The 288,358-nt window shown below is 50.4% G+C and overlaps 1 protein-coding gene across 5 annotated transcripts; it reads left to right on the top strand.

The window, feature by feature from the left end:
- The first annotated feature begins 79,311 nt into the window (after positions 1-79,311).
- On the top strand, positions 79,312-284,959 carry ct (homeobox protein, cut). 5 transcript variants are annotated; one of them, XM_055065540.1, is made up of 18 exons: positions 79,312-79,469; positions 96,783-96,887; positions 189,025-189,080; positions 206,255-206,387; positions 220,076-220,136; positions 230,017-230,068; positions 270,882-271,034; positions 271,639-271,713; positions 272,091-272,197; positions 272,640-272,803; positions 273,563-274,111; positions 274,447-274,742; positions 275,163-275,664; positions 277,373-277,677; positions 278,154-278,469; positions 279,501-279,949; positions 282,022-282,202; positions 282,999-284,959. In XM_055065540.1, the coding sequence occupies exons 1-18, from the start codon at positions 79,463-79,465 to the stop codon at positions 284,228-284,230; spliced, it is 4,743 nt and encodes a 1,580-aa protein (XP_054921515.1). In that variant the 5' UTR covers positions 79,312-79,462; the 3' UTR covers positions 284,231-284,959. The 5 variants fall into 5 exon arrangements, with proteins under 5 accessions (XP_054921515.1, XP_054921517.1, XP_054921516.1 ...); XM_055065541.1 differs by having other exon boundaries at positions 79,313-79,469; positions 278,154-278,421; XM_055065542.1 differs by lacking the exon at positions 270,882-271,034.
- Positions 284,960-288,358: the final 3,399 nt, after the last annotated feature.

Here is a 288,358-nt window from a genome sequence, read left to right as displayed (position 1 = left end):
GTGGGAGGCAATGCCCTCTGCATTGTTTTTTTTTCTGATGTAAAAAGAAGACAAAACAAGTGAGGGGGAGGGACTAGAGCTGCACTACCGTGACGGGGAGGCACCGCCGGGTTAGAATGGAATACTCTCCAGTGCGCCAGAAGTTACACGCCAATTTGGCAATTCGTAATGACGCCTCGCACGAGATCACCCGCGCCGTCCGGCTAGCTAGGCTGGGGAGGACCACGCTGCGATCCGCATCGCAGGAAAGCTTCTGCCGAGGAAAGCAGGGGGCGGGAAGCTTATTTGTTGGCGCGCCGCAATCCGCCGGAGGAGATGGAAACTGTTTATTCGTTTTGGCGCGCTCTCTTTGACGCTCGGGATAAAGGGCATTTAAGGAGGGCAGACAGAATAAAGAGAAACCTCTCTCTCTCTCTCTCTCTCTCTCCCTGGCGCGCTTCCCGCCGCGGTTGACTCGCGCGATGCCAGGTAATGGCGCGTAAAGGTTTTGCATGGCTGCATGTCGAGAACTGCTCAAAGACAAAGGATCACAAACAACAACTGAAATACGAGCAGAAAAAAAAAAAAAGAAAACAAGAAAAACAGAAACGAGAAACGGGCATTTATGTTGCCAAGCTTCGTGCGCTGTCCGCGCGTTTGTGTGTACTGGAGCATTTCTGCGCTTAGTGGCATCAATTTAATACATCGGCCTGCCCGCTCGAAGTTCCCGTGTAGCTGCATTATCATCATTCTCATTACGGCACCCTATTGCACGGCCCCTCGAGCTCGGATGTAATGACGGCTATACGGACCCGCTCTTCACGAGGCCAGTGTACAAATGAACACTACCTATGTTGCTTGCTGTTAGTTGTTGCTTTACTATATCACTTCCTATTAGGAAGCACAACGTGGGTATAGGTGATCTTGGCGATCCTCTCGAGCTTCGCGCATATATGCCTGTGCAGTGATTGTGGCACGTAATTGATGCCTGTTCAAAAGATGTCTCATTACATCCTGGCAGCGCAGTCATTCAGGTTGAAGCTGTTCTGTAAACAGCAGACATCTTTATATGGAACATGATATTTCTAGCCTTGGACAGAAAGATCTGCAAAGAAAGTGGAACTGTCCCTACTTCGGTATTGCGAATTACTGCTTTTCGCGAAAGTCGCCGCAACAGGCACGGCTGATTGCCGCCGAGATCACCCGAGTAACCTTTGAGAACGTCAATGGGCATTCTCTTGCGCTCGCATACCTACTGGCGATCGTGGCGGTCGCCGCGAGAATCCACGAAGTGGTTTTCACGCGATTCATCGTCACGCATGCGCCTCGTATCGGAAACAAACAGGTTCTCATCAGCCGCCTATAGTATGCGCGCGTCTTCTTTTTCTCGTTCCTGGCCACCCCGTCGAGTACGCCGACGGAAATTTAATCGACAAGGGAGAGAGGAGGGGATGGGGAGAGGGGGGTGCCTGCGCAATATGCATTCCTTGACCGGCGAAGGCCGCGCCGACGCTGCCGGCTCGTTTCGGCGTACGCCCGCACACGCGTCTTCTTCGTTCCGGATGGGGCACGGGCCTCGAGACTCTGCCTCGCTTCCCAAAGCGGTCCACACCCATGGCGGGTCTCTCTTCCTCGCAATCATCGGAACACGCGTGGACGCGCTGCCGCCGCGTGGCGTCCTCCCCCGCGCGCGAAGCCGTTCGACCTCCGACCCCTTCGGCTGCTGCGGCGGCGTCTATATAGGCGCGCGGCTGGCTGCCTCGGGCGCACGCCACGGGGCGACCGATGCGATAAATGATACTTGCAAATCGAAGCCGGCGTTGCGCGGAGAGCACAGCGTCCCCTCCCCTCTCCAACCTCCTAGTCGTATTCCAACTTGCCGAGCATTTGCCCCGAGTGGCACTCGACCTCTACTCCCGCTTAGCTCGCCGCCGCCACGAGGCGCTCGCGTGCCTGTCTAAATACGAACGCGCGCGGTGAAACGGCAGCGGCGAGTCTTGGCTGCGGACTAGCATTGCCTCCGAGGGCCAGCCGTAGGACTTGCTGACTTTGGGAATTGCAGGTGCGGCGATAACGGCAGAGTTGTTAGGGATACGCGAGAGTTCTAGAGACCACGGCGTCCGCGATGCATTCGCGATAAATGAATGGCTACAGCTATGCCGTGGAAGCCAAGACTCCTGGAACATTGGATGACTTTGGTTATGGATTTGTAAGTTTTGTGTCTGCGGCTTGAACCCCAACCAAGAAAAATCTCAATATTCAATAAGATTTCACGAGCGATTTAATTGGAGGCATCAACAAAAGTGTCGCGGTGCAGAGCCGCGTCGTTTTCATTCACAGGCTGTAGGTTATAGCCGATTACGCCCTATCGGTCACGGAACGCAGAACCACTTGGCAGCAAACGACGAGGCACAGCCTCGGCGGTGCACGATGCCTGTTGCATCGGCATCTGTGGTGTTCATTACTGGTTCCATTTTTGCAGTCTGTATACACTGGCATTAAGAAGAGTGGCGCGATCTTACAATTACGGGCGCCTTGTTCGCCACTGTTTCGTTTCATATTTCGATTCTTTTTTCTTATATTATGTAAAGCCATGCGCTGGAATCACGGCCGTGTAGCCGACGATTGGCCTTCACAGTCTTACCACTGCGGCTGCGTATATGGTCTTGAGCCCATAGAGGTGTGCGAACGTGACCGCGTGGAATGCTCAAGGGCGGAATCGGAGACGAAACGCGCCGCTTCCGCGCATGGCGACGTTACATTGCCCGCACGCATGCGCCCGCGCACGTATGTATCTCGCGTTGCCTGTGGCGCGTGTTTGCGCATGTATAGGCGTGCGCAATTACGCGGGTGTGCGTTACGGTGGCGTGCCGGATCGAGGCGCCCTCCCCGTGCGAGCAGAAGGGCATGATTCATCGCCAGCCGTGCTGCCTTCTTGCGTGGGAGGGCCCCCGTCGCTATTGAGACGCCACGCGAGGAGAAGTGGGGGCTCCGCGTGCTCGCGCACTTACCGCGCGCGAACGCACTGCGAAGATCGCGCGCCGCAGCGCCTTCTGCTGCAAGCGCGTGCAGTGTGGAGAGCACTGCACTTCACGGTTCATTGTCGATGCACACGATCGCGAAGTTGTACGCGGGCGGTATTATTCGGCCCACGCTAAACACGCCTGGCGATCGCGGGCTCTCGATTGCTAAGCGAAAACTATAGGCGTGATTTAGTGACACGCGGACTGCGGGAACAGTACGCACTGAATTTATCCCAGGTCGTTCATCGATAGTCTGCAAGCCTTACTTTGGCGCAAACTAGCCCTTTTAATTAATTCACCGCCTTACCAAAACATAAAGAAAGAGAGAGAAAGAAATAGAAATCTTGAGTTTTACGCGCCGAAATCAAGATCTGATTATGAGGCGCTGCCGTGGTGGAGCACTCCGTTTTATTTTTCACCACCAGGCGTTCTTTGGCGTTCTTACCTAAATCTAAGTACACGAGCGTTATCGCATTTCGTCCTCATCGGAATGAGGCCTCCGACAGCGGGATTGAACCCGCGACCTGGAAACCAGCAGCGCAACGCCATAGCCACGGCGCCAGTGCGGCGTGTCCGCTTCACTCCACCCTGTCACCTTTGTTCCAAGGACAAAATTATGTTGCACTGCAGCGAAGGGTTTAACTGCTAAGCGGAAGCTCCACTATGGCAAGATCGCTGCGAGAAGAAAAAAAGGAAAAAAGAAAACGAGTGTCCTTGATCGTTTGACTTGTGAATCAAAAGTACGTGAATGCAGAACCCTCGGCTGACAGACCTTTTTTTTCTTCTTCTTCTTCTTCTTTCTTTCTTTTCTCGTCTCTGTACCGGACTTCGTTGGTACGCGCTTTCGACGCCCATAACGAACTGCCCATGTAACTTCCCTACTGCAGCTATTTGTCAAAGCTGGCTTCTCCGCAACAAACCTCTTCGTTGGGAGAAGACTACTTCAGTTATTATTATCATTATTATTGTTTTTTTTTTTATGTAGCAGTCTTTAGCAACGGTAAGCTTCAAGTGAACAAATAAGGAAAAAAAAAAGATAATATTCTACGCACTACCGTTTCGCAAAAGTATGTCGTTAGTCGGAGCCGTTGATGCTGTACTGCTAACCGATACGTTCCTGTATGGTCCAATTAATCGAGAAACAGAACCGAGCATAATTATACCGCTTGGCTTTATTGCAGAAAGTAACCTTACCCCATATGTTTCTCACGTGATTGAACGTTCTCCCTGGGAGCTCGCGCCAAATCATATACAAAGGCAGGGAGGGGGGCGGGGCTGAACTGCACCTTGTGTTTGCGATCCGGCAGCCTGACACGCACCGCTTTCTGGAAATGATATCCCGCTTTGCCAAAGAGAGCCGACAGCTTCTGAGAGCAGGGGCACGCATGGCGGCTTGGTTTCCGTTGCCACTGCCACATTGCGTGCCGCGTTCTTTCGAGATCGGCGAGGTTGCAAGCGGCATCGTCGGCCTGTTCTTTTCATACCGAAGAAAGAAATGCTCTACGTGCGTAATCCGCCGTTCTGCCTTTCCTTTGTGGCTTCTTCGCCGGTGTGTTGCCCGAGGCGAGCCGGCATCGATAAGGGAGCGGGTGCCGCGTGTCTTGTGGATGCCTGTGCGCGCTAGCTGTCTCGATGCGTGTTCCGCTCTAGTGGTGAGGGAACTCGCACGTGCGGCCTGTGTAGTACGTGCGGCTATAGAATAACCGTGCGCTGTGGTGCCTCGTTCTTTTGTTGCGGAGCGCTTACCGAGTCGCGCGATATCGGTATCGCGCGCCGACCACCTGGTTCAATCACGAAGATGTTCGCCGTCAAATTGGTGGACTAGGGGTGTGTGGGGCACACGGTTTCTGGCACGAGTGTATACATATATATACGCTATTTATAAAAGAACAAGGAAACATAATTACCGCTTTCTTACGAATAGTGCAGCATGCCATATGTGTAAGTGTGAGGGCGTTGGCAAGACTCATTTTGCCAAAGTAAATTTTTTCTCCCCTCAACAAGTGCAGGGAACCAAGGCTGGATCACAATGATCAGCCTTGTTGTTGTGCTCCAGTGGACCGCCGAAGTTGCTGTTCATTAAGTGCAACTGCAAACATCACTACTAATCGAAGGAAGCAATTTGTGGAACTTAACGTCACTAAAGCTATGCCTTGATTGTTGACGCGTACAGAAAAGCTGCGGACATCACCTCATTTTAGTAAACGTTCAACAAAATCTCAATACACGCTGACTCGCGATGAATCGGCTATCTCAAGATCATATCTTACGAAGCAAAGCTTATCCAGACAAAACAATAAATGAATGGAGGCTAAAAAGCGCCTCGCACAAGCACACACGCCAATCGCATCTAAGGAGCCCATTTGTTCCCAAGGCCATATTGCAGATAAACATGTGTCAGCTTCTGCTCGCTGCCACTTTTAGTGTGTTCGTTGAGTGGCGATGTAGCCGCATCCCTGCAGAAAGCGTGTTCAACCTCCATAGCACCATTCCGCTAACCCACTGTATATATAGCGCTGGCAAACGGGCCGACTGATTTCAATGAGCGCAAAAAAACTTCTAAAGCGCGCTGAGCTGAAACTATACTGCTGCGTTAATTGTTAAGAATTTTGCTTGAAGAATAACTGGTGATTTGTCTTATTCTTGCTTTTTTAAGTTTTTTTATTTTAGGTTCACAGATCTCAACGAAATTTGTCTGTTACGTTCGCCCCGCCTCATTGACCACGTGTCCTAAGCGACGCGATTGAGAGCTGTGTACGCCTTCCGCAAATTAGATTTCGAGATTGGGGCGTCTTCTCCCGATGCGTACCTTATTGAAAAGCCGTAACAGAACATGATAGTTGGTAGATATCCGTTGAGAACAATAAAACAGCGCTTAAAAATTCAAGACACGCAGTCCCGTGTCTGCCTCTTCGTGTCCAGTGTTATTGCGCGCTGTTTTATTATTCTTAATGCATCAGGGTCATGCTGGCGGCCTTGTGTTTGTTGACATGGATACCTAAATATGACGTCAGCAAATCAGCAGCGCTGGTGCTGACAGTTTGGTGCTGACTGATCTGGTGCTGACAGGTGCTGGTGCTGCCTGCTCTGTCTTTAAGTAAAGTGCATTTTGGAAACCAAGCATGACAGATCCGCGCTGATGTTTTGCTGTTATTGGCGATGTGTAGCTGCCCGTGCTGATATTTTACTTTTCTTCGCAGGTACGTATACGCCGCATCGTGTCTCAGTGAGGGTAGCCCTTGCGAGAAGCACGGATCCCTTGCTCCTATTTTCCCTGACAGACAGCAGGTGAGCGTGCGCTCGCCTTATGCGGCAGAATGGCGGCTGACGCTACCCGCAACGTTTTAAATTGAGGTGCCATTCATAGTCTCTGGACGAGGATGTACTGGTTCGGCGCCTTTCTAAGCATCAAAAAAAAAAAAAAAAAAAAAAAAAAAAACAAATATATCAAATCAGGGTGCACCATTTAATGGGCAGGGAGATAACCAGTGATCTATTAGAGTTGCGGAATGGGTGCCAAGGGAAGGGAAGCGCAGTCGGGGACGGCAGAAAATTAGGTGGTCCGATGAAATCAGGAAATGTGCAGGCATAAGATGGAATCAGCTGGCACAAAGACGCCTACTTGGAGATCGGTGGGAGAGATTTTCGTCCTGCAATGTAAATTAAGTAGGCCGATGATGGCGATCACAGCTCACTGCCAGAAGACATTTTCAGAAATGAAATTTAAGAAAAAGACCGAAATTATTCGCAGCTTCGGTTGCAGTTGTGCTCTGCGCATGTCGCACGCGCAGCTTCAGTTGGATCCTTGGGCGCATATATGGCAAACGTTGCATGCATGTGCGCTGAAGACATTGTTGGCAAAGAAAGACGCAGTCGTTGTACGTTAATATTTGATGTCGACATGTTCTGTGCCGATAAGAAAAAAAAATGCAACGCTTTATTCTCAGCCCCCGTTATACTTTCGAGGGCCCAGCCACTAGCTGTGCATCACTCGCTTCGCTTTGTTATGTTCTTATGTTTATTTTCTGCCTCGTATTTTGTACATGTCTGTAGCATTTTTTTTTCGTATGCGTTTAATAGTGTACCGGCACTGTATCAGGTGTATCATTGCTCATATTATAGATATGCGTAATATTTGCAAATGGCTACTATAACTTCAATGTGTTTTTCGTCGTACTGCTGGTACACAGAAGCTGTGATTACTGAGGAGAGAACAGCGAATTTTCTATGTATGAATGTTCACTATCAAACTTGAATGCCACGGAAGAATCCACTACACTGTGCAGCAACACTTTCGTTCAGGCGGATATTGAGCTGCAAGCTTTCGACTATAGCTTCCGACCATTCATATTGGCGTTCGAGGACGAGGGAAGTCTCCTTGTGGGCCGATCATTGCTCGTATTTGTCCTCATTCTGCGAAGAACAATACGTGGCGATCTGAGGAATACCAGGAGAGGGGTGCATCACGCCGACTTTGCTTCCGACTCTGGGGAGTGTTTGTTCTTGCATGGTGCAGTCGCTGCGCCACCTCAGTCGGCGCGGGGGCACACATGCGCACGCGCGTACAGCCGCCTCGGCGGCCATCTCTTACGCTGGTGTTTATTTCGGCGAAGAACGATTTGGAGCACGTAATTGCGCGCTCTGCCCGGCGAGGCCCCGGAAATCCTTAATTGCCGCAGTCGGCTCGAGGAGCGATATCGTCGCGCCCTCTGCCGGCGCTCGGTTCGTCCCGCCGCTCTCTGGGCGCACTGGCGGTGTTGTTCATTGCTATTGTTGCGTTGCCGCACGGCCCGAAATGACTCCCAGTGCCGCCGTCATTTATTTGCTGGTGCGCTGTCTCGCGGGCGAACACTCCGCCCGATGCACACGCTCGCTCGCTTCCTTTGTGCGACTCGTCAGCGCGTTGCTTTCCCTCGCCGCGACTAGCCGCCTCTCGGCGCGTGCTCCGCTTTTGTTCGCACACGTCTTCTGGCGGAACACGATTATTCTCGCGTTAGAACGCGAGAAAACTCTACCCGTGGAAACACCTTGCAGCAAAGGCGAGGGGGGACTCAAGAGCGAGCCTGTAGAAAGCGAGGCTGCGCTGGGTAGGGATGAATTCCCGTTCTGACCAAGCATTCTAAAGAGGGCAAGTCCGCCCGTGTGGGCTTGCGCAAGCACACCATTGCTCGCACCCATAACACACCTCACCACACGGCAATGGGAGGCAGCGCATGTCCAGCTCCTACTCGACGGACTGGTCGCTCAACCCACGGTGTACGAATATACCGAGCGGGAAGGGCAGCTAAGGCCGCTGGGCTCCTGGACTGAGGGGACAACCTACAGCAGAGCGGAGGAGCTACCTACGCTCGTGTGCTCTCTTGTACAAAGTTTACTCTCTCTCCCTCTCACCCATAGCGGTAAGGAAAAATACATTATAAGGTTGGTGTGGTAAATTCAGTCATAAAAGATTAAAAAAGCTCGGAACTTAGCGCTCCTAAATCTCTAAGTATGGGATAGCATGCTTAAAATGTGATGATTGTGACGTCTCGACAGCTGCGCAGCTGCATAACGGGTGACGTCGAACACTCTCATTTATCAAAGTGACGTTTCCATACCTCGTATCTCTTACAAACTTGATTTAAATGATTGCAATTATTAATGGCACACTATGGCGTGCTCGCAGTACTCGCGGCACACCTGAAGCTTTTTTTCGTTTTTCACCTCCAAAGTAGGTGAAATGCGCCTATAATGACATAATGCGTCACCGATGGTGGAATTGAACCTCGACTTTCCAGCACAGCTCCACGATGTTCTAAACATTAGGCCATAGTCGCTCTTTGAAACGTCTCGCGCATGCATCACGTGCCGGTTTCTTGCATTTGATTTTTCCTCGTGACAACTTGCTCTTTGAAAAGCTGTGTTAGGCAGCACTGCCTTCGGGATCGGCCTATATTACAGCGAAGCTGTATATGGCTAGCCGATTCGTCCGTCCGTTCGCCCGTCTGTCGCCTGTACGCCGACATCTCATCCGGCGCAACCCCGTGCGCATGCGCGAAAAAAGAAAGAAAAGTCACGATGAATCCCTCTGAATGTTATCAGCTTCCGTCTATGTATAAAGTGCATTACCATTTCCGCGTCATGTTGTCAGTCGCGGCGGTGGCTCTGAATGTTATCCTCTTATCGCCCATGTTATGACGCATGACCTTCATAGCCATATAGAAAACGTGTGATATGCGGCGCTCCTTCGCTCCCATTGGAGGGTCGAAAATCATAATAAAACGCGACAGTGTACCCACCAATCGTCGACTTTAACGTCGACCTAGCGCCCCCAACGCGCAAGGGGATTGTATCCTTCCTGTTCGGACGGTTTGGAATTGAGTGCTAAACGGACGTTAATGTGCCGACCACGCGTCACCGGTCGTGCATAGATTTAACCTTTGGCAAGAAGGTGTCTAGCATAGCAGCGCAACCGATCGCGGTGTACTACAGCGACCACTAAGCTATGGTCACTGTGGTAACGAGTGAGCCAAAAGACGACGATGAAGACCACGAAATTACGTGTATGTCTCTTTATTCAATCAATATAGTTGTCTATATAGTCATCCCAATACAGCTTCGCTGATTATCCTTATTCACAGAGTGGAAGGGCACTAAAAAAATTTTTTTTTCTTTTAGGTACCTTCAAAGGGGCGAAGTTTGCCTATTATGCTATGGCACTAAAATAGTGCGGGATAATGCGCAACGAGTTAGGGTTGGCGAAATGCGCAAGCACGCAAAGGCTAAGAGCAGTTACGATACCGTGAGCACAAGTGTGACGCATGAAAGCAACTCTTAAACAGGCTGTGGGCACGCGTTATCCCACGAGCGTCTGCGATCACAGACACTACCGCAGGGCATCACGACCAGAAGCGTAAACGTAGTTCGCCTTCGGGACCTGCACAACTGCTACAAAAGATATGTGGTTTCGTGGAAAGAAGGTGGGAACCTCGAGAGACTGTCCGCAGTGCAGCGATCTAGAGTCTTTCCAACATTCATATTTCGTTCGTTATCCCAATTATATGGGATGGGGCTGTATATTCCAGTATGTGGTGGGCTGTGTAGGATGTATGTGGGGACCCATCTCGTGTATATGAGATGGGGCGTCATCTCACGTATATACGGGGCTTGCGATGTGTGCAGCGCGAGCCATGCAATGGCGGTGTTAGATTTCTTCTTCATATGCCCGTGAAGAGGGTGTAGCGGAGGAAGACATTATGGGGTTTTACGTGCCAAAACCACTTTCTGATCATGAGGCACGCCGTAGTGGAGGACTCCGGAAATTTTGACCACCTGGGGTTCTTTAACGTGCACCTAAATCTAAGTACACGGGTGTTTTCGCATTTCGCCCCCATGGAAATGCGGCCGCCGTGGCCGGGATTCGATCCCGCGACCTCGTGGTCAGCAGCCCAACACCATAGCCACTGAGCAACCACGGCGGGTGAGCGGAGGAAGAGAAGGCGGCCTGACATTTGCAGATAACGGCGGTGGCGGCGTAATGAAAAAGACGGATCGTCTGATAGGCAGACAAAGCAAACTCTGGTTCGAGGTTTTTATTGCGGTTGCGCTTAAAAAAATAGAAGAGCCAATGTATACATGTTACGGTGGAATGCAGCTAGTACGGCTTCCACGTTATATGGGTTACCTTCTGTTGGTCAACAGCCCACATCGTTGATGAGCTCTCGCGTAGGAAGCGTGTGAATATGCTACGCGTTAACGAGGGGTCTGGAATTCCGCGCAGGCTCGGATCAGGAAGATCGAAGTCCTCAGTTTAAGAAAGCTCAACAAAAAAAGAAAAAGAAGAAGAAGAAAAAAATGTGCAGGCGCCCACCGGGCCTACGATTCACTTTGAACAAACACAAGCACATTGAGAACTTCAGTAGGAAAAAACTCCGCTCATACGTTGTTCACTTGTAACATATCCTATGTGCATATTATTTTGCCTTTGTCTATCTTTACCAGTGTATACAGTACAACGTGTTTAGTTTTCTCAGCAAATGTTAATCTTCTAAAATCACTCTCATGCTGCATTGTCTAGCTGCTGCTAGATTGTTTTGCATATCTATTATTGCTATGGTAGTGTTGTGTGAAATTCATTGTGCTAAAGCTATTTCAAATGCTGGTAACTCGCCATGATGGAAATTACGTTTCAGTTATTCCGTTCATGAAGAATTCCAGCTATCACTGGAATTATATATGAATTATTGTAAATGTGCACACACTGTTTACTGTACTACTGCCTTGTCCGGTCTTTTCGGTCAACTCAAGTTACGTATGTATAGCTTTTAGCCCAAAATCGTCATCCGGTATGTAAACTGCAGAATAAAATTGATTTGAATTGAAGTGAATTGAATTGAGCTAAGTTTGGTGCTGCCAAGATGGAGGGGGAGAAGCCGTGGTATAGCCTCTGCTTAAGTCCATCACTAGTAACTCCTCTTCGCGAGGATAATTTGGAGCGTAACGCGAGCCTGTATTCTTAGCTGTTGTTTCCATCCCTTGTTCCATCCCTCCGAGACTTTTCTTTCTTTTTTGCGCCGCCCTCCCCCGAACCTTCCAATCACTAGCACGAAGTTTGGAAGCGCTGTTCCCTCTTTTGTTGCTTGTTTCGCGTCCGATGAGCCGCTTTAATCGCGACCGCTAGAAGTTCTTTGGCGAACCCATACTGCAGCGATACGTGAAGGTGTGCGTTGTGCAAGACCAGCGAGGCTGAGTTTAAGAAAGAAAGAAAAAAATGAGAAAGGCGAGAAGTTTTTCTTGCCCTGACGAACACCGGCCAAATTGCTGGAGGAACTGACTCTTCTCTTATTAAAAAGGCGGTCATCCTTTAATTAGGGCTCGCTGCTTAACAAGAGCGCCGGGCAGGAGCTGAACACTTGTGCCTTGAAAGAAAGAGCGAGACAGGAAGCGCCGCTCGGCTGCCGGCGCGCACGGTTGCAGACGTGGACGGCGCTGCCTAAATAATTAAAGCAACGCGAAGGAATCGCGTTTGTGTTTTGCTTGCTCCGAAGCTACGTATAGGCGTTGAATTCTGGCCCCCAGGGTGGTTGGCGCATAATGAAAAACAGCGGCGGCGGACAGCGCTTGAACGAGTGCTTTAATCAAAAACGATTAGCCCGACGTTGCGGTGAGCCTCTGTCCCGGTGTGCGAGCTCGAAGCCTCGCGCGCCGAGCGTCGACGGCGAGCGCGCACGAACGGCCAGTTTTTCATCGAAGCGGATCTCCTGTCCACCGCCATGGAAATTAGCGTTCACGGCATCGGATGGTTTTCGAGATCGTCGAACAGCGTGGAGGCTATTTAATTTTAGATCATTGCGCGTTTGGCACGGCGGGTAATTGACCATGAAATATGCGCGCACAGCGAAAGTGTCGACGATGTGCGCGTAGTATAAACAGATTTGATTCTGACCAGTTTTATTGCGTTTGACTTGTTCTTGTGTTTTGTATTGTCTCTGCATCTTAATACTATACTACAGCGTGTCATAGCTTCCTCACATAGCCGTCAATATACAGCAACAACATCTCGCCGCTGAGGTTGGCGAGAGTCACTTCGATTGCATTTTTTACAGCATAGCATTGATAAAAGAGCTAGCAAGTATAAAATGAAGGATTAAATGGGCCTCAAATGTAGGCAGAAGGCACAGAGCACCATCCTCAATGGTTTCAACATCTGAACGTGCGCGAAGATGCGCGAACACACGCTGACCTACAGGCGCGCTGCTTAAGCCGGAAGCGCAAATGATTAGTGAAAACTTAAACAAGGAAAATGGCCGGTTCAGGCTGTATTATGAGCTTACAGAACTGTACACAATGCCAGTCGCAGCATCCACTGCATCATGATCAAGACCACGCATCACGTGCAGCGCTGCAGCGGGTGTTCGTACGTCTACGGCATGGCCGCGTAATGCAGTTAACTACTATTATAGGTAACAAAGGGTAAGAAAATTCGGAGTTCTTGTACTGCGACTTATCTCTATTTGCCCGACGTGACGTGCACTGCGCAGTGGTACGAAAGAATAAATGCGGCGTCGTTGTATATAGAGCAGTATATATAGATACATATATTTCTTCGTACAGAAACACAACGAACGACGGCAGACATCACTTAGTTCCTCAACGATTGCACGTCACATGATACAAAAGCCGCCACTGCCTCGTGCGGTTGACATCCGTGTTCGCCGAGAGGGAGGACTATGGCCGATGCACCATTGGCCTGGGCTGACGCGTGGCGGCGGATAAAAGCCGGCAAGAGATGGCCCGCGAAGCACGTTGATGGGAAGGGAAAAATCCAGGGTGACAGACAACCGGCACCGACCGGTGCAAGGGCGAACGTGGCTTCCCCGTACTACACGGAGCCCGCTTTGCTGCGACGCATGGCGCCCACTCACGCAGACGAGCGTGCCGCGGCTCTTTTGCGCGTCAGACCATCAGCAGGACTCGGGGCCGTGCCACCCCCACCCCCCTCCGCGCCCCAGCACACAGGGCACGGCGCACGCGCCATCCGTCATAGGCGGCCGTCGTAATTGCGACGTCGAACGGGCACAACATTATCGGAGCGGCCGGCTATTAAGTAGCAAGAACCGCGTGTCCACCAGCGCTGCGCCGCTACGAGCAAACCCGCTCGTTTATGTCTTGCGCTTCTACCCCTCCCGTTCCTGCTCTGCAGGGCCTCGCCTCGGTCCGAAGGCAGAGGGGGTGGGGGAGTTCGTGCAAACAGCCGTGAACTAAGCGGCCCGTTCGCACGCGTGCTGCTGCTCCACTGTCGGCCTGCCTCCTCGCTGGTGCGGCTCTCGTATCGGCGATTAATTTCCAAATTTACGAGCCACCCATGAGCCGTTCGTTAGCTGCGGCATCGCCCGCCGACGGGGCAGGGACGCAGCCGGCGCGTTCGCTTCGGCGTCGAGCGAGCGCTTAACGGCCTTTGCGCGCGCGCGTCTACCGCAGGCGCCGTTCTCGCGGAGGTCCTTCTCTTGCGCTTCGCCCCTTCACGCTTGCTTCCAGGAGCCTGTTTGCTCTTTCGGCGTGAATCGATGGCACACTTATTGAGAGAGCCGCCGTGAGCAATTTAGCCGCGGCCCTGCCGACAGATCGCCGTCGCCCTCGCGCTGTCTCCGACATGGTTCGCCGAGCGGCGGGCCCTGCGTGCGCGCGCTCCCGCGAAGCCGGCAACTGCAGCTACTTGCTTGTTTGCGACGCCGTTTGGCAGGGGCGCGAACTCCGTGCAGCGGCGTTCTGTGGAAGTGTCTACGTGAAAGTATCGCTGCTTCGCGTTGTGAGGCCGTCATCGGGTCTTTCTCAACGACTTTTCCTCGAGCCGAGCCGAAGACACGTGACGCGTTTTCTTCCGAACGCGAGGGATCCAAGTGCAGCTTCTCTCTTTGTCGAGCGCGAGCGTTAAGTAGAAACACGGCTGCTCGTTGAAAACGCACGTTTTCATCGACTGAGGGATCGCTTTTCAACGCCAAGTCTGACAAACGTCATTTCGTCTTTCAGCTGCATTGAAATCCGTGCTTGTCAAAGTCGTTCGGGTTTGGGATCGAATGCATAGCGCTTTACGCGCGCGCTACTTTCGAACGCTGAATATTCGCCTTAGCACCTGCATGCTATGTTTGCTGTATATGTCTCATTGAGGGCTTTTAGATCCCAAAGACATAAATGTTGAGAGGTCTGTGGTGTAGGTCTGCAGGGTACATTATAATTTGAACCAGGTGGTGCCGTCTGCACGAATCATTTTATCGGTTGGCAAACTTATCTATTCTTGAAAAGCATTGCGCTACTGACAGTTAAATCGTTTACACTAAGACATTCAGTGAAAAAATTCAGCGGTGATTTTATCCGTAAATGCGAGAGAAATGCGTTAGCATTACGTCGCACCTCTTTGAGGAGCCGTATCCATGAACTAAACCACGTTCACCATGTTGCAAAGTGTTGTTCAGGAGCTCACTCGACACGCGTCCTGGCTCTTCGAGAAGCGAAGTGCAACTGACCTTGGTCCGGAGCAGACCACCGTTAGTTGCGCTATATACATATATGCATATGCATACATACACACATACATGGTCTTCTAATTTCACCCACCCCCCTCTACCTCTACCACGCGACCGACTTCCTACACTTCCACACATTTTTTCCTGCTTTGACACTGCTAATGCTCCCCCTTAAAAGTTCAGAAGTTCGGCACAAATAGCACTCATTTGTCAGCTTTCCGCGCGGCAATTAACTGCCACTCACGCCAAGCTATTCTTTCGTGGGCACAAATTCCTCGTACAAGCCGCCCCTGGTGTGTTTTAAGTACTGAGAAATCATTTTGCGTATACGCGGTTACGTTGTTCTAACTACAAAGACAGGAATGCCGTGTAGGTACTGTAACTTGTTCGACTTTTATTGGACACTTGAACTGTTGCGCGGCCTGAAAGACGCAACGTCAGAAATAGTTGGGTTGGAGCGACGGAGAAGGATGGTACACAAAACAGCTATAATAAAGCCGCATAGCAGAGTAAAATGACTTCACGTGACTGCGCGCAAGGGTGTTTATCTTTACATGTTTTAAGTAAGTGTGAATAAACAGCGCAATACGACGGGACACAAAATGAGCGTGATACATGTTCCCTGCGTATTTTATATCTTCCCGAATTCTGTCTTTTTGATGTCTTTCATCGTTCGCTATGTTGCAAACTACCATTCTTTTTGATGAACTATTATCGTCGTTGCCACTTCTGTGACTGCAACGAAGTCGACTCATTAGCATGGTAACATTAAAAGAGCGATCAAGGGGCTGTGAGAGAAGGCTTCCTCGCTTGTTTCGCTTCTCCGCGCTCGCCACGCAATATACACCCGCCGTGGCCAGGATTCGAACTTGGAACCTTTTACTCAGCATCAAAGACGACGTTGTCCACTCAGCTCTCGCAAGCCGTTCAACTTGTACAGACATTTGATTTCAGAATGAGCGATATGCGTGACGTACATGTGGTACGGGTTATGTATGTGTATATGTCGTGACTTGTACACGTCACAAGCAAATGGCACAAAACAAGATTCTTAGAGAACACAAATATTCTGGTGTTTTCCGTGCCACAACCATTATATGATCACGAGGCATGCCGTAAGGGGGGCATTCCGTATTAATTTTGACCACCCTGGGTTCTTTAACATGCACCCAATGTTCGGTATACGCGAGCATTCTCGCATTTCACTCTCATCGAAGTGCAGCCGCCGGGACAGCTAAACAAGCCCAGGACATCGTGCTCACAGCAGCGCACCGCACTAAGCCGCCGCCGCGGCGTATCTAGAACACTTCCAAATGAGAGCAAGGCTTTCATTTTATAACGCGCATATATGAGTGTTACGACAAGATCTTGCCTAAAATGGCTCACGTATAGCCTAATGCGAACTTCTGGGCACGTTTATTTGGGTGGGAAAATAGGGATGCAGCACATTCGCCGAAACCACGCACTAGGGCCACAGGAACACTCGTCAGTACACGCTACCAGATGAAAAGGATGATCAGCTTAAAGAAAGAAGAAATACGCCGAGAAAAAGAAACGAGAAACTTGTTTGAGGGCAATATCGCCTTTTACGTGTCCCGGAAAATTTTTCACTCTGATGATGATGATTGATTTACGGAGCCGTGTGCCACACTCGCGTGTTGTGATCGCTACCTTTTTTTTTTTTTTTCATTTGCAACCTGGCGCCGGGTTTCTCAGCCGCGGTTATTTGAACGCCGGTCTTGAGCTCTGCGAAAGAAAGCGACTCAAGACGTCTCTCTCCAAGATAGGTGAACAGAAGATGTAAATGCAAAAGCGGAGCTCAGAAAGCACCGGCTAGATAACTGCGCGATTCAGCCGAGGAGGTCGTGCCTCGTGATTCTATTTTACAGAGGCCGAAAACGCGAATGAAAATGTTGCGCTTTCGTGTGACAAACCGGAGGGCGCCCTTTTATTTTTTTTTCTACCCGCCGCTTCTTCCGGAAAGTGTTGCATGCGTGCCTACGCGCGCGGCAATCGCGCGCAAACCAAACGAATTTTAAAAGTTGCGAGCTTATTTCGGCCCCGAAATCTTTTTAACGTCGCGGCACAACTGCCGCTGCTGTCGCGCTTTTCACGGCTGTCTTCTGCAGCTCATTTCTTTATTGGGTATTTTGTTTTTCCTCTCTTCTTTCGGTCTTGTGGGTACCGCACAGACGCTTTAGCAAACCAGCCTCGTCTTCTCGAGCTTTCTTTCTTTTTTTTTTCCCCGGCACAGATAGAAAGGTCGCACAGAACAGTTCCCGGATCACGCGTTGGTGGCTCGCGGCGCACTACGGGTCGCAGAACTTCCCTTTTGAACGGATATGTAATATAGTGATTTACGCTGACTCGAGCGGCGACAGCGAGCTATGGATGATAGCGCGCGGAGTTTGAGCGCTTCTCTGGCTTGCAGGTGAACCGGCCACGAAGAGGTGTAAGTGCGCGTGTGCCAAAAAGGAAAAAGTAAATAAAAAGCCGTCAGTCGCGTACACGCCTTCTAGAAGCACCTTTCTGCGAACCAAAGTGGAAAAGTAAATAATCACGAGCTCGTCGAGTAAAAGGAGCGAGAAGGGAACTTTGAACACCGCGCGCGCAAATTGAGTGCATTCGTTTACATGCATGGGTCGGCGGTCCGGGGCCGCACCGCCATTCGCCGGGTTTCGAGAATGTCTTTCGATGGCGTATACTCATCAGGGCAGTTACGCGGCTTTTTTACGATCGCGTCACGTTACGATGCGCGCAGCGCGAAGGTCGTGATTGACGGACGCTCGTCTCGGAAAAACTCGTCCCTCCTAACCTTTTTTTCATTTATCCCTCTCTTTCTTTTTTTCGCTTGTTCCAAGAGTATATGGAAACGAGTTCCGTCCAGAATGTCCCTAGAAGCAGCAGCGGCCATCCGCGCAGCGGCGCCTCTTCTGTCGCGCGGCTCGCGCGAGCGTCTTCAGGCGTTGCCAGCCTTCACTATGCCTCACTAATTGCATGCAGTGTTGGCGCAAGCTGCGGAGAGACACACACAGAGAGATATATATAGAAGTCTTAAGGGAAAGGCAGGGGAGGTCAACCAGGTTGAGCCCGATAGGCTACCCTGCACTGGCGAAAGTGGGAAGGGGATAGAAATATGGGAAGGAACAGAGAAGTTCACACTTTGCACTGGTGCACACACGATCAACCGTTCCTCGCTGAGTCTGCAGCATGTTCACGGAGCCACAGAGCTATGCAACGAACGATTTTAATGCTTTGTCCTGACTCTTAGTAAGGCCCGAACTGGAAATAGTAATACGTTGACGAGTGTGGAGTGAGTAGACGGTGCCTTATCAGCTTGCACATCTCACAACACCAATTTATCTGTCACGGGCTTCCGGCGACACGCTTAAAACCGAAGCGCGCAGAACTAAAAACTTGTCTTTAACACCGCTGCACGCGTTGCTGCTTATGTTGGTGCTTCTCTGTGCGTACTGCGAACGAAATTTTCCAAACGCGGCCAAGCACTCGCACCAAGCATATTGCAGCACCGTCTGTTTCCACAGCGAATCACAGCGAATCAGTGCCGCAAGCTCTTCCGACTGACCTGACGGCTGCAGTCCCCAGCTTGCACGGCGCTGCATGGATTTGGTGCGACACAGTTTAAGCAGATCGTGCATCCAGTTCTTGAGCTGTCCCGCTGCCTGCCTTGCCACCGGCGTGTTTGTCACGATTCGAAGTTGTGGGCACGATTCCTTTTCATCCGCCGAGAGGCGCTTTACTCGGGTTGCGCGGCGTGCCACCGAGTCCCCTCCACCAAACGCTCTTTTTCATTTACGACTCGAATGTGCCTAGGTCGCTCTTCGAGGCCAATCGGGCTTTCGCGACGACAAACGGGGAAGCTCTTTCTGAGCCGCGCACGCGAATGGATATACCGTCGCTTCTGAGACGCGACCGGATTCGCGCCAAAGAGAAAGAGCAACTTTTCGCATGAAAAGGAAAAGAGAAGAAAAGAAGCCCGAGAAACAAGACTCCCAATACATCCGCATTGCCCTGCGCACGTCACGAGAGCCCGACCTCGCTTCGCAGTAAATCATCGTAACTTCCAGAGGGGAACGGAAAGTAATTAAGAGCATCTTTACTTCTTTCCATGCGAGGCGAATGGGTGGCGAACCAACAAAAAGCGGGAGTTTCGAGTTCATCCCACCGAAAGTTATCGCCAGCATGTGTCAGTCGAGCTTCCTGCCGCAGCTGCGTCCCACGGTGTGATCGTCTTTTCTTTGGCGCGCATTCGCTGTTTTCAGCGTGACTGTGTCATAGAAAGAAAACATTCTGCCATCAGAAAAAGCTTCGGAGTAGCCTCATAACCGTTGACATTGCCGGCGTGCATATATGCAAGACTGAAATGCTTTCATCTTTGCAAAGCAGAGTGGCGGGTTGGTTGCGGGCCACTTGAAAGCGAGGGATGAAAATGATGGGGAACCTACAGAGCCAGCGCGATGTTGCTCGGCTTGGCCGGTCTTCTGGCATTTTAGTGCGCTTTGAGAGCAGTGCTTGTTATAATAAGTCCCTCGTGATAACTCTTTCGCAATAAATGAAGAAAGAAAAAAATTTTTTTTTTCCTCGAGCCTAAAGGCGCCCCTCTGTGTCGCGAAAAATGAACTCTCGGAGGATGTACAGCCCTCCCTGATACACTGTTCGTTCACGCATAGACTTTACACGTCCTTATGCGCAACGCGTAAGTGACAAACATGAGCTGCGCTGAAAGTCAAGTTCCTAAACTTAAACAATATATACGCCTGGTTATATATTTTATGTACGTTCTGCATTATAACCGCTCATAAACCGAGGCTGGCGCCGTTTAATGTTCCTTTTCTGTCCCTATACTGCTACTTCGTCTTCCTCCTGATACTCCTCCAAGCCGTAAATAATGTAGGAAACCTCAGAAATAACCTCTCGATGAATGGCTTCGATGTCAGAGACAGGATTAGAATTTCGACTTGTGTGATGAAAAAGTGAATGCGCTGGCCGGAATGTTGAGAGAAAAAAAAAAGAAGAAAGAAAGCTTGTGTCTGCCAGATCGAAGCCAGCATGATCTGCGCAGTGCACCATCGTCTCGTGACCACGCGGTCTCAACATGCTCATCGTTTAATATACGTTGTGATATCCGTTTTCCTTGGGATTTACTGCAACTTGCCGGCGATGTCGTATCAGGTGAAAGCGCTCGTTAGAGTATTTGCAACCGATCCGTTTAATTCATTGGACACTACACGCCGAGTCGCGTTGTACCAATCCTACGAAAGAAGAAAGCTTGCGTTCTCATGACGAAACGTGACAGGATTGTACCGAAACAAGAGCGAGGACAATGATGATAAGTGTACTTCTGAAATAATAAGAGTTTGAACAGCCTCCTTTGCAGGGATGAGGATTATGCACGAATGGCACAACATGCTGAAGCCATGCTTGGTCGACAAATGCCCGGATAGTGTAGAGCGGACCATCTTGACCTCTTCTGGCGGTGGCTTATAGGGTTGCGCTGTTACATGTGGTAAAAGTTGTAGAGCATGAGTGGCAAATGCGTAGTCTCCGCGACCTACGTATACGCGCAATTGAGCGTTGGCGGCGCACTCCTGCGCAATGCCACAAGTACTTGCTTGGTCGCGCGCCCGGGTATGCGCTTTGCGCTTCAGGCAATGACAATTTGAAAGAATTCCAGGGGTCTCGAGCTGGAAACGCAGCTGCAGAGTCAACGTTTGGGCCGTTGTCGTCCTTATCGGTCGCAGTATGACGGTCTGGCAGCATCATAGTTCTGCTGTGATGATCTGTCGTGTTTGGACTTCTCTTTCTCAGTTATCCGCTGCATCGTTGTTCTCTTCCCGGGGCTTCACGGCAAATGTGTGGTTTAAGGAAGAACATAATATATATATATATATATATATATATATATATATATATATATATATATATATATATATATATTTTAAGACAGACAGAAATGAACACAGAAGAAAACTAATTGATTGGTGTTAATGCTGCTTGCCGGGTGTCACGCTAGCGGTGTTCATCGCACCGGCCACAGACCCATTCGTCAAATGACGGAAAGATAACGGCACCACGCGCTAATTGGCACGTATACGTGTCGTCTGTGCCAGTCTTCGTTCGTGCGCTATGCGAAATCCCGCCGCTAAACAGCGCGAAGAACTTGCCTGTCACAGCGTTTGTGCTCTCAGGCTTCGTCGCCCACATTTACAGGAATATTTGCCAGTGTATAGTTTTGCCAATTTTACTCTCTTTCCTGTAATAATGATCTTGCATTGCTACGTGCTCTGTGTGTGGTTTCCTTCCTCCACATAAGCATGCGTAGCCGATATCGGCAATGTGACTCTCCTAGGACGAATGGTGCGAATGGATGCTGAATTTGTACCCTTCATCCAACGTAGGCATCGTCACGTTGTTGTTGTTGTTTCTTTTGAAGATTGAAACAACTCGGCAGTATCAAGCATTTGCGTTAACTTTATGAATTTTATTTCCAAGGTTTCATGCCAACATTGCAGAGGTTTATTATTATTGCTGCCTATAACATACGTGACATCCGCCGTATTTCCAACACGCAGAAGATTCCTGGGTTCGTCGCTATAGCCTGACACGGGAAACAGGAATGGCGGCGCTTGTCAACGCGGTCCAGTACCAACGGAAACACCGATTTTCACGCGATAAGACCGAGAAGAAGGACAGCACAAGACGGTGGCGAACGTAACGGCCAATCTCAATGCCCGTCTGACGCTCCCCTATCGTGTATACAGCTTGCTTTGCGTTCCGAGCAGCTGTTGATGGCGCCATCTTCCAGCTCAAGGGGGCAGGCCGTGATGAGAGCGAGAGCCGTCCAACGTGTACTATTGTGACGCTCGCTATGACGACCACATCTTCGCCTCTTTTTCGCTGAAAAGGCGAGATTTTTCTTCCCCCTCGCGAGAGCCGCACGACATGCGGAAACGACCGTTTGGCTGAGCCATATAAGCAGCGCCTCTGAAGCGCCCAAAGACGACGCTCGGAGCACGGCTGCGAATGAAGCGGCAGCTCATTGGCGGCTGGACGCGCAGACATCAAAGCACACGCGAGTCGTCACCGCGCCGGGGTTTAGGGCTGCGGCTCGGAAGGAAGGAGGGGAGTTTCGGGAAAGCAGCGTCCCCCGCGCTGTTTCTTGCTGCTTCGCCGTTGCCGAATCCGCCGCCGGCTCGTTTTTGGGGCGTTGTCCATGAGTTCGCGCACCGTAGCCGCCGCCCCCTAACCAGCCGGAAACTGTTAGGCGCCCGGGTTAGCGCCTTGGGCCGGGGACGAGAGATAGCCGGCCAGGCTCGGCCGCCGCGTGCTCTCTCGCGGCGATCTTTACGCTCGCCCCCACCGCGCTCTCGGAGCCATAAATCAGACCCGGAATGGGGCCCTCCCGAAAGAAAGAGGACCGAAAAAAAGGAGCGCCTCACTAGCACAAATGCCCCTTCCCTCCATTGATTGTGCCGACTCGTCGTCTTCGTGTCGTCTGCGGCGGCGTTGAGCGCCGTGTCCAGCGTTGCGCCGTCTGCGTCGCGCCCGTGGAGAGAGCAGACGACGGCCCGCTGTGCGCCACGAAAGGCTAGCGACGATGGCCGCTGCGTTGCTTTAACCGTTTTCTACGTTTTTTTGCCTCGCTATCGTCGTTGCAATAATGGCGCGCGAGCAATTATTGCCAGTGTGCCTGAGATAAGGGGAGGGAGGCGGCTCTATGGCGGCGTTTCCCTCGAGCGAAGAGGGGGGAAAGTGCGCGTGTAAGTATGGGAGAAGACGACGTCGCTCCGTCGCCGGCGGACGGCCATTAATAGGATTAAAAGTTTACAGGAACGGAAAAACGGAACGGTTATTGTTGGCGGCGCTCGCTGCCGCTCCCCTACGTCTCCTCCCCTCCGGTCGTAATCGCCACCAGCGAGCAATATGGACATCGGAAGCGTCGCTTCGCTCTGCGGGGAAGAAGCAAGATGAATGCACGGGTCCAGCGGTGCAATAGCGCGGCGCTGGTTGGCCGTTGGCGTGCCTTGGCCGTCTTCCGCCTTTGTGGGAGCTGGAGGGAGCGGGCACCTTGCTCCAGTCCGTCGGCTGTGTGCCGCCTCCCTTCGAAAAGGCGAGCACGGACGGTGAACGTGCCTCCGGAAGACGACTATTTTATTTGGAAGAGAGATTTCAAAACGAGCGCGAGTGCGCTCCTGTTCTTATGTGAGAAAACAGGAAATTAAGTGATGAAAGTTCGTCGCCATGTTCGTCGTCCCTTCTTCCCTTACTGCGTATGCGTGCGTGTTTGAGGAGCCGAAACGGGATGGTAGGTGGCTTAGTGCGTAAGCTGTGTTGTAGGTTCTCGTAACAAAACTTGCATCCATACCGCGCTTTCTAAAGTGGCTGGCCCGCTGTAAATATCAGTGTAGCAACAGCAACGGGCTTCGCGCTTTTTTTACATTGAACAACGATTTGAAATTTGCATTTCCGACCGTTTTCTTTTTCTATGTACACAACACATAAGGACTGAAAATATTAGAAAAGATATAATTGTAGCAATACATAGTATGCACGTGACGTCACATCCGCTGCTGTCGTCTGCTTCCGCTACCTTACGCCATCTTGGGGTATCTTATCAACAGGCGAGCGCATAGGCCTATAGGTTCCCCAAGATGGGGAACCTATAGGCCTATGCGCTTTGGGAGCATTGGGAGCTTTGGGAGAGAGCCTTGGCCAGCTCCGACCTCGAGGATCAGCAACGGCTGATTGCGAGGGCCCAGGACGCGGCCCGAGCTCAAGGCATTCTGGAATGAGGACGCCTCTCCAAAGCTGCATTCACCCAATAAAAATGTTTATTCTCTCTGTCCCCAAGATGGTGCTGCCGTAAACGGGCAGTCGCGGAGTATCATTGAATGACGTACGTGCATACTATGTATAGCGTATGCACTCACTCACTCACTCACTCACTCACTCACTCACTCACTCACTCACTCACTCACTCACTCACTCACTCACTCACTCACTCACTCACTCACTCACTCACTCACTCACTCACTCGCTCACTCACTCGTTTGCTCGGAGCGCTGATATCACTGCATAATAACGGCTGAAACGGATCTAAGTGGCCGCGGCTTTAGGTCACGATCAAAAGTTGCTCCATTCAGCCCTGATTACAGCGTTGGCATGACATGACAAGGCAAGAAGACTGCAGAAAAAAAAGGCGGCAACACTCTTACGGAGATACGCCGGAAACGCGTTTTGAGTGTTATTCTCTTAACGAAGCCTTGCGCTGCGAGAAAGAAAAAAGAAATACGTGTTACTGGGCATCATCATTGTTTGTTTGGGCTTCAACACTTGCTTACGCAATCGTATTTGTTTCTCCGCAAGCAATGTTTAGGCTCATGGGGCCGTCGCCTTCTTGATGGGCGCGGCGTTATACCCTTTTTTTATAGAGTGAAGATTGATGCTGCGATTGTTTTCTCCTCAAAACTAGCGTTGTCCTCCCTGCTAATTCAAAGCCCCGTCCTGCCGTTCATAGCTGAAACAATAGAGGCAAATCTCGAAAACACACACAGCGAAGGATGTAGCGAGAGGGACGGGGAATAAGAAAACCTGACCGCTGTACACTTATCTCACCTGACCGCCAGTCGGGGAGAGCTTTCGGAAAGGCAGGTTGAAGCGAGTATTGTTCGCGTAGGACCGTATTTCAACTCTCACAGTCCGAGTAGCGTCCGAGTGACTCGCCTCGTTTGTTGTACAGCGGCCTGAGACACTAGGACAGCGTGCGACACCAGCAGTCTGCTGATGCTGGCTGGTGTTGCCTTGTGCTCGGGCTATCCACTCGCCTAGACAAGTTCAACTCGTGTTCAACACTGCAGTTTGCTTAAATAGTGCTGTAGCTTCATTCCTTGCTTACACGGCATACACAAACGACAGGAAGACGCAAAGCGGAAGGTAAGAGTGTCCCGACCGTTGCTTCGACTACAGCACAACCGCTGACGCACCAATGAGTGCACTCGTTGTAGTGTTTGGAAACGGGCTGACGATGTATATACTTGCCGAATTATTTGGCTCTCATTCCTTAAAGACTACACTTCGAAGCTTGTGGCCAAGTAAGTAATATACGGCATGAACATGTTTGTTCGCAGCATTGAAAATATATTTATAGAGTCTGGCAGCATGGTATCCGCTAGCATGTATGGTAGCATGTACGTTGTTATATATCCAATGTGTACAGCCAGCAACTGAAACGGGAGCATTGTCGGAAGATTACCTAGTCGTTTGCCGGCACTTCATTAAAGTTATTCCTATCCTAGTCATGGAAAAAAGTACCATCATGTCTCTTTGCATGGCGGATGTTTTCTTTTTATGTTGTTCGATTCAAGACAACGCAAAATATTTCTGCATTTCATATTTACATGTAGTATCTTTTGCTCCCATATAAAAATACACCGATAAATAAACGTCGATCGTAAAATGGGGCACTCGCGTGCTTTGGGGCACATTAGTGAACCTTTATATTAGGTTGCGGCATATCTTCCTTTCCTTTATTTGTCATTATATATGCTCGAAACAGGCATCATGACTCTTGAAAGGTTGGATTCGTACTGCCTGCATGACCAGTGTTACCGGCTTTTGCTTTCGCAGAAATCACTTAATTTTATTTCAAACATCTGAAATACGCGACTCCTTAGCCGCAGCAAGGTTTTCGCGAGCCTTCGGTTGCCACCACGTCATCGCAGTGATGTTGCCTAGAGATTAGTCATTTGCGCCCGCCCTCAGAAGAAGCTTTGCTGCACTCAGCGTGAGTCCGTCTAAGAAGTATAAGCTGCCCGATGCTTAGGCGTGAGATCCCGGCTCTAGTTGGATCGCCGGTGAAGCTTTACGCATTTGCATTTATAGTTACACGGAAACTTCAACTCCATATTTTTGCGCTTATCACGTTTACTGCATGGATATGCACGCGCTTATTTTTATTTATTGTTTTTTTTTCTTTATCTTAAGTGAACGTCTCTTCGCTAGTTATATACCGTGGTCCTGATTAATCGTGGCTAGCGCGGCCGTACAACTGGGGTTTGAATAGGAAAAGGCGCGTATACCACGACCCCTGGATAGAAAAAAAAAAAAAAAAAAACTGCCGCCTGCCGCGTGCATCGAAAACGCTGTCATCCTCCTTGGCGCCGTCAGTCGGGGATCGTTGTCGGGGGTCGGCATAGAAAATGCGCCAGGAACGCGCTTGGACCGCCGGCGCGTCCAATCCCCGGCAGCTAGCGCCGTTCTGCCCCGGCCAAGCGACCGAGAATGCAACTATACTGCTCTCAAGTACGGAGCGTGACGCCGCAGCCTGCTTGACGCGGCAGGCCGCATCGGTCTTGTTCCTCCCCCCCCCCCCCTTTTTTTTTTTTACATCTACCGGCCGTGCGTATACACAAACTGCCAGCGGTTTTCTTTGAGCTGCAGTGGTCAAAATTCGAACCGCCGGAAAAGAAGCTCAAATGCACCGCATTCTTATTTACATCGCGTCGTCGCCATCGTTGCATATTGGATACCCGGCGCTGAACACGGCCAGTCACCGTTACATGGCGTGGTGCTCCACTCGAAAGCACCGCGCGTCTTCGTTGTCTTCTCTGGCGTGTCGTGCATGTAGACTTTTTTACGGCTTTCATTGCGGTCTCGAGAGTGGCACGACCGCCGCATCAAAGTTTGAGACGCGGCGTCAATGCGTGCGGCCGGGTCCACGAACGACGATGGGTCGCAAGGACCGTTTCACCATCGCACGACGCGAGCACCGGTAAAACCGTGCCCATCAGGTCCCTCAGGTGAGAGCGAAACGAGGCACCTCCGAAGTTTACCGCGCTCCTTTGTCGAACTCGCCAACAAACAAGTGTGCGAGGGTGGGCACCGCTCCCGAATGTAGTGGCGGCGTCTGCGTTTCACGGCGTCCCGCAGACGTGCTCCCGTTACGCAAGCACGGCATTGAGAGAAAGGAAGCTTCTCCTGCTGCAGCAGGGGGCGAGGAAGCCGACAAGCGTCGCAGTTTCGCGTCCACCGGTCTCGTAGCGCAGTACGGTCAAGTGGCACCGGACGTGCTGGGAAGAAAAAGAGCCAAACTCCAGCCCCCCGCTACCCTCCCCTCCGTCCACCTCTGCGTTCTTTCTCTTCCCAGCGGTGCGTGCGGTTGGAGATCTGCCGTAAAGATTCCATTTGGTCGATGACGGGCTCTCGGCGCCTTTTACGATCCACCTTCGGCGCTCAGGTCGTCGAAGATGGCAGTTAGGTCGGGAGGGGGAGATCGCCCGAGAGGCAACAGGCGGTGGTAATTTGGACCTGCGGACCGAGGGGGAACGGGTGTGGGGGCAAGCAAGTGGACCGCTTTACGACGCCGCACGTGCGACGGGACGGCTCTTGCGTTCCGCCGCCACCGCCGAAAAACAAGTGTTGCGGTCTCTTTCTTCTCTGCGCGCGCCCTTGTGTCGCCCTTGTCTGTGTGTACACGCGCGGCTTGTTACGCACGCGAGCCGACCCGGTCAGTTCTTCCTGTGCGGTTCGTTAGTCTGTGGCACGGTGGTCGGTGTGCACTCGCCGCTGTTGCTGGCAGCATTTGCGGGTCACGGGGGGAGGGGGGTCTTTTGTGGCGTTATCTGTTCCCGTGTGGTCGAGAGCAGTTTGGCCGACAGTCGGAGAAAGACGCCCCGCCGTTGTAATATATCTTGATCTTGCCTGCAGACTGAATCCCGACAGTGTCAGGTGAAATCGAACTAGTTAAGAAGGGGGGGGGGGGGGGGGGGGACCGAACCATGGATGCTTCCGTTCAAAGTGCGAAAGAATATAAATTGAGGTTTACAAGCTTCATAGCGGTATCAGCACGCAAACTTGTTCAGAAGTCAAATATCGTCGGAACTCTGTGCAGTGAAGCGAACGCTTTAAATTTCATCATCGACATGCGTCCGTGCTTCGCTTACATGGGAGGTGTACCTTATGTGGTTCTAAAGTGCTGCTCGCTTTTCTTCCGTAACAATGTTTTTCGTGGTCTACGACAGCGCAATTTGCAGACATTGCTCAGACGGTACGTCTGGCCTCTGCAGTGATCAACATGCTGGCTTCAGAAAGTGAAGTCAAGATGACTGTAATTACAGAGCCTTACCAGACTTCCTGGAAGTCCACACTCATATTTTTTCTCACCTATTTAAATTGTGCCTTAAGGCAACCTTCCTTAAATAAAGTCCGGTGTGTCAAGAACATGCTGCGTCGTGTTCCAATATTTGCTGCGTTATACAGCTTCTGCCTTTAAGTTTCGGTACGGCTTCTCCGTCTAAATTAGTCCAACCTGCACGGAACCCAGCTTTATCTACAGCAAAGCAAAGTATCATGCAGTGTGCGTACAACCTTTGTATTCACGGTGTAGGCATTTGCAGTGTACAGAAGGCACTGCAATGAAGAGAGAGAGCAAACAATTGGTACAGGCGGCAAGATGACAAATTAACATTAGAATTTATAACGTTCGTCGGCCAACACCCGATTCAATCTAACACTTCACATTTCTTGAAAAGCGCGCAACAAGCTAACTGTACTTGCGCGGACAGTATAGAATAACGACGGCGCCTCGCTGACTAGCGTGGGCCGCCTTGCCATTCGGTCAAGCAACAGAGGTGGTGGGACTTCAGCCGTATCATCACCTGTAATGTGCACGTGGCGTGTGTCGGGTTTTAAAAGCAGGCAGGACGATGACGCAAGCATGCGGCCGTTCGTTTGCCATCTCACGCTCTGCGGATCTCGAGAAAGGAAGCCGACAGAAGTCAGAGAAGAAATCATTCCACACTCTTCTGCAAGCAGAGGCCGCCCCTCCATCTTTGCCGCGGATGAAGGCGTGCCTGTGAGCGTGGCACGTGTCTGCACAGAGCTTTAGTGGCTACGAACGACGCCAACCCCATGGTTCTGGCTACACTGCGTCCATCTATTACCGCCCATTGCCGTGCAGACGCTGAGCCAATACGGCGGTTCGCTCGCCTTTTCTGTGCTTCTTATCGTAGTGTGCCTTTTCGCGCCTATCATTCATTTTACCGATATTTCACTAAGTAGCCCCGCCTCTCTGCAGACCACCACAACCCTAGAATTTGATTTATCAATAATATATGCAATACCTTATACAAGCGTGTAATATGGCTTGAGAAGCGCTCCGTATAACATTAGCACATCACAAAATCTTTTCCGTGCGTAAGTAAGTGCGCGACAAAACCAATATTCTCGAAAACATAGTGCAAAAGCAGGCACCCTCAAATTTCCTGCGGTTGTTTCGGCGCACCGCTTCGCATGCTCACGCAAAGAGCTCCAAGACATTCCTGACGACCATGATCGCGGCTCCCATTGAGTGGGCTCTACATGAGGCGAAGGCACCTTTTGGGCCGGGAACGAAGTAGTGCTTTTCCCTGCTTGCTGCACCGAGCGGCCGTATTGGCCAGCTGAGCGTAAAGTCATAAATACACTGTATGTCTTATTCGCATTCGCACGTGTGTAGCAGCGGCGAATGCATGCTGGGCGGGCCGGCGAGAAAAAGGACCTCGCGTACGGAGGCCCGTGGAAGGTTGCGCTTCAGCGATTTTTCGGTGCTGCCGTCCTCCCGCAGTGAGCGTGGCTTGTTCTGTGAGTGCTTGGAAAACCAGCATCGCCCAGACGTTCATTGTCTTGCGCTCAGAAATCGGTCATCGTTACAAAGGAAACGAATTCAATTTCGTCGCCATTCTGCTATAAGTGACCGTTAATCAAGGGGAGTGCCTGTACTCCCGTTGCTTTCTAGCCATGCAAACAAGTCAGTGGTACGCAAGAGGATGGAGACCTAAAGAAGCGGTGTCCAAATCCATGCCCAAGAGACGGATCTTCGTGGGCCACGTAAACGATCTCGAAGGCAACGCTTTTTCTGGATGCATGCACCAAAAGCAATATCGGGAGCCTAAAATATGTCATGGACGCGAAATCTTTAACACCACCTAATGAACAGCTGTGATCGAACAAGGGATGTAAACGTCTAAACGCCAATCCGTGGCTCTCGTTCCACCGCTATAGAGTTCTTGTTCAGTAACGGGGCTACAGTGCCTCCATGCGAGGGAGGTTTCGTTGCCTATACACATCGCGGCGCTGCGTCGTTAATCCACCTCGATATACAGTGCGTGCAACTAAATATTGCTGTGCGCTGTCGGTAGCTGCTCGTATAGAAACAAGCGCATGAAACGCCAAGCGAAGCACATAGAAAGGCCGACGAAAGTTTAGCAATCATGCGCCAGGAGAACAAGAGAAGATGGACGGTCGTGCAAGGCCCCGCCTCATGTTCCGACGGGAGCGCGCGCTCCACAACGGCTGCAGCGCGAGCGTTAATGGGAATGAATGCGACGCGGTCGCTGTCGACAAGCAAATGTCGCCCTCTCGGCCGGCGCCCTCTCCGTCGAGTGTGTGTACGCACACGATACGGCACAACAAACAACGCCGGTTCATGCCTGACGCGCACGTGTCGTCGGTGTGAACAAAAGGGGTGGTTCCACCGCTGCCCGAGCTCCGGGACTGTCCGCGGGCACACAGCGCTTGATGGGCCTCCGGGGACAACGGCAATAGTGAGGCGTCGCGCGAGCAATGAGAAACAACGGGAGTTGGGACAGCGTGTCGCCGGAAGAAAGAAAACCAAAGCCCGAGTTGCTCTTTCCCTCTTCTTTCTGCTGCGCGGTAGCGTGCCTTCCTCCGGTGGTCTTCTTTTCCGCAGCTAGGCTTCCCATTCTGTGCTATCCTTTGCTCCCTTGTCTCCAAAGAACCGGGCTGACGGTGCCTGAAAGTCGAGGAACTTGGATTCCTTTATTACGGTCGTGCGTGCGACACGCGTAGACGCGCGCTCGGTTGCGTGGACGTGCGCGTATACGCCCGGGGTTGTTTACACGTGGTCTTGTGCTTTTAGCGGGGGAGCGGCGGTTGCGTGTATGCGCGTAGGTCCGTGTGCCGGTTCTGGTTTTGCATGTGCGATCGCGAAATGTGCAAGAGGTGCATTATGGCCGCGTACCAGTAGATTTAATAGCATCTTTCATGCAACTAATGGTGCGGAGGAACACAACACCACTGAAGCTCTTGAAGACTCAGCAAATCCATCTGTTTAAGGTACGGGCGTTAGTCGCTGTGGCAAAAAAAAAATATCGACGAAGGATTTCATTATGTAATCTCTTTCATTTCATCTTCTTGAGAGCGAAATAGCTGAGAATGCAGAATGGTATGGCACAGGCTTTAGTCCTTAGTTTATCAGCCCGTTAAATATCCTGTAACGTGTATCCAACGTTAGTCTCGCTGCTGTATCACAGACGATTGCTCAGTGCGATTGACTTCAGCAATTGCAGCAGCGCTATTGTGGCCTTCTGCAGACTGATGCCGGAGACCGTGGTGCCAAGATGTTGTAGGCTGAGAAATCTTTTCCGCATATAGCTGGTTTAAAGCAGTGCTGAAGGCAAGCCTTTCGCGTTCGAAAGAAGAGAAGCAGCACAGACGGTGTTCTATGGTTTCCTCGCAACTACAGGCGTTGTAATAGGCGCTATCAGTCTTTTCTCTCTCGCTGAGCGCAGGGGACACTTAACCTATCGGCTCAGCCCTGTTTGAGCTACCGTGCTTTTCATTTAATATTTTCTGCACATATAGATATATACAACGTTTCACACGACGCTACCTTCCACTGGTTACGTTACCTTACGTCATACGTCCGTGACACTCGAAATGTCCCGCTGTCCCATTAATCGCCAGCGTGCCGACCGAGAGTCGAGAAAACAGGGCTGCGCGGCACGCGATGTTGACGCAGCCCGTGAAGTCCCGATGCGGCCGTGTGCGTGTACAACATATATATATATATATACGGCGCTCTCCCGTAAAGTGTCTCTGTTGCACCGCCGCGTCTCCTGCTGCGACGACCAATTTGCTCTTCTCGACAAGTGTGCAGCAGCGGCCATTCGGGCTGCGGTAAAAGCTTCTCCTGGCGCTCAATTATTCCCGAATAGAGAGAGAGAGAGAGAGAGAGAGCACAATGACACTGCACCCGATCTCCGAGGGCCAAAAAGTTTGTCGCGCCCAGCGACCTCCCTCCGAATAGTATAAGCGAGCTGGCGGGCGCAGGGTAACTTTGTTTTGGCGCCGTTACCAGGGCAGAATCGCGGGTCCTTCTTCTTGATCTCGGGGAATTAGCCGCTACTCGTGGGCTTTTCTGCAGCGAAGGGAGGACTGCACGAGCGCACGCCGAATTGCTGCTCTGTTTACGCTTGAACGAGACGCGAAAGCCTCCGGTGTTGCTGTTTACGAGAAACAGCGAGGGAGCACTTTCAGAGTCTGCTACGCAAGTTCGTTCGCCAGTGCCGTTCACGATCGCATATGCACGCGCCACTTCGAGCTGAAGAAAATTCAATTTCCACTACCCTTTGCTGCTTTTGTTGGGGCCTGCGATGTCCGAGGCCGGTGTAGGCAATGTAGTGATCAGCAGGTTGCGTTGCGCTACAGTGAGTGGCAAAGAAATTTGAAGTTCGTTTTTCTTACGTGTGCACGATAAACACTAAGCTTAACCACTTTGGTCTAGGAGTTCTAATTTGCTCTCTTCTTTTGCATTTACCGTGGCGTCCTGAATAGCGCGAGGCTTGACTTAAATGGGCTGCACGTACTACAGAGTTTAATGAACAGCGCGCTCTCGTGATATTTTTATTTTCGCGCAAAGACAGAAATTCGACAAGGTCCTCAAGCAGTACATTTGTTCTACTCCCTTACATTACGCAGTTTAGTGCGCATTCTTTTATGCAAAGCGCAGGCTTTACTTGATATGTATGGAAATCGGTTGCAGTTCCTGTGATATAATAGTTGCTTTGTTATATGCTGTGTTGTGGATGTTAAAGTGAGATCTCTGTCCGTAAACTACTCGTCTTATTTTTCAAAATACCACCGAAGCGTTCTCAACGTCAAGAAGGGAATGGCTTGTTTGCACGCTAATGCATGGCATAGCCTCCCATTTGCTATTCCCAGGCATTCAAGGCATCTTTACATCAAAGGTAATGTTCGCGTGCGAAAACAGCCACTGTCTCTGGCGGGCAGCCATAATACACCGCCCTGTGCTAACTCAAAAAGAAAAAAAGAAGAAGAAAAGAAAGAGAAGAAAAGATCACGGTTTTAGCAACATGCAGAAGCAGCTAGTATACTGCCCTTCTTATTTTTTTTTTTTTTTTTTTTTTTTTTTTTGAGAAGCGGGACCAGTCATTCTGCTCGCCATCCATTTTTGCGCAGTTGCACGGAATGTTATGGAGTAAATTCGGACTGAGTGTGCGCGACAGAGCCTAAGTTTTTGTTACATAATATGTTCAAGCCTGTGGTGATTCCTAAATAAAACCCGCATGCGGCGTTCGCTCAATATTAAAGAAAAGGCAAAAGAAAAACGGAACTTTGAAGCACGATGCATATGGGCGAAGCAATTCCGGTGTGGTGGGCGGTGTGGAAAATCATCCTTCGAGATGACTTCTCTTGGCGTACACAAGTTGCTGGCACAGCATGTCTGCTCAACTATAGCGCAAGCTCGCGGTCTGCAATTGCAGTGGAGAACAAACAGCTACAACCGCGTCCACGGCAGCATGTAGGAGGCTCGCGCGCAGCACTTCGGTCCTGTTCGGCGCGTGTTTTGCTCACAGCTCGTCCGCTGGCCTCGTCCATTCGTTCTAATCCCCCGGAATACCCGAGCGAGCACTGAGCTTTGGTGCGTCTCAGCCGGGGCGTTGCTTTTGCTGTTGCCGAATCCCGGGCCTCTGTTCGTACAGTTGGCGTCGGAGCGCGCCACAAGAAAAAAGAAGAGCCGGTACCACCAGCGGCGTGCCGTAAGGTCCGCGACGAAAAACGGCGCAAAACAACAAGTGGATTAAAAAGCCATCGCTGCCCGTAAATGGGCCCCCCACTGTCAAAATAGACGGACGGTAATGGCGCCCCTTCGCCCATGAACGCAAGGCTGCCGCCGCCGCCTGCAGCGGCACTATCGCCAACTGCTCGCTTCCGCCGGCCCTGGTGCCGCGCCGTGGGCATAAATCCGAAGCCCCTCGCCTCGCGGCGCTGTTCCTCGCTGTTCATTCTGAAGATGATTATGATCGTTTTGTTGGCCCCGGGCCCGGGCTCTGCGACGACGCGCGAGCGTAGATTCGGAGGTGGTCTATATGAAATATCTTTATACGCCCTTCTCTGGCTGACAAGAAAAGGAGCCGTTGCTGTGGGAGGGGGAGCGAGGAACTCTGCTGCCGTCGCTCCATATAGTCGCGGCGCACGGTGGCTGTGTATTGTGCCACACCGTTGGCCATTTCATCCTTTCTCGGAGCGGTGGTAACGCGGAGGCGCACGTTGTGGCTGGTTTCTGCAGCGGAATTCCCCGCCAGCGACAGGCGTATAGCCGTTGTCGATATTACCTGCTCGCTGGCTGCTGGGGCAAGCTGTAGCGTGCGCCGGAAGGTCGGTCGCGGCTGGCGACACGCAGTTAAAACGGGAATGGGCCGGGTGGGCGTATTAAAATGAAGCATGGCGCCACCCCGCGGCGTTCGGGAGCTCGCCTAGGGAAGCGGCGGCAGACGATTATTGTTCGGGCACCGTGTCGTTCCGGCCCTTTTGTTTTGGAGCACGGCTGCCGCGTCATAAAGGAAGCCAAATGAAGCCAGTGCCGTCGCGTAAATCACGACGAGGCATAGAGGGAAAAGGAAGGGTCGGGGGACCGAGAACCGCGAGGCAATCGGCCTGGATTTAGGGACGCCACCGAAGGCCTCGTGGAAACAGAAGCGAGCTAGCAGAGGCCAGACGCCGCAGCAGACGACAAGCGCAGTGCGCGCGCCATCTCCGTAATGGCCGCGATTCTTGTTTCGCCCCACGCAGCCTCGCTTCCGACGTGCCCTGCTGATGACGCCGGCCACGGGCTTTGGCTGTTCTCAATTGGAAACCCGCTTCGGGGCACTGCGCTCGTTGCCAGAGGCGGATGTTTTGAGATCGACTGTTATGGGGCGAGCGTTACGCGGCGAAAGAGGCTCGCCTGAACTATACGTTTGGCATTGTGCCGCACCTTAGCTCCTTTTACGAGTCTTCGTATACCTTTAGATTGACCTGCACGTACTATTACCGTCACAATAGGGCAAAGAGCCGGGGATATAGCCGTATAAAATAGCGTTGGTCGCAGTAGGTCCTAATTTGAGGTTTTTCGCTAAAATTTGCTATAGAAACTTTACAGCGGCGCGCTGATGTCCTTGGCTCAATATAGACAAAAAGAGCTTTATCACGAACTGAAATCACTACTTCATCGTACAACCGTAGCACTGAAGTACATGCCCACATTGTTTTTTTCCTATTTTTAAAGTGTATTTATTCAGGTGTTGCTTATCATTTGTTCGTGATCTTTTTTTTCCTCCCCTTTTTCTGGATACGGATGTATGCCTACATGTACAGATGCAAATATGTATAGATGCTGGGTTGGTGTAGATACACATGTGAATATATGTATATAGATGTTATAAATGTTCTGATGTGATTATCAATGTCTGTACAATATGAAATTGTTTTGTACATATGTAACAGATTCTCTTTGTGAATATGCTGCAACTGTTTGTCAAAGACAGGGGACGGGAACCTCGTCAAGCTGCGATTGTGCAGCTTTTTGTTCCTGCCCTTGCATATTCTTTTGCTGTAAAAAGGAAAATGCGAAATAAAGTTGAAAGTCGAAAGTTGAAAGTTGAAAGTTGTAACAGTTCTCCGGGCTAAATTTACGAACAATATTGCCAGATGTTTTTAACTGTGCAGTGGGTGTTTCTAACGGTGTCTCTAACTGGCAGTAACTCGCAACGCAGTGAAATTAACAGCCTGCTTCTGCACATCAGCCTGTGCCGCTCTTTCTCAAGTGAAACAACCCAAAGTGACTGGCTTGTCACTTTTCCTCCAAGAAGTCGCGCTAACTATAAATATCTTAAAGGCAGGACCACCTGAAATTATTATACATACTCATTTTCCCTATTATAATATAAACGTAAGCCTCTGCTGAGTTGGGCTTCGTGTCAGCTATAGCTGTGTGAACGCGCCTTGTTATGGGTCGCATTGAACGAAAGTCTTAGAGAAAACTAGCGCATGCAATAGCAGCACCATTCACCACGGAGGCCGATATCACTGTTACGAAGAGAAGTGGGATTCAATATATGGACACTCAAAAGCGGGGAAGGGGTAAATGGGAGGGTTTTCTTGCTCGTGTTTTAACTCCTACTTTAAAGAACACAGTATGTAGGCGACATCAAGGCCCCGACCAAGGGCTGCGCGTTATCGCAGGACCGGTCGGGGGGGGGGGGGGGGGGGGGACGCTCAAGAAATGGTTGTCCCGGGGCCCTCGGTCTGCGTTCTCGCTCTGCCGTTCATTACACATCCAGCGTCCTGCCGCCGCAAATCCTACGTGCTGCGCCGCAAGCCGAAGAAGCCGAAGAAGCCGCCTTCGGTGAAGCAGGCGCTCCGATGTCTAAGCAGGCGCTCCGATGTCTCGGGCTATACACGTCGAAGGGGTGGAACGAGGTCGTCGAGGGGGCTCGCCTTTTAATTAGGGGTAAGCCAAGTGCGGCTAATGCAATCACGACCGTTTCTCCTCGGTTTCGCCGTTGTCATCGCTGTTCGAAGCACCGCCATTGTGGTGGCGCATGTCGGCGCGGCTTCTCTTCGGCTCCTCGTTTGACCCCATCTCCACCCCCTGGAGAAAAAACGCGCGAGACGGCGACCCTTCGGCTCGGTTGCACGCGCTATTTCGCTGAGCGCGCGCGGGCCGCAGTGCTCCGCTTTACCACTGATTGCGCCCCGCCGCTTGGTTCTGTCTTGAAACTTCGGGCCGCTGGCTCGACGTCGGCGGCTAAACGCACCGACCGTGCACCCTGCCGCTCGGCATGTCCCCGGGAAGTGCCCGAAGCAAGAACGATTCCACCACACGGAAACTAATTTGCTTCAAATTCGTGTGCTTGTCGGCATTTGGCTCTTCGAAGGAACGACATCGGCAACGAGGCAGTAACAGTAAATATTTTGCAGAAAGTGAGTGAGTGAGTGAGTGAGTGAGTGAGTGAGTGAGTGAGTGAGTGAGTGAGTGAGTGAGTGAGTGAGTGAGTGAGTGAGTGAGTGAGTGAGTGAGTGAGTGAGTGAGTGAGTGAGTGAGTGAGTGAGTGAGTGAGTGAGTGAGTGAGTGAGTGAGTGAGTGAGTGAGTGAGTGAGTGAGTGAGTGAGTGAGTGAGTGAGTGAGTGAGTGAGTGAGTGAGTGAGTGAGTGAGTGAGTGAGTGAGTGAGTGAGTGAGTGAGTGAGTGAGTGAGTGAGTGAGTGAGTGAGTGAGTGAGTGAGTGAGTGAGTGAGTGAGTGAGTGAGTGAGTGAGTGAGTGAGTGAGTGAGTGAGTGAGTGAGTGAGTGAGTGAGTGAGTGAGTGAGTGAGTGAGTGAGTGAGTGAGTGAGTTGATGTCACAGCTTGCAGGACGAATTTATGCGCGGCATTCCTCGCAATGCCGTGCGGAACTCGCTGTAATGGCCGAGTGAATAGGGCTTTCTACTGCGGAGCACAAGGTCGCGAGTTTGATTCCCTTGAGGCGTTCTGATGTAAGTGGAACGAAAAGAAAAAAAAAGACGTTCGCACATATAATTTAGGTGCGGTGTTAATCAACCCGATGGTGTTCAATTTGGTGTGCAACACGTCGTTCCGCATATTTCAACGTGCAGGTTTGTCGTAAAAATTGTCAATAAATAATAATCTATAATTAATTTATTTATTAATTGTCCTTTACTGTTCCTAAATTATGGTTCATTATTGCAAGCAGAAATACACACTTCAAGTATGAACGCTATCGCATGCGAAACGAAGGAAATCGCCGAAGCTGCCTTCTCCACACAGGCACCTTTATAGTGGAGAAGCCAACTTTGACGAACGGACGTTGGAGAGCTTAATAATAATAATAATAATAATAATAATAATAATAATAATAATAATAATAATAATAATAATAATAATAATAATAATTTGCGAATATTTTTTCTTCAGTGCTTTTTTGAGGGGATGTGTATGTCTGCGCGGGATAAATGACGGTCATATCAGTTAGCTTGTTTTCATTTGTTGCCTTGGAAGTGAAACATAGCAAAATTCAATGAGCCGCTCGGTGTTGGCGTCACACTTTCAATGAACTGTGCGATAAATGGCAAGCGCGGCCACATCTTAACTTGCGGGTAAATGTTCCTTCAGTGTGTTGCTGCTGCTCGCAATAGGAGGAGCTCGAAAAATCGAGTCCCATATATAACAAGCAATTGCTCTAGCGAATGAATGACCAGCTGTAAAGCGAGTAAAACAGCAGCATGGCGTGACAAAGCCATGACAATATCTCTGATTGAGCACAATGATTCTGCTCGTTTTTCTGTCTCTATTCGCGGAATATTTGCGCTCCGGAGAGACTTCCCAAGCGCCACGTAATCGTGCTCGTTGTCAGCTTAGTATGCGCCAAGCGAGTGCCTGATATCGCGCCTCCATCTGAAACACCAGTTCTTTTGTTGCGCCAAGCTCAAGCCGACGACTCCGACCGGATGACGCCGCGGTATAAGTTCCCGCCACCACCCGAAAAGAGATCGTGCTGCACCGCAGGCGACTCTCGCCATGATCTCGCAAGATTGGCCCCGGGGGCGCTCGGAGACCGCGCCTGCGTAGCCTGTCTGATCGCCGCACGCAGCTGTTTTCCCGAAGATTTAAGTACCCGGCCACCTCTGTTACGCGTCGTGAGACCTTGCGTTGAATGCTGGTCGACGACGAACAATGGACAATGGGCCTGCACGGGAGTTCCCCGTAAATACCACCGGTCCGCTCCGGGCCCGTCGTAAAGATTGTTTCCACAGCGCCTGTCCGAGCTGCAACGTTTCGCGCGTCAGCTGCTCGCGCTTGACGTCTCCCATTGGGACTCGTTGTTGACTCCGCGCTTCGTCTCATCCTCGCCCACCCTTCGGTCCTTCTGCAGAATGTGTTTACCGTTCGGCGGCCCGTCACATTCACGCGGCCCATCACATTCACGCGGCCCATCACTTTCATGCGGTTCGTCACTTTCACGCGGCCCGTCACTTTCATGCGGGTCGTCGCTGAGGAAACTACACCGCCAAATACGCAACTGTAGCAAGTAGCGATATGGTACAGGACGCGGCAATGATGATACAAACCTCTGGTACCCTGTGTTACTTCTACCACATGCTTGATTGAAGCGGAGTGAAGCAAGATTAAAGCCTTTAACAAAAACTGATGCAGGAGCAGGACGAAGATTGGTTTAATTTGATTTTTGTTAAGAGTCTAATAAATAATTGTGCAAGAAGCTTAGTTTCCCCGTATCCGTTACTTCAGGGCAGCCCACCATGCGTAACCATAGTTAATCTACGTGCCTTGTTCCTGTTCCTCTCCGTCTTATTCTCCCATACTTATCCTTAAATATATACTTCTCGCGTCTTCTTTTTCTCTCGAATATTTCTTGCATGTTTCTTTTTGCTTCAGTATCTGTGGTCGTATAAAACAAATTTGTACTTTTTTTGTCGTTTATAGGACCTTTAGGTTTGATTCACAGTAGACGTTTGTGGTGCTGATCAGTGAAGCGTTCTTAAGTTTCATTCTCACCTTAGTTCCTTCTCTTTCCGTCGGTTTCTTGGCGTTATCGTGCAATATGTGCTGCTACGCATTGTTCGACATTGTTCCGAAACGACTACATGCATGTGAGCTTCCGTCCATGCGGTCGTTTTATTTATTGGTATTTCTTACAGAGGTTTCGTGACGTTTGTTACATTTGTAATTGTGTCGTTTCCTTGGACGAAGTCACCAGGAATAATGGACACATTTTTCACCACCACGGACTCGATCTGGCTTACGTACCCATGCCCGTGTGAACCATTGCACTATCGTCGTCTATTGTGCCGTCATTATGGTCGTGTCGTCTTTGGGATGTATTCAGTCGTCGTGCCGTGTAGTCGTTGTTCTTGTGGTCAGCACTGTCGTCATAGCGCTTACATCGTCGTCATTCTTGCCATGTCTGTCGCGCTGCCAAGCACGAGCTCACGGATTCAAATCCCGGCCACGGCGGCCGCATCTTGATGGAGGCGAAATGCAAAAACCGCTCGCGTACTTAGATTTACGCGCACGTTAAAGAACCCCGGGGGATCAAAATTACCCCGGAGTCCCCCACTGCGACATGCCTCATGACCAGCCTATGTTTCTGCCGAGTAAAATTCCATAATTAAAGAAAATTCTTTCCGTGCCGTCGTCGTCATCACTCTCGGCATTGTCGTCGTTCTGGCCTTCGCATCCATCTCGCCGTATACGGTGGCGCTCTAGTTTGACCATTTCCTCACAATGGTTCTCCCCTCTTCATTCACCTCGCGCTCTGCCTCATTTCGTTGAGCCGTTCTTTCTATATGAGACACGTCGTCGGGGCAAAGGCTGCGCTTGAGGAGGCCGCCGCCGGACGTTTGGCGACCGCGATCGCAGCCAACCGGGCGCCGCTTCCTGCAGCTCGTGCCGACGTTTGGTGGCGCGCGCAGCGAGGCCGAAAAATGGTGGCTCCGAATGGCTGCAGTCAGCCTCGCCGCTGAAGCGTTTCCTCCTGGTTCCTGTATACCTGTAGAAGTGACGTCGAGCGGGCAGAAATCTCCTCCTTGGGCTGAACCCCGAATCTGGCTGCCCCCCCCCCCCCCCTCCTTTTTTGTTTTTTCTCACCGTGATCGCCGCTTCCTTATGATCTTGCAGCTCACTTTTCAGGGCGTGATCCTCCTTATGGAACAATTGCAGGGGGCAGACGCTGTATACGTCGCGATTTGCATGTTCGGAAAGCCTTCTGCCGCTTTTGCCACGCCGTGCGCCGCAACTCGCGGCGTTGGCTAAATGATCCTTCAAGACCCGTCGAAACGTCAACAATCAAATCGTAGCCGCAGATAGCGCTATATTTTGGCTATTTGTTCCTCGTTATATAGCTGTCAATCACCGCTGCAAACGTGAACAAAACTAAAGAGGCAAGGTCATCGACAAGTAAACATCGTTGACCTTACAGAAATAATGCATGCTGTTCATTTTTATCTCAACATACATTCTATTGAATGCAACAGAAGGCCAACAGAAGTAAAATACCATCTATATCATTATTTTTGTAAGGGCTAGCTGTATCCAGCAAGAGCACGCTTTGGATATATCTATTTTAACAGCTCCAATGTGCGTGCTGAGCTTTAATTTTACAGCTCGCTGAACACATGGACAGCAACAACGGCCACTGGGATAAAGTATGTGCTACATCCTATCCTTGCTCAACCTTTCATGGGTTGTGTGCGCTATTTTCTACAGGATAATCACATCTAATTGATATTAGCTTCGATTGGAGATACAGATCTTCAGAAAGATAAAAGGCGACGAGGTCGTCCGATGATATGATTAGGTCTAATCAGCAGTCATTGGGCCTTGATCAGGTAATTCTTGTGTTGACACTGAAAGCAATTCTACTTGAAGTGGCTGCCCAGATTATTTCGCCATATTTTGACCTCTGCAGGTCATGCTTAATGCCTTACAGTGCTTCCCCGAGACGTTTTCCGACTTGTGGTAGTATGTAAGGACGCCTGTACGTCACGTCCCCACGTCCTGCTGCCTCTCTCTCTCCCCTGTATTTGCTGCAGGCATCCATATCCGCGCCGCCACAGTCCAGCGCTGCCGCGGGACGCGCTCTTAATGACCACGCTAACGGTCGCCAGCCGCCGCAGAGGTTGTGTGCGTACGGCGACGTGTGAAAACTGGGCACCCGCCCACACATACACATGCACACACCCGCGCGCAGCCGTGCGGCGTTCATGCGCCGGCAGCGTTACGGCACTAGCTCGTGTGCGCAAGACTGCGCTCGCTCCCGATATATTGTGCGCGCCACGTCGACTGGAAAGCGCGATTTTGATACGCGTTGCGCACAGCCTGAAGGGACCCGCGCGTTGGCCGGCCGAAGGAGAAGCAAGGTAAAAAATAAAATAAAAGGAACGGTGACTTCTTTTGCGGCTCCACTTCCGCCGTGCGCACTGAAGCAGCGCTGGCGCGGCCGGCGCAGTCTTGTTCTTCGAGCAGGGCGCTTTATGCGCGATGCCGTCGCCTTTCGGTGGTGCATTGCACGCGCGCTCGGCTTTGGTCGTCGTCGTCGACGACGTCGTCTCGTGCCAATGGGCGGGGGTGAACAGCCGGCCGACAGCCGCGCGCCTTGACGATTGACCGGGCCCGCCGTCCGCCCCCCTGGAGCCCCACCGACGGCCTTTTGTTACGCGCCCCCATATTCATCGCGCGCTACGGGTGGCGCTCGTGCGCGAGCGAGCGCTTACGTTGACCGTCGTGGCTTTGTGCTGCGCCGTCCAGTTTGCGGGGGAAGGCATGGGGAGGCCGTCGTTTCCCTGTTTACATCGCTTTACTTTTCTACACTGCGAGCGGTACGTGTATGCGGGGTGGCTTTTATATGAACTGTCTCAAAATCTTGTGCTTAAGTCAACTTGAGAAGTGTGTCGCGTCGTTATGTTGTTTCTATGCTGAACGGGAGTTTGCCGGACCCACTTCCAGCCACAGGCTGGTTGAGGTGGAATGAAAGAACACTTCCTTAATATATATATATACATGTGTGTGTGTGTGTGTGTGTGTGTGTGTGTGTGTGTGTGTGTGTGTGTGTGTGTGTGTGTGTGTGTGTGTGTGTGCGTGTGCGTGTGTGTGTGCGTGCGTGTGTGTGTGTGCCCTTGGTGATCGATTCGCGACACAAACCTTATCAATTATTAAGTGCTCGCCAAGCGGTGCACGCAGATCACATTTCTTCCAATGAGAGGTGTAAGTTGCCGACCTCAAAGAATTATTACAGGAAGCCGTGTTATATCGCCAAACCGTTCTCGAACCATCAGCAATGCTGGTATCGCGTATGCGAGACAGAGAGAGACAGAGTAAAGGGGAAAAGGCAGGGAGGTTAAGCAGAGGGGAAGAACCGGTTTGCTACCCTACGCTGGGGAGAGAGGGGATGGAGAGGTAAAGTGATAAGTAAGTAGAGATAAAGAAAGAGAATAGACATACAATCACAGTCGGTCACTGTCGCCGCATACTGTCACCGCACAGCACAGTTTTTCGCTACTGTATGCTAGGCAAGCCAACACATCCCAAACATCGTTGAAAACATATGTATCCACTTTAAGACTTAAACTGTTGACATTTTGGACGGCTGCGCGACGAGCATAAGCCGATCCAAACTACATTCTGCCAGCCTGCAGTAAGATGCTCGCGCAACGCTGGCGCAGCACCACCGCGTTTCATACGGCGAAATCGCAAACCAGGCCAGCGCAGCGTATTTCTCTCCTAAACTGCGTTGAACTGAACGGGTCACTTCCGAAACGCATTTGTTTCGCGCGTTTCCGATCGCCAAGCAGAGCAGGACGACAAAGACCGCTCGCGAAATCCTCGATAAACGAAGTTTTCCCGGATATGCCACCGGGCACTCTTTTCCAACAGCTACGCGGCCGCGTGTTCGAGGTCGGGAAGTGTTCCTCTTCCCATTCGCCATCGCTTAGAAAAGGAGGAGGGGACGATGGCTAAGTGAATTCGAGCATCGCAGAAACAGAAGGGGAAGGGAGGAAGAGGGGCAGGAACACGCGGGTAGGAAAACTCGTGGCTCGAATTCCCCGCTCAAAAAGTGCGCAACGGCTGCGTCTCCCTTCTCGCGGTTCGTTTTGAGCAGCCGCAAAGTGCGAGAAGGTCCGGATGTTCGCGCCGTCCGAACGTCCGGAGGAGGAGAAGGAAAGGAGCATTAATGGCCTCGGCTCACGTGCGCCGACGCCAACGCGCGGTAACACGCTGGCGCGCCGAGCATCCGCGTATATATATGTATACCATACGCGCTAACGATATTCCACAATCAAACGTTCTCCCTGGTCCCGTCATCCCTGCGTTCGTTCTCCCCCTCGCCCTTTTTTCCCTAGCTCGTGGCGACACGCGTGGCCCCCGGGCAGAGTAAACATTATCGGCCGGATATGCTTCTAATTTCCAAAGTCCAGAGCCGCGGTCCGAGAAGCTCTCTCACGCGCTGCGCTCCGCTGACCGGAACCGAGAAAGATATTCCAGCGGGCGGCTAACGCGCACCGCGCTCTAAACTAATCGCCGCCCGGGAGTGGGGTGGCCTGCCAAGAAGCGCGTTTTCGGCGGCATTCCTCCACCGAACCCAATCGCATCACACCGCGGCCACCGACAGAAAATGGATGCTGGACGCCCGCCGGCTCCGCAGAAGGAAACGTTCGGGGGAAGAAGAGGAGGGGAGCCGGGAAAGAAGCCAGGGCGAGAGCCAACTTTCCTGTTTGCAATAAGGCAGCTCCTTCCATCATCGCGGGATCGCGTCGCCGCAGACGCGTCCGTCCGCCTGCTTCGCCACTCAGCGGGCATCGGGCGCGCTGGTTGCGGGCGCACACGTGGCGGCCACTCTCCGCTGCCTCGACGTGCGTTCCTGTATATATTTCACGAGCCGTCCGTCCCGATGCAAATTAGGCCTAACTGGCTTTCCGGAGAGCCGCCTGGCCATTTGCGGCGGCGCCCCGTGTGTGTCCGAAGGCGCGCGAGGGCGGCTGACGGACGCGCTGCGTTATGCGCGATGCATGCTTAATGCAGTTATTGCTTCTCGCCGCCTCCGTCACTTCTTCCTCCCTGCGCGCTCTCTGCGGCTGGCAACTTTTTGGAAGCGCGGCCGAGCGGTTTGGGGGGTGGCAGGGAAGGGGTGAAAAAACGGGGCGTTGATTAGGATCGCGCTGGGCGCGTGCCTGTTGCGGGGGCTCTGCCCGCAGTGCGCTCATTACCCGCGAATTCCAACAATGAACGTTTACTCGTCTGGGCCCTGAAAGCTGCGTGCCTGCGGTGCGCGCACTTGGTTTGTCTGCGTCTGTGCGGCCGGCGGAAGGCGATGGCCTAATCGCCCCTGGATACAGAGGCTCCATCTGCACGCCTCGAGAGCCGAGGGGGTGGGCGGCCGCACGGGAACGGAGCACGCCTCGCGGTGTTCTTGCAGTGTGCATGGCACATGCTCCACGCGTTCCTGGGTGTCTCCTTCATCTTTTATACTGCGCGTTCCTTCTCGGCGCTTGGAACTCCTCGGGAGAATCGCGAGTTCGTTCCTGCCTCTCGCTATAGTCGCCTCCTGACGATCACCATTCGTTTTCGAAGTCGCATTCGGGCGCTGGTATACGACACACGTGCCTGGATGAATTCGCTATTACGCGCCGTGCGCCTTGCAGAGCGGCTGTCAGGTCGACTGCCATTGTGGCGAAGCACGTTACCGCGCCGCGTCAGACGTGCCCGGTCTTCAAGACGCTCTACGACCTCCCCCCTCCAGTCGCATTCAGACGAGTCTTGGGCACAGTGGCTTCCTAACGACGTGATTAGGCGCTTCCCTCCTTTCTTAGTTTTCTTTTACGACATCGTGAGCGCGCGTTTGTTCAGACTGCCTAGCGAACTACCGCGACTGCATCGGTTCTGAGTGAATGCGACGGAGTTGTCTTATATAGTAACATAAATAAAGCACAAAGTGGCAGCGGCGAGAAGAATGACATGACTGTTGCTCGTACAAGCACACAGGCACGCGTGAGTCTCAACGAATCGAGTGCGTGCTCTAAGACAAGCTCTTTAACTCGGTTCAAGGCACGTCAGGGCCTTGGCCGAAGTCTGTGAGGCGTCGGTTTCAAGACATTTCGAAAGACGACTTTTGTTTAGCGCAAATCGACGGCAGTCGCGAAACAACGTCGACATGTCCGCAACATAAATATCACTTGAGCTGTTTACTAGGCAAGCTCGTCACCCGCTGTCATGCGCAAGCTTTTGCTGTATATAACTTGATTTCAAGAGCTTCCAGTTGGTATGTATTGTAACTGGAAGCTCAATGCTCGTGCCACTTTGTATCAACAGAAAATAAATGCCAGGCCTATCTTTGCGTCTAGTGACCCATTCTATCCTCGACCGTCAACCTGTGTGGTCGTGTTTGTCACTTCATCATAACACCCGTCTCGTATTGTGCAACATGGGTGAGCTACAAGTAATGTGTGCACGTCCTTTTATTACATATATAAATGTCCCACTCTGGCGGAGGCATGCGCATACTGTTGTATTGTTGAGGCATGGATCCTTGCGCGGCTGCGTTGTCGTTAAGCTTTGCTCTTCCTTACTTCCGCCACGTTTCTGGAGTCGCGTGCGCGGCCGCCATCTCTCATTGACGCTTTTGCTACAGCTGCCGCACTTGGGCCAGTCCGGTCAGTGTGGTGTTGCTCGCGGCTTTTCGAAGAAATAGAGAGAGAGAGAGAGAGAGAGAGAGAGAGTACGGTTGGATTTTACGTCCGAGAGCTTTCAATCTACAGAAGTCATTTCCAGAGTTCAGGTTTCTGGACTAAGGCAATCCTTTGACGGCTCTTTAGCTATGACGTTCTGCTACCACTGAGAACGAGGGGAAAGGTTCAATCTACAGCCACATCACATTTCGACGCAGATGTAATGCAAAAGCTCTGGCGCTTACCGTGCTTTAGGCGCACATTAAGAACCCCATGCAGGTTTGAAATATAAGCCGGACCCTCCGCTACGGCGTCTCTCATGGCCCATTGGTCGCGTTCAGACGTTAAACTCCATTTCGTATTGTTTTCTCATGTTACCATAAAATAGACGATAAATTTTGCAAATGTGTGCCCGAGGTAGGCCCCTTTTGCGCCTATATATAGCAGATTATTAAGGCCTGCTACCACACTCACTTCAATTCAGCCTGAATATATTTGGAAAACTACCCGTCGGGCATACAGCCGACAACTAAAAGAAAGAACTTGCAGTCAAATGTAATAATGCCTCATAAAAATATCCAACAAATACATTTAATAAAACGCGCACACTTTTTCCTATTCACGTCCTTGCTCTGTGGTGGTTCATTTTGCAGTAGCAGCGGCATAACTTTACGGGATGTGAAAGACAGCAGTAATTGTAGTGTTCCGAGAGAAGCTTTCGTGCTGCAGTCCTGAATCGGCTGACTATAGCGAGCCAGGTATTGAAGTAATGTTTCATGTCTGAGCGAGTGCGCGCAGCCAGAAAGTGCCTGTGTTTGGAATTGCGCGGGTGTGAACTGCGCCTTCAGGGCTCGCGACTTGTTGGTCGTGTTCCGTTCATCGCCGTCATCCCTTCATCTCGCGTTCAGAGATACTTCGCGGCAACGTTACATCGCAGTAAGTCAGGAAACCGGCAGTTGCGCTGCAGCTCCAGCTCAAACTATATCGACGCGTACGCTACTGATATCGACAGGTACATCGTTTCTTGTATACTGCTATATCGCTATAGTATATGAAATGCTGATAAACTCTTATCATGCCGACTTTACTAAACACAGGGGACTAAAGAAGCGTCTGATGAAGACCGCGTATTTTGGAGTGAGCCAAAATTTAGTGTTCCAATTACCGCTATAGAAGAAGAATAAGAAACTTTAGTAAATAATAGTCCGGCCGTTCTTGATGTGGTGGCTTCAGGTGATAGAAAAAAATATATATAAAATCGACTGGAGAGGGAATATTCTTCTCTTCCCTCTCCTCTCTGATGAATTTCGCTCCCAGACAATTATATATAGATACCGCAGCTTCGAGGGCGCTGCACTTAACTGGTAAAACGTACCGCAGCGTTTTCGTAGAACGGTGACCCAAGGAAGGCACGCTCGCGTGATACCAGACCGTCAAGCTGCTGCGCCGGAACCACCATTCCCCACGTGTCCGTTTCCATCCCCTTCCCTTTACCTGTACACTTGCGCACACAGTACACGGCCCTGTTCGCGTCCCCGCTGTAAGTCGGCGTCCCATTGAACACGGGGCGACTTCATCAATGGTGGTTACGGCATTCGTGGCATGAACGGCCATCGCGGACAGTATACAGTCTACGTTGCTTCCCAAGGCATTTCTTTTTTTTCTTTTTTTTTATCCGTTTGCTTCGTGCTCGAGGAAAAATGCTTCGGAAAAATGCCCGTTAGTTCCTTGTGCAGAGAGCGCAGAAATTCTTGCGAGAATGAAGTTTGACATAGAAGGTGCACTTTGTCTCATTTCACCTCTGTGCCGCTCTCTTTTTACGGGAGATTGTGTACGCGCTGCTATCCCGCAAAAATGTTTGAATTTCCTTAAGACGAGCTGTTGCTCCTACGACTATAGAATTAAACAAGACGTGCCGATGCGCATGCGTGATAAGACTCCATGGACTTCCATCACTTCCGCACGAGCTGCCTCCATCGCACGTGAAAATTGTGGGGTCAATGTCTCACAGGAGTACCGACCACCGCGGGTTCGAGCTTAGCGAGCCACAGGGCCGCGTCAGCCGTCAGCCTCTAGCGCCGCTGCGCACGAGCTCAAGCCGCAAGGGGCTACCGAGCGACGCAAGCAAGAACTATGGAGAAAGAGAAAGACTCTGACCCTGTTCTCCGATCGGCGATATTGCATGCGATGTTTGCCCTGCCATCAAAACTTCCCCTGCTAATCACTGCCCTTCAGCAGAGACAGCCTCCCCACCACAGGCATACAAGGCGCAACCACTGGCGTGATTAAAATAATCGTTATTTGCCCATACAACTGCCTCCGGAGTTGTTGCGGCACATGGTAGCCGGCAGCAAACTATAGTGCACGGCTCCTCGAGCTGGAAGCGCCTATACGAAGACGAGGACGCCATGTGTGCCACGCAAATCTTGCTATAAGACGACTGTTTGGTCGTGCGCCCATTTACCCGTCACCGGCTGCGCGAAGCTGCCTGCCACTCGCCGTCAGCTGGACACGCGGGTCCCACAAAAGGCTTTGTCCGAGCCGTTCATCGCCACACGACGCGTATCAACAAAGACTCGGCCACTCTTTGCCAGAGCGTATAATAGTTAGCCCGCTGCCCGATAGACCTTGACACCGTGGCCTCTTCGCACGTGGGGCAGAGGGGAGACAGTATAATGCTCGCTGGCTTCCACGGACCGTGGTTGCTTGGGGGATGCCGTGTTGGTCCTCTTCGCGCCACCCGCGAAGGCACGCATTGATCGCATAACGCAGTTAACCCGCGAGCCTTATAACCACTGACGGCGACTGGCAGCGGCGCGTTAATTTTGGCGTCGTTGTCGACGTGGCACGCGGCTTCAACGTGCAAAGAGAACAGCGACGGCGGGTTAACGTCTCACCTCGGGACGAGACTGACACGTCTATATTAACACCTTAACTGACTCGATGGTCCCGGTATGTTCGCGTGAATTATACTCGGGCCGTCCTGCTGTGGGCACGTTCCTGAAAGCCTGGGTGCTGCATCTATACAGCAGCCTTTTCTGTGGGGCATTAGCGGCGTCTCGTGCCTCCGTGTCGTCGTGCTTACACGTTTTTTGCGTGGGGTAAACAGCGTTAATAGAGTTTGTGCCCAAGTGTCAGGGACCTTGGTGCCAACGAGCTGTCCCGATTGTTTCAGCTCGTCTCGAAGCTCCTTCCACGCTTGCAACACTGCTGTGATCTCACTTGAAGGCTCCGAAGCGGCGAGCGCACTCAGTCGCTCATACTCGACCGACCTGCGGCGAAGTTGAAGGTCTTCTTTTTCGTTGACACACGCTGGTGCTCACCACGGTCATTACAGTCCACGCGCACACAGCCGAAAGAAAGCGAAGATTCTCGGCCTTCAGAGTTTTAAAGGCTATTAACAAATCGTCTACACCGTGCCCTATGCGCTCGATAAGCACCTCCTTTCGCGTATTCGCGCTTTATTTTCCGGGTTTGCGAGCAGCATTAGCTCTGCGGCAAACCACTAGACGTGGACATGCTGCTGTTTGACCAACATTAATTGCTGAGCCGAAAATGGACCGAGGCGTGTTTGTGCTGCTGGAAAATTACCGCTTGCAAATATACGCGCCTTGTGGCTCACTGGCCAGACGGTGGCATAGGACAACACTTCCTCGTCGCCTCTTGGCGACCTATGCACTTCGGCGGCGACAACCTTCGTCGTCGTCTTAGTTGCTTTGTTTTTCTCCAGCTCGTGGCCGTCGCGATGCGTCCAGATAGCCCGGCACTTTCAGCTTAAATAAGTGGAAGAACGAAAAACAAAACGCAGAAGGAAGGAATCGTACGGGACAGAAGCCGAGTCGCGGGCGCGTGTGTGCCTAGCACGCCTCCTTCCAAACGTTAGACCCCGGCAGTCGAAGGAAACGGCGCAAGACCAAATTGTTCGCTCCAAGGTGGCTGCCTGCTTGGCTGCGCGCGTCTCTGCTTGCTGCCGAGCGGTTTCAAACAATGATAGCCTATGAAACAATGGTCCTCCTCCATTACCTTTATTTTTTTTTCTTCCTATCTTATTCGCCCTAATCTTCCTCTCGGGCAAATGGCGCCTCCGTGGCTCCTTTGCCGCCTTCTGGGAGCGGGCGTCCGCCGTTCAAGCCTGCGCCTCTTAAGAGGAAGCGATAATGGAAGCTGCTCCGCTGAACAGCCACAATTAAACGGCCATCGTTGTAATGATCATCGGAGGAGCCGCTTCATCCTCTACAACGCCACCCCGCTTTCTTTCTTTCTTTTTTCTTTGTCAGCGCCAACTCCTGGAAGGCGCCCTTTCCTGTTACGCGCGCACTTCCAGCGTCCGACCAACTTCTCCGTCGCCGCGCTTCGGGGGCAATTATTATTCCGCGACTGCGTGCGGAGACAATGCGGTCGGCCTCGCAAGGCGCCCATGGACTCGCAATCTTAAGCCGGCCGGTCGCATTGTGCGCACGCCCCTTCCCTCGCCCGCCTCCTCCCGTCCGCGGCTGCATATCCCGTGGTCTGAACCGTGTTCACCCCGAATGCGGCCATCATCAGTTCGCCGCGCCCGGCAACGTTGGTGTCTTGTCGAATGCTTGTAGTGCGGCTTTAGATCGGTTTATACGTGAGGGGACTCGCACGAGTAAAGGCGCGTGCAGTCAAAGCGGCCTGTCTGCGTATTTCGTGGCGCTGTGTTATGCACGCCTGAAATAGGTAAAGTTTGGCCCTGTTTGTGTTGACAGCATTTAGAACAGGCTGGCTTGCCGTAAAGCACAACGCCACATTTGTCAGGAAATATAGCTCGTTGGGGAGCCAGGAAACAGACAGGATAAACACGAAAAAGAAATAATAATAAGCAAGCAGCCGGCTGTGTGAGACAGAAGAGAACTATTTTTCGCAACGTTATGTTGACTGTCACTCGCGCTGTGACCATTGGGCATGCGTCAGATCGAATATGCCAAGTCTAGCTTCCGCCTCCTCCTCTTCTCCTTCTTCTTCTTCTCTTTCTTCTTCTTCATTGTTTTTGTTTTTAGCTGGCGGTTTTCAGCAATGGTGACATTATACTATTGATTCAGGTACGTGGTGCTTTACTTTGCCCCTCGTGAGTCGAAACTCGCTCTTCTTACTCCTTGCTCCTGGAAGCCGCTTAAGTAATACCTCTCTCAAGTGCACACTAACTGCTGTACCATTACTCTCTCACGTGGAAGAGCTCCTCTGGCGATACGGACGCTCTCGATGTCATTAATCTATAAATAAAGGTGCTGCCCATTCTGCATACCTTATCGTGTTGCACAGTTCTAATCATTAGATAGTGCAGCTTCGCTGAAGAGCAGACGATGCGTGTCCGATTTTCCTGAACCACGGTGGCCCTCCACGCGACACAGCCTCGACTACTCGGTACAGTATGTCACTTAGAACATCCTCCAAGATACGCGTACTTTTCGAAGAAGTGTAAAGTTAACTCACTAGACGCTGATTAACTGCTGTGAATTGTTGAAGGACTAACTTGTGCAACACAGTCGTTCGCTGTGTATGCCTATCTCTTAACCATTAAGTCTGTACACGGACGGTCGTTTCAACGAATCGTTATTGTGGCTCCCGTCGTTTTGTCAGTTCGTCCTTGCTTCTGTCTCCGCCCGTTGCGAGCGCTTATTTCGAAGGGAAACTTGCCAGGAAAGCGTCGTGAAATGATCCCGCACAAATTAGCAGAGGCGAGCGCTAGGACAATGGCTTCGTCAGTCTCTCTCCTGCCCTCTCTCTTGCGTACGTGGGAACACCACTCGCAGCTATGCGCTGGGCGGGCGGCTGTTACAGCGTTGCCTACTTCTGCCATAACTGCCCCACTGCCAGTCTATCACTGCCTGCGCGCTCTCGTGGTGGCTCCATTTACTTTTGGCGCGTTTCCGCGCTTTGCCGTAAAAAGCAAATGCAGAGACCGTGTTCAAGCAGCTGGTGGCAATGGTCATCTCATACAAAAACGCTGATGTCTTTTTTTTTCGTTTATTCTGGCGAACACTTTTTATAGCGGGGCAGACCGAAAGAAGACCGCCTGACTTGCGTCAGTAAACGCGTTAAAGAACCACTGATCCTGCCCAGAGCTACACTCTGATTTGGAACTTATATTTGCTTTCGCGCCCATGTGACATAACGTAACTTGGTCGAATTTTACCACGAAGATTATGATACCGCAAAATGTACCGAAGCAATGTCCAAGAAAATATTTTGTCCCATTTAGAACTCCTCGGAAGCGGATAAAGAAAAAGAGAGATGTTAGTAATGTACTTAACAGGAAGGAAAAATACTTGGGCGGGAACTTGCGTGCTGCAGCCTGCTGTGAACTGGTTGGAGAAGAAAGAGAGAGACAGAGCACGTTAAGAAAAAAAAAAAAAAAGAAGGGGGCTGTAGATGTATGGTATGAATAAACGAATGAAAGTTCTTTATTCTCGGATATATGATCGCTCTAGTTATTGGCGACAACGATTGTCAGAAGTCCTATGTCGTCAGAGAAGAAATCTTCGCTGCGTTCTTCGTCCACTCCATCGCTGGAGACATCCCTGACGGCGCAGTGGATAGGCGTCGTCGTGCAGGTGAGCCGTGACCTGCACGTATACGCGCTGTTCACCTGCGGTCCCGACAGGGCGTCTCCTCCGGCATTTTTTTTCCTTTATCCGTTGCCTCTCCTCGTGGCGTAGCTTTCTGGGGAAGCCACACGAGCGTGTCCAAGACGACGGCTAAAGCGCCGCGGTCGCAGCTGCCGCGGTTCCACCGAACCTTGCCAGGCGCAGCACGGCCGCCATGCGAACAGGAAGAGCGTCGTGGCCTCTGCTCCGCAGCCGCATGCAGCAGCAGGTGTATTATTCGTCCACTCGCGACGGCGTCTTGAGAGTGCGCATGCAATAAAGGCAGGTCGGTGTGTGCCCGCGGCGAGCAGCCCTGCACGCTCCGTCGAGCACCGCTCGCGCTAATTTGGTCGCCTTTATCGCTCATTCGCCGCCGGACGATGCGTCGGCTGCTGCCGCGGCGTGTCGGCCGCCGTGCCAGCAGCAGCAGCCGGCGTCGTCGACGGCGCCCGGAGCTCGGCGGCGGCAGATGCCCCGTCGTCTGATTATACGACTTCCGTGGCGCTCGCTTCGCTTAACGATCCCCGCCGATTAAACCGTCGACGGCGTCGCCGCAGCAGTCGCGCCAGGGGTCGTCGCGTACAGCGCGACAACGAATTGGGCACCGCGCTTGGCGATGACCCCGAACGCTTCCGGTGCCACCGCTGCGGCCACGTATACGTGCAATCTGCTGCGCTCTTTCTTGACGCCTCTTCTGTCTTCTCTCTCTCTCTCATTCCCCTCCTGTCTCCTCTCTATCTCATTCGTTTCCTTTCACCGCTGCTCCAGACGCGTAACCTTTCATTTTCTGGTTATTTTCGATGTGCGCCTTATTTTACTGCGTTCAGTGAAAGAAAGGGATTAAGGTGTGATTCGCCCGTTTTTCTACATCGCGTCAGAAGTGAATTGCCAGGGCAACAGAAGCAGCTGCGTCAGTGCAATTGACCGTGGCATGACCGCGTGCTTAACAGAACTTGCTTCTGGGGGACTTGTACGTCGTTGGCACCGGTGCCACTTGTGGACACGGACATTGGTGCGTGTGGTTTAGTTGCCGTCGAAGTTGTCAACATACTCCAGCACCGTCTCCGCGGACACCACCTTTGACGGTGTCGTCACATGGGTGTAAAACGTAAGCACGCTGTGCTTTTTCTGTCGTAGTATGCTTCCGGTCCTTTCAGCGGCCCTCAAGAACAAACGAAATATATATATATATGGCGAGGAGAATTACGGGCGTTTCAAGAATTCCTCTTCTTTCTTTTCATCCTTATTATGGCATTAGAAATGACTCAAATGAATATAAATAATAAGGGGTGAAAGGTATTATAAGTACTCAACCTGAAAAGGAAAGGCTGAGCTGTAACTAACGCAGTATAAGTACCATAAATAATTTTTATGGCATGACAGACGTTGCGGAATGCGCACTGGAAAATGCGCTTGAAACGACGGTGTGCGGTCGCTGATCCAGTGACTCGCTGCTTAGAGATAAATTAAGACCTGCGGAGAGCAATAGTCAAACTGAAAGTTCGAGAGTGACGGCCACTTTGCGTCGACATTTTTATGCTCATCATCAAGTTTCATGAGCACGCGTTCTTTATAATTTTTTGGCTTGTCGTGGCTCTAACAGCCGGACTCTTTTGTGTTATCTTCCTTAGCCCCTTTTCCTCTGAATAGGGTGACAAACCGGGCGCGGGTATGATTGGCCTCCCAGAATTGTTGTTTCTTTCTTTCTTTCTCCTTCTTTGTTTTTGGGGGGGGGGGGGGGGGATTGATATAGATATACATTGTCTGCCATAGAGACTAAAGGAAGATTGACTCTGCCTGAGTAAGATCCCTCCACCCGTACAATGATTTTCTTTTTTTCCTCACTCTCAGAAGCGATTTACCGGTGTCATCACATGTTTAAGAAGTGTCACTGGTACAAAACTGATTTGCTGCATGTAAGAAAAAAAAGTACTCTTACTTAAAGGAGCTTATTTTAATGGTATCTGGCACTCTGATGTACATAGTAAAGATAATTAACTTCTGCGAGCGGACTACTGGCAAGTTACATGTCTGCACAGTTGTGTGAGATCCCCTTATCCCTTATCTGACAATGTACATAGCAAACAGTGTCGCGAGGATTAAACAAGGTGACGATGATGATATCTTGTTTTTCCTAGGATGATTATTACTATCATTATTATTATCATCATCAACATGTTTAAGTTCACTGCAGGGCGAAGGTCTCTCCAAAGGCTTTCACTTAACCCCTGTCCAGCATGAACTGAACACATCCTACGCCTGCACCTTTCCTACTTGCATAATTTCGTATCCTTGTAATCACCATGATTACTAACGACCTAACGACTGAAGTGTTTTGAACGCAGCTCTCGTCGAGAATTGAAGGCGCTTCTAGGGTTCAAACCTAGAAGAATATGTCTCCAAATTCATCGTCGGCGACGCAGGAAGGAGCTCGGCGAGGAAAGTTACTTCATCTCAAAGGCGCAGACCAGCGGAGCGGATTAAATCCGACGCAGCAGCACGCCCCGATAAGCCGAGGAGAACGATACGCGTTAATGAAAAGGGCAAATCACTCGCACAGCACGCGCCAGCCAGCGCCTGCTTCGCAAAGAGCAGAAATTAGCCGCGCCATCTTCGCCGTTCAAACGGAGAACGGGCCCAGGGCTGAACACTCGGCGGCCGCGGTGCGCACGTCTCGTCTTCTCCTTGCGCTGCTGCTGCTCCCGAGAGACGTCGACGCCATCTTGTAATTAATGTGCATGGCTCGACGCGATAACGGCTCCGTCCGCCGCAGCAGCAGCTTCGCTTCGCGAGCCTATACGTGGAGCCTCGCCGACCCGCGCACAACACATGCGTGCACGCACGCCGACGGGCAGGTCGCTCCAACTAAACATGCTGCGCGCGCGCGAACCTAACTAACAGCAATCAACCAACCCAATAAAGGCGACGTTGTCGGAGGAGCCGAGCGGGCTGACTGACGATGCCTCCTCCGATGTTACCCGGCTCCCCCAGGTTCTTTCCTTACTTTTCGGCCGCTTTATTTTTGCTGCCCGTATACACATGCTCGGGTCGCTTGTCGTCGCTCCCTATCTCTGTTCTTTTCGCCCTAGCGAGGTGGAATCCTCCCATGCAACGAAGCCTGGGCATACGTGCCGAGAGGCAACGGCAGGGAGTTCGGGAGGCGGATGGGGTTCCGAGAGCGGGCCATACATAACCAACTTAGCACTGCTGACGGCGCGTGTCGCGGTACGTGTGTGTGTGTGATATGCGTGCGTGCCGCGGGGTTTGGGCACTGCGGTGCAGGTTAGCCGAACCCTCTCTTTTTTTCTTTTTGGTCGCCCGCTGTGAGTCGCCTTCTCTTGTTTGTCCCGGGGTGTTCAGCCGGGGCCGCTCTTGTCCCTTCCCGCAGGACGGTACACAGTGTCGGTATACATTAGAGGTGGGCTTTTCGGCAGTCTCCGCTCCTCTTCACTGATAGAACGTGCGCGTTCGCGTTCCCTTTTTCATGTTTCACTAGACGATAATTCTTACAGGGATAAAAGAAAGAAACTTGTCTAACAAATGGTTAAAGGGAATGTGTGAGCACGTTTCGCTTTTAAAACAAGCTGGCGGCATTCCCCACCACGTGTGTAATTTGTTTCTGCTGATAATAATTACGAATCCAGTTTTTTTTAATCTTTTCATAAACGTAACTGCATCCTGGTACGCAGGGCAAATTTCTTTTTATCTATGCGTACATTTAGGATCAGGCAATTTTTATCGCTAATATGTCTATATCAACATGTGCCGTTCACGCAATAATGGCTATTTACTGATTGCAAGCGCAGAACTATTTCTCCGTCTCGCAGACGTTGTGAGATCGAGAATTGCAGCCTATGAGGTCGATACAAAGGTAATAACCTGTTGATGTAGTCTATACCTGCGCGTTTCCTTCAATTCATTTCTTATTATTTATTAGTTCTTTATCTATACAGGATGTCCCAGCTAACTTTAGCCAGAGTTTAAAAATATGCGCATGCCACGTAGCTGGACAGAACCAAGGTAATGTTGTTTGCCGTCGCTTCCAGATACTCAGATTATTTTTTTAATTCCGCGTAATCAGATAATTAGTCCTAATTACTTATTCATCTTCTCAAATATTATAATTAGATGAAAAGTGCCAATGAGAGAATTTTAGAGCGACATGTAAAACTCCAGATACAGCATTCTGTTGCTCAATACGTGCTACGTAAAAGTGTTTTTGCGAGCGTGAAAGAAACCCGCAAATGCACGCAAAATTGCCGTGTGACTGGCCGCTCGAGGCACGTTGCGATATATATTTGCGGGCTTGCTGCGTCGCTAGTTTGTAATGTTGCTCTACAATTCTCTAATTTACACTTATAATCTAATTATAATATTTGATCAGATGAATAATTAAGTAGGACTACTTATCTAATGAGGTGGAGTGACAAAAATAATGTTAAAACAATGAATTACGGGGTTTTACGTGCCAAAACCACTTTCTGATTATGGGGCACGCCGTATTGGAGGACTCCGGAAATTTCGACCACCTGGGGTTCTTTAACGTGCACCTAAACCTAAGCAAATGGGTGTTTTCGCATTTCACCCTCATCAATGACAAAAATAATCTGAGTATCTCAAAGCGACGGTAGACAACATTACCTTGGTTCTGTCCAGCTACGTGGCATTCGCATATATTTCGGTGGGGGCGCGAAATGCGAACACACCCGTGTACTTAGATTTAAGTGCACGTTAACGAACCCCAGGTGGTACAAATTTCCGGAGGCCCCCACTACGGCGTGCCCCATAATCAGAAAGTGGTTTTGGCACGTAAAACGCCATAATTTGTTTATGGCATCCGCAGATTTTTAAACTCTGGGACACCCTGTATAGCTGGCAACCTTGGTAACACCTATATTTTGCAAGATTTCATCTTTCACTCACTTTTTTATTTACTTTAAGTTTTAACTCTTGCGTTAATATTTTTTGTGCCCTATATGAAATAACGCAAACTGTAGGGGACACCCCTTGCAAAGTTGTTAATATCTCTTGTCGCGTAGGCGCGTGCCGACAGAACTCCAAGTGCTACTTCCATCGTGGTGTAGCCAGCGTGCTCCGAGAAGTACGCTAGGGAAGTATAATTAAAAACATAAAATAAAAGACGCCCGGCGCTCAAAGAGATCTCGTTCCGCATGTATCATTCTCCACAGCGACCATACACTCCAAAGACGGGAAGGGTCGCATCGGCCCGACTGCTTGTATGCAAGCTTGTCCGCGCACGCACGCGCACAAAATTGTGCCCACAATTTCTAAGGCGAGAGCAGATATCCGAAGCAACGCATCGCGTTCCGCCGTTCCTCCTTGATCTTCCGCAAAATTAATTCACCTCCGACTCTTGAACTTCGGCCGTTCCTTCGCGCGCCTCCCAAATAAACATGATCAAACTGAGTCGCGTGTGTGTACATATAGTGGAAGAAGAACAACGAAAAGAAAGCAACATGAAGAAACTGGATAGCGCCGCACAAAAACCCAATTTGAGCCGAATATACGCTCAGACTCCCCCCGTCTCGTCTCGGGGGAGACGACGAAGGCTGCAGGACCTCCCCTGTCACACACTCGGAACAAACCGCGCGCGTCGCATTGCGCGGGCGCCGTGCAGGCATCGAAGGAGCGCGGAGCCAATTGCATATCGTTCGTACACGCGGAATACATTATATACGGCAGCTGCATTTCTTCTCGGAATGAAAAATTTATCTCGCCCGCCGGGCGCCCAATTCACATGCCGAATCTGTATGCGAAGTACTGCAGAAAGTAAAGGGAGGCAGACCACGCGGTATACCAGCATTGCGTGCCCGCGCGCGTCGATGTGCCTTTGCTGCGGGGATGTTCCCAAGCTAGTGTCTGTGCGCGGGAGTGTATGCGTGAAGGATTCCCTTCGCCAACCGCCTTTTTTGTTGGTGTTTTGTGCAAGAATTGCCACGTTTGCTTTATATTTATTGCTTTCCTTAGCTGAGGAAGGCTACGTGGAACAGGTTGTCACACTCGTCCGTCTGGTCAAGAGATGCACGATTTGATAAATTATACGGCCCCGATATGGCTACATTTCACACCAGTGCAAGGAAGTGGTGGCCCTTTCTTTCCTTTATTGTTTTATCTTTCGCATTCATATTTCCCGATTTCCGTGAAGGAGGTGTGTGTATGTGTGGGGCGGGGGGGAAGAGGAGGGGGGGTTGCGTTCCAATTTCAAAACATTTCCCTGTCAGAACGATTTGCTTGTGTCGTCTTTTTACTTGCAGTAAAATAAAGTATTGCTAGGCGAAGGCCGGGTTTCTTTTGTAAGGTTAGAAAATTGATTGGCGGTACACCCATCCTTTAGACATTATTGGCGACTTTAATGCTATCAGCAATGTATCTTATGGTTGGTGGGTAACTGTTGATTATATGTTTTATATATGATTATTATTAAAGGCGGCACACACCCAGTGACAGACATGCGCTGTGGCGCAAGCTGGCATCAAAGAGGCTTATTGAAGAGCGGCACTTACCCAGTGGCATTACTATCAGAGGTGGCACACATACAATGGCACATACCCAGTGACCCAAGTTGGCGTCAAAGAGGTAGATTGAAATGCACCACATACCCAAAGTTTCATACTTAGTGACCCAAGTTGACCCAAGAAAATGTAAAGCCTAAATAAATACCAATAGTGTTACAGGGCGGCAATATTGTTTTCTAATTATCGAGCTTTACAATAAATTTCTTAAACATCGCAGTATAGTAGTGTTTATCACCTTCGGTTGACTCTTATTGTGCAGAATACGAAGGCAATATTCAATATGCTGGCAAGAAAACAAAAATTCATGGCCGCCAGTCAGCCCCTAGAGTCTGTACGAGGAGTACGTTTAGCTAGGTCAATTACTCACAGGGGACCCTTATCATGAGAACGCAATTTACACAAGAATAAAAATGGGTTGGAGTGCACATTGCAGGAATTACCAAATTCTTACTGGAAGTTTATCATTGTCGTTGAAAAGAGAAGTGTACAATCATTGCATTCTACCAGTGTTAACATATGGGGCAGAAACTTGGAGGTGTTGTGTGAAGTCGGGGGTAGTGCGGCCAGGTGCCGGGAGAAAGAAGAGTTCCGAGCGACTTGAAGAGAATTATAAAATGTTTACATTCAAAAATACATGGTTCGGTTTTACACACACGGCTCCAACTCTCGGAGTACACTACATGCTGGAGTCTTTGCATGTCCGAGCCTTTCTTTCACATTCGTCTGGATTCACTTTTTATGCCGTTTATTTCTCTCCTTCCCTCGTCGAGGGAATTCACTGGCCATTCAAAAGCGCCGAGCCGTTCACATCATCCCGCCTCCAGCGTTCCACCTTTTGCAGTACTCCCACTTTTTTTTGCCGAACCCTCACTTGTCTTCAACGTCCCATGTGTCTCCAGCGTCCCACGTGTCTCCAACGTTGCACAATACGAGGAAACCACGCGGCAAACTGTGAACCTGCCGTAGACGCTTTTCCCGGGAGTTCTCGACAACGACCCTGTCCTCGATCAGTGGCCTCTTCGTGACGGTCAGGAGGGGGTGACGTTGTTGTCTTGAAGCCAGCTATCATCTCTAGGCGCTCGAAAAGCCGAATATCTGGAACATGACTGCCTGTCCGTAAGACTAAGGTGACGCTGATTGAGCTGCCTTGAGTGAACGATGAGGCTTGATCAGAACCCGTGATAGCTGCATGCTTGTGCCGGTGAAGCATCCTTTGTTCTGAGGGATCGTTAGACACAACAGAAGTTGACAGAAAAGCTCGAAAACAAGTTAATAACCGCGCAACGAGAGATGGAACGAGAAAATTTGGAGGACGCTTAAGTTTCACCTTTAAGAGAGAACGCGTTAGCATTGCAAGATTCCTGACTGCTTCTCATGCTTCCCGGCAGCTGGTGCATACTTATGTAACCGCAATGTTTACCTGGAAACGCTTGCCGCGAACGCTATGCGCGAAGGCGAGCTTTGTGGTGGAACCACGGCCTCTTACGTGGGCCGCGATGCGGCGGAGGCGAGCGCCAGCTGGAGTTAATGCAAGGAACCGGGCGCGCCGCTCCGTGGCCCCCAAGACATCCATCGCGCCGGAGCGCGCAATATGGCGGACGCCGCGGCCCGTCTGTGAACGCCGCGGCGTGCGTGTGTGAATAGGTTTGTTTGAGTTTTCGCGTAACAGAAATATGTTTTCCCGTATAGTCAAACTACAATACGGTAGCCTTATGTCTGTAGGTTGTGTAAGTCCTAGTTTAAGATTTTTCTACGTACTTTAGCTTGAGAAATTCAATTAATTCAGTCAATTCCTAGCATCATATGGAAGGCCTGGGTATACGTGGTACGAAAAATAATTTTGCCGTTGCGACGTCCGACGCGGGACACCGGATTTTTTCCGACAAGGGCTCCTTAATGCTGTCGCGTTAAAATGTTAGGCGTAATATTAAAAAACAGGAAGAGAGCGGTGTTGATCAAAGAGCGAACGGGGATGGCGGATATTCTAGTTCACATTAAGAGAAAAAGAATGGAGCTGGGCAAGCCAGGTAATGCGTAGGGCAAATAATCAGTGGACCATTAGAGTGACAGAATGGGCGCCAAGGAAAGGAAGCGCAGTCGAGGATGGCAGAAAATTAGGTGGGGTGATGAAATTAGAAATTTGCGGGCACAAGTTGGAATCAGCTAGCGCAAGACAGGGGTAATTGTAGATCGCTGGAAGAGGCCTTCGTTCTACAGTGGATATTAAAAGATAATGATGATGATCGCCTTCGCTGTGGAATATTTTTAGGCATGGTAAAGTCGAATTGCAAACATGTGATTTGCGCTGATATGTATGTATGCGTGAGTGGGTGCTTGTGTATATGTGTATCTGTGGGATGGAAAATGTGTTTGCGCGCGTACGCGTGGTAGTAAGACGGGGAGGGGAAGGCCGGTTGCGAGTCCTAAATTCGTGAACTCTCACTAGGTTTTAACGGTACAGACAGACAGCTATCAGGAAATCTGTACAACCAGTACACACAAGGCGATGTCATCAATGCGTTAGCCTCCGTTCACTGGGAAATAAGCTACGAATGGGATATAATAGCTGTAACCGTTGGGCGAAATCTGGAGTATGCTAACTTCGCGAAACTGAGTGGGCTGTTGCCTATAGCGTTTCTGTGATTCCGCGTCATGACAGCGACTGTAATGCGATTCACCGCGAAAGAAATTGAGTAGCCGAGCTGCACGACACCTGCAGCATCCTTCACAGCACACAGAGATGGTGTGATTGTGAAGAGACAGTTCGCAACAGAACCGAGCGGAAGGGAGGAACCGGAAGAGAAAGGAGAGCATCACTCTCGCTCTCACCACTGCCCATGCGCACCGCAATCCGTGCGTGCGCGAACGCGTCGCTCGGTTTCCCGTCGCGTTCGAACGGCCGCTCAACAGCGGAGGTCCCCCCTGCAGCCACCTGTCGTCGACGCGGTCTCCGCCAGCATCCTCCACTCTCGTGTCACCACCCTCTCCCGATGCCTCCATGTTCGCGCGTCCGTAACCGCTCCCAACTCACCGCTCGCGCCTCAATACGGCAGCCAGCAACAGTGGCTGCCATTATGGCCGCGTTCGGTCGCCCTCCCTTCGGTGTCTGTCGTCCCGCATTTCCTTCACCCCTCTGCCGATAGATTTTCTCTTTTTCCCCCTCTGTCCGTCTCTTCATTATTTTTACCGTTGTTCCCTCCCCGTCCTCTTCCGTTCGCCTTGACTCCCAAAGGGCACGCACCTGTCCGCTCGCGCTCGCCGCTTGGCCGGGCACCCGACGCGCACGAACGAACAGCGGCGTCTACGCGGCCTGCATCTGACAGCCTCGCTTTCCGAACCCGCCGTCGAGGGGCACGCACGCTGCCGCGGGGCTGCGTTTTCTCAGTATCGGCGCCTTACTTTTCTTCTCTTAACAGCGTCCGCCCATGAACCTCTGAAGTCGAGAGTTCGCATCACGGCAGGTGAATCGCGGATGATTCGCGCAGCACAGTTTCGTGAAATACCCGTGTTTGTGAGGTTCGTAAGAAATAAACATGTTTTGGACTGTGAAACGTCTTTTAAGAGCATTTGAATCCGATTTAATGCTTGAGCATTAGTAGTGTCGAGTGGAAAAAATGTGTATGTGTTGAAGTATGACAAGTCGGTCACCTTGTAAACGTGTATATATATATATATATATATATATATATATATATATATATATATATATATATATATATATATATATATATATATATAAATATATATATATATATATATAATGTGTGTTTGTGTGTGTGTCATGGTTTAAATCGTGGATCCGTGACGACCTCGTAGTGGAGCGACGTAAAGCTAGCGCGTTACTCTCGCATTTACCGCTAAATGGCCACATATATATATATTTTTTCTTTCTTTCGTTGCGCTCTGGGTTTCCTTTACCTAGGTTTACTCGTGGTTTCATCATTTCACTACACGAGATCTTTATAAAAGCATTATATGTTTATCCAGTTTTGTTGTAGTGAGCCTATCTTTTCCTTTCTTTGTCACCATGGCATCTGTGGAGAATGGCCGTTCCTGCCAAACTAAGTTTTGAACTCCACTAAGTGTGTCGAACGTCGTTTACCATGAACCTGGGAAAGTGCTTGCCTACGTAATAAGAGCCCAAGTGCACCCTCCCCCCCATCTCCTATATTCTCTTGCTTTGTCGTCAGTTCTAAAAGACAATTTCCTTGACGAAACAGTGATAATACGCGTCCTCTGTCATCTCTATCACATGCGCACAAAGTACTGACACATTACCCACAAAGTACGCACGAAGTACTCAGGCACATTTACGAAAACAGTCCTTAGATCATTTCGTCTGGTATATGGGCACTGGATAACAAGCAGTGTACGCTTAGTTGCGCTTTGTCATTGACTGTAAGAGCTATAGCAAGCTTCTTTAACTATATGTGCATTGACGATGAGAGTTCTTTACGTCGACGCATATACGCACACACAAAGGCGTTTTAAGTGGGAAACAGTCGACATTCACTTTTAGGATCACGTCCGCCCTATAAATCACGACATTTGCGACAGCTTTCGGCACGTTCCGCGGCCCGAGGCCACGCCGTTCGCATGTTACGAGCTCGGACAGGTGCCGCTTTCACGGGAAGCGGCCGGGCTCTCGCATCGCTCGTTTGCTTTCTTCCCACTCGCCGTCTCTCGCGCTCGACACTCGGCGGCCAGAAAGCGGCTGCGTGTGCGTTTCAACCCGGGCGTCGGTGCGCATCTCAGGAGCGACGGAGAAGATACTTGGAAAGCACGAAGTGGGAGCAATACTGCAGGGTGATCATATTTAAGTTCATGGAATTTTTCGAGAATCGCCTGTGGCAGATAGAACAATTCTCGTCCTTGAACTGAATTGTTCGAAGAGGCCGGCGGACATCACTAGCACGAAAAATGGAAACACGCATTCGACTAATTAACAAAAACTCACTAATTAACTTCTTAATTAGTTACTTTACGGCACATATTGCAGCTTACGAGTTGTAGCCGGTGAGCCTGCTAGTCCTATCCACGTGAAGTGAATTTCCAGGATGACAACAGTTTGGAGATGTTAGTTCCCAAAGTGTGGAACGAAATACATGGGCGTTACAGTTACTTTTGTGCTTCTGTGCATAAAGGAGAGTTTTGTAAAAAAAAATGTAAGTAGAACAACAGTGCATTCTTACGGCAAGCTTGATGGCGCATATCTACATATATTGCCAAGGTGTTTATTGACCAGGTACGCAAGGAGCGAGAGGTCGAAGCCGATGCGGTATAGTCAGGAGCCTGCGAGCAGTCAGAACCGGCCCCGTACGTAAGGCGCTGGTGATGCGCCTGATTGACAGGCACTTCTTCGTTGTGTACAGTATCCTCGAGATGCGTCTGGCTAACCGGCTGTTCTTCGTCGTTACATTGGTCCCAGGAGAAAAAGATGTCATCCTGGCGATCTAAGCATATGGTAACAGGGAGGGATCGTAGAAGGGCTTGAGCCGATCTACGTGAACAGTCTCGCGAGCACGGTGGCGCTCATCAGAGGACAGTGACACAGGCTCTACGACGTAGGTCACGGGAGAAGCTTCTTCAGGCACACAGTAAGGGCCATGAAATCTTGGGAGCAATTTAGAGGGAATACCGGGAGCTAAAGGTAGGACCCACAGCCAAGCCAAAGAATCGGAAGGTAAACTTTTGGGGTCAGAGCCACCACGATGTTTCTTCAGTTGTCAGATCTGTGGTGGTAAGACAACGAGCGAGTTTTCTGCATTCTGTAGCACGCTGTGCAGCTCGAGATACAGGAACACATTCCGACGAATCACACTGGTAGGACAGATATGTATCGATGGTGCGGAAAGGTTCGCGGCCGTACAGTAAGAAAAATGGAGAAATGTCAGTGGTCAGTGGTGGCTTGAGTGGTAGTATTATAGGAGAACGTGACGAACGGAACCACAACATCCCGGTTGGAATGGTCGGACGCGACGTACCTGGCGAGCATGTCGCCAAGAGTACGGTTGAAACGCTCCGTCAACCCGTTCGTCTGCGGGTGGCATGCGCTTGTGGTCCGGGGTATGGTGTGACACCCCTTCGGAAGCGACGTCATGACTTCCGATGGAAAAGCGCGGCCTCGATCACTAAGAAGTTCCCGAGGGGTTCCGTGACGAAGATCAAAATACCGCAGTATGAATGATGCAACGTCTTGGGCAGTTGCAGACGTGGGTGAAGTGGTTTCGGCACAGTGTGTGAGATGATCCGCTGCAACGATAATACAGCGGTTGCCAGCACCGGTTGATTCCGATCCGCTTTATACCGCTTCATTCCGACCCGATCAAAAAGACAGGGTGGACAAGGAAGCGGCTATAAAGGTGCGGCAGTGAAATTAGGGACTGGCTTCTTAGGCGCTGGCAGTCGAGGCAGCAGCGGACGTACTTGCGAACAAACTTGTACTTGTCAGGCCAGTAATACCGGAGCCGAAGGTGGGTGTAGGTCGTTGATACGCACACATTGAGGATCAGTGTGAAACGATGCGCATAAACCAGCACGAAGATGACGCGGTATTACTAGGAGCCAATGACACCCTCCAGGGAGATAGTGGCGACGGTAGAGTTGTTGGTCGCGAATAACAAAGTGATGGGCCTGCCGCCGCAGAGTCCTAGATGCCGGAACAGTTGCAGGATCAGTGAGAAACTCCAAAAGCGAAGAAATCCACGTGTCTTTGTTCTGCTCAAAGCGCATGTTATCGATGGCAAGTTATGACAGGACAAAGTTGAGTGGGCAAAGACTGTGTACGTCAGATGAAATTGGCGAGCGGTGGAGAGCGTCGGCATCGGTACGCTTGCGTCCAGAGCGGTACACGAGACCCGGATGTCCTACTCTTGCTAACGGAGCGCCCAGCGTGCGAGCCGGCCAGAGGGGTTTTTCAGTGAGTGTCAGCACATCGCTTGATGGTCCCTCACCACATGAAATGGGAGGCCGTGTACATGGCGTCGAAATTTCTCAAGGGCCCCCAGTATCGCTAAACACGCCTTTTCTGTGAGTTTAGTTGAGATCGGACTTTGTGAGCGTGCGGCGAGCATAAGCGATGACGTATTTTTTTCATTATATATATATATATATATATATATATATTCATCCACTTCCATTTGCATTTATCACTTATTTAATTTCGCTAAGAACTGCAGGTAATTTCTCTATGCTGTCCTTGGTGTCGTTGTTCGTTGGCTTCTTATGATACGACTAATAAAAATTGGGCCCCTCGGTTTCGTTTCTCCTCTTTCACACACACACACAAACACACACACACACACACACACACACACACACACACACACACACACACACACACACACACACACACACACACACACGCACACGCACACACAATTTGCCTTGCCGTGTTTGGTAAACTATGGATGTCCAAAATTTTTGAAAGATAAATAGTAATAAATAACGCCGCGATGACGTCTGAAGCCGCAGTATTACACAAATCCAACCTATAGTGTACCCATAGTTCCCATGGTAGCTGAACGATCGCAGCGCCAGAGTTCCCTCTAGTGACTATTGCATGGAACTCTACGGCGGGCGCAGTCGGAAGCGGCTCGCTTGGTTTCCCGCTACTCGCTTGTGGTGCTCGCACTCACGCGACGCCGAAGCCGGAGCAGCTAATACCCAGTCGCGATGTGCGGCAGCTGGCGAGTTAGGGCAGTCGAGTCGGCGGCGCGGTCTGCTGGTGGAGCCATCTTGATAACGCTTTGCGGTCGCTCCACACTTCGCATTACATAAGTCTTTAGTGCTCTGAGCCGTGACGTCACATATGGGCCGATATCTCATGCAAACAAATGGGAACGTCGCGTATCGCTTTAATAGTTCCGACGAACCGCGCTCGACTCAATTTATTATTGACTTCTGACCTCATATGAACGCATTTTGTGGTATTGACCCGATGTCGGCGCAGAAAGCAATGATGCGGCTCTAGAAGCCACTATGACCATGCACCTATGTACATACGTGCTGGTCTATCGTCACCCGAAAATTATATCCCTATCGCTGCGCACTCCTATCGGCCATGTAAATGAGCGCAGTTGGTAAACTCTTCAGGTAGTGGATGCGTGAGACCACACGCTCGAAAACAAAAATGGGACTGGAAGCTGGCGTGCCGAAGGAGGGTGCGCCGAACATTTCAACATGATGTGAACTGCCCGCAGCTACATCGGCGCCGCCATCTCGTGTATGAATGAATGAATGAATGAATGTTTATTTCTCCTAAACGCAAGTAAGCATTGGTGGCTAAGCTTCAGGAAAGAGCCGTCCTTGCCAGCTTTAGTCCTCTGTCACAAACAGCGTAAATATAAATAGTGCTCTTACATAAGTTCTTGCTCCGCGATCATAGTCAGCGCCACACGGAGCAAAACAGTCCTTAAACCCTCTCCTCCTTTCCCGGCATTAATTGAACGATAACGTAACACTGCATGGACACTGTCTCGGAATGTAATTCCGCCTGGTCACGTGCTGCGCAAATCAAATCGGGACTACAATGTACGGTAGCAAATGAGAAATCACTGCTACAAAAACACCTGTAGCGTCGCGCGTGTCGACCGACAAAACCGCACAGCTGAGTCTAACGTTTTGAGCAACACAGCGCCGCACCAGAACACCCCATGGCGCACCGATAGCGCTCACAAAACGCAGGCGTGGGCATTGGAGCCGAACGCTCGGCCAATGAAAGCTGCGTTGACAATGAAATAAGATGGAGGTGAGGGCGTCCCCAGCGGAAGAAGAGAGACACTCGCTTTCTCTTTCAACTGTCCTTGATTCGCGGTGTGCACGCAGACAGAGCTCGACGACGGGGTCCTCTGGCTCCCGGATATTGTTTTCCCGACCGATCGCCGCTGCGCGCTGGAGCGCGCGCGCCGGCAGTTCGCCGGAAGTGCGCGCGCGTCCATCTCCGCTCATGCGTGCGACGCGAGCATTCACGCGGGCTGGCCGCTGCGTGCAGCCCCCGGCGGTAAATTACGGGCACCCGTGCGCTCCTCCCGCGCTACGTAAGAATAAAGAAGGACGGCCATTTTGCCAATATTATTGGCGGTTGCCAGGGACCGCGGCTTCAAACGCCGTCACCTGTACGACGTATAGCGGTCCGCACGGGCGACCATGGGAAAAGTGCTGCCGGAGTTCCGCAGCAGTTGCTTGAATGCATCCCTGCGGCGTTCCTCCCGTGTTCCTTCGCTGCCGTAAGCTGCTTGTCGAGTCGTCTTTCTGACCCATTGCTGCGCCGTCAGGCAGACTCTTCGTCTCTTAGGCGTGGTCGTCAGACACTTGTGTCTGTCTGCTTCTGGCTTTCTCTGTTTCACGATGACATATGCGTATATCAACAAGCTTATACGATGGCCATAGCAGAATACATCATTCTCGAGAGCTGCTCGAGGTCACTGTGCACAAAGTCTTCGCATTCTGCGTGGTCTGTGAGTATAATCAAGAGCAAAGGTAGCAGCAGTTCTGAAAAGGGAAAGTAATGGCTGACAGCCATGGAGTTTCGCTCGGGAGAAGAAATAAATTGTTAAGCAAGCAAGATGAACAGGACTTTTTGCTCGTCAAGTGGGTTCACAAGTGAAGAATTCGTAGTAGCGCGAATTCGGACAAACGCGTACAAAAAAAAAAGGCATAACGGATGCTATAAGCTCGGAACGCAATTCACCGGCCCGAGACGTGCCACAAAACGATCGACATAACAGACAGAACGCTCCGCGGCAGCTGAGTGCCGGCTCCCGACTTCATTCAATGCTGCGTGCCTCGTAGAACCAGGATAGCCGTATTTGCGTAAATTCGTAGCTTCGTTGCACAATGCGCGCGTTCTCTTGGCTTTGTACGCAGCGTTTCCGTCCGCGGCGGTCGTCGCTGTTTACACAACGAAGCTGCCTCGCGGTTCAGCAGCCCGCACTCTCGTCGCTTCATTGTGCGTGCCCGACAGCCCTTTGTTTATGACCCGCTGCTGCACGTGCTGGGGGACGAAGAGGCAAATGATTGATTCCGGCGACGACACCGATATATTTCAGCGCTCTTTATGTTTTCTTGCCCTCGGCTGCGCTACAAGTGTTCGACATGACTTTGAGGCATCGCCGACTATTCTAAAAAGGGTTCATCGGGTCTGCGAATTGTCTGCCCGCCGTGCGCGCGTCGCTTCAAGGCTTGGCTGTCACAGTTTGCGTTCTGTCTGGACACGAAGAAAACCTGCCCACACGTAACGGCTATAGCCTTGTACGACGTCGTAGTTGGAGAAAGGCAGCCGGCTTATGCACGTTCCCGCAAGGCCGCCATGCGGAGCTAAAGGTGAGATGTGTGCAGAGTTAGGAAAATGCCGTTTCCGTTTTAGAGAAAAAGTATTTGTCTAAGAGCTGTGGCTTGCAGAAACATCAAATTTATGGTGTTCCACAGGTCAGCTATACTCTTTTGCTTTTCCTTTCTTTTTCTCTCTCTTTCCTGCCGCCTTTCTAACGCTGCAATCGGATTTGCGTTAAAATTATAACGCCGCTTCCTTTACAACGAATGACCAGCGAGTTCAAAGAACTTAACGCCTACTTTTCTTTTTTGTTTCTTCAGCCATTCCTGTTTAATGAATTAAGGTCGACTGAGTTCAGCGCTTGTACGATTTTAAGTCTGTTTGTTTTTGCTGACGACGTCGCTTGTGTAAAATTTAAATAACACTGTTCTCTGCAAGATGCGCTTTTTCTCAAGACATAGCGAAGTTACTTCTGACGACTACTCAGAAAAGCGGTCTGCTCGATGTCCACTGTCTCTTGTCATGATGTCAGCCTTTCTGATATTTGCGTATTACACTATCCGTTGCTCTTAACATCTGACGGAGGTCGCCCGTGTATTCATTTGTGTAAATTTGCTGAACAATGAGTGGGGATTTCCTCTCATAGCACCACAGAACACTGCGACATTTCCTTCGTTTACGCCATGTTGAAACAGCCAACTGTAGTAGCAGAAGGAAAAGAAAGAAACGTGAGAAGAAAAGAGCCAGTATAGAGAATTCGCAGCACCATATATCCACACCATCGCTTATAAAAGATGTAAAAAATGCTTTTCTTCTCGTTGTTCAGTGACTGCGTGCTGATCCTATTTCAACAGCGGTATTCCGGCCAGCCATTGCGATAGTCTTACTAGCAGCCTGATGGTACAGCTTGAGTCAGCTGGTTCACGTTGCATCGATTTTACAGCGAAGCTGTACATGGCTAGGATCCCGGAATTCTTTCGCGTCCGTTGGCAGAAAACTATAATCGATGGCTCATACCCCCGTAAGTACTCGTACTCCAGCAAGCAAGAAAAAGATGCAATGGCTCATAGCTCTGTAAGGCTACAAGCACTCAACAAAGTGTAGCGAACAATGCTTACATTCTTTAGAATCAGGCATACAACACACAGAACAGCATACGTTTCAATAAAGAGCAAGCTCAAAACAAGCATCTGAACCACATAATTGATGATAAGGCGCTCTTGATAGCAAAGCGAAACACGTAGCGCTCCCCACATATGTTTCCAGGTAAACATTACTGTTGCGCAAGCTGCTGAGGTGACGCCAACTTTCGACGTGGGGTGTGACGTCCCTAGCATTTGGTATATTAAGTTACCAACCCAGCAACGGATTTCAATGTTGTTGCAACAGCGCTATGGGCAGTGGCCTGCTGTCAAAATTATCATTACTCCCATTACTACCATTACTCTAAAATAGCACTACTACCATTAATTTAGGCCATAAAGCAATACACACACCCTTCAGCAGTTGTATTAGTCGTTTTCAGTAGTTTCGCTGGACATCCACTTTCGCAGGGCCGGGATGGCGAGGTTTCTTCTTCTTTCTTTCCCGAAGTGTGTTAACAGTAAATAAGAGACAGGCTCTCTATGTAGTACTGCACACGTTCAGCATGCATGTTTACGCAGCGCTGCCGTTTAGCAAGTGGAGCATTCTGGCGATATTGCTAGACCGATGGCGGTTTACAATCTGGTACAAGACAATACAGCTTTGTTTTGTGTGTGTGTGTGTGTGTGTGTGTGTGTGTGTGTGTGTGTGTGTGTGTGTGTGTGTGTGTGTGTGTGTGTGTGTGTGTGTGTGTGTTTGTGTGTTTGTGTTTGTGTGTGTGTTTTCTTTTTTCCCACATAAGCACGATCAGTTCGTCATTTAACAAATCACACCAGCCTATATATACGCGTCTCTCTATAGAAGCAGTGACTTTATTCGTCACCCATATTAATGACAGTGAGCGAGACGCGGTAAAATTCACTGGCAGTTATTTACCAAAACACCGGTGCTACGTTCGAAACACTCCCCCACGAAAGTTCGTTGAAGGCACCATTAAACGTGAACGACCGCGTATTACCAGCCAGAGAGGCTTCTCATGCACTGTAATGACTATAGTTCGGCTGGCCGCAGAAATCTGAATGAATGGTCTTCCGGCTTTCTAACGAACGTCGTCGCCGCACTGAACCCAGTGCATGCAGGAAGCGTGGTGCAGTATCGGCCCGTTGCCGCAACGGATCTCGCACCGCGCGCGAGGCAGCGGCGGCGCTAAGACTTCCAATTAAGGGCGCGCCCATTGAGCGCAGCCAATTAGGCGTCCCCGCACCTCGTTCGCGTCTCGTCGTCCCGCGCACGACCGGCACGAGCCGTTCGGCAGCCCACCACCACGACTGACTGACCGCTGGTCAGCGGCCCACCAGGCGCGCATCGACGGCCGCCGTTTATCGCCGATCTGGCCCCGGCCGCTCCATCCGGCCGGATGGTGCGTCGCTGATGGCCGCCGCCGATCTGCAGCTCTGAATGACGGGGACGTGCGGCGGCAAATCGTTGTGGCTCTACGTCGAGAAGCGGTGGTGAGAGAGGGGCTTCGGTTATTCTGGTTCGGCCCGAGAGAGAGAGAGGTCCCGCCGCAGAACGCCAACGCATCCGCGCGCGAGAGGGATGCGCTGGAAGAAGCGAGAAGACAAAGAAACGCGCAATAAAGAGCAAAAAACGAGGAGGCAAGGCGCTTAAAATGAATAAGGCGAGCGCGCACCGCGGCAGCGATAACGTGGGCGGGGAGTGCGGACCGTATCCGCTAGCGATATCCGGTATAGAGCCGCGCTGCGGTCACTTTGTGGAGCGTTCGCGGAAAGGAAGTCCTTTCTGCGTCGCTGTCGTACGTAGACCACGTCGCTGGCCTTCTCCAGCGGCTCGTAACCGACGTTGAGCCGCATCTCTTTTTTTGTCATTCGGTTCTTTCGCCCTTCTTTCTGACTGGAATCGACTGGCTTTGTGCTCGAATTTTTTTGTTTGCCAGTCTGTTTGTCACGCTTGGATTGCTGGTCTCTTGTCCGGCTTTTCGGTGATGCTTCGCTGGGTCAATCGACCGTCCGCGCTTTCTGCCGCAATGTCAGTGTCGCGCGAGGACCTCCGCGGGGCACTTCGCTCTTTGCGTGATTGTCGGCCTTCCCGTATACTGCCGGACGTGTGCGTGGCACACTTGAATTTAAAGATAACAAAAGCAGCAAAGAAAGTCAGGGCGAACCACGCGCCGATGTTAGCTCGATGTGGTTCTGCACACGCCACGTCGTCGAGCGCAGAATATCAAGCAGTCCGAAGAAGCATCGGGTCACTGTGGCCCTAGGAAGCACTATAGTTCAGCGTCATAATCACTCCCCGGTGGACACACCATAGCGCATGTACTAGGAAAAAGAAGAGGACTTGCTTTGAAGTCCGCAATTGGTGCAGCTGCGAAGTGATCAGGAAGTGGTTTCCAGGCGCTATAACAGCGATTACAAGTGCGAAGCGTCCCGGTGACAGAGCTAGAGAGAGAGAGAGAGAGAGAGAGACGCACACACGCCCGCGCGACGGATAAAAGGGGCGTTCCGCCTCGGTTCCTGGTGGTGGACGAGCAAGCTAATAATCGGCGAAGGCCGGAGGATATGCTGCGCCTTTCGGCTTGACGCCAGCCGACGCATCTGTACAGCGTCGCGTGCCCGAGGGGGTTGTGTCGCCCCTGTGTGTCGGCGGCGGCATCTGACGCTGTCAATTCATTCCGGCGTAGCCCTCGTTGCATTTGTTCAACGACCTCGGCGCACAACCGGCTGATCTCCGAGGCGAGCTCGTTTCTCTTCTCTGCCGTCTTGACACGTCGTCGAGAGAGTCGCGAGGCACCTCGACTCGGTGCAGTTTCGTGCATCACCCACGCCATGAAGAGCGCCGGGAGCAACGGGAGGAACGCTTGACTCGTTCATTCCAATCAAGAACACTTGATCGACCAAGATCTGATGTTTTTATTGTTATTATTATTATTATATTGGAACTAACGAAAAAAGGATGCCTCTGTTCTTACGGGCAGAAATACGTATTTATATGACCGAAATGAGCGCACGATTTGGCGAAGAAGAGGGGCCAATTGTCTGGTACACAATCCAGCAAGAAAGTTTCATCCCGCCTGCGCGACTGCTACCTTTTCATTCCTCTGTGCTTAGTGCGCAGTCTAGCCTAAGATGTCTCAGGAACAACTTCACATTCCTGCATGCAGTACCTCGCTACACCATTAATTCACCGCACTGAAGAGTGATGATTGGTCTCATAAAAACTTATCAATAGCTGCGTGCCGCACTACTCTGCTGGCGCTGCAGAATTGGCTCCATGGCTGCACACAACTGCGCCGCACGGCCTCAGCGGAGTGCGAACGTCGTCGACTCGTTCTTTGGGTTTATGGCGGTTCTGTTTGGCGCGCCGGCAAGCAGAGCAAAAGCTGGTCTCTGCCGCTGTGGCAGGCTCCGAAATTGGCAGCTTGGAAACCGGACGCCCTAACAAAGTTAAAGTGCATCCAATGATCGTCGCGAGATCCCTCAACTGCTGTCGCGTGCTTGTCGTAAATTGGAGCGTATCTCCAACTGCCGTGCGCGTGCGACCCCGGCGAGCTTCGCGACAGGCGAAGACTGGCTGCGCTGCACGAGTGGCTGTTGGCGCTTGCGCGCGTACGCGGCGAACCTCAAGGGCGTGTGCAGGCAGTGCAGTGCGATGAGCAACAGCAACTTCGTGGTGCAGCCGTGGTGCCGATAATGGTGTAGTTTCGCTGCCACAGCCTTCAGAATTTTGTTTCACTTTCGTTCCTTAACATTCTTCACAATGTCCCAGTATATACCGGTACAATTTTGCTTCTTAGTTGTTTCCCTAAACAATGATTAAATAATTCAATTCGTGGTCATAATACAAACAAGACCGAAGTTCACAGAAGATGGAAGTTTAAACAGATTGACGTCGGTTGAACAAAGAATGCACAGGTGATGACAAGCCTATACGCGTCGGGACGCTGGCTTTAGCGGCATCCCTTGTTCCGCCGCTGTTGTTCAGTTCCTGATCGAGGTTCATTAGGGGCGTAAGAACTGAACGGCGAAGGGGGAAGACTAGCGGGTTCTGCCTTCTCTGAAATGTGGGCATCCCTATTTAAATCGCCCAGATTTCCCTCCTGCAAGATCACAGGTTATCTGAGTCCCGATAAAGATGTTTTGCTATTCTTATATGTATCATGAAAAATAATGTGGGTAGCATGTTTACAGTGTCTTCGACACGCTGTATTTTCTACTGTAGTTACTCAGTAAACGCGATTTCCTGTCCTTCTTCGCACTAGCCATAGCAACTCTAGACACATGGACTGCTTCTACTTTGATATGTTTCTTTATATTTATCTAAAAGCTCACAACGCCGTGCTCGTATTGTCAGGAAGGTACTGCGACTGCGCCACTGTAACATGTATGATCGAATCACGCTGTTTTCGCTCGACCGCGCCGTCTCGCGCTTGCCCCAAACGAGGATTCATGGTGAGCGCCGATGTCTCTGAGCGATGATCGCTCGTCGGCAACACGACCGCCTCTTTTTCCGAGTGGGCGATGATCGCGTCCCCAGAACGCCCTGTATCGTGGTGCCACACGGAAGGGGACTTGTCTCCGCGAACAGCTCACTCGCACTGACGCGATGATGTGCCGCCTCTGTGCTGCCTGCAGATGATAGGGGCCCTCGCTCTTAATATTTGAGCGGCGGACATTAGGGCCCGAGATCTCCCTTCTTGGCGGCGGCAGCCAGCGTTCGCCATCGAAGATCCAATTACGCGGAATGACGCCACTGGCCAAGATGCGGCGGAGGCGCGAGAAGGAGGGCGAGGATATACGCGCTCTCGTCCGTCTCTCTCGCTTTCTCGCGAGAAGATTCTCGCAATCCGGTCGTGACCGATGGTCGCCTCGTGCCCGAGTGGCGGCAGAAGTCCATATAGCCCGTGCCTGCAGCAGCTTCTTTACTGTGCCTTGCACAAGACGAGGAACAGTGCCAAATTTTTTAGATAGCGTGGCGACGGCGGCAGAGCGAGATTACCCCTTGTGCAGGGCCCTCTGCTCGAATCCAATACTACGCCCCCCCCATTCTGCCCCCCCCCCTCCCACTCACTCCGCTATGCCCTTTCTTCATATACGCACGCACGCACGAGTCCGCCCCTTAAAGCGCGTGAGGTGCAAGGCGTCCGAGAAATATGTGCGCGCTCTCGACCGAGACTTGGGTCGCGGTAGTTCGGCGCGAGCGACTTCTCGGCGCAGTACTTATCTCGCGTTTCATCAAGGAGGGCCCGACCGGGAGCCGGGGCTTCGGTGCTGCAAATGAGGATCGCGAGTAGGACGACCTCCGGCGCCGGCCGGACGAACGGGCAGATCCGGACGATGGATGAAACGCTCGCCCGCGCGAACTATATATGCACACCGCCGGTCTCGTGCGTTCTTCTTCTCTGGCCAGTGTAACGCGCCGGCGGTGTGTCACTGCCTTGGCGAGTGACCGCGCCGCGAGGAGGTACAAAGAAACGGCGCGAGTAGCCTTTTTCAGGTTAATTATGGTAATGAGCAGAGCGCGAGCGCGTGCTCTCGCCGGCGCACCGAGCAAAGAAGCCGCCAAGTTTTGTGCACTGCAACATACGTATACGCGCATATAACGTCCGCCCATTCGTTGTCCGGTGTCATTATTCATCACGCTTGCCGGCCGCGCATTGCCTCCGCCGCCGCGCTGTATACAGGCGAGGGTAGCGCAACTTCGTTTCCCAGGCATTTGCGCGAGTGTTTCCATGGCTCTCTCTCGGCGGTCGGTCGGGCGCGCGCCTGTTCTTTTGCGCAAGGCGGCGCGCGAGCTGTATACTCCGCGATGCCGGCTGTGCGTGTCTGCGTATGTGTGCCCGGTTGATTTAGAACATTGAACCCGATTCCTCGTTTTGAGCCTGCGTACAGTGGCTCGCGGGGCTGCGCGTTTTGCGTGGTTCTGCTTGGCTACTTCGGCCAACAGGAAGTCCGTGCCGCGCTTGAGCCTTTCGCAAATGACCGCCGCAATTTTGCACCCAGGGGCCGGGCTATACAGCCAAGTCGACTGGCCCGGTCAGGCGTCTGTTTCCTAATTGCAATGCTCGTTATATCCCGCGCCGCTCGACGCCGAGTGTTGCTTGTGAGTGATCCCGTGTACGCATATATGCCGCACGAAACGAACTGGCGTTCTCGTTTTGATAGCAAACACGGCCCCGCTCGGATAGGCTGCTCCGAAGTGTGGCTGCGGCCGCTCTTTCAAGCGGCGGCTCGTGCCGCTCGAAATTCTCGGGCGCCGTGCGAGCTACCTCCGGCGGTGTTTTGTTGTGAAACTGTGAAATCCCGTCCACTTTTAAAGTCGTAGCCGCCATTATGTGCACAGCGCACTTATGCAGTTCAAATCGGGGCCATAAAGATCGCTTTCGTAATTGCATAGCTAAACGAATGCTTGTTTAAAATCAGCTCTGCGCGTTGCAGAGTTCTTGGCGAACGCATGCAAATTTATCACTCAACTCGTTCTCATTGTCTTCGTTGCGCCTCCACTACTCGGCTCTCGTACCCACACCGGCTTAAATCAGCAAGAAAAATAATACGCATACATTTTATGCAGTTACTCTGTCGACGCCTTGTACATACCGCCAATAATGGTAAGAAGCAGCACTCGCATTGGCCCTTCTCGTATTCCGCTATTCCCAACCCATCTCCACGATTCAAGTCGAGAACGCAGGCTTCTTCTTTAGCTGGCGGTCTGAGAGAGGTTAAGCGTGTTCGTGTTGGAAGCCAGAGCATTATGTTTGCTTGCGCTGAGGAATCTGTAAAGCGGTGCTGCAGGAGGCTGTCGTTATGCTGTTGGGTGCTTGCTACATATGGTTACTGAATATGAGAACTTCTTTTCTTTGTGGTGTTCTGTGTAAATATTTCTATCCATATATTCAGTGCTTGTTTGTTTATACATGCACCACCTAGCTTCGTTGTTGATGCCGTCGGGTGCACACGTCACTCTGACGACGTGCAAGTCAGTTCAAGGTAACAAATGCGCTGAATATCGCGGATTGGGCACTTCCGATGTTAGGTTATTGTTATGCTGCTACTATTTATCGTAGCATAAAGAAGGCGATTCAATTGCGCCTTCAACCATGGTGTGGAATATCCGCATGTCACGAATACAGGGCACAGTGCGAATCAGCAATAACGAAATAATTTCTACAGTGATCCACGAGGCTGAACAAGATTCATTATAGAGAAATTCGCTGTCCACCTTAGAGCAGCATTAACCGGCAAGAGAAGCCCCAAATGGTTCCTCAACGAGCAAGATTTGTAGTCAAAGAGAAGCTCGTCCTGGTCGAAAAAAACCGAACCTGTGACGAGTGCCTGAACGAGGCAGTCGCCCTATGTCAACTGAAGTAACCACAAGGGCATATCAATTGGCAATGCGAGGACCAGACATTAAGCACAGAAGCGAGTAATATGATTTAAATTGGGAAACCAACTCACATAAGCCACACCTCTCACGTGCCCGAAAGCGAGAATCGCGGTAGAAAAAACACAACCGTCTTGGTGATCGAAGAGGAGCGCTGAGGGCACGGTACCGCGAAAAAGGAGACGTCTGCGCAGCGCCTTTCGTGACCGGGAGCCGTCGATCGCAGCGTCCCCGTGAGTACCGGTCGTCCGAGCCACAATGGTTCGAAGGCGGATAAGCAGCGGGCGATCTGGTGGCATGCCATCGACGCCCCGTGGCCTATCGGTCTGGCCGCTCGATGTGCACACTGCCGTTGCTCTTTCAAGCCGCACGAGTGCAGCCAGCGTGGTGCGCCGCGAACGGTACGAAACCACGAACGGCACCAAGAAGAAGGAGCCATTGTTCTTTTGTTGGCGTTCGCCTGCCGCGCAGAGTGATACGGTAGATACGTGCAACGCTGTCAAACCTTTCCCGATCCACTCATTGCAGTTTTTTATGCGTCGCAGCATAACAAGGCGCGACGTCAGACCCTTGTTCACGCCGTATCCCGACGGCAGCACGGACACGACGCTGACTGGGCATCGTTTGTGTACCTTGACTATAGTGCAATCGAAATCACAGGCACACATATATATAGTCGAGGGCAGTGCGAGACTTTTGCGCCTGCTTTTTCACGTGTGTAACCATGGCTTCAGCCTTCAGCCGTGCTGCACGCAAGTCGGCGCGTTGAGCAAGCAGGAGCCCGTGGGGCTCACGCGATGCCTCGTTCATCGATGATCGGCGCACACGCGTGCTCGTGTAGGGTTCGCTCCTTGTTCGGCCTACCGCAACGCGGCCGTCGTTGGTGAACGCGCCACCCCCGCGTTCGAAAACCGTCACGAAGAGGAGAGATCGTTGGCAATTAATGACCGCTGGTGTAATGACGCTTCATCACGCGTCCGGAGAGCTGCCGGCGACCGCCTTCGGGGAAGGCACCCCACAGTGGCAGCGCGAACTGACTTCGATGCGAAGACGTCAATTCTGCACCGTCCGGTCGAGCCGAAGCTGAACGTGAAAGAGTCTTCTATGTATGCGCTTGCTTCGAACGCAGGAAAGAAGTCGAGTTCTCTGGCTGTGGTTTACGCGGCTTGGGCGTCATACAGTATACCTACAAGAGACAGTGGTCTTACCTGCATGAGTGATTCCAGTGATTCCCCCTGAATGCCGTGTACGTGAGTGGTTTGCTCTCTTTTGAGGGATACTATCCGTAAAGGTAGGCACGACCTTCTCTGTACACCTTTGGTAACCTCTCCCCCCTCTTTACTATACTCCTGTACTCCGCCGCGAGGTTAAATGTAACCGAAGCGCACTTCAGTAGCACTCTGTACTTGTTATTGTTCGTGTTTACGTTTAGTAAGCCAATGTAGATAGCGCGTGTTTGTCTTGAAAGCTAGCCGACGTCCAAGAATGTGCAGGCTGAGATGTGCGATCACCTGCTGACTCCGTAGTTCTCACGTACTGCATTCTGCTGTTGTGTGCTCTCAAAATTCACTGTGGGCGCCCCTCCATTTGAGTGCAGTTGGGCAACCAAACGCGTCTGCAACGATATTTATTGTCGCACGGCATTGTGTACTTGCTGATACATATCTTTTAGCTTATGAGTGGAAAGTAAGTAAAAAAAAATATTGCGATGATTCGTTGCATCGCAGAATTCATGAAACGACGACCGACGCTCAGCTTGCAACGGTAGATAACGTTAGCTCAGCGTTCACAATCCGCATCGGTCGGTATGATGCATCCATAGCAGTTCGTGCAGAGCTACTGGGCGGGAGTGCCACTGCGCGTGCGCACGAAGCTCATTCCGGCAGCGGAAGGCAGAGTTCGCTTCGCTGCATGCAGGGCCGATCGAGAGGTGCGTCATGATGCGTCGGCTTGGCTTCTTTCTCGTTTGCAAGCCGAATGGACAGCGCGTCGCTCACGGCTCTGGAAGACGATTTGGCGTACGTTTCAAGTGAGCCCAATTCTATGCAGTGCCTCAGTGCATGAAATGTTACTGAGTCAGAGTGTATATGCGACGCTCATCTAGAACTATCTAGTGCCCACGCAGCCTAAACACCCGGTAACTAGTGAAAATTGCAAAAGTCGTGAGGGAGGTGACAATGCAGATGACATTCTCCTGTTCAACAGCGCCGGGGACAAATTTCAACAAATGATTGAGGACCTTAGCCGAGAAAGTGTAAGGGTTGAAGGTTTATATGTAGAAGGCGAAGGTCAGTAGTCTGGCAAGAGAACAAGAATTCATGATCGGGATTCAGCCTCTAGTATGTGTGCAAGAATACGTTTATCCAGGTCGGTTACTCGTAGGGCACCCCGACCACACTGTAAAATAATTTACACCCTAAAAAGTGAAAAATGGTGTAAATGTGTCTATAACTCACGCCCTTAGGGTGTCCGTTATATAGCTAACACCCTAAGGGTGTGGGTTATAGACACATTTACACCCTTTTTCACTTTTTAGGGTGTAACTATTTTACAGTGCATGGGACGGAAATATATAAAAATAAGCTAGAGCGCATACGGCAGGCATTGCCAAATTATGACCAGCAAATACCGCTATTCTTGAAAAGTGTACAATTATTGCATTCTACCGGTACTAACATATGGGGCAGAAACCTGGAAGATAACAGAAACTTGAGGAGAAAGACCACGCAGTAAGTGATGGAACGATAAATGTTGGACGTAACGTTAAGAGACAGGAAGACAGCCTGTGAATTATATATAGAGCAAATGGAAGCAGCCTATATTTTAGTTGATATTAGGAGAAAAATGTGGAGCTGGCCAGGCCATGTAATACGTAAACGGATGGTCTATTGCAGTTATAGATCTGTGTGGAAAGGTTAGGGAAGTGCAGTCGGGGATAGCAGGTAATTAGGTGGTGGGATGAAAATAAGAAATCTGTAGGCACAACTTGGAATCATCTACGTAAGCCCGGTGTAATTGAAGATAGCGGGGAGTGGCCGTCGTCCTGCAGTGGACATAACAATTGACTGGCGATGATGATGACGACTACGACGACGACGACGAAGTACGTTGAAAAGAAAAGTGCATGACAAAACGCAAACAAAATGCAGAAGAGGTGATGCATCAAGATGCCGAACCAGCTTTCAGTTATGTGCACACAAAGTTATCTGTAGACGTGTATGCGTTCTTTCGCCAAAAATATTTGCCATGAAGGAACACTGACCCGCCGCGGTGGCTTAGCATCTATGGGGTTGTGCTGCTAAGTACGAGGTCGCGGGATCAAATCTCGGTGATGGCGGCCGCATTTCGATGGAGGCGAAATGCAAGAACGGCCGTGTCCCGTGCATTGGGGGCACGTGAAAGAGCCCCATCTAGTCAAAAATTAATCCGGAGTCCCCCACTACGGCATGCCTCATAATCAGATCGTGGTTTTGGCACATAAAACGCCACAATATCATATAATGAAGGAACAGTGTATAGGCGAACTCTTAAAATATTACGCAGACCCGACGCACATTTCGGAATCTATGTGAAGCGAACCTTTTTGTAAATTAGTTAAGTGCTGTAAAGCTGTTCATCTTCTGCAATGCGTCTTGCAGCAAAGCAATGACGTCCCTGTTCGTCAAATCAGCTAGTCGCCCGTTCCTCGACCGCGAACTACCCTGTCTAAGGAATCGGCCCACTTTTCATCACGCCATCCCCGAGACAAACCGCCCAGTTTACTATTGCACCATTGCCGGGACCTCATCCCCCCCGCTTTCTCGCTAAGAAGCCGGCTGAGCAGACGCGCCAAATCTCCAGAAATATGGTATAGAAAGTTTCGCTTTAGTAAAAAAATTATATGCCAGAAGGCACATATCTTTTGTTGCACAGTGGATATTAGGCATTGTTTGTTGTTTCTCTGGTGTAATTCCACAGAGAACAGAGCTGGCCACCAGCGCGATTCGTTATACTAGTGCTGTCCTGTGTGATCTAGGGCTGCTCGGCAAGACAGCAGGGGTAGCAGCTATAGTATACGACCAGCAAAGTCTGGGTAGATGTGCCAAGAAGACAAGTTAGAGCTGACAAGTTAAGTTGCTTTAGAAGACAAGTTATGAAGGGCGTACGCATTTGTGCAGCAGTATCTTGCAATGTAGCGAATTAACCGTGCAGAGATGTGCTGCGGATGTTTGTGTGTTCTGCTCAACAGACCGACGCCAACGCTTCAGGCCAGTTTCCTGAATGTTTCGTTCGGAATCACGTCACACGCTCTTAACCCAATGAACTTCTCTTTCGAAACTGCAGCGCGACCCACGCAGATTTATTACGATACATCGAACTACCGCATAGATATAGGGTTACCGCCAATTTCGATTGGTTTTCGTTCGTCCTTATCCCGTGTGTGTGGGGCGGATTTGCGGAGCAAACCACTTATGCACTCTTCTTCACCGCGGCAAGGTGCGAACCAAATAAAAGAAAATCAAACTCCGCAACGCCCACGTTGAATTTGCAAGTTACAGGCCAGCAGGGCTGCGCGCGAGCGCAGGCGACGGTGGTTTGGAGGCCCCCGAGGTCTTTCATCATCGAGCGCCCGACCTTCTTCGGTGTCCCGACGGAGGCGGCGGCTGCCTCATCGGGGGCTTCCGATGAGCGCGCGCGCGGCGTCGACGCTTCGGCGAGAATAAGCGTTTAATGTTCCCGATGTTGGCACCCCGTCTTGCTCGAGGAGTGAGTAGATCGTGTGCTCACGCACGCACACGCACGCAGCCACGCGCGCTCGGCCCCTTGTCTGCCACGCAGCGGCATCGCGTCGGCAAGAAGAAGCGCCAGCAGCTCGGTCCATTTGCAAGTCAATCGGGCCGTGCGCTGAAGAAACGCCGCGAATGCCCTCCCCGGCCTCCTTCTCCCCAACGGCGCATATTCTAGGCCGTGGATGCTCGTTGCCCTGCTCTGCTCTTCTTGTCTACAGCCCGAAGGCTCGTCATCAACCTGAGGTGACAGGCGAAGGAAGAAAAATTATTCCACCTCGCCCAATACACGGGTGTGCGTGATGCAGCTCACTTTTGTGTATTCTAATGACCCGCACTTTCTCGCTGAATGCCAAACAGGCGATGAATTTCATATAATCAGAAGTAAAGCGACGGGGGAACCTAATTTGCGCCGCAGTGGCCGCGACTTTCCTCGGGGCAGAGCTGTTCTTTTTCAATTTCCAGTTGTTGTTCATCTGCTACTCTTTCTGTCGCCAGGTCCTTGCGGTTGTAGACCTCGAACTTCGTGCACGGCGTGACTCCTCGTTCTCATTGATATGTCTGTCCGCAGTATGACAATCAATTGAAGACACCTAATTTTCTAGCGGCCGTCCTCTGCATCAGTGTCGGGTGTCCCACTTGAAGGCAATTCACAGGGAGGCAGTTCATTGGTCTGATATGCGCCGATATCTTTCGCCACGCGGAAGATGTTATAGACTACCACTGTGCTCACCCAACTATAAAATGCACTGTTCTCGCCTCATCGCGCGTAAGAAGCCGCACGAAATGGTTGTAGCGCTGTCACGTACCGAAAGAAAAAGGAAATTCGTAAGTAATAGACGGGAGTGGCGGCTTCTGCAGTGTGCAGCGCTCGGGCACACTGCGTCGGCGAGAAACTCAAGACCCTCGCTATTCGACGGCGACCATCGTTCGAGAGGCTTTGCGCGCAAGCACCTGCCCACCGCTGGCGCGGATCTCGATTGTGCGGCGGCGCTCGATCATTCATTACGGCTCCGTCGGAGCAAGACATCCGAGGCGCCCTGCTTTCGCATCTTTAGCACTTTTATTTTTTCCCGCGCTAAACGCCGGGCCCGATGGTGCATTCCTATCATACCTTCCTTTCTGCTTCCCTTTCTTGTTCCTTGATTAGCAGATTCCATATACGACACGTTCTCGTCGGTCTCTCTCTCTCTCTCTTTCTATCCCATGCACACACACAGACTTTCTTTTTTTTTCTGTCGCTCTATACATACGTGATTGAAATCCCTGCCGCACGTAACCTGCTTGAATGAGGGATCACCCCACAGCCTCGCGTCGGCGCCGCGGCGAGAGAAAGGGCGAGGGAAGCGTCCATTCTCGGCCTCTCGGTTGTTTTTCCCTCTTGCAAAGTGGCCGCCCTATTCATCCATCGCCCGCGCCCAGATCTTTGTTCTTCCTCATCACGGGATGCGCGCAGAGGGGGCGACCCAAATCGAATTCAGCCATCGCCGCTCGCGCGTGTGCGGTCGGACGGCGGTGCCGGAGAAAACGCCGCCGCGGATTCGGAGAAAGGTGCCGCGTAAGAGGGAGAGGAGGGGCTCGAATAACAGCATCATCGGAAGCGTCTGGTGTTCGCACGCGAGTTTATCATTTCGGGCGAGCATACGGCGCGAGAGATCGTTAGCGGATTCTCCCGCTCGCACCTCCTCGGCGTTCTGCGTGCGAGCCCGAGCTCTGTTTTTTTTTTTTTTTTTCCTTCGCCGGCCCTCGTCCATACCGCGCGCGATGTGCGCGATGGCGGTGTTGTGTTTTGTGTGAATCACTCGCGGCGATGATGAACGGCGTGGACCGAACGATGGCTGGTCCCCTTTTATTTCGTCTTTGGTCGCGGTATGCGTTCTATACGTGCGCGCGGGCGCCCCTTTTGCAATTTGATGCGCGCCGCGGCATGCAGATTGAGCGCGTATTGTTCGCGTTCGCTCGATGCGTGAAAAACAGCCCGGTTTTTGTTTTCTCGACGTGTGGCGCGCTCAGCTTTCTTCCTTCGTTGTGAGGTGCGGGGACGCGCTTTGGAAACGGGTTGCGATTCCTGATGCGGATAATGTATTCGGGAAACCGTTTGCTGGAGAATGCACGTCGATGTGATTTGCAACGAGTAAAACCACAATCAGAATGCTAGCTCGTGCAAAAATCTTGCTCGAGTGGTGACAACACTTATGCGTTCGCTTGCCCAGTCATAGATGTGTTATTCCATGCTACTCTAGAATACTCTCTACTGAGCATACTCACGAAACACTTTAACCTATGGAGTTTTCCTTCAGAACTTGTTGGTGAGGTACTATAAAAATCAGCGAGCGCTTCTTTATAACTGTAACCTATTTGTCTTAAAGAATGACATTTCATGAATTATCATGACATATATGACAAGAAATGAGACACGTACGTAACCGAGTCACTGAACATATTTATTAATGCAAACTCACTCTGTAAGAGTCTCGGTAAACTCTGGCTCTGAGGACATGACCATAAGTTTCGACCAAACTAGAAATTGACTCATCTATAGTTGACAAGGCCAGCGCTGTAGTCATGGTAGCTGTTTTAAAAATGACACTTTTATATGAAGGGCTCAGTAAATTCTAGAGGGTGAAACTCACGACACTATATGTAGCTTCTAGACAATGTCCTTACTGGTCAGACAAATAATGTCAAACGTACGGCTTGGACCAATATCTCGCAAAATTTATTTTCAGTCCCCTTGCTTCCGTGACCCGGTTCAGTTGACCACTTTTTCACTGATACAGTTAAGCGTCATTCTGCTTCAAAATAGCCTCTTCTCCCTTTCTACATCATGCGTGTACGAAGAGAAGAGCAAATGCTGTACATTTGATAGAGGTCACCGTGTTAAAGTTGTGCTCGAAACTCTTCACCTTCGCCAGCTTTTCTTCTTCTTCTCTCCAATAGTTTCGTTATTTTTAACACAGGATGCAGATTCACGGAACCGCCGCGCACGCATGCAGAAAGCGTCGCGTGGTCGGCTTCACCCTCGGACTCCGGCGCTCTGCGTGCATTTGCACTCGTCGCGACACGCGCAGTGTACAGATACGCGGGAAAAGGTATCCCGTCTCTGTCAACCCTGGCCCGTCAAACGCAGCTCGACCCGAACCCCTCGACTCCCGCGTCTGCTTCTCTCTGTATGCTCGTCGCGACGCCCTCGGGAAGCACGCGGCAGATGACCGCCGCGAATGTGCCAGCCGAGTTGGACAAACATGCGCCAGCACGGCGCAGGAACGCGCCTCTCGGTTGATATTCAATTTCTCGTCGTAGTCGTGCCGTCCCCTTGCGCTTGGACGAACGGACAGACACACCCGACAGCGGCGGCATGAGATAGGCGACACCCTTCGCGTGGCTGTGGCATGGCCACCGTGGAAGACGCGAGGCTCTCCCGCTCTGCGGAGGTCTATCCGCGGTGCCTGGCATCGAAAAAGGAACGGGAAGCGAAAATGAGGGACAAACGGAACGGCGACAAAGAAGGAGGGGGAAGAGCGGAGAGAGAGAACACGAGACCGGCGCGGCGACGTTATGCGCATATCTAGCGAAAGGAATTTGAATGGACGTGCAAGCGGCTGGGGGGGGGGGGGGGGGGGGGGTCGGCATGCACTTTTTTTCTTAGGAGGGGGGGGGGGGGAGTCCCCTTCGGGGCGAGTGGCGACAGGCAAAGGGGGGAGGCGATGACGACGCCCGGCCGCCGCGATGATGGCGGCAGCGTTATTGTATTTCGGCTAATCAAATGGATGGTCCGGTCCCGCTGTTGTCATCCTCACGGACCACCTCTCCTCCTCTGTGCATTCCCTCCTGAAAGCATGCCCGTTCGCCTACCGCGCCCTGTTCCTCTTCGCGGCCGCGCCGAGATGGTCTCGATTCGCCCTCCCTCGCTCCGTTCGTCGTCCGTTTAATATTTCACACGTGAACGAATGCATATTCGGCGGCAGCGCGGGCGGCGAATGCGGATCGTTGTGGGTCCCGTCGTCCGCGCTTGGCGGCGACTGCTCCTCGCTGGCTTCCCCTCACCCTGTCACAATGCCTGCGTTTGTGCGGCAGCCGTACGCATAAACACATTTCACTCCTATGAGCGACGTCGTCGTCATCGTCGTCTTATCTGGCGCGCTGATAAAACTGTGGCGCGCCGAGTGCGTTCTGAAAAACCAATAAAACGCGCTTGCCCACTCGCAAGCACCCTTTCTTCCTCTGTCTCTCAAGCAGTAAGTGCTCCCACTGATTGACACTGCCAAGCCCATATTATTCATTGACTTTTCAACTATGTCTCGCGAGATCAGGTTGTTTGTCTTATTTTCTAGGGCATGTGATGCTGTGAATCGCACCTTATAATTATTGGCGTGTAACTGAGCAGTACGATGATAGGAGGTCTATTGGTGAGAGGTCATTCAACGGAATTCACGAAGCGGTACGCCGAAGTTTCAAGTGAACCTGCTGTTGTTCGGTCCCGCCTCTCGACAGTTGCACCAATCGTTATCGAGGCTTTGACAAGGATAGGTCCCCTCGCGACGCAGTGATTCGAAATACTGCGTCAAACGTTCCTTGCTAGAGCGATTTTCAAAGGCCCTGAGAAGTACAGGCCCATCCACCGATACGTTTGGTCGGTTTCTTAAACGTTATGTAGCATTCGGCACTTGATTTCAAGACGTATATGTACGGTTTGAATCATATTGGGTGCGCATGGACAAGAGTGACGTTGCCTTGTAGTGCCTCTATGCTTGTGCTATGCCCGATAAATTATTTCTTTATCGTTCTACACCTCTTTTGAGCGTGTACGTGCATAAATGGCGTCTCGATCAGCTGACCAGCTGAGTATTTTTCTTACACATTATCGACTATCGCGAAAAATCCTTGGCAAGCTACAAGCTTAAACGCACTCTTTTTCGCTGCTTACAGTCCCTAATGCTTTCTAACCTTCAAGGGCAAGCTGAATTTTCTCGGTAAGCGCGTGTAAGACGGGGCTAGCTATCCAAGCTATGAAACAGCCCACGTAGTCCAATCTGTTTTTTTTTTTTTAATTTTGCGCACTCTTCACCAGCTTACATTCTCTGCTCCTTATTGAAGTCACAAACGTTATACATATAATAGTTCCGAAAACTAACTAGAGAATAGAATTTCCCGTTACCATTAGAACACAGGACGAGTAACAATGCTTTAATCTTAATGCATCACTGCATCAATTAATTAATTAATTAATTAATTTGTTCGTTCGTTCGTTCGTTCGTTTCGATTAGGTCTTACGTTCAACTTCTGCGCAAGCGCCAAACGGCCGCGCCTCGTTTTGTCCTCCTACGCCTAACCTGAATGCTGCTTTATTTTCCTCATCTGCATACATGCTTCGGTTTGAGCAATTCCGTTTCACTTCCCTCACTTCTGTGCTTCCACGCTAAGAGGAAGGCGAGACCATCGTATAAGCGAGATGGCAGAAGGGAGGCCAAAGAAGTGAATGCAGTCCGGGTTATTTATGAGCCGCGTTTGTTTATCGAGTTGTCACGACGCGTATTCGTTCCCGCGCCGCCCATCTATTGTGCGGTTCTGTGGCTGATGAAAAATAGCGAAAATGAATAAATAAAGCCAGAAAGAAGGCCGCAATATATGCGAAACTCGCTCACGCATGCGCAACGCTTTGTGTATACGTGCGGGCGGACCGACGATCGAAGTCCGGCACCTCTGCGGCTTGAGGCGCGCACGTGTGGTTGTTGACGCAGTTTGCTGCTGCGACACATGCTCGATCCTAGGGGCGTGCGCGACTCCGCTCCGTATGTTATTTATTTTATCTCCTTGCTCGGCGCACTCTACTGTCTTCAGCGAGGGAAGTTATTACCGTCGTGTAGCAGCTTCTTGCTGGTTTGGACGCGCTCGTGGTGAAAACTGCACTACTAATAATGGACTTTTGTGTATGTACAATGCTGGCTAATATACTCTTCATCAACAAGGAACTTAGCATTGGCTTCCGAGCATAGAGAGAGAGAGAGAGAGACGAAGGAAAGACAGGGAGGTTAACGAGAGATAAATCTCCGGTTGGCTACCCTGTACTGGGGGAGGGGCAAGGGGATGCGATAGGTGAGAGAGAGAAGGATAAAAAATAAAGTTACATAAATTAAATAAAACAATATGAAGAAATCTACACACACGCGCGCGCGCGCACGCACACACACACACACGCACACACACACACACACACGCACGCACACGCACACGCACACACACGCACACGCACGCACGCACGCACGCACGCGTACACGCACGTGCACACGAACTGTTTCTGTGGGCACTGTCACGCAGCCCGCAAAGGCGTTCCTTGTGTTACGCAGTGTCATCGTATAATCCTACGTCACACAGTGCACAGTCACAATTTGTCAGACAGTCCCGTGTTTTTTAAGTACCGCAGCAGCGCCTTCATAGCAGGTCGCGCTGATGTTCGCGCCGAGCATAGTGAAGTCTGCGTGCGTGCGTGTACCGCAGAACAGCGCAACGTGCATTTGCTTCGGCACCTCCAACACCTTAGGATGCTCTACCTCCTCTATTTATAGTGTCTCTGTTACCACTTACCGAAGTGTGAAGCGGAAAAGCCAACAAGAACAGGCGGCAGTGTTTTTGTCCACGTTTTCTGTCGTGACTCTTTAGTGGCACGAGCGTTGAGTGACACCCTTGTTTCTTGCGCAGCACTTCTGGTTCACCTCCTGAGACGACCGGGAACGGAATTCAGAATTAACTTTAAAAAAAAGAAAACTAGGAAAGAATGTTGCAGTACAAAACTTATGGGTTTCATTATAGACATGACATCAGAGCATACAGCTAGTTACGAGTTGAGTTACTGAAGTGTCCGGAATGATTAGAATTAATTTGAAATCACTGATTACCGCACACTAAAACACAGAATCATAGACTTTATAGAGACCCGCCACCAAAACACGACTTTGGCGAAATTCCTAGAAACCCGGAAGTAGAAAGCGGAAGTAATGACGTCACTAATGACGTCACACACAAGATGGTGGCAGGATATTTTGCTAGCTAATTAATGCGAAACAGTTGCCTCCGAGTCCGAGTTCGTTCCACATTTTTAAGTTACGCTGTTGAAACCAATTAACGGCACGGTAATCTTCTCTCGCAAGCAGCGAACAGACGACGCTGCAAGACTAGCAGTTTGTTGTTCAACTGTCTGCACGGACATTGCAACGAGTGGCTGCTTTGAGCATGAAAATAGACAGCGGGAGGGCTGTCGGCAGTCTGCACTACTTTCCACCGCGCAGCTGAACGGTTCTTGTACGGCAGAATACATGATTCCCGGCCACGTCATTTCATTTCCGTTCCTTTTCTATTATTTTTCTTTTTTCTCCCACCTTCTCGCGCTTCGACGTCTCCGCGCCACAATGGGAATGCGTGAGCTGCATTGGACGCGGCTGCTTGAAGCTTCACGCCGGACCCGCCCGACTCGTGCATGCACAATGAGCGCGACGCGAAACCACTGCTCCTAATTTGTTTGCGCGACCTCGTTCCCTGCGTGCGCCAGCGACATGTCAAGTAAGGGCTCGCCTGTCCCGACAGTCACGCAAGAGGTGCTGAATTTATTTCCCTGTACGTGTGACGTGCACATTACCGGAACTGTATGAAGTTTTCGAAGTTATGGCTTCTCACGACAGTTGCACCGATATGCCAAATACATGCGTACTGCACGTATTTCGTGCGTACTTAGACACGGCCTGTACACGTGTTGCGGAACACTCCAACCACACTGGTGCTAACGTCAGACTGTCGATGAGTTACAACAAGGAAAGGAACAGGAGTTGGTCTTGCGGGTGTGGACGATGTTTGTTTCTGCTCCAGCCTGCTCCCGCGGTGGCCGATCCGCGGTGAAGTACGGCAGGGACAGTAATTAAAGGGATAATTTAGCATGATATCCGTGGTCCGCATAGAACAAGGTGGTCTGGCTGATTAACAGCGTCTATGTCTACGCGAAATTGAGATGCAGTCTGGGACAGCAGATATTTCGTCGCAATGACGTCATTGCAACACCCTTTCCATCGCCGAAGAAGCAGATCAAGTGAGAGTTAGAAAGCTCTAACGTACAAAATGAACGCGGCTGGTAAGGGATATAAATATGTAAATCAGAGAGCCTGGGGTCAGGTTACTACCCTGCAATGAACCTAATTATGCTGTTCGTAAATGTTACCGTTAACGCACTAATTGCAACCATCGTTTCTATACGGCAACCCTTGCAGGTATACATCGCCAGCCTGCTATAGCATTGCTTGCGACAGGCTGAGGGACTATGTAGTCAAAATCGCCCGGCCTGCCGCATGCAACGCTGGGCCAAACGGGCTTGCGCAGCGATCGACCTCGGCTATATTTCCAGGCGCGTAAATCAACGCCTCTTTTTCCCGCTTTCCGTGCAGGCTGTCAGGCTCCACGGCGAGTGGGAAGCGTTCCACGGCAAAAGAGAAATTTAAGAGAGTGGCGCGGATCCCGCTACACAGCGCAGCGAGGAAGGGAACTTATAACGGCGAGTAGGCGCCTGCCCGAAAACAATTAAAAAGTCTCCTCCGCTCACGGAGCGAGAGAGTGAAAGGGAAATAAGTGGGGAAGGAGCGGCCTGCAGTTCTCGTGGAGCTATTGCCCAAGACGCTTCGAGAGCTTCGCGGTAAAGGCGCGGGCAACCAGAGAGGCTTCTCTCCTTTCGAGTCCTTTGGAGAAACAATAAATTACCGTCTCTTGTTTCATTTTGGGTGGCCGAGCCGCATCCCGGCAAGCTCTCCTCTTCTTCACTTTGCTTCTTTTCCTTCTCCTCTGATTTCTGCCTCAAGGAAGGAAGGGGAGAGCTGCAAGAAGAGAGGGGGCCGGGGGGTGGCAGAAAGGGGGGGGGGGGGGCGTTAAAGGCGCGAACGGATCTCGCCGGCGGCTTGTGAGATTAATTTTAACTGCTCCTCGGTTGCGACGCATCGACTCATTACTTCTGGGCCCGGACGCGAGAGAAGAAAGCTTTAGCAGCGTTGAGGCGATGCTTGCTGAAGCCTTCGTGTGTATACGTCTAGCGGAGAGCGAAAGTGCGGCGACTTGGTGATCACGCTATCGCTCTCCAGGTTCCGTGAAATTCTTGCTTCTGCTACTGTGATGTTGGCGACGCATGCCATATAGAGAGGAGGAAACCCAAATAAACTATATCGAGAGGGAGCTATAGAGAGCTTAACTGAAAAACCTTCCGGTTTTCTACCCTGCTAAGTGTAGCGGAAGAAGCAAACGCGAACAAGAATCGTACGATGCAGTTTAGAACAAAGCCGTAACAACTTCTGCCCGTACAAACTTTGCTAAGTATCAGCACGCCTTTTAACTTTGCGCACTTACTCGGTCATCGTGTTCAGAAATTTGTGCTTGTAGTGAGGTGCGCAATCTGAAACCTGGGACTGACGCGTAAGCGGTCCTCGAAGACAAAGCAGCTCGTCGCACGGAAGGTATCTCCGCCAGAGGCAGACGTGCGTATTCGTGATGCCCGCGCAATGCGGAGAGAAACACGCCGTGGCGGTGAAAACGATCTTCTTCGGTCATTCATCAAAAACCCTATACCGGCGCGTACTGGGAGCAAAGAACCCACTGATGCGGGAGAGCCTCAATGACAAAGTCGTCAGGGCCAGGCGTTGAAGCCGCAGCCGCTGTATTCGGACGCGTGGCAGCTTTATGCGCGGCCGCCACCGCGGTCGGCGCGTCTTCTCTCTCTTCTTCAATTCTTCTTCATTGTGCACAATGGATGCCGCGCAGGCAGCGGTTTGCCACCGCCGAGACCGCCTGCTCCGGAGAGGCATCATTAGCAAAGCGCATCTGGATGGCTGTAAACAGGCAAACAAGTCCTGCGCGCATTGTTTATCCCGCGCGGTGCGGCGCGCGACTCGCTGTGGACAAGTCAGCGCCGAGTTCTCGGGGGTGGGTTGCGCGGGCGCGCCGTATACTGGAGAGGGAGAGAGAGGGAGCCCCCGCAACACAAGAGCCACCCCGTTTCTCGAGCGTCGTTTTCCACCCCCATTTTTCTGGCTTTTGGTAGTGCGCACACACCACTGGCGGGGGAGACGCTTCCGAGCTACGAGTGTTCCCGACCCCAGCGAACCCGAGGGTTGAAGAGCTCTTGGGACGCCGTTGTTTCGCCGCCGAGTCTCAGAAACAGTTCCGGGCTCTCCCGCCTGTTTTGTCGCCGCGGATAAGACGCTTGCCCCGCTATCCAAAGGTTCTGCCTTTGTCTGATGCCTCGGACCTGATCGCTCAACGGGCACGGGAGCACGCATGAGCACACTCCTGCGGCGGCGCCCTTCCCCGCGCGTGTGTATACACGCGCACTTGTGCTTTCTTCAATAGCGCAAAAAAACATTGTCCGTATCTGTGCGCAGGCAGGAAGCGCGCTCCGCAACACTTAATGACGGCGACCACGCACAATGAACTCGCGAAGGCGTACTCCGGTGCTTTAATTGCTGAAAAGACGCCAGGCGCAGAACGCTATGCTTCCATTTTGCTTCGGCGCTCTTACGCGCGTCCTCTCTCATTATTGCTTTGTTCGTTATATAAGCTTCATATAGGTTTACTGGAAAGTATACGCTCTACCTCATTTTCTCACATATTCCGAGCTGCTTCTTCGCGAACAATGCCGTCGAAACAACACGAGAGTCTCCGTTCGAGGACTCTTTCTCAAAAATAAGCTATCGCCCGCTTGTGTACAGCTCGTATATTTTGCCCAGACGCCCGCTGTGACTGCGCAGTCTTCGAACACCATATGACTTATGCGCCGAGGTGGGCCCAACCGGCAGAGTTGCAAAGTAGAGTGGCAAAAAAAGAACAATAGTAATAAAGAAAGAAAGTAACTAGCGATGTTCAGCGCTTGCCGACTCGTTGCCACTATATATTCTATACTAGGCTTGTTATTAAGTTATCTGCCATTCGTAATCGCATTCGATGTCCTCTTTTTTTTTATTAGGTTCAACAAGCTTTGATAGGGTAGGAGTAATGATCTTGCCTTGCAATAAGCGACCACATCTCTCTGGTTCGCTAAACCGTGATTTTAACTTGGCAGGCTCGCTGGGCAACCACGGATTATACCGCTGTATAGGAGGCCTCAAGTAATAATAATCATGTGCCTCGTAGTGAGCAGCCCAACCAGTGTTACGGGGCTCCTTGCCGCTGTGAGACGAAAGGTGAAGATAAGGTGACGTAAATACGGCAAGAATGCATTCTCGGGACGGATGGTCGTTACACTTACGCTTCGTCCTTCATTTTTTCTCTGCTCGAAATGTTCCTCGCCTCCTCAACGGCACAGCGCATAACGATCCCCCCTCTTTGGCGCGCCAAAGAGCTTTTTCGAGGACGTGTGGATCCCGGAGAGAACGTGATCCCCATGCGTGGTGGTGGGGGCTACGGCCGTATACGCGAAAAAGGCTGCACGCGCGCACTCCTACACCCGTATGCTTGCTTCATCTTCTCGCTATAGCGTAACAACGTGGCGGCTAAGGCGAAGACAGGCGGAATTCTCGCGGGACAAGTTCGTTAGAGCAGATTTGATGCCGCACCAGTGGATTCCCCGTGCGCGAATCAGAAATCAGAGAGCGGCAAAATGCCTCGGTTTCATTCCTGTCTTTCTTTCGGTGTTATTATTCTTTTATTATTATTTCAGTATTCCGTTTGGCGTTGCTTGCTCGGCGCGCCTCGTGCCCTCGTTGAGGAGCTATAAAAACGGAACGACCGCGAGCCATCTATGCAAGCTCGACGAAAAAAAAAATGAATCACTAAAGAAACGAGAAACACGGAGAATTAGGAACCGGGTGAGCTGTAGAAAGGGTTGAAATCAAAGCTCGGTGGAGTGAACACGAATTCAGGGCCTATAAAACGAAAATGGGCTGCAGGTCTAAAGAAAAGGGTTCGGCAAGAGAAAAGAAAGAAAGAAAGAATTAGTCGCGGGTATGCATGCATGTGTAGCACGGCCCGAAAAATCCGGGGGAAGAGGGGCGACAGAAGAAAAGTCTGAGGGCGAAAATCAGAGAGGCGAAATGGAGCTCATTAGATATGCAAACTCGATTTATAATTCCCGGCGAAAACATTAATGGATTGAATTCTTGCTCGGCCGCGCCTTATATCGGGCCTCGGGGAGGGAAGGAGAAAGGTCCCGGCCCGTGACTCTGCGCTGGATGTACGACGCGCGTGTGCAACGGCGTGGGCTTCGTTATCATTTTGTTCGAGCTGGTCTCGTTGATTCCGCGCAATGCGCGTGGAACGAGCGGCCATCTCTTCAGCCTCTTCGTTCTTTTTTTTTATTTATTCCTTTCGTTTTTCGTTCCCACTCGCCACTCTCGGCCCGCGGCTCTGCAATCAGACCACGCGTCACCGAGCGCCGAGCAACGGGTGCGGGACCGAGCAGAATCGGCAATGGTCCGCGACCGCCGCCGCCCGAGGCACGTCACCTCGTGGGTTGGGCTGCGTGTCGAAACCCCGACCGACAGACTCGAGCCCGACCGACCACGGAGCGTTCATATCGCTTGTATGCCCGCCACATGCTGCTGTTATCTTCATATCTGTTTGTTCTTTTCTCGCTTCGCCTTTTTCGTTTTCTCCCGGGACTCACGTTTAGAAACAAAGCTTTTCGTCCGAATGAACGCAGCGCCGAATATCATCCATAGCTGCCTCTTCCGCCTCTTTCTTCCTCATCTGCATGGCCAGCTTTCTCACTCATTTAGAAACACGTAATTTGACTTTTTGTTTTTTATGCATTCCCGTAAGGAAGGCGATACACGCTTTTCTTCGTGACTTTTTTATCGCCTTTTGTCTCCGAGCTTTTAATGTCCTGCAGCCGTGCGTTTGGGCGAGCGCAGCGGGACGGGAATGGCGGTGTGCGATTTCCGCGGTGCACTCTGAAGCTCACTCGTCCGTACTTTCGTCGTGTAAATGTAGCGCATTTCGCGTGCTTCATGGTGTGCGAAGGGCTCGAGCCCCCTCGTGTTGAAGCTTTAAAGTTTTACGGTCGGTTGTCGACCTCAGTCGCCCGGGTGGTACGTTCTCGGGCACTGCGCGATTGAATACTGCGTAACGACCTGAGAAGCGAGGCACACGAGAGTGCGCCAGTGCGCTATTAAACATCCTTATGGCATCAATAAACTCGTGTCATTCATGTGCACCAAGTGTCACTTGGTCTTTTAACTGGACAAGCATGTTGACCGGAGCGTATACAGCGCATCTTTTTGACAATGGAAAAAGAGGAACGTTATAAATATTTTATGAATGGCACGCAGTGCGACACGCTCCCACGTTTGGCCTCGACTGTCTTCGTGATGTCCTCCCCTTTTGCTTTATATTGGATGACGCTCACTCATTCAAATAATCGGAATCTTGTTTTATTTTATTATTTTTCTTTCTTATTTTCTTTAATGTGAACGCTAACGCATAACGCTCGTTACACCTTCTTTCAGCACCAGACGTTGGCGAACAAAGTCTACGCTGATGGAAGAGATTCAAGAGAATACTAGGCGCGGTGTTCTTGCGATGTTCTGTAACAATGGCTATGTGACGGAGAGTTTGCATAGTTTTCCGATCGTCATGAACGGCCTCTAACGAAGCGCTTAACTTGTCCTGGTGACCATGGTATAATCGAGTCCTACAGGTGGCAGCGTCCATGTCGACTTTTAAAGCACGGGGTACATTTATGGTTCATGATGCAAATGCCCTCGCGATTTATTTTACTTTTTTTGCGTCTCCCGTGCTGTCGTCTCACCACATGTCGCACTCTGTCGATGCAGCCCATACCCGGCCCGGAGCGGAGCCTCGGGCTATGCGACCCCCCGCCACTGAAGACCACAGCGCCCTGAACGACTCGATACCGGCGGAGGACGCCCGGCAGACAGGTGAGTCGCCGACAACCGTCGCTGTACACAGCCCTCACTGTAGATCTATATAACCGCACATCATGCCGGGCAACATCCGAGCAGGTTTTCGCGAGCAAGAGCAGCGGTATACTTGGAACACCTGTAGCAGTGATAAAGAAATCTTCAAGTCACCGACCACATCATTTGTAGACGGCATACTTGAGAAGCTCCGACCAAAGGAGGCTTTCGTTACAGCATTGAAGGAAACAAAAAGTATCTACGAAGAAGACTGCGTCACGTTGATTGATTCTACAACCTGAGGAACTCGTGGCTGAAGCTGCCCTAATCAGTTCACTGTCTCTGGTCGCACTGTGTTGTACTGGCCAAACTTTCCCATCGTATACAAACACGCTGGCAAAAAAAAAAAAAAAAGGGGGGAGGGGTATATTGTAGGTGCAACTGCAATAAGTTATTCAATTATAGGCACTGTGATAGGCGCTTCAAAAGTTGCTTAAGCTTCACCCGGCACTGTTGGCGCGGTCGTCTCGCACCTTATTTGAAAATGAAGTGCGCAATGTTTCTTTTTTGTTTTCGTTTTACGTGACAAGGGCTCTTAGAATTGTTCACGTCCAGTTGTGTCTACTTTAATCATGTAGCTAGCATACACGTTTTCTTCTCTATAGTGCTCGACGAAACGAGGAAGAGGGAGGGGGGCAGCGTCGCTCTAATTTTGCTCACTAAAATTGTTGCACGTGATGAATGCTTGGGCATTTGCTCTGACATCCTTGCACTACAGGACGCAAAACTATAAAGAATGCGAATCTTTACGTTTCGGTTTTAGCTGCCTATATTCAGTCTGTACCGCCGGCGGATCCTGTAGGACTGTGGTGTCCGTACTTACGAAGAAGGCATATTAGAACTCAAAGGCTAAGAAGAGAGCGCGCGAAAGTTTTGATGAAAGAAGGAAGACAACTTTTAAAAGCAAGACGATTTCCTCTCCGCTTATATGAAAACCTCGAGGAACTACGTGGAATCTCGCTGGTTGTTTATACACGGCTTGAAAACCGCCAGTCAAGCGCACCGCGTCGTTTGGAACGCGAACGACCAGAAAACTAGGCGGCACCTCGGGTGGTCCCACTAATGTCCATTTTTTCCAAGAAGCAAACACGGTGGCAGCGCTGTTCGCCGAATGTTATGCGTACGCATGCCATCCCTCCGGTGCACTTTATACCCTCCAATTCTGCGCCATCCGAGCCTTAACACGCGCTTCCCACCCAGAGCAAAGTAACTTGGATAGAAAAAAGAAAAAGAGAACTCGAAGGTCCAAACAGCATCACGAGTTGCGCGTGCTCGCATCAGCACGGGTTGGGGGGCATTTCGCCGTCAGCGCGTCGCGCCTAATTCGCAACTCCCCCCCAGCGGTCGTGAGCGCGACCCAGCCCTGTTCTTTCGTTCGTGCGTTCCGCATGTTTGTATCCGCGGCGCGCAAAACACGCGCGACGTGTTTGCTGCTCGCCGTACGACGCTCGCCCGCTCTGCCTCACTTTTTCTTCTTCGCTAAACATCTCTTCGCTCCTTCTGCTTCTTTTTAAAGGACACCACTCCCTGTTTCGCGTAAGAGGCGAAGCGAGCAGAGCGGAGTTTAAAGATGGAAGTGGCTGTCAGCATTTGCCAAACGAGACTCCTTTGCAGCCTGGCATTCGCCTCGTGTGCGAGCCTATGGATGGCCAAAGAGGGAGAAGGGGTCCCGGTGCGGGAGAGCCAGGAGTCCTCCCAGGAGCGGTATAGCGTCCGCAGCAACAGCAGCAACAAGAATTAACGGCTGGCGCCGTTAAGGACGGTGTAGGACGGCGCGGAGAGCGGCGCTCGGAGGAAACGGATAGTCGCCATTTCGAAGACGTGCTCCACTACGGCTGCACTGCATGCTCTACACCGGTGCACGCGCCTCATCTTCTTTCTTCAGCCTCTCACGTTTTTCTCTTCTCCAATTATTTGTTCGCTGGAAGTATTCGGCCGCGTGCGTAACGGATGTGCGTACGCGTCCAGCTTCCATGCCGGAAGCGAACACAGCTTGTATGCATTGCGCGACACCCCGCGAAATAAGCAGCGCCATCTTGGCGCGGCCGGGGATATGCTGGTCGCACAACCCGTGGCATTCGGTGGTCGGAGCTGGTTTCGGAAGAAGCTCGCAAAGCGTGAGCAGCGTGGAAAGGCTCGCGCGGGTAAAGAATATTCGAGGCCCGCTTTATGGGTTTAAGTTAGTCTACCGCTGAGTGGGTTTTAATACTTCGCTGTGTGGTTTTGAAAATCGTCGTCAGTGTTGTTTTCACATCATTAAAAGCAAGTTATAAGAAACAGAAAAGAGGAAACATAAGGTGGCACAACTTGTGGTGTAAGGCTGGTGCATGCACCTTGTCGTTGTATACTGCTGTTATACTGGGTGTTCTCTTCGCAGATATCAATAAGGGCGACAGCAGGTGTTTTCTTGGTCATAATTCACTGTTCATTCATAATAGTACAAAAACTGCTGGAAGAATTTAGGTGCTCTTTCACAATGGGCGAAAATAGTATGCCATATCGTTCTTTATGGCGTTGTTTATGACCATTTAAGCGGAGAAGTCGTGCAGGACCCACTTATTTCTGCCTTGTCGATGTCCTCGCAAAACTTATGATAGCTTTTCCTTCTGATGGCGATCATGCATTAAATTAGAAAATGAAGCAGCAGTGGCTATGGTGTTGGGCTGCTGAGCACGAGGTCGCGGGATCGAATCCCGGCCATGGCGGCCGCGTTTCGATGGGGGCGAAATGCGAAAAGAACCCGCGTACTTAGATTTAGGTGCACGTTAAAGAACCCTAGGTGGTCGAAATTTCCGAAGTCCTCCACTACGGCGTGCCTCATAACCAAAACGTGGTTTTGGCACGTAAAACCCCATAATTTAATTTATTCTTAAATGGAGCAGGTCACTGGGACCAAAGTCAAAATAAAAATAAGGTGACGTTTCGGGATCCGCACGGATCCCTTGTTGACAGTGGATAGTCGTTAAGCACAAGGTTCTTAAGTAACGTTCAGCACATGACGCAAAGTTCGGGAGTACACGTGGTTTAGAGTGCCAGATGATCTATTGATTGTGTTTTTTGTCGTTTGAATTATTATCGATTCGAGATTGAGCCTCGTTGTCAAGTTTTCCTCTGTAGCCACACGCGTTGTCCCAGTTTATCTCGTGGCCCGTCTTCTCGGCATGCTCTGCGAGGGCATTTGTCACTGTGTGGCTTTTGGCGACATCATTCTTGTGCTCTTTGAGGCGCCTGCAGAAATTTCCGCTTTAGCCAATATACACCGGTTCGCAATCAGCGCATGGAATCATGTATGCCACGCCGGGAAAATGTGTCCGAGGGAGAGGACCCTTCACGTTCATCAAGTCACCTTCAAGCTTGCTTGCTTGCTGGCACGTGCGCGATTTGCAAACCGCGTTTCTTAAAGCACGAGCTAGGGCTTCGCTAACACCTCAAATATACGGGACAGCAGCGCGCTTCTGTCTCGATGCTGAAGCGTCTATGGCTTGGCTGTGAGTCTGCTGATTACTCATCAGGAATTTCGTTGTCCTCCGACTAAAGTGCTTGGGGTACCCGTTCTTCGTTAGGCCCGCTTCAATGATCTGAAGTTCCTCTCGCAGGCTGCTTGTATCAGAACAGGTGCGGATGACCCGTTCAATTAACGAACGAACCACTGAGCGTTTGTGTGCTGCCGGATGAACTGTCTAGAAACCAATGTATCTACCCGAGTGCGTTGGCTTTCGGTACACGCTGAATGTGGGAACATGCTTGACCAGTGCGTCCAAGAAAGGGAGGCAACAGTCTTTTTCTTCTTCCACAGTAAACTTGATGGAAGGCTCGACGCCATTTAGGCAGTCGAGGAACCGGTGTATATTGGCGAAAGCGGTAATTTTTGCACGCGTCTCAAAGAGCACAAGAACGATGTCGCCAAAAGCCACACAGTGACAAATGCCCTCGCAGAGCATGCCGAGATGACGGGTCACGAGATAAACTGGGACAACGTGCGTATCGTGGCTACAGAGGAAAACTTGACAATGAGGCTCAATCTCGAATCGCTAATAACTCAAATGACAAATAACACAATCAATAGATCATCTGGCACTCTAAACCACGTGTACTCCCGAACTTTGCGTCATGTGCTGAACGTTAGTTAAGAACCTTGTGCTTAGCCGACATTCGATTGTGAATAAGGGATCCGGACGGATTCCGAAACGTCATTTTATTTTTATTTTGACTTTGGCCAGTGACCTGCTTCATTTTGTAACAACGTTTTTACCTGAACAGACGGTATTCCGTCGAACTCTTGACTTCATGCACTAAATGCAGCCGTTGGCCATGCACGAAACTAGAGTGCCTGTTATACGGGTGCGAACTTACACTGCAGTGAGCTGCTTGCGTTTGCTCTATTGCATGACGGTGCAGCCTAACGTCGTTATATACCATGCACGGTATAGAACATTCCGTGCCTGCCGAATGCGGGCGTCGCGCCGGTGGCGCTCTCACAGATTCACACCTGCGCCTCCACAGAGGTGCGTAAAGCACAGTTGGTGCACCTGTGTGACCTGCGTGGCTGTCGAATTACGGGGGCTGTAATTGAGATGTGGGCGAGACTACGGAAGGTAGTAGGCGAACGGTCTGTGTACCGCAAACGATGGGTGCTGTGTCGCCGCTCTTTATTTGGAATCGGGTAACCTGTGGTATGCATGCAAATAACCTGCTCCTCCACGTTGTGTCATAAGGCGTTTGCTCCCTGCGATGTCTTGAAGCGTGGCATGCACTCTCTGCGAACCAGTCTATAGTACGTCACTAGCTGGAGCAGAGGAGATTCATGGCAGAGAGCCGCAAGCCTCGTAGCAAGTTTGAAGAACGTGGCATACGTCGGTCTGCGGCCGCCATCGGCAACATGTCCGGCCATCAGGAGCGACGCATGTTCGTGCCCGTATTCACTCATCGAGTGCTCCGCTTCGAGCAAGTCGAAAACAAAGCACACCACACTCCGTACAAGACGCGTCAGTGCGCATATGTGCGTATATGCCACACCATCAAAGCAACAGCGACACTATATATACCATGTTAGATTCCGCGCGCGAATTATAGCGGCTTTCTGTGCAACTTTAATATGTCCCCGCTTGCAAAACTGCCGCGGACTTGTTAGGACATGAATTCGTCTATAGTTGGTCTAGATTCACTGTTGCAAAGTAAAACCAAACAGAAGTGTTCCCTCACGTTTTGTCCTCTCTCTCTCTCCACCGTTGTGGATATGCGCTTTTTGTGGACACGGCGTGCTTGATAACTTCGCTGTCTTGTGTCTATAGACGCAACTTCCGGCACAGAAAGGCTTGGATCATATATTTGAGAGACCCATTCAGTCTTTCTCATTTCTATAATGCACAGCCGCGCGAAATAAATCGCCGCCTCAAGGAAGACGAAAATAGTACATAATGCGTGGCTATTTGCACCGGAGAGACCGCCCGTTACTTGCACAGTCTCGGCTCTTTGGCCAACCATAAACTGCAAAAGGGTGGCGTCTTTTCTTGTAGAGTGAAGCGTCCTCGACGAGGGTCTGTCTCGAACGACCGGAAATTAAAAACAGCAATTATTCATACGCTGCCTTCGCCGAGAGACGACGAGCGCCAGCGCAAGCACGCGAGCTAGACGAGTAGGCGTCGTCGACGCGTGCCCTCCTCCTCTTCCTCCGCCGGTGTGAGCGCGTGTGCGCCGCGTCCGCGAAGAGCGCGTGCAGCCGAAGGCTTCGACGACAGCCAAAGCAGCGCGCGTGCGGCGTGAATGGTTTCCGCGCAGAATGCGCCCCCTAACGACCTTCGGCCAACAATGTCGCCGGATGTCGTCAGGAGCTCCGGCCCGGAGAGCAGCATCAAGGGAGGAGGGGGGTGGTGGTGAAAGGGGGGAGAAGGCGATTCAATCGGATGCCCTCCGGGCGAGACAAAAACCAAATGAGCCCCCATTGACGACGGGGCCCCTCTAAGTGGCGCGCCCCTATGTACTATACCGGCCCTCTATCGTTATACCTCGCAAAAGGCACCGTTGATTGGGTCGCACGACGATGCCGCTCTCCGACGCCGCCGCTACTGCTGCTCTTTGGTTGCTGGCTTTTCGGAATGAGGACTGGGCGACCTTTCGCTTTTGAAGTCGCGCATCAGCGATAGCGCGCGTGGCCTCGCGGCAGTGACAAACGCGGCCCCGCGCCGCCCACACCCCCTCCCCGCGTCACCCTCCTTTGCTGCGGACAGGGTCGACCCTCTGATTGCCCGTATGGTCACCGCTCAGGCGATGAGCCCCTTGGCCTGCGACTCGGGTCCCTCTGCTACCGCTGCTCGCTCGCATTGTCTAGACTCGGGAGCGTGACTCCCTGATTGCGGGTCGTCTACGGACGTGGCCGACGAGAGGCAATTTGAGCGCTGCCGTTCGACCTCGTGGCATGCGCTGTCAAAAAGAAAATTCGCTCGTTCTCCACTGCGGGCGCATATTCAAGTATGCAGCGTCGAAAAATTAACAAATAAAATAAAATTAACGAGATTGTCAAGGGCGCACGTATAGAACGAAAAGAAGAAACGAAAAAGAAAATTAGTAAAACAGAGGTTGCCGTCTTGTGTACACAGCACTGGCGGCACGGAGCCCGAATCGACTGAAGCAGGCAATAATGAGGAAGTAACTAAATTCAAGCTTGACGAAAGTAGACGGATGAAAGTAGCACTGCTGTTCTGCAGCTATACTTGCTTATGCCATCATCCACCTAGGAAGACATTAACAGGCAAGTTGGTTACTCTGACACCATCCCGTTCGCTATCTTGGGAACACGAATACACAGATGAAAAGACAACAAGATTGGATGGAGAACGCTAACGCGAAGGTGAACATCTTAGTACATGGATCAGTCGTAACAAATCAAGGTCCCGGTGGCGACTGTCAGTTGAATGCAAAAAAAAAAAGCAAGAAGATTCTTTCACAACCATGGTTGGCCCATGAAGCGGTGACTTCTGTCCTTCGAATATGCAATATCCTTGTATGTTAGGCAAGTTTATCTGTACCACTAATTATGCCTAAAACAAGTATTTTCCCTGTTAATGTTTAACTAGCGCTATAACTTCTTTTATTTAAGTGTCTGGAGCTAGCCTTCAATAACGACGATGCGAAAAGTGCGGCACGAAGAAAAATAGCGAAAGAAAAATTGACCAACATAAGAATACCACGAAGGACTTTTAAGCGGGCATAGCGCTTCTCCACTTTGCATCACGTGTGTTACACCTCGCCGTTTAATCATGAGGAAAGATAAAACGAATTATCTATAACATATCTTAATAGCGAGGAATTTAAAAAAAAATTATGGGGTTTTACGTGCCAAAACTACTTTCTGATTATGAGGAGGACTCCGGAAATTTCGACCTCTTGGGGTTCTTTAACGTGCACCTAAATCTAATAGCGAGGCATAAAAAAAAAATACTAAAGACGTAGCGTCAGGGCTCCACGCGTTCGGGTGAAGAAACCGAAAAAGCCGAAAGTGAGAGAAAACTGCGACGAACGCGCATGCAAGATGAACTTGCACCTTTCGAAGCATGCGCGCTTTGTCTTTATTCCTCACTCCTCGCGCGGTAGTGCAGGAAGGGCTGCAAGCTGACGGGGTATCCTTCACCACCCACCGTGCCTGGCACGCCTGCTTGCCATCTTCGCGCGTGCCCGTCCCCACTGCTGCAAAGAGAGGGAAGGAGGGAGAGAAAGAGGCGGCAGAAAGAGAAGAGCGCGAAATCCGGAACATTTTATGACTTCGCGCAGATGCACGAAGGAGACAGCGAAGGAAAGGGTCGGCAGTGTCAATTTTTAAATTCAATGCAGAGGAAGAAGGCTGCCCTGTCTCAGCACCTTAGGACATAAGCAGTCAAAATGACGCGAGGCTCTACGCGGCGGCAGGGCCCGTTCCTACGCGTATATGTCACGTGTCGAAGCCATGGCGCGGGAGGTTCCGGAGAAACAAGAAATTAAAAAAAAAGGAAGGCAGTCTAGGCCTTTCCACATAAAGTGAGCACGTGAACAAACTTTGCGAGACTCCCTGAACGGCGGGCTTGTCGCTGCAGCGATATGGCGATGGCATTCCGGCGGAACCTCCCGAAGCGAGAGCGCGAGTCGAGGCATTCGTTTCTCAGCTGAGCACAGAAATAAGTGCGAGCAGACATAAGACGATCTGGAATGAGTGAAGGCCGGCGGGGGCGACGAGAATTTCGCCTAGGGTGAGACAAATTCCGACGCAGGCCGTGCCAAGGTCGGTCACCAGGAAACGGCTGAGAGAGCGAAAATAATAAAAAAAAGGTGAGCAGGCTTCCGATTTGCATGCCGCTAGCTGCTGCGGTAGCGGGGGCTTCCTGCTTCTCGGCGGGTGCATGCACCGCATGCGACGACTCCTCGGCGAGCGATGGCCGCTCCTGCAGCCGTCGCAGTTGGTCGAGCGCGACGGGAGCGCGCACTCCGATCGGCGGCGCCCGATGGGCGTTTTCCGGGTGGCGATACACGCGCGGCGGGGGGAGCAGCGATCTCGTTCTGCACGCTACCTGTCACGGTGAAGCAAGCAGCCGCTCTTCGGGATGTGATCCGAATCGGCCGCGCCGTTTTTCTGTTGTTCTTATTATTTTTTTTTTTTTATCGACAAGCCGGATCACTCCCTGGATCGAGTTCTCGTGCTTGTGTAAAACATTTGCGTCGCGCACTTGCTTTTCGTAAAGCAAGAAAGGCGGCAGGACCTAACGCACCTCGTGGGATCCACGTTAGGCGATGCTTTGTCGAAACGCTTCATTTAAGTTATATGCAATGAGGCGCGCGTTGTTCGCAAATTCAACTTATTTCCAAATCGCGCAAGGCATTCTCCAAGTTGTTCTCCCGGAAGTCTTGCGTCGTTTGCCTTCGCGGTAATGCTTATGCAACTGTTCGTGTTTTGCTCCGCGCGTTTCGCGGCATAGCGAATACGTGCGTGCCCAGCAAGGTCGTTCTGCTTGGGTTTAGTAATGCGCCTCGGTCCCATGACACCTGTGTAAAGGCCACACACTCCCACAATGCGGACTTTTATATGCTCTGTCTTATCCAAACTATCCCTTGCCTTTGCTATGGGGGATAGCCATAGCGCAAGATCCAAAACTGACTAGACGCTGAGAATGTTAAACCTGTGGGATGGCAGGGGATAAGCTTGTTCGCGTTCTCGACATGTCACTTGCAGGGGTACTGAACACATTTTAGACGCGTTGATATATTTTTTTTTTTTTTAACTAGCCGAAGCGCGCGTGACGAAAGAATGGGCGCCTACAATCATCCATGCGACCTGGACTCTGACAGATGCCAGTGCAGTAACAGAATTTAAGACGCATTTGTGAAGCTTCGCGCTGAACTCTGCGCAGCGTGGGGCAAAGATGAGAGTGCCCCCGAAAGTTTACGGCCATAATATCGGCTCACTACGTATGAGGATCAAAGCAGAATAATGATATCATAAATGTGTAAATTTCCCCCCCTTTCTTTCTCTCACTGAATGGGACCCATTAAAACTCGTAAATGAGCAGTATCGATAGCACATTCTCCTCCTTGTCACTAATATATATAGTAACGGTAACGAAGAACGCCGCAAGGGAAAGAAGAAGAAGAGAAAGGCAAGGGCAGAAGAATAGCGTAGCATTGGTACAGGGGAATAGTCTGTTTTTGGGACGACTGAGATTTGACTGTGTCGTGGACCGCCGAGGCACCAGACTCCAGTCACATTTTGGTGGCAGCGGTGGTATATACGCTCTGTAGCAGAGTAAACAAAGAAAGTGTGCGGGTTCTTCTCACCAGTCCACGATAACGCTTTCTGTTCGCAAGCAGCCGCGGCGCAGTTCTCGGTCACGCGCTTCCTCCCCCGAAAAGCACGAGGAAGATGCAGAGCGCAGTCGAGCTCCCCTCCCGCGCAGAGTTCCCGACTCGTGCGCACCGCTGCAGCAGTGCCCCAAACAATTTGTCACGTTTCGGGCACAGCGTCTCCATCTCCCGCGGCGGTTGTGGTAGCGGTGCGCGGGCCTCTGGCTTTGGCAGATGCCGCTCCTCCACCCTGCTGCGGCGAGTTAATTTCTATTCTGCTTCTTCATTCGCCCGAAACAAAGCAGTGGAACGGAGCTCTCGTCGCAGCCGCCTCCGTTCAGCTATGCGCACGCGTGTGGTCGCACACAGGATCCCGCGGAATTCGCGTCGCCGCACATGTCGTATGCGCGCTCGAGTGCTCTATACCTGACGCAGCCCTCTCCCTTCCTCCTCGTTCCCGCCTCCGTCCCAGTCTCCCCGATGTTGCATCCAAAAGAGGTTCCGCTCCCCACTGAATCGTGGCGGTGATGTTGCTAGCTCTTGATTAATACAGTCTCGGTTCCGCGTCGGACGACCAAAATATCTCGGCAAACGACGAGAGCGAACGAGACGGCGAGAACGACGACACTCATCGCCGTGTTAGGCCGAACATCCGTCCGTATATCATACTCGCGAACGAACGTTCGTGCTCCTCGCAGGCTTTGCCGATTCCTCTGCAGCCATCCCCCGCGAGCAGCACATGCGAAGCGAAACTTGCATCCGGATGGGTTAGCCGTCGGTGCGTACGCGCGCGTCCCTTGCACGAGAGCAACAGAAGCAGTGCTCCTATATAGACGCTGTTGCTGCTGCTGCCGCCTGGGCGCACCACCGAGCTTTCTTGAGGTGCAACCGCGCCACTCGCCGCATCATCTTTCGCGCCGGTTTTGGAGATGGGAGAAAAGAAAGCGACGACTGCCAGGACATATTTCTCGCGGTTCCCCAACTTCAGCTCCGCTACATTCGCAGTGAACGAGTGAGCTCGTGCGCGAAGCTGCTGCCCGGACGCCGGGCGATGCATGGCGCGCGTTCTCCCAAACGACGCATCAACGACGTCTCTCTCACAGTCGGCTGCTGCGCTAGCTCTTCCCGTCGTTGCTGTTACTGCTATCCTGCTGCTGCTGCTGCTTCGGGCGTGCCGTTATTAAACCTTCTCCCGGCGTCATCTCGAGAACTGTCGTTCTGCTCGGCGAAGAGAAAAACGAAGAACCGCGTCATTCGAGATGGCTCGCACAGGACGGCAACGACAGGCGAGGCCTAGACCGGCGACAGCTAACGTCTTTACCTGCGCACGCAAAACTCGCCGGAAGTTTTCTTGGCTGCGCTTACTTTCGATGTCTAATTAGAGTCGGGCGGCCGAAAGGAGCAGCAAGCACAAGAATTGAAGGGAGAAGGCAGCACGACTAACTTTTATCGCACCGTGGTGGTCCACAGTTGAGTCGTTTATCTGCGCTCTCAGGAGTAAAGCGAAGCTCTGCTACTGTGCGACATATACGAGCAAAAGTGTGATGGAAAGATGCCAGTTCGGCTTGCGAATCACCTTTCGCCTGCAGGCTGGAGCCCTGCGTGAAAGCTCGACCGCGCCGTCGTTCGCTGCCATGTATGGCGTCCGCAGATGCTACGGCCACGCTGCAGCGCTCCCGTTGAAAAAAACACATACACAAAAATCAAAGCAAACAAAGGTGGAGCTCACAATATCGTTTGGTTAATACCACTTGCAATTCTTAAGAACTTGTAGATGTGAACGTTTAGCGAACAGAAAACATTAAATTAAGAAGAAAGAAAGGAAAGCGTGGAAGACAGGCTCGCGACATGTGCAGCTATGCATGGGAAGTACTTTTGTTCACCCGATTAACTTTTCCGATGCTTTGTAAGTTTTTCTGTACGCTTCTTTTTGTTGTACTGCTTCCTGTTGGTGTACAGTTTCGTCATTTATTCCAGAATTTAATAAAGAAAGGTCAAGAAGATATATGATCGGCAATCCCCTATGCAGCTCTTGTACACGTCGATGTACTACTCCATGCGCGTGAGTGTGCCCGTTGCATTTTTCCCAATTAATCCTGTGTACCTCACATAAACGTGCGCGAAGTTCTCTGGCTGCAGGCTTCATTATGTGTCTCCCGAACATGTTCCCTGCGTCATCGAACCCTAGCGATGCTGCGGAAGCCGTGGTTTGTGGCAGCTATAGATAAAGGTTATTGCACAATATTTACAAGTTATTAGAGATAACTTTTAGGGGGTTATTGGAAGTGACGCATTCATGATGATGATTTTTATTCTCATCCCCTTTGAAAGGAGCGGTAACAAATATTCACTTATTTGGCTTGAGCTTATCAGATTTTACTGCATCATATTCCGGCTTAATATTTGCACTCCGGCCGTATCGATCTCTTAACTGCTTTCTTTTTCCCACCAATGCTGTAAATGTGTCTTGCTTATCTCGACCCGCTGACCAGTTAATGTTCCTAACTGCTTTGAATCCCAGCACTCCCATGGAAGGTGGATGTTCTCTACACGGTTCATTCTCGGTGAATATTTTGTCTTTACAATGTGCCTGCGCTCGGGCGCAATTTAGCGACGAACACTTGTTACGCGTCAACTTGCTGATGTGCTTAAACAGCCCTGCACACACCTGAACATAATTAGCAAAACAGGGCATACATGCCCTCCCAGGCATCCATGCGTGTCTGGGATAGCTTCGTGCCACCGAAATGATTCCGCTTTTCTGCTGGTGCCGATCCACGCCGTCAATCCACTCGGCTGGTGTACAGCGTGCCACGGACACTCTGGTCCTTGAGACGCCGTTCAAGTAAGTCCCGCTGCACGAGACAGCGAAAGCGAGAGAGCAACAAGAGAAAGAGTAATGAAGAAAGATCTGCCTGTTCCCAGAACGAACGGCACGTGTGCGCGCTATAGCTGCACGTCCTCGATGATAGGCGACGCGGCGATAAAGACTGAGGGAAACGGTGCCGAGTTGGCGCGACTCATGTCACCTCTGGCGCTACTCTGCTGCCCGATTAACGCTGGTCGGAATGGGGAGGCTTCGGGGGTTGAGAATCAGCTCTACGGGATCGTAGGGAACGACTGAGGGAGGGGGGGGGGGGGGGGGGGAAGGCTCCGGCATGGCCAAGGGCAGAGGGCCTGATCGTGGCGCTGTTTATGAGGCGGCCCATTTCCGCGCGCTCTCTCGACGTCCGGCACGTCTGCTTCCAATATTTTACGGCCGGGTGGTGGACGCGGGAAAGGGAGATGTGGGGGAGTACAGAAAGGAAGTTCGGGAGAAAGCTATCTCTATCGGCCCTCCGAAGGACAGCCACCCATCCGAGCGAGAGACGCACGACTGATGGTGATGACTGCCATGAGGAGAAGCCCACACGCTGGCGCCACGAAAGAAAGCCGCTCCGCGGTTGGGAAAACAAACGCCGGCCCATTACGCGCGTGCCAAGCCGCCGGAGGGGCTGGGGGAGTTGGCCGGGCAACCCCGGTGTACACCAGCGCGCTCCTCCGGCCACCCCATCTCCCCTCCTGCAACCGCTTTCTCTTCTCCCTGCCTCGTGTGCCTGACCGCGGGTCATCCCTGCGTCGCGGGGACGGACACCCCGGGTTCAGAAGCTAAAGGGCGCGCTCCGTCTTGCTTCATCCCGACGCATCTCTCACGAGTGGGGCTTCGATGTGCTGTCTCTCCTTGCCCACAGCCTGGTCGTTGAGCGTAGGCCTGCCACAGGCTTTTTTAAAACAAACGGCTGCTAATGAATGGTACCGGTGGTGCCTTCGACGTATTCCTTGTCATGAATACTTATCAGAGCGATAGGTTACTACACATTATACTTGTGCACGTGATTGATGTACCCTGTAACAACATTAACAGTAATCCCAAATTCTGTAACAGAACCAATGAAGAAGTGCACTTGCCATTTCTGCATGATTTCATTTTATGCGTGCGACGAACTGCACACGACATCACCTGATTGTGGATTTTTAGGGAATATTTAGCGGCTAAATTCTTCTAATCAACAGTCGACAACCGCAGTGCGGTATAGCATCCTGTCATATGTGATTGTGTCAGTGGCACTATAGAGGGCATGGATAGCAGTGCTATGACGTCATCCACGCTTCTTCTACCCTGTCACCACTTTTGTGTTGTCGCTCGCTTTCGTGTCGAAGAAATCTTCATTCCCACCAAGCACATTCTGTTTCGTACCCTTTGCTCGTACCTGCTCGCATGCTGTTTGTCATTGCTCGTCCTCCTCCTCCTTTCTTATTTTGTTCTGTCTTTCTTTTTCTTTTTTTCTTAACGCACAATTTATGAGCGTTCTTTGAAGCCGACCGAACTGCTCGTCGCAAGCGCAGACCGAATGCTTGTACCGACACCGCTATAGCAGACAGGCGTCATCAACCACTCCGACATGACAGGCTCGGAGCAAAAAGCGACACCGGCCGCGACCAAGGTGACTTTGGACGCCGAGAGCGAAGGCGCCGATGCCGACCTCGTCGTCTCTTCCAGGAAGGAGCAGCGCGTGCGTGTGCTCGCGCACAAGTCGGCACCTCGCAGCCTCCGATAAGCGCCATAACGTATCGGACGCGGTCGGTTGAGCACGCGAACCAAACTCACCAGGATGTCGGGTTCACTCGGATTCTGTGAGCGCGCCGCCTTGTGTGCGTCCTTCTCGTCTCCTGCGCCAGCCGCGCCCCGTAGCGGCGCCCGCCTCGCCCGTCCCGGCACGTCCTTCGTGTTGCACTGCTCCGGAGCGGTGTTATGAGAGGTTTCCCAAGACGCTGACCACTTAGCTTCCACGATTGTTGGTATCCGTGATGTCAGTGGGCCGGAAGCCTGATAACATTTTGGGAAAGTAAGAGAAATAGAGAAAGTTGCTGTTCGTACGGCTTGATCATGTGGTGCGGCACGATAGAAAAGAACAGCGAAAGGGAGAAATATGCCAAGACAGAAGACTCTTTGTAAGCGCAGTGAAGCAAGTAATAATAATAATAATAAAGCTATAAGCAGACACGCGAGGAAACGAAAGGGAACGATGTTTCTCAAGCGCAGAGGCGGGAAGGAAAGTGGGACGAAATACGGAAGAGGTGACTATACACCTGTATACTATAAATTCGTCCAGCATATCTGTTTTCTTTCAGTGGCAAGGTCGATCTACTTTTGTCCATTGTTGATGATATGGTTTACGGGTGTTTCTGTTCTTGCCGAAGTTAAATTTTCGTTTCCTCTCTCCCTCTCTCTCTCTCTCTCTCTCTCTCTCTCTTTGGTTCCTTTGACTGCCCAGAATTAACCCTTACGTGCTTTCACTATACATGGTTTCCCCTTCAGAGTGGCAAGGCTCTGCCTCTTTGAATGTGCTTGATTAAGTATCCACACTCGTACATTGTGTTAGTGACATCAACTGGCAAGCGCAGGTGTCTTTCGGCGCTCGTAAGAAAATAAGGCACTTTGTGCTTTGTACTGTAAGGTTCGACACGTGTTTGCATCACCGCTGTATTTGTGCATGCGTTGTGCCTTGCTGTATATTGTGTGGCACATGTCTCGAGTATTGACGCCTTTCTGCTCATATCGAGGACGTCGGTTTGTTTCTTATTCGGACAACCGTATACCAATCAAAATCAGATATTAAACAACAATGTAACTTACTTATTTAACATGGATGGGTTCCCTCATTGCATTAAAAGATACTTTAAAAACTGCGTCAGTCATCCGCATAATCTTCGCTGCCCTTGAGGGCTCTGCAATATTGCGTAATACGAGTTAAACAAGTAAATATTTAGTATGAATTTTCCCTCAGCAGAAACATTATGCTGACAGGTGTGAGACTGCACGCGGGATGTACGAAACTGCTTTCACTCGGCACACTAACAAACCTGAGGTTCTCTCATTTCCTTTTTCTTTCTGTGTGTCAGGGGGGGAGGGATGAGGTGGAAGAGGGAGGGGGGGTCATTTAGAGAGGTTTTACAGCACTGCGCTTCTGCAATATTTAGAACGAACAAATTTCTGAGCTCGTTCCGCAGTGAGGGGAGAAAGCTTTAAAGGCAACAGGAGTCAGAAGAGAAAGTCTCGGGAATGACAACGTCACAAGAACGGGCAGCGGAGACGGGTACTTCACCCCCCGAAGGCCTGCACTCCTGCAGATACGTGCGCATATATGCGCAACGCGCAGGGAGACACGAGCTTACGCGAACGCCCACTTCTCTTCTGCTGCTCTTCTTCTAATAGGAGTAATTAGGTCTTCCTGTTAATTGTAATAATTAGTGGCATAAATCTGCGCGCGCGCGAACGACGCATCCCCGAAGTTAAAGAGCCCGCAACGGACGCAAGATTAGGGCCGCGAGGGCATCGGTGCAGGGGCCGAGATTGCGTATTACGGCGCGGCGCATTCGCATTGAGAGAGGAGTGGCCGTAATGCAGATGGCCGAAGGTGGTTCCCGTTTAACGACCCCCCCTCGCCCCCGGTCGTACATATACATATACACACGTGTGCACTCGGTGCTGGGGGAACCCCGTGAGAAATGCTCCATTTGAGTGGGCCATCACCGCGTATGGTGAACGGACGCGCTCGCGACTCTGCGGCTGTTTATGCCGCGCCTATGCACACGCCTGCTGCTGCTGTTGTTTCGGGGCCGAGCTGTGCCTCGAGTATTGCACCTCACGCCCCCAGCACACACACGCACACACGCTCACCTCGTCTCTTGCCATAGACAGCAGCACTCGGCGCTCGGCAAACAATAACATGCGCGCGCGTGTATCTGAGCGGACAGCGCTGCATTATCTTAACAGCGCGCGCAGAGGCCGATTAATAAGCGCATTAAGCTGCGGAAATATCACCCCTTCGTTTGTTTTGCTGTTCTTGCCATATTTTTTTTCAGCGTGGAATGCTCCTACAGAGGCGATTTCTTTTGCTGCAGGCGCCTTTATTATTAGCCAGAAGCAAAGAGGTTGCGGATGAGTGCGTAAGCACTGATTGTGCTTTAGCGCGCCGCTGCTGGAATTATGAGCATCACTCACGTGTTCACGAGGTGCTTTCGCTTTGTTGTCCACTGGCCGTTATGTTGTTTTGTTTTTCAGATGGCGGCAGTAAAGTTAATAATGCCTCCTATAATGATCGGTTTGCCACCGAGAAAGGTTGTCCTGCGTGAGCTGTAATACTTCTTTATGAAAAAAAGAAAATGAAATGGCCTCTAATGAAAGTATTCCTGTGTTTTATAATCGATGTTAAGTTGAGCTAGCCGTTTACAATAACCAATGACGCGAGATGCGTCCGCTCAGTTTCAGAAGCCGGAACAGTGGCTTGCGCTTTCTTGCATTAGTCACCTAGCTGCTTATATATATCTATATATATAATGTGTGTGTGTGTGTGTGTGTGTGTGTGTGTGTGTGTGTGTGTGTGTGTGTGTGTGTGTGTGTGTGTGTGTGTGTATGTGTTGCCGTTTGACGCAGCTTCTTGCAATGATTCCTTCCCCGTATTTCAACAACTATATTTATATAAACCTGATTTTATCCTTCGATTTCATTTGATGACTCCAAGTTATTGAGTACGTTATTCCGGGAAGACACGACTGACGAATACAGAAACATGTATTGCACGCATCGATTCCACTGCCCTCGCCGTCGTCTCTGCCGCGGATTCGCACAACCGCGAGGAACGAACTCTCGCTGACCGCCGAGTCCTTACACCGGCGCAAAATCGTACACGGCTAGGCATCACACCTTCGGGAAAAGCTCGGAAGTGCGACAGATTGCGGTGCGTTTCCCGGAGAGTCGCTTCTTTCTCTCTCTCTCTCTCTGAGCCCTCCATTACGTCGAAGTCGCAGCGTAGTTAGGCGTGAAGCCGTTCTCAGCCTTCCCTCGCTCGCCGCTCTCGAGAGAAGTGCCCTTCGCCCAGCGTCGCGTTCAGTTCGCGTGTGCGCTTCGCGCTACATGGTTATACACACACTCGCCGCGGCTGTTAAGTGCGCGCAGCGGTGGCGGCGGTCATCGCCATTCGGCACCTTGCTCGCCCGCTCTGGACGCGCCAATCATTGGCCGCTGTTGCGTGAGAGAAGACAGCGCCACGCTATATAGTCGCGACGGAGGCCAATCACAGCGTCACTCGTGCGAATACTGGGGCGAACGAGAGCGCAGACTAGGGAAAAAATAAATAGAAATAAAACAGCAGCAGAAATCAGTACCTATACACGTGTGTGGTGGTCCCCGGAGATAAATATGAAAGAAGACGCCTTCCCAGCTCTTCCTTGTGCCGGCATTGTTTTCTCGGCCATCAGAATCGCTGCTGCTCTTCGGGCTTCGACGGTTATAATTTTTTTTTGCCTTTCTTTTTCCGCGCGTTCGTTTCTCCCGAGTTGGAAAACCATGGGAGAAGCTATTATCTTTCACGCAGGGCCAGCTAGACCGGGGCTTGTCCGCTGCTCAGGAGTAATCATCGGCGCGCACGCACGCATTCATGCATGGGCAGAGTGCGCGCTCTTCGCGTCCCCTGCACGGAGGGGCGCTTCGACTGCGGCAGGTATATGCGTACGCCCGCGGGCTCGCTCTTTCCGAAGCCTGACCGGCCGCGGAAATATTAAGAATGAGTAACAACGAAGCGACGGAGAAAGTGCGGCATGTACAGAGAAGACTGGAAGATGTCTCTTTCCGCTGTATCCAGAGGATAGCTGCGATGACGTGTCCGAGTGACGCGTTTCGTTCTTCGAAGACGCGCTCGACAGTGACGCGCGACGGGCAGGTCAAGGCGCCCCTGCCCATGGGAAGAATCGGTCGGCGACTTCGGAAGCGCCATTACCTTCATTCAGTCGGGAGGGAAAGAGCATCGACATCTCGCTCATCTTTTCGCTCGTGTGGTCACCGCCGATGGCTGTCAGAGTCAGCGGCCGCTCCGTCTGCGCGCCGCACACAGTTAACGTGAAAACGAAATAGGCGCCTCTTTCCTTTTTGTTTTTGTTTTCGCGAGCCCATTCCTTTCTTGCGTGGAAAAAAGGTAGCCGTAGTAGTGTATAGTTGTCCTTTCTTCCGTCGCTCGCGTGCTGCCGAGGGGAGGGCGCTGCCGTACGTCGCCTACTTCGAACGCTGTCGTGTCCTCACTGGCCGCGCTGCATGCTGGAAGATACACGGACACCGGCATTGTTTTTTGGCGGCCGTGCTTACTGACCCGTAACGCGCCGCTTCCTACTGGGTGCCGCTGCAGGGCTGCCGTTCTCATGCGCAGTCACCCCCCGCCCCGCATTTATTTTTTTGTTTTTGTTTCGCAATCTCTCTCGCCTCTTCTGGTCATTTTCTCATTGTCTTCGACTAAACGCAACGCCTCCGCTCCTCCAGCTCCCTCCAGCTCCGAACGTATTCTCCTCCAACTCTTGAATCATGTGGGCTCACCCTGAACCCCCTCCCCTTTCTTTCTCTCCCACTGCCCAACAATCTCTCGTACGCCTTCACCGCATTTCGCCTCCGTTCGAAGGAAGTTCAGCGCTTTGAACAAGGATGGGAAAGAAGGGGAGGGTGTAAAATAAGAAACCCAATAGACGAGCATAATGCAACGAGAATCAGTTGATAGACTTGAAGAGCACGCGAAGTTGAGTGCTACTGCTTGTGCGGCGGCAGTTTCTCTCCTGCCACGGTAGCCTTCACCACACAGCCTGCCGGCTCGCATGCCACCGCGCGCGTTGGGTGATAGGTGTTTTCCATACGAAACGAGGGCTCCGATGCGCAGCGCGCGCTTCTGAGGGATTGAGGACGATTCACATGTACCCTCCCCCCCTTTTTTTTCTCTCTCTCTTCCCTTCTGCTCACTCGCCTTGGCCGCCCTTCAATTATGCCGTGCCTGCTGGTGCTCTCTTCCCCTCCCTGTCCTATTCACCTTCTGAGTATCCTCCCTCCTCCTTTCGTTGCTGTTGTCTTTTCTGTTCATTCCGTGCTTTAATTCGCCCCCTTGTTCGGTGCCAGCGTCCGACAATCATTGTCTCCCACTCGGTGCCAGCGTGCAGATAAATGCGCCTGATTTATCATTCGTGACCACCCGAGCTTGGAATAATGGCATTAGGAACGGAGTGGTTTAAAAAAATGTAGAAAAAAAATAAGAGGGCCGGAGCAGAGAGAGAATGTGATTCGTTTCTTGAACTCGGCCGTTGCGTTTCGAGTCCTCGATTATCTGTATTTTCCTTCCTGTATACTTCTTTCTTCTTGTTTTGTATTTCTTCCTTGTTCGCGTTTTTTCTTTGTGTTTCGCAATGAGTTGCGAGGTACATTTTCAGTCTTTATCAGAGCAGAACCAAAGGCAGGCCAATGAGGCGGTTGAGGTAGATCAGATTGCAATTATGTTGCTTTATGCTGCTGTAATACTAACGGAAGAGGCGACACTATTTGCATATAAAGCTAAAAGTGCGTGACCATTCTTGGCATGCATTATACATCAACATGACTACGTGGCAGAACTTAAGGTACTATTAATTACAGTTATTTGTGCTTTTTGTTGTTGTTTCTTTTTTTTATTTATTTTTATCGTTTTTTCATACATGTGTAACCGGACAAATTAGTGCAGCGATGTTGCCTTTCAGACAGCGCCTAGTCATCTTTCGCCCTCAAACAAACCGTGCATTCATTCCAACATGACAAGCACAAAGAACGCACCCACGTTTACACGGACGGTTCTGTCTCCTCTAGAAGTCCAGCTGGAGCAGTGGTAATTCCCGCAAAATCTGTCGCTATCAAATTCAACACGTCTCACGTTACATCATCGATGGCTGGAGAACTCGCAGCTATCCGTGCTGCTCTGGAGTTTATTGGTCACAAATCACCACATTCATACATTCATGATGCATATTTTGTCACTCGAAGGCAGCTCTCCAGTGCCTGCTGTCCCCTTTCAACCACGGACATAATGTGCAATTAGTCGCCGATATCCGACTACTCCACCATCACGCAATCGACAAGGGGCACATCATCATCTACCAGCGGATACCGGTTCATGCGGAATTTCGGGGAATCACAGTGCGGATGACGCAGCCCGATCGGCCGACGATGGTGCCCATATCGTACCAATACCACTGTCAAGAACAGATGCAACCACAAGCTTTCGCTCCCTCGCGCCCGAGTTTACGCAGACTCTGTGCACCAGTGAATTCACGAACGCACGTCTTCACAGATTGGATCCACGTCTGCAAATCCATCTTCCACCAGGGTTACCATGAGTGGAAGCAACACTTCTGTGCCGCCTGTGGCTTGGCGTGGCATTCATGAACTACTCCTTCTGCATTGGAATGGCCGACAGCCCTTTTTGCAACACCTGCGGCTGCTAGGAGACGATCGAGCACCTCCTCTGTGACTGTGCCCGTTACAATGTGCCAAGTGCTCGTGAACGCGCTCGAAAAACTGGACTATCATCATTTATCATCAGCAGCAGCAGCATCGTCATCACCAGCATCAGCATCATCAACAACAACATCATCATCATCATCATCAACATCAACAACATTATACTCGTGGTCGTCGTGGTCATAATGGAACACATGTTATAAAGTACACCGACCACAGAAATTAGTTTCAAAGAACAAGAGACAAATCATAGCCTTATTACTCAAACCATAGATTTCATAATCATCATGATTATCATGACATTGTTATTCTTCTTTTAAACATCTGAATAAGCAGAATATACGCTGTCGTTTCAACGTTGTTGTTTTTTTAATTCCTGGCCTATATTCACAAATATCTCTTACACTATAATTGTTCGTACATAAAAGCGAATTACAGCCAATTCTCATGCTGGACATATTTTTAGCGAAGGCTCCCAGCCAATGGCAAGGAGCACTTACGAACAAGAAGCTTTGTGAATTCGGCTCCATATATAGCACGGATTATTGACAAAAGCCACGAAGAAAATGGCTGCTAGAAGATTATTACATGCGCACTCATTAAAGCGAGCTCATAATTACCGATATACTGCCCGGACTTCCTCCTGGGCTGCTCGTTTCACGGTTAATACAACGTTGAGGGAGGAAGTGAGTTCAGTGACTCGATCCCTTAGTTCACATGGCGATACAGTTCCTAACTGGTGTTTTTTCTTTCCAATTTACGCTCACCACGTTTCATTCCAGCACGTATTGCCCACTTTCGCTTTCCGCTCGACCTTATTCCGGAATTCTGGCGGCGCGTATATGTGCCGCCCTCCTGCCGCGATGGGCGAAGTCGAGCCTTGCTCCTCCGCTTCCGGCACATAGTACGCCGACGCTGGGCCTCGTGCTTCCATTGTTTGCGCTCGGGCCGAGTCCGGACCGCTAGCTTTGTCGCCTAGCCCCCGGCCCCGCAGGCCCTTCGTGAGCTGTCTTTGCAGGCAGTAACCCCTGCGATGTCTCTTCCAGGGAGCCGTTCCCGATGATGGGTATTCTATGCAAATGGGGCACTTTTCTTTGCCAGAGACTTGATGGGGCACACCCAAACTCGCGCGCTTTTTGGGAGACGCGCGATCTTCTGGGTCCCGAGCTTCTTAGAGAAGAAAAAAATAATGAAGCTAAGAAAGAGGAAAATAAGAAACGGAAATGGAAACTATACGGAGAACGTGAGCATCGAGACCGTCGCCATTCTTGGTGCGGGGACGACGAGGGGATAGGAAGAGAAAAGAAAGGAGCCCCGTGCAGGTCCCGCCCTCTCTCAGCGCGTTCTGTGCCCAGGCTAAAATGAAGTCCGTCCATTGAGTTCATGCTTTCCCGCAGGCTTCGCTCGCCTGTAAAGGGGTTCCTTTAGAAACTGTTGTGGCACATCACTACTGCTCTATGCGTTAAGAACTGCATGCCCTATGTTTATTCATCTGTTTACCCAAGCAACAGCAGAACCGTGTGCATCTGTGCATGCCTGAAACGCTTGCCTCCAGACAGATCGGTCGTATTAAATGTACACAAAAGGCACGGCGCGTTCGCACCGACCTCTCTGCAGCCGCCATAATTTTGTATAGCGAGCACAGGTGGGAGCTGCATGTGGCTCTAATAACAATATTTTCAGCAGTATATAAACTGAACAGGACGACAGTATGGCGCAATCGGATGTCACGTGAATACTTGCTATAAATAGAATTGGAGGCCTATATAAGTGGCCGTGTAATGAAAACTGGGCACATTCAGGAGACAGAACAATACGCGGTGGCGCGGGTCACGTGGGTCGCGTGGTGAGGACCTCTGCGTCTTGACATCTTGAGGGGCAGACACGTAATCGCGGTGCTGCAAAACGCGTTGTAGAAGATAAAAAACATTTTTATATTATGTGATTAACCGCTTCACGGAAGCTTCGCTTCACACAGATGTTACACATGTGCGTTGGATCTACATATACTCTTTTATGTGCTGTGTAATCTTTTGTAGCCGAGGCTATATTCAGACGACAGTTGAGTAGCACGAGTTTGTATTATGATTCCGTTTTAGCGGTGAAGATGGCAAAGGTTGCTTGTAGGTGAAAAACCTGCTGTGGCGTCGGTGCTAACTACACTGTCCTCCATTTTGTCTGTCGCTGCACAGTATCCCAGTATTGCCACCACCACCACCACCACCATCATCGTCATCATCGTCGTCATCATCATCATCATCATCATCATCATCATCATCATTTATGGTCCATTGAAGGATGAAGGCCTCTACCAGTTATTAATTTTGCGTCCGTTGATTCCTTTCTATGCCTGCGAAGTTCTTAATTCTCTGCCGTCCTTGACTGCCGTTTCCTGTCCCTTGGAAGCCATGGATTCGGCACCATAACGATGGTGAGACAGGCTATATACCATAGCACACCGTCATGTGGCAAATAGGAACGTACGGAAGAAGACAGTGCATCTGTGCACTTCAGAACGGTGGAAGCACGCCCAACAAAAAGCGAGCAGCAGGTTCGCACATCCGGTCGCGGACGAAGAAAGCGGTCGCCCCCGATTCCGCCCCTCGCGGCGGAGATCCGCTCTGCGGCCGCAGCCAAACCCTGAAATTTCGTGAAAACCGCGTGCCTCATCGATTTGGCGACCTTTGTACTTAGGAGCCGCGCTGGGCAATTCACGGTTTCACACAACACGTACTTACCTTTCCATTTCTGTGGTGTTGCACCGTGTATTCTTTATAAACGTGGCCGTCTCTGTTGCTCAACGCGTTGAGTTTGGCTTCCTATTTCTCGTGAGGAATGTGGAAAGGTGGGAAACGCGGTGAACGGAACCAGTCGGGCAACGGAGGCTCGGCCGTCGACACTGGGGCCCGGGAGTTCGTTCCAGCTAGGTGGTGGTTTGCTCGCCCCACGAAGATGCCCCGAAACAACCCACTATCGACACCTGTACATGCGACTGCTTACGAGAAAGCTTCTCCCCGTGGCCAAATTTATGCAGGTTTAAGACGCTTTGTAGAAATGACTCCCGTTCTTGGGCGGAAATAGTTACGCTCATAAACTTGAATATTGCGACTTGGAAGACACTGAAAATTCTTCGGAGAGAGAGAGAGAGAGAGCGTTGGCTTACTCCAACGAAATTCAAGTGTTGCTGTGTCCTCATGTGGCTTCGTAAATGCTACACTATGTTGGTACACGTCTATTGTGGTTAGCCATCGGCGCCTCAGTAATGCCCCTGCCTGTTTGAGCAGCGTGTCAAATTATTTTTGAAAAATGTTGCAACAAAAACATTTTTTTTCGGCTGATTCATCAGCTTTAACCTATGAACGCTGGCTAGAGAGAGAAACATTATTATTATTATTATTATTATTATTATTATTATTATTATTATTATTATTATTATTATTATTATTATTGTTGTTGTTGTTGTTGTTGTTGTTCAAGAAAGGGTGTGAGGGAGAGTGGGAGGGAACCCCTAGTCCGGGACTCCTAAGACGATATGTCCTCAGTCTCGCGGGCCCGCGGTCGAACACGGCCCGGCGGACTTCGGTGGCGGGGGGGGGGGGGGGGGGGGAAGGGTCCTGGGGTCCTAGACCCACAGCTCCTCCATGGGTCGCGAGTGGGAGGAAAGGGGGGGGGGGATAGGGGAGCAGCGTGTGACATGGACGGTTGACGGGGGGCTGCCGCATCGGGGACGGTAGTCCTCTTGTAGGTCCAGATAGAAGCGGTGCAGTTTGAGAAGGCTAAGAAAGTGCGCATGTGCAGGCGGCAGAGGTCCACCTACGCTGGCTGAAATAATGCTTTTATTGTGTGCTCGTCACGCCCTAGAGATGCTACCACATTATGCATGCATATAAGTGCACACTTTATCGCATATTTGACTCCGCGATGGGAATGTGTTTGTTAATTCAGAAGGTGCAACATATGTCGTGCTTGGCACTTGTATTCTTTTAAGCCGTCGGCGTGTGTCGTCGTCGGCTCCGATCTGCTACTTTCGTAACTGTGGCAAGCATTCTGGCGTCTGAGGTGGAGCACGGCTGTCTCCGGGGCCGCTCGATGAAAGCAACGCACTGAACGAAGCGACGAGGGAAAAGAGAAAGGTGGGCGGATGGCCGGGGGAGGGGGAGGTTCGCGGTGTTCAGCCTAGTCGGGTGTAATGAATATCGGTTCCTGTTCTTCTTCGAGCGGCGCATAGAGCCGACAACGTCTTGCGCGCAGGCGGCTTCAGATCAGCGGATTTCGATCTCCGTCGCCGCTCGAAAAAAAAAAAAAGAAAGCGGGCGGGGCGAAAGCAGCGGCGACGCACACGCGCAGCTGCCGCCGCTCGACGCGCCGGTGAGAGATCTGGGCCGACCGGCCGGAGGGCCGCGATCGTGACTTATGCCGCTCGGGGATCGAGCGCCGTTGATAGGCATCGGGGGGCAACAACAATGCGGCGCCGTTGTTGCGGCCTAACTCTGGCGCGGCGCCGAATGCGTGCGTCGCATGCCGCGCCGTAAATAGCAGCCGCCGTCGAAGTCGTCGGGGCCGCGTATCGGCCGCAGCCGAACGCCGCCCCCGGTGAGCCGCAGCGAATCTTCGACGCGCAGGCACGTCGTCAGCAGCTCGGGACGCTCCGGGGAGGCCGCGCTTTCACCGCAGGATAGCCATGTATGGGTCTACAGAATGCTGCGAAATCGGAATCCAGTCTGCCAACAAAAGCCGGCGTTCCATCAGTGTACACTTACTGACGACCGTATGCATTGCACGAGCTCGCTCTATCTTTCCGAGCGCGGCGCCAGAGTAATGAAAGGAAGACGGTTAAACAAGATAATGATGACAATACTGTATTCGTTGTTCGGTGAAGCGATACATTCTTCTGACGTCGTGCAGAGCCACGCACAGCTTACTGGAAAAGAACGTTTACGTTCGGCAGTGTCAAGACGCGTATCCTGAGGGCCGGTGCAGCCCGAAAGCCCAGAACAGGCCTGCACGTTTTTCGTCTTCTCCATTCGGCTCGCACCGACTATGGCCGTTACCACCTCTGACCCGTTTGCTACCACGTTGTACACCGCGGTATGGTTCAACCTACGGTTCGCATGAGACGTCTCTTTCTAGAGCACGCGACTCGATCTTTCATCGAGGTAGCGACTATTTATTACGGCGGCTTGTTAGCAGCCTCAAGACAGCGAGACACGTCTTAACCGCCAGCGCGCGCGCTGGCTCCCCTCTCGCAGGGCGCGAAAATTAAGCACGCCCGTAATGCGAAGCGTCGTTCCCCGTATCGCGCATCGGCTGTCCCCTCTCCACCGACGGGCCCTGCGTCCGGCAGGCGACCCGGAACCCGCCCGGCGCGATCCCGCACTAGGACACGCCGAGACACCGGAGAAGACGCGCCTCGGCCCCTTTATCGCGTCTCGAGGGCGGGCCGGCCGTCCGATAGGAGGGCGTCCATCATGCGGGTCGCCGCATGCGCCCGCAGCATGCTGACCCCGGCGAACCCTTCTCTCCGCCGGGCTCTGCTCTTCAACACCTCGGTTGGCACTTCGAGTAAAGCGCGCGCCCTCTATAGATGAGCCGGGTCGATAGCTGCTGGCCAGCGAGTGCTCCGATCTCCTCCCAAGTCTCTTTACACGCGGCCCGCTGCACGAACACAAAGGGTGAAGCCCCCTCACGAGCGCGCGCGTCAATGCTGACGCCGAAGGCCGTAATCTGTCACGTACACGCGTTAGCGGCGGTGTTATCGGTCGCGCGGCGGGCTCCGCAGCTGCTGCCTGTCGATCGCCTCTTGATGGCGCGGGAGTGAACGAGCGAGAACGGGGGTGCTGTACAGCCTCGCTGCGCGGTAGAGCCTCCCCTAGGAACTCGGCTCCTGACAAGCGCTTATTGTTTCCGTGGAGACGCTATCCGCTGAGCAAGAGAAGCACGCGTGCCTCTTGCGGTCTACACGTTCGATTTCGCATCGAGAATGACGAATAAACAGCGGACACCGCGCCCTAGTCGCTTCAGAATTGGTTCATATATATATATATATATATATATATATATATATATATATATATATATATGTATATATATATATATGTATATATAGAGAGAGAGAGGTTTACGCGGTGCATTCTCAGCTTCCCTCTTTGCCTTTATGCGTTCCTATTCCTTTTCCTTGTGCAAAATAGCTTCGAGCTGGATCGACTGCAGCGTCTATGCGTCCTCCTTAGCCTAAACGTTTTCCCATCGCTCGCATTATCAAGCTTGTGAATGCCCGAGCTCACGGCGTGACAGGCAAAATGGAGAGCATTGCGAGAAAAAGAAGAAGTGGAACGCTGCAGTCAGTTGCTCTACCGCTACACATCAAGATCAGTTTCGCGCCTTCGGGAATCGGCCTCATCTCGGAGAGCATACTTGCACGGTTTGTTTGGCTCCCTTTGTTGTTGACGAAAGCAAGGCCGCCCACGTCCGAGACGTCGTGAAGCACTAACGCTTCGCGCAACAATGGCGTGGGTCGTTAGGGACGTCGAACGCGTGACCGCTCTAATCGTCGAGCTGATTTGATAGCGTCAATATCTGCTTTTCGTTCCGCTCTTCCCGCGCGCCTTATGGTCCGATGTGGTCCGCCCGGTGCCTTCGTTCTGCGGCGCTGATGAGATGGGCCTCGCGATCTCCTTCGGTCGCTTTGTTGCGCTCGAGGAGAAAGGTTCGACGGGCCATCTTTTGGCGGCGCCTCTCGCCTTCGCGCACGCGTTGTGTTGCTTTTAGGGCGACTCGTGTTCCGGCTTCCATCGTGACGATGTGTACGAAAATGTTCGGTAAAACGAAAAAAAGAAGTTGTTTCGAGCGCTGCAAAGTATAACAAGAAAGAAAGAACATATGGGGGATCTGTCAAGCGATGTTTTCCGTATATGATTATGTAATCTTGTAGCACGTTGTAATGTCATGTACATTCGCTGTGGTTATATGTGATTATTAAGCAAGACGTTGTGCCTGTGACATTTCGTCATGGCATTTTTTTTTGTTCCAGTATTACATGTGTGTGCTAAATACTTTCTAAAAGTGTCACAGCTGTCTATTTTTTTTTTGTCCCGTTTATAATGAGAAGATAATCGAATGCGGATCACGAAGATCATGGCTTCTATCAATACTTGATTTAAATTCATGGTGGTTCATAAATCGGCTAATGTAACTTATGCACGTAATGCATAAGTAAACAAACCGCTAACTCAGTGGGAATAGTGGAATCCACCACCACCACCACCAACCAGTGCCAAGAAAAGCATTTTATTTCGCACGTATTTTTGCATATCCGATATGACGAGTTTAGAGCCACGCGAGCATCAAACGTAGCCACTACTCTTCCCTTTGCATTTCTCGCGCCTTCTCAGTTATACGCATACGTCCGTCTCTTGTGAACTCGTTTACGCTCTGTACGTGTACACTGTGCGGTGGTTGTCATAGATACTCCCAAAGGCACGCTTCACCGTAATTGCGGTACGGCAGGGGCTTTGCTCCGTCTGAACCGGCACGTGTGATTCTTCAGAGAAGGGCTGCCAGAACGTGCGGTCTACGCACGTATGTAATATGCACGCGCCGACGACGCCCCCGCGCAATTCGTCGCCCTCTCGATTTCCGAATCGGTATATGAGCAGTTTGTACTTTCTTTTCCGTTCTCGCGAGGGCGCCTCGCAGGTGGTCCGAGTGAAATGGCAGTTTAATTAAACGGCCGTCGACGAGGGTCTTGCCGGCCAAACGAATGCACCCCTGCCTTCCCCGTCGCCGCCGACGTGTCGGCTCGACTCAACGCGCTGTCACTCCGGCCACGCGCGCGCTGAACGGAGCCGCACGTCAGCACGGGCGCGTTCGCCTGTGCATTCGTTGCTCGATTTCCATTGCGTGCGGCCTAAATCAGGGCCAAACGGGAAAGGCCTCGCTGCCTCCGACACCACTCACCCCCCTCTCTCTCTATCCCCCTCACTGCGCTCTTCGAACGTGCGTTTCTCTACGGCGCCCATATACGCGCGCGTGCTTGCTCGCAGACACGGTGTGCCGCCCGGGATTTTCCCGTTTCGCTCGCGTTTCGCAACTCATATCGCCACGCAACCGTGGCGCGGCATGTCGCGCGGTGGAGCAGCGACGACGTGAGCACACCCTACCTCGTGCATCACAGTGCGTGAGTGTGTGTGCGCGGCCCTATGGTAGAGCGGTCACGTCTGCGAACACGTCTCGAAAGCATGAAGTATACATATGATGCTGCTCTTTATTTACTGATGTGCGGGACAGCGCTGTCGCGTTGCATAACCATCGCAAGGTGCGGTAACAGGAGGGCGACCGCGGTCAGCACAAGAGGCTTCCGTATTGTGCCACTCATAGGCCACCTCCTCCGTAGCAACATGCATTTCTTTCTAAAGCACCGCGGATGGCGCAACGTAACGGGCCATTTCGCAATATAGAGTGGAGACGTCACTCCATTAGTGTCGATATCGGGAGAAATTATGCGTAGTCTATTGCTTTTACGTCATCCTCTGTGGTGCTTATCTCGGCAATTGCAACGTCAATGATCCCTCTTTCGCTCATATATAGTCGGTTCACCTGTCTGTAGGAAATATCATCTACGTTGTCACCGTATAGCTGTAGTACCGGGGAAAGCTCACGTCCTCACAGTTAAAGAAGGTGCACCGGGGATGGAAAATAATAGAACTTCAGCTTGTTGCACTTTTTAACTGCTTGTCTTATTTCTTGGCGCTTTATTGTATCTCACTTTTTTCTCCTTTGATTCGTTGATTCCTTACTGCCTTTTCTTTCTTCCTTCCTTCTTCTTTTTCTTCATTTCATTTTTTTTTGCCAAAGTTTTCTTCGTTTCAGTCTTTTCTGGGTGTTCTGCTTTTCGTGCTTTCTATATGTTATAGGGCCTCTCCGTGCAATATCAACCTGGTCGTTTAGCTTCGCGTCCCTCCTAAACGCTCCTCGAGAGATTCTCCAGCTCTCGCTCTTCTTTCCTTCTCGTTATTTCTTTTAAATTTGTTCTTTCGCTTCTGATGTGTACCTGCACCAAGTCAGAGCGTGCTCGCCTTACAACGCACACACTCGCGCACGAACATTTTCGTCGCATCGTTCACCTCACCGTCCCCAACGACGGCTCCGCACCGAACATGTGGCGCTCGAGATCACGCGAACCACTCACGCCTACGGCGGAGCACAAGCGCCTGTCCTCGCAGTCGCACGTCAAGAAGTCGGGCGCGCTTTGGGCACGAAGGCTCGCCGTGTTTCTCCGCGGCCACGCTCAAGCGAATCGGCCTGTCGGTGTCGCCGGAAGCGCTGCCGTGACACCGGATACGCCGCCGTGCATCCCCTCCTGACGTGGCCGCCATCGGTCGTCATTTAAAAGGAGGGCCGTCCCCTCCTAATTGGGCCCGCGCCGGCCACCTCAACCGAAGGGCGCGCATCCGAAGGAGGCAGGAGAGGAGGTGCATGTTGCGTGAACCGGGCGCGCAACCGACGACAGGTGCGCGCGCTTTTTTCCAACGGGGCTGCCGGTAATTGCAGAGCGCTGCCAGTCCACCGACGGGGTGCCCCCGTGGGGTCAGCCGCCGCCATCACCGCGGTCGGGAGGCCCCCCTTTTGTCTCTGCTGCCACTTTCAATTGGCGCCGTCTTGCTGCGTGTGCGCCGAGAAGCCAGTAAAGCGTAACCGGACCGATGGGATAATTTGGGCGCCCCGCGCGCTCAGTCGTCGTCGTCGTCTACTTGCCCTCCCTTCGCCCTCTTATCGTCGAGCTCCCTCCTCCTCCGAGGTGATCGCTCGACCGGCAAGCACCCGATGGCTGCCGACCGACGGCGCGGAAAATTTTCGGCGGTCTCCGCCGCCGTTGCGAGGCCGACCGACGCTGCAGCGCCACTGCAGAGAACGCGTCTCTCGCCGCGCGACGCGCGCACTCCTCCGGTTTGTGGATTACAACTTTCTCTCGTTTACCCGAAAAATACCGAGGCGCGGATGCCATTTATACGCTGCGAACGCGCACAGACAGCTCACGTTCTCAGTCGTGCGTGTCGTGGATTGTTAGCAAACGCGTGCGGAACATTCAGTGCTGCGCCACGCACTGATATTTTCATGGAAATGTATATATATTTATTTAAGGGATTTTTTTTTTCACGTAGACCGACTTCGTTAATGCTTCATCATTATAAGGCACACTGTTGCCTACAAAGAGGGGAAAGAGAAAGGCTTGTTGCGTAACACTTGACACGCGTGTGGACTTGTTTCCAGGCTACACTCGAGCAGCATGGATACGTCATCGCCGGCCACGATTGCCCAACTCTGGACAAGGCAACTTTCGTAAGCGCGTCGTATTTGTTTCTTTCCACGCAGTGGCTGCGACAGCGTCGGCAACAGCAAAAACAAGGAACGCTATCGTTCGTCATTATAATAACGAGCGATTGCGCTTCTACTCGTGGAGACTAAATTAAATTGTGGTGTTTATAGCGTCCCAGACTTGCAAAGTGGTTGCAGGCCGCAGGGTTTACTGCTCCGGAAATGACCACCTGGGGTTTAGGCTGCGCTCAACGCACGGCGTGCACGCGAGCGCTTTCGCATTCCGTCCCCATCGAAATGCGACCGCCGCGGCCGTATTCGAACCAGCGACTTCGTGCTCAGCAGCGCAACGTCACACAGCCATTAAGCCACCGCGGCGGGTATGCTCACGGAGACTCGGGACGGCTGTTGGAAACGTGCAGAAAACATGATTATTATCCCACAACTGTGCGGCCGATTGCGGAATCAGGTATTTTCAGGTCTATAGCGCAAATGAGCTTGCAGGCGATCGAGTCGTGGGGATTCACGTAAAAATGTACGCGCCACGAGGCCTTCGCCGTTTCGAACCACATCCTCTGCTTGCGTTCGCGAAGACTGCGAACGAAAACAACGTAGGCGGCGAGACACGAACGAAGCCGCATGAACGTCCTTCGAGGGCTGTTATTCAAACGCGCGCACCGACAAAGCGCGACAAGGGCGGCATTAACGAGAAGCGAGGAGCCGTTCGCTGTCACACATTTTCACACTCGACGCGCGCGCGGCGCGAGTCGGGCACGTCAGAATTCTTTCGCCTGCGCCGCTGACGTGAGTCACAAGACAAAATCCTTACGCGTTAAGGACGCGGACTGTGCGCTGGGATTGGTGATGTGCGCAGGCGCTCTTGTATACGCCGCGGCGGCGCGTGCATATGCGCCAACCGGCCGGGCGCATCGTCGCGCTAATACGCCGACGCAGGGACTGACGTTTCGGCTCTCGAGAGCGAAACGAGAGGGCGCGCTTCGAACAAAGCGCGTACGGAACTCGAGAGAGCCGCTTTTTCATGAAGGTATGCGAGAGAAACGCGAAAACACGACCGCTTGCGCTTAGCTGCCATGGGGCGCTGATTGCAGGAACCACACGAACGTCCGGGTGCGCGACGACAGGGCGACATAAGATGTCAGGTCACTCGCTCTGGCCTGACGTTCACGTTTTTCTTGCTTATTTCTCGCTCCTCCATTTTTCGCCGAGGCAATCGCGTGGAAAGGTATTCGTAACCAGATTCTTTAAAAAAATGAAGAACACGGGGAGTGCGCATTAGAAAAAACTTCAACATGTGCGGAAGTATATTTCAAAAAAAAAAAAAAGGAAAGAAAGGACGTCCTGAGTAGCACCGAGAAATCAAATAGGCTCTCACTAAGCTGCAATGCAAGCACGCAAAAGCAAGCGGAGCGCGAGCAAGAGCAGCAATAACCAACTCGCGTCCTTCTCGAAAGGACAACCGCGTGTGGGCTCGAACTGCATCCACCAGTTTACTTCAGGAGTACTCAACAAATAAAAACGCCCGAAAGAAGACAGAAAGAAAAGAAAGGTAAGAAGTCCAGGAGAGAAACAGCGTGGTGAGTGGTTCCGCATGCGAATGCGCCCTTGCCATCAACCGAAACGCGCCGAGCCCCCCTGCGATGTCTGCGCTGCAGCAAAGTGCGTTCCGGTGAGCCGCCGGGCTTCGGTTCTTCGAACTGCAGCGCGCGCGCCGGGCGACACTTAACTCGCGTGCTTTATGGACGCGTCTCATTGCGTCGCCTCGCCACCTTCCCCGCCCCCTCCTGCCCGTGTCCCGTCTGCCGTGCAACAGCCCGCCTTCCGCTCGGCGGAGGGAGGACACGCACCGCGCGGGGACAAGTTCGCCGTCCGAGGAATATTTCTCCGTCGGCGGTTGACTGCTCGCTGACGGGCGATATACGCGAGCCGAAGGGCGCGCCTCCGCCGTCACTCGTGCCTCTGGGTCGTATTTCCTTCCTAGGCCGGCTTTTATGCGCACCGACGGCATCGCACGAGGAGCCGGCGACGTTGCCGGGAAGCCGAGACAGACCGGGCTGTCGCCGTGCACGGGCAGAAGAAGAGTCGCGTGTCCGGCGAATCCACCACTGCCCGTGCAAACGATCGCGCGGGAGAGGCGCTGCAGGAAGCAGCTGTACATGTCCGCCTGTATAGTGTATAGTTTTCGGCGCGAAACGTGTTGGTGCGACACGCGTAGAGGAACAAGTACGGTGTCAAAGAAAGAAGGACAGCAGCGGAGGAAACATTCGAGACTAACGTCCTTATATTTAGATACATTTGTGCGCTGCAATACACAGCACGGCGCTTTACTAAAGAGCTTTGGAATTAAGCAATTGAGCTATGCAGAAATCGGCGGCGTGGAGTCATCCTTGGTCCGCTTTATTGTGTCATTGGGATAGTCCACTCTGTTTTCGAGCTTCGATGACGCACGCTGATCTTATTGCGGGTGAGGTGTGGGCATTGTCCTCATTTCATGTAGAAGTGGACTTAAGTGTGCGGAAGACAAACGCGCGCTTTTCAAACTGCAGCGACCGGCACGTTTTGCCACCGCTGAAGAGCTGGCGCGCATTCCAGTTCGTAAGATCATTTTAGGTCGTCTCGTTTGCTTATATATATATATATATATATATATATATATATATATATATATATATATATATATATATATATATATATATATATATATATATATATATATATATATATATATATATATATATATATATATATATATATATATATATATATACTTCACCTCCTTTCCGGTCAAATGTCACGTTCGGGCGCCGTCCGGTTGAAATATCCCTGTGCCCGCGTCTTGTTTTCGTCCTCGGCATCGTGCCGGCAGGCGCCGCTGTCATGCCGTAATTCACTTCACTGTCAATAGAAGACAACAACGGAGTTGTGCGCCACACCCGGGAAGTCGGTTGAGTCATTCACCTCACGATCGCCGTTCCGTCGGCGCCCTCTCTTTCGCGGGCGTGTGGGCACGTCGTCGCATACGCGAGGCCACACTGCGAAGCGAGGCCAAGCCTACAGCTCGGAAGAGCGCGCTCCGCTGCCCCACTGCGCGGTGCAGGCACACGCAACGCGTGTTGCCCTCGGGCACTACACACGCTACTCGCAGAGCGCGTACACACGCCGGGCTGCGCTGAATCGCCCCGTTCTGCGTGTCAATGGGTCCGCGCCGAGATGGCGTTCGAAGATATACCGCGACCCTCCTCACTATTATGCCGCCGAGGCTATTCCGATCGATATGTTCTGTGCAGTGCGGTCGGCAGCTATAGTTGCGTGACCACCTGAGATGCCGGGGCGGCAGAGTACCACCGAGCGTTCTATTTGCGCTCTGACGTACAGTATAGGCGCGAAAACACACGGAACTGGCGCCATACTGACATACAGGGAACTCGTGTCAATGTTGGATTCATGGAAGCCAAATTCTTTCTCTCTGTCTCTCTTTAAAGTCACACACACCTGGTGCCTTGATGACGTCGAAACACTATCTGTCTTTGGTGCCGTAATACTCGAACCATCAGGCACAGGGACGCTTTACAAGTTAAAGATTTTGTATGTTTTCTGTTGCTTCTTATATTCAGCTTTATTTTTTCCTCTTGGTCTAAGTTTTGCTTTCTCTCTCGATTCTTCCTTTCTTTGTTATGTCGAATATATGACATATAAGTGACTAAGGCAGATGTCGTGACACTTAAATTATTGCGCAGGCTGTATCACAAGGGCTATTTCACTTAACGCATATTTGTCCTAAGGCACACTATTACATGACGTGTATGTAGGCGACGTTGAGGCGCCTAAAAACATTCAGGCAACAGCAGATCACGCTGCTGGCTAGGTGTGTCACATCTTGTAAAATGCCCCAGGGCATTTGTAAGCTGTAGTTGGTGGCGGTGTTATCTGCGCCTTCACCACGTCCAGGACCCCGGTCTTTTCAAAGAGAGGTGCGTGCATTAGTACAGTATGTGAAGTGCACCGGTTGAGACACCGATTATGGTGTACCTGTGCTTCGTCCCGAATGCTCACTCTCTCCTCTTGCTATTTCCCCTTAACCCCATTGTAGGGTAGCAAACCGGACGCTCGTCTGTTTGACCTCTCCGTCTTTCGATCCTCTCCTTGCTTTCTCTCTCTCTCTCTCTCTCTCTCTGTCTCTCTCTCTCTCTCTCTTGATCATGTTTCACGTGATCGACTGACTTCTTATGTCGCTGTTTATACTATTCTGGACAGCGGTTTGTGGATTTCCGGTTTTCTGGCTCGTTCAGACGGTCGGTACGCGTTTCAGTATGCGATTTACATCGATATTTTTACATAAGCTTCGTCATTAGCATGTCTGTAGATCCGGCTTAGTCAAACTGCGAACATGTGCGCCATTTACTGATTCCGCTGTGACCTCTGCAGTGCGCCGGAGATCACGTGTTCGCACTCGTTCGCTCTACAGATGTGCAATTACGTTCCCTGGCGCACAATAAGAGCACCTTGTGGCGCGTCGAGCACCGGCCACTGCTGCACGCAACTCGGCGAATCTCCCCGCCGCGGCCGGAGTGACCATGGTAGTGGCGCAGAGAGAAAGCGTCCGGTGTGTGCGTAGTGCGTAAACGCAAGTCGGCTTTCCAGCCCGCGGCGGCTGCGGCGGCATCTCCATTCAAGCGGCGCCGCTCATCAGCATGCAGGTCTGGGATCGGCCGCTCCTAATCGAACCAGGAAGTGCATGCCCCCCCCCCCCCCCCCGGCCCCTTTCCTCTACGCTCAAAACTTCTCTACAGCTTTCTCCTCTCTCTTTCCTCCTTACCCTCCTCCCCTCGACGGGGATGTGCCTTTCTCGAGCATATATAAACGGCGAAAAAGAAAGGAAGCCTCGTCCAAGGTTACGCGGCTATCATCGAGAATGCGAATTAAAAGGGCAGCAGAAAACGGCTGCGCATGGCGTCTGCCGAGTTCGCCCGCTGGTATGAATGGCCGGGGAAGATTGCACATAGGGGCGGCGAGGGGATCTGCTCCCCTGCTCGGAGAGGTTGTGGACCAGCGATAGACGCGGTGGACGAGCAGGTTGTTGCTCATCGAGTGACCGAGAACGGGGGAGCCTTCAACTTGTGGTTTCCCGTGTGCGAAACTGCGAAGGGCGTACACTCGTCTGCGCGTGTATTCTCGGCACTCCTTGGTGCGCTTGTCCGCGCTCCGTAATTCCTAGACATATCGTAAAGATAAGTCTAACGGAAGGCCGTGTATCGTAACGCCGTGTGACTTCAAGCTTGCATTTATACAGTAGGATCTTACTGTTTAATTCATGTGGGGTACCTGAATGCATGTTTCGAGTTGTTAACACGCACTTTTTTTCGCTTTTCTTATTATTGATAACCCGATACTGCTCTCGCATGAATTAATTTTAGAAGACTCAGAAGTTTTTATATCTGCTCAATTATCAAGCAAGCTGCACTTCTCACATATAGTAAACAGACTCTTCGGTCATATTTTCGTTCCCGTTTCCTTAGTTGCTGAAAATCATCACTGACGTCGGGGCGCCTACACCGCGAGGCACGCTTGAGCACCTTTCTGTCCGTCTATCTGGCACGCGGCGTCGCGATGACATCTAGCGAGCACAGCGCAACCCATAAGCGCAAGTACGGGCCTCCGAGATTACCAGTGGATATTTCTGAACACTTCGGAGTAGCCGATTTGTGCAGCAGAGCTGCGTAATTAACTTCAAGGTATAGAGTGCTCTTCTTCCACTCGGAAGAGACAGCTTCGCGTCTAGGCAGGGGCCGTACTATTTTATAGTGTCCTATAGATATCGGGCCCGTATGGCCACGTCCCCACGTTCAAGGAGGGAGATAATGCAGCACACAAATGCACGAGCTGCACAAATCTGCGGCCTCTCTGCTCTCTTGTCGTGAAGGCGGGTCAGCTCGGTGCTAAACAAGTGAGCGACAAACATCAATATTCGCTCAAACAACTGGAGCTGCGCTTGTTGTGTCTTTCGCGTGTATATATATATATATATATATATATATATATATATATATATGCTGTCCATTTGCCTGACGGTGGGAAGCGTGACACCACAGCGTGTGGCGAGCGCAGCATAAATTAATAAAGACAATCACGGAGCATTCGGTGTCATGCTCGGCGCAGTCGCACGCCCACCCGCCCAGCTGGGAACTCGACCGCGAGAGTGGCTCGAGGAGCGTCGCAGGCCTCGGCGCGGCATTAAGGGGACTTATCGGCCGCGTCTGGTTCGTATACGGGGTCGCCCGTCGTGGGAACGGCGCGACTTTCGCTGCGGCCACCGCCTGCACGATCGGCTCGCGGTGACTCGGAAACGCACGTTGCATGGCCCGCCGTCTCAGCTCGGAAAGTGGGCCTTGGGCCACGCAGGTCGTGCAACGGAAACCTGCGACCGAGATCGCCCTCACGTATGTGTGCGTACAAGGACGTTGAAAACCACGTTTACCTCGGGGCTTCCGTTCCCGCGGGCCAACTTTCGGGTTGAAAATTTTTACATCTATGCGCAAATAAATGCTCTGCTGTGCCGCCTCTATCGGCTACTTTTCTTGGCTCGTAACAAGTTGCATTATCGCTTTTCGCAATCACATGGAGCGGCGATGAAATAGTAGCAAAAGTAAAACGTGGGACCCGTTTGCGAAACGGCGACGTGCAGGCACACTGACGTCAAGGCAGCTTGAACCTTCGTCCATGAACGGTGAATTCTTTGTTCATTCATTTATAATCAATCCAATTATGTGCTTCGAATATGTGTTAGAAAACTACCGCATATAGTAGGTGAGATTGCTAGACAGGAGGAGTTAAAGAAATATTCGTCCTTTCCTAGGGACCAGGGCGTACTTCATTTTCGTTTGATTGTGGGTTGATTCGTAAGTCCAGTTCGTCCTAATTGCAAGATTGTCTTCCGTCCTGCACTCTCAAGATGGTTTCTCACTGACTCCCTCGGTTGCTTTCCTGGCTTTCTCACTGGCTTCCCCTTTCGCGCATTCTCAAGCATTTGCAACTATTTATTGTTTAGTGCCAACTCCCTTTAGGTGTTACTTTGTGCAATTCAGCAGGTGTCCTCTTCCACTAAAGTGTATGGCCATGGACCTTGGCTTTAATGAAGGTATTTATTCATTCTCCTCCTCCTCCTTGGTCCTCTTCGCTAACTCTCGCGCTATCTGCTTAGCTTTATTTCGGTCACAGGGTTCCGGACTGACACGGCCTCGTGGCATCCGATTGCGTCGACAGGAGTGATTGCGATCTGATTCTCGTGAAAACAAGACGTGTAAAGCAAGCGAGGTTGTTGCCGGTGAGAAAAAAACGCCGCGCCTGCGTGTGAAACGGCGACGCGAGCGGGAACACTGCAACCGTCCAGAAAGGCTCGTGAGCGATGAATTAAAAGGAGTCCAACTCACTCGCACTCGCCGCTTACCTTGCCCCTCTGTGGACACGGTCAACTCTCACAGTTCTTAAACCCTGGAACCCGTGTGAGGTTACACGGTTTAATTCCATGGAAGCGGTGAAAGGGGGACAATAGCCATTGTCTGTTCAGTGACTTTTAGCCCGTTAGTGAGATCTAAGTGACGATATTCGATGGCCAAGGACGCGGTCTGCTGTGTCGCGCTCCATTTTGATTTCGTCGCGCTGCTCGTGGTGAGTTGAAGTGGAACGTCCCTCGCATGCTGTGCAGCGGGACGCTTACGAACGATTACGTTACTTTGATAACGTGCCCTTCACGTTAATTGAAGCCTCGGCATAGACGCTAAAATGGTGAAAAGTAAGTAAATATTAATTAAATTAATGAACGTTAGCTTCAGAAATTAGATCTGTACTTTATTTCAGGTGATACTTGTACGGGGGGGGGGGGGGGGGATAGGGGGCTGCAGTTACGCGCTGTTCAGTTTGTGGGAAGAAGCCGGCTTCACAGTGTACACACGTGCTACCTCCGTAGCGATCTTGGCACAACTGGCGTAACGGTCAACCTTGACCAGTGTCCGGTGCAATAGAAATGCAAGAGCAGTTAGCTAAAGTAAACAGTCATTACGGAGAAAGGAAGCAGCATTTTAGCTACTCGCTCTGTCGTGGTTGTTCTTCTGCGCCCGCGGTCTTGATCGGTATCTATTATGCTGTTCATCCGCTGGATGTATGAAGCGAATGGCTATATTAAGTTTTCATCCCGTTTGCCTGCTCAGGTTTTTACACGAATGATTTTTGCGATGCATGGCTTCCCTTCGCATGCACTGCCAGAGGCGAGGCTTACGATATAACGACTTGGGCGAAGACTGCATACAATATGCGAAGAATGTAGACGTCGCGATAGTTAGCATGGTAACAGAGCTCATCAAGTACTGGTTATCTTGCTGCGTTAGTGGTTAAAAGTATAGTCGAACGTGGGATGCCACGAACAAACATTTCGACAAGTGGACTGACCGTTCGAGGAAGTCAAGTCCTTCTGCCGAAACGTTGGCGCCGAGCTGAGGCTTCCTTTGTTCGTCCATCTGTGTATGTGTGTTTTTTTTTTATTAAAATGAAAACAAAACAAAGAGACGTAGTCACCTTATAACGGTAACGGCTACTCGTATTCGCAAAGCAGAAACAAGAATATAAAAAAAATGGTAAGAGAATGAAAAGAAACCACTTCATAGGGTCAGAAATCCGTAGCACACAGTCCTATACACCCATAAACATATCAATATAAAAGTGAAATGCAAGTTGCACCACAGTGAGTTTGTAAACAAAGTCACAAACACACACAAGCGGCCTTGATGCAGGCTGCAATGAGCATATAAACAGATGAGGAATTACACAGAGTTAAAATAATGCACACACAGAATGCAAAAGAAAAAAAGGTACAACACACAATATACAAGCGCTACTAATTACAAATAATAGAAGCAAGCTATATCAACGTCGTGTGACTATTCAGTGCGATATCTAGTACTCGTTAAGGGTGCCTGTCCCTTCGTAAAAATGTTCAAGTGCGTTCACTGCTCTTCGCTGTGCTATACGTCCATCTGTTCATGTTTTCATGTCTCCGAATTCTGTGAACATCTGCGTTTTTTGTACTTGCAGAGTTAGGACCGGATTAGCCTTAGTGAAAGGTACAATTAATATTCAGCTGTGGGCTCTCCAAAATTTGCGCTTTTAGTTGAATGAAACTTCTATATAGAACAGCCGTTCTAACAGAGAGAAAGAAACCCCCCCGCCGGGAAGACATGTGCCGCGGCGATTTTTTTTCTTTTTCTTTTTTTACATTATTTTCTTCTTTTGCCGCGCGTGTGTCTCTTGCTGGGAGCGGCCTCCATGTCGGCTCATCGTCTCGGTATCTCATCGGGAGAGGACACGGCCGATTGCGTCGCGGTCGCCCCCGGCGTCGGCTTCCCACCCCGCTATGCGGAGGAGCGCCGGGAGCGGACAAGACGAGGTCGAAGCGGCGACGACGACGATTCATCGACGACGCATCTGGCCACCACATGCGATGCAATCGCGCCCGAAACGCGAGTAGTCGTCGGCCCTCCCCTTCGCTCAAATGCCGCCGTTGCCGCCGCCGCTCTTGGGCCCGTGTACTGCTGCGTATGCCCATCGCCACACCGTGAAGGCGGGCGGATGAGCCTTTCTCGCGAACTTTTAAAAGTCGAGCCAAGAGCGACGAGCGCTCTGGGAAGGATGAAATGAAAACAGCAGCATTGGAGCCGCCGGCGGGAGTGGAGGAGGGGGTCGTTGCGACGATGGGACACGCTCGAAGCGACGACTGTTCGAAGGCTTTATTTTTAAACTGGAGACACGGAGTACCGATTATACGCGACGCGTTGGCCCACTGCTGCATCATCGTCTCTCTCTGTGCGATCTCTGGCGCTACCCCCTCAGTCTTTCTCTTGGCAGCCCGTGGAGGGGGGAAGGGGAGTATCGCGCGGGAGGAGTTCGACAGCGAAGTATTTTTGTTGCTCGAGGCGCGAGCGATTTCGGAGAATCTCCACCTCTCGGAGAGCGTCGTCGGAGGGTCATGACGCTCGCGCACGGTCGCAGTCACTGAACCCCTGGCAGAAATAGACTGTCGTGAATTGATTCGAAAGCAGCCGCCGCTGATGCTGCGCTTTGCAACCGCGCCTGCAGTTTGCGCATGCGCGGGAACACGCGAGAGTACGCCCCTCCTCAAGGGGTACGCCAGAGCTTGTCGCGTGTGCATACGACTCGCGATTCAACTTGCGCATGGCGCCGTTTACATGACACCGCCTTCGAGAGCGGACACTGCCTCGACAGGTTGCGTCATGCACAGCACGCGAGTAGCTGGACTCCTGTAGAGTTGGCCTACTTCTCTTGCCTCATTGAAGGACTCTCAGCGGCGCGGTCGGACATCGAAACTCCTGATGTGTGCGTAGCCAAGTAACGCGGCATCCAAGAAATAACGTCCCTGTCAAGTGCACGTTCGATGATGAGTGGCTGGTATGTGGAACGTCTTAGGTAACATGTACGGTTTGACACATAAGTTTACGAGACACGGTTTCCGCGATAAACGCAAATTTCTGCTCTGTTGGACGACGGCGCTTCGATTCTCTTGGACCACGGGTAGCGCAAGCTGCCAACAGATTGACACTTTACGTTCGAGGCTGTGTGTCCAGGTTCCGTAAGAATTGAAATTTTTCGCGAATTATGTGTCCCGTAAGCTTTTATAGCTGACTGTACAAGCAGGTAACACCACCCGTCTGTTCTGGGCAAAGTGACACTTTTGAGGATATCGAGGGCCTCGATATCCTTTTATTTTTTCCTCGAAGCAACAAAGTCCTACGCGGCGCAAGCCTATCGGCATCGGACTGCCAGATCAGCAGCCGCGGGAAGAGCAAATCATGTACAGCAGAAGCGGCGTCTGGTGCAGAAAGGGGAAGTTTGGGGAACGGGTTCGACCGAAGAGGAATGGGGCACAGCCCATTTTGGATATGAGCAGCAGTCATGCGGATAAAAAAGGGGGAGAGGCGGGGATAAAACAGGGATAGCCGGCGGAGGCGCGGGAGACGTTACAGGAGGCGCGCGGGTTGCGATGAGCAGGGGAGAGAAGCCGTGCGGTTCCATCTTCCGTATACGCTCCACAGGGATACAGGAACGCCTGTGCGGACCGGTGATGCGACGTCGATGGGCGAAGAAGAACGGCTTGGCGGTGATGCGGGAGATTTTGAGGTGGTTGCGAGCGTATACCGCCGCGGCACTGATGCCGAAGGGGATGCAAACCGCAGTGCTCCCATCTCCGAGAGGCGATCGGGAGCGAAAGAGAAAGAAAACTGAAAACTCATAACTCTTTCTCACTCTTTGCATGGTGCCACGTAAGGACCAGAACGTAGTGTTATAAACGAAAGTAGCGGGGAAAGAGGCGCCATCACCAGGAGTTCGCGAAAAGAAAGATTTGGAGAAGGAGAGAAAGATGGGGAGGGAGAACACTGCTCTTACGCGTAGCAAGAGCCGTATTTCACTCTGCTGTGCAGGGAGCGAGCTTTCCCACTCGTCTCTGACCCAGCCCGTTTCGTTTTTATTCTTGCTCTCGGCATTCACCGCGTAAATAGGAGAAAATTTTCGGAGGTAAACGAGCGTATTTTCCTATATGGGAGATTTCGGCATGCGCGTAGTAGCCCCTAACAGCGACGAATCCGCCCCCGAAAATCCTCCTCGATGAATCGCGCCAAACACAACGCGAGCACGTGTGTTGCAAGGCCCACCCGCCCCCGCGTCCTTCGCCCGCGCATTTCACTGCAGGGGGCCATGATGACGCTTTGAGCTCCCGTGTGCAGCGGGGACGGCTGGTGGCTTTCGAGCTGCGGCGGCCGCTCTGCTGCTGCCCGATGCGTTCGGCGTGCACGATGCGCTGCGCCATGATACGGCCCAAAACGAATGGGCTTCATTTGTCTGCTGCGCGCGCAGCGGGTTGCGTTTGCTTTGATTCCGCGCTGCTGCGGTGCGCCGTTTGTTTGGCCAGCTTGTTGCTCTCGCTCGCGTCTGTTTGTTTGGGCTGTTTGGCTCGTCATCCTTCCCGTCGCCCGATTATCCTCCCATTGCTTTTCGCCCACTTTCTCTCTTTGTTGCCTTTCGGTCGTGCCGTTGAGCCAGAGTCGATTGACATTTTGGCCGACTTTCATGAGGTTCAATAAATAGCTATCTGTCTACTTGCAAGTTCAGCTTCATTCGAGCTATTACTCGAAGCAATTTAGTGGAGAAGGCTGCGTACGGCAGGAACTCCAGTAGTTAAAGAAAAAGAAATGTATACTGCTGAACGAGAATATGAATACGAGTCTGGCTAACTTTCTCCTCCTGTGACCATTGAATTCAATTAGTTCTTTTTTTTTGTATATATTTCGTTCATCCAGAACTTTTTTAAAGGTAATTGAAGTATTCGTTGTGCATTGGCTTCATCTGGTCGTTGCTGAATATCTAAGCCCTTGATTCTCCTGGGTCACGGCACGGCGAGGGTCTTGACTCTGGCAATCTTGAATACTTAAAGTAGCGTACGAATTATGTTTTGACAAGTTGCATGTACTCCCAAGATCACGCGCTACGGGATTAAGCCTGCTGCGGTTGAAAGGATGTTGCACGTATACACCGACACGACTGCGAGCGGCGCCGGCTCATGCACGCCCATGGTTTGAGTAGATTAGGGTAGAGACAAATACCTAAAAACATGGCCAGGAGGACAGTCGCTGCCGTTGTTGGGTTGGTGGAGCATTGGACTTGTCTTGTTAAAGTTGTGTGTTCGCATCGCACCTGCGACAAGTTGTCTTTTCTTCCACATTTTTCCCCTTTCCTTTTACGAACATGTAGCAGATTTAATCCTCATTCGTATTCGTAAGCAAGCAAGCAAGTAAACAAACAAAGAAACAAACAAACAAACAAATAACGATAATGAAATAAAATGTGAGTAAACGTCTGATCGCGCTCAGTCACTCGTTCACATGTAGCATGTTCAAGTAAGCACATTATATGTCACAACGAACACACATACCACAAGTACAATCGAAGGAAATTCGAACAGGTGCATTGTGCATTCATTAATGCTGTGTTGGAATAATATAATTCCTGCTAAAAATCGAGCTTCTCGGTTGTCCTGGACTCTTTTCGCGCATTGAATAGTGGGTGAATTACGTTCGTTGAAAGAAAGTACATTATTGTTCCACAAAGCGTAGGAGGTCATGCCTGCGACTTGTTACTGCAACGCCCAAGTCTTGTGTAATAAGTACAATGTAGCTGGTCTGAGAATGGCTGGACACTTACAGCGCAAGGCTTTTTTTTCTCATTTCTGTGACTCTGCTGTATTACAATCTGCATTACGTTACACTATTTCCTGGTCAACGGCATCCACGAAGGCTTAGCTCAGGTTCTTGTCGCTATATCCTATACAGCCGTATAATTGGCCGTTTTAATGGCGTGAACCTAGATTGGAGAACAAAAGAAAAGGCGGTGACACCGCCATAAATATATTAATAATAAAAAAATAAAGAAGCTCTTAGAGCCGCTGTCGGCATCCGCATATATTTATGAAGAATATGCCGGCAAGCATGCGTGCCGCGTTTTTGAAACAAAAGACATGCGGTTCCATACCAGCGAGAAAGTACAGCTGTTTTCCTTTCAGGATCGCGTTGTCCTATACCATTGCCACGCGTGGCTGGCGCTGTATGATACATCTCGCGTCTTCTTTCAAGTTTATGTCCTAGTAACTGGAGTTTCACACGTCAGGTCACGGAGCGATCATGGCACTCGTCACGTCGGGACCGCTATATATGTTCTCTAGTGCGTCCTCCTCGACTCCCGAGGTGAGGGCGAAAGCGGCAGCCGTCCAAATTCTTCGGGGCGCGGGCGATTCCCCTGCTATCGCTGAGCCGGCACGCATTTGTCTCCCTTCTGGCTCATACGCGTCGCCCCTATTGGTCGCACTGTGCGGAGCCGATACCGAGCAGCTCGGAGCCAAGCGCCCTGCGTGTGGCGCGGACCCCGTCCACGGGGTTCGGGATGGCAGCTCGTTACGGAGACGCGGTGATCACCGCCGCGGGCTCTTCGTCGCATCCGGCGGCCCAGCGAGGATCTCTCTTCGATGATGACTGGCGATTTTTCTTCGGCATGACGCGCGAGATGAGCCGTGGGGAGCGCCGCCGCGGGCATGGCTTTCGTCGATGCTCGTACACACGGGCGGGGTCGCGTTATTTATACGCAGGTTATTGGGAGCGAGCGCTGATGGCTTCGCAACGTGTCCCGAATCGGGAAGCTTCCTTACATCACTCGGCGCACGCTGGATCTCGCGGCTCGCGTAACCGGTCCGCACGCAGCCTAACGTACGCCCATTGCTTTCCATGGGCGCACTCGGTCGGGCACGTTGCTAACTTTGCGATCATGCATAGGATTGTGTTCAACGATGCTGCATCGCCATGAGACACCGCACTCACCCATGACTTCATGCATGTCGCGATGTATATCAGTGGCCGTCGCCCTCTGCTGCTGATCACGCGTGGTCGCGGGATCGAATTTCGGCCGCGGTCGTCGCGTTCTGATGGTGGTTGAATGCAAAAAACGCATGCTGCCATGCATATCTTGTACGTCAAAGAACTTATAGGTGTTCAAAATTAGCCTCCTATGGAGCCCTATGCGCCAGTGCGAGCCTCATAGCCCACGGTGCAGCTTTGGGACGTTAAAGCGCTCATGTTATCGTGAGTCCACGTACTCATTCGCCACTGCATTCGGTCTCATTTCTGAGGCGTGAGTGCTGGAGTGCCAGCGAGCGTGAATGTGCGTGACACTCGGTGAGTGTGAGTCGGCGTGTCTGTAATGTGAGTCTCGTTGAGTGCATGCGTTCCTATACCTGGAAGAAATGTCGGCACATGTGCGTGATCGAGTGTTCGCTAACAGTACCGAGGTGTGTTAATGTCTTGCGCTTAAGAATATCTGGCCGAACCAACTCGCCCAACTGTCCATCATTTTGCTTAATACAAAGCTTGCCTTCAGCAACGTTCTCTACGAGTGTACATGTATAGCTGAGAAGCAACTTAGTATGCTTAAGACTAGAAAAAGGCTATATCGTATACGTTCCGCCATCTTCGCACGTGTAACGCGCCACACGATGCTAATACAATTTTTGCTGTATAACGCACATGTCACGTGTATTCTGTGACATTTCCATTTGCCTTTAGCTCTGTTTTAGTGATTCCCCTAACTTAAGATTAAGTTAAACCTAGAAGAGCGCATTCCTGTTGCAAAATGCTTGTCATTGGAGAAACGAGGGAGCGGCGCTCCCAGCTCACTCATAACACAGCAGCAGATGCTTGCCTTGCAAAGTACGCAACCTGAGATGCGTGTAGCGTTTGCAAGGTCAGTGCTTGCTTTTTTTCAAGATACAGAAATAGTCGTTCATTTTGCATGTAACTTCCCATGATGGGATCCTTTGACGTATCAATAAATAAAGAAATTCGGAGGTCGACAACGAAAAAAAGAAATGACGGGGTTGCGACCGTCTGCTACCAGTTCATATTGCGCCTCTTCGCATCCTATATAGCACGCCATACATACGCGTGCATTCACTAAGGGAAAGCTACCCGAGTGCAATGCATGCGTATAATTCTCCACATAAAAAAATAAAGTTTCTTTCTCCTTCCTTTAACCCAAGTTATTCGGAGGCAATGCATTATTCATCCGCGTACGCTCATTTATCAAGCACAAACTTTCAAACTAACTTTCGGCAGAGCACGGGAAGTGCTGTCGCGCTCCTTTGAGAAATGAAATAGCCAACAGAAGCCATCACAACAGCTTCCCGTCAAAGAACTGGTCAGCGACGAAGGCACACAGCTTAAAATTGCCTCCCGTACTTCGAGTCTCGGAATTCCCAATTTATTTGTGCTCACATAAAGGCACGAGGGGACGCCGCCATCCGCGAGCACGCATAAAAATGGGAGAAAACTCTCTGATTGCCGCTTCCGAAAGGCTTGCCGCGCAGCCTTCTCTGGCGCCACACGGCGACCACGAGAAGCGGACGCAGCCCGTCCCTCGGGGCTTTATCTTATGAGGCAAGATCATGAACATTGCGAGCGATTGGACGAAGGATCGCGGAAATCCCGCCGTGGAGGAAACAACGTATTCATTGAATGGGAAGTCACCGAGCCCTGAAAAGAAAGCGTTTCGAAACTATAAAGCGGCCGGGCTTCGGCGCAGTCATTCGGAGGGACTGGATTACAGGAAATTTGAAAACGTACTCTCGTCTTCATGGTTAAAAAAAAAAAAAAAATGGCCCGTGCTGGCGCACGAGGCCGGGCCGTTGCGAGTACAGAAAAATAAAACGTTAAAGCACGCCCGATTGTTGCGTTCTCTATCTATACGCTGCTGCCTCTGGCTCGCGCGATCATGGAGGACGTCCGCGCGAAGGGAGAAGCGATGACGTCGCCGCATTGCTCAGTGCGCGCGCAGCGCATCCTAATGGCGTCCGAGTGGAAGAAAGTCTCCTTTTGTCCTCGCGCCGCTTCGAGAGTGGCGTCGGCGCGCGCGCTCATTTTTCAGTTACGGTTTTCGGGGTCCGGTGCTCTGTGTTGACAACTTATGCAAAGTAGTGTATGTAGCCCCCATGCCCTGCCGCCGCTTTCCTGCTGCTTTTTCTCTCGTCTATCCGAGCAGCGCTCGACCGTCGCTCGACTCAGCATTGAAGCCCAGCTCGCTGTAAGGACCGCTCCCTGTTGAGCGATGGCTGTGCAAGAACGAAGGCCTTCTTACTTTTTCTATGCAAGTAGCTCGCCGTTGCATTTTCTCACTTTTCCGTCCGGGGACATTGCGTTTTTTGTTCTCTCTCTCTCTAGCCCATTGAACATTTCATTTCTTGTCCCTCCGCTGCGCGACTTTCCTTATAGCGGGACAGAAGAAGCTAGCATTTGCGGACTTCTACAACAAGAAAAATTATTGCGTTCTTCCATGCTCTCTGTGCTGGCAAAACAATACTAGTGCCATGTTCTTTTTCTTAATTTTTATTTTACTCGTGTCATTGCGGGAGCACACTGTCGAGGAAAACAATGTAATGTTTTTAAAATAAGAAGTGACAGAAGTTTGCTGAAGAACGTGACGGTGTCTGAATCGTTCTTTGAGCGGAGTATCGTCATGCTATATCCACAGAATAAGTGCCTCTTTTGAGCAGATATAAGAAACCTCGACGTTTAAAAAAAAATCTATATATAACTACATCTTAGCATAGGCTAAATAAAGTTGCTTATTAGCATGTTCCTTTGTAACAGGAATATTTCATGAGAAAATATATAGAGAAAAGGGGAGAGAGAGAGAAACCATGGTACTGCCTGGTATATCAGCATTGGTGAACAAATAGATCCCTGCCACGGCGGTCTCATTTCGATGGGCAACAAATGCATGAATGCTAATGCATATATAGGCTTGCGTGCCCGTTCAACAGAGTAAATAAATAAATAAATAAATAAATAAATAAATAAATAAATAAATAAATAAACTGAAGCTTAGAAGTGGAAGGGGGAATCGGCTTTCGCCACAAGTTGCCATACATAAAAGTAGCTAAATCCTCAAATGCGACAGTGTTTTGCTTTCCCAGTGATTCCGCTCAAGCCATGTGGCATATTCTAGGTCGATGTCTACAAATAAGTTTCTTCGGCAGTTTCAGAGAGTTAGCGACGCACCTATGTCTAACGCGTCAGTTGCTTGCCACAACAGGTGCATTAATTATTTAGACTTCATCACTCTGACTCGGATTGAAAGCAGGACTCCACGGCTTAGCCTTTTCGCCTAACATCATGACTTTCGTATAATCCAGTTATTGGTCGATGCACACGCTCGTTATATACAGTGAACACGAGCTCACCCTCGTGGGCATTTCGAGCCTTTTCTTTCTCTCTCTTTACTATCTTTTCTTTTTTCCACGTTCTGCTCACTCTTATTCGCTCTTCGGCGTTCATACAAGCGTACTCGCTCTGTTGAAATGCGCATTTTTAATTTCCCGCGTTCCTTTCGTTTCCCTCCAGACTCGCTCGCTCGTAACGCTCAGCCCTCCTCCTCTCCCAAGACGGGCGTCGCTCTCCATTGAGCCGCGGAGTGGCCCTTAAGAGCGTCGAGTCATATATCTGCGGATCAGTCAGCCGGCGGTAATTGATTGATCTTTCCCTTTTGCATTTATGACCCCCGAAGCCCGAGGGAGCGGCCCCGTACACACTCGTCGCATACGCGCCGAGAAGGAGAAGAGGCGCAGCGGTTGAAATCCTGCTCTCGCCCTGTACGTCTCCGCTGCGCTTCTCGACTTTCATTTTTCTCCTCCTGGAGCCTCTTCTTTTCATTTGCCCTCACAGAGTTTCGAAGTGAAGCGAGCGTGAGCAGCGCAGTGCGCACGACGGCTCTGCCCTCGACGCACCCATGCACCCCATCCTCCTCGCCCCATTCTGTCAAAGCCTTACACTTCCAACTGCCATCTCGCTCCGCTTATTGATATAAACGCTGCGCCCGTTAATAAATAGTTGGGGCCAATCGCTTCCCTCTTAAAAACCCGAGAAATGCATCGTCTCAAGTCGCCGTCTGAGCTACACAGTGGCGATCCGAGCGTGTCGTGGCAGTGACGTGAAGCGCAGTGTTGTTCTCCGCGTCACTTCTGCGTTTGTTTGGGTTTCGGGCTCTCCGAGTCGGCGCTCGGCCGGGCCCTTCTTTTTTTTTTTCACCCCCTCCTCATCCGTGGCACATTGCGCGGCGCCGCCGTCGGTGGGGAAGTTGACACACCGATAACTGATGAATGGCCCGGTTATAAATGAAACGCCGAAAACGGCTCCGCGCGAGCGGCGGTTCCCAGCGTGCCGACGTTGATGGAGCCACGGACCGTGCTCCTGTGGCGCGCCTGCGCGCTATACACGCGGAACCACAACCGCAACCCAAAGCGGGTTCACAGCTGTAGAAGAGCTTCGCCGTCTCAGGTTTGACTCCGGCTCATCGGAAGTGACTGCGGCGCAGAAGCAGACTAGGCGGCGAATAATGTGGGACAGGCATTGGCGCCGCGACTTCCAACTAAAATTTTATTTTCGGTCACGCAGGCAGATAAAAGCAAATTGGTGAACGCATGACCGCCAATCGCAAGACACGTGGGCAACAATGATATTCGTATCTTGCCTGTTTCTGCACTGTAGTTGTTTTCATTGTGGATTACCAATACATTCTTATGCCTCCAGGTTATAAACTCACTCTGTTCAGCGGTAGTCCGCGAGAAGCTAGAAAATGTTGAATGCGTCTTCACTGAAAGATCTCCTAGTAGAACCTCCAGACGGAGCGCACAAAATTTGAGAACATTCGAGAGCACCCTATACTTCATTTCCTAGAGCATACCACATTAACCAGTCTAGCATACACGTGACCGTCTGTGATCCGGACCGAGTGACCGTCAGTGATATAGAGCAGAAAACTGTTAACTACACCACGTCGGCAATATCCGCTGCGGACTTTTCTTCTGTTAATATTTCTTTCAACTTTTTCCCGTTCCCCGGTGTAAAGTAGCCAACCGGGCTCAGTCCTGGTTAACAGCCTCCCTGCCTTTCATTTATAATTTTATCTCTCTTTCTCTCTCTCTTTCTTGAAACGGTTGCTCAACCTGTCGCCACCTGCATCATTGACATTACGGTGCCTCACATCTCTCCTGTATAAAATTTTATTGCGATAACATTTATACGGACACTACAGGCGGATTTTCGCCGTCACCGTGATGTTCCGTATAAAGTGCAAGGGCGATAACACGGTCGCCGCGCGTAGTGTGCTGTAGTGAAAGCACGCGAGGGAAGCCAACAATCGCGGCTCAACCTGGCGTGCGCGAACGAAGAAAGCGGCGAGCAAACGCGCCGTCTTCCGTCGCTCGAAAGGCCGTGGGGGGATGGTAGGGAGGGAGGGGGGAGCGGGCTGACCTCCGGTAGCAACTGCTAATTTCCCGACCGGGCGCAAGGGCAACTGACGATCACGGCTCTATCTCGCGCGCCATATATGGAGGAAAGCGGGGAGGCAGCGAGACAAGGAGGAAGGGGGGGGCGGCTTCAACGCCGCCAACAAGTGCGTACTTTGCAGGGCCGCGCGCGGTCGCGCGCGCCGTATCTTGAAAGGGGTCTGCAGACAGCTCATGCCTTTGTGCGCGCTGTGTTCTCGCCGCTCTTGCGTTGAAGCGATAGACCGCACGAAGGTCACTTCGCTCGCTGCAGCTGCCGCGCTTACTCACACCAGCGTTTTGACAGCGAGTATCTGCGTCCATCGAGTGTGTTCATGATGTTTGCTTGTGCGCGCTGACACCATGCTTGTTAGTTAGCAAGCGAATGTTTCCAGGTGTACACGACCGATAAAAATATCCTTACTACATACAGCTGTGTGCTAATTTGCTATCACAATCGATGCTTCGCCTTTCGGGCGAAACTGCGACTTTTTTCGCGAAGACGCAACGGAGGGCGGAGAAAAGCTTTAGGACAGGAAAGAGCATCTTTCAGTGACTTACACGTATACGAGACTGCAAAAGCGCGTACATACGCCGGCAACAAACAGCTCTTATTCCTCCTTGCACGTTTCGTGGTCAATTCTCTTTCAGATCCGCTATCATCATCCTTGACGAGTAATTGACGGCACGCTTTTATGGAGTGTGTGAACGAAATCCTCTCACGAATGAATAATCAGTGATGAACGCAGGGCAAGAAGGCGACATGGTGTTTCAGTTGGAGTATTTGTTATCTACGCTTTTTATTGAAATAAACATGAAAGAAAATAATTTAGCCACCTTACTGTGGTGACTAACTCCTTTCTAAATAGTAATGGCAAAATATTATTGTAAGATAAAAAGAAACATTATAGGTTCAGAATATATAGAGCGCATCATTGTGGTATTTCGCTGACAGACACTATTTGCTTACTGTTTTGATTCAGGGGAAACTATTAAAGTGTCTGGTTATAAATAAAGGATGCCGGTGAAGAAGACTGAAGCGACGGACGGTTTGGCGGCCCAACATAAAAGCGCGAAAGCCGGCTCACTTTGTTTGTTTGTTATTAAACCGGCACCAATGTTCTACCAGCCGTATTCTTATATCTGCATTTCTTTAAATCTTGTTGATCGGTTCAGTTGCTATGCGGAGACAATTTTTGGCGCTGGGCCTTTTGATTGTGATCGGGATTCTCAGGATAGTGATTAGAAATGGGGAGGAGGGACATGTACGTCACTGAATCCTTTATCCATATAATTCCGTTTTTGTTCTATTCAGAAGGAGTGTCTTTGCAAAACGAAGGAAAACGGCCAGGACGGTATGGCCGAAAAATTCGTTTTTGAGCCGTTGATGTGCAATCGTTATGCCACATATGCGACTCGCACCCCAAGAAAATGGCAGTGCCTGACATGCAACCAAATGACGAGCAACGTAACAGGGCACCACACTATGCGTGCATTCCTTCCCCAAGCAGCAATTAGAGGAACGATGAATGTCTCAGAGGCACGCGATATGCAGCAAAGACTCGCTTGCAAAAATTTAAGTCCTTTTGTTTTTGACGAAATTTCTCATTACACCCTCAGTCAGCTGTATCATTTTGCTCCAGGGCCGAACGCAACCTGAGAGACATAGTTCACGCTTTTAACTTTAACTTTTAAATTTGTACCACTAGTCGGAGCGTCGTAATTTTTACTGCCCGCAAAAGCAAACCGCCAACTAAGGAAGATTCACCTTGAGTTTTTCTTGATTTACTGTGGGGGAAAGAGAAGAATACAAGAGGAAACAGTGTTCATGTGTTAGCAAGAGAAAACAGTGTTCATGCGTTAGTACGTCTGCTGCCGGGATAGTTGGTACATGACATTTAGAAATGGTTTTAGGGGCAAGAAGTAGGACACGGAGAGGCGCACACTCGCAACTGATTTTTATTTTCCCCGATGCTTCACTTATATACCCTCAGCATGCGAACAGGAACATACACAGCTGAGATCACATGAGATAGGAACCAAACCTAATCATATCCTATCAGCCAGCAAACTAAACTCATTTTGACGGAACGCTGATACACTGGTCACGAAACTTTCTGTTTTACATCGACTTTAGATAAGATCTTTAGGTATGTAGATGAATTTTTGATTGTTTTGAACAAACAACAGGACGGCGCCTAGACAGAGTGTGTTAAGGACAGATGAGACACTTTCAAACTGCTTGAACAAGGGCTCAAGTTTACCCACGAGCTTCCTACATTTGACAAGCTGCAATTTTTTAGACCTTCATCTCACCCTTCATGAAAACCATGTTTGTTGGATGTACCAACCCCGTGCACAGAAAGAATTCTTGCCGTTTCATTCCGCCCATTCGAAAACAGTAAAACGAGCTATTGCCATTACTAGCTTACAGTTGGCTCTAACTATAGGTTTTGCCCCCACGTCATTCAGGAAAGCTTTAATTTGCAGGTGTCCAGGCTTGGCGGGCTTTCCTGCTTCTTTGTTAGTTTCGGGGAGCGAAGATTTGTTGAAGAAGTTTCGGCGTGAGCCCAACAATGCTTCGGAAGAATGCGAAAAGAAACGGAAAACGCGTCCTGTTGTCATTCTGTATATACACAAAGTTGCTCATTCGTTAAAGAATGTTGCTTCTAGGTACGATGTACCGGTAGTGTTTTCGGCTCCTCGGAAACTTTCTCGCATTTGTGCGCGCCTGTCTTCTGTAAAAAGGGCCGAGTGTGTGAAGAACCACGTAAAGTGTATCTCGAAAAAAAATTTCCGCTAGCGTCGTGTATAAGATTCCTTTAGACTGCGGCAAGGTATGCATCGGCCATACTGGGCGTTGTATATATGACCGCCTGCGAGAGCATGCGCTATCAATGAACAATGGGACTGGCTCGCATTTGCCGTGTCACTGCAAAGTCTGCAAGTGTGAACCTTTGCTGGAAAACACATGCATATAACGAAAAAGTAAGGATACGGTGGCACGGGAACTAGAGCAGAGGCGGTGTATATCGGAAAGTTTGGTGACCAGTGTATCAGCGTTCCGTCATTATCTCTTCACGAGAATGAGTTTAGTTTCTTGGCTGATAGGATATGATTAGGTGTGGTTTATATCTCATGTGACTTCAGCTGTGTATGTTCCTGTTCGCATGCCGAGGGTATATAAGTGAAGCATCGGGAAAAATAAAACCCAGTTGCGAGTGTGCGCCTATCCGTGTCTTTTATTATGTTGTCTGTGTCTTATTTTTTGCGCCTAAAACCATTTCTAAAAGGGATGATGTAATTTATTTTGGTTTTGTTATTTCCTTTTTTTTCTTCCATTCTTTCTTTCTTTTTCGCTTTTTTATTGTTTTAAGGGAAGTAATATTTGCGTTGCATTGGGCGGACGAGACGGAAACCCCAAGGACAGACAGGGTTAAGCGCGATCTACGAACTGAAGGATGTTATAGTTCTTTTTTCATTTTTTTTTCTTGTCATTAATAAACGCAAGTTCTTGCACTAAATATATGACCTTGTATCAACGACTTTGTCTTTGCGTAATTGTCTTATGTCGGACTCCCCTGTCATTAAGGAAGTCGAGACCATGTGCCAAATCTTTCCATGTACCATGGCTTCAGTTGTCGTCAGCACTTTCATCATGGCTCCCCGCAAAGCGCTCACAACTGCGATTTATTCCATGCCAACAGCAGTGATCGCTGAACGTGTGCACAAAGACAATTCGCGAGGAATGCGGGATGAGTCGTCGCTGAACATGTGTCGTGTAGCACATGGATCGCTGACATAACCACGTATACATATCACAAAGCTTGCGGAAATACGAATGCCCCGCGTTGTGCTTCCACCGGGTCTACATGTAAATGTTGCCATTCCGGGAAACGCAGTTGTTCTTTTCAATCGTTTTCGTTCACATTGCGCGAGATTTACATGACGCCCGTGCTTTTCAGCGCCGACGCCATCACACAATCCGCGAACTGCTTGGGAAACCTTTGGCTGCAACTTTCTCTGGCCTAACGCACAATGCGGGACTCACCCAAAAAACCGTTGAAACGCGTCAATCGGTTCCTAATTCAGCGTCTCCCCAAAGCAAGCAGCGATTTGCTTTTCTTTATTGTGATTCCTTGCCTTCCGAACGCTTGTACTATAAGAGCCCGGTGCATCCAACTCTAGCGTGCCATTCAAATAAATATAAAGGAAAAATAAGGACCACCTCCCGGAACAAAGGAGTCTCTCGAATGCAAGCAGTTGCCGGTGGTGGTCATCGACAGCAGCCAACAAAAACACCTCGAATGTGGGAAACAAGCCTTTCCCAGAATGTGCGAAAAATCGCGCGTATCCTTCGTCCCAGATGAATGCATGCGCAGCCGAGGCGTCGTTTCCCACAACACAAAAGACGTTTTTCTCGCACGGCATTTTTTTGTTCCACCTTGGACCGGACGAAGACGCGTAAACGGGGTGGTTGACCAACACGAGGCCGAGTTGGCGCGCATACAGACCGCAATACGGGAAGGTGTCGGAGGCTTTTTTTCTTCTTCACCCAGGAAGGAGAAAGTAAACTTCCCTTATTCGATCCCCTTATGAAGAAAGGCGACCCTATCCCAACTCCAGGCGGTTCTAGCTGAAGGAGTGAAGAAGAAAAAAAGTGTTGCTACTATGAAGGCCATAAGAAACAGACGCGCACGCACACGCGCACCGGGTCGTAGCCAAACAACAGGTTATGAATTCCGAGCGGGATCTGCCAGTTCCCCCGTTCGCGCAACGCAAACACGAAGCCCAAGAAGTTTTTGTGTATGGCAGGGGTATGGTGCCAGAGGAAAAGCTGCACCCTCCTCTCCAACTTCAGCACATTCGCCTCTTCGCCTTCCCTCGTCACCCACTTACCCGCATCCCATTTTTTTTTACATATTCCTTTTTTAAGCCCCGCGCTCCCCCCTTCAAACTTCTTTGCCTTGTCGTGTAGGCCGGCGGACGCGTTTCTGGGTTTACTCCAGTTCGAGTCAGTGTAAACGGGAAAAAAAGCGAGGCGGGAAGGGAGAGGGAGCGCGGGCGAAGCTATTACGCAACGCGTACTATACATGAGAACGGGGCGCCACACAAAGCGGGAGGTGTTCCCCCTACCTGCTTCCCCTTGCCCCCCCCCCCCTTCTCCTCCAATGTTTTTTGTTTCTTTTCTGTGCGTGCGCTCGCTGTGCCTGCCAAAGAAAAGGGGTGAGTGTGGCGCGCGCGCCGCGCATGGGAGGCAAGTAAACGGCTACAAACAACCGCGTGGTTTTGGCCCCTTTCTGCGTGGCTTCCCGAGCCGCGTCCCCATTCTGGGCGAGGGACCCGAAGGGAGACGAATGGGTCCGCGATCTTAATCGGGACGAGCCCCGTTTTCCCGTATTTTCCCCGAAGCGCAATGCGGCCTCTCGTTTCCCCCATTTGAAGACAGGCACCCCTTTGCCCACTATACGCCTTTATTTTTTTTCTTGCAGAAGGGTGAGCTAAAGCGATGAGAAAGATAAAAAAATTGCTGAATGAAGCAGGGACGACAAGTGTATGTGGCATGCAGTTGTAAATCGAAGAAAAAAAAGAATCGGGAGGATGTGTATGAAGAACCTGCGCGCGGAAGGCATATCGAGATGAACGGCATATATGCCAGAGTGTAGAGCCGGTGTATGTGTGTATGTAAACCTTATTGGAAAGTGGAGAATATTACCCTATCTGCGCAGAGCCAGGAGGGCTGGTCGCACAGACATGGGCACTCCTTTATATTATTTATTTTTTTCTCTTTTCATTTCTTTATTCATTTTGTTTTTTGAAGGACGCACGCGGACGGCGTAATAAAGAGGTAGAAAGGGTGAAATATTGTGGCTGCAAGTGGCAGGCACCCGCCGTTTACCCATACGTGAAGTGCGGAATTTAGGGAAAAGAGGGAAAAAATAGAATAACCTTCCCGTCTGGGAATTCGACTATCGATTCAGCGGTGGCAATAGGGTCGGAGAGAGCAATTTTTGGTCGGTATGAACGACTTTTTTTTATGTTTTCCCTGGGATCTACGCAAGTACATCCCCCCAGCTATACGCGTGAATGCTGACTTTCGGCGGCGCGATTTGGTGGCGTGCAGGTCGCAGGCGTTCGACTTGCGCATTCTTGGAGCGGTTTTACTTTTTTCGCTCACATAACGCGTGCAGTGCGATGGCGGTCTGGCTGTGCGCAGGGAGGTTGGAGATCTGGTTCTCGCTGGGAACGGGGATATCGGCTGCCCTTGACGGGGAGCAATGGGTTGTGCACTTTGTGCAGCGATACGTGCGTGCGCGCGTCGCGAACCGCAAATTCTGGTTTCGGCTGGCTCTGGCAGAACCAGACTGAAACCCTTCTTTCGTTATGATCAATGAGTCAGGAGATCGGATCGGTGGAATCATATTGGGAATGACGTGCCCTCTCTCCACCCCTTGCTCATCTCATTGGGGTGCGTTCACCGCCGATTCTGTCTCTGGGGCTGGTCACGTGTGCTGCCTGGGACAGAAGCGACGTCTTGCACGCAGGTCTCTGATCCGTACACACATCACTGCGCTGCGTAGATATATGCTGTGGAGCAGAGGTGCTCACAGCTAAGTTTGGAAGCTATAGCATTTGGGCCCAAGGTCGACCACCTCCGTATGTTTCGAGGCGTCTGTCGGTACCAGTTGAGCAGAAGGCAAAAGCCGTTACTGCGTTGACCTGCTGGCACCAAATAAGGGCGACTACGTGTCACTAACGCACTTTTTTTTGCAGCGTGAGGAACAATATACTCGCTCGGACGCACTTAGCTTTGTAATAGTGCGCTAACTTGGCATGAGCACGCTCAGAAAATACTCTCTCTCTCTCTCTCCACACACACACACACACACACACACACACACACACACACACACACACACACACACACACACACACACACACACACACACACACACACACACACACACACACACACACACACACACACACACACACACACACACACACACACACACACACACACACACACACACACACACACACACACACACACACACACACGCACGCACACGCGCACGCACACACACACACACACACACACACACACACACACACACACACACACACACACACACACACACACACACACACTAAAAGCCTATTGTTCAAGGGGTATTAATATAAAATTCTAATATAAAGAAATATAGTGTTGAAGCAATTTTTGAAAAAAAAAGACTAAAAGTGAATTCGGCGAGATAAACCTGCTGCGTTTAAAATAGGCAGTTTAATGTAGGCACCATAGCGACGAGAAACACAAAATGTAAGTACGACTGAAAGGACAGCTGACGTTGAATAGAAAGCATTTTGGCTAGACGGCGGAGTTCAAACATTGCTTTACAAAGTTCAGCATGCAGTTATCATCGATGTTAAGCTGCGTGCATGAAACCTCAATACAGCTTTTCATCGAGGCTAACTGCATTCTGAACCGTCCCAAGCAGTACTTGAATTCAGCAGTTTTGCTTAACACGTTTATTGAGATCTCGGAAGGTCTAGCGTGAAACTTTCCAATGACGCAACATCTCAGCTATACACGGCTGAGAATAATGCGAAAGGAAGTAGACGAGGCAATGAACGTGGTTGCGACGTCACGGAGAATAAAAAAAAGGCAAAGCTAGCCGAGAACAATGGGCACCCAACGCTGTCGTACGCGTGCGTGATGTCATTGGAAAAGGAGAAACGTACACGAGGAAATTGCCGCTTATATGGTTTGCTAGCTGCGATGCTTGATTCGAGTTTTAGGTCGACCTGGCTCTTTTGCGCGTTGAGAATAGCAAATGAAGTTAGGGAACATATACATACGCGTTTCCTTTTAAGTGCTCGTATGTATGGCTTTGACGTCAGTGGGGGACGAAAAAGCTCTGGCTATATAATTGCAATCCTGCAACGACGACCGGCGCGTTATTTCTTTCGCCAAGGCTCATGTCGTGCATGCTCTATACACGGCCTCCTGATGTTTCCTCGTCGACGGCGAGATACGACGCAAAAAAAGTGTAAGAAAAGGAAAAGCGTTTGCTGCCGCACATGGTCGCGCTTTCGCCATATTCGTCCCATTGTTCTTCGCTTGGCACTCCATTGGAATGGCTGTTTTCTTTTAAGGTTATCCTGCGTACTTCTCCTCGGACGCCTGCAGCCCACCGGGGGTATAATTTGCTATAGGAAACCCTGGCGCCATGCACTCGTATCGCGACTGTCTGCGTCATTTCGTCCCTATGGCAAACGGTTCCAATTCTGCAGAGCTTCTTATCTCGAGTTCGTGGATTCTGAGAATGCCAAATGTTGTTCACTTAAGCGACAACCCTTTCCCCGTTGGCAACCCCATACAGAAGCCACGCGAGATGCATACACTATTATGCCGCCGCACTTGAGTAGCTTCGCTCTAACATGCTCGGATGTCATATAGGAAAGTGGTTGCGGACGTCACGTGGTCTTCGAAAGTTTCACGAACACGTGTCGCGAAAGTTCGGTCGGCTCGAACCTTTGCTTTACTTTTAGAAACTTCTGAAGCGATATACTCGAGCCTATTTTACCGAAGTTAACCTCAGGAAAGTCTGCTGCATAAGATGGCTGCTGAGATGATGCACGAACCTCTTTCGGATCGGGCACTCGTGCGTGTGTACCGCGTTCTCTGTGTCTTCTTTTCCATTGAACGGGCGTTTTGAAGCGTGCAATGGCGGTTCTTTCAGATTAACGCAGATCAGCGGTGAAGACGAAGAGTTGCGGTTATTTTTTCTTATTTGTTTGGCATTATTCTACAGGCCCGAGGTACTATACATGGGATTGGTATACATACGTATACAGAAACACTTGATTACAGGTTTTTGAAGAGATCCATGTTAATACAGCATTAGCTAATGTAATGCCAATGTAGAAATGATTATTAGCAACATGGAACAACATTATAGTAGCGAATGTAAGCTTTCATACACGTATTAAAGTATTTAAACGCTCATCACTTTTTACCTGTGACTTTGGGATTGTGGGAAGTGATGCATCTCGACGGAAGCGATAGATCTCGTGAGACTAATTTGCAACAAATTTTACACATTTGCTATTCGTCGCCGGTGTACTTTCTTTCGCTACTTTCACCCACGTAGAGTGCGCACTAGTTTTGGAGTCTTCTGGCACTGGTTTCTGTGAATGAAATTCATATCAATATTTCTGGAGAGAAGAATAGCGCTTCTTTCGCGATATATGAGCCGTTGGTATAAAGTGAAGGTTTCTTGACTAACTTTGAGCTTCACACAGCACATATGTGTATTTGCGCGCACGTGCGTGTCTGTTTTAACTCGTAACACCGTATCAAATAATATATAAACAGTAACCGCTCACAATCCTCCATTTTGATATCGTAAAGCTTTATTTAATTTGTGGATTCTGATTTGTTATGGATCTGAAGAGGAGTTCGTGATGCGATAAGGCTAGCACGAAGGATTACGGTAGCATTTGCATTCAACTCGGGCAAAATCCATCGTCACCGTGGCTCGGCTGCTCTCGCCAGGCCGCAATCTTCCTCCGGTAACGTGCTCGGTAGCACCGTGCTCGATAGCACCGCGAGCTGTCCCAGCGGCGGCAGCATCCCTTGACCGTCCGAGCACGCGCGAGCGCTCCCCGTTTAGAGAGAGGGCGAGAGAGCGAGAAGGGGCCGATGGGAGGAGCCAAGCACGCGAAGGCAAGTCCCCCTTCGAGTCACGTGGGGGATCGATTGCGGGGGTGTCTATCCCGCCGCAGAGGTGGAGGGAAGGAAGCCGTCGGGCGGCCGGATCTTTTCTCGATACCGATGGAGAAACTTGTTTGTCGGAGAGCGGACCCCTTCTCTCTCTTCATCGGGATGGGCGGCGATGGACCGACGCACGCGAAGCCACGATGAAGCCGCGCGGGAGCGCGACGCCATCTGTCGGCCGTCTTGAAAACCAATGCGGTGAAGTGGGGGAGAGAAGCGAGCGAGCAGCGGTAGACGGGCTTCGGGCGATCGCATGCCAGTCGCGCGTTTGGCTTGTATGTGGTCGTCGGCGTCGAGTGCTCGCAGCGGAGTGCGCTTGATCGGCGCTGATCGGCGGCGTTGCGCCCGTGTCGGCGACGGCGGCGGCGGACTGTTACAGCGGAGTCGTCGACATGCGGCTGGAGATGCCCTGTTCGCAGAAAGGTGCGTTCTGTGTTACTGACTCCCTCCTCCCAGAGCACGCATACTGCCTGTCACGGTCAGCACGGTGCGCAGGATCGTCGTCCGGCGCGCTGCGACTTCGGCAAGCGCACGCTTTCGAGTACAGACGGCGTCCGCGTTGTTTTTCGGAATTCCCCTGGTCATTCAGATCGCGTCCTTATTCGCATCGAGATTTCTTTCTCCGTGTGATGGTTTTTGCTTTAGGCTGCCGCTTTTCATAACATCGCACAGAGACCCTTGGCGCTGCAGCACTAAGTTTCAGAGTCGAGCAGGCTCCCGCACATTACCCCAAGGCTGATATTCAGAGTACGTATAAAGTTGTTACGTTTCTTTCGCCTGTAAAGTATTTGTTTTTCTCACGTGTTACTTATACTCCGCTCGAAGCCCGTAGAAGACGAGGACTACGTTGGCCTGATGTCTCACATTCCGTCCTTAATTATGCAAAGCCGAACCGGTAGATATTGTCCCTATGCGCCGCATGTCTTCCACTTTATTTGTTTGTTTTTTTAACTAAGGCTTTTCTGAAGACAAGATGTCATTCGTGAGACCAAGCCGCGCAATTCGCATCACGCTCTCTTGAACGCATGTGATTTCGAAACTTGTACACCAGTGAGTTTCGACTTGTCCGGTTACACTCCGTTGGACTTGCGCTGGTGCGAACCCGAGGCTCGAAGCTTTTCTCATCGGGAGCCTGAGTTGCACAGAAAGAGCAGCATTCGTTCGACAGTGCGATTTTTTAATGAGTTTCTGCCACCGGCAACATATGAACTGTTAGGAAACTTATGAACCCGTGGTTAAGATTTCTTGAATGTTCACACACAGTGCGAACATCGAAAGTCTTCGTTGGTTCCCACGGGTCATTCTTAAGCTGTTACCGTCTGCGCACCCTTTCCAATTTCAATTGGAGCTTTCTTTTCAATAATCGTGCACGCCCACGTTTGTAAAAGCCGCGATGTCTACGGATCTACGTATACGTGCGCGCACATGCGCGGTTCACGGCAGCGCAGCGTCTCGATTAATTCTTGTTGCGAATTCATTTCTGGCTTTTTTTTCTCGTATTTACTTGGCGCATTAAGTGAAGGGTGGCATTCGCCTGACGTCTGAACTCAACTCGTGCTGACCCATCTAGAAGGAACAGTGGAGTTGCTTCGGCCTTGCTGTTGTCACGGTTGGTATATTCTTCAGCGGCCAGCGCGAAGCCAGGCATATGCGTCAGCGCGACGGCTGCGTGTTAAAGCAGCCCTCGGTAACGCAATAATTTTGTTATATCCGGACAGAAGTCGGATGCTTCTTCATAATAGCGTGCGCCCATTGCTCGGTGCACTTTCATTCGAGCATCTTGCAGTAGCTGCGGTCGGTGCCTCATGACCTGCGTGCCTGCAGTTTTGGAAGAAGCTATTACCATGCGTTTGCGTTTCTACTTTTTAAGAAAGTAGGTTAACATCATTGGTCATTGGGAGGCTGATTTTCGCAATGTGCAGTTATGGCTTTATTCATATTTATTTATTGAGGAGAAACTGTACCTATAATGAGAATTCTCATTGTACAGATTGAGTAATTTCGCTGAAACGTGATTTCACTGAAACTTGTAAAAATAAAATAAGTATTAATAGCGGCTACTGTTGCCAATTCACAGGCTGATGTATCCTGGACTCGTGACTGATAATATCTGATATTTCTTTCGGTAATCCGTTCCATCTTTCCACACTGTTAACTGCATCGAATAGTTGTCGCGTAACAGAAGTTTTGTGACTCAAGGCGGGGATACACAAAGGAACTAGTTCGCGAGTGCTGACCAATGATAAACAGCTTCTGTGACGAATGGCTTCGCGGTTCCGGCTATTTATGCTTACAAATTTTTTTTCGACCAGTCTATATAAGGTCTACAGACAACCATATATATAGAGTTTGCAGACTGTAAAATAATTTCATTGGGCTGTGTTTACTTCACAGGAAGCCTGTGGATTATATCATATTATATACGAGGCTATAATCCGTCGTGAGACAGTATGTGGAGTGATGGCCTGACAGTTATAAGCAACTTCTGCCATAAGACACCGCCGTCTGTGTTTAGAAAAGAGCAATAATCAGTAGTTAGGTATATATATGTATATGTCTGTAGGCTGCGCTAAATCAATAGTTTAATGCTAAAATAATATATTGCGGGAACGAACGTCGGCTAATGATATTCACTTCCTTCGCTGTAATATCTTCGTTAGCTCTGGTTCATGCTCATAGTTAACGTCGTCGAAGGCGTTTAGCGCGTTCACACTGGGCTAGCGGAGGCGGTGTCAGTGAACTTTCGGCAACAAAGGCGTATGCGTATCCAGAATCTGCGCGACTGCTTGCCTTTATTCTCAGAAAGGTTGTTTGGAAACTGCACGCTCTGCAGATGAGTCACGCAGAGACGTAAGGAAATGCCGTCTCCTTGATGTAAAATAGATTCGCCTATAACGCGTCTACCGTGCGTAAATACTGGCAGTTATTTCGCCAAGACTGCGGCGCCAGCATTTATTCGCGATTGCTTAGAGGAGCGCGAGCGGCGCCACGGTTTTGTTTTCGCACCTGTCATCATCGTTTATCCATCCACAAGTTTTGATGTTTTCATCTGTTTAGTTCGCTCTTTCAGAATGTACGCATAGAAGGATTCACTCGCATCACGTAAACGACTTCTTCAACGTCGGGGAGGATCACGCTCGCCCTGACATGTTATTCCCGACATCGGCTTCAACGCGGGGAGCGAGATTATTTACCGCGATATTTCGCGTCACAGCCATGGCGCATTGTTTCTACATAGAGTGGTGCCGCTCGGGGACGAACTAGCCCATTCTCACGAAAACTAGAAAGAGAGAGAGAAAAACCTCAGTTCGGAAACACTTTCGTTTCGTTGCATCTTATTTGCTAATGTTGCCTTGTGGGATATCGATCTGTGTACCTATGTTTATAAACGTATATCAGCATCGTGCGGCACTGAGCCTGAAACTCGGCTGGCCCGTCGTCGGCGCCTAACAAATGGCGCGGTGGCTGTGTTGTTCAGGCTGAGAACATTACTATTTTATCGGTCCCTCTTCTGTATAGTTACTCCTTTTATGCACCACCGACAGCTAAAGCTTTCGGAAAGTGGGAGTGCTGAAAAGTATTTATATATTCTTATACCTATAGGGCCTAACTCCCATCAGCACCGAGCACGCCTGTCATTTCCACAGTGCAACAACGCAAGCGTTGGCTGCTGAGCCGTTTTCGAGGCATCCGAATACCCCACACGCTGTATATTCCTCGTCGTGCGGAAGGCGATGCCTCTGCAGCAATTAGACATTACTCAAGAACACGGGTTACCTATTTACGTGGTGTCCTGTGTCCGCAGCTAGATGCGTGATCATAAGGTGATCACTAGTTCCGTTGTTAAACTGTTTCAAATCAGATACCGATGTATTCTATATTCGGCTTTTATCGCTACTTCCCTATCCAGTGCATTTGTGGAATCCCCTCATTGTTGGCGTCAATTAATTAATTTTTGTCCTGTCTCGTCCACGTGTACCTTTATTGTGGGACAGAAATCGATATTGCCATTTGAATGCCCTGTCCTCTTCAAGGGAGATTACCGTTGGGCTATAGTTTGTACATGGTGCTCGGAACGATAACGGCAGCGTTCTGTCCGTCTCTCTGCATAGTCGCGTAAGTTGGCGCTGTTTTCGCTCTAGCGTTTCTTTTGTTGTCAGAATGGGACAGTTCAGGTGACCGCCGACAGTCGAGAGTGTTGTGATGTCCGCGGTCTCTCCTCTTCCATCATACGCCTGCTTTTCGAACGATGAGATCAAACCAATATATAACCGGATCGTTTAAAAAAGTGGCATCTCTCCTCAATGAGAACGGTACTGAAGGGATGCAGGGCGAGCACCTTCTCCTTCCCTCTTCTAAACTTCGCTTACTGAGGGGGAGCGGTTCCACCGAGGAAAGAGGGGCGGGGGGGGGGGCCAGTAACGTGCGTCGTGCAGGCTGCAGGAGAGGGGCGTGGCCAAGGAGAGACGAGGAGCGCGCGCGCGTGTCGGATTACAGCTGCGTCGGCGCAGCCGCCGCGCTGTCCGCTCGACGTTCGGCATCCGCTCGACGCGATTCGACCGACGCCTTCGATCGCCCGCTGCTCGGACGCCGCCGAATCGCCTCTTCATCTCGGCACCCGCCGCGAGGCGCACCGGCATCTTCTGCGCCTCTCGGTGGACGCGATGCCCGCTAGCACCGTCTACGGAATCATTGGCGTCCTATGGCTCGCAATCATCAACGCTCAGCTTGTGGGCGATCGCGGCGCTCGATACACATCGTCTGACCTTGCCCATCACTGTCCATAAGTGACTTTCGCTGCTGGTGATGGCATCAGGTGACTGCGCTGCCGCGGATGAAAGCTTGTCTGGTAAGGCGATGGGACAGGCGCACTATATTTTTGTACTCCCCCTTCTCCGCCAATTTTTTAATTCTTATTGTGTTTGTCTGTTTGCAAATACCACGTGCTGGTAAAAGGAACCGGTTTAAGAGATCACAAGGTAACCGTTCTCTTCGATGAACGTTAGTTGTTTCCGAGCTCACTTTTTAATGCACTACGTTATCAAGAAGCATATGGTAACAGTATTTCCATCTCCTTCAAACTCGTTCCTATCGTGATTTTGAAGTGTGTAATGTACTTATATCCATTCATTTCGCTCTTCATTTCAGTATATCTGAAGCGTCAATGTTTATAATGGCAAGATACTCTTCCCAGTGTGTTACGCCCTTTTCTTTAATGTTCTCCCTTTCTGCTTTGCGGTTTCCCTACTTTTCTATAATCTCATAAACTGAAGCGACGAACCTATCACCAAGAACGTGCGCTGGCATTACGGACAAATCATCCCACGTCTACGGGAAGTACAGCGCACAGCTCCACACGAACGCAAACGTGTATACCGAGCGTTTCGCGGAGATTTACCTGCAGCGACCGCGTTGTAATTCATGCTTCTTGGTGTCGAGTGTAGTAGATGCAGTGAATTGCTATCCAAGGGCACGCCACAAACGGCTGTTTTTCCAGGGAACACACATGCACGCGCATCGAGGCCTTGGCATAAGTCGAGCGGTCGTAAATAACCGCGCGCACGGGCTGTTGTAGGGCGTGGAAACGCATATCCGCGTGTCTGCATTGTAGATCCGCTCACAAAAAAACACTAACAGGTTTACGAATAGGTGGAGTAAGTGCCGAATGATACGCGGTGCAGGCATAGTCGTGAAGACTGAATGATGCACCTGGAGTGTATTTTCTCAGGCTTCGGCGTATAGCCGCGTACGCCTCGTGAATCTGCTGACATAACCTGTAATGCTCATGTTGCGATTATTCGCTACCGTGTTACTGAGAACGTTATACCAGCGACCAACACCTCGATTATGTAGCCATGACCGGTACATTTATTCTTCAAGAACAACATTCAGTCATTGTTTAGCGATACAATTTCGTAAAGTGCTTTAAACTGAACCAAGCTGTGTCAAACTTAAGCAGGAGTTGAAACATAGTGCATGTAAATGGTGTTATGTTGCATGAAATTCTACTAAGTGAGTGGTTACTACATTGGAAATCAGTTTGCATCCTTAAAGGTCCTTAAAGGTCCTTTACACCCTTACACCCGTGAGTATATGGTGTGAGTTATAGACAGAAAACACCCTTAAGGGTGTAATTCGGTTTACAGTACAAGCAATGTATTTACTAAGCTATATAAGTGAGTCGTTATAGCTCGGTGCTGTCCCGTCGTGTTCCCCATCGTTGATTCGTCTTTGTTTTGGGGCCTCTTCGTTTCTCAGTCGGAAGCAACCTTCTCGCCGGAAATTCAGTAGCACGGTAATTCCGTCGAGTTCACCTGCATGGTGGTCGTATATGGTGTGGAACGTGATACCAGCTTTTGCTCACAATGTAAAAAAAAGAAATACAAGAAGGGAGGGGATAAAGAGGTCGCATGCAGTTCGGGGTGACTGTGTAGCCGCTGTGCTTATGTAAGAATAATTGCGGGCTGGCATTAAGCGAGCTCGATCTTCACCCTGCGTTCTCTATACAGCACGGTTGAGTGAAGATGTACACTTTTGTGTTGTAAACATTACAACCCACACATAACACGAGGTTGTCGAGGACTGTGTAACTATCGCGGTGTAACTTGGTGCCTATAGCAAAAAGGATAGCAAAAATAATATAACCTTACCCATAAATCCACCTTCGCGTCCACTGAGCTGTCCAAAATGTTTGCTTCATCGATTCAGCAATTGGAAGTGTCTCTTTTTCTTGTACGTGTCGCGCCGCTTTGTTATATTAACCATTGACGGCTGTCTCTTGCTGCTTTTGCGATTTATTATGAGATCAATGGTTGAACAGTATGGCGGGATCAAGTCGTCCGTGAAATCAGTGCGCAGTTAGTTATCTGTCCTTCACTTATCTGGTATCAATTGCTGATATCGTTTTAAACGTTAAAGCAAAGCGATGCGCGCACCCTCGATCTGAACCGAGCTAATGCAGACCGTTTTCGAATGAACCTGCCAACGTGAACATCAGTATGCAGATTCTTGCGTTATCAAACGCACTGTTTTCGAATGCACCTGTCGACGTCAACATCAGTCCATGTATACATATGCCTGAACCTTATCGCAACGCGTCGAATGGATGCATGGCTAGCCTGCATCATCGTTTTTCGTTCCACGCATAGTATGTAAATACCGGTGCGTCATCACTGCGTTGTCAAGTCAGAAACAAACGTTGCAGAAGGCTCGCTTTTCGCAACTTCCACAAAAAGCATGAGACGACGCCATCATGCTTTTCACTTCCCCGATATATATTTTTTTTTCTACACCAAAAGTAAACAAGTACGCGTAGGCAAAAAATAAAGTGTCACTTGAGACGTCTGGCGCCTGTGAAATGCGGTGAAAGCACATCTCGCTTTACCAGACCGTACTTTGAAATCCGTATAGAGGTGCTTTGTTGTCACCTTCGCCTCGATAGTGCGAACTTCAGCGTTCGCCAAGTGATCAAGTCACTATGAGCATCATCGAAAAGCTGCCTCTTGTAACGCTAAAGCACGGCTGCCTATGTTTGCGGTGAACCGGAGAAAGCGTCTAGCTGGTGACATCATTCGGGAAATTTCGTATTCTTGTGTTATGTTTTCTTTTTTTTCTGTGAACTAAGTTTTCAGCTTCAGTCTTTCATTAAGCACTTTGGCATGTAGGTTATCACTAGGTTTCACTACGTCTTATCAGCGTTTGTCAGGAAATGGCAAACCTAACTTTCATTACGAAAAGTTTTGCGAGCACTATGACAGCATACGCTGCGCAATGATCAACAAAGCCTGCATCTGGTTTCCGCATAACTACATACCATACATCTACTCACAGTAGATTTTGGAACGCGGGCTTCGAGGGATAGATGGTACGTATTGATCGACCACGTTTACTCTTGTCTGTGCAGCCTTATCTGCAAGGTGTGTCAGTCTTCGATTAAAAAGTCCGCGCCCTGTAGAATTTTTTTTTTTTTCACGCCCTCCTTATTATAGGAACACAGGCATTTGCGCAGTCTGTTTTCGTCCTAACGTAGCCGCAGGTGTCGAGAATCGAGCCCGCGACCTCCTGCGGAGCCGCTGAATGCTATCTATGTATACGGGCTGATGATTGTTAAGTTTTAAGGAATTAAAAAAAAAGGCCTGTTGCAGGTAACATAATTCTTGTCCTCGAGCTGTATTGTACAGAGAGGCGGACATTGTTCGCACGAGAAATTAAAACACATATTCAAGTAATTAACAAACATTCACTAATATACTTCTTAATTACTTACTTTACGCCACACATGGCAATTTACGAAACGTAGCCGGTGAGTTTGCAATGCGTATCCACTTGGAATGAATTTCCAGAGTGACACCAGTTTCGAGATATCCGCCATCAAACTCGCCTTAAGAATGCATTGTTGTTCCATTTACGATTTCCTTTTTAAGTGCTCTTTTATGCACTGAAGCACAAAAGTAACTGGAACGCCCATTGTGCGAATTGGGGTCGGGCATGTCAAAAGGGGTAGCTGGTCCATGACGTCGTCCGACTCATCCACGCTAAGTCCGTTGTTGAAGGGAGGAACTTGTTCTCATGGAGAACGAGGAGTACTGGGTTTATTTACAATATCTACTTGAAGAGTGGAGAACGTTACATCTCATCAGTCTAGCATGACTGAAGTGAAGCAAGCCGATGAGCCGAAAAAGTCCGCTTAAATCCCCTCTGTCCTCCCTAGATCCCTAGGCCAGGGAAAACAGCCGCCCCCCTTCGTCCCATAGGAGCGTATAAAGTCGTTGAAGAACCGGCGTTGAGGGCGAGGGTTCACACAATCACTCCGGCACCTTTGTTCACTGAACACACAGAAAGGACGGGAGCTTCGTACACAGTGATTGTCACGCTTGACTCAAGCTGGTGCGCCTTGGTTCCTGGGATGACCCAGCAATTAGGTGGAGCATCTGTCAGACGACCGTTGCGGTTACCGGAATCCGTGAGGGAACGTCTTAGAACACCCTTTTCCAGGAGTTTTCTTGCTCCCTTTGGTCTATGAAGGCGACAGTGAACCAAGCAAGGATACTCGGTCTGTCAAACGTGTCTCGCCTTGCTGTCGCCGCATGTCTGTCCGGGAGTGACGCATTGTTTTGTTAGCTTCACGAAGCGATTCGTCGCACTGGTGCAAGAGAGGCCAGGAGGTCACTACCCCTGCTGGCCGATCGTAACACCATTTATTTCGTCCCACACTTTGGGAAATAATATCTCGAAACTGGTGTAAGTAATCCTGGAAGTTTGCTTCAAATGGATGCGCCTTGCAAGCTCATCGGCTACAATTCGTAAACTGCAATGTGTGCTGTAAAGTAATTAACTGAGCAGATAATTAGTGAATTTTCGTTAATGTGTTGATTATGCGTTTTCATTTCTCATGCTAGTAATGTCCGCCTCTTTGAATAATACAGCTCAAGGACAAGAATTATGATACCTGCCACACGCGATGTTTAAAGATTCCGTAAAACTTTAAAATGATCAACAGTATACCTACACTCTTAAACAAAATTACACCATTTGAGTCATATCTTGCCACACAACAATAATCGTCACCATTCTTGTCCGCATTTCCTTTCTTTAAAGCTGCGAGCCCGGTACTTCCTAGTAACGAACGGCATGCGCGTTATCAGCATGACATAGCATTGCCGACAAGAAAGTAGCGCTGTGTTCAAGAACGGAAACGCAAGCAAGGTAGATGACGATTTTTGTTGTGTAAAAAGTATGCACCGCAAAGAGTGTAAACGTTTTTTTTTTTTTTTGAGTGTGTGTAGGTGCAGAAACTGGGAAGCTCGAAAGGACACCGACAAAGTAGCAGACGCAGTATGGTCAAGCGTTTTGTGTCCGGCTCCTTTCGATGTCAGCAGGTGCCAACTCGCCCACATTTCAGTGCTTCTGTATGGAAGTTACTCTATCTTGTCTATTATGTTCTGTGTATTATAGTTATTAATGAGCTCGGGAAGTTCATCAAAACACTTTGAACGAAAAAAAGAAACAAGCAACTACTCTCCACTCCAGCTCATTAATCTATACATAATTGCAATATGCTCGAGGTCGGACTTTAATCCGCCTACGTTTATGTACAGTCGCGAGCAAAAGTCAAAGGACCACGGTTGTCGCGAAAGTTTTTTTTTTCTCTCTTTCTTCGCAGCCTATAGGCGTGCAGGTTGAAATCAAGTGGCACAGCTTACGTGCGTCTCTTCGACCAACGCAATGTATTGAGACAATTTCACGTTGCGTGTCAGTATCAGAAGAAATTTATATGTGGTGCTGGTGACATGCTCCACTCACTTTGGTTCCCGGCTGTACAGAATGCGTTCATCTGCGTTCCCTGCAGGGCTTGCGGTGAAAACGTATTGACTGCACTTGTCTTCTGTCCTCGGCATATGCCTCTTTCGTGTCCCGGCACCGTTTCTCTATCCTCTTTGTATGGCTGATTTTATCACCCTTGGCTGCCGAGCCTGCTGCGAGAAAATTTAGGTGGCAACGACACATGCGTCTATCTCCAAGGTCTTGACCTCAACTGCGTTGGGCCGCGCCCCATTACGAAACATGGAGCACCTGTTGTGGAAGTGTTGAAAGTTACGTTCTTCTTACTTTACTGGTGATCCATGTGAGACTTTGCAGCGAGCCGGTAACCCCCTGCTTCTGTCTCTCAGTCTCTGCCGATATTTGTGGGCCAGAACCTCAGCAGCAGCTTGTGTCACCTTTCTGCGAGTATATAGCTATAGCGCAGCTTTGACAACGTAATGCATCACAGTGCTCGCCCTTTAACGTAATGTTACCTTTGACAGCAGTGGGTTCCAAGTGAAAGTGTTCATCACTCACATTTGCTTTTGTTGCAAATGCAGTACCTGCGCCTCTGCAGTGGGGCGCCTGCTTGACATTAAGTTGTGATAGGCTGCAATTGGTTCGATAAAGCGTCCGAACCAATTCGCTGAATTCGCCGATTAAGCGTCCGAACTACCAGGAACAAATAGCAGGCTTTTTCGATAGATTTTCTTCCTTTTATTTTGGCTGTTCTTACATCTTTCATGCTTTTTTTAATTTTTCTTCTGATCATACTGCGTCTGTGACATCCCCAACTGAACTATTTAGAGTAGCGGGGCTCACACTAGGTTTTATATTAGGTAGGTTAGGTTAGGTTAGGTTAGGCCGCCTGTCAGATCGGAGTGACGTGCGCAGCGGCCTGCCCTTACGCTGCATGCCTCGCGTTGTCGAGATACACATGAGCTTCGACGCGTCACGAATCACGCACTCGACGTACACCTCTCGCTCGTGCCTGGCCGTCCTTCGGGCAGTGTAGTACATGCCCTGTAAAGGAAGCATCGCGAAACCATTTTTCCGCTCGGCGCTCCGTTGCCTGTGCTCCTCCGCCTCGTCCTCCCCTCCGCCGTCGCTGTCTCTAGCTGGCGATTCGTATAGTATAGCTACACGGCCAGCCAGGTATAGGCAGCGGGGGCCGCCGGTCGTAAATCAGCGCCGGATCGAGGTGAGGGTCAACGCTTGAGAGCCAGACGCTCCCATACACGGCTGTTCATCATTCCGGCGCGGTATTATACTCCTCCGCGCGCGCGCGCGCCTATGCGAGCGTGTATGCGCGAGCGCCGATCGCGCCGTCTCGCCCAGCACGCGTGAAGCTTGTAGATTTTAACGCGGCTGTGGTGACCGTTATACCTCCGCTACAACGCGGCGTCGCTCGTGCATTGGTTTTCGGATGCCGCGGCTCTGACTCGAGATGAAAAAGAAAGAGACTCCGTCGCCAAATTCTGCGGGGCAGTCTGTGTTCAGCTCTTTATTTGCAAATACACCTGCCATTGTGACGTCCATGCATGACGTGCGAATGAGAGCGACGTTTTTATGTTCAGGTCTACACGTAAAGCGATCGGCCATCTGGAGTTTCTTGCGGACTAGTGCACATAGAAAATACTTTTATCGAGCTGTTATGAGAGCAAGATACATAGCGTCATTGGCTGCGCCAGAATAAATGTGTGACGCATTTGAACAGTAAAGGCTCACCTCAATTTCTCAGAAATGCGCCGTCCAAGTTCCCTGAATGGCATTAAGATAACGAATCAGGCGTATACGGTGTCGCAAACATGCAGTACCGGTTTGGCGCTCCCGTCCAGGGACTGGCCTTCATTTAAGGTTTGACGACTCACCAAGAAGGGAAACTTTAATTCATTGTATAGGATAGAAGTGAAATTTTAGTCTGTGGCTTTAAGCTATAATTAAGTAAGGAATGAACAATGTGATTCAAGTCGTCTTCTGCGCGTATACTTCCACATACTTTCTCCCAAATAAAAGTAGCGAAAACTAGCTGCTTAATCGGTTAACCTGGTTTTACGCCTCGAAAGTGGACTGTTTGAGGCGCCGCAGAGGAAGACTCCAGATTAAGTTGGTAATTTGTTAATCGAGGGATTTTTTAAACTGGACAGAAAACCAAGTACACGAGTGCTCTTGCATTACGACCCTTGTCAGCATGCAGATGCCGAGGCCCGGAGTCGAAACCGAGCTAAGCAGCACAACGTCATATAACCCCTGCGCTACTCGCAGCGGGAACCAGCATTCAAGTGCATTATAATAATTTCCAGTGACAGAAAAAAAAAAAAAACGCCAAAGAAGGAAGCAAGTGTACAGAAACGCGCTGACGGGTTTATTTCCTGACGCTGGCGACCGCTTTCTGACCACTTGCTTCCTTCCTTGGTGTTTGTTTCGCTGGAAATTTTTATAATGCACGATCGCCTTAACGCAGAACCAACTAGCCCAACTTTCAGCTTTAAATGGAATCAGCTGATATGAGTCACACAATATTAAGTAATGCATTAAGTTGTATTATAAGGTGTCCTTAGAGCTAATAAAAATTAAATTATGAGATTTTACGTGCCGAAACCACGATCTGATTATCAGGCACGCCGTAGTGGGAGATTCCGGAAATTTGGACCACGTGAGGTTCTTTAACGTGCACCTAAATCTAAGTACACGGGTGTTTTTACATTTCGCCCCCATCGTAATGCGGCCGCCATGCCGGGATTCGATCCCGCGACCTCGTGCTTTGCAGCCCAGCACCATAGCCACTAAGCAACCGCGGCGGGTATTAAGAGCTAATGCACGGACAATGAAAAAGTTATGACTGTAGAATGCAGACTAATTTTGCTTAGAGTGGAAACTAGCGTCATAGTTGTTTCCGTCACGTACGTTTCTCGCACGAAGTGTCCTTAAGCATTTCAGGCATCAACTGTTTTTCTTTTCTTCCCTGGGGATGTGGATTGCCGGTTTCCTTAATTAATTCCGGATAATTCAGTTTACATTTACGCTGACTCGCGAACACAGCCAAGCGTTTGCCTTCGTTCCTGTGCGAACTTCAATGGAAAGTTGACAGGATTTCGGATGCCAGTTAGATTCGAATCGGCACGCTTCTGGAATCTTTGCAGCGGCAAACTTGTTCGCCGCACGTTTAAGACAGTCAAGCGAAGCTCCACTTTGCATGCATAGTCAATTCCGAGCGTCTGAATGCTGCATCTTGCGTTGCACGGGCTGGAGTTCACTGCGGACGTGTACACTTCTGGGAACAGTAAATTATATTTGAACCCTTATAGTCATGCGGACGAAAAAAAAGAAAGATAACAGGAAATAACTAAATAAATAAATCGATTTGACGGCTTATTCTCGAGGTCGTGGCAGAGTATACGCAGAGAGTGAATGGGTCCACGGCTATAAATTGAACTGCTTGTCTTTCCTGCGTTCCTAATTGGTCAACAATTAATTAACGTCGAGTGCCGATATATTTTCTTTTTCTATTCTTTAATACAGTAACTTATGCTTTGTTATCGAGAGACACGGGGGGAGGAGGGTCAAAGGATAAAGCAAGGGACGTTAGGTTTTTATAAAAGCTCCACTATTGAGCTGAATTTACGGCTCTGTTGCGCGATCGCGTTGTCTGACATTCACGTCGGCATTCGGCGAATTGGTTTCTGTGCAGGCGCGCGTGCTGTGCACAACGAGAGCTAATAAAGCGACCGAGTTCAAAAGAAGGTATCGAATGTTGCGGCGTGACGGAATCGGCTGTATACGTCAAGAGGCAGCAGAGCCGTAGCGGGAGCGATCGCCTCGGCTGCGCGTCATTCGATTGATTGATAATGCGGCATCGACAACACAAATAGCAGCAGCTGCTGCCAGCTGCGTGCTTTCTCATTTCCCTTCGCGTTTTCATGGTAAGTTTCCGCGCACGCGGGATTCCTGGAATTTTTTATTCTTAAGAATCTATAAGCATTAATATACATATGACGTGCATAGATCCGCGTGGGCGCCGATAATTCAGGCGGCGACATTTGATGATCGTGTTTAGAGCAGGTGTGAAACTATTTCCTGGAAGCTGCACTAAAGCGACCTGATCGAAATGGCCAGCGCATTGGATCGTGCGCTGACCTATATGAGATTATTAAATCGCATGGTTGTTTTCGCTGTTCAGCGCACGCAGGATCGAGTCCTGTGTTTTTTCGTCTATCGCCGACCCCCCGCAATATCTGGAACGGCGCTCACATAGTTGGTGGCACATATTTCAATCACCGAATGGAGAGGCAGACCAGTTCATGCAACTATGGCGTGCGGACGATTTTATCCGAAACGAAGAGTCGCCGCCGCGTCAGTGTTTTGGAGATCGCGGCATGGGCATAACGCTACAGTCAACTACACACCGGTACTCGTGGACGGCTTACGAACAGCGGAACAGGCGCGTATACAGACGCATTTCATACTGATACGTTAACGTGACGCCATCATGTATGGCAGTCAGAAGCTTCTGTTGGCAGCCTTTCTTCCAAGAAGCTGTTAGCAGCATATTGTTTTACACAACAGCGCCAGTCGGCCAAAGCGAAAAATGGGCGACAGCGAACAGCAGTATAGTAACACAAGTGGTGTACATCCACCTTTATTTGGGCACTATTTGTAGTAGTCCACAGAACAACTGACAAATCTGCGACCTGTCTTAAACGTGTGCCATTCCTTGTAGATAATAATGCACTTTGCCTTCTGTTCTTTTCAAAACTAACGCGGTTGCAGTTATACGTAAAATATTTCTCTCGGATACAAAGACGGATGCATGAGATGCCGTATATGGAAGTGATGGAAATGGCCTGCCGTCAGCTTTTGTGAAAGTTTACACTAAATAGACGTAGACCGCTGTGACAATTGTGACGAAAAGCCACCTTGAAGTTCGCTTCGAATTTCAGAATTTATGTATTGGTACAAATACAGAAATATTGCATGTGTGTAGTATACATGAGAAGGTCCCATAGTCGAAGACTGTATCGGGACCTGTTAAGGACACTTGTGATGGTATACAATGTTATACACACGATGCAATACCGCTAGTTCCAGGAAACGTGGCATGCATGCCAACCTATACCGCACGACGCTACACTTTCATCTCCCTGTTTCACGATATAAACGCTTTTTTTACGGCAAGCAACATGATGAGACGGTCGTTTTGCCCATGCACGTACATGAGTTGCTGAATTTCGCATCTAACCATGGTACATATAGTTCAACTAAAAGGGGGTTTTATTGTTCGTAACATGCCAATCGCTAGTTATTAAAAACCTATACTTGAAAAAGTGACTTGGTCTCTCAGTTGTCTTCTGGCCTGTATGAAGAGGTTAAGCGTGGCTTTTAATTGCGTCCATTTTAAGTGCCTCTTCTTAGCCTGACGGCCATCATTTTCTAGTCGTCGAGGGGGCATCGGTCGCTCGTTTCAGCAACGTGCGGCCGAGGCAGCGTACGCATCTGTCCCTTTCTCGCGGTCTGTTTCGTCATCGCATTGACGACATGCGGCGCTCGCACGTGCGAATGCGTAGGGTGCCGCGTAAATGCTATTCTCGTGAGAAAGGCGCCGTTCTGAAGGTGCCTCGCATAGCGTATCTTATACGTCCTCGAACATGCCTCCTTGAATGAATATGTGCGCTCAATAGCGCCATGTTTACACTATTCCCCGTGTCAGTGTGGATGCCACAACGATAAGCGATCGATTTAGCGTGTTTGCACGATTCTGCCACGCCATCGACTGTAGCGCGCAGTTATATTACCGCCCAAATATCCGAAAAAATAATTTGGTACTGGTTCTACCGCGTCATCAAGTAACGAAACGTGAGTCGACGCGTGCCGTGTTGAAATGATGTTATGGAACTTGCAAATGCACACAGACACGCACACAGGTGAATATTGGCGGGTAGTGGCTATCGGAATCCGACGACACTTCCACTTCGCTGTCCACCGGCCAATGGAAGTCATCGTCAGTTCCATTTAATGCATTAGAAATGCCACACTTGTGGAGGCTCGCGCAACCATCGTCTGCGGGAGGGCATTCCACGCATCATGGCCTGTTACAGTCGGCCAGCGGGAGTAGGGACCTTCTAGCCTCTCCTGCACCATTGCGAGGAATCGCTTCCTGAAGCCAACAATGCGTCCCCCTCAGACAGACCTGCGTCCACAGCAAGGCGAGACACGTTTGGCGGATCGAGTGTTCTTTGTTGGTTCACTGTCGCCGTCACGGACCAATGGGAGCAAGAAACTCCTAAAAAAGGGTGTTCTACGCTGTTTCCTCACGGACTCCGGTAACCGCCACGGTCCTTTGACAGATGCTCCAGCTAATTGCTGAGTCATCCCAGGAACCATGACTCTACATATATCTCCCTCAGCAGCTCCACAAAAATCGTCATCTATGCCTTCGTTCTTGAGAATATCCTGTAACAATTCCCTGTCTACGTTGTCGTAGGCTCCCTTAATATCTAGAGATGCTATCCATAAAGGTCTATTTTGAGCTCCTGAAATATCTATGCACTGAGTTAGTACCAAACATATTATCCTCTAAGCGTCTGCCTGGTCTGAACCCATTCTGCAGTTGCCCCAGTACATCCTTTCTTTTCCACCCACTTCGACAGTTCCAACTTTATGTCTTGCACTGCCATAAGCGCACTAATACTTACATAACCGCACTACCGACGTTACCGTAACTGGCCTGTACGAACTCGTCGTATCATTATCACCTTTGCCTTTGTAGATGCGGTTGATCTTGCTTTCACGTCATCAAACTGGAATTTGCTTTGCTTTAATCTCTTGCTCAATGGCATTAATCGTTAGTTCCTTGCTCTTTAGGCCGAAGCTTTTGGTCAGCTGTATTGGGATTTCATCGGATCCTGCGGCCGTGTTATTAGGGACATTTTCTTCTGATTTTTTCCCGTAAAAGGTTTCTATGCTAAATTTTGGTCTCTCAGGCTTCTCTGTTGTCGCTGAATCTGTTTGAGTCTGAACTACGCCTTCTTTTGTGCCGAAATTATCCCTAATAACGTATCTGATATACCGCAGCGCATAGTCCCCTTCGAAGACGTTACCGTCTTGATCCCTTGTAGCCGTTTGCAAATTTTTAGTTGGAGCTCCGAGTAATCTTACATGGTGCAACGCTATATAACGCCACCACGTGATGGTGAGTCGAAACTCCAAGGAGTTCTTCAGCGTGTCCGCGGCTGTGCGTTTCTTCTCCGTTTCAACGCATTTAACTGGTTTTGTGCGCCGGTGACTAACTCCAGCCTCAAATAGGAGCCGGTGTTGAATTGCTGGAGCAGCTACCGGAAGTTTATGATACCAGTGTCCGGCGGATATTTCTGAGCAACGAAAAACCAGAGCATCAGGTATCGGGTCTCTCTGCAGGCTCCCACAAACGCCGTGTGAGCGAATACTTCGTGTCCTGCTCATTTGGTGGGCAAGCCACAGCTGCGTGTGACGAGACCGCACCTCGTTTTCAGTCCTCTGTGTTGATCGGCCATTTACTTATTTTTTATGTTCTCTATGTGAGCAGACACTGACGCTCCGCTGCAGGCGACTATACAGCTGTTCCGCTGTTTCGACGAGCATTAGCTCATTGTTATTATCTTATGTTCTTTTTTTTTTTTCACTCTGGAGCTACTGAATTGAGTCTTGCCTATAGAAAGATATCTGTACTTACACGTCAACGCATCATATTGTGTTCGGTAAAGATTCGAGGTATTGAGGACTTCACTGTCCGTGCATTTTGTTGTCTCCTTTGTTTAATTCGATCGTAATCTATCGAGCCTGTCAGGTAGACCTCGTCATGCCTTAGTTTTAAATTGAATTGAATTCTGGGGTTTTGCGTGCCAAAACCACGATTTAGTTATGAGGCACGCCGTAGTGAGGGACTCTGGATTAATTTTGACCACTTGGCGATATTTAACGGGCTTATAGCTTTAAATGCCGCTTGAACTTGACACGTCGGCTCGGAAGGGCGTGCCTGAGTTATGGGGAGCTGCTCCAATGGCATTGAAAGAACGCATCGCTGAACGGACAGGGGAACATCTGTGCTCGTGAGCGCCTGGTCGAGTATTTCTAGTTGAAAGTACTGTTGGAAAATGATTCCAGGAATGACGCTCCTAGCGAAGACCTTCCGAACCACACTTATTTAGATCAGAAGCCACTAAAATCAGTACTCTGGGGGGAACGACATTTTGACGACAGCCAAGGCTAAGTCACTGTACGAATGTCATTTCTCATTGAAAAAGACTTCGACTGCTTGCCAAAGGGCAATTTATAACTTTCAATCTTATATTAACTTTTGGCATTCTTTTTCTCTTTGTTCGATGTGAACATCTGATAAGAGTTGAACATTTCGATCTCAACTGATTCGACCCCGCTGAAGCAGCTGTCGATAGTGGAGAGGCCCATGTACTGTGAGCTGCGAAAATGATCTTTCGAATTTACGCACCACGACCACGCTTTGCCCTTTGTTCCTTACATATTTCTGCTACAGCGTGGAAATTTGGGAACAAATATTTCACTTTCGTAATTCCACATAGTTTCCTTGTATTTTATTCGCCTTTAACGAGAACATCCGGAAAACAAGATATTTCACCTAAGCTGTACGTGGGTTGAGCACGAAGCCATTGGGAAAACTCGGGCACCCATTTGAACTTCATGGCTGTCATTGCGTTTATTGGACCCACATATATCATAGATTCCGTATAACCTGCTATTCCCGCGACAGCCTGTGTGACTAACCTGCAATAAAGTTTCTTCACTCACTCACTCACTCACTCACTCACTCACTCACTCACTCACTCACTCACTCACTCACTCACTCACTCACTCACTCACTCACTCACTCACTCACTCACTCACTCACTCACTAGTAAAGCGGTTTCGAAAGGTTTTAGTAAACACTGTAACACGCCGCTATACATTCTTCTTCTATGGCAAGAAGCATATAAAATACTTAAAACGGTACAAACAAGTATGAAAACCCTTAGGCGTGTCTCGCTCTGTGGTGATGTGTACTTCGCGCCGCGCACACAGAGCGTAAAACAACCGACATCAAATTTTCTTACAGTTAGCCCTCTTCGAACTGTAGCTTTATGACATCAACTAGAGATTTCGTGTCTCCTTTGCTTGTGCGGCTACAAGCGTGGGAGTGCGACAGACAATATTCGAAGCAAACAGAGCATAAAACAGAAAATTATATATATATATATATATATATATATATATATATATATATATATATGTATATATAATGTTAAATTTTTTTGTATAGGGATGCATCCTCTCACGCTTCCTTTCAAAGTAATAGCATCATGTATAGGCGACAAAATCTACGCCGGCAAAATCTCTGTCTTTAACTAGAGTTCTCTTTCTCTCTCTTGACTCACTTCTGTGATACCTGGCATCGAATTCATTTTTGGCACTGATATGGTGTTATAAAAAACGGCGTGCCCACTAACTGTCGCTTCTGTGCAGTTTCCGGTCGCGGGCAGCAATTTCAACGCTCCATCGTGCCGGGAACCGCGGTCTTCCGAAACCCCGCGCGAGCACCGCCTCGTGTTAGCCCTGGACGCGCCACTGTCGTCTTCAGCCGTGAAACACGCCGCTCGCACGCCCCGCGAGTCAATCGCCTGCACCGCTCTGTCGCACGCGGTGTACAGCGGAGGGGGCGTGGTTTGGCGCCTTCGTCCGGCTGTCATTTCGACCGTTTCGCGGCACCGTCCGCCGCCCCGGGTTTCGGTAAATGAAAGCTCAGACGCGCAGCGGAAATGGTGCAACAGGAAGGAATACGCGAGAAGGAGAGGAGCACGCGGTGGCTTTGAGTATCGGTGTCTGCGTGCCGCGTCCGTCGCTTCGACCCGCACTTACTATACGTGCGGTATATTTGCCCCTGAAACCCCCGCTGTTACCAACCCCGTGGTTGCTGCGTGCGTTTTGCTTTTCCTTCCTCCTCGCCCTTGGAAAGACTCCGGAGTCAGTGGACCGTGGCGATCGGTAATCTCTGCTCCCGTGGCGACCATCGTCCTGCCTGAGGCGGCGGCGGCTTGCCCGGAGCATCTTATAGCTGTGGGTAAACTTGCTTGCGGCTAAAATGCGTCGCGCGGGTGGCAGTAAGCTGCTGCGCTGTATGTTGTCGAGTGACACAGGAGCGAAAATTGCGTGAAAGGTGCTGCTTTGCTCTTGTAGCTCGCCGCAGCCGCGCGCACATTATCTAAAAAGGTATCTTAAGTTCAACAGGTGCATGCAACCGCTTTGAGGGCAAACATACCTTTCTGGAAACCATGTCCTGATTAGCTGTTGCCAGTTTCGCAGTCTTCGTATTGCATCGATACGGTGTGACATTGTCGATTCTTCTTTAGCTTTAAATTGCTCGAACAAGGGCGATCTTTAGCGGCATGTCTGCGGTAATCTTAATTAGCCTAGAATCAGTGAACCAGCTATATCTGCACCCAATCTTTGGCCCGGTGGTGGAAGCAGAAGGGGGAGTTGCAACTGCGTACATGTTCAATAGTAGTGGAGCTGTGTATAACCGCAAACCGTTTCGCTCTCTCCCGTAGCGTAAAAGGCAGCTGCGTGCGGCCTCTTTGTCGTTGTGTGGTGCAGTGGGGGAACGAAAGGGGAAGGTGGCCGGCAGCGGAACGGGACCTGCTGAAACGGCAGCAGCCGCGGTTCGCGGAGCGTCTCTCTGGGTGGCCCGTTATAGCTTGGCGGCAACGAGCGCACGCGGTGGCCGCCGCCCCAAGGTCCCGCTGCGCTGTGACGGCCCCTGTCGCGAGCGATTAGGAGCGAAACGGTCCACCGCTGACAGTCGCCACGAGGACACCTCGGCGGGCCAGAGAGGATCCCAGTCAACAATGAGCGCCCCACACGTCAGCCGCGTCACAGTGGTCGCGGCCGACCAGAGGGCGCACTCGTTGCAACCAGGGGGCGCCAGCAGGCTGGAGCCGGTCGTTTACGACGAGACCCTTGTGCTATCGTGATTCGGCACAGTTGTCGGTGGAACTTCTTTTCTATGGCTGACATTATTGTGCTTGATAGCGCAGAAATACGAGCGTGAAGTTATGAGATAGGAAGGCAGCCGTGTGGCTTACAGAACAAACGGCTCATCTCTATATAGTCAGATTAAACAGGAAGAACCGAAGTTGGGCTGTTCGTGTAATGCGTAGAGCAATATAAACGGTGGTCTATTACAGGAACACAATTGGTACCAGCGGAAGGATACCGTCGTCGAGGACGGCAGTGGATGAGCTGGCACGATGTAGTTATAGGAATTAGAATTACAGGCGCGTAACTCTCAGCGCCTGTAATTGGAGGTCGTGGACGTGATGATGATGAGGACAAACTGCCATTTGTTCTTGTGCGCCCACCGTTTACTACATCTAGCATCTTACATGTCAACGTCACAGTGACATCGTCAAGTTGCACAAGCGTGATGTTCACGAGCTACAACAAAGGAAAGCTCCAGCCTTCTGACGAACAAATCACCTATTTGAATATGTCACTGAACCTGCCGAGCCATTGAGGACGAAATTCAAATGCCATACCTTCATCTACATAGGCTAATTCACAAGTGGCTAAGTTTTCGCCTCAAGCTCAATATGCGAACGAGACCGGATGGTACACGGGCAGAGACGCACATAACGCCTTGCGACGATAACGGGCACACGTACAACATTAAAGTAATACGAGGTAAAATGTATATCAAGACGTGAGCATTTGTGGTTTTCTTCAGCCGGTAACGCTCACGTTGAAGTTTATTTTTTTGTTGTTGCGTAAGTTCTATTAAAATAAATCCAGTCAATCGCGCTTTACAATACTCGAGCACTTATTATATATCTGCAGTAGAGCTCAAATAGAGGGATGGCTTTTCTATTACAACTGTCATTTAGCTGTATGTCAGCATTATAACTGTTTTTTTTTTCTTTTTTGAAGGATTACGAGCCAAATCAGATGGTTCGATATTTTGCGTTTCTTTATGTAGCTGGATTAATATTTTGTTGTTCTTGTCCTCTGCAGACGAATTGGTAGTGTGACTGCAGTGCAGCTTGCATTTCTGGAAGCAGGCCGGTTTTGAAACAATTGCGCTCGCTGTCCAATACAATGACGCATACTCGGCGCAGCTGCGACCGTGAAAACAATTGCGTCGTCTCCACGGTCTCCGTTTTTTCCCCCATTTTTTTTTTATCAGTCAGGTTGCACCTTGTGTTCTGGCACGCTGCATTCGCCGTTTGCTTGATTTGAGTTTCTATTTATATACGCACACAATATCGCACATTCGGTCGTTCACCTCGGCGGTTGTTGTGTCGATGAACCTTTGGCAGATACTGCTGAACCACTGTGCTACTGAGCTGTGTTGACTGGTTCAACGACTCCTCAGATCGAATGCATATCTCACTTCGCGCGGGTTTCTCGCAGGAGCGCAGTTTAGGAGAGGTGGCGGTGATTGTCTCGGTTTTATAACACAACCCAGAATTTTGTTAGCTGTTATGAGCGGCTACCCTTCATAAATAGAAACGCTTTGCGGGGCGGCTGGCAGCCCGAAGTAAACCGCGCTCTTCTGATTGTCAGCTAAGGAAACCTCCGCTCTGTGGTACTTGTGCTGAACCGCGTGGCTGTCGGTTGTCAAATTCTAAATGAACAGGGCCGTTTTGCATGATGATAAATAAACAGCCCATATGCACACGCTGACTTAGTACGTAATGTATCATAATGACATGCGCGCGCAGATGGTACACGTCGTTTGTGAGTGTTGCTCTTACTAAAGTTCAGTTGTATATTTACATGTACTGTGTTCCTTTTTCGCGCTTGCTCGTTTTCCGCTCCGAGTTCAAGTACGCGTGCATTTCAGCTAGCCCAATTTTTTTTTATCCTAGTGCAAACTAGAACCTGACGAAATCGACAAGAGCGTCCTGAGTGTCATTGCGCTGACTGGTTGACACCGCGCAAGTTTACTAGTTTTGTACCGCGACCCGTGCATATGTGCTGCTTGGTTGTCACCGCACAGGTTTAGTGATAGTATAGGTAGGCTCCAATAGGGGTTTATCTGCAGAGGCTTGAAGCAGTTCGCCTCTGGCTACGACATTTGACTTCCATGCAAGTCAGAGCGAATTCCAAACTGCGTTGCCCAGCGCGCGCCTGTAATATTGGCAGCGACGCAGCAGGCCTGGTGTTCACGCTCGATGATTGCCAAACGGTTTCATTAATATGATTGCGGCTCATTTTTCAATTCTACTTGTATACGAGCTCTTTGGTTGTCACCGCGTGCACTTTATACTAGCCTTGTCCGACTCGCCATGTAGTTTGCCAGTTGTAGCGTACACTCGAATGCCAAACAGCACGATTGTCGTGCTCAGACGGCCAGCACACAGAATTGAGGAGGGGAAGGCGTTGCCCAGGGCTCACCGCGTTTTTCTTTCTTTCGAAGCGACGCCGCGCCTCGTGCGTCAGATGCATCGCGTCTGCCCCGTCGGAGCTCCGGCCGCGGCGGCAGTCGCGATCTCCTCGGCCCTCCCGTGTCTGCCGCCGAGGAAAGAGAGAGAGAAGGCGTATTGGCTCGACCTTCGAGGGCGATTCCGCGGGCGCATTTTTCTGGCCCCGTTTCTCTCCGTGCGCGATGCGGGGGAGCTCGGGCGCGCTCCGGCGGTCGCCCCTGTCGATGGATTCATTGAGCGCGTCACTCGCAGCGCCCATTAAATGAGTAACGACTTCCGCTGCTGCCGCTGCGGCCGCCGACGCTCCTCTGCCCCCGGGGCCACCGTCGGGCGCTTCTTCCCTTTCCCGCCGTCTCTCTTCCTTCGGCCGCGCGTTTCCGTGTGCGTCGACTCCAGAGCGTTGCGTGCCGTGTGCGTCTGTGCGTGCGAGCGTGTTCCACTGCTCGACGGTGCTTGTGCTTTTCTTTATTTTTTGTTGTCATCGTTACTCCGAAGACCGCGCGAGTGGCACTTACGTTCGCGTAGCTGCCAGGCAAAGAAGAGCGTTGTTTCCGAACTCCCGGCGTGTTCGGATGTTTGGTCTGGTACCACCGCACTCTACGTCTCCTTTTGCCGCTGTCGACCGTGTGTGGCAAGCGGTTCCGGGCTGCGAGTGAGCGGATACAACGTGCCCCTGGTTTTGCAGGAGTACGTTTCTTGCGCATTCTATAGCAATCCCCATTTTCTAGCGCATATATAGCGCAGATACTACTGAGGGATGCTCCATTAATTCAATGGGTACAAAATAGCACGTAGCGTGTGATCTGTTCATACGTCAATGGAATGCACTGTGAATTGAATTCTCGGGCAAGGCGATGGAAAGCTTAGAACACTTGTGTGGGAAAGCGCAGCTGCTGGCAAATGTCGAACACGCTTAAAAACAGAAGCGTGCAATAACACCTTTGTGTTCGATGACGTCCGTAAAAGTTTATCATTCTTCCGAGAATTCTGTCAAATTCTGCTACGCGATACGGATGTTCTTGTGACATTTCGAGGTCTAAATCGCCTGCTGACGCCATCAGCGTCCTATAGGTTGCATCAGCCTTGCTAGCTACAGAACGCTTCTCTGCGTGGTTTTGTCAGCGGATGGTCGTCTTGCATAGATTTTCGGTTTGTTGTGGTAAGATTTACGTACACCTGTTAACCGCGACATCCGCTTAGAATTAGCGCAATAAATATTATAGTCAATATTTACGGAAACAAAAAGAGGAGTTTTGGTTTCACCGCACGCCATCACAGAACGAGCAGGCGCCAACGTGACTAGAATTAGGCGCCCCAGTAACGTGTGCTACAAATAAATACACTACAATAAGGAAGTGCTACAAACCTTGCTCGCGACTTTATTCGGCTATAGAAGGTTCGCACTGGCGAGTCCCCAGACTTCAATACAGATGCCACGTGTCAAGCATCGCGCGAGGGAGAATGTTGACTCCGAGGAAGAGCAGCAGCAGTTTAGTCTGCCTTAATGACGAAATAAATTAAATAAATGAAACGTTGCAATTTTGTTATTTCAATGCAGTGACCTTACGTACCTGCTGACGTGTTCCGTGCGCAACGTAGCAACCTCTTTTTCTTCATCTTCTGCTGCTTCTTCTTGTTCTCTTTCTTCACTTATTTGCGTTAATTTTTGTCGCTCTTTTATTACTCTCGTGCGTAGAGCCGATTCAATAATTCTTCCAGTATTTCGCCGAGGCGAGAGTGACGCTTCAGTGGCCCTTGCGACGCGTGCCCGTGTGCTTCCGCGGGAGAAGACGCTGTCGTTCGAAGGCTGCACGCTTACCGCGAGTTTAGCCCGCGTCCCTTCGAACGCAGTATGAGACAAACAATCAGCGCTGCTGTTTTGTTCTTGTATCCCGAGGATCGAGTATACAACGCCGGCAGGCAGGATCGGGTTCCGGATCGCGATGCCCAGCGTGCGCCTCTAACATTGGTTGCGAAGTCACAGGCCCTGGTGCTCTCGCGCGAAGATCGATCATCTCCAAATGGTTTCATTAATAGGATCGCGGCTCATTTTTCAGTGAGTAACGAGCACCGTAACGCGGGATGCACGGCCCAACGAGAGGAAGCCTGCGGCGGCGAATGCAGGCGCGTCCACCCGATCGTCGTCGTCGTCCCCCCCGCGGGGCATTCTCGTGTGCCTTTTTCTTCTCGTCTCTTTCTGTCCTTCTCCGTGGCCTCGCGTCTTTCGATGCGTGCTTCACAGTCGACCGGCCCCGGACAGTGTGGCCATAGCACAATTCGTTCGATGCAATCGAACTTCGTTACGGCATCCAGGATCATGTGATCGCCGAGGCCGATCCGGGAGCTGCGTAGTCGCGATGATGGGAGATTTGAACCGCAGCGTGCTTTGTTGCCCTCATGATCGCAGATATATCATCATCCGTTAAGCCCTGTGACCGTCTTCTACATTCCGTAGTTTTTTTCTTTTTTTCAATATTCTGTACTTTCCTTGAACACACACCCGTGCTGCATCTTGTGTTCATTATTTCGAAAAATGTGCAACATTTCTTTCTAGTCTTCATTAGTTTAGCAATGTGCAGGGAACTTGATGAACTCTATTCTTCTGTACACTCGGCGTTACCCGCCACGGCCGCGGCGGCCGCAATTCGATAGGAGCGAAATGCAAAAAAAGGCTCGTCTACTTGTATTTAGTTGCACGTTAAAGAATCCCAGGTGGTCAAATATATTGCGGTACCTGCCATTATGGCGTTCCTCTTAATTAGATTGTGGTTTCGGCTCGTAGAACTCCAGGACTTGTATGTTTATCGCGCTTGGCGTTTTTAGGCTTTGCTTTATCGTATCTAGCTTCGATATGTTGTTCGCGTGCCAAGAAAAAGAAATGTTTTTGAATATTCACAGCCATTATTCCACTGTTTCTCTTTATTCGTTTCTTCTGTGTGGGCGTCGGCACTTCCATGTAAGCGTTTGGGCTGCTCGGTTTCCAAGTCTCGGGAAGTGTCTCGTTGCGTCTTTGGCATCCGCACCTCTCACCTTTGCACCGCAGTGCCCGACACGCCGCGCGTTTTACCCGTTTCTCGCGCGCCGAGTTCTTCCCGCGGCATCCTCTTCCGTCACTCGCGCGGCCGCGGAAGTCCCGGGACGTCGTCTTCCGTTTCGCGCGTCTCTCGCCGGCAACCCCGGCCGCGTCCCCACCATTGTGTTTACCGCGGCGGCGGCGAGCCCTGCGCGATGCGCGCAAGCTGCTCCGTCTCGCACCCGTCCCCGCGCCTGGGAGCGAGTGAGTCGTTGCGGAAGCTGCCACCGACCGCGCGGTTATTTTCGGGTGTCGCTGCTGCCGCCCCGCCATCTCGCTGGCATCGTTCCCCGGCCTTCGCGTGGGCTGCTGGAGTGTCATCGGTCGGATCGCTCTCTTGACGATCGACTCCTGTCGTTGGCTGCGAGCTCGGGCACACTCGGTGTCGCGGCGTCTCGGCCCTACGCCTCAGTCGCGGTTCTAAGCTTCCTGGACTGCTCCCAGCTATTGCGTCGGCTGAGTGCGGTACAGGCTGAATCATTTTTTTTTATGTAACCGAAAGGTTTGTGCGGGGAAGCAGGGAGCAAATGAAAGGCAGCAGCCAAGTAAGACAACATTAATAATAATAATAATAATAATAATAATAATAATAATAATAATAATAATAATAATAATAATAATAATAATAATAGTAATAAACTTAGGGAGAATCGGGATCCCCTATTATAGGTATAATTGAAGTCATAACAGCAGCTGCAAACATTGTCACGTTTCTGCCAACACTTATTTTTTTTTTTTTTTTGTGCGCTATACACTGGAGGAAAATATAGTGCGATAGGGAAGACGATACAGTCGTAATGTGCCGCAAGAAGCGTGCATCGATCGATTAAATGTACAGTGGAAATTCATTGAGCAAATATACTTCACGAAGAGTGTCTTGTCAGTCTTGTGGGAGGTAATTTTGCCAGGCTCTCGGCAAGGGCCCAAATGGGTCGTTCAGGTTGTCTCGAAATTGTGTTGTGTTTAACCGCCCGTTCCTCTCACCAAGGCAAGGCTTTGCGACGTCATAATAACGTTGTCTTCATGTTGTTTACCCGCTGCCCGGTTCGCCTTAGCGTCAGGTAGCCGTGTTCGCGGGGAAACCACGGTCCCCCTGGAGAGATGCGCGTGTATGAGGTGCGCGACGACACGCATGATATTTCCTGAACTGCGAGCCGCCAAAAGGTCGCTCGCCTGGTTTTTCCCGATGGCTGCGACGCGTATGATATCGAAATGTTCGCGCAATAGAATACTGAATATTTACGAAAGCCGAGGCTGGGGTAGATAAAAAAAAGAAGATATATATAAATACGAGAAAGAGAACACGAAATTGCCATCTCAAGGATGCGTAACGCGCTGCGACGGCGTCGCCTTCCGTCTGAGTGCTACAGAAGCAGCGATGTTCTTTCTGATATATTTTTGCGTTTATTTTTCTTTTTTACTATTATGTGTGTGTGCTTCCGCGGCGTTTGTGTGTTCGTGCGTGCGAAGCTTTAGCGTTTGGTGGCTGGGTGAGCGGCGGGAGCCAAGGTCGCTCGAGCAGTCGCTGGGGCGTGACCGCCTTCGCTCCCTGCCGTCACAAGGCGTCGGAAACGTGCCTGTTAGGTAACCCGAAACGGCTCCGCGCGCTACCCCCCTCCCTATGCCCCCCCCCCTCCCACACACACACATCAAGCCTTGGAGCTTGCGCTGTGTATGCGTGAATACGTACCGCAGCTAAAGGGCATCGTCGTGCTCCAATTTATGGCGTCTGCGCGGCGCAGGTCACTTCCCCTCCCACCCGCCCATCGCGTCGGGTTCGATGTGGTCCCTATTGCGCGCGGCACTGCGACTTCTTTCTGTCGCGCCAGACGACGTTCTGCTTTTCGTCGTCTGCTGTTCCGTGGCTGTTAACGCTTCTTCGTGCGTCTGTGCGCACTCAGTGCTCGGTAGCAGTTGTGAAAAAGAAAATCAATAAATAAACGAACGAAAAAAAGCAAGCGGCGTAGCGGAGAAAAACGATGCGTTGTGGGGTGCAGGGTAAGCGAATACGGGGAGGGGCGTGATGTGCATGCACGGCCTGGCATCGTTGTCGTGTAAATGGCTTTCGGCGGCCAACCTTCAGTGGCGGCTTGAAGCTCTTCGTCGACAACTCGCAGCTCCTTGTGCTTCCAGGCATGTCCACGGAGGGCGCTGACGGAACGCGTCCACGTCGGTAATAGCTTAGTAAGAACCTTCAGCGCCTTTTGAACGGCTGTACAAGCTCTTACTTGCCGCAGCAAGGTATAGGGGAGTCAGCGCCCGAGTCTAGAGGTACCACAAAGAGTGTCTGCTCGCGTATCCCTGACGTTACGCCTTCTTTTCTCGAGGCGGCCGTTGCGGACCACCTGAGGAGCGACGGGGGTCATAAATACAACGAGGAGGGCCCCCTGGGAATATTGCGTGTCGCGCGAAATGACAAGGGATGCACTAACTCGGAGGACAAAGAGCGAAAGTGCGCCCGCACGGCACCCGCGAAATGGTGGCGGAGAGGAATTTTATTTCTCCTCCCGATTTTTACGATCGCCGAGCCGTGTTTGGACAGCACCTGCTCGCGATCCCCATGGAAAAAGAAAATAAGGAGAAACAAGAAAGCGTGAACTCGTAAATATTATCTTCAAATGCTTTCCTGGTCCCCCCCACCCCGCCCAATTGCCCCACCGCGCTCGCGTATATATGTTTTCAGGTGAGAAACGTTCACGCTGTGTTGGTAGACTCATAAACGCCACGGCACCGGAATCGCTTCCAATTTTTTAATCAACATGTTCCTTTTGTCGTTCTCGCACGCAGGTACGAGGTGTAATGGTTTTCCTTTCTTTCTTTCCTCCCTCACCACGCTGGGTTCAACTTTTTGCCTCGTAATCTTCTTCTCCCCGTGCGCGCGTGCTTGCTTATAGCTGGTCGTACTTTATCGAGATGCGCCCCCTGCGGGAATATAGTGCGGTTGTTGTTACGCTCCTCGGGCCCGTCGTGTCGCCGAGTCCTCGTGCAATACTCTCGCGTGTCGCCTCGTCGACACCGGATCGTGCATTGTGCTCCAGTCTTCTTCACGCTTGTCGTGCAGTCTGGCGAGGAGGAGGGGGGATGCGCTCTCTGCACGTGCGCGCTATGCAAACGGCCGCCTATCCATAATGCGCCCCGAATGGACGGCCCGAATTATATCCCACCTCCGAGGTGCTTATTGCCAAGCCGATATACGCGTACGCCTAGCACCATTGTTCGTGTTTATCTCTCTCTCTCTCTCTCTCTCTGTCTCTCTCTATTTCATTTTTTTCCACAGCTTGTCGGGACGTGTTATAGAACGAGGCGCGACTCGCGGTGTCGTGCTACCCGTGGAGTGCGCGTGAACCACAATGACTGTTATTACGGGCTATGAACGAGCGCTTTTTTCTTTTCTTTTTTTTTTTCTAGCGCTGCCGCCTCGAAATCTGATCTACGACCCGTGTTGCATTTGCAACGCACGCGGTATACTTGTTTATGACGTTATTAACGAGAAAAACGAAAGATTTAAAACCGTGACGGCCGTATAAATATGGCGAAAACCTATATTGTAGAGGCGTCAGGCCTGTTTGAATGCAAATTGATGGGCGTTTTGGGGCTTACATAAAAGGACTCGCCCTGTCTTTCTTTTGTTCTTTTCTCTATCCAAACGTCGGCATCAAATCTCAGTCCTGTGCAGCTGCGATCAAACGATCTGCAGGGCGTCCAGCCTTTCGCTCTAGCTGCGGGCTCAACCTCGACGCTTCGGAGTCTGAGCAGCTCAACGTAGCCAATTCGGTACAGAGCCGGCAGCGAGATCAGCGCAGACGTTTCTAGATAACTTAATGACTTGTGATTCTGTTTCTGTGTAATTCTTTGTGCCAGGGATCTCGCGGCCACCTTTGTTCGCTAAGGCGTCGGCACCGAAAATCCCCGACGTCCGTATTATGCAGTACTTCTGCGAAGACGTGAAATTAAACGCAGTGTGTTATTTCTTATCGTCTCCGATGTTCAGTCGATATCAAAGTTCTGTGCTTCAAAGAGGGACCAGCATTTCGGTGCGGAGTCTTAATTTTTCTCCCTTTATTGTTTCGTGCAGATCTCACAATCCAGCAGCTACGGGACCAAGTGGGCCAAGACAGCGTCACATTACAGGTAAGGTTCAAACATTTGCTCAGTGTTACGTTTTTGAATTTACTTGCTTTCGTAGCCTCTTGCTTGTATTTACATTGACGTGCGCTTGGGTACACGTTGTGAACAGCAAAAGAACTTGCGCTAGGTGTGCGCGCAATTGTCTGAAGTCACCGATATCTTGGTCGAAAAATCGATGCCCTGCAAACTTTCAATCGCGACATGTGCCTGCAAATAAACTAGAAAAGAAACAAAGGGTACTTAGCGCTCGGGTTTGTTTACAATTTTCTTGATTCCTTGCCGTTTATCGTCATTTTATTTCTTTGTAAGATGGCTTACAGATATGACCATTGTCATATTTTTTTACAAATATGCTGTATTGGGCGGCTATTGTAAGTTCACAAGCCTGCTACAGGCGACGTTACAGTCTAGTGCTCCAGAGAGGCGTAGAGATGCTGTCTTCGACGAGAAGCAGGGTGTATTAGCCTGGCCCATGGCATGCTACTTCAGGTTCTTGGTGAGAAATACTATACTGAGTGTGATCACACGAATACACAAAGAACACGCACACTCACAGATACACTAAATCTATTCACAAAGTTTCATTAAGACATGTACACCTTAGAAAATCAGAAGTGCTTTCATAGCGTGCAACGTGTGGGGTGCAGATCCCGCTGCTCTAACATCGGGTCGGGCTGCAAGTGTAACGCGGCCTTCAGAGATTGTCCCCGCAACAAATAGCGACATAGAACATATTGTATAAGTTATCAAGGAACGTTAGACACAGAGCACAGTGGCGAGTCTATCCACTGATTTTCGCAACTAACAGTAGTTCGTGTAGGGCAAGTTCTGTCTGAAGTGGTACAGTCATGATTGTTCTTGCCCATAGTAACATGTGCCGGAGTCATTAGCTGACTGTCCTTACAGCTCTGTGGCGATGATTCGAAAAAATAGACCGCAGAAGCGTGCGGTATAGCTGTCGAAATGTGGGCGTATAAGCGGGCAGGCAGTCTCGTCCGTCGCGACAGCGCCGCGGGAAAGGGGCGGCGTTTCTTGCCTTGAATGCGTCTCGGTGTTCGGCCGTCCGTGCAGCCGACGTCGCCGCGTCCGTTTCCCGAAACCGCAATGTCCTGTCTCGAGGTGTTGCAGCAACGATACGTGGCCATGTAGCTCCTGTTCGCTGGAGAACCAGTGACCATGTGCCCACTTGTGTACACGGTGCCCCATTGCCCGCTGTCTCCGTGTAATGCAACTGCGTCTGCGCACGTGGCAAGCTTTCAGGTGGACACATAGTGTGAGGATGTGAAACTCTGGCACCGTTTTGTCAACCATACGTAACTCTATGCACGCTCCAATGAATTTATCTCACACCGGAAGTTCATTGTTTACGTGTTTATGCGACGCCGGCGTTCTTCGTTTTCTCCCAAATCGGCTCTTCCTGCGGATTTTGCAGCGACTTCACGCTTGAAACGATCACAAAGGAGACTGGCCGGTGCCCGCTCTTGCGTCGCGTTCTGCGAACGCGAACTCCACCGGAAGGTGACAGCCGTGTTTTCCTTTTTGTTGCTGCTGCCCTTGATTGATCGGTGTTTGCCACTCATGCTCTACAGCCGTCCGTTGAAACGGTAAAGCGTAACCGGCAGGTTTCGATCGTGAACGCTTTAATTTCGAGTTGATGTCAGCGCGTAACCATGTTTTCCGGCCTCCGGAGTCCGTCGAGGATATGTCGGCGCGTAGTTCCAAATGCTGCTTGTGCACGCTAATCGGTCGACTCAGCCGCTACACGCAATCTTGGTCACACTGATTCGGTCGTTCTGCTTGAAATGCTACTCGAGAGCGATGTTCGTGCCGAGAGACAAAAAAACGTAGTGCCAAATTTGTGCGCATATGTCTTGTATAATGCTTATTTTCGTCTGCTTTTCTTATGCTGCATTTAAAAACACTGCGTTGAGAACACCAGGTTATTCTTTTTTCTACGTTTTACTGTAAATTCAATAGACATTGATGGCGCTGCTCTGCGCCGCAACCGACTGGCCAGACGCACGGGGCCCGATATGCGTCCTCTGCGTGGGACTGTGCTGCCAACTTTGGGAATGGATACCTCGAAGCTCGTGTTTTGCACCTCCTGAAGATCTGAGGCACCTGTACACACCGTGAACACTGTCTGGCTACGGTCCCGCAGTTACAACGGACGGAAAAGTTGACAGTTACTTTAGCCTACGCTAAAGAGGATGAAGGCGAAAGCCTGCGCGCTCACGAGACATTCATTAAATTACTTTGACATTCTCATTCGAATGCGTTGTTGCTTCCTATTATTTGTTTTGTTTTCTCTTTACTTGTTTTTCTCTTGTTCTCTTTTTCGGTCGCCTAGACATTGCCACTAGTTCTGCGTGGTTAACAGCACGTTAGAACGGTCGTGGCAAGTCTAGGAAGACCACTAGGACGCATACGCAAGTTCACTGAATGAATTTTTTTTAAACAATTTATTCGACGAGGGTAGCTACATGGGCTTGTATATATGGTGCCTTCTATTTTCTTGTAGCGCAGGCAGAGTGAAGTGGACACGGAAAGGCAAATTAGACAATCATACAGCGCTAAATTTTCAACAAAAGTCTTATTTCCAGTTCTCGCGGGCGTATACTTATACTCCTCAAAACGTCGTAAGACACGTGTACATTGCTCGGCAAAGAACAACACCGGGAAAACCACATGCAGACACTTTTGTGGCCACACTGATTGCTTAGAAGGTGTCCCTTCAACGCGAACAGAGATAATTGAGCTCTTTATTTTGTTTCTTTATTTAATGATAAAGAAATACTGGCGCATGCGCTTGAATTTCGGTGCCATAACGCCCGACGGTCAATTTGTCGACCCATGAGCCATCTGAGGATTTCGCCTTAATAAAGCTATCGTAAATTTGCACTACTGTTTTCATACGGTTGCGTCGTCAGCGCTGCGTAGGCCAGCTGTGCGAGCTAAGGTTGACTGCGCTGCCAAGGGTGTTGCAAGTGGCATACGTCACTTCATTCCGAGAGCTGGGCAATTCGGTCACGTGAACGGCCGAACACGTGAACTGCGTTAAATGTACGGGACGAGAATCACGTAGCGCACATCAGTGACGCTGGAACGTTCGTCCCCTTGACGAACCACGCTTGTTGGAAGATCCTTCCATCGACGTCTGTCCGTCGAAGCAATCGAATCGTCTTTCCTCCAGCGCGTGCGCCTCGCCTAGCGACCGCCGAGCTGGCTTAACTCTGTCGCGGTAAGCAGAAAAGCACGACTCGCACTTGTTCAGGCGCCCGAGAGAGCATGCCCTAATCCATTCTTCTTTATTGATTGATTGCCGATGCGACCATAACCACAACTCTTCGCGGATCGGAAAAAAGAACACCTGCTGCCGTGGCTGTAAACAAGCTCCTTTTGCTCTTTCGCTCGAATTGACAGCTGCGCTTTTATATTTATGCGAGGCGGTTGCGGCGGCGCTTTTCTTCGTGGCTCATTTGTTCCCGCCTTGCACGCGCTGCTGAGTGCGCCGAGTGCCGAGCGCGTGCACCGCTTGCATTCACGACGGTACAGTGCGTAAATCTGCGACGTCTCATTCGATCACGCATAAAAGAAAGCCGCTATCGTAACGAAACTGGAACGCGTTGCGGCTGTCTTAATACGCGGATTCTGCTTGGATGCAGATACGTTGGGGATATATCTTTGAATGGCTTCTTGGGTGTATGGGAAACAAACGAGTGATGCTCGCTCCCTTTTTGCGACCGCTGTGACATTTGATTTGTCGTTTCGTTAATTTCGTCGCACCCGCACGAGAGAGGACTTCCGCTGTGTCGTTGAGCGGGGGTAAGGGGGACAGGCGCCCTTAGTTTGCTCGACGACACAACACGGTGAACCAAGGGGCCCAACGAATCAACAATTCTAGACATTCCGTAAACTCGGACTGCGCGACAAGCACTCTCTTCCGTGCGACAATGTAGTTGAGCTGTTATTAGCGGGAAGGTGATTTCGTCGTGCCAGTTTTCTTTCCTTTTATTTATTTATTTACTTGATCTATTTATTTTTATTTTTTTGAGAATCAGGAGCATGAAATTTCTGACGCAGATGGTGATATTTCGACAGCTCATTGTTATAGACTGCGCATGGATGTCATTGTGTGCGTGCCATGCCCTTTTACTAGTTTGTGCGTCCGCGATATATTTATTTCGCGACTTACGAGCCAGACAAGTAGCTATACCCAATTAGCTGGGAGTCACTAAATTATCTTTTAAGTGGTTATATTTAGGAATTTTGACCTTGCAAACTTGGAAATCGACGGCGTTTGAAACTGCTAAACGGCTTGAAACACGCAGTTTAGCCCTAACTTGAGGATGTGAAGTTCTGAAATTTGCTGCGAGATATACTGTCACAATTATTCCCGCTTTTGTAATAAGAAAATTTTCATTTAAATCGCGTGTCTGGCAGATTTCGTGTTCTGCATATATTTATAATATGGTTGGGTTGCTTGAAGCGGGGGACTTCAATTGCGGGTTCAGGACGGCCGTGTGCGATCGAGTAATGACCGAGCATTCCACTGGTTAAATTTGCTTGTTACTTGATTGATTACTTTGGCCGATTGAGCTTAGCAGACGAAATCGTCTTACATGTTGCCGTCTGTTGGTGGTATATACATAAGGGCGCGGCGCGCCTGTTCTCTGTGTGCGACTCTTCTCGTTCGATGTGTGATCGGCTGACAGCTGGTCTCGGCGATATCCGTTTGTTCTCCGGCGCCTCGGAGCCTGCGCAGCTGGCTGGCTGGGCACGTGCCGCATCGTCTCGTCCACCTCCTTCGCGTCTACTATGCAGCCAGTCCATAGTGCGTATAGTATAGCCGATCGCTACGCGTCCCGCTTTAAAGATTGTCTCGCTCGCAGCGACGCGCCCCCGCAGAAGGCGTTGGGCGACAATGCATTCTCCCGGCGGAACGATTAGAGACGCGAACGGAGGACAGAAGCTTGCTCTGTCCTTTCTGTGCCTGCCAGCGTCTTTAATCGTTCCCCCTGAAGAGTGCATTGTCTCAACCTGAACCTATTGGTCCAGTTCAGTACCCTTCCTGCTCTGGGAGACGCACGAAAAGTTCACGTCAGGACATCGCCGCTTGGGCGTGCGTGTCGAAAAACTGCTGACACTATATGGATCATTTAAAGGCGCCTGCGACATCGTTGTTGTCGAATTTAAGTTCACGGCGAATGAAAACTGTGGTTACCAGAAGTAAGGAAAAACAAACGAGTGCTGTATTCCGCATATGGCCCTGTTCGTATAGAGCGCCGTTTCTCTCTTCACCCACGTGGATGCACCAAACGGGCGACGTTATAGTGCCATGGGCCGAAAACAACGTCGATTTCCTTAAAGTGGTGTTCTGCACAATAGCCTGTCACACGTGTCATTTGATTTTCTCTGTTCTTGTTATTGCTTTCGTTCGCTTTTTTCTTTCGAATGTCAAAACTGTACAGGGCGTACCCGCTCGATAATAATTTGTTTGCGATATTAAATTCCGGCACATTGTGTATACCGAAACCACGGTATTATTATGAGGCACGCCGTAGCGGGGGATTCCGGGTCACTTTTGATCACCTGCAATGTTCTTTGACGTGCAACCAGTGCTCGGTACTCACGAGTGCTATTGCATTTGACCCCCATCGAAATTAGGCCGGCAGTCGAACCCGCGACCTTGTGCTTAGTATAGCGCAACGCCATAGCCGCTAATTCACCGCGGCGGGTGACAGTAAAACTTGGTGTGTTTGTTCATCTCCCTCTTTCGCACATGTCCGTATCGGACGATTAAAGGACGTATCGGTTATAGGTTAGGTTCAACTTCATGAAACAGTGGCCTATGCACAAAACTGTAGATCACAGTTCTCTGCGAAGGACGGTAGCGCCCCTGCTCCTGTTTTTGTTGTGTGTACAGGGCAGGGAAGTGTCCGAATCGAAATAGATTGCAAAATACGCGCCGCCACATATTCGTCTGTCGCTTTTGTTGCTGCCACTTTGACGCTGGCTTTGAAGCGGAGTTACACTGGTGTGCTGGGCTTCTTTCGGCGATTTTTAATGGGTGGTGTTACCATCCGTTTCTTTCTCTGAAAAGGAAGCATGGTCTAAATGATTAAATTTAAAACGGAGTCCCGCGGGTCTACAATTCGGTGAGTCGTGCGATACAGGACACTTTCTAACCTGTTACAATTAACCACAACGTCACGAGATGTCGCCGCTACCAATGCTGTTATTCGTCCTCAGCTATTGGGTCATATGTCTACGTTTATATATACATATGCTTGTGCACTGTGCTAAACCGCTCCGTTCTCAGGGCCGTCGGGCTGAATAGTTGCTCGTGCATTTGGGACCGCATTGACTCGACTTAACTATCAAGCTTTTAGCATTTTTATAAAGTTTTAGTAACTACGTATCACTTACAGGGAAGTAGGGGGGTGCATTATCCATTTCTCTCCTGGTACAGTTGCAGATTTCTTAACCGTCGAGCTGGCGCCGCCTCTGCAACATAGTCGTTGCAGTCCGTTAGGAACTGGTTCAAAAAAAAAAAGGGGGGGGGGGGGGGTGAGAGGATGAGGCGAGCTCGTCGCTTCCGCTGATTGGCTCCCGACCGCTAATGATGAAACGCGATATTGCTCTCGTCTCCCTCCGCCCCCCATGGATGCAACATTGAGTAACCTCCGTAGCGGGAATGCACGTGCGAAGAAATGGTCGCTCGGCAGTGACAGCGTGTGGGAGAGAAGGAAAACAAAGGAATGCGCAAAAGAAAATGCGAGCGCACGTGGTGGGAGCGAGGCAAGGAGATATGCAGCAGCGGCGCGAAGAGGGGCGTCAGTCTCGATTTACGGGCTAGACGTGAACGCGCGGCCCTTCGCTCGCGCGAATATCAGCGCGCGCTGGGCGAGCCTGAGCCCAAGGCGGCGGCGAGAGAAGAAGGCATTGTGTATAATAAACACGGAGCGCAGCGGCGGCGGCGTGCTGTATGCGCGCGAATCGCGGAGTGCGCGAAGCGGCAGCCTCTGCGCGCGCCGTCTTAATGTGTTTATGCCGCGAGCCCGACTGTCTCGACGGCGCCGGCCGATGCTCGAGCAGTTTACTGTCCGGTCACGTCGCTCGCTCGCTCGTTGCCTCGCGGTTCGATCCAAGGAGCTCGCACGAGCCCATCACACACACACACACACATCGGCGAAGCATGCATGATAAGCGCGACCGCAAGCAGCACGGCCCACCGCATGATGCGCATGGCTCCACCCCTGGCTGCTCGCGAACGGCACGATGAAAGGTGCGGTTGGGCCCGCGTCAAGTCAACTCCTCGCTCGACGAAAGCAACGCCATAAGTGTAACCGACGGATGCTGTTCGTGCATGTCTATACGCCAGACCCTCTGCACCCTATGAAAGACTAATACTCAGAGTCGAGAGTCGAACCATTGCATGTGGGGCCTCGAACAGGCAACAAGAACAGTTCTTTAATTTGGATACAGTTAGATGCAGATTCATCGGCCTGTTGCCTTTTGTTGTACTGCCTCACTTTTTTCTCATGAAATATATACTTTGCTTTCTATATATCTCCTCGTTTTTCTGCGAGTTCCTAGCTTAGGTGTGATTTCGTTACATTTACGCTTTACGTTGTTTGCGCTTTCTTTCTTTTTTTCTCGTTCTTACGGGGTATTTAAGTCTCGCAATATATTTGCGGAGGCAAGGAGTATCAGAGAGTCGCTCATTCAGCCTCAGTTGAATCGTGCCGCCGCCGGCGTATACCGCACGCATCATTGGCCAGAACGACGCCGCGGCGCCGAGCCCGCGTCATAACAAACGCAGACATTTTGCATTGTCTTATGCGCGCGCCCCCTCTGGTTGCCCACGAAATGCGGATCCCAAGCACTCACCCCCCGCCCGTGGCTAGCGACGTTCCTTCCGACCCTATCGGTGCCCGAATTGCCAGCGTTATAATGCGCCCCCGCCTGAGCGCTGTATCCGTTTAGGAAACCTGAATCTCGGTGCCGCTCGGAGGCACCGCTCGCGGTGCGGCATTTGTTTACGTCCTAGCGCGGCCGAGGAAGCGGGGAGGGTGTCTGTGCCGAGTGCCGTGAGAGGCTCGCATGCATCGGGTGGCCGACCTGCGGGTAAATATTTGCCTTAGGCGCCCGCGGCAAAGTTGCGCACGGTAGCCCGCACCGCGGCTGGCGGCAAGCTGCATGCACTGGGCGCGCGAGCGCGTTCCAAGCACGCGCGCAGAGCCAGCGCACAAACTCCGTTCGCGCGCCGTCGAGGCGAGCGATCCGAGGCGCCGGGCCGAGAAGCGCCGCAGCGCGATTGGCGGCGAAGCCTACTTTCGCTGAGAGAAACGGCTTTGAACTGTTCGCCGCTTGTGGGACTGTCGTCACTAGACCGATCCGACTGTTAGTGTCGACTTAAATGAAAAATACAACTGTTTCGTCCGCAATCAGAATCAGTGGCAGCGATAGCTCGCTCAATTGTGGAAAGCTGCTGCCCGCGATTTACGGTTTCCTCTGTAAAAGGAGATGGAGCTGTTTATTCGGCGCATTTGGGCCATTTGAAGATTACGAAATAGCAGGGTGAAAAAGAAAGAATAAGATCCGGCACATACGTACAGAGTGATCGCATGGCTTCGAGGACGTTTCGTTTTACAAGCTGGAGAGGAGCAGGCTCTTGATCCTTTCACAACCACGAAATTCTTCACCCTGGACGGACATTCGAACCACGAAGCAACATCACTGGCAGCGTGAACAGTAGCGAAGTAAGTGATTGCGGGATAGATTACGATAGATCAAATCGCGTAAAATTTCTTTTGGACAACCAAGGTGCGTTTTGGCCAAAGATTGACACTTTTCGAAACTGTAGAGGCCGTGCAAAGGCGACGCTACTGACACACACGAACATTACAACTATCGGATCGCGCGCACTTTTTGTATTGTCTCCTACCATTAACCCGGGACAATTAGGAACTCCATAGGAAAAAAGAAAACAAAACAAGAAAATTCGGCGCTTCGGACGGGCAGCTTCGCCGGTTACAAAGAACTCGCGCGCAGCGCCTGCAGGCCTGAAGCGCGCCGCCGTATAGGAGCACGTCTCGCGTGCTGCCCCCGTAAGTCGGCTCGGCCGCCGTGAGCGAGCGCGGCAGTACGCGGCGCGCGACCAATCGTTAGGGCAACAGTGGCCCCGCCAAACCAAGCGCCGTGGACCATTAGAGGCGAACGTGTTTCGGGGCGAACGTGTCCGCCAAATTTTATGGCAGATTAGCGCGCCGCCATCAACTATTAGCGGTTCCGCCTTGGGAGGGCAGTCGCGAAGGGCGGTTGCGGATCATTTCGATCCCAGCGAGTGCAGCTTGTTAGCTCGCCTAATCGACCGCTTTGTATTCGCTCGGCCGAGTTAATTGGACGATCCGCGGGGCGCGCGTCTTCCATTGCGTAGCACTTCTGGCGCTGTACGGTATAGGTAAGAGCGCGCGCTCGGGTATGTACGATCAAGGCGTTTTCTTTTCTATCTCTCTCTATGTGTGTGTGCGCCGCATACAACGGCTATGTGCAAATGACAAGTGTGGGCGTGTATGAATTTGATGACGTGGTTTCGCAAGGGCAGTGAAGTTTAGCCCCGTGGGTGTAAAAGCGGCTGCAGGAGAGGCGGATTGGCACCGCCATGTTCGGCAACTGCAATCGCTCAACATTGCGCCACTGCCGAGACGCAAATGCGTGGCGTGCTACTACACCAATAATTAATACAATTTCTGAGGCAGCAAAGCAGTCCTTCCAACGCGCCCGACTAGCATTAGGGGCTGACTTAGTGCCACCACGCGCAATAATTCGGAAGTGATTCTATTGCACGGCAAATTTTACACGGCATCGTATACGCCATGAAGGGTGACCGGGAAAAGCATGTGGAAATAGCGCTGATGCTTCTGTTTGTTCCCCCTCTATTCTTCACGTGCGCCTTCTTTCCAATATTTCAGCGCCTATCGACCGCAAGTCTAACGGTTCATGTAAATTAGTGAACGTAGTAGATGCGGACCTTGAAAGTGCGGTCATATATACAGACTTTGAGAAATCTTCGCTCGTCGAAAGACAATGGACGATCTTGAGAGGGACTCCCAAACCGCTGCGGCTGCCAAAGAAATATATATATAACCAGCCGTGGTTGTCTAGTTGCCATGGTGTTGGGCTGCTAAGGACGAGGCCGCGGGCTCGAATCCCGGCCACGGCGGCCGCATTTCGATGTGGGCGAAGTGCGAAAACACCCATGCACTTAGATTTAGGTGCACGTTAAAGAACCCCAGGTGGTCCAAATTATTCCGGAGTCTCCTGCTAATACCATATATGAAGTGAGCGACGAATGTTATTCTGCAAGTCTGCCTGCCTACTAGCAGGCTTTAACCCACGGCACGGAGGTGAGAGTTTTGTCTAGTTCACTAATCACAGCATCATTTCGCGAGCGCATTTCTGTGCCGCTTCTCACCTCGTAAGAAGCTCTTTCTCGCTCTCTCTCTCCTTCTCTCTCGGAAAGAAATGCGCAAATTACTTCCCTGTACAGCTGTACAGCCGCAAATCACCGCTATGAACAGATGATGGGAGCGTACATTTTTCTTCCTATGTACTAAGCTGGCGCCTCCTAGCTGCGAACGTGCCAAAGTGCGCAATACAGAACGTATTTCGCAGACGCTCATACATTTGTCTTTTTCCAGTACATGTTTCGATCTGATGCAACCATCTGCATTTTTATTTTCTTATCGTTTTGTATTTGTCCCGCAAAACGCATCTGGGCACGAAGGAAGATCGTGTTCCATCGGGGAGCTCCTTCTCCCGCTACTCGAGCTCGCGAAGCACTGCCACCAGTTCTACACGCGGGACGCTGTATACTTTTGCGCGAAGTCGTTTACGGGACTATGCATGACTGTGCACATGGCGGCGGGTGCGATCGAGAAGCAATCTGCCTTCTCGTGACCTCTTATGGAAGACAAACGCGCTGGCCCGCTTTCTTGCTTTACGGCTTCCTCTTGCCTTTCAGTCGTCGGCGCCGTTTTATACCGCTGCGGTCTTTCGTGCTCGAGCGGTTCCCCGGCAGCGGAGACCCTCCCCGCGCGCTGCGCGTGCGATCTCTCGAGCCATCTGGTCCCACGCGAAATGTATCTTCTTCGTCTCACATATTTCTCCGCGTTGGAATTGCTGATACTCTCTCTCTTCCTCCGATTTTACCGACGCCGCTGTATGCTGTCACCATGCCTGAGGCCCGTGGGTGCGCCCGAGCGATTTCCTGGAGACTTCGTGCACTCCCCAAGCTACACACAGGCCGCCGCGCATATGCAGAGAGGGGAGTTGTTGGCGACGACGTTTTTGTGAAATCGATACTCAAAGTTTGGGAAAGGCGCGAGCGATGCGCTTTCGCCGCCGTTACTTCGCCACGGGGCGCCCCGGCCACGCGCGTTCCCAAGCCCTCGGCAGCGAGGGCAGAAAAAAAAGAAACGCTGGGTGCTGCTCGCGAGACGAGGGAGGACGCGAAACAAAAGGGGAAGCGAGGAAAGAGGAATGGCTGAAGATAAAGCGGCGACCCGCGAGCGGCGAGCCATGCAGCGGCGGGACCCGTGGCGCCATAAATCTTTCACGGGAACGCCGACGATGATCGCAGCCGAACAGCCGAATGACGACGCCGGCGACGATCGCCGATGGAATGGGCCTTCCCCAGCCGTCTGTCTCCCGGAGTGCGGCCGCACGGCCTTCCTTTTTCTTCCCACAGGGCGGCCTCCTCTTCCGAGGGAGAGGGGCGGCATCTGCGCGCCTTCTGCAGCGAGCCGCCGCGCGCGGTAGATGTATGACCCTCATTCCAGGCTTGCCACCCACCCAGCCGCGCTACAAACCGCAGAGGCTATACGCATGCATGCTCGCTCTCATATGGCGCTCGAAGGACTCGTCTTCGTGGCAATCTTTTTTCTGCCTTTTTTTTTTCCCTCTCTATCTCTCTTTCGTTTGTCAAGAGGCTCCACCACGAAGGCCACAGCAGCACGCGGCTACAGTGCGCATTTTCCCGAAGAATCGCTCTCGGCCCAATCGACGATGCGTCTATGTTTTCTTGCAGTCCCGGGGAATGAGGATAAAGGATGGTGGAATTCATCGATGATGCACAGCGGTCAGCGTCTGTGCATGTATCATATATATGTGCGCTGGGAAGGGGGGAGCACACAGCGCGATAGTCTGGAAACGTTGTGCCCGGGACCCGCCGAAAGGCGTAGCTCGCTATAGCTTTTATTTTTTGGCCGAGGACCTCGCTGGGTCGCCTTCCATATTCGCCGCTCGATGAAAGTTCCGCTTTCGACACCGCACTTATTTCCAGTGATCAATGGTTGGCTCTACTGTCGCCGAAAGACCGTTTCTGTTGTTATTGCTATTATTATTATTATTATTTTTGTCCTCGTGGAACTGCGCCAATACTCTGCGAGCTATATAGGTTTCGGTGCCGGTACGTTCCTTTCCTTTTCAAGCTCCCTTTAAATGTTTAAGTATATGTTTGTGCATTTAGGAGTATAAACTTTCGTGCAGGGACACTGATAACAAAGCACTTAAGAATCGCTTTGCTCTCTTTGACCTTCGGGCGATTTCATCGAGGCGCCATTAGTTTACCGTTGGAAAACTAAATGTACAATATTCTGTACATTTAGTGTTTCTGAAAGATGAGGTATATATTTTTTGGTGGAATAACCTTAATACGATGCTAACTTTTAACTCTGCGGATATACCGCACTCGTACGGCAGCCACACTGGGCGTAGAACCGAAAGTCGCGCTCATCCTTACAAGCCACGGTCGATCCCCTCGATGGCCCGTTTGGTGAAGCTTGACATGTTGTCAAAATAGAGACTTCAGTCAAACGTAAAGAGAGCTCTATATATCTATACAAAAACGAAACAGGGGCATGCCAAATGAAGGGCGTGCTTCGAGAAACGCTAAACGGAAGGCCGAATCCAAAGTGGTTGATTGACAGTTGCCCATTGATACGCATTGCGCGTAGACGTTAAGTGCTCTCTGCGAGGTTCTCACACGACTCTTCTCAGAGCTTCTCTCGTAGCCAACCATAGCGTCCCCCTCTTTTTCTCATGCCAGTATACATACCCCCCTCCATAATCCAGGGGGCGCGTGAACGACGTCTTATTTATCCGTGGCCATTGAGAAGTCGCAGGCTCCGGCGACCCGTGTGATTCGGACACAATGCCGCCCATTGGCGAGCCCACGTCAACAACAATAACTGGGAATCCCTCTTGCGCGAGGCAGCTTCCTCCTGACTCCCTTCAACGCGGTACACGCTCCCGAGGAGAGGCGCGCGTTTGTGCCGACAATCCGCAGCCTTTGTGCGCATCGGGCGGCCCGCTTCCAACGGCTTCGGAACGCTTCAGCAGCACCTTGTGTTTACCCGTGCACAATTTCACCGCCTCCCGCCTTAATTTTTTTGCTTTCCTTCTTTCTTTTCTCCAAATTCTCACATCCATAACGGCAGCTAAATGTCTATGCAGTGGCCCAGAAGGCGCTTTGATCGTCCACTGGCTTTTATTGCTATCTTGCCCCCTTCCTCTAATCGCGTCCGATTCAGAATGAGTTTCCGAAAGGGATCGGAGGTATTTGCATGCGAATATCTCCGTACGTGTAGTTTCGCAAGCATTCCACGCCTGGAGCAGATTTGCGCTTTATCTGGGCGACGCCTTTTCGCGGTCCTCTAGCGTATACGTAAACCGATGTGAAAAAGGAGATTAAATGGAGACGTAAATAACGTCATCCGCTGCCCTCATTTGTCAAAGACATTGTCTTCTATGCCCGGCCTTAGCCATTTATCAGAACAAGAATCCCTGTTTCTCAGCGTCACGATTGCTTGGATACACGTACAGAAACTGTTGTATTTGTGTATGTGCAAGCTAAACATATACCGGGTTCAACAAAAGTCTCAACATTGGTTACTAGCTTCAACTTCCACTGCGCGTACTTTTTGTCGTATACTGCGCATGCCTTTCTAAAACAAGCTGTGTAGCCGTGTATCGCACGCTGAATGTCACACCATCTTTGTCCGTAAAACGAGCTTGTGAGGCTGTATTATGATCACTGACTGCCTTCAACGTATGTCCGTGTTAGCGCCTTCGATATGAGGCACTGGCCTCTTCGCTGCAAAGTTTTGTTTGTGAAAAACAGCATGCATATCAGTACACATTATCACTTACTTTAACTGACGTGCAACTAAAGTGTTGTTGAAGTTTCTGCAGGACACCAAGCTCGACGAGCAGCTCTAGCAAGGCAACTGTCTGATATACATAAGCACTCACCACTTTCTTATCATCACCATCCATCCCAGTACTTTCACTCCCCCTCCCTCTTCCCCAGTGCATAGCAGACTAGAGCGTACTAGCTCAGGTCGACCTCTCTGTCTTTCCTGTCAATAAATTCTATTCTATTCTATATATACTTTAAGTGCGCAAGTAAGGGAAGGAAAAATGGCAGAGTGGAATTCATGATTTCAGCTCGACTTCACGCACGACCCTGTCGCGTCGAACTCGTGCAAACGAAGCTATAGCAACAAAAGCCCACTACGTGTACTTAAAAAGGAGGATGGCTCAACAAAACTTGTTGCTGGACGATTTGGTTCATTATGCTTGGCTTGCTCACTGTGTGCCGCTGATATTTCCGTGATGCTTCTATCAGTCGGTGTCGCACGGACGCCGATCAGAGGCGGACGATCGAGGTCCCCTTCTTCTTGTGGTTCTCTCTTCTGATTGGCTGACTCGAGCCGTAGTTCTTGCTGCATTGCATGTCGTTGGGGAGGAGTACAGTCAGCCACCATAGATGGCATCTTTTGCCTAGAATACGAAGTCTGTGAACGGGATTTGATTCCTTATGACCATTACGTGATTATATACGACTGCATCTGTGTCGATGTATGTCCCTTGAAATGAAAGAAAGAAAGAAAGAAAGAAACATAGATAGATAGATAGATAGATAGATAGATAGATAGATAGATAGATAGATAGATAGATAGATAGATAGATAGATAGATAGATAGATAGATAGATAGATAGATAGATAGATAGATAGATAGATAGATAGATAGATAGATAGATAGATAGATAGATAGATAGATAGATAGATAGATAGATAGATAGATAGATAGACAGACAGACAGACAGACAGACAGACAGACAGACAGATAGACAGATAGATAGATAGATAGATAGATAGATAGATAGATAGATAGATAGATAGATAGATAGATAGATAGATAGATAGATAGATAGATAGATAGATAGATAGATAGATAGATAGATAGATAGATAGATAGATAGATAGATAGATAGATAGATAGATAGATAGAGTTGTGTGCAGTGTCGCGCAACACTATGCATATTGTCATACCATCTAGCCCATCTATCCGCGCTGTTGAAACAAGAATGCAAAGTGCACATAACAATTCTGTGCGCGTTTGCGCTTCTCAGAAACTCGAAAGAGAAAATTGTCATCCCTCCAAACCTAGCACGAAGCTACAAAGGAAACCCACGCGGGCTTCACAAAACCCTTATGTTTTGTCTTAGAAAGGCCAAGCAAGGGTAATCGATTTTGCAGATTCAGCAACAACTGGGCCTTGTTCGAAGAACAGGGAGGCGGTAGAAACCTCTTGCATGCCGCAGTCACGGCGTTTACCGCTTGGAGATGAGTGGGAGCATCGTCCCTAGTTTTGACGTGAAATCGAGGTGTTGAATATGTTCGAACCTTTCGCGAAGAGTGCGCACGTGTTTGATTGAGACACGGGGCACAGAGACGCGAAGCACGCCGCGGCCGCTCGATTACAGCGCGACGAAGCTTCGCTCGCGGGGCTGCGCGCACCCGCCACGCGCAGCTGTCTGCGCGCTCGCCGATTCCGCGCGTCTCCATTTCCAGGAATGGAGACAAACGAACAGGCTGCTGGCGAAATCGACAGCAGAAGCGTATTTATGAGCCTCCGAGAAACGTAATGTCGCGGCTTTGTAGCTGGCATGCACTGACGTCGCCGCGGCCGCCATTTTCACGTGGCAAATCTCAACGGTTCACCAATGCGGCGTTCGTGGAGCCACCTGCATGCAAGCCGTATTGGCGGATGTGCGGTCATTTTTGTCGGGTTTTGTGTCGGACGGCGTCGTGTTGTAGCGATGCGCAACATTATAACCTTGATCTCCATCGTGTGCTGCCTGTTGAACCACTTGCTCGGTTCAATGTTGCCTATTAACGGGCGTCGAAATCAGGACTACTGAAGACCCGCTGTTATGCCAAAGCTACAGCTTCGAAAAAATTAACTGCTTTAGGCAAGAGCAAATATAGAAACTAGGAAATAACCAACAATTTTCACACTGACTAAAGAATATATCGGGCGGACGGACGGACGGGCAAGCGGGCGGGCAGACTCAAGCATCCAATCCACCAACCAAATCGAAAACAAACAAACAAACAAACAAACAAACAAACAAACAAACAAACAAACAAACAAACAAACAAACAAACAAACAAACAAACAAACAAACAAACAAAACACAGAATACAAAACAAAACAAAAAACAAAACAACAAAACAAAACAAAAACACAATAAAACAGACCGTCAAATGTCTCCTGAATGGGTAGCGCTCCTATATATACCTTGTTTGAAAAAGATGGAAACGAAGTTGCAGTACATCTACATTTTCTTTTTACAGCAAGAAGGGTGCGCGACCACGTAAAAAAAAACGTAAAAAAGAAAACCGTATACCACATGTTCCATTTAGCTTGTAAGAGCCAATTAATGGTGTGATTGCTGACTCTGACAAGCGTCAAATACATGCGCTTGGAAATAACCACAACCTGCCGCAGTGATCCAGTGAATATATGGCGCTTTGCTGCTGGAAACGAAGTTGTGGGTTCGATTCTCGCTCGCGGCGGCGTCATTTCGATGAGGGCAGTGTTGCTCAGACGTTCACTTCCTTAGGCTTAGGTGCAAGATAAAGAACCACAGGTGGCGGTCTAACTTACTCCGGCGCTCGCGAATTAACAGCCCGGAAGATGATTCCTCTCACAAGCCACTGTGCAGTTTCGCGACGTTATATATCCCACACTTTTATTTTGAACTGTGCACGGTATACGTACCTGGGCATCCTTCAGGTGTTTCGTGTCTCGCTCTTGCAGATCCCAAGTGCGGAGCGGCTGTTGGAGCTTCAGCGGCAGTTGGCGGACAAGGAGCGGGCACTGCAGGAATCTCAGTCCCAGGTCTGCCTCAAGCTACACGAGGCTGAGGACAAGATCTCACAACTTGAAAGTGGTGCGTATACATGCTATAGATGAAATGTCGCGTGTAAGACGGTGGCTTCGCTCCATCTCGAGCGCGCTGCTTGCTTTCATCTTGTTCAGCGCATCGTCTGCCGCCCGTTTGTTGTTATGTTAATGTTAGCCTTCTGTTACTTGAAGGCCCGTGTGCTCAAAGGAACAAACAAACGAGAAGATAGGGAAGGTGTAATTTTCTAAGGATCAGTTAATAACAGTTCAAATGAAAGTAGGACACAATATTGAAACTGAGAATAAACGTCCTTGCTTAATTTATATTCCATGAACCACGTGATTGAGACTGCGCTTACCCCTCCCCCCCTCCCACCCACCCCCCCCAAAAAAAACTATTTCGACAAGATAACGCTCCGTTTCGGGTCATTATGGACAAGTACTCGACTGGCCAACGAGATGCAGCCGCCGTAGCATTTAATCAGAACAATTAAAACTCACATATAGTGGCTCATCTTCAACAAACATGACCATTAAGGAACAAGCATCGAATGATCTGAAAAAAAAAATGAAAATCAAGCCAGTGCACTCAAGGCACCCTAACCAGAAATGTCCAGCTCACTCAGCAGGAGAAGCAAGAAGACGCTTAATTGGCGTTCGGGTTAAGTATGACAGGGACTCTACGTCAATGCTTGCGCTCTTTTGTTGACATTAATGGGGGCGCCTGCGTAAGCGGTCTTCGTAGGCGTGGCAATGCTGCTCGGAGAGATCTCGCAATGTTTCTCGACATAGTATAATTTACGTCTCTTATAGGTCTCGAGGTAATTTCGATTGATGTCATTTATACTCCACTTGAACTTGTCATTCTGTAGCTGACCTCGACATTGTCCCTTCCACCGCGGTTCCGATGTACTGTCGTGAGCAATATGAGCGGGAACGCACGAACGCGTGGCAGATAGCCTCGAAACCGAGTTTGAGCGATACGCGGATGGCGTTGTCGAAAGCAGAGGGGAAAGGGGGGACGCTCTTCCGCTAACTGTTGGCACTCCCACCGCGCCTGCATTTGTCGAAAACGGCAGCTTACAGCATTTTACTGGCCTCCGACAGCCGATAATAGGGTTACGTGCACAGTAACTTAGAGCGTCATTTTTTTTTTTTCAGTCATGCTTTTTTTTCTTTTTTTTTTAGAGTGCAGCTTTTAAGCGCCCGTTTCTGTGTTTAGCGTAACGTATCTTCAGATATACCAAGGTCGATCCAAATAGGTCGTGAAGCTTCGGGTGCAAAGCGGTTCAGAACATACTGCCACAGACATCAGCAAGGGTGGTTACGGGAGCAGCGAGTGAAACGCGACTATGTTTGGAGGGAACAGAAATTGGAAAGAAAAAAAAGCGTTTTTAAATGAAAGAGAGACATAGTTACATTCATTCAACGAAAATAAAGTTTCCAATCATTTATATATATACGTGACGGATAAATAAAAGACGTCTACTTTATTTTATTATTATCAATAAATGCTTTTCTTCAGCGCCCATCGTAAGAGGCCCATCGTAAGGTTGATGCCGCTATCACTTGCAATGCAATGCAGCTCTTGAAGTGTGCAGAAAGGCGCGCTCGTACAGTTCATCTTGTTACAATACGCCCCCCTGATACGTTGTGCTGTTTTGCTTGTCGACATTTGTCTGAATTTGGTGACACGGGTAGCTTCATCGTTTCTTAACCTGTTCAGTGAAAAGTAGTGAGTTACGACCGCTAGATAATTGTTTAGTTGTTCTTGTGCGACTGCGCTGGCCGACGGGTTTGGCTTCCGATGATAGGACGCCAAGCCCGTCGGTAGGACGCCAAGAATAAAGAAGACATGAAGAACTCGTTCTACCTTTGCAACGCGTCGAATGTGTCGAGTTATCCGTGCCCCCGCTAGTTGCGCTACCCCCGCAAAAACATTGCAGGAATTGCAGCGCTAACCTTTCTACTAACGTGAAAGTCCAGAGGGAAGCTAGACAGAATGGCAGGGAGGAGGGGGAGAAGAGGCAGAGAATGGGTGGAACCGACGCAGTCACGAAACGAGTGAATAACAGCCTTGCCACTCTTGGCTCGCAGTTGCCATACAAGGAGGGGAGAGGGGATAGGGAAAAGGTGACTTGAGGGAGGCAAGAAAACGCTACTACTATACACGACAGTGGTTGCGGGGAAACGGGATAAAATTAAGTTCAAGGTACGGTACGGTACGTTTCTGCTGTTTCTGAAAAACAAACACCATGCAAATATGTTTAGCGGACAACTTATGCAGGGCGTGCAGAAGCAGAGCCGCATTGGTCTAGGCAACACTACGGTAGCGGTCGCACGTCAAATCAACACTTTCGTGTCCCCGCGGTAGATTTGCGGCCATGTCATTGCTCGAGATCGCGGATTTGATCCCGACCGTGGCAGCCGCATTTCGACGGAGGCGAAATAAAAAAGCTCATGCACTCAGATTTTGGGACATGTTAAAGAGAACCATGGTGTCAAAATTAATCCGGAGTCCGCAACTACGGCGTACTTCACTATCCGATTGTAATGTTGGCACGTACACCCCATAATTCAATTAAAGTTTGCTACTTCTGCCACGATGCGATGTGCCACGTCAGGCACTGATAATGCTCAACCCCTTATAGTGGTTATGAAATATGGCGCACAACAATGCCTCGACCAAACACAGCAGTGTTTCACGCAAGGTAACATTTAACATCAACCCACCACTGTCATGTTGCACTGAACGCTGAATTAAACATTCGCCGTCAACATGACCGCTAATTATCGTCAATCGAAGCAAACTGCACAGAAAGCTTCGCTTACATCGATTGCCCACAGTGCGTGGGATCTGCATAATCTTTCCTTTTTTTTTTTTTTTGCCGCCTTTTTCTTTCTGCTCACACTGCACGAATTTGGTCGCTTGCTCAGCAAGAGACCGCGCTGTCTAGCACTGCGCTACCAGGGTAATGAAGTCACTTATTATTCTTTCAGATATCTTGCCAGCAGTGCGCGTATGTTGCCTTAGGGGCAGCGGTCCGTAAAATTCAGCGGTGTATTATACTTTAATGGGACATATATGCGGCGTTCTGTGTGGATGGATGGATGAACTTTATTGTGGTCCTATGTGGCTCACGTCAAATTATTACCTGCAAGTGTTTCGCAACTTCAAAAAGAATAAAAAAAAAGAAAGACTTCACGGAGGAGTTCTTTAAACATCGGTCAGGATGCCAACTTTGAGCTTCGTGATGTTCTCGGACCTTGGAAGGTGCTTTTGACGGTCTTACTTGATACATGGCACTAGTTAAGTCATGTTGAACTTATTCCGTTCGCATATATCCATTTTATTGCAGGGCTTTGTCGCCTTCTTCCTTTCTTTCTGTATTTCTTGAATGGCAGTTGCCTCAGCTTGATTAAAATTTTTGCTGCTAACTTTTCAATTTTTGTTTGCTCTTTCAATTTTCTGCCCAATGACCTGGCGTAACATGCCAGGCGTCTGAATAGGCCTCCAGCTTTAATTAATATCTTTCGCTCTCTTTCTGCAAACGCTAACTTATAAGTAGACTGTCAAAAAAGAAAAAAGAAAAACGAGAAATTGATGAGAACTAAATGGAAGTGCTGCAAAGATTAGAGAATATTTGTAGCACTCGAGGAAGCGCGATCGCTAACAGTATTTGAGCTTGACTGCAGCACATTGCTCAGCTACGTCTGAAGAATGCACTAACTCGAGAGTTAGAGAGAGCGGACTTGATCATCTCGGCAGTGGCCACGCCGCCCCCGCTAAGTGCTATCCCCCTTTTTTCTCTCTTCGCTACAGCAGCCAGCTGCGTGTGCACAGCTCTCGTCAGGCTGGTCAGATATTCCCCATATAGCATTGAATTATATTGTTCAGTTGATTAAACTAGGCTCGCCCCTTTGGTTCTAAATCAGTGATCAGCGCTGTTGCCGAAACAAATCTATCTATCTATCTATCTATCTATCTATCTATCTATCTATCTATCTATCTATCTATCTATCTATCTATCTATCTATCTATCTATCTATCTATCTATCTATCTATCTATCTATCTATCTATCTATCTATCTATCTATCTATCTATCTATCTATCTATCTATCTATCTCTCTCTCTCTCTCTCTCTCTCTCTCTCTCTCTCTCTCTCTCTCTCTCTCTCTCTCTCTCTCTCTCTCTTCGGCTGTGATCAGCTAGTGACGGGACTAGGGCGCACGACAGTGGGAAGTGTCGCTGACTTGTGAGGAGAATAGAACGATGGAAGAGTTGGGGAGGGGAGGGGAGCGCTAGCTTGGAGGAAGTGCTGACAACGGTTCAAGGAAACTGCTCTGCAAAAACAAATTACGCGCAGCTTTTCTCCGCGACACCGTGTTGCTTCACGGAAGGTGGGCGGCACGGGATCGCATTTGGCACCCTCTCGCCCTTTGTCTCGAAGAGAGGAAACCTTTCTTCTCAGCCTCCGGTCCTCCCCACACGAGCATTCTCCCTCTGTCTTCATTTTAAAATTAGTTTAATTATTTTCTGGTTGTGCCTGAATCAACCAATGTGAAGGGACCCGAGTGATGGAAATTTTGGCCGCAGCAAAAAGAAAAGCAGAGAAAAAAGAAAAAGATCAAAAGGGAGACTGATGGAAGCATAGACGCTAGTGCGACACGTTGCGTCGTTATTGCTTAATCCAGTGCGTAAATAACCTATGATATCATAAAGATAACAAAGGACGAGAGAAGGTCGAAAAACAGGTAAAAGTGCAGTCAGGTCTTGTTGTGAAGCTGGCTGCGGGGATAAATTGTGCAGCCAAGTGGTCGTTTCTGGCTGTTTCAGCACTTACCCATTCCCCCGGTGTAGGGTAGCCAACCGGACGTTATTCTGGTTAACCTCCCTGCCTTCAACTTTTCTCTTTCCTCCATCCATCATTCAGTACTTAATTCTGATTCTGACTTGAATTTTTCTCGTCCGTAGAATTTATTTGCTTTTTGGTATCGTGCTCCATCTCCTTTGCCTGTAATAGTGGCCTTGCTGCCAGGCTTTGAACTTCGTTTATTATCATTAGGTAATAGTTTCATTAATGATAACTGCCACGCCAAATGTTGTTCCAGCATATCGTGCCGTACTATCTCTGACTGTTCGCTGCGCTGTATTTCGAAAACGCTTCGAGCTTTGGCTAGCTCCAGCGCTAATCTCAATGAGGCATCGCATATCGCGTCGTTAAGAAGTGCTTCAGTTCGTTGTCTATCGTTTAAGTCTAACACTTGACATCCTGCAGAGCTGGCGCTGAAGCGTCTGTATACATTGGAAAATGCCGAGGTAATTTTCTTGGTAGTGAATTGCTTGCAGCTCTGCTGAGCGTCAAGCTCAATAACAGACGTAGCTGTGAATAAGCACGCACCTTACACTTCATTATAGTTATTTTGTTTTCCTCCTTCTTGTGCGATGGTGGTTTCCAGCACCGTATATATATATATATACGGCTTCCAACTTCGTCGACGTCATGCGTTGACATTCGCCGGGCCGCGTATGGGCCGTACGTTATACGCTAGCGGCGGCGCGCAGTCACTTCCTCGCGTCCCATAAGGCCCCGCCACAGTTTCTTTCGGCGCCGCCTAAACTTCTCACCGCGATGATTAACTTATACGGCGTGGAGAGAAAAAAAGAATACGATGAAAGAGCGACCGTCACGAGCGGAGGCGCGACACCGTCGGTTCTGAGGTGAAGATTTACCTTCCACGCGGCCGACTGAATGAAGGCGTCATCCTATTATACAGTTTTCTGACGCTTCTCTCGCTTTCTTTTCTTCTTATGGTTCCCTCCCTGGCCGTCTCCGGGCCATCCACTTGTCCCGCCAAGATTGCGTGCTCTTTCCCTCGCCCATCGAGCAGCGTCCGATCGTCGCTGCTGTGTGCATATAGAGGGAACCAAAAATCGCGTTCTGCCGGTGCTCGTCGACAGCGAAATGTGGAATGGGACTCGAGCACACACACGGACGAATGTCGAGGTGCGGAAGGGACGGCTGGTGCCATTGTGTTCCGCTCGTGATCGCAGCTGCAAATTGAACTTAGGCTCCGCGGCGTACGCGAGCTATAGACGCCAGCTGTTTCTGCATATCGGTGCGCCTCTGAGTGCGAAAGGGGAGACTAGGCCGAGAGGAAAAATAAAACGGGAAGAGAGCCGCCTGTCACCAGAATGCGGCAGTCACGGGGTAATATATATATATATATATATATACGCGCGCTCAAGGAAGAGTGAATCGGAGGAGTGAATTATCTCCTCTCCGGCTCACAGAGCTGATTAAAACTAGCGGCGAGATCTCTTGTCTATCTCTGTAGCCGCCGCTTGCGCGCACGTCGTCGGCCCCTGTCCAATCGAAGAAACTAAATTTTGCTGAGGGTACGGTCACATCTATGGGTCGAGAAAACTTCGCGAAGTTAACCTCCCATCGTGCTCTCTTTGTTTCCAACACTATTCGTCGATGACTGCATCGACGGGAGAGCGGCAGCTTTCTTGGCTCGTACTGGCATTTGAAGTGCTCGCTATGCCTATGTCTTACAAATGCACGTAAACACAGACGTTGTGCCCTCCTTTTGAGAGACTACAAACATGAAGAGGACGGGTGTAGTTGTTTTATGATGCATATTTTCTTACACATGCACTATTGCAGTGTACTTGTGTCGTGGGAGATGAGTATCATACAAATAAAATAAATAAATGAATATTTCAAATCTTGTAAATATGCTATGTTATGAGCTGTGTTTAAAGTGCCCACCACATCTGTTATTACGTTCTTGTTTTTTTTTTTTTTTTTTAACTGAGTTGCAAACCATAGGAAAGTAGAGAACTGGCTAGATGACGAGGCAGATCCTTTCAGGTTCTGGTTTGGATGGCACTGATATATGGAAGAAACTGATCGCAGGGATCCTCTTTTTGTTGCCGCTGATTATGATGATAATTATTATGATGACGACGGTGCGCACTTGCGAACGTGTGCACTATACACGCCAAGCATGCTCTCAAGCAGGCTTACAAGCGAGCCTTATTCGCGCAAGGTGATCTAAAAACTGCAGCATATATCCTGTTACGGCGAAGTATTCGTTCATTGTATAGCTCCGAAGATCTCTTAACTATTGTCAGCGCATCCGCACCTTTTTATTTTTCTCCTCGATGCTTTGCAAGCTGCACGTGCGAAAACGCATTTGTTTCTTTTTTTTTTGTGCTAGGACTTCTGCATAGTGATTGCACAGTAGGCCTTTGGTTCAGTGAAAGAGGTTCGACGGGCATCGTTCGGGAAAGATCGATTGTCGGGAATTGTTCGGCGGTTTCTTTGTACGTCGTGTCACCTCTTCCTTTCTTCTGTGTCGTTCTTGCTCTCTAAGGCGTATTTACACACGTTCAGCTCGCGCATTTCCTCCCGCCGCCCATTTGCCGATACCGCTCAGGTAACCGTGCTCCACGCATCAGCTGTGAGCACCGATTCGCTCTTTGACTTATGCCGCCGTATTTGCGCCCGTGTGGTCGGGCTGTTGTGCGTAAGCTTGGTCCTGGTGAAGGGGCCGATGGATTTACGAAAGGAATCTTCGACACTTTGGTGAGCCGCAACTTGAGCTTTTGTATGACGAACGTTCTGACGGACCGCGGGAAATTCATTGGGAGTAAGTAGCAGTAAATCTTCGTTAACGTGACAAGCTACATTACAGCCTCGTCGGAGTTTGTCTGTGGCGGCCATGGTCTCACCATAATATCGGGAACACTAGAGTAGTTAATCTCAACGCACAACCGTATTTCTACTGTCAAAATTGTGCGGACGCTTGACTGTTTATAATTATCATACACAAGCGCGCGAAAGAAATTCAAAAAGGCTGATGCTCAATAAGAGTGGACCGTATTTGACTGAAACGTTCATTTCTCGGATGGCTTGGATTAGCCTTTGCTGGTTGAAGCCGCAAAGTCGCCTTCGAGCGCCAGCGTTAAGCTGTCAGGTACCGCTGTCTGAAAGCGAAACATTCCCAAGAAAAACGGGGCCATTTTTCAGAGCGTGTCATCAGCTACAATGCTGCTGCTTGGATGTCAAGCTTGAGGATGATTTCGAAGCAATGGCTGCGCTTTTGACGGTGCTTTGTCATGCTGCTGCTCGTGTTTTTGCCTAGACGACTACACACTGCATTTGCGTTGTTTATTGCAACGGTCCGACTTCGTATTCCGCCTGAAACCACAGAAACTCAACCGCAGCTGTCGCTTGAATCTACTGTAAGCTTAATTCTGTACTACATGCGGCTCTGTCATATAACTACCTACGCGGCATTATAGGTTCCTATTCCACATACTTCTACCTGTTCCTGTTCGATTTCGACTGAACAGGGCCCATGATACTTGAGATTTTCATAATCTCATGGATCTGTCAAAATCTCTGACGCCCTCTACTGTGATTCACGGCCCTTGATGCTGATATCCTTCTTAATAAACCATCAGTTATATTCTTTGCATGTTACATGCGCCATCTAACTCACTTCTCCCGCTTAATTTCAACTATAATATTATCTACTTGGGTCCACCTTTCACAATGACTTCTTACCATCTCGTATTATTATAACTGAGCGTTACAATGTTAGGCTAGGAATTATTGGTTCTCAGTGAAATTCTTCTTCGAATCAGCCTTCATGGTATTGCCGAAGAAGTATGCAAACGAAAACTGCACAGATGTCTGGAAAGACGATATACGTAGGTTAATTATGCAACACGTCGCATGGGTAACACGCATGGGTAAGCTGTGTGTTGTTTTTTAACGCCTTAAAAGATAGGTGTAATGAATCAATACCAACTTGCCCAGGAAGAAGTTCTCTCCAGGGTAACACAAAGCTCAGACTAGTCGTGCCTCGTCTCTTGTGTGTTTACCAGCCCCGCGAAAGCCCGATATTACACCCGCAAGCTACGTAGTATGCTTCATTGTGCTCGCCGGCTGTTGCGTTCGGCCGGTAAGCACGAAGTACGGCTTCGATTCTGGCAACGGCGTCGTCATGCCAATAGAGGTGGCACGCTAATGCGCCCGTATCGAGGTATTGGATGGCGTTGTCTACGAAAAAAAAAAAAAAGAAGAAAGAAAGAAAGAAAGAAAGAAAGAGAAAGAAAGAAAGAAACCGCGTAATAAAGGTTGTTTTCTAAACCGTAGCGTGTCGCATTACTATTTGTTTAGTTTCGTAGTCTTGTAGCTAAACGTACTTATGCATTACCTACAAGGTGCTTTTTACAGATCCATATTAATTGGCATTTCGATTCCTTTGAATGCTGACAAAACAGTCTCGAGTGAAAAAGAAATGGCGCTTTGAGGATCACACAGTTTACGTGCCACGTGTCGAACGTGTCGGGAGGGTATTTTCATCTAGAAGTAGAATGGTGCAAAGGTGACCGGACGTCGAATTCAAAGCTCTGTATTCGTAGCTAATGTTTGTTACCGGTTGGTCGCCTTCGCTATCTTTGCTGTCACGATCGGCAGGAATTGCTTCTCAGGAACGATTGTGTTGTACAAAAGAGTGTAGATTTGGCTCCGTGTTTTTTTCAACATTGCAGTCACTGAGTGGTCCCGCTTAGAATTATAAACTGGGACACATTGTTGTTCCAAACACGAAAACCAAAATCATAGCTGGCTAAGGCCTTGGGTGGAGTGAGCGGGAATTCGTGTGCTGTCTGAAGGTATGTGCGAGCGTCTACAGCCGGTCCACATATGGTTTGAAAACGTTTCTATACAGATTTTCCTCGCGAAGCTCCTAGGCATCAGAGTAGGGAAGTATCGGCGACTGCTGCACCGCCATGCCTCCCCATGCCCTCCTCGCCTCCAGTCGCAGCGATTTACGTTAAAAGACTGTCCCTACTACGTAATGGCCAGTTTGTGCGCGTTTTAGTCAGTTTGTTTGTCTTGTGGCGGAGTCGCGTCGTCGTCGTCGAAAACGTTGGCGCGAGCAGCCCGCTAACTTTGATAAATTTCTGAAATTGCACCTGTCATGGTCGTTCAAAGCCACGTCTCCAACAGTCTGACGATTAGTTTGCCCGCAAGCTGGCTCTGCCCCACTTCGATGCAGTTGCTTCTTTTTTTTTTTTTTTCGCTCATCCTTGTGACCAAAAAATGCATGAGGGGTGTCGCCGACCGTTGCGCCGATTCCCGCTGTTTCCTCACTTCCCCATATGTTGCCAGTGCTTCGCTCTGCATGCCACTCTATCGGTAGCCGTCACGGAACAGTCTTTGTTTTCGCTTTTCGTAGCCTCCGTGTATCTAGATGCCGTGCGCCGCGCAGCGTAATGATCCGCGACAGGCCACTTCCAGCCTCTGCAGCGGCTTCGTCTTGGCCTCTTTTTTTCGTACTCTGGCATAAAGTTGTTCGCTGGCATTTAAAAAAGTGGCTTTTTTTTCCCCCACTTTTCCCTCATCGAAGCGGCGTGAGCGATATTCTTCACTGACATCGACGTTGACGGAGAGCGGCGTTACCCTTTGGCTCTGACGGCGGCCGACCGATGGTCACAGCAGCCTCGCCTGTCCTAACGGCGATTGAATGCTCATCTTTCGAACATATGCCCGCCAACGTCTTTGACGTTTCGCAGGAAATACCAGGGACTTGTATTGCCGATCAACGCGCTCGATCGCTGACGGTGCGGCGAGTCAAACGCACCGGCCACAAGCCTTCCGGAACTTGTGAAAAAAATTTAAATGCTAAAGCTAGGGGCTATTTCGTATTGCTCGAATGCTTGAACACTGGTTGTTCCGTTCCCGTTAAAAAAGAAAGATAAAAAGGTTGTACAATATCATCGGTGATGACGTGCCCGTTCTCGAAGCTACGGTAGTGGCCACGTGTTATATTGAGCATTGTATATGTGCTGCGCCAGTCGCCGCCTTTAAGCTATCGCGAAATGGAGAAATAACTCTCGGAAGGTCGCATTCACACGTTGTTTAAGCACGGCAGCAAAGGGTTACTGAATAAACGTGTATTTTTTTCTTCTTCGTTTTTAAGTAAGCTCCGATTATTAATGCGCACACGTCAATGCGATTATTATTCGTGCAACCTATTATTGGTGCAACCTAAAGAGAGAGAGAGAGAGAGAGAGAGAGAGAGACTGCCTCTCACCGCGACGTGTGTATAGCACACGACGAACTCCGGTTTCTGGAACTCCTTAACGTGCGCGCGTACAGGCGCACAAGTTGGATTGTTGTGTATAGCTTTATTTATTTGCTATATTTATTTGTTAGTTAGTTAGTTAGTTAGTTAGTTAGTTAGTTAGTTAGTTAGTTAGTTAGTTAGTTAGTTAGTTAGTTAGTTAGTTAGTTAGTTAGTTAGTTAGTTAGTTAGTTAGTTAGTTAGTTAGTTAGTTAGTTAGTTTAACGAAATGAGAAATTGTGGCAACAGATACGTCGCCAGTTTCCTATACAGCGATAATGTGTCGAAATAATGAAATAGTGGTGACAAAGGTGAATGAAGCCCAATGCCACCGTAATGCGGCTCACTATGTTATACTGAAAACAGCGCGAAGGACGGTACTATTAAGAGCAACAAACGACCAAGCGCTTCGTCGTTTGTGTTCTTGCCTTATCGTCCCGTTCTTCGCGCTATTTAATCTTCACTAGGATACGCGTCCTGATTATTTGCATAATAGAGAAGACCTGAAAAAAAAAATGTGGAGCTAGAACGCTCCGGAATGTTTCTGTGAGGGAACACAACATTAGAGATAATCCTTGGGTAAACAGCCTCACAGGATATGTGGTGAAATCATTTACTTGTACAAAGAAAACAAAAACTAAAAAGAAACTGTAAATGGGTCGTACATCCCGCAACGTTTCTTTCTTTAATATAGCACAACACATTAGAAACGCCTACAGGAAAATCAGGGCCGGAGTCGAACGACAAAGATATAAGTTGCACTCAAAAGGTACCGGAAACGTTAAAAATGTCTCTTCAACTGTTCAAAAACAGAGACGCGCAGCGAACTTTGGCGACGAATGCGCGCCCCCGCAACCGCACGCCCAGGCGGCGAGCTAGGAACGCAACGCCGACCAGGCCAGCACCGCAGATCGCCGCGTCCACCGCTTCGGGCGCCGCAGAGCTGTCGCGCGAGAGCACGTGCGTGTCGGAGAGCCGGTCGGCCACGAGAATGGGCGAGAGCGCCACAGAATTTAAGAGAGATACGAACGAAAGGGGTAATACCGCCCAGCGACAAGATGAGCAGCTTGATAAAACCACTTCGAGTGAACATCGTCACGACTCGTTGCCATTGTCAAACAATGTCTCCACGCCGGCAGTGCGAGGGGTCGCGGGGAAGTGTTTGTGGCGTAGCGTGCCGACGTCACGAGCGGCCCGCGCGTCAGTTCTCTCGCCACAATCGACTTGTAGGAGGAGAGGCCGCTGTGATCGTGATGTATATTGTTACGAATGATCGATCGCTTCTTGACGCCGCCTTAAGGTTGTGGAGGCGCTAGTGGCAGATCGTGTCAGCCGATGCCGATGAATGGGTCACGGTTTCGATGGAGAGGCGTCGACAGTAGGCAGCCGTGCTGCGCCGCGCCGATGACTTCGTGCGCGCAAGTTGCCACTCTCGGTGCACGCGCGCTCTGGTACTTTCCTGCGGGGCTTATCCTGGCGAATAGGAAAGGTCGTCCTCCTGCTTTGGAGGAATTTTCCGCTCGTTTAATCATCGACGTAAGTGTGCCTGGTTCCTCTACGTTTACGTGTAGTCTTGCGAACGATGCGAAGCTCATTTGATCAATTGTTTGGTCCTAAGTCAGACATTGGCTAAGTGGGTGGTTCATTCTGTGAGTTAGTGAAGTGAAGTGAAGTGAAGTGAGTGAGTGAGTGAGTGAGTGAGTGAGTGAGTGAGTGAGTGAGTGAGTGAGTGAGTGAGTGAGTGAGTGAGTGAGTGAGTGAGTGAGTGAGTGAGTGAGTGAGTGAGTGAGCGAGCGAGCGAGCGAGAGTAGTGGAGTGGATGATGATTGAGTGAACGAGTGAGGGAGTTATTCAGTGAGCGAGCGAGCATGCGAGCTTAGCATTATTACTTAATTACTTATTACTTAATTACTTAATTATAATTATTGCTTAATTAAGCATAATTACTTAGCATATGCTCTAATACTCCCGTATCGAGGGTAACTGCACACTGTCGTCAGGATGACGTCTCCGTGAGTGCAAGCCAGCTCTACTGTGGTGCGCCTGTATTGACGTTGCGACAGGCCAAGTTCGATCTTTTACAGCGTAGGCAGCACGCCGGAAATGTAGTAGTTGTCAGAACCATACCGAGCGGGCATGAAACGACCGCGTTTGTGCTTCTCATTAACAGAGACAAACGCATTTTCCCCACTTTCTGTTTTCTTTTTCTTTTTTGCGAAAGATACCTGCTTTTCGTAGTGGGAAAATGGTGTCACGCGTACGAAAGAAAGTAAATATAGTTCAGTGGCCTAGAACGCCTAGAAAAGGCTGAGTTCTGTATTATGCTGTTCGTTGCTAGTGACTGGTGGTAATGATGCGCTGACTTTAACAATAATTAACCTCGACTGTTATTGACCTTATCGTCCTCACCTGTTCCCTCGCTGCTGCTCTCTGGCGGAAATGTGCATTCCCTGTAAAGGTTTCCTATATATATGAAGTAATCAGTCGCAACAAAGCTACTTGTACTGATCCTTGAAGACAGCTTTTCGTGCAGAGCTTTTGCCGTATGGCAACGTGGTGCTGATGTGTTCATTTCTTCATTGCAGCCTTGGAACACACCCAGTGTGAACTGCTGAAAGCTAGGGGTAAATCGGACACCAATGGAAGGTGAGTCGCCTCTGATATTTGTCTCCTCAAAAAATTTCTTTGATCGCGTCTTTCTTATCATTCTGCTGGCCCATTCTTTTGCAAGTAGCTGAGCTCTCTTTTCTGTATTTCTTCTTTCTTGCCTTTATTTTTGAGGAAATAATGATAAGAAGATACATTAAAGGACATGTTGGTGTTGTTAGTGGAGTGATCGTTTTTATTTCGAATGGCACGAAGGGGCGATGCTTAAAAATCGGGGACCTTTTCTTGCATGCATGAAACTATTAGTGGCACGGACTCACTGAGGGCCCCTAATTACTGAAACCATTACTAATGAAGGTGGTCCTAATTAGAAATCTCGCGGTATAATTATAACGAAAGGGCTTCAAAGATGCGTTACCTCGCGTTTTGTTATCTCATGGGCGAAATGCCCACATGCGTTGTGCATACAACCACCTCAACAGCGTTCAAAGATCGTGGAGCTTGAACTGGCTCTTCTGGCATCAAATGCGGCCGTGTGCTCGTGTGTGTCGTCATGGCGGACAAAGCATTTATTTATTTATTTATTTATTTATTTATTTATTTATTTATTGTAGCGATTGGTGTGCAAGTCTTCTTAGACTTGGAAAGTGCGGACAGCGCGTAAAAAGAAGCCGCAACACACGCTAAAATAAACTAGGGAAATCGTACGCAATGATGGCGTATAGCGCGAGATACCATGCTCTAGATTTAATCTTTTCCTACCCGGCCAGCTGCTTTTCGATGTCCCTCTGCAATGGCGGAATGCCTGGCCGTGTTTAAAGCGGTGTGCAGCCTAATTTATGTTTGTTTACCTTGCCTATTTTACTTTCATCGGTGTTCGCGCTGGGGCGATAGCGACGAGCAGATAGCTTTGCAGCGGTATTGAAACGACCCAGCACGCATGAAAACGAGTTGTCAGTGACATGAAAACAGGTCATCCTATTTTCTTTTTTTGCGTCCTCGGCAATTTTGCCGAGGCTACATTGCAGAAAGAAAGAAAGAAAGAAAGAAAGAAAGAAAGGAAGAGAGAGAGAGAGAGCAAGGACTGGGACGTGAGCACCCGGTTTGCTACCCCACACTGGGGATGGGGCAAATGGGAATAGAAAAAGGAAACGAGGGAGAGAGTGAGCATTGAGTGCGTGTGGAAGTATGCACAGGGACACTATAAACGGTCTCTTAAGCCGGTGCACTTCAAGTAGTGTATATATATAGTGCACGAGTCGCTTTTCGTGCCAGCGACGGGTGTGGCCACGGTCCGAGTATCTTTGACTCTGAGAACGGTCTTGAGTCCAGCCGGTTTAAACTTGTCCGCAGAGAGAGGCGTCGTACGTCGTAGCGAGGGCAAGTACACAATGGGTGCTCGACGGTTGCCTCGCACCTACAGGAGTCGCACACCGGCTCTCTGCCATTCTAATACGGTAGGAGTAGGCGTTCGTGAACACCACTTCAGCCACAAGCGGCACAGCAAGCTTGTTTCGCCGATGGCAGCTGTAGCTGTAGCATGGGGTCCGTACAGTCGGCAATTGAAGGCACTTGAACTCCAGAAATCTTGCGACTTTTTGCGTGCAAGCAGGCGAAGTTCCCTGGCAGCGTCCGACCTCGCCAAAGGTATTGGATGCGCCTGGGTGTCTTCCTGGGCAGACTGTGCAGCCCTGTCAGCAACGTTGTTGGCCACGATGCCACAGTGAGCAGGAATCTATTGAAAGATAATGTTGTGCCTTGTTTCCCTGATGTCAGATATCATCTGCGCGTAAGGTCTGCGATGTAATGCAGACTGGATGCTGTGAAGAGCTGCCTGAGAGTCACAAAATACGACACGTTTCTCTGTCGGCTCTTCGGTGACGTACGTCATAGAGGCATGGGGAGCTGCAAGTTCTACCAACGTAGATATAGTCATATGTGACAATTTTAATTTAACTATAACCTGCTTAGCTGGAATGGCGAATGCGGCAGGTGAGCTCGTAGGTGAGGTCAAACCGTCGGTATATATATATATATATATATCTGCGGTCATGATACGTCTGGTGCAATAATATGAGTGCCAGTTGCTTCAGAGCCGGCGATGAATGATTGGCCTTCTTTGTAATTCCGGGAATACCAAAATTCACTTGAGGCGGTCACAAGCACCACAAGAGACAGGAAGGCTTCGCCGCCGGTGTATAAGATGACGGTATGCACTTTTGATGAGCGCTAATCACTATCAAAAATGTCGCTTGAGGTCTCTCGGCTGGTATGGAGGCTAAGTGATGGTCGGGGATCCTTGACAGATGGCGAATGTACGCTTTGAGGGAGTCGACAGGTACATGTGTCTGGATCGTATGGTCTTCCGCGATGGTAATTGTCGCTGGTGTTGAGGTGCACCGAGGCAGCCCTAAATACGTGCGTAGGCCTTGATCTTGTTTGCTCAACGAAGTGCGAATGTTATATGGCAGGCTAACAGGTAAACTAAAGACCTGCCGCACAACATAACATTACTTATAACTACGGAGGACTGCTAGCAAATGTGGCCACACAATATGTGATACCGAACGTCAAATACCGTCTGTACGCTGAATATAATTTCGTTCTTAGAGGTTAGCACGAATTTCACACGAAGCATCGAGGACGGACACAACTCAGTGCTCACTAAACAATTCGTCCTGTTAAAGTGCGTGCAACCAAGCCGTGTCGCAGTGTATCACAATGAGTGGTGTGATTTCTAAAGCGCCGTTGCCAATGCGTGGTGGCATCTTTTCGGATGTCACCTGTCGGGATTCCAAGTGTTTCCCGCTTGAGAAAGCAGTTCTCTTGTAAGGACGCTTTGTTGCGCCGTACCCACGTGGGAATTGGTTTTGCTGCGGATTTCACTGTCTCCAGGACCACTTTCACCTGCTTCTTTTGGTTTGAGCCAACGCCATCATGTCGGATGACAATGCATTGCAGTTACATTGTCGGCGATGAAAAACTTTTTAATGTCCCCGATCTGGTCGTCTTCGGCGATATGGCATATTCTCTGGTTATATATCGTCAGACACCTTGCAGTTCGTTCATTAGAAAGCTTGCTGGACGTTAATAAGTCCTCTGGGCAACACCTTACTTATAATCGGTGAAGTGATTCTGAGGCGTGTTCGTGCGTGTGTCGCTTCGTGCAACCCAGCCAGGCCGCTGTTGTCACTAAATCGCATTCTGTAAAATCGTGCGGATTGAACGATGGACATTGAGCATAAAGTTTCCGGATGCGTTTAGTACATCATTAACTAAGCTAACAACGCCAGTACCGGACTTAATTACTGGTTTCCTCTGCTTGCTGGTACTTTTGTATGGAACGTATTTCTTTCATGCCCCGCTACATTTCTTTACAGGGACGAAGTTGGGAATTAGGGGAGGGTTTTCAGATCACTCGGTACACACAGCAAACTTTGGCAAGCGACGGGAGCAATTTGCGAGCATGTATTGCGATCGGTTTGGGGACAGAATTTCGCAATCTCTGTAGTAAAGAGGGGGAGTGGGGGGCGCGAATGGAAGAGGTACGCCATAAAGATGGCCAAGTTAAGGGCATCATACGTTTGACTGAAGTGTCACATAAACGGCGCGACATTATCGAAATACAGCCGCGCATGGAACACGTGATTGGCAATGAAGGGATCTTGAATGAGTTGGGGGCCGGCAGTGATGCAAGGCGCGTTTCCGTCGCACTTTGACAGGGACGTTGCCGCGGGCTCCTTTCTTGCTTTTCGCCTACACTTTTCATTAATTTGACGAGGTTGTTTCTTCAGTGTTAAGTGCTTCGCTCTACGATGACGCAAGTACAAAATGTGGGTGGACAGTACACCTAAAATTGCGACGCGGCTATAGCCACCCGAACAACTGTATAGATATGTTTAAAGAATCAAACAGAGATAGACAGATTTAGTGAATTGTGAGGTTGACTTGCCTGCATAGTTACTCCGAAAGCCTTAATTGCTATCTGCGAGAGAGGAAACAAATGAAAATGTCTGCAAAATGAGAAAACAAGGAGACGACCTTATCACATAAATTGAACATGGTCTACATTAAACATACATCACCTACCAGGGAATAAGAGTGAACGGAACGCGGTTCCAAATCACAAGTGCGTTATAGAGTGATACCGCGGAATTCAATTAAAAGGCGCGTCATTATATTGGGCGACCACACGTGTGCAGCATTGGCGTACGATGGCATTGGCCCTCCTGTGCCCCTTATACATGTGGGGGGGGGGGGGGGGGACGCCTCACTGCCGCGATATATCTGCCTTTCATCATTCCGTTTACCATAGTGTATATGTCTTGAGTATCTTGTGCAGCCGCCAGCAGACTTAGCGGCAGACTGTTGACGCAAAGTTGGAATCCGCCGGCAATAATTATAATTTGTAAGGTTTTAAGTCTTGCCCACGCCACGGTTTGGCTATGAGCCAAGCCACAGTGTGTGTGTGTGTATGTGTGTGCGTGTGCGTGCGTGCGTGCGTGCGTGTGTGTGTGTGTGTGTGTGTGTGTGTGTGTGTGTGTGTGTGTGTGTGTGTGTGTGTGTGTGTGTGTGTGTGTGTGCGTGCGTGCGTGCGTGCGTGCGTGCGTGCGTGCGTGCGTGCGTGCGTGCGTGCGTGCGTGCGTGCGTGCGTGCGTGCGTGCGTGCGTGCGTGCGTGCGTGCGTGCGTGCGTGCGTGCGTGCGTGCGTGCGTGCGTGCGTGCGTGCGTGCGTGCGTGCGTGCGTGCGTGCGTGCGTGCGTGCGTGCGTGCGTGTGTGTGTGTGTGTGTGTGTGCGTGCGTGCGTGCGTGCGTGCGTGCGTGCGTGTGTGTGTGTGTGTGTGTGTGTGTGTGTGTGTGTGTGTGTGTGTGTGTGTGTGTGTGTGTGTGTGTGTGTGTGTGTGTGTGTGTGTGTGTGTGTGTGTGTGTGTGTGTGTGTGTGTGTGTGTGTGTGTGTGTGTGTGTGTGTGTGTGTGTGTGTGTGTGTGTGTGTGTGTGTGTGTGTGTGTGTGTGTGTGTGTGTGTGTGTGTGTGTTTGGGGGGGAGGCCTGAGATCTGAGCGGCGGATATCCGCCTGAAAGGGACGACTGAAACACAAAAGAAACTTCAAAAGGAGTTTCGGCACGTTGCAGACTTCAGAATAGCCTGTACTCTATTCGATCGACGTGAACACACTTCAGCTTTTGCTCCCATTGTGCATTTGTTGGAGCTTTACTTTAACGGCAACGTGCAAGTACAGGCTTTGCTTTTTTTATTTCCAGAACTGTTAGCGTTTAGTTTCCGAAACGTCGTGCATGTTGACCAAGGCTAATTGCACATAGTTTCTTGCTCATTGGTATGAATCGTGTGGGCGACGACAGCACAGCATTGGCGCTACGCTTGCACTTCGTATAATAGCACGCGCACAGGTATTGCACGCGCACAGGTAACGGCACAGGTAATAGCACGCGCACAGGTAACGCCGGTATTGTTGCTTTCATCAAAATAGCAAGAAAAATTCAGGAGTTTCCCCTCATGGACAAATCGTTGACCGTGATAGCAAGATTTAGCGTTGCGCTTGGACTCCTGGGGCCGTGTTCTTAACGCGGGAGTGACGAGTGGCCGCGACGCAGCACGCGAAGGCAGCTGCTGCGGCTCGGGAGGAACAGCGCCCTGGCGAACAACGCCCTGGAACAGCGGCCTGGAACAGCTACCAGGCTTCTCACAGCGCTGGCGTGATGGGCAGCGTCGCCAGTGGGAAACCCCCCGACGTTAGCGAGCACCCAGTCAGCTAAGACGTTTACTGTCCGTTCCGCTCAGACCAGTGCATACACGCAGCAGCTCGGGAACCCCGTAATCTGCTTGTAGTGTGCGTGCGCAAAACTCCTGTGCCACCAGCGGAAGGCATGAATGATTGAATGAATGTGTGGTTTTTATTGGCGCAAGGGCCAGGTATGGCCACCAGCGGAAGGCGGTGCGCTACCCGGGCTCAACCACTGAGACGATTGAGGGGAGCTTGACGGTATAATTGCTATCGCAATAAAAGATATCGGCAAACTGAGGCAGATACACACAGAGGAGAGGCGCACCGAGCTGAATGATATTTTTTTGTTGCCGATATGTGCCCGCTGGTCACCCGTTCTTGCGTTGCGCCGTCAATGATGTCACTGCCACCAGAATCGGCGCGGAAGACTGGGAGAGTCGTGCCGCAACGCCGGTCGCCAGCTGCCGTGCGCGAGGGCGAGCAGCAGACACTGAAACGGGGAAACTGAAAACCGGGGGGAAAAAAGACACGCACAGACACACAATATAAAAGAGAAAGTTGGCATACATAAAAACAGATACGATCCATATTTCCAACCATATAATAGGCGAATGGAGAGAAACGTGGCGAGGCGGAAGCCAGCGAAGAGAAAGCATTAAAGCTGAAGCTTTGGCAGACAGCTATGTCGAGGCCGCAGGGAAGCGGAGAAGGGGTCTCAATAGAGTGAAAAGAGAAGTGAGGCAAGAAGAACAAAAGTAGATAAATGGATCGAATAGGCAGCGCCGAGCTATTATCTATCGCACTTGTCGCGTCTATCCGTCCATCCACCTCTCCTCCCCCTCGAACGTGGGCTTTGAGGAGGAGGAGAAAAAAAGAAAAGAGTTGGCGCAGCCGCCGCGTGCTCGTGCTTCGCTCTTGCGTGGGCGCGTGTTTTGTTCTGTGGTTTTCGTTGTGATTTTTCGTGGTAACAAATCGCGTTGCGACCGCGATACGTGCCTGCGTCCCATGAGCACAGGATCGTGGCGAAGGGCTCCTCTCAGCTGCTGGCGGAGGAGAAGGCCCGTACTGACACGCGCACCAAGGCTTCGATAGGCTCCGAACAGCGTCGACGCAGCCTCCGTGTGTTGTTCAATTCGAGGCCCCGACCCGCCGCGCACATGTCGGCTCACCGGCGCTGACTCGTCACCTCGGGCTGTGTCAGCCGAACCGCCAGGCACCGGGCTGGCGATGGTTGTGCAAGAGGGTGAATTGGAAGTGAGCCGCCGTCACCGCTCTCAGCCGTCACCTAACGCGTGGGTGACAGAAGGAGCGAGATCCATGAATACTGTAGGACGGGGCTTCTTTCATGCTTGAGGCAAGTACTTCGCGCTTACATTGCCTAACGCACTTTCCAGTATTACATCTCCGTTATTAGTTTATAATGGACATTTAGTACGCTCAACATTGCCGGAGGAACATTGTTCTTCCCTGAGAAGGTCTAATATATGCAAGAAATGAACAGGGGTCGGCGGAAGAGAACATTCGCTGACGCTTCCACTGCATTCCGGTTGTGATGCTAGGTCACCACTATTGGCTACGCCTGTTGGACCGACGTCTGCGAAAGTTCCAGAAATCGTTGCCGTTCGGAGGACGCATGTAGTGGTTCCGCAACCAAACATGTACGCTATGAATACTTGGAAGCCGCGCCAGATTATCGGCATCCCAGCCCACCTACTCCTTATTGCTTTGTTCGCTCAGACGGAGTTCATGTCATGTTGGGCTATTTACAGACTAGCGTGACATTTTGGTAGAGCAAGTTGGAGTTGCCGGTCGTGAGGTTGCGGGTTCAGTTCTTAAGAATGTAAGATAGAGGCTTCTTTTAACCAGAGCGAACAGAGTGTATTGCTGATTATTAATGAGATATCGGAATAGAAACGTTAACAGTACTTTTTAAGCTCACAGCTTCGAGAGCGCTTGCTCGCTGTGGTATTTGTTTCCATAGGGTAGATAGACCATTCCTATACCATGTTGTTATTGATGTTGACAGAGGTACACGTCTTATCGTCCGTAGCCCTATATGGTTTTATGGACAGTTGTACAACAAATAGCCGCTCGCTTCTGTCCTGGATAAACTGGACAGCCGTCCTCTTTCTGAATGCATATTTCTAGGTCCCTGTCTTTGACAGAGGTCTTCGCAGCAAACTCTAAAATGACTGCTCCATTTATCTAAGGTGTAAAGCTCAAGTGAAAGACTGAGCGTCACTGCATTATGACGTGATTGTCATCCTTCCCTGCCTACTGTAGCAAACCAGGTTACTGTTCAGATGTGCCCCTCTACCTTTTCATTTGGTCACTCTCTCTCTCTCTGCGGGCGTGTGCGTGCGTGTGTGTGCGTGTGTGCGCGCGCGCGCGCGCGCGCGCGCGTGTGTGTGTGTGTGTGTGTGTGTGTGTGTGTGTGTGTGTGTGTGTGTGTGTGTGTGTGTGTGTGTGTGTGTGTGTGTGTGTGTGTGTGTGTGTGTGTGTGTGTGTGTGTGTGTGTGTGTGTGTGTGTGTGTGTGTGTGTGTGTGTGTTAAGCGATCTTCGTCGTTTAATGCCAGTTGCTTGCCAGCTCACACAGAAAGGGCAAACATATGGTTGAGCTTTCACGCGCGTGGACAACACTAATTAAGTGAAAATGTGCGAACTGCTGTTCGCTACTCCGTTGGACGGCTCAGATAGACATGTTTTGTCTTAGGATCTGCAAGGATACGTAGTAGCTCAGAGCAACAAGTTATTGTTACCACATATATATATATATATATATATATATATATATATATATATATATATATATATATACAGGTAATGCCATGAGGACGACTGCACTTCTATATAATAAATTGCTATATGCGATTCGTAGCGGTATCATCGGCCTTCCTTCTTTAATTTGTCATACCTGACGTGAGCTGTACGAGAAATTCCATCGCTATGGTGGAGACATTTCTGGAAAAGCGGATGGGTCTGATTGCGGTGTATAGTAACAGGCAATTCGAAATAGAGGCATTTTAAAAGTAAAATGGAACGCTTACCGATGCATCAAGCATGACCCTCCTCACCGCGTCGTATCTGCAGATGTGCCGGATAATTTATTTTCCGATATCCTGTTTCCAGTGCGACGTGACAGCGCCGTGTGCCGCACGGGAGGGCGACCTGACGGTCGCCATGATCGAACTGTTTGTGCCGGCGTCCGTGAGGCCCGCTTCACGTCAGGCTTGGTTAATTCCTCGCCGCGACCTAATATTCTCGCGGTTGTTTTGACGTTTGCGTCGCCATCAAAGTGACTGGGAGTGCAACGACGAATGGAAGAACGCGCACTGCTGCTCGCGCTCCGATGCGTGCGCATGTCTCAGTGTCGGGCGCGCGCAGCCGCGTGATTGAAGCCCGCCGAGAATCTGCCATATTTATCAGCTTTGAATAATAGCGACCGCGGCGGCACGAACGCTCGTCTTTGTTCTTTCTAGGCCGTACTGACACATAACTGAGCGTGACTTACTTCGTTATAGGAGCAAAAAGAAAAAATGAAAGCGTTCGCTGTTGTTCGCGAGCTCGATCCACTGCTGATGTATTTCGGCCTTCGTTTTCCCTTTGGTAGATCTGATCCCTGTCTATTTGCTCGAAGGCTAACTTCAGATGCCGCGGTCCCTGTAGGGCACACGAAGCCGCGCTTCTTTAGTTAAGTGGTCTTGCTTGCTGGAACTGGAAGCGGACCAGTGCGCAGAAGCTTCGGAGGCGGTTCTACTCGTGTGGAGTGGTTCTGAGCCCCAAGCGGAATTGAATTTAATATTTGCTATAGCGCCAATAACGCCTCGCTACACTTTTCGCGGAGGTATGAAGGAGAACGCGGCTATGGCGTAACACTGTTGCGCACGAAGTCTCATGCAGGCTCGATTCCCGCCACCAGTGGCTGGATTCATGAGAGAGAGGGGGGGGGGGAGTAGAAGAATCCAAGAGTGTATTTGTGCTAAAGATTTGGTGCATGTTAACGCAATTGACGTTGTTAAATTTAATCCGTAGCCGCCCGCTATACGGCGTCATTCATAACCGAGCTGTGTACACGTGTGGTCTGGGACGTAAAACGCTATGCATTGATGCTGCAATTCCCGAGCCGGTGCCGTCAGTGTATTCCAACGCCTTTTGTCTCTTTCTCGTCTCTCGCAGCCGGTCCGATGAAATGGAAATGCTCATGACCGACTTGGAACGTGCAAATCAGGTAAGGACGCCGTCTCCTGCCTGTCCTCAGCGTGCGCTGTAGTTGATGCATGCCCGTCGCAAATGCGTCGCAAGCTGCGGAAGTATGAGACGCGCGTACCACGAAGCACTCAATGCGCAATTTTTTTGTGCCTCTTATTTCCTCATTTTTGCGGCTGCGATGCTGCGCTGCATCTACTGAGCATACCGCGGTGCCATCTGCTGTGAGCACCACAAAGCAACGTTCCTGGGCTTAACCCCACAAATCTCGAACACCATTCTGCATCGAAGAAAATTAGAAACATTTGTTCACGTTATTTCTGTGCATAGAAAATAAATTAGTACCAAAACACGTTAACTTAGTAAATCAATCTGTAAGCAATTAGTAATCGATTACAGACTACAGATCTAGGACTTGCTCTGCCGTATCAAGAAGGCTGCTATGGACTTTGCGTTAAGCTTCTCGTGCTTAAATTAGAATTTATAAGTCTGACTTTGTGGGGTTAAACGCTGCACTGCGTGTGTCGTGGATTTCGACATTGTAGCAGATCACAAATTCTTTCGCATCGTTATGTTGAACGTGCTATCCTAAGTGACAAATCTCCTCGCCTGTCTTTTAGTTCATACGTACTCCACATACCTATTTACCATTTTGATTTGTCGGTGGATACTGCAAAATTGAAAACGAATAATAGAAGTTAGGAAGGATTTTTTTTTTCTTTTCGTCCTTCCGTTATCGCAATAAGTAAGCGCGTTCGTGCAAGACGTAACGCCTTTTTATATACTATATCATTTTGCTGCTTGAAGATCAAGCCGGCGCGGTTGCTTAGTGGCTATGGCGTTGCGGTGGCAGGCTCTAGGTCGCGGGTTCAACACCGGTGTTCGTCTGGATGTGGGCGAAATGCAATACCGCCCTTGTAGTTAGATTTGGGTACACGTCAAAGAACCCCAAATGGCCACAAAATTATTCCTATGGCGTGCCTATAATCTACGGCATGTCTTATAATCAGATCGTTGTTCTGACGCGTAAAATTGCACATATATAGTCAAATCATAATAACTCCTTCATGCCATTGTTGTGTTGGCTTATCATTTGGCTAATAAAATTCGGGCCCCTCGGTTTCCTTTCCGCTCATATATATATGTATATATATAAAGTTTAGCTGTGAGCTCATGCGGTCGGAACTGCAGCTAGAAAACCTGCACACTTACCGGTCACATACTAGCAGGGTGTCGATACAAACGGTCTCTAGTGGCTTGCATTGACAGAGAGGAAATTACACTCGCTCTTTTTTAGTTCACGGTGACGAGACGGTCTTGAAGATGGTTGGGAGAAGAGTCGGCTTACTCAACTCGGCGTCCAAGTTGTTCACACTGTTAATGATCGCCTTCATCGTTAATCTACTCTTCTCGATGCGCCGCTTGGAAACTTACTTCTTGGAAACCGGAGACTCATATCTGGTTAACCTCCCTGCCTTTCCTCTTCATTCTCTCTCTCTCTCTACTTCTTTCTGCTTTTTACTACTGAATCGATGTTCCCAAGGGAAGATTTTCACAGCACCTTGGAACATCTTTGTGGCGAATAACCACGAACAAGTGGTAATGTTTTGACTTGTCAGGACAAAGATAAGTCATGGAATTTCACCCTCCAGAAAGGAGATAGTTCACGTGGTCGTGTGAACTTTATTGTTAGCCTCAAGTTCAAAGGGAGTCAAGTTTTGGATTCCATCTAAACTACGGAGAGCGGTGAAGTGAGATCGCGGAAGACGACGCAGACAGGACGCTTTAGTGCTCTGTCCAGTCGGATTGCAGGAGCTCTTTGTTATCGCCCTGTTTTAGCGTTAAGCTGCTGGCCGCCTGCCAATGCATTCACGAAAAAAAAAGTGCAAGTTTATTAGCTGCCTATACATGCGGCGAATCAGCCGTTGCGAAGCTAAATGTTGTTCCACAGGTAATCGATCGGTAGTATGTTCATCATAGCAAACAATAAGTGCCGATGGTATGCGATTATAGGCAGAGACGGCTGTACGTCGCGCAGCCATTGTCATGCATAACAACACACGTAGCGATGTAGGTATATTATTTTTAGCGTGGCTGCGAGCGGAGCGCGTACATGAAACCAGGAACTGAGCACGCGCTGAGGCGCGCTCGTCATATTTCTTTATTACTGCTTTATTTGTTTTTCCTAACGGTCGCTTTCATGTGCGCGCCGTACGCCATCAGCGGCGTTAGCGTCTGTCGGAGTCATCGGGCCTTCGAGCGGGCTTCGGGAATCGCTGCTGCGGCGATGACTAAGTCGCCGGTTCCTGCCTTTGTTTGGCAGGAGAGGAGAAAGAGCGAGCGAGAGCGCTCGCGCTTGGGCGAGAGAAGTGATCGGCATTAGAAAAAGGAGAAGGCAGGAGCTCCAATTTCGGGCGAGGGATACATTACTACGCCGCGGGAACCTACTCGAAGCAAACATCCCTAAAATCAGAGATGAGAAGCGAGGGGTAAAAAAAGGAAAAACAAAAGGCCGACCTGGTAGAAATGGCTGGGAGCAACGGGGTGAGGCGAACGGAAGGGATTGAGCTGCGGGGATATGGGCTTCGGAAATAAATAAACGCCAGCGCCCAGGCAGGAGTGCGTGGGGGGAGGAGGCTGGAGAACGCAGGGATGAAAACGAGCGTAGGGAAAAAAAGGAGGCTTCGAATGAAGTGAAATGCGAGCGAGCTGGCGGCGGGTTCGAACCATGCGCGGCCAGGCTTTGGCGCGCTGGCTGATCGGACGCCTTTGTCCCAATCGGTGCCGGTGCCAGCTCCCGGGGCTATTATGCCGGCCGGGCGCACTCGCCGCAGAGGAAAAAGACGGGGTCGATGGGGACGGCCAATCCTTTGGCGCGGGAGGGGAAGAAAGCCTTCGGTTGTCGGGGATGGGCAGGCAGACCGGTCGGAATCCCATCAGTGAGCGGTGCATACACGCACAGAGACAACCCTTCCCTCTCGCGCTTTGAGGAATAAATAAACGAGATGCTGGCGGCTGCGAGGCGAGGAATTAAAGGAATTAAAATAGGGAAACTGGGAGAGAGGCGAAATGACGGCGGGGACAGCATCACACCTCCCGCGTCAGCCGCCGCGGCGAAAGTTATGAACCCAGAAGGGGATGAAAGAGGTTGGAAAAACGAGGCGTCCGTGGTGCCGGAAAGTAAAACCAACCGATCTGGGAGGCAGGCGCCCTGGTTTCGGGGGGGGGGGGGGGGGGGGGGAGGTGAGGAGATGCGAAGCGGTTGACGTGGCAACTGCGCGCACGATAATTCGTCGGAGCAGATCGATGCCGCACTTGTGCCGATTTTGTGATTTTTATTTCGAGAACACTCTCGTTCGACGCGTTGTTGATTGTGCCACGTTTGCTCGCGCTGTCATAGACGAGGTTGACCGTGGGATGAGGTCGGAGGAGGGGCGAGGGGGAAAAATCGCCTCTCTCGCGTGGGACATAGACACGATGCAATAATTACCGACGCAATCACGTTTCAGGCGGCGCAGCTAGGGCCGATGTTGTACGTGTACAGTGACGCAGGGGTTGGCATCTGCGCTCGATAATGCGTACGAGGCCCCCTTCGGCATTCTTTCGGCCGCCACCTCGTTAGGCCGATTGAGTCACCACTCGCTGTCGATGCGTCGCTGATGGCGGCCACCCGCGTCTACTGCGTGGTTAAAGTAGCCTGTGGTATACAACCTGGCACGGTCGCAGCCGTTATCTTGTTCACTCCACTTCCGGGGAACGGGATGTCGAGCGATCGCCACCGCGTTCGTCGAATCAGTCAACGAACTTGGAGCCATGGTGCAACAGTGCTTGTAACAGGCGTGGAGGGCGAAAACAATCGAACAGTGATTCGGGCGGCCATTACCGTGCGTGCAGTGCGACGGAGGAAGAGTGCAATTTTCTGCATTGCTCCATCGTTGCAGACACGTATGCGGCCTGGCAGCAGAAGGAACGTCATATCAGTTCCCGGGTTACAACATGCCGGCGCTGCTGCCGTCCGTCAAAGGCACTCGCTACGTGCTTAATGCGCTGAGAAGTGCCTGTAAGAGAGCAGGTTGGCTCGCACATTTGAACAATTCTCTAGCAGCGTCAAGGCGTTCGGATAGTTGGGATTTGTAAAAGCGGCCAGCAGCAACGTAAACCATAATATTACGAGCATACAAGTAACGTAGACCGCTGCACTATTGCAGCAGGAGAAAGGGTTTGGGAAAGCAGCTGCGTTTGGCTCTTGCTGTGTACCCTGCACCCTGATGCGTTTGCGTTGTCTGTCGGTAACTATATACGCTGCAACCATTCAATAATGAATAGCCAACCCGGATATCCGCGTGAAACGAGTTAAAGGTCATTACGTCGGCATCTTTCATATATCGGGAGAATGTCTATCGCGGAGCGCTAGAAGAAAGGCAGGAAGGTTAACTAGAATTGCACAGTGGGCTTACCCTACACGCTGCGAAGGGAATGGGGGAACAAGTAGGTTTAGGTGCCAAGTCACATACCACTCGATGCGAGTTAAAGCGCTCGACTACGGCGATCATAACGCCACTTGATTGCGGTAGGCCGAGCTCCGTTTATACAGATAGCCGTTTGACTGCGCGCGGAACAAGAACTAGGTCAGCCCGCACGGCGCCGACATGGAAAGGGAAGCTGCGCACATAACATGTGTGCCGCAGCACCGACGGTTTTGCTTCTTCTTCGACACTTGTTCGAGCTTGGCCTCAAAGATGCGCCGCGCCGTGACTACAGCTGCCGATGGAGGGCGCGCGTCTGAACACCGCCGCCGGCTGCGCAACCCAAGAGTGCGCTCGTATTGTTCGGCCTTTTCCTGTCGTAATTCGTGCTTGCCCTTTGAGCGTCGATTTCCAGGCGATACAATGATACGGTGCGCTTTCACAACCGATTCTTTAGTAGTGCTGAAACCGAGTGCGTGCTTTCTTTATTTTTTATTTCTTTATTTCTTGCTTGCTTGCTCTTGACATCTGTCCGACCGATCAGAGTTCACGCGGCGATTCGAAAACAGCGGAGAGTTAGAAACACAATCAATCGAACGGCATATCGAACTATGCCCGGCACGACTCTGGAAATAACTCGAAGATAAAACGGAGGCGCAGCGAGGACGCAGACTGAACAAGCGCGGTGATTGCCTCAATTAGATTATAATAGGTTGCGCTCTCAGCAAATGTGAGAAATGAGCGCCAACTGCTTGCTGCGTTTGTAAAGGCACCGCGATCGCCGACATTACGTTTAAAGTGACGTCTCTCTCTGCTTTACTGGCGTTCCGAAGGCACCTCCGCTGAAGTCAAAGGGCCAAAATTGTTTTTTTTTCTCTCTCTCTCTCTCTATTTTGGTCCACGATTGAGACAGACAGACAGACAGACAGACAGACAGACAGACAGACAGACAGACAGACAGACAGACAGACAGACAGACAGACAGACAGACAGACAGACAGACAGACAGACAGACAGACAGACAGACAGACAGACAGACAGACAGACAGACAGACAGACAGACAGACAGACAGACAGACAGACAGACAGACAGACAGACAGACAGACAGACAGACAGACAGACAGACAGACAGACAGACAGACAGACAGACAGACAGACAGACAGACAGACAGACAGACAGACAGACAGACAGACAGACAGACAGACAGACAGACAGACAGACAGACAGACAGACAGACAGACAGACAGACAGACAGACAGACAGACAGACAGACAGACAGACAGACAGACAGACAGACAGACAGACAGACAGACAGACAGACAGACAGACAGACAGACAGACAGACAGACAGACAGACAGACAGACAGACAGACAGACAGACAGACAGACAGACAGACAGACAGACAGACAGACAGACAGACAGACAGACAGACAGACAGACAGACAGACAGACAGACAGACAGACAGACAGACAGACAGACAGACAGACAGACAGACAGACAGACAGACAGACAGACAGACAGACAGACAGACAGACAGACAGACAGACAGACAGACAGACAGACAGACAGACAGACAGACAGACAGACAGACAGACAGACAGACAGACAGACAGACAGACAGACAGACAGACAGACAGACAGACAGACAGACAGACAGACAGACAGACAGACAGACAGACAGACAGACAGACAGACAGACAGACAGACAGACAGACAGACAGACAGACAGACAGACAGACAGACAGACAGACAGACAGACAGACAGACAGACAGACAGACAGACAGACAGACAGACAGACAGACAGACAGACAGACAGACAGACAGACAGACAGACAGACAGACAGACAGACAGACAGACAGACAGACAGACAGACAGACAGACAGACAGACAGACAGACAGACAGACAGACAGACAGACAGACAGACAGACAGACAGACAGACAGACAGACAGACAGACAGACAGACAGACAGACAGACAGACAGACAGACAGACAGACAGACAGACAGACAGACAGACAGACAGACAGACAGACAGACAGACAGACAGACAGACAGACAGACAGACAGACAGACAGACAGACAGACAGACAGACAGACAGACAGACAGACAGACAGACAGACAGACAGACAGACAGACAGACAGACAGACAGACAGACAGACAGACAGACAGACAGACAGACAGACAGACAGACAGACAGACAGACAGACAGACAGACAGACAGACAGACAGACAGACAGACAGACAGACAGACAGACAGACAGACAGACAGACAGACAGACAGACAGACAGACAGACAGACAGACAGACAGACAGACAGACAGACAGACAGACAGACAGACAGACAGACAGACAGACAGACAGACAGACAGACAGACAGACAGACAGACAGACAGACAGACAGACAGACAGACAGACAGACAGACAGACAGACAGACAGACAGACAGACAGTGTGCGTGTGCGTGTGCGTGTGCGTGTGCGTGTGTGTGTGTGTGTAGGGATGAAGGAAAGGCAGGGAGGTCAACGAGACTGAGTCCAGTTTGCTACCATACACGTGGGGAGGCGATTGAGGGAGTGAAAGAAAGAAAGAAAGAGAGAGAGAAAAGATGAGTATATTTCACACTTCCACAGGCACTAAGCTAAGTGCAGCATGTCTGCAATGGGGCACTCAAGTCTGTTGCCTTCAGGTACTGAAGAACCGCTCGAATGCCTTTCTGGGCTCATGAACTGTGAGGCCAGGCTCCCAAGACATTTGCTTCTGCAAACGGCCTATCGTTCAGTTTGTTCAAGGCACACTGGAGAGTCTGATGTTGATTATCGAAACGAGAACAGTGGCAGAGAAGATGATCGATGGTCTCTTCATGCACACTTGCACTTGGCGCATATCGGTGAGTCCACCATTCCAATACGATATATGTAGGAGTGAGTGAATGCTACTCATACCCACAGACGATTGAGCTTGATGATACGTATACACCTCTCCGCTTCTCGATTTCAGAAGAGCGCGTTTGCTAAAATGAACAGCAGTGAATTGCCCTACAAAGTTTTGTGGCATCAGAAATATTGGGCAGCACTATCATCACGTTGGCGCCAGTGCAGTAAGCATTGCAGCTATGATGTGCTTGAAAGACTGTTCTAGCACAAAACAAGAAACAGTAACTTCAAAGAACAAGCTATTCCTTTGTTGGGACACTATGTCGTATAGTTAAGGATGGTGTCGTGCTAATATGGCGCCTGACAGCAAGCTGAGGAAAAGGTATCGCCAGGCCAGAGTTAAAAGAACCGAAAGAATATCAAGCTGAAAGGAAACAAAGCCTTAAGAGGAAGCTTTAGCTCGAGTGCTCCTATCTAAATACATGTAAAAGGAGAATCCGTTTTTCTCGGCAACCACTGCACCAAATTTGACGAGGTTTGTTGCATTTAAAAGACAAACTTAAAATCTAGTGACTGTTGGTTTCGAATTTTTGAGGTGGGTCGTGAATTTTTTATTAAAAATTGCAAAAAATCGAAAATTTTCGAAAAACGAAACTATCAAGTTTACAACTCTGTAACTCAACCACTAAACATGATAATACAATTCTGTGAATTGCATCTAATAGTACATCTAAAGCGGACAAAATTGATGCGTTACACATGAATATAAAAAATATTTAATCATAGGGAAATACAACTTTTGCAAAACCGTTGTAAGCGACGTAACAAATTCACGTAAGATGTAAAATGACATATTGAATTTGTCCGCTTTGAATGATCTAATGGATGCCGTTTACAGAACCGCGATATCAGTTCTTGATGCAGAGCTATGAATTTGTAAACTTCATGCTTCCATTTTTTTCAAATGGTCAAATATTTGAAAATCGATTTAAGAAAATTCAAGCCCTAAATCGAAATTCCGCTTGCAACAGTCACTAGAATTTGACTTTCTCTTTCAAATGCAACAAATTTCATCAAAATCGGTCCAGGGGTTATCTCATAAAAACGTTTTTGCGTTTTACATGCATTTGAATAGGCCGCGTCGGAGTTGGGCCCGAGCTAAAGCTTCCTCTTAAGGCTAGCAACAAGAAACTCTATGGGGCTGTTTATGTGTGATTGACTTGTGAAATCGATGCAGGCACGTTCCCCACTTTGCGACTGTATGTTAAGCACGTTTTGAGCATCGATGTGTCGTGAAGCGTATGTTGAAGTTCGGTGTTTGTCCTACATGAATCTCTTCGTGTCCTGGCTGATTTTAGCGCGGGTAGATGGATGTATCAATATATTTGTAACCATATAACCCAGCCTTCTCTTTCCATCGCTAAAACCCAGATTTTGGTTTTTACTTACGATAGATGTTGTGGTGCGTTGCGCAACGTCCACCTCGAAACGCTGTCAGACGCCGCCAGATACCAGCCGCTGAGTATTCGTTCATGCAATCATAGAGTAATGCGGGTAACATGTACACAACATTATTTTTTTTCCCTTTGCGAACGACCTTTCCATGCGGCTGCCGACATCATAGCTGGACAGAAGAGGCCGTGAGATACCTTTGCTATGCTATGCACGTGCTGAAATCAGACAGGTAGCTACGTAAGCAGAGTTCCCGTCAGTCCACCAAAATAAATGACAAAAAGAATGCGCAGTCACGAATCAGACAAATGCAAGAGCTTCGTTAAGGGTGTTCAAATAACCGTGAAGCTCGGGGAGCGCAAAGCGAAAATGTAACTGGAGAGGGGAGAGAACAACGCAGTGTTTTGCTTTTCGTTACCTACGGCCCAGTTCGCGCTTTCTTCGCTATCATATTTTCTCTCTCTCTCTCTCTCTCTCTCTCTCTCTGCCAGTGCCGTCTTACCACCGTCAGTCTTTGGGAAACAAACAAATAATGGCAATTCGGCATTGAGCTTCGAGATAGAGGTGTCCCTCCCGTTCCCTCCTTTTGATACACCCCCAGCGTCTTCGTCTTACACGCCGCAGCGCGCACTTCCAGTGTTTCGCCACCAACTCGCGGCGGTTACAGCCTTCGTAACCACAAGATGCCCGCTTCGTTGCCACGCAGGATGACATGCTTTGTCCGCGGTCGGGCTCATTATTCGCGAGGAGAACGTTGAGGTCCCGGAGGTCCTGCTCCTCAGCACGAACTCCCCGCGGTGACGCTCATAACCCGACCACGCGCCCATTTCCAAACCGTATTTCCCCTTTCACGGATGCCACATGGCTGCACGCCACCTGTACCCGCTCCATTGCCCGCGTTCTTTCTGTTATGCCCGATCGGAAACGTATATACGCATCTATATATTTAGAGCTCGAATTTGCAGCTGCGTCAATTTCATTCGCTGACTGCCGCCGCCCAAGGCTTCGCAAGCGCCAGTGTGTCGGTTTTTTTCTCTCTCAGCGGTTATACCAGCTTACTTCTACATTCGCTGCTTCCTTCTTTTTTTTTTTGTGTCTCTCCCTCTCCAAATGTTCTTTTTTTTTTCCTCGCTTTTCTTTTATGCTCGAATCCATTGCAGCTGTCGCGTCAACTCTATCTATATATTTCTTCGTCGCGCATGGCATTCAGCCCATTTGTTTCAAGCCTTTTGCGCTTTCCTATATAGACTCGAAACCTATACACCGCTTAACCAGCTCCGATACCGAACGCAGTGCTGCTTGCGTGTGAACCAGCCTTGTGGACGCGCACCTGCTTGTTTGTCACGTTTCACCGTTCGCTCCCGCTGTGGTTTCTAACTGCCCCACTGCATCAGAACCAGCGCCGCAGGTGGTGTTTCCTCTCTTTTCATTTCTCCTTTTTTTTACCTTTCGAGCAAAATTACAACCAGGAAGACTGCACAAAACTCGTGCGCTAGCACTACTGCGTTTAACCAAAAGACTGAGCTGTTTCCTTGTGAAATGCCTCGTTTTCACAGTGAAGTTGTCTCCGACGTGCTTAACGATCGCCACCTAGCGCAGAATGGCGTAGAATGCTTCTATGCGTGGTGCGCCGTCTTATATACTACAGATCTTTTGCATAAATATGCGCACCCGCAAAGGGCCAATGAACTATACTTGCCTGAGTAGTAGTTGCATGGCCTTTGGGGATTATAATGTGGATAAGAAGTCTCTATGTCTTGCTTAGCTCAATATAACGATGTTTTTATTTCGTGCTGGAATATAGAGTTCGTGCTGCTACAACGGAAACAGGCATGCACCTAATAAGTCCTACTGACAAGAAGTCCTCCTGATTAAAGCAACTTCTTTGTAAAAGATGCACGGTGCGGGGATCTTCTTTTTACGCAGGGCTTTCTTGCATCACGCAAGCTTTTCATTTCTGACGCTTTCTGTTCCTTCAATTTGAAGGCACATTGTGAAATCGGTAAATGTGGACAGTTTTTGTGCGTCTAACGAGTCAAGGATTACAACGCCACAGACCTGTTTCTTGAAGTTTGGAAGACGTTGGAGAGACGAGTCGATGCCGCGCCACGCGCCCATATTTCCCGTTCATTCACGCTCAACTGCGGCTATTCGAGAAGCCCGACACCCCTATGTGGCGCATCCGTCGAGGGAACCTCTTCTCTCCAGCGTCGGGCGATCGTCTCCTACCCCTTCTTCCCCCACCTCACCCTCTCACCGGGGCTACTTGAGTGTCAAGCCGTCCGTTAATTCCCGCGCGCGTGCGTCGTTGGAAGGCGAGGGCGCTGAGCTCATCGGCGCCAGGAGAGAGGAGCTCCTTGTCTTGCCCTGGACCACCTCGGCGAGCTACGTTGTCGATACGTGTAACTCAAAACCCGTCGGGGATGCCAACTTTCGATGCGCGAGCGCATAGCAGCGAGCTTGCGCAATTGGCCGAAAGGGTCACTACCTCACCGCATCGACAGCGTTCCTTTAGGCACCCGTGCGTTATGTAGCCTCCTGTACAGATAGAGAAGAAAGATACAGGCTCGTTTTTTTGTCTGTGCGCTGCACCTCCAATGTGGGGCCCGCGCAGATTCCTCGTGCGATCCGCTCTGCCCTCAGAAACACTCGCTCTGTCCTTTTCCTCAGTTCACTCTGTAGCTTCGCTGCACTGCCCGTGCTGCAAAGCAGTCCGCAGAAAGGTGTGCGCAATGCCGTGAGACCCCTGGTGCACGCAGAAGGAAAGAGTGAGGGTCGAGACAAATGTTTAGTTCCAGATGCTTTTTCGGTGGATAGTTGAGGCCGTGCTCTTGGAGTTTGCGGTGTTCCTACTCCGGAGCGACAACAGTCATGCCTGTATCACGCGCGAGTGTTTAAACTCCTAGCGACCGTTCCGCGTGTAGCCAGAAGGGCATTCGCATTGAACCTAAAAGCTGATCACTGTAGTAACACCCTGTTGCTGTTCGTTGCCAACGTTGCAAATTTTCCGCGCTCGGTGCCGTTGGTCCGTCTTTCCCGAGTCAGCCGATGATTTTCGTATACAGGGGATGAATAACAATAATAATTCCCCTAAAGCTCACTTTTCCTTTTTTAAGTGCTTCGGTTGCCCTTCAAACTCTACTGATGCAATCTTGAAACTTCGCTTACCGAACAATATACGACGATCGCGCGGATGTCTGCTAGCGAAAGCTGCGCCGAAAATGCCGTCCAGAACGGGTGCGGTAAAAATAATTCCTCGGGTGCCCTCTCCTACCGACATATCCGTCGGAAAGCATGCGCGCGATGCCACGGGCACTCTTTTGACGCGCGTCTCGAACTCTTGTCTTGGCAAGCGGACCTCGTATCGGGCTGCGTCGACCTTCGAGGCTTTTTGGAGCCGCGTTCCGAACGCGCGTGTGTGACTTGTGCGCACTGGGCAAGGACTGCCTTGCCCAGCGCGAACCGTGCGAGTGAGTGGCGCATCTTTGCTAAGTTTATTCACCGCTGACTGGAGCGACGCGGACGCTCTGTCAGCTTCGCCCGAGGCTCGCTTTGTAAACACTGTCTCGCTATGGGCTGCGTGGATCCGCCTTCCTCCTTTTCTTTGCGACGTCAGCCACGAGGAAGAGTTGTGGCTGGACGTAGTGATACTGCGTTGTAGTAACATAGTAGTAAGCGTCGTCTCGCTCCGACCTAAATGTCCATCGGTACCCGTCGCCGACATAGCGCAATGACTGGAGATCCCAATAGTATTTGACTATGGGATCTCCTTTTGTATTTCACATCTATCAAAACATGTAACCACTTTTGGGCAACAACCTTGGAAAACCGCGGAGGGTGTTGCCGCGTCTTGCACTGCATTTGCCTGCAGGCGCCCACCCAACGCCGTCGTGACGTAATGTGCCTGGCGTTCTGTTCTGTCCTTTCGCCCTGCTCGTCTTGTTTCTGCACATTATACGTTCGCTGTCCTCCTTTTTATGTGCTGCGCTGGTTGTTGTAAGTGCATAACTAGCGCGTCAGCTTTAATATGAAGACGTGATACGAAGAGGCCGTCACACATCTAGTTTTGATATATACCCGAACATTCAATTACCTTGCCAAATACATAGACAGCTTTAGAGGAACTGGAAGAAGTATCGCTGTTATTGTTATTGCTGAAGTCAATGTCGAGCTACGCGGTTGTTAACACCGAAGGAGGAAGGGGGGGAGGAACGTATATACTCGTTATACTACCAGCGCGCAGTTTTTATAAAATAAGCTTTATAAATAAACACTACGTTTAAAAAAATATTTTATTAATGCACAACCAGCAGAACAATTTCGCTGATCCGTATGGAACGGCATGATTGTGCGCTTTTCTTGTACTGTGTCTTCGCCTCTATATCGCAGCCGCATGCCCCTACACGTCCTCGCAATGATCCCTGTAACCTGTTCTCCTTCCCCAAACATAGGTCAGCGTGTCAGCGTGCCTCACTATAATGCTTCGCTGTGTATATTCGAGTATAGTTCCATTACTCCCGCTTATCCACTAAGCACCGTTACGCGGAGACCAGTTGCTGTTTGGATCATTGCCACATCCAAAATGCATCAAGTAAATCCAAGTAAATCATACGTTGAAACGCCAAAGACATCGTCGCAATCTCGGGGACCGTTATCTCGAAATTGGTGGTATAGTCTTAGAATTCATGAATGTACGGTGTTGACCACTAGCCTCAGCCGCTATTCCGCAATTGATACGTACGTGTGCCCTGAAGCGGTAAGTTAAGTTTACGAACTGCTTTCTTTGTTTTTATTATGCCATTATGACATTTACATTGGGATATATCATGCCGACTTCTTCAGCTAACCAAACCGAATTAGAATAATCTTCTATAGGCGATATACTATTATGTTTGAACAGCGTCGTCACCTTGACACCCTACCCAACTCCCAAAGGAAAAAAAATAATTCTAGTTATTTTCATCACTCATAACTTAGCCTTAGCCCACATATAAGTTTAATATAATATCAGGGTGCACACGCTTTTAACCTCTCGACCTGACTCTCCAGATATATCAATGCTGATAAAGAAAATGTGAGTGTATCTATAGTTTGCAAATCATTTCTTGACTCGCTGTCATTATATGCTTGGAGAGTTGACTCATGCATCAAATATGATTTAAAAAGACACGCCAACAAAGGTCTACATCGTAGTGACTTCATCAAACTGCCCCAAATGTAGCTACGTTCCGGTGTAGTGGAAATGTTATTATTACAGTATGGGCCGTCGGCAAACAGCAGATAGTACTGAGGTATCCTGGGAGCCTTTCCAACACACAGGGGTTACTACGCAAAAAGCCTGCCCTTAAACGTTTGCCCGCAGGCTGGCCTCGTTGGCATATTGACGATCAGTGAAGCGTCAGCTCGATTTTGCACGCATTTTTCTTGCCACCGTTTCTGACGCGCAAGTGCGGACACACAATGAACGAACGGCTGCTACTCGACGCTCGACGTTTAATGCATCTTGTTCTCTTTTTTCTTTTCTTTTATTGTTGACGCTATTGTCTTTCAAATATACATTGAGACATTTGATCGTACGCACGTGTACGACAAAGTTCGATTTCGAAATGACATGCTACGTAGAATTCCCAACACTCCGAAGGCGGAGTAAACTTGAGGATACGACCTTTACAATTTCTCAATCGCTGACGTTAATGCGTTCGACGTGTCTGAACCTTAATAGCGAAGATTCTCCCCCCCCCCCCCCCCCCCCCTACAATTCTACTCTCGCTGTCAAGCGCCAGTCTGCAACGCATCTTGAGAATTTATGAGAGAGAGAGAGAGAGAGAGAGAGAGAGAGAGCAATCAACTGAGTCGCACTTCTCGCTACTTAAAAGCAGATTAAGCTCGCGTCTGCGATTAAGCAAAAAGCAGGCGTCATCGCACAATCGTTCATTTAGAACTGTTGTTTTTCTCTCTAACTTTTGCTGCCCTTACAGAGCTTTGCCGCGCGCGTGCCTTATAGTGGAAGCTACGCGATTAACGATATATCTTAAAAGCTTGGCGAGAAGTACTCGGGCACTTGTTCGCATTGCTTGCGACACGAGGCGATTCCTGATGGGACGTTGTAATTTCACCGTCCTTTATGATCTCGCTATGTATGATTCGTGGTAATGTTAATCTGCTCCGTTTACTGTACCTGTGCCTGCTTTCTATTCAACTAAAGGGTGCTTTAGCAAAAAGGTCAGCGCTAATGCAGAAATCGAAAGATTTGCTGCGCGCACTATTAAACACCACAGTGTTCTGCGGTTTTATTAATTAATTAAATCAGTGTCTACATAACCTAAACACATCGCAAAGGGCGACTATTGATCTGCAGCCACCGGGGTATTAGTAATGGTTTTATTATCTTGTACATAAATTAAACGAGTTTGGTGAGTCACGAGGCGGAAATGCTTTAGTAGCGGAGCCAAAAGATATTTGCTAAATATCAAGCTCGCATTTGCGAAAGGCAGTCCGGCATGTATAGCTGATCAAGCAAGTGGATGAGCTGTGGAAGGCTTCTCTGAGGCTGCATAGATTGTCTTTTATTGCGGTAATCGTTCACTCAATCAGTTACCTCAAAATACCCTTTTCCTTTTCTTTTTTGTTTCTTTTTTATTTGTACATGAAGCTGGAATCCTGCTGCAGTCAAGGAGAAAAATTTAGTGAACGGTAAGGTTTCAGTCCATTCTTTGAATTCGACAAAATTTACGCGCATGGAGTGTACTCGAACGAGATCGAGCACGCGTACAGGAATATATACAACATGGACAGGCAGGACACCCGTAAAGTACTCACCCGCAAGCAGGCTTGACCTCTACGCGAGTGCCCACCGTCTTACAGCCATACACTGTCTTTCGTTTTGGCTATATCTGTTGTCGAAAATGAAAGATGCTCACAAGCAACTAATGCGAAAATGATCTTTGCTGTAAACGTACTTCATTTTCCTTCCTTTTCTTTTTTTTCTGGGGGAAATCGCGTGTAGTCGGGTTTTACGTCAGCAACGTCGTCATTGCTCTGCACCAATAGCCGGAATAAAAACCAGAAAGCCGTATTCGTTGTACATTACCACGAGATGTTGCTTTCGCGTATACACTTTCTCCGACGATTACGCGCTCCTTTTACGGCGAGAAAGTTGTTGGGATCTTTCTTGCCGTAGCTATAGTTTCGAATCGTACACTCTCTAATGGCGGCGAGATATAACTTTGCGCGCCTATTAGGAGCTCCTGTGTGCCATGCTGGACTCGAAGAACGTTGTTTAGCGCGCCATTTACGGACGCGCTTCCCAACGCGTCGTTCACCGCGCAGCAACCAGCTGCATCTCGCGGTCATCACCGCCGCAATGCCTCGTTAGACAGGCTTTACTTCACGACCGTCTTCTCCGTCTTCCCTGCAGCAAATTGGGAAGCTATTTTTGCCAACCGCCGGCCGAAATGTCCCGGCAAAATTGTTTTATGAGGATAATGCCGTTTTGCTTAAGTCTGCGTATTTTCGTTCCCAAGCACACCGAGCCGTATCAAAGGCGACGCGATATTTTGCGAGCTGGACTGACACTAAAAGGCGAGGTTGGTTGTAAGCGTCTTTCAAAAGTACGAAAATCCCGGATAACAATAAAAGAGGCGCGAAAGGAACCGGGCGAAGGAAAGCTTTGATGGCGCCATATAACAGCGAGTGAGCCACTCAGCAGGTGGCGTGTTTTACTCTTTTCTCGTTCCGAGTCGTCCGTGCCCACCGAGGTGCCGAGGACGCGCTAAAACGAACTGCGCGTGCTTGAACGAGTGGTGGTGTCCTCATAACAAGCCTGTACGAAGCACCTACTTTCCCGCGATGTTATTTTACGGGGCTTGAGAGATCGGGAACGGCGCCGTTACCGGCGCTAGAAGCTCGTCGTTAAGAACGCCCTCTCCAGGGAGGCACTTGCCTATTGCGCCGGCGATTGTGGATGCAATAGCTCGGTTAGTCTTAAGCTAAGGTCCGGGTGGAGATTCGGAAAGCAGGGAACAGACATTACGCGACGAGCGAGCAGGCCAAGTTGCAGTTCAATGACCACATCATGACGCGAACGCTAATGGCGCAGCCTTTATCGAGGCCTCCTCAGTCTCAGTTCCTCCGAAATATCAAAAGGTGAAACAGGCGGTGTCACCTACTGGCTGAAGAACTGATATTTCGACGCTTTGGCAGCACTCTGCCGCGAGTACGTCGAACGTATAACGCACGGTATTTGAATGAAAGTGAGATAGGTCAGCATTTCCGAAGACTGGAAAGGTGTGTGACGACAAGCGAAGGCCTCGTCACCAACTTACATTCAGACGCTTGCGAAGAACAGGACGTTAATGCGTGGGAGAAATCGCGATTCATGCGCACCTTAACTAACTCCGAACGTTTTTTTCCAGTATAATACCCCTCGCATTCCACACGTGGATGTGCGATTAGCAACTCAGAAGCATACGCAGACAGTTTGAAGGATGGTGGTGTAGTATCGGAAGAAGAAAAACGGAAGCGTAAGGCAAATAATAGTACATATACGACACAAATAATGCGTCAACCTCTTTTCTCATTCCCGCTGTCTCTATAGAGCCACGCTGAGTGCGTAAGAAAATTGCTTATTCCTCTGGTGTATATACTTACTGCATACTGTTCATTCTATCATACGTCTCTTTATGCTCGACGAAAAGCTCTTTGCACAGCTAAGCTTTGAAACAGTGCCGTGAGCCTTTTCGAACTCTCTCTCTCCCTCTCTCTCTCTCTCTCTCTCTCTCTCTCTCTCTCTCTCTCTCTCTCTCTCTCATACACACACACACACACACTTGCTTTGTTTCTTCATTTGAAGTCACCGGTTGCTGTTTCCGCGCGTCTTGGTTAAGCAAGCTAGATCGCGAGGCTGTCTTTATCTTCAAGCAGCTGGTTTCCTTATTCGTATTTTTTCCCGGGCTCCGATCCATCGTGTAGAAGCAAGAGAGCGAGGCGGTAGGCGTGGTGGTGCACCCTCGTACATAGAACAGAGCAAGAAGTAGCCTCCCACGCGTCCCTCGTATCTTCGCTCATTGATCGTGCGAATCTCTCCTGTGCCTGCTTCACAGCGGCCTGCTTTCTTGCACGTTATCTTTTTTTTTTTTTTTCGCGCCTGTGCCACCGTGCTTGTGCTGTTGTTGTCATACTGCTGCCTTGGCTTGTCGCGTCCCGTCGAAACTCATTAAAAAGTTGAGCGCGCTCTGCCGAAGAGCAGAGGCCGACGCAAATGGTCGCGCGCCCGTTCAAGGGTTGGTGGCGAAGGGGAGCCTAACTAGACGTCAGCAGCAAGTTGCGCTCCGGAGGGACGCAAAGGGAAGGGCAAAAGAAGAGCAAGTGTACGAGTGGTACGGTGCGTAGGCCACGTTATTAATTTTCGCGCTCGCCTAAAAAAGGAGCGCAGCACCTCGAGTGCAGGGACGGGCCTATCTCGGCGAGACACAGGGGCAAGAGAAGCTTCGCATTCAATATTAATTTCCAGCGGTACAAGATATCTCCGTTCCCTGCATGCGGACTCGCCTCGAGGGAGCGCGAAGCGGCGGCGAGTGAACGCTTCTTCTCTGCGCTGGTTGGGTGCAGACAGGTACAAAGTAAGCATAGGGCCGCACACAAACCCAGGGCGAGTTTGAAAAAAATGCGTGGTAGAGCAAACAAAAAAAGTAGTAAGACGCGGAAGGCGGAGGAGGGCGTGCGGTGCCGTATCCGGCGTGCATTGCGTACTCATTAGGACGGTGGCAGCGGGCGCGCCCTTTTAGCCCTAGAAACGGGAGAAAAACGAGTCCAGAAAAGGTGATTTGATAGGATAGCAGCAGTTTCTCTTTGAGGTACGCCTGCAAGGTCCTGCGTAATTCCATCTGCGACCCTTCGGTGCTTGTCGGGGTCACTTTTCCCGCATACATAGTGACGCAACTGCTATATGCACATAAAGGGGTCTCCCCTCCACAGCTTCCCTGTCGCCTTCTGCCACGCAAACTCGTTTTACTTTTCCCATCAACCTGCGCTTTTGTTCTCTTGCTCTCGCATATCTTAATTTTTAGAAAATATACAGGTGATGGCGGCATGGGGGAGGCGCGCTTTTTCTTTTGCCGCCACTCTAGCGCAAAGCCAGGCTTCGTACCAGACTTCTCTTTATTTCGCTTTTGCGTCCTGGATTTCTGTTTTGTGACTGCGTAACCTCCAAGAGATCACTTCTCTCTCTCTGTCTCTCTCTGAGTACTTATTTATTTTGCCACCATCCCAGGGACCTATAAGACAACCAATGCTAGTATGCGCGCGTGGTGCCTTGTTCTTTTTTTAAATTTCCTCCTCTCACTCCTTCGCAGCTTAACAGATTCTTCGCAGCTTCTTTTGTTCCTCCATTCTAATGTTTGCTTGCCTCTCGTCTTGCCTCGACGCGCGGGCGCATGCTTTTGTGCGGAGACAGGCACGCTGCGCGTACAACGCACGTGCGCGCATAATCTCGCGCGCGCGCGCAGTGCTTCGTGCGTGCGCACCTCCGGTGAGCACGCGTGCTGCGACTGCTGCCGCCTGCACGGTGCCGCGAAAGCGCACGCTCGAACGTGTCCACCGTGTTTGCTGCAGCTCGATGCCGCCGAGAACTGTTCTTTATTGTTGTTTATTATTCTTTTCTTTTTGCGCGCTCGAAGTTCTCCCCGCCCCTACTTGCTCCTTAACTCCAGCTTCGTCCCCCCGATGTCCGTTTCCAACTATCGCCGAGGCGTTCGTGCGCGTATCCCATGCGCGTGTTTCCAGACGAGGTGTGAAATTCGCAAAAATCACGCTTTTCTTTCGTGGGGCCGTGCGCGCATTATTAGCGGCGCCGCGGCCGTGTTTGCTCGCGGAGACAGATCCGCCTTTTGTTTTCGCACCTGACTCATGTTTCCAACTTTCCTTTTTTTTTTCTTTTTCTCTCTCTCCTTCTTCACGAGGGTGCCCAAAGTCGTTCTGCTTGAAGACGTTGTACTACGTGCACCGGTATATAATTCCTTGCGCGGCTTAAAAGTTAATTGCGCCCTGTGGGCCCCTTCGTGCTCACGCGAGCATTAAGCGTTCGTTGGAGGTTCGCGGCGCATCTTGCCTCGCATGGCGGAAGAAAATTTCCGAAAACCTCCAACAAAGAAAACGCGCGGAAACGACGGAAACCTCATGTGGCGCTCGGCATTGTTGGTGGCATTCGTGCTATACTTCCGAGTATGTACGTGGTGCATGACGAGCGCCCCTGCTGGCCGCGTATGCGACTGCAACAGGTGCCAGCCGTTCGTACACAGGGTATACACGGAGCGAGAACGCCGTTCCGAAACCTGCGCTTCTCCTATATAGAAACACCGCATAATGTTGTGCGCACGCCACGACAGTCTGTTCGTAGCTTCCTCATTTATCCATCGGTTTATCGCGTTACGTGACGAAAAAAAAAAGCATTAGTGAAACGTCTATGTCTATTTTTGGCTCTACATTTTTTTATCTGGAGCTGATGATATTCGAGACGAAACTCAAGCATCGGCGAGAACCTGTGTGCGTGTAGCCGTCCACCGTTGATGTATCTAAACTACTCTCGTTGGCTCCGTACCTCACAAACTTAAGCAGAAATAACGGAAAGAAACTAAGCTAGAGGGTGCGAAGGGAGGGAGGGTCAGGAAGAGTCAGAACATGCGAAAAAATTAACTGACTTGAGGTGAAGCGCGTGCACCTGAAATCTTGGGTTGACTCTGACGGCAGGAAGAATGAAATGATTTTGCCTGTTCAATTTTACGACACGTTTCTGCGCCAACTTACTGGGCTGCATTGCCTTGCATCACCTTGCAGCGCGCACAATGTCAGTTAAGTGCAAGTGTGGCCATACGATGTGCCACTTCGCGTGCCTGTGCGTGGTGCCCTGAGAGCGTAGTGTTTTCTTCGCGCGCAGTTGGTGACATTTCGGCGTTCCTTTCAATCTGGGCGTCGCCATAATGCCCTTCGGGCTGCTGGGAACCGCGTGGGCCCCCGCTCAAATGTGCTACAGAAACGACAGCGTGCGCGCTTTGTGCAAACTCAAGCGCAATAGCCCAGAGCGGAGGTAGAAAGCAGTAATAAAGGAGGTGCCTTAGGGCGCAGTTATCGCTATGCGGATAGTGTAGCGCTAACTTAAGCTAACGATACGCTAACGATATTCTAACGGCATACCGCCTATGCCAACTACCACCACCCCCACGAGGCTGGTGAGGTATAAAGAGCGTATATGCAGCTGACACCATGGTCGAGCAGCAGTGCTAGAGGAATAGTGGCAATGGTGTGCAAAAATGCTCGAATAGTCTTGAAATTAGAACTCAAGCGTCGCTTTCGTACCACCGCGCGTGTTAGTGCGCGCTTCCTTCGTTCTCGGCCCTCAGCTGCTAGCTCTGTCCCGTTGAGTCTGAGGGCAGCGTACTTCATTCAACTGGTAACTGCTAACAGCAGTTGACCTGCGACCAAATGTTGGTAACGGGTGATCACTTCTGTATGTCACCTGAGGATACAGCGAGCGACGGCACGGTATACAGCCGCTGCAGCGCGGTGCGCATGCGAGGCCGCGGCAACGAGCGGCACTCTGCTGCGCGCTCACATTCGACGCCGCGCGTCGTGAGGTGCGTCACGCTCTCAATGAAGCGTCGACGTCTCCTAAATCGAAAGCCGAATGAACTCGAGCCTCTTTTCGAGCCACAGCTGTCGTGAGACAGCGATACAAACTTCTCGCGGCGCGCGCGACGCAAATGAACACGCGAGTCAAAGATGGGCCGACTAAATAACGTCGGGCTGCCGCGGTCTCTAGCACGCTGCGGGCTTGAGTTATTGGCAGCATGCTTCGTCTCCCTGTCTCTGCTGCGGCGGGTTGTTAGCGTTTTTCTTTCGCCAACGAGGTTCGGGGCCGTGCCCAAGACCTGGCCGGTCGTCACGCAGGCGTAAGCGAGCCGCTTCTGTATGCTGCAGCCTTCGCGCGATTGTAATAATAGTCCGTCTTGCAGAACGTTTGCGTGCTGCATGACGTAGTTATGGTCACTACGTACCAGCAGCCTGAACAGGCGCTAGGTTCATTCCTTAAGCTGTGGTAACGTTCAGTCTTGGGTGTGCTTGGCCTTTGCCCGTGCCTCCTAGCTTACATCAAACGTACCCGTACCATATTTGTCGAGCACAGCATGGCCAGTATTTGTCTTGTACATACATATTTTTTGAAGTCTGGTTCGGCCAGATTAATTTGACCCATATCATGCCAGATGAGTGCGCTACGCCGATTATGACACGAGCAACGGGATCTTGTTTGTGTGTTTGACAAAGCGCTAAAGTTGTCAAGCATATTACACTAATCCCATCGATTATCTACGGGCAACCATAGCTGACACTTCGCCTGCCGACAGCAGCGCCGTAACACACAGCCGAGAGTAGCAAACAGTTTTCAGTAGCACTTGGTGCGATGACTGCGCTTCTTGGGGCACATGTGTCCAGCTCCCAATCTGCCTACAGATACCGGTAGCTAGACCGTATACGCGCGCATGCGCTCCTCGCGACCATGGACAGAGATTGGCTGGATGCATCGGGCTAAATCAAACGTGTTGGTACATAGCGCGCATCTGTTATCGTCGCTCGCTGCTTTTCCTCTCTAACCAAATCTATAGGGCTTGAATTCAGCGCAATTTCTGAAGAAAGCTGAATGAAGTCGACGCAGTCACGTGAACGGAAATTTTTGTGTAGGTTATGCTATTATTTCTTGGCCCATTCTTCCAACGTGCACGGCGCGAGGAAATACCGTGCACTGCATGCAGCAAGCGGGTTCTGACGACGTCTTCCAGCGAGGTCTCGATTTTCACTGTCTCAATCCACAACTACATGAAACCTATTCCGGCGCATCTTTGGCACGGTACTTTGTCGCGTCTGTATGGCGTTGCGCGAGGCTAGTACCGAGATCAAGGCTGAATGACGTTTCATGAGACCGTAACCTGAGCATTATTTAAGCTCAATCATCGCGCGGCATTCGTTGTACCGAGCGGTAAATGCGGCTTTGTCCAAGATTCATCCGAAATTCGTTGCTAGTTCATATGCGCTCGTAGTTCAACCACATTAGTACACTCTTATTTTTTACTATATTCTTTTTCAATGTGAAATCGCTGTGGTTGAACGCCACATAATCGTCGGTGCCTACTGGCACGCGTGAGAAGTGTGGCAGCGCTAACGCATTCGCACAACTCCTCGCCACTCACTGCAGTACAAAGAGGCACCGTTAGCTATCCAGGCCAGCCTGTTCGGTCCCGCATAGCTTTACGTTTACGTCACTCGACCTGGTCGCCGAACGCGTTGCCTGCATGCTGTGGTTGTTGCGTTCCAGGAGGCGAACGGTTCCGTTCGTTCCTGTACCGCGTCCTTACTCCTCGGAAACGAAAAAAGAAACGATGGAAGGAACAATCAGCGAAGCAAAATGGGCACTCGGTGAGACCCAAAGCCACGAAGCGGATGCGCTTGGCGGGTGGGCTCGAGGGGCGGTGTACGCGATCGGGAGACGCGTGCGCCCAAATCGCGCGTGGGCGGAAGGCGAGCGAGCGCCGCCTGTTCGTGCATCGCAGCACAACTGCGGCCGGCAATTACGCACCACGCCTGCGGCAACGCGAGCTCGAGGAGTGTGTGTGCTTGCGCGAGTTGAAGCAAGCGGCGACGCCCTGCATCGGGCATCGTTGAAACGAAAGCGGGACGCGTGGCGGCGCGGGACGCCCAGAGACGCGCGACCGCGACGACGGCGACGATGGCAACGACGGCAACCACGCTGCGACTTGGGGATGCACTGGGCTTCGAGGCGAACGCTCATACGCGATTGGACGCGACTGTCAAGCAATTAGGGCCAGCGGCCTTAGTGTGGAGCGATCCTGATGTTGGTGGAATCACTCCCGAGGCTTAGCTTCCTTGTCAGTAAGAGGTACATGTCCCTGTTCAACCCTTAGCGACCGGATTGAGTCAGCGTCTCTGATCCGGACTGAGTGACCGACTGATATCTCCAGTGGACTTTCCCTCTCTTTTTTTTTTATCTTTCCGTCCCCCTTTCCCTTCCCCAGTGTAGGGTAGCCAACCGGGCTCAGTCCTGGTTAACCTCCCTACCTTTCATTTATCATTTTCTCTCTCTCTCTCTCTCTCTCTCTCTCCATATAAGTGGAAACCTCCCGGGTCCCCGTTCCTGACGAGAGGTTGCCTGGTTATATACGCGACAGATGAACGTCATATTCAGGACCCAACTTGCAGAAGAGTAATCCGAAGACGATGGTCGGTCGTTTGGAGCGCCACGACAGATGTCTTCCTGGTTCGTCAACGTTTTAGACGGCGCGACTTCGCGTACGCGTGTCCGCGGAAGGTATACTGGAAGTCCTATAGCCCACATCGTCTAGGGTGAAGTGCTGACTGAAGCTGTATAAGCTAGTGCCAGGATGCCTTAGAGGGAACGGCGAAACCGAGAATTTCGCGTAATGTCCGCACGCCTGAACGCAGTACAGTTCGCATAGGCGCAGCCTTGTCGATAAGCAAGCGCTTCCGCACATAGACTGAACATCAGCGGATCCTGCGACCAAAGTGGATGCCAAAGCAGCAAGTGCGCCTACATTTTCGAACGAGAGCAGCGATACTACTCTAAATTACAAGTTCCCCCCGTCATACCTAAAAGAACGGTTTCTCGGAAAGACAGAAAATTGCATTTATGAAACCGGCAGTGAACTTTATTTTATATTACCTAATGGTTTGTCCCGACTACTTTCCGTCCGTTATTGCGTAAAACCGTGACGAGCTCTTTTCTTGGTTTATTTGCTATCAGTTGGCGTTGTCTTCAATTACGAGCAAAGGTCAACTGACACCTAACCTAATTCTGGCAAAACGTGGTGATTGCTGTAAACTTTTTGCATCCTGTATCTTACTTAATCTCTCTCTCTCTCTCTCTCTCTCTCTCTCTCTCTCTCTCTCTCTCGCGCGCGCGCGCGCTTATTTTCTTGTCCCGTTGTCAGCTAGGTCTGCGTAGTGCACGCGTTAAACAACTGTACTTAAGATAAAATATACTATTTGACTCTCTATCGCCTTAATTCCTTCACAGCAAGGTAAACTACGCTTCTCAGAATGCGCAACTTGCACCTGTACCTTTCTTCAGCGAAAGCCGCAATTGGCGAATATTAGCGAACGTGACCGGCTAATGAGGAACAATGCTTTTACAAACGTAAACCGTTGTCTAATAGCACGACAGACAGACAGACAGACAAGAAACTTTAATTGGTCCTAAGGGACTACGTTGTCGTATCGCGGGCCGCACCCGCGCCGGGGGCGGAAGACCGTGATATTCAGCCCTGGCGCAGGCCCTTTGGACAGCCCTCTAATAGCACGAGAAATAAATCCACGTTCGGAGGCGTTGCGCACCATGCAAGAGTGGAATAATTACAGTATTCTCCGCCACAGATCAGAGTGACTTTAGGTCGTGTTTGCTAAAGTCTCCTGCTGCGGCTACGTGTACATTACAAGAATTACTCGTATACATCAAGAATTGCGTAACTGCCTTTCTTTTAAATTCTGTTCCGCGATTTATGCATACTCCGGCTATTACGTTAATGACCCGAAACTTTATCACTTTCCTCGTTATCCACTATGGCTTATGGTCAGGGGTCGGCTGATGTCTGAGGCGAACAGTGCGGCGCTAACTGAAGTATGCACTGCATTATTAATTCCTTCAAGGCTTACGTGAACGTGCTGTTGTATCGCGGGTCCAGACGAAGCGCCAACTTTTGCGCAGAGTGGAAAATAGCGGAGAGAGGCCATCGGAGCGTCCTCCTGCCATAGACGTCCGGTCATCGGCGCTGCGCCAAGGGAGGCGAACTCTTTTACGACCGTCCTCGACCGGTCTGATCTCCCGGCCAATCGACGAGCTCGGGGAGAGAGAGCCGAGCGAGTCGTTCCAGCATTTCGGCGCAGACGGCGCGAAGCGTCGGCGATAAGTGTCGATCTTAATTGTGCCAAGAGGCGCGCTTGAACTGGACCGACTTAACGCCCGGCCGTCAGCGGGTTGGAAGACTGCTCGTCGTGGAAGTCGTTTCCTGCCGGATGCGCGGCCGTCTGCGGCACTTGCTGCCTCTGATCGGCATCGCTGGCTTGGACAACTCCTCGAAGGAGCGTCGCCGCAGCGACGTCTCGAGAGGCTTTTACTGTTTTAAGTGGGCCTAAAGGGATGTATGTGCATTGAGACATTGCGTTTTCTTTCTTTTTACGTTCGAATTATTTGCTAGTTGCATACAAACGCACAACACACGTTGTCGCAACCTCTGCGGTCTCATGTCGTCTGCTTTAATTAAAATTTAGTTCTGGTTGTCTCATAATTTGATCGCTTACGTATAAATGTTGACTTGCTTGCGTGGGTTGTGTTCAACATTTGTTGGGAGACCGCCGTCATGTGCTATTTTCTCCTTTAGGTATTTTCCTCGCCCATATCTTAGTGCAATGAAGTCGCTTTGCGTGCTTTAGGTTAGGGTTATGGTCGTCTTCATTTGCCTGAGCTGTCTCAAACGCACCATTTTTTTTTCTTTTCCGACTAAGATGTATTTTCTCGCGCGCTCCCGCTTCACGTGGCGGGTGCGTTCGCTCGCGTACTGTCTTCATTAAGCTCGTCGTTGTCAGCTGCTTAAACAGGATGATTGAGGCAAGTTAGCCAAACTATCGGTTAAATTTATGGCAACGGGTCGCCAAGGTGTCGCACAAATGCAGCAAGAGCAAATGAAAGAGTTGGACCTATTCTTATTTCACACTGGTCTACATCGCAGAAAGAAAGGTCGCGAAGGACCCACGCGGAGTTTATCTACGTAGCACTCGTCTTATCTCAGATTAACTAACTTTCGAAAGATGTATAGGTTTCTCCGAAGCTTCGTCTTCCAATCGCCGCTAAAGGTGGAGTCATCGCGCTTCGGCCTGGTCTTCGGCTGCCGCATGCATATCGCGAGCTACATTACTTCGAGGGAGTCGCCCGTACGGAAGAGGCTGGTCGTCAGCGGCGTCATTAATTGGACGACGCCAGTGAAACAAAGGAGGCGTCCCGTGCGCTTGCAGCGGACGATGAAAAAAAAAGGGGGGAGGGGGAGCGCTAGCGCGCGTGCGCGTTTTATAAATAACGGAAGCAGCCGTCACTAAGCTTGCATTTGCGAGTCGCAAGTCGAAACAGGGCTGTAGAGGAAAGGGTAGATGCGCGGAGAAGAGGCAGCGAGAGGATGAAGTACTGAAGAAAGAAATTGCCTGCAGAGAAAGAGAGGAAAGCGTCGGGTGGCGACTGGAGTCAAAAGTAACGGCGTTGGTCAGAGTACGACTCGAGCAAGCAAATGGAGGAAAGAATAAAAGCGGAGAGGGTGTCGGCTCCCCAGCAGGTCGTCCGGGCGCGCGAGGGCAAAACGGCACGAAGGGCGGCGGCGCGCCGCAATTAAAACCTTTCGCCCGCGCACACCGTCGAGTGTGCGCGCGCGCGGGCGCGTCGGCATTATGTGGATCATAAACCTTTATCTCGCACAGGCCACACATACACACACGCCCCGGCGATACTAATTATTTTTTCCGGGCGCCGCCGGTTCAGAGACAGACAGAGGCGCTCATCGAGGCTCACGCCACATTACGCCGGCTCCGCAGAGGAAGTTGCCTTTCTCGCCGAAGAGAGGCCGATAGAGAGAGAGAGAGAGAGAGAGAGGATATGACAAAGGGGAGAGGCACACCTTTCTGCCCTTGGAGGATGGCAGCCGGCGGAGCCTGGAGTGAGGAGCCATTCCGCGTAACCCCTGTAGAATCGGTGCCTTCTCATCCCGTGCCTCCCCTCTTGGTCGTTTATTTGTGCGTCGCCGTGTGACGCCGATCTCATCGGCACCAACTGTTTCTTTGGGTACAGGCGGTCGCACCGCCCCGCGACGAGCTCCTCACGGAGCGACGAGGGAGTCCTCCTGAGCGTCCCGTTCCCTCTGCTAGCGGCGAGCGCCCGCTGATGGCACGGGGGAGGGAAGCAGCGTGTGCGGGTGAAGGCGAAAACTGGGGACTTTTGGAGCTAGAATGGGCGACAGTGTGTCTGCATTTTTTATTTCCTCCCGTTATTTCGAAGCTGTGCCAGACGTCCAAAGACAAAAGGGAGATTGCCCCTTACCCTCCTTTTGTTTCGAAGTCCTTCTTTTTTTTGTCCCTCCGTCGACTTTCCTTCCCCCCGATCGACTCCTTCCCCATTGACAAGAAGGCTTGCGCCACACGCGCATCCCACACAAAAGCGTCATCGTTGCCCCATTGTCGTCATTGCTGCAGCAATCCCTTCCCCCTCCCCCTCCCCCCCCGCACGCGCATCGGGCCCCCAAGCGGCGTCATTACGGGAACCTCCCCCGTGCCTCCTTTATTTCTTCCTCTTTTTTTCCTTCCTCTTCTGCGTTGCATTCGGACGATTAAAAACGGGAAGCGTCGTCGGACACGCAGCAGAAAGTTGGGCGCCAATGGACGCAACGGCCGTTCCGTCTGTTAGTGCCGCTCGTTTTCGGGATGTGAAGCCCGGCGCTTTCGGTGCTGCCGAAGTCGTCGTCGACGTCGCTGTTGTTTCCCGATCCCGCTCCGACGGGTGTAGTTATTCAGAGGAGCGACCACCACAGCCTCGAGCTCTCTCCTTCGGTTCAGTCGCGCTTCAGTGAGCGTCTAATAACGCTTGAGAGAAAAGAGAGCCGCGTGTTCCCGCCTGTGCGTGTGTGTGTGTCTCCGCCGGCTGATATCCTATACCGCGAGTCCAATCCGCAGGCTTTGTTGTGCTCTTCCTTATTTTGTGCTCCTGCGCTGCTTCGCTTTATCCCCCCCCCCCCCTCCTCCCTCCCCACACTTTTTTTTTTATTCGCATGTTGAGAAATGAAGATTGCCCGACGGGCAAAGGGGATATAGCCGGGGGCGGCGAGGGGGGAGGGGGGTGTTGCCGGCATTATTGTTGTTACTGTTGTTTCATACGTTATTTGCCCCCGTTGTCGGACGCATCAAGCGATGCGAGCGAGCTGTTAGCCGGGTTCTCTAGCCACTCCCGAAGCGCTCCTCTCGTAACCGGTGACGATCACGCGCTCTGAAGGGGGAAAAAAAGAAAGAAAGAAACGTAAGCGAGAAAAAGCCCAATGTAAGACCAGCAATCAAGAGCTAAAGAAGGGTGGGGTAAAAGAGCTGCTGTCGGAGCCTCCTCAATTAAGGACGATGAACAAAAGTCGAAGCGGGCGAGCGATGCTTGTGCGGGACGAAACTTCTCTGATTGGGACGCTGCAGTGAGTACGGAGGGCGAAACCGATTAAAGGGACAAATGACGTCATGCGAAAGAGATGGGTGCCTCCTCCCCGTTGATAGACTGCCGTTGCCTTCGGTGTGTCCTGCTGGCGCCTCGCCCCCCCCCCCCCCCCCCCGTGCTCTTATTTTCAAAGTTATAACCAGATAAAAAAAAGCCAGATTGTCGATAGGCCTGGCTCAGTCCCTTAGTCGTCAAATTGCATTTACCTGCGGGTCTGTTTATTATGATCAGCTTTGAAAATTGCGTCCAGATTGAGACGCGTCCATCCATACGTGAAATTCAACGTGTAGCTTTCTTTCTTTCTTGCTCAATATTTGCTTATTTTGGTTTGGCTTTGCGTCAGTCTTGAAAGATCTTGTATGTGTCAGCCTTTAGATGCAACGGTTGTATGAAACACCTCGTCTGCAGCGTTAACTCTTAATTGTCATCAGCAGTTCATTTATCGCAAGATTATCTCAGATTACGGAACGTCTCGTCTTATGACGTGCATCTTGTCCAATCAGATTAGAGTATTGTGTTGGCGTCGTAGTCCGCTCTCCATTTATACGCGTGGCAGGAGACTTCGAGTTCGGCCACGTGGCTATTAGTTACCCTCGGTTGTGGCAGACAGGATGGCGATTATTTCATTCGCGTTGGATTTCCCATTGCACCCTGTATTACGAATAGCTCTTTCCACCCCCACTTCCGTGCGCAGCCAGCGTAGCGTAGAATGCATGTCTTCCTCAGCATCAGCAAAAGGAGCACGCACAGCCGTTTTACCATCGCGTTTGATAATATGCTATTAGTTCGCAAGCTGTAGCGTTTTGCATTTCGCAAGATTACTCCGGCAGCGTGATAAGATCGAAACCCTCTAAACGGTACCATCAAACTGTCGCCCCACAAGAGGGGCCACCAGACTTCGTTATCAACTCAAACAGGATGCGCAATACCAGACCGTAGAAGGGGTCTTGAGTGCGTGTCGTATGCGTGTCGTATACAAGGCGGTGATTCGGGCTGCTTGGTCGGTGTTCGTGTTGAAGATTGCTTGGAGCGTGACGACAGAGACGGGAAGGGTAGAACGCGTAAAAACAGGACGCGCGCATCACGCGCAACTAAAAAGTACACGTACGACTCGGCCATGTTGTTCCGCGTGACTGTGCAACTGCTCGCGTCACCGCAGGCGTAACGAGCCCGAACCGCAACCCTGGTCACTAATTAGCGCCAGCGACATGCAGAGCCGTTCACTTCGTTACGCGCCTCGCTCGCGGAATCGCGGCTGCTTCGGTCGAGGGCAAATGAAAACGTCGCGATGAACATGGCGGCCAATATGGAACAGAGCGCGCCTGGCGTCACCTAATTACAGAGACGACGGCCGGTGTGTGTACGTATAGTTCGCCGCCCTGATAAGCTGAACACGGCGCGCGCCGCTCAGTTGCGCCGCGCTTGCTCTTCCTGTTGCATTCAGCGCGACAGAAGCTATACACAACCGGCACGCCTGTACCGCGCGGCAAAACCGAGCGGCTGCGTGTGGCCTTTGCTTGCAGCGCGCGCTCATTTCACCCCGAATCGGTCGTTTTGATTCGGTTAAAGAAGAATAAAAAGTGGGTCTACAGGATACTTTTAGTACTGTCCTTGTCGGCAATTGACGCTGCTGCCCCAAAAAAAAAAAAAAAAAAAAAAAGAAAGGGGACACGGCTCGCCCCCCTCCTCCATCGGCAATTTGCTTTTCTTGATGTTTTCTTCATGCCTTCCTTGGTAATCCGTATGAGCTTGCGGCAAGAGTCTGGCTCAGTGACGCAGAGCCATTGATACTATTCTTCTGTACAGTATTTCGCGAATTGTTAAATTCACTGCGTTCTAGCCTTTCTCACTTTCACCAGAGTCACCGCGTAAATAGAGAGGAGGAGGAGAAAAGTCACCAGCCGTGAATTGTCAGTGTACCCCACGTGACAGACGGACATAACGTTATGGCTTCGGCTGTCTCCTGTGACATGCCTTTCTTCTGCTTTCTTTCGCGTTATTTCCTAAGTGTAATGAGAAACGTAAAATCACATATTAGCTGATATGAGACCGGTCGAAACCACTTCGACTGCGCTGTGATTTTCGTGCCTCGTAAGGACTCCAGTTCCTGGACGGTGCACGTAACTCGAGAGAGGCAAGAAACAAACGGTAGCTGTCACGGCTCGCTATGATGTCGCGATCGTCGTCGAGTCGAGCGTCGTTCTCGATGGCAGCCGTCCTTCCCGCGGCGCAGATTGCGCGGCGGTCTACCGCCGTCGCCTTTTTCCGAACGGTGATGGCCTTTATTTTGGCGCCTATTTATGTTCCCCCTCGCGCGAAAGTCAGCAGCGGGCACGAGCGTGACGTACGATAGGCACGCGCCTTCTTTTCTCCCGTGTGACGCGCCGCGGCGATGTCGTATTTGGGCCCCGCCAAAGATTATTAAGCGCGACTCGCGTCGCGCGACGTGTGCCTTTGGTCTGATATACGGCACGCCGACCCCCCCTTCCTTTCTTTAACCACTATCATCGTCTAGTTGGCTGGGAGTCTGTTTTGTCGTTCGTGAATTAGGAAGTGGCGTGTGTCGCGACGCTGTGAACGCGGAGCGACCGCGTGACTTTTCTTTATGGTCCTTCGGCGCTGCGGCCTCGCCGTTTAATGAATGCGTGTCTGTGTGTGTGGCAGCGCGTACGTTTTGTTTCTCTCCTGCCCTGAAATTGATGGCATCGCAGCCGTATGTTTAGAACTGTGCGGCGCTCGCGTGGTCGTCTAATACCAGTATTATTATAACGGTAGACATCGCGGAGGAGGTATAGGACTTCTCGGAGGCGCGCGCTGTATCGCTCCTCGAGTTCGCTCGCCTGTGCTCTCCAGAACTTGTTTGCTGGCTAAGTTTGCTTTTAACCGTGCGTTTTCAAAGATATATATGTAGCGTTGCTGAGCGTCGGGTGCCTCACTGTTACTATGTGCTTGTGCCTCGTACAGCGTCAGGTTTTAGCTTCTGCGTAGCGTTCTTCTTTAGTTGTTGACTAAATTTAAGCTATTTATACTTTTAGGAACACAAAAGATGGTCTAACTTCAATAACGTTGTCATCAAATGTATCTTTCGTTGGACTAATTACCACCTAAAGCCTGATGTACAAGTAACAATAGACATACGGAAGGAGGTGAGACAGAACTGGCATCTGACAACGTGCGACAGCCTCGTGGCTTGCTTGTTCCATATATGTGATGTCCTCTTATCTTGAAGTTGTGCGTTTGCCCAGACGACTTCGCCGAGGTTTTTCTTTGAAACTGCAGTGCTGAGATTTCATGAAATGAGAAGTCTGCGTTGCAGGCCTGCCTTCACGCAAGAGAGAGAGAGAGAGAACGAAAAAAAAAAGGCTATTAATTTTTGTTTACTAATGCAAACAGCGCAGCCAGTATTATCTTGCACGTACCACGGTGCTCACAAATTTTAACATGGTCTCCGCTAACTCTCTTCCAATGTAGCAGTGTTGTTTACACCGGGATTCAGTAAATTTCGTTGTCGTTGAGGGATGTATGAGTTATCCCTAGCTTACATGCTCGGTTCTCGCATTCTTAGATCATTGGCATGTCTCGCGATCCTCTTTTCTTCTCCAACCATGCAAGTACACACGCGTGAGGTACAGCACTAGAAGGCTTCAGTGCGCACCCTTCCTGAAATCGAATCAGTATTACCTGTCGCGACGCTCCGAGATGAGAGCGCCGTCGCTACTTTATCCCCCCTTGTCGCAGCTCCGGTCGCCAACATGCGGACGCTATGTTTTTCTGGGCTATTGGCAGTTTATCCCTCCTTTTTGTTTTTTCGTCATGCGTCGATGCCTTCGAGGTGGCGCGGACTCGCTCAAGTGAACAACACGAGCGCGCGCGGGCGAGCCGTTCGCGTTGTCAAATCCCCTCGCAGCAACTGTCAACAACTAGATGCTTTCTCTTTAACGTTAAAGGCTGCCTTCACACATATACTGAAACGAAACGATACATATATGAGAACATAGTGGAGCAACCGCGAAAAAAAAAATGGAATCAATGCAGCTGGCGGGCTTATCTGCAACGTCTCTGAGCTCACCGTGAAGCCTTCGTTAAGTCGGAACTTCACCGCAACCCTCATCCCTGTCTGAGCGCGGCAATATGATTCGGAAAGTTTTCTTGGAAAGCTTCCTTCGTCGCCTTTCTAAGACCGCCAGATTAGCTACTTTCTCGTGACGCTGATATTTGCGTCGACCGACGTACCCGTGGTTTATCTTTCGTCACCCGTGACGTGAAGTGAAAACAAATTGTATATGCCTTTCGCGTCGCCATAGCCAATAATTTTGAATGTCTTGTTTTATTTTTTTTTCGTTCTTGTATTTTTTGTGTGGAGATCGTACTGCGGACATGTGTGGCAGCAGCGCAATAATGTTACCCCTGCGAAATCCAATCACGTTGTGCGCGTATTTCTTTGCTGTAATAAACATCCAGCTCATCCGCAGTGCCTGACTCACAGCCATTTGCCTTTCAGTGTTGCCTTCGCGATCGTATCAGACTTCGCTGCTTCTGGGTGCCTAAGAATATACCTCACGGGCTGCGATAACATCATTATTGTACCGATTACGTTTCTGTTTGCTTCATTAGCCATCTTTCTATAACGTTTTCTTGACATTTTTGTCTTGTTTCTCATATATTAATAATCTGTCGTGCAGTGGTAGGCCGTAGAGGGAAAACAGGTGACGGAAGTGTACACAAACAGCCGCGGGAAAAGCGCGCGAACTTCAAATCCCTCGGCGAGTGGTGCCGACGGCGCGTGGACAGCTAGATAAGACCGGCTCGCTCCGTGAACAACAAAACGGCGCATCATTCGAGACAGGCCTTCCGTCGGCGCGCGTTAGCTTCTTGCTCGCACCCGCGCCGTTTCTTGCGTCGCTTCGTGAATGAGCCGGCGAAGAAGGCCGAACACGCTGGGCCTTCGCTTCTGCCGAACGCTGTTAGCTCTTTTGTTCGCTTGCGCATTGTTTCACAAATAGCACCGTTCGCTTGTCGAGAGGGGCCCACCGAGCTATAATATCGTTCAGGCCTCGTCACCCATGGCTGCTTTTCCGCAGGCCCTCTTCGTGCTGCAGTCCGATATCGAGCAAGCTTAACTGAACGCGCGCGCGCGTTTAACCCCGGCATCTTTGTTTCTATGCTAGTGCCGCCCTGCCATTTCTTTCTCTTTCTGTTTTCTCTGCTCTCGCGAGACTCGGAGGGGAAGACGGCGCCCCTATCCTGCTGCTGCACGCAGACTTTTGTCGATTCTCTTTTCTATTTTTTCTATTTACGTATGCTTGCGTGGCGCGCGCGTATAGTAATGCGTAGTTTCTTGCTTACAATGAGCAGGCATCTCGATGCTGCCATTGTGCGTATAGCCAAGCAGGAACGACGCGTGCAAGTTCTTTTTGTCCCTCTCTTCCAGCGGTGACATCAACACGTCCTGCTAATCGTCGTGCTGTAGAGAGAAGCGCGAGGCAGCGTTCAGCAAAAACAACGCGCGACTTGCGCGCATTTCTTCCCCTTGTTCGCATCCCTTGAGGATTAACCGAGAATAAGCGAAGGAATTAAAGAGAAACACGATCACTAGAGGAGCAGGAGAGACCAGGCAACGCGGGAGCGGGGCGTCAAACGCGGGTCGTGGAGCTAGCGAGTTTCGGAAGCAGACTTTTCCCCTCGCCCTCTCGCAGCAGCAAAAGAGCGGAAGTAAACGGCGCGTCACGGGATTGCTCGGGGTTCGAAACTTCTTTCCTCGTCGACTCTGCGCCGCCAGCACGCGAAGGCGCTGCTCTTGGAGGAACTCCTTTCTAGCTCTCACCGCACGCTTAGCTAGCAATGCTTCGACGTCGTGCGGCTTATCGACGACGCGGCGCCTTTACACCTTTCCGATCACGCCGATGTTCCCTGACCGTGCTGGTTATTTTGCGTTGTATCGTGCCCGCGTTTGTGCGTTTGTACGTGAATTTCGTTGTGTTCCTCAAAGCAAAGTGCTCGCAAAACTGCTCATTGTCCTCTTGCTTTCCTTCTTCCTGTATAAGTAAACCGTTCGATGATTAAAAAAAAAACAATGTAGAGAAGCCACAAGCCATGCCAGTATCGTTCCCCGGGCTGTGACATCATGACGAAAATGTTCTCGTCCTCCTTGGTGCGTCGCACTCGCAGCATACGCTCCAGCTTCGAAAACTGGCAGGGCACGCTAAGCGTCGCATGTCTCTCCCCTCACGCGCCAGCTACATGCGCGGCTTCTTGTGTTTGCAGCGACGAAGGGGCGCTTGGCGCGGCGACACCTGTCGGATAAACCGCCGTCGTGCTTCCTTTGTCACGACCCGTTGACCCGTGCGCTGCTCTGTTCCTCTCCCCTCGTGATCTGTTTCTTTTTTTTTTTTTTTTGTCCCGCTTCCTGTGCTGATGCTTTAAAATGAGAGCGAATAAACTTTCGAGAGAAAAAAATACAACAGATAAGCAAAATATTTGCATTTTGTTGTCTTGTAGCTGGCTAAATACTTCTGGTTATAAGAACACTATGAACGTCGATATGGCGTCAAAGCTTTTAACAGTTTTCTTCCTGTTCGCGCTCTGAGATTTGCGAAACTATATGCGCATCAATGGCCGTAGGAACACGCATTTAATCAGGTGCTGCTCTCATGTTGTGCGTCTTCTTGGTACTTTGAAGCTATCCGTCCAAAGGCATTTCGTGTCGCTGTTATTTTCTGTGCCATTGAATCAAATTGGCTCGAAAATCGATTGTTGTTGCCTGTATGGTTCACGTTAATATTTCTGTCTCTGTGTTTATCAGCTTTCACGATCGCATTATAAGTTCTGTGCATTTAACAACCCCCCGTCCCCTTCCCCGCTTTGGGCGTGTGCCATAGGGCGTGTGCCAGAGAGTAAATAAGAAGCACTCTGTTCCGGCCTCGGCCAAGCTAACGTATTTTGCAACCGATACTGCACGAAATAGTGAATCTCGGCGCACATAATAACGTGCTAGATAATGCGCGTAATGCGCTAGACGATCCCTACATTTCTTTGCTTGGCATCTCTGTCGCCTTCGGTTCAAATGACAGAGACCAGAGAGAACGCCTGAGCGAAGAGCTTGTTACCGGTCTGCCGGTTATTACACGGAAATTCGGGAGATACGGACACACCGTGTAATGATCGAGACGGTGTGGAGCACTGCCACAATATTGCGGCGGACAGTTTTTACGGTGTCCGACGCACCGCATGGGCACTAAATGTACACACTCCTTGGTACTGAAATCGTAATCAGCACATATGTAGTTATACCCTGTTCTCTACGGCTTGTTCTTCATCTTGTGCACCAAAGCATGTGACCCAGTCCGCGTATAGTTTCCCATATATATCTGAGCCAAACAGCCTGACCTCTATTACTGCGTCCTTTGCGTTTAGCAATTGCGTTACGTCGTTTTTGTTCTTTCCGCTAGACGGGTTCGAAACTTCTTGGCGAGCCTTGAGTATTTCGGGCGATTTCCGTCTGGATGGCTTCAGTTGTATACCGCAATAACGCGAGATTAGAAAGTTTTTTCTGGAGCAAGACGCCGCTGCAGAAGTTGACCGCGAAGAAAGAAGGAGAAACGTGAACAGAGGCTTTTTGTGCCGCTGCCCTGTGTGCCGCTGCTGCTTCAATCAGCGCGAGTGACGCCCAAAAGACGTCGTCGATCCTCCCGAGTCCCGAAGCTGTGCACGGCAATAATAATAGCGTGAACGACAAACGAGTAGCATCCCGCCCTGGACGAACACCATGGCGCAAAGGGAAAGTTCGTTTCGTGTTTGTTTTTGAAAGTCATACGATGAGTTGAGGAAGTTGGTGCGTGCGCACACTCAAGCGCGTGAGAAGGAATGGTCAAAGGAGAGAGCGAAAGAAAAACTGAGGCACTGGTCTTTTCGGAAGTGTCCCGCGAAGGCCTGGCAAGACGCATCTGCAAAGAAGCGAAAGTAAACATGTATCGTGTCGCCGTAATTGTCGATTCGGACAGCGTGTACGACCTCCGCTTGGATGGACGCGATTAATCTGTGAGAAAGCCGCGTCGCCTGGCCCCGCGTGTGCATCGGCCCGAGTTCGAGGCCCTGCGAACGTCTCGCTTGGCTCTTCTACGCTTAACTCTCATCTCCGAAATGGGATTTAATTTGGAAACCGTTGTCTATCGGCAATGTCCCGTCGGCTGCCTTCTTGATTTTTGGTTTTTCTTTTGTTCTTGTGAGAGGGGCGATGTCGAGCTGTACTTTCACTTTACTTTTTCATCGGATCCTGAATGTTTGCTGCGGCGTTGATTGTATCTCCGCGCCTTGTTCCTCGCGAGTGTTTCGTTCACCTCTTGTGCGCCGTTGAAGTTTACGCCCCCTGCAATATCGCATCTCCCGTACAACCACATTTCGCCAGCGTACGCGATAGCACGTGTGGTGAAGTATTTTTTCCGCGTCGCTAGGTGGCAGCATATCGCCAACATTGCGCAGACCTCGCAAACCTCTTGCCAGGATCCGCGTCGTCTCTCGCTCACCGAAGGAGCATATGGCGTGCACAGTTCAAACGGTTCGTGTCGCCAGAAACTTACGTGGTGTCATCAAGAATTCAACCATGCAGATAGGGACGGGACACTGTGTCGAGCGAAGTGCGTCGGTCCTTTTTTCGGTCGCCGTCGTCCTGCCGCGCAGGAATGATTTCGCCAGCTGCGCCAGCGCCTGCAGTATTAATGCCAGATGCGAATGAGGTAGCGGGGGAGCATATGTAGGCGACGCACCTTCTGAGGAATGCTTAAGTCTCGCTTGCGCCTTCGCATCGGCACCCGTCCCGTTAACGAATTCAGGGACGAGCAATTCTGACGCTCCCAAAAGCCGAGCGAACGGCCGTTCATCGGTAATATTTGTACACAAGCGCGCAAACCTGTGCTGGCGGAACCAGTAATAATGCATGCCTCCGAATTGCGTGTACGGTCGACGCTTCGAAAGCGTAAGCCCACCCGTTGTCATGGCGCACACTGGATACATTTATGTGCATCTAAGCGTGTACCTAATCTCCTGGAAGAGAGAGAAGAAGAAAAAAAAAGAGAAAGAAAGAAAAGAAGCAAAGCGCTGATAATAATAAGCCCGCTGAGCACACAGCGCGTTCGACCCACCTCCGTCCGGCCACAACTCCAAATGACTCGGACTCGACAAGTAACGTAAGAGGGGACCTGGCAAGCGCGGTTAACGCGTGCAGTTAGCACGGTCGACGTTGTGCGCGGCAGCTGAAAAGAAGCAAGTTTCGGGCGCGCGCGCGCGGTCTCTTCGCCCAAATAGGTTCCTGAATTTTTCATTCCCACTCGCGTCTGCTCAAATTACGCGCCCGCTGTCAAATGGCCCCGCGAAGCGTGGCTTCGTGCCGGGGCACGCTTGCGTGCCGACCAGCGCAGCATCGCGGGACAGTCGCGCCGTAGATGAGGTGCGGGAATTAAGACGGACGCGACGGAGGGTTAACTCGGGGTTTCGTTGTTGGGCCCGAACCCCTTTGATTGCACGGCACGCTTGCGGCGCGCAAGAAAAACGCACGCCGTGCAAGCCTAGCTCGAAAGCCGCGACAGAACACGCGTCCTCGTTACTGCGGAAAACGGAAGAAAACCGCCGGGCAACAACTGTCTTCCGTGCGCGTGCCTGAGCGCTCTGCGTGCGCTCTCCGCGTCTCGCACGGCGTGCAGAGTGGCACTTCGTTTTCACCGGGGCCCGAGGCTTATCGGGGCTTACGCATTCCACGCTGCCGCCAGGTTAGCCGTCCTCTCGTAGCGGGCACGCAACAGGACAGCGGGGGGAAATTAGCGCGACGTCGCGTCGCTTTTCAAAGTTTCCTCGGCGCGGCGTGCGAGCTTGCTATATAGTAGGCGCGCGAAACTTTCTCTCGAGTCGAGTTTTAAGTGTCACGCGGAACGCCGTTTTTCACCTGCGCAGCGAAAGGTGTGGCGGAAGCAAGGCCGGTATAGGCGCATGGCGGCGGCCGAACGACAATACGAAACGAGGATGCACCTGAACAAGAGAAGTCTTAAGGCCTGCCTAATTTGTGCACATTATAAGCACGTTTCACAGCTGACGATGCCGTTGGCCGGAAGTAAAGCGCCCATTTGTGTTACCTGCAGTGGTACGCGCCTAAGTGCCGCCGTAAGAAGCACAGGAACAAACGTGCTTGTGTTTTAATGCGGTGTAATTCTGGTTTTCTCTTTGTCCGAATGGAAAGCCCGCGGCAGCGGTGTCGCATGTAGGTGGCGACGTCTCGTGTCATCTGCATACAGGGCGATCGATTACGTAATTTTCAAAAATAGCCAGTTGTAGATCGCGTGATTTTTAGTCCTTGAGCTGGATTATTCAGGCAGGCGGACGTTACTTCCATGAGAATTCGAAACACTTATTCAACCGATTAAAGGAAATTCATTAACTAACTTCTGAATTAATTTGACGTCAGCTTGGAGATATGCGCCATCAGACTCGCCGTAGAGATGCACTGTTGTTCCACTTACTATTGTAAGAAAACGCTCTTTTATACATTAAAGCGCAAAAGTAACTGGAATGCCCAGGTATTTCCTCCCACATTTTGCGAAATAATATGTCGAAGCTGGTGTCATCCTGGAAATTCATTTCAAGTGTATGCGTCCTGTAAGCTAAACGGCTACAACTCGTGAATTGCAATATGGTTCGTAAAGTAAATAATCAAGAAGTTAACCAGTGAATTTTCCTTACTTAGTTGAATACTTGTTTTGATTTCTCGTGTTAGTAATGTCCGCCTCTTGAAATAATCTAGCTCAACGACAAGCATTATCCTATCTGCCACAGGCGATTCATAAAAATTCCGTAAAACTTAAAAATGATCACCCTGTATAGTACAAAGTGGTTAAAAAGAAAGCAGAGAACATTGTACCAAATAGATACAGAACTAACATTAGGTTGAACGTTGACATTTAGAACGTGTGTGGGTATTTTCAAGTGAGATAGAAGTTTTCTTTTTAATAAGGCACTTTCAACTTGAAATTTTCCGTTAAACGTTTCGGTAATACAGCTGTGTTTGAAACACATTTATCAAACTTCCTTAGAGTTGGTTGTGCCAGAGCCCTCAATGGGCCCTCAGTTTTGGGCTGAATCAGGACGACCCTTTTTCCTATATCTAGCCGCGTTCGGCGGCAGTCATTTCGCAATTAGATACTTTGATGAATGCTATACGCTCTTATCGAAAGGGGGCGGCGAAAGAAACAAGTTACGATACCGGCGTGCATCACAATACCTAGCAGTCCGGTTCGCTGGAGGAGATGCACGGTCGGGGAGGTCGCCCACTTTGCCAAAACCTCTGAAAAGCCAGTGCGTACGTGATCCGAGCTGTCGCCGAGCGTCATATTAAGGTCTCTATGGATGCCTTGAAGCTACAAAGCTGCAAAGTCTCAGGGGCACCTCCGGAACGCCACTGGAAGGGGTAGCGCGAGCTCGTGCTACTCACGCAGGGGCTTTGAGACTTCCACGTGCATTGCGTTGCAGGTCACCTACGTAGCATGTCCCTTGCGTCGGTTAGTTGTGCTCCTACGCACAAAAGTAGTGTGCATTTTGCGCAATCAGTTCGTTCGTCTTTTCATACAAAGTTCACCCGTCCTCTTTGTTCTTTGCGTTCGACCTCAAGTGCACTATAGAACGCTGCACGCACGTCAGGAGCGTAAGCGTCGCCTCACTGTCCCTCCGTTTGCCTGTGCACGCAGCGCGCCGTGGCGGCCGAGCAGGATTCGGTGCTGTTGCGAGACCAGCTGTCTGACATGGACTCCTCGTCGCCGCCTCCGCCGTCCTCGGCGCGGGACTCCGCGTCACCCTCGAGGACAGCGCTCGAGCTTCAGCTCGCCTCCAAGGACAAGGAGGTTCGGACGCTTCTCCACTCCATAGCTTCTCCGTTCCTCTTGGTCTGACTGTCCAAAAGCGCAGCAAAGCGTAAACCGGGGGAACCCCTTACGACACCCTTAAACGCTATAATGGATGATTCTTAGCAGCCATCAGAAGTCTAACGGTTCTTTCCGCAATTATGTTCGGACAATTCGTCGATTCGCGTAAAAAGAACCTTTAAAGTGACAGCAACAAAGCCATACAGTTTGCTTCTGCAGTGAAATCAGCCGTTGCAAAGCTCTGTTTGGTGGTCGTTTTAACGGTGCAGATTCTAACTGCTAAGCTCGATTGTGGAACATGTGAGCCTTCAAAGCTAATTCTGCGTAACATTGCTTGGTCTGGCTCGATTCTCCTTCTTCATACCTCCACGCAGGCTTAAAAAAAATAAAAAAATATAGGACGTTTTCCAGTGTAAACATACCAAGCCATAATGCAGAGAATCTTGAGAAGCTAACTGTGAAACAAGAAATTGCCTGCATAAGCTTTCTGTTACTAAAAGGTGCGTTTTCATACTCGTGCTTGTATCGGCTTTCCTGCGTGCTCTTAACTTCCTTTTTCTTTTTTTTACGTCTTATGGCGCAGATATCTCAACTAGTCGAAGATATTAGGAAACTGCAGTCAGCAGTGGATTCTCTAAAAGAGACAAGTGCCTCACAGGTAAGCTTTGACGCCATTGATTGATTGATTGATTGATTGATTGATTGATTGATTGATTGATTGATTGATTGATTGATTGATTGATTGATTGATCTTAAATATTCGCGATTATTTATTGTCAGCCCAAACACATTGACATAGATTCAATTGCTGAGAAACTATCATGGGGCGCTAGATATATTTGTTACAGTGCTCATTAAGTAATTTTCGCTAGCTTAAGTCATGAACTTAGACCAAGTGTTTCCTCCTGAGACGTAGCGGTTTGTGTGGCACCCGGTATTCTGTAGACAGGTTTGAAACATATATCTGTTGTGGTACGTATGATGTGCTGAGTGTTTTGAGAGGTTGACTTCCTTATTTTTTTATTTTTTTCGCAGATTGCTCAACTTGAAGGAATGCTCGCAGAAAAGTCTAGAATCATCCAAGAGCTCGAAGACAGGCTGGATCGACAAAAGGATTACGACGACATCAAAAACGAATTGAGGTAAGGCACACTTACTGAAATACGTGCGAAGTGAGCTGCGGGCGGCTTTTGAAGGGGCAAAAGGGATGTTAACAAGTAAAATGTGCGCCAAGAGGTTGCGTGCCGCATGTACCGAGGTTCTCTTGTCCGTAAGGCATTCTGTGTGGCTTCCATGTTGCGGATTTAGGTACCAAGTTCCACTTGGTTTTATAGGTTGACCAGGCCTGTTGCCTTCCACGTTTCCATTTTCTTGCTTTTTTTATTTATCTCTCCTAGTAACGCTGTACTAGCGATTAAGGAACGTGTTTTTTAGTCCGAAAGTTGGCTTTACGGGGCACGCCTGGAGATGTGTAGCCCTAATGCTTTTATTCTAGGCACATGGATGTGCCTCACGTTTGCTAATGCGCAACAATATAAACATCCGCGAACGATAAACTCACGTGGACGGCCATTTTGGATGCAGAAACCTCAAGATGTTGGAGGACAGTGACAACCCCAGCGACGACCAAGATGAGAAACCCGCACTAGTGTCGCCGAACAACAACAACAACAACAACTGCGTCGATCTCGTGCTATACGGCAAGAATCGGACGCGACTTTCGCCTCCTCTCGCAAAGGACGACGCCGGTGAGTTACTGTCTTCGAGGCACAAATATTCCTGACTATCTCTCTCTCATTCTCTCTTGCGCGTGTGCGTCGTGGTCAGGGAGCATAGAACTTTTATAGTGTCAGAAAGCGATTTGTAAGTATTGCTGAAAACCCGAGCAACTTGGCACATGTGGACATTAATTGAGCTAGACCTGCCCGTTAGCTAGGCCAATTTCTTTCCCATTTTTACATTTTGCGCATTTTCTTCGCAATTTGATATTTTATTTCTTGATTACGTTTCAAATAACGTTGCATGCTAATGTTCGACATGACGGGAGCACGCTCTTAGTGAAACTTACACGAGTTATTAAAGCCATCTCATAAAAATTCATACGTATGTGGGTGGGTGCGTCGAGGGATGGGGGGGGGGGGGGGACGGAGGGTTAGTACGGAGGGATAGCCGAAAATCTCTGGAAGGTGCCGTTTACCATGCAGTGCGGCAGGGCTGATAATGATAATGTATGTGCGAAAGAGAAAGAGGCGCGTGTTTATTCTCATTGAACAGTCGACACTGATCGATTGATTTATAGATATTTCGATTGTTTGACCGTTCGACCCCGCACTCGCGGTACGATCAATCAATCGAAAAATTGATTTGTCCTGCCTCCTCGCAATTGATGGCGTTATTGAGTTTGCGTCAATCGATAGATCGCTTGATTTGTGGATCGTTTCATCGATCTATCGGCACTTCGAACAATCGTCGAACTGATCAATCACTGCTGGCTCCCGGCGGCGCAGGTTCCCCGCATAGCCGGTTGCAGAACGTCGAAGCGTTCGGCTCGCTGCTTGGCGAGGAGATCGTCTCGTCCTTCTCGCGCATGCTGAAGAACGAGCAGCCGATCGTGACGAGCCCGCCGGCCACGCCCAAGTCCGTGGACGCCGACGCCATGTCCACGGGCACCGACACCTCGACGGGCAGCGGCCGCGGCGTGGCGGACGAGGCGGCCGGAGCGACGCCGCCGACTCCGGACCCGGTGATCGGCGCGTCTCTCGAGCGCCTGCAGGAATGCCTGCGCCAGAACATGGAGCGGCACGCGTGCGAGGCACTCAACACGCAGAACGTGTCGCGCGCGGTACGCGAGTTGCTGAGCGCGCACAACGTGGGCCAGCGCCTGTTCGCGCGCTTCGTGCTCGGCCTGTCGCAGGGCACAGTGAGCGAGCTGCTCTCCAAGCCCAAGCCCTGGGACAAGCTTACCGAGAAGGGCCGCGACTCGTACCGCAAGATGCACGCCTGGGCCTCGGACGATTTCTGCGTCTTCATGCTCAAGTCACTCGTTCCCAAGAAAGGTGAGTCACGCTGCACACATGCCTGATTATCTATCGACATCGCCGGCTAAACGTTTTGTTCGTTGGAGCAGGCATAACGTGAGATTGGCGCGTCGCGTTGATAAATCCCTCCGGTGTGTGCATGCTTTGAGCCTGGCGTTTGTTGTGTAAGACCACATCCCATTGTGCATGCCGTCAGCTCAAGTATGCTGCTTCTGTCGGCGTACTGCTCTCAGACACGTGCCCGCTTGCTTCCCCTTCTAGTCTTCCCATCCGTCAGACGGGCGTTTAACGCGGTGATGAGAACGCTGTAGGGCGCCGGCGTTAAGAGTTTGTTCCTGCGCACGTGATTGCAGGCAAGGAGTCTGGCGGCTCCAGCGCGTCCAGCCGCCAGGAGGACGCGGCCGCGGAGGAACGCATCGCACAGATCCTCAGCGAGGCCCAGCAAGCCATGACGATGCCGTTGACCAAGGAGCGCAGCCCGGCACCCCCTTCGTCTGGAGCGCAGAACGGCGCAGCCGACGACTCTCACGCCGACAGCGACCCGGACGGCGACGGTGGCGCCAACAACACAAACAACCAGCACTCTTCGGCATCACACAGGGATGCCAAGCGGTCCAGCCGGAAGTACGAAAACGACGACATACCACAGGTGCGGCTTCCGGACGTTGCTTAGCACCTGTGATAGGTAGGACGCTGCCAGCTTGCAAGCGTTGGTTTGCGAACCATTGTATTAATTCGTATTTTACGGTTAGGCATGGCTAATGAGCTTCAGGAGTGCAAAAAGATTCTAAAGTACAAGTTTACTGCTTGCAGGCACTCTGCGTATACCACCCTGTGTAGTGCCGTCATAATCTTTGCTTCAGAAGCCTAAGGCATCAGCACACCAGTGCTTAGTGCAGATGTTAGCCCTCCTCGTGAAATGCCGTCATTGACCATTACCATTGACCATTCCGCTCGATGAGCGCCAATTTCGATGATAGTGATTAATTTCTGGGCGCCACGAAGTGGGTGCACGGAGAGTGAAGCGGAGCGCTGTTTATGCCAACAACAGTTCACGTGTTCTCCGCAGGAGATGGTGGCGCGCATCTACCAGGAGGAGCTGGCCAAGCTGATGGGCCAGCGCGTGGAAGAGAGCTTCCGGCAGCAGCAGTACGACCGCACGCACGAGGAGATCCGCCAGGCGCTGTCCATCTACCACCACGAGTTGTCGCGGCTCTCGCAGCTCGCGCTCACGCCGGGCCACGAGTTCGCGCGTTTCGGCGCGGCCGCCCTGCCCGGCGCGCTGCTCAACGGGGCCTTCCCGGGTCTGTCGCTGGCACCCGAGCTGAGGGGTGGCCCCGGGGCGGCAGCGGCTGCTTCGGCCGCGGCTGCGGCTGCGGCTGCGGCTAGAGTTGCGGCCGCCGACTCAGCCGAAGCTATGCGAGCGGCGCACGAACAACAGCAGCAGCAGCAGCAACAGCAGCAGCAGCAGCCTCCAGTGTCGCAGCAGCACCAGCGACGAGGTGGCTCGTCCCTGGCTGCGCAGTTGGCCCCGCGGGACTGGCACAAGCAGCGCGGCGGCAACAAATACAGTGAGCACTACGGCCTGGGTGAAACGCACGCGTAGTTCTATATGCGCACTGGCTCGGACATCTTTTGAATAGCCTCACATAATTGATGCGCCAGAAAACGGGCATACTTCACGAATAAGACACGACGAGTATTGAATCATGCTATGTGTCCGTATTCTAGCGCTGCAAATATGTCCGGCTATTCAAACCAGCTAGGCCAGCTTTCAGTCTACGGCTATTTTGATCTCCGTAGCTTCGCGTTAGCGCCCAATAGGGCGATAGAAGGCGCGGAACGAACGCTCGTGTTCATGCATTTCCACACGCCCGTACATATGTGAGTGTATGCGTTCGTCTTTTGAGGGGTGCAAAGAAGCAGTAGGCCGACGTCCGAAGCTAACATGCTACTCTAGCCTATACGGGTTTCTTACTTCAACGTGTAAAAATACGTGCTGTGCGTTACTCCTAGCTGACGCCTCGTTACTGATTAAGGTAATAAGATTATGTGAAGTGTATTTACATCAAATAACCTATACTGAAATTGCAGTGAACACCATTTTCGCGTCATCTCCGACTCACTGAGAGGTAGCATGGTATTTATTGGTGATTCCACGTAGACTGTGGCTTGTCTTGTCTTGTTGGGTGCGATCATGAACGGAGCGTTACCAATTTGCTCTGCAAGCTTGTTATCGGCTGCGCAACGCGCTTTGGTTGCAGATCTTTTAGCACTCATTTCTGATCAACGAACCAATGCATAGCGACCTCAAGAAGTTTTATCTTTCGCCATAATTGTTTATCTCCCTTACTGCTGTTGTTTAGAGTTCAGAATAAGGTCATCCTTCTTTTCTTTTTTTTTCACTATTTCACAAAGCCTAATTGACCTGATATCATCTGTGTATTTATCCTCATTTAACAATTATTTACCACAAGAGATCTGACGAGTAGGTACCCTTTTGTAGCTGTTGGAGGTGCCAGGAACTTTCATTATTTCTTCGGCAGTCACGGTCGCTTTCTTGCCCCATAATATTCCGCTGTGTTGAACATTCTTTGCCCATTTCATGCATTTTTTGCTGGTTTCGTCCTTAGTCGCTGCACCTCGAAGGAAAGCTTCCAAAGACCTAACTACGAGCGTTTCGTTCAGCGCTCCTGTGGCACACTCCTTCTTTAATACTAATTTTACTGAACGTTCACCAACATATTTTCATATGCATGTGACTGGTGCAGGGAGGCAGGAGACGAAGAACTTCAAATATGGGCACTGTTTAGCCGGAGAACTTGTACCAGCAAGAGAAAATACAATGGTACTGTGGCAACACCGACACAGGCGGCACGATCAGTGTTTGTCCTATTGGATGACGCTGGTTCTATATCAGCCCTTTAATTATAAAGGGTAATCGCAGTTTCCGGATCAAACGGCGAGCATCGTGACAATGCCAGAATGTATCACATGCACCGCGTGCATCTGGCAATGATAAGCCCGCCACATTAGTAGCTATACCGCTCACGACGTAGTAACTATCTCGCACGTCTGAGACATCAAACGCGTATTGCGCACGAGCCAAGGTCTGTTATACAATAACACTGACAGTGCGTGGAGACAAATAGAGACAAGGTGCAAGTGGCAGTATTACAATGTAGCACTATAGTGTACTGGAATAGATAACAGTGTAGCTAGCACGAAATAGTGGGGCCAGAAACACTACTAAGTCGTTCCTCCCCACGCTGGCAACAGGTAGTGCATTCTCGCTGGTGCGGCCAGGCGTCAAGTTTCCGGGTGCCGGTTCGACCCCGAGTCCCCCAGGCGCCGCTGGCGTCCTGGGCCTGTCCGACACGCCGCCCGGTGGCGCAGCGCCCGAGGATCTCGGCTCTTCGCCGCTGCAGCGCATGCAGTCAATCACCAACTCGCTGCTGACGCAGACGGCGACGCCGTCCATGCCGACGACCAATCAGCGACAGAACAAGGCCGTCCTTCCGCCGATCACGCAGCAACAGTTCGACCAGTACAACAACCTCAACACCGAGGAGATAGTCAAGAAGGTTGGTGGGAGATGGTGGTCTCGTTCTTTTGTGTCCTTCACTATCTCTCTTTCTCTAACTACATTTTATCGCTTACGCAAACAATTCAGCCGACGGGCTGCAAGCCCTCTTGAGATCTGAACCTTGATTTCAACGACATATTCCCTCTATAAGTGTATGTGCTAATATAGCCCGTTTTTAAATTAAGCACCTTATTCGATGGCTTTAGACTATGAGCATACCAATGTCATTCGTGCAGCATTTCTTTTGAGTAGCTCTGCGACTTTCTTAATTCTCAAAGTGCTACTTATCCGCGTCTTCTAAAAGAATCAAAACGATTTCCGCTAGTTTTCACGTTATGTGAGAGCATACCAGCTGTTCTCTAATATGTGTGCCAGTGTGTGTACGTGCGTTTAATTTCGCTCTGTTGTCTCTGAAGAGAGAAAGGAAGCTGGCCGCCCTGCGATGACAGCCGTTCTCTATTTACCGCGACGCAGGTGAAGGAGCAGCTGAGCCAGTACTCAATCAGCCAGCGTCTGTTCGGCGAGAACGTACTGGGCCTGTCCCAGGGCTCGGTGTCCGACCTGCTGGCGCGGCCCAAGCCGTGGCACATGCTGACGCAGAAAGGCCGCGAGCCCTTCATCCGCATGAAGATCTTTCTCGAGGACGAGAACGCTGTGCACAAACTGGTCGCCTCGCAGTACAAGATCGCGCCCGAGAAACTCATGCGCACCTCGGGTTTCACCGCCGCGTCCAGCCCGCTCGGTGGGTCCCTTTCACCGCGGCCAAGCGAGCTTCAGCGGGCCTTTAGAGGTAGATCTAGGCTGTGTACGTCCGCGAAGTCTTATTTTGGGGCAACATCGCGAGCAGATATATTTTGGAGCTCACTTTCGGCGAACATCCGGGACGGACCTTATCGTGCTTTATTTTCATCGGCCTTAATGGTTTCTTTCCTTCTTTTCAAAGAAAAAAAAAGCCTCATTGAGCGTGTAGATCTAAATTGATGTGCGGCGATATTTTTTCTTGCGCGATCTGTGTCCTTAGTTACTATTTTGCGTATCGGGCAATACGACCACTGTAATGCATGTTGTGTGCGTGGAGACGTATATCTAAGGTAGCTTCATACCGCAGGGATACTGGTCACGTGACTTGGCATGACGGCCCCGAAAGTCGGAAGTTTTCCGTGTAGATCACTACCCGCAACTTATTTTGCCGTCGACTGTTAAATTTTTTTTACACGATTTATATTTGAAAACCCAGAAACCTCGTTGCCGCTTAGTAAACTGAAGCATCGTCTGCTAGGTTCATGACCACTTAAACACAGTGAATGTCAATTTCAGTCCTGTATGTACTGCAACCGATGTTTTGTTTTGGAGCTGCCTCAACAGAAATCGCATTAGTTGCTTATTTTCCTAAGAAATCTTCAAAAGTCCGTCTTTGGCAATTCATAGAATGAAAACCTCAATTCAGCCAGGCCGCGTCGGTGCACGTTGAAATTGGCTGCAATGAAGAGCTGATATAGGTCCAATAGAGACCAAACTTCTCGCCGAATGTGTTAGGCGCGAACTTGCATTGACTGCTAAGTGGTAAAGTGATAATGAGGTTCGGCTACATGTACGCATTATCTTTCCTGAAAGCCTCCGTGAAGATCCTATGATTGCCTGCTGTCTTAGTCAGGAACTCGTGTTCTAACGTTGTGCTTAGTCGATTGGCCTGCTCTCGTAATTCAAACGCTGAGGAGTTCTTCCCTAGCGTTATTCGCTTTTTTTTTTTTTTTTTTTCACTTAGAAGTGCAGAGCTCAATGATGGCGCGAGTCTTACCGATTTCCCTTCTGCCAACGCAGCCGGTTCGAGCAAGCTTCCCGCGTCCAGCGCAGCGGCGGCCAGGGCTGCCGCGCGCGACATGCCCTCACACCGCAACAGCCACTGTGACAACGCGTCTCCGCTGCTCGGCAAGGGGCCCTTCAGTGCCTCACCCGAGTTGCAGGTGGCGCTCATGCAACAGCACCACCACCAACAGCAGCAGCAACAACAACAACAACAACAGCAGCAGCAACAGCAGCAGCAGCAGCAGCAGCAGCAGGACTCCCGCGTGGCGATGTACGCGCCGCCCTCGAGCCCTACGGCGGCCGCCCGCAAGGGCCACTCTCACCACCCGAGCGGCGGTGGCCGGTCCCTGCCGTACGTGCAGCCCTCGGTGTACGAGATGGCGGCGCTCACAACCGACCTGGACACGCAGACCATCACGGCCAAGATCAAGGAGACGCTTATGGCGCACAACATCGGCCAGAAGGTATGGCGACCTCTCCTCTTGTCATCGTCGCCTTGCACGTATGCCTCTTCTGCTTGTGCATGCGTCGACGTGCAGCCTAAGATAGTGGCACCTCACTTTTTGCAAATAGGATTATTAAAGCAATTGAAAAGGGAGAGTCCCCGTTTGAGACAAGCGGACAGGCGGTTCAGCCGCATTGAATTGAGACCACATTGCGTTTATAGTTTCGCCTGCGTGAACTGGTTGTTCTACTGCAGTTTATACGTGAAGTGGCACGCGTTGGTAACATTCAACAGCAGTTTATACGTGAAGTGGCACGCGTTGGTAACATTCAACAGCCGCTTACCCATTGATCTGACTAACTTGAGTGCTGTACTAAGAGACAGAAATGAATAAATTGAAGATTCCGCATGCGGATCATTAACTGGCGAGATACACGAGTCTCAACGGCAGGGCGTGACATGTCCGTGCGACGTTTCTGTTCCCCAGTGGAGGCTGCTCCATGTGATATCGTGATTCGGCGAGCCCGCCGCATTCCATGAGATGTAAGGCGCATGCGGCTCGAACTTCGCTTGTTATCCGCTTAACTATGGTGCCGTGCAGGCACCTTGGCGCTCACAGCTGCGGTAGCTATGATGTAAGAGGAGAAGAGCAGACGTATGCACGACTACCAATTGTTCGACTTCAAGGACTCCGTTAAAGCGTGCTTCGCTGCATAATTTGTGTTAGTGCGGAGGAGCTTGCCTGCGAAACAGGTTGAAAGTTGAGAGGAAGTTTCAACTCGGGTGCTCCTATCTAAATAGATGTAAAAGGAGAATTCTTTTTTCTCGGCAACCACTGCACCAAATTTGGCGAGGTTTGTTGCATTCAAAATAAAAACTTAAAATCTAGTGACTGCTGTTTTCTAATCATTGATTTAGGTCGTCATTCTCTTTATTAAAGATTGGCAAAATCGAAAATTTTCATAAAACGAGACTGTCAAGTTTACAACTCAGTAACTCAGCAACGAAAAATAATAACCCGATTCTGTGAATTTCCCATAATAGTACATCTAAAGTGGACAAAATTAATATGTTACACATGAATGTCAAAAAGTATAGTAATATGGAAATACAGCTTTTGCAGATTCCTTGTACACAACGTAACAAATTTGAGTAAAATACTAAATGACATATCGAATTTGTCCGTTTTTAATGATCTAACGGATGCCATTTACAGAACCGCGATATCTGTTTTTTTTTTTATGCAGAGGTATTAATTTGTAAATATTGTGCTTCTATATTTTTCAAACTTTCGTATTTTTGAAAATTCTTGTAACAAAATTTAGGTCCTTAATCGAAATTCCGCTTGCAATAGTCACTAGAATTTACCTCTCTCTCAGATGCAGCAAATTTCATTAAAATCGATCAAGGGGTTATCTCAGAAAAACGTTCTTGCGTTTTACATGTATTTGAATAGGCCGCGTTTGAGTTGGGCCCGAGCTGATGCTTCCTCCTAAATGAAAACGCGCATTGGTACTTGCTCGGAAAGAAAACAGGTGAGCAAGCAGAAAACGAAGTACGCAAAGTAAGAGGAGCAGGGACGTTTGCAGGAGGACGAGGTAAGGGTATAGGAACGAAGATGAAACAGGCACAGAAAGCCACGTTATGACAAACAGCGCCAACGCGGAACTAAGACCACCAAAACGAACATCACGGACGTTGTGCTCTCTGATCATAGCCCCGTTTTTGCTCTGCTTGCCGCACTACGTCATGATATGAAAGCCCGATGAACAAACAATTCACGGGAGAGATAATGTTTTCGATCAATAGAATAGTGGTCCACCAAATGTTTCGGTTGAAATTGTATTTCTTGAAGTAGAGCTACGGTTTTGAAAATACATTACTCCCATTTAAATTACGGGTATGCCCTACAAACAAGTCATTTATTATTATTACGAAATAATTTTTCAGGAAGCTTGTTGTGCAAGCATTATAGTTAAGGCGAATGGTTGCATACTGTAGCAGGTTACGATGGCAAAATAACTTTTTCATCTAACGTTGCCCTGCAGTTTGTTCGGGTCCCTTAAATATTATTCTCGCACACTCTTGCAGATCTTCGGCGAGGCCGTGCTGGGGCTGTCTCAGGGCTCTGTGAGTGAACTGCTGTCCAAGCCCAAGCCATGGCACATGCTTAGCATTAAGGGCAGGGAGCCTTTCATCCGCATGCAGCTCTGGCTTAACGACCCGCACAACGTCGAGAAGCTGCAAGTCATCAAAAACGAGCGCAGAGAAGGTGAGCTGTCTCTTCATATCTTCTTTTTTTTTTTTTTGACCACTATGGGAAAAATTTGCCCACTGTTTCACGAGAGCATGCACTTGGGAGTGCTAGCGCGCAGCATCTTGCTCCTGTACTCTAACTTTGCTTTTAATAAGGAGTTTTAGATTTTCCGTACGCAAAGTTAGGGGATGCAAACCGCCGGGCTTACGAAAGAATGCAAGCAGGTACACAAAAGAATCCCAAAGGAGTAGAAAAGAGCGCAAACCGGGCTTGGCGCTTTGCGTACGGAAATGATTCTTTGGGCGCCCTAACCATTTTGCGTGCGCAAAATATAAAACTAATGTTTGGCGCTCTTCTTAATTGCAATACATAGTTTAAAGCGAGGGTAAAAAGAAAACGCTGCGTTGTTTAAAGCGACTGCGGCGTTAATTGACATAACGTAAATACCTTCCAGAGACTAGTGCTGTAGGTGTCAAAAGTTGAGAGGGCGTCGCTTCCGCGCAGCTTGTCAAAAAGGAGATCAGAGTGCTTGCTGCTCTGGCCTCGAGACGTCGTTCTCAACCCTGAATTCCCGGCTGCGTGTCCAGATCTCGCAGCAGTCAAGGCTTTTCGAATATCATGTGTCCCGTAAACTTTTGACGCCGACAGTGTGTCTGCTTTGTTGTTTTCGTTCCATTTTGTGTGCCTGCCTAATCATGAGAGGCGCAAATTGTACATATATTCATGTTGGACCTCACAAGTCGTGTTGCTCCTTTGCTTGCGTAACCCTTAAAGCGATGCGAAACCTGACCCGCGGCCGCTTCTCGTGCAGCGAACAAGCGGCGTCGGACGCACGTGGACCTGGAGGCGGCCCCGCGGCCCATGGAGGCGCAGCCCCCTTCGCTTCCGGCCCTGACGGCCGGCGCCGGGAGCTTCCCGTTCGCGGCACCGCCCTCCCCATTCCCGGCGGCCAAGAAACCGCGCGTGCTCTTCTCGGACGAGCAGAAGGAAGCGCTGCGGCTTGCCTTCTCCATGGACCCGTACCCGAGCACTGCCACCATCGAGTTCCTCGCGGCCGAGCTGGGACTCTCGGTGCGCACCATCACCAACTGGTTTCACAACCACCGCATGCGGCTCAAGCAGCACGTCGTCTCTCCGGGGCCCGACGATAACCAGTCGCGAAGTGAGCCACCCCCGCCGACGCTTCTCGGTCCACCGCCCGGTTCGCGCGAGGGCTCCGCCTCTTTCGACCCCGCGCTGTTCCGGGGCCTCCTCGTTCAGCGGCTCGCCGAGATGCACGGGAGCGGCGGGGACAAGAGCGGGCCGAGTGCTTTCGGTGCGGGCAGCGGCGGCGCCCTCACCCTAAACGCCTACAACAGCTACTCTCCGTCGTCGCAGCAGGGCAACGACGAAGGCACGCTGGACCTGAGCATGTCGTCCAGCCAGGCGTCCTCGGGCCGCAAGACGTGGGCTCGCTGCGGGGGAACGCCCACCGATGACCTGGACGACTCTAACTTGTCCCAGGATGAACCGGCGACCGCAGGAAGTGACCGCGACTCGCTCAAGGAAGAGAGCATCTCGACGCCTTCGCCAGCGCCGCCGCGCAGCGCTGCCGTCGGTGCGTTGGCTCAGCACAACAGCTACAGCAGTCGACGGCGGAAACCGGCGGCGCCCAAGTGGGTGGACCCGGGCCTGTCGCCGGACTCGGACGACGCCGAGGATGACGACGCGAGCGCGAACGCGGACGATGAGTGCGGCGTGGCTGGAGGTGATGCGGAAAGCGCCATCATCAACGGGGTCTGCGTCCGTCAGACGGCCGCCGCCGGAGACTTCGGGCTGCGGCTTCGCGAGACGGTGCGGGTGGACCCCGTAGCGGCCGCCGACGAGGCCCGCAAGAGTGCTGAGAGAGACGAGATGGAAGAGGACGAAGAAGAGGAGGAGGAGACGGCACTCGAGCTGTGCACCACCGCCAAGAAGTCTAGCAGCAGCAGCGACGGAATTCGAAAACTAGAGCAGAGGCTCGACAACCGCGGCGAGGAACGCGGCGACGACTGGGAGTTCTAGAGTAGAACACGTCGAGGCACGCAGCTGCCCACGTCTTGTGCTATAGCCCGTTCGAAGCCTCCGCCCGAGCAGCGTCGAAACCGAAGTAGTGATCCAACTCGGTTTCCAGCTCCGTGACTTCGCACACGGCCCGTCCCTGCCTCCCAATGTCAATGTTAGGCTTACCGCCTGAGGTGTGAGACCGGTGCAAGAATCGCTTCCACCAGACGAAACCCTGCGATTCGGTGATTTCAGTGGCCGACAAACTTGAGGGGCCGCACCTCTTTTTTTCTTTTTTTTTTAAACAGAGCATCGCCTGGAACAAGTTTCGCGGCTGTGAAAGTACTCGTTGAACTATAGTTGGAAGCGGTGGTTGGTTTGGGGCTTCTGCGACGACACAATACGCGCCCTGTGAACTCATTGTGGGCAATGTGACGCGCCTGCGGGACTGTCGCGCGCCGTTTTCACCCACTCGGAGCCACCATTTCTTCTTCGAGCCCGGTGCAATGTGGCCTTAGCTCTCACATTCTTCGCTTGTCTTGTTTGTGTTGTTGTCCTTTCAAGCATTGACGTATTTGACTAGACTTTTGCACCCACGAGCCGAACTCTGAACGACCAGATTATGACGTCATACCGTGCTCCGAGTGCAGCGAACCTGTGTCTATGTCTCCGCGCAGAACTGTGGTCTAGAACCGTTCGTTGTTCTTACGTTTGTACGTTTTTAAGACGTGTTGTGATGTTTCATTTCTCTATGGCTTGTGGTGATTGACACTGTTGCTGCGTCAGCCTTACAAATCTCGTTGACGTGGTTTTCAAGCCGTAGCAAGCTAATCTTCGTGGCATGAGCCCAGCGTTTTCTATTAATATAGAGGCATTTGCGTATGCTGGGGCGCACACGCAAAAGTACCGGCTGCTAGCTCGGCAATGTATTTTATCGTCGCCGCTTAAAGGAATGCCATCGAGTTTTTGCCTCTCATGAGCACTTGTTAGTTAACTTGGCTGACCAAAGGTCTCTTACATCCCACCAAATGTAGCCGTGTCATTTATGACCATGCAGCCTCGCGCAAAATCGCAACACGTCACCACTATTTGTGCAATGGAAACTGCGTAATACTTGGTGCTTTTCATGTAGATACAGGAAGAAGTCGTATTCAACCAGCTTTTGTAGCCGAGAATTTTGAGCGTAGCATCTGTATGCCGGCGCAAGCTGACTACTGGAAAGCATTTGTCCCCTGTCAAATTTCTGAGTGGAATAGACGCAAGAAAGATATGTTAGCCTGTTTCCCGGCGTTATTGGTTCTTAAGCTGTGAAAGTACTCGTTGAACTATAGCTAGACGTTATTCTGCCAAGTCTCGCATTCGTCGCCATTGCCAGTCTTTGCGATTTAGACAGCCATCAGGGGAACGCAGTTTCCTCGAATGGCTTCGCCGTCGTGACTGGCGAAAGCGAGCGGCAAGAGTCCATGAACGACACTGCAGTGAAGCAGCAGAGAGTCGGCGGGGGAAGAACCACACGAAGCCAAAGACGTGCACAGAAGCTTTAGCGGCGGCCGCTGTTGTCCTTATTGAACACGGGAACCGACTGTGTCCCTTCTTCGCAGTGATTTCATAACACAGAGCTCGAGTGTCTTGTCCCAGAGCTAGTGGTATTTATGCACACATGTTTTATATATTTCTTTTTGAACTCAGTCACGCCTTTGTTAGCGCCTAGTCCCCTATTATCTGTGCTATGTCCGCTGTCAGTACGTGCTAGTCCCATTCTTCGCCTAACAAGCAGCCGTTGAATGCCTTCCGTGAAGAAAAAAAAAGACGTTCCCACGTTCGTAGTTCTCACGTGGGAAGCTGAAAAGTCGCAAGCTATCTACAGATGCACTCGTTGCAATGAAATGACCAGGAACAAGTCGTTTAGCCCCTCCTTACTGTTCTGTTTTTGATCGAGTCCACGTTAATAGGTCATGCTAAGAAAAAGAAAGATGTCACAACACCTACTAAGCTACAAGAGCATTGAAAATGACGGTGTAATTCAGCCACAGCATGCATACATGCATTCAAATATGCTGCCTATTCGTATTTCGTCCTTCCTTACCTTACGTAGCCCTGCACAGTTTGATCCGCGATCTTCGAGTAATCGAACTTGGAAAAGGAACTGCACGCGTTATTCGGTACACGCGTAGCAATACTGCACGGGCTATCAGTAATTCAAGAGCATCCGCTGCGTGTACATCGAATGACCAACGCGAAACTACAAGAAGCGCACACGTTTGAGGAGCTAACATTCTGCTGCCAGTTGTAATGGACTTAGGCACCGACACCAACAGCGATGTGATGGTACAGGTATTGCTTTTGAGCTGATTTGTGATGGGAATGTTTTCTTTTTAATCGACATGTGATAACAGCTTTGCGTGTGTGAAATGATGCGAAACGCATCATGCCAGCATTGTACGGGCCTGACAAGCCCCGACAAGCTGGAGAATAGCACCCCGGTGACACTGTAGATACATGATGCTTGGCGCGCGTGTGTAGCGGCGTTAGGCCTTGCCCCTCGCGTCTGCTTCCTTGCCCGACTAGCGTCTGGCCCCAAAATATAGGACTGCCTTTTTTTGAAGAATAGCTTCACTCCGCTTTCTTGCGCGTGTACTGCTTTGCGTAGACAGGATTGTCGGCATCCGATTCTTTCCGACGTGATCATTTTCTCCCTAACTTTTCTTTTTCTTCTCTGTTCCAGTGAACATAACGAACAATGTGTGTGCTTAGACTTTCGTGAGCGTTCAACGTTTCCTCTTTCCCTTTCTAAGAATGTCGACGAGCTCGAGAAGGCCGAAGGTGCCACTAACAGGTCTAGACACGCGAATACGTTATCGTTACTGGTTAAACGCCGATCTGTATTCTGCATAATGGAAATCGAATCGAAGCCCTAAGCAAAAAGCAGAACGGCTTCGTTGTTACATCCCTAGATTAGAAAAACCGCCGTTTCCAATGCAATCGTCCAATCTCCCTACTGTTTTCTTTCTCTCTCCAAATCGAGCCGGGCTCATTTCTCGCTTGCTGCAGCTGGTTACTGACCCCCTAGGGGTGCACTCGTTTGCTCAGCTTTTCTTCGTGCTCGATAAGTGCCAACTGGTGAGGTTAAAATGAAAGAGCAAACCGTGAACTTTATTCGAACCTACCACACGACTTCTACAGGCAAAAATAAATAAATAATAATAATAGAATAGGGGGGGGGGGGGGGGGGGGGACTCGCGCGTTCTTTGGGTGCACAGCAGTACTTACCCTGGAAAGAGTAATCATCTTTCTTCTCCAGCAGGCCCAACAGCTGCGCTTAGGATAGCTTTCCTACGACGCCCAGAGTCACTGGCTCGTGGGAGCGTTGTACGCATGCATTCTCGGCCGACATTGTTCTCTTTTTGAAACACTCGACGGTGCATTCAATGCGCCGTTGAGCTGCACACTGGCGCGAGTTCACCGGCAGGTGTCCGTTGACTGTCAGCCTGACCCGGTGCCGCGCGAGCGCCCTCTCGAGGGGCACACGCCACCTTTCCACTTTCCCTTCAAGCTTTGGGAGTCTGACTCCACCTGTGTATAGACCTGAGCGCTGAACACCTGACTCTGTGCGTATGTGTGTGTGTGTGTGTGCGCGCGCGCGCGCGTGCATTCGCGATGTGGCTGTTGTACTCTCTTCTGAGTGTTTTGTCTCGGACAATGCGAAGTTGCTTCTGTTTTGTTTTCCCTTGTTCATTTTCACACGTGCAAGGATCGACAAATGTTACATATATAAATATATAATATACATAAGTATAAATATATATACATATAAACACCTATGCCATGACCAGAGGCGTGTGTAAATACTATACATAAGCATACCGTCGAGGAAGCTCTGTAGCATACCAAGCCTCAGCTTAAACGCAGCTCTGAGTGCACTAACTCTGGCGTAGGGTGCGCACCTCACTTTATCGATGGTGTGCAGTTTCGGGCTGCGGTTGAAGGGGGGCCAGCAAGACGTAGTCAAAAGCCATAGTTGAAGCACAACGTTCCCCATTCCAACTCTCCTCCTAATTGTCGTTTCCATTTAAAAAACATTGATTTTCGGACTTTTATGCCGCTTATTGTGGTGCTAAAACACGACGAAAATATGGTGATGGGAATGCA

Source organism: Dermacentor andersoni, chromosome 3 (genome assembly GCF_023375885.2).
Source record: "Dermacentor andersoni chromosome 3, qqDerAnde1_hic_scaffold, whole genome shotgun sequence".
In the NCBI taxonomy this organism is placed as follows: domain Eukaryota; kingdom Metazoa; phylum Arthropoda; class Arachnida; order Ixodida; family Ixodidae; genus Dermacentor; species Dermacentor andersoni.
Note: the sequence above shows the minus strand (reverse complement) of the source record. Positions and strands in the feature narration are given on the sequence as shown.

Excerpts from the sequence above, each read along its gene's own strand:
- ct (XM_055065540.1), top strand. Across the intron at positions 96,888-189,024 it reads GGAGGACGCCCGGCAGACAG|ATCTCACAATCCAGCAGCTA; the intron begins GTGAGTCGCCGA and ends TGTTTCGTGCAG. Across the intron at positions 272,804-273,562 it reads TCTCGCAAAGGACGACGCCG|GTTCCCCGCATAGCCGGTTG; the intron begins GTGAGTTACTGT and ends CCGGCGGCGCAG.